We start from the raw sequence: 274,403 nt of genomic DNA on the forward strand, positions 1-274,403 counted from the left end.
GCTATTTTTCTAATATGGCAGCATCACAAGCCCCCTTCCCCCTCTCCTCTCTTCCTTCCTCCTTGTTTTAGGGGTTGAACCCAGGGCCTGCATTCTAAGCAAGTACTTTACCACCGGGCAACATTCTCAGCCTTTACAAATCTTGCCCTTCCTTGCCCCCCATTTGTTTTTACTTTATCTTATACTAATAAGGTCCCAATATAATATCCATTGGTTTTATTTTTCTAACAAAATTCATTGCAGGCAGGTGTTGTAGGATATGCCTATAATCTCAGCTCCAGGGTATTCTGAGGCAGGAGGATAATAAGCACAAGACCAGTCTTAGCAACATAGTGAGATGCTGTCTCAAACATGTGAGAGAGATCTGGCATGGGTGTACTGGTGGCTACTATGATCTGAGGATCATAGTTTGAAGGCTGATGAGGAAAGTCAGTGACACTCTAATCTACAATTACACACACACACACACACACACACACACACACACACACACACACAGAGCCAGAAGTGAAACTGTGATAGAGTGCTAGCCTTGGGCCAAAAAGCTAAACAGGACATCTTGTTACTGAGTTCAAGCCCCAGGACTGGCACAAATATCTGAGAGAAAGAGAATTATTGGGGGGGGGGGTTGGGGAGGGGAAGGAGAAGGAGAGAGTGGGGAGGAAGAGAGGAGGACAGAGAGCATTCTGCTGTTAATTATTTGGTGATCAATATCAAGTATTCTGTTCAATGTTCAATAGGTGTTAAAATGTTTTTAATTCTAGACTTTAACCTAGTCCTTTTAAATGGATATAAATCAAATTCTTTATTAATTAAATTGTTAACTTTCAGTTTAACCTCCTCAGTAAGGGGGAGAAATCATGTAATTGTGTTCCTTTCAACTTCAGCTCTAAAACCAGTCTGTGGGTACAAAAAAAAGAACAAGGCATGCATAATATTACTGCAAAATGCTGCTTATGAATTCAATTAAAAGGAACTTTTGTTGAGACAAAAACTGGAATCCTATGAAAAAGTCTCATAGTCTCTCTCCCTCCCCCATTCTCCATTCTTATTTTCTAATAAATCTTATTCAGACTGGAGATCCTACTGGGAAATTTTACTTTTCATTTTGGAAAATGTTAGCCGTGGTGGGAATATCAGGATATTTAAGCAAAAAAAAAAATCTTTTCTCTCCCACATGTTAAAAATAGACACAGGGTGTGTTTCCCCAATACATTTTGTAAAAGGGAAAAGAAAATTCACCTTTGGACTGAAGTTAATGAGGACATGCTTTCCTAAGGGGAAAACCTTTTTAGAAAATTAGAAGTAACCAAGATGGTGATCAGTCACAGCCCAAGGAGCCAGGGAGCATCTGTCGGTTCTCTTCCCTGGCTGACTGGCTCTCTTTCTGGACCCACACCCCAGAGCCATCAGGGAAAATGGCTGTGTCTGCAAATACCCCTCCCCCCTTTTTTCCCACTAGCAAGGAGAAAGCTAAGTACATGGGTCCCTGGTCTCTAATACTTCCTGGGGCCTGACCCCTTGGAGCTGCTTACTTTGCAGGGTTTCATTCCATTCCCAAGGAAGTCAAAGAAATTCAAACTCAACCGCTAAGACAAGCCTTGGGGGAAGGGGGGGGGCAGCTTTTCCCACTGGTCTCAGCCTAGAAAATAGGGAGCTTCAACTGTACTCGTTCTCACCCATTTCCCCACCTAGCTTCCTTGCATCCTGGTTCCCACCTATTGTTAGGGCCTAACTGGGGCTGTGCTGCTCTGAGAATAGTCCCACCTCTGTCCCCAAAGGTTTCCCAGCTTAGTCTTCCACACTCTCTTTCTCCCCACTCACACTCACTGCTTCCCTCTTCCTACAGGAAGAACCCTAACATACTATCATCTGTCAATTCCTTGAGCATCTACGATGACAAGATACGCATTTTATGTAAAAATACGAGCGAACATTTAGAGATTTCTCAAATATAGTTTTCTCATCTTTTTCTTTTTGGTCAAAGATAGACCTGAAACGAGTTGGAATTTCACACAATTAATACACTTGTACGTTTTCCTGTTACTATGGGTAGGTTCCTGATTTGGGAGTATGTGGATAAAAAAAAAAGAACAACAAAAAATGTTTCTTTGAATAATAACTGAAAACAAGAAGTTGCATGTTTGGAATTTTCAGAACAGCAAAATAAGTCTTGGCCAACCACCTATGTTTCTTGCGTTGTCCAAATGGTCTCTGACCTTTAAGAAGCATAGGGGGAAAAAAGAAAAAAGAAGCATAGACAACCTTACATGTGATTGGTGGGTTTTCTTTTTCCTTTCTTTCCTTTTTTTTTTTTAAATAATAACTATGTTCTCTGAAAGCTAGTCCTATTTATGGCGAGCACTGTTTTTTCAATTAAGTTTATTTTCAATTTTTCCCCATAGGCCATTTAGTCAAGAACGTCCAGAAGTTTATTTTTCTTCGCCTTCCTTTTCATCATGGTTTTAAAACGCACAGCACTCATCTCTGCGTTTTTCTTTTCAAACAAGGCTGGTGAGTCTGAACTTGGATTTTGTCTTTTTTCCCACACACGCTAACCCCGTGTGGGATGAGCGAGAACGCTTTTCCCAGAGTGTCATCAGAGTTCGCTCCGGGTCCGGGTCCGGGTCCGGCGGCGGGAGCCGGGCTCCGGGGCCCGGCCGGCCCTCGGCCTCGGGGCGGCGCGGGTGGGCTCAGCCCCGACGCCGGGGCGACCTACGAGGGTGATCGCGGGCTCCCCGCAGACGTGGCTTCCGGCGGACCCCAGATTTGGGGAAGCGTGTGTGTGTGGGGGGGATGAACTCAAAACCTGCACCCCAGTTTCCTGGCAGCTTTGATGAAAACCCCGCGGACAGGTGGTCCCAGCGCTCCCGCCCTCCTGCAGGCCGGCTCGCCGCCCGCGCGCCCCCGGACCCCCAGTCCCCGAGGCTGTGGGGCGCACCGCGGGCGGGGGGTCCCCGCGCCCTCGGCGAGCCGGCCCCCGACGGCTCGGCCTCCCGGCGCGGCTCCTCCCCGAGCGAGCGGGCGGGAATCCCGCACCGGGCTCCGGAAGGTGGGCCGCCGCCGCCGCCCGACGGCGAGTCCTCGCCCAGGCTCGGACCCGGCCCGATCCGTAGCCTGGCTCCGGCTCCCTCCTCCCTCCCGGCGCCCACCAGTCCCCTCCCCCCTAGCCTCGCACCCCTCCCACCCCGCCGCGTCCGCCCCCATCCCGGGCGCTGCTCCCATTCCCTCCCGCCCCCTCTCGTTTCTCCTCACTCCACAATCTCCCCTCTCTGTCGCCCCCCCCAACCCGGGCCCTCGCCCCCTTCCCTCCCTTCTTCCTCCCAGCACCCCTTCTTTCAGCTCCCACCCTCTCCCCTGCGCCCCTCCCAGTTCGCAGCCCTGCTCCACCCAGTCTGCCTCACCCAAGTCCCCCTCCTTTCCCGCGGGGCTGTCACCGCCTGCTGCCTCCTCCCTCTCTCCTCCCCCACCCCGCCCCCTGGCTCCCGTCCTCTCACCCGCGCCCTCCCTCTTCCCAGCTCAGTCCCGTCTTCGCGGCCTCTCCCTAGCCCCTTCCTCCGGCGCCCACCCTCGCCCGGGCTCCTCTCCTCCCCCAGCTCTCCCCCCACCACCCCAGCTCCACCGAGCCGGGGTGCGCGGCGCTCCCACGCCCTGCGCCGGGCGCCGCTGCCCCGAGGCTCGGCAGTAGCGGCCCCGGGCTCCCGGGCTCCCGGGCCTGCCCCCGCGGGGCCCGGGAACAAAGCGCGCCCGGCGCGGCCGGGAGGGCAACCGGGAGACCTGGGGGCGCCCGGGGCCTGGAAGATGAAGGCGGCCGCCGGGCCTCAGCTGGCCCGCAGCCCCAGCGGGCCGGACCTCGGAGGCCGAGGTGACAGCTGCGCCCCCCGCGCCACCTTCCGGGCCCCCCAAGATGGCTCGTGCGGGCTCCCCCGCGGAGGTGACTCTGGGGCCGGGGGATGGCCAGATGGCCCCTTTTAAAGGACTGCCCCCTTTTGTTGGGGGCCGAAAGAGCGTCCTGGCCAATTTCCATAGGAAAATGGGGTTTGTGTCCCCAATTCAGTGCAGTGCCCCGACAGCTGGTGGTTCTGCCGTTCCGTCAGGACCCCACAGCGCTGTGGCTCCAGTGGCTTTATGTGTGCAGATGTTTGAGGGTTAATGGCAGTTGACTGGGAGCTCACTTGGAAATATTAAACGTTCACAGAGGAATTTTTATCAGCCTGGCCACAGAATAAGATTCTAGAGTAGAGAAGTCATGCAGGGCTTCTGACGCGCTCACAGCTGCTGGTTTTATTCAGAAGTCTCGGAAATCAAATTGGGGGCATCTGAAGAGGATTTTGAAATCTTTTACTATTCGCAATTTGCTCATGGCTTGCAAAAGTCAGGCCGAACATCATTAAAAGGCTTCTACTCAGATTTACCGAAATCATTGGCGAAAGATGCAATCTCGTTCCTTAAGCTACTTTAACTCCGATTTGAATCTAGGGTTATATCCTGCCACAAGTTAAAGTAACCATTGGTTTAGCTTAAGTTGTAGAACGTTAGGGCACAGAAACATCTTCCGTTTTCTTATTATCCTTGAGGAATTTCAATCACAATACGTTGATTCCCCCCCTCCCCAAGATCACACAGCTGGGGAATATGATTACAGTTATCTGGAACCATCAAAGAGGAAGGGCTCTGGGATATAGACCTGGAATCCCAGCGCTCAGAAAGCCGAGGCAGGGGAAAACCACAAGTTTAAGGCCGAACTGGTTTACATAGTGAGATCTTAACAAAATTTAAAAAGGAGGATGTATGCAGATGTATGAGTGAAAATTTCCCTTTCTTTGCTGTCCCTTTTTTCACTTCCCTACCCAATTCCCCCTCCCCCCCCTCTCTCACTCTCACCCTCTCTCTCTCTCTCTCTCTCTCTCTCTCTCTCTCTCTCTCTCTCTCTCTCTCTCTCTCTCTCTCTCACACACACACACACACACACACACACACACACACACACACAGAGTCAGTTCTGTGACTTGTGCCGTCTCTGAGCTTTTTCCCTCAAGTCTGGGGCTGCACCACTTTGAACACAGCTCTACTTTCGGTTTTCTGATGGTTAATTGGAGATAATAGTCTTCTGGGCACTTTCCTGCCCAGACTGACCTTGAACTGAGATCCTCAGATCTCAGCCTTCTGAATAGCTAGGATTACAGGTGTAAGTCACTAGTGCCTGGTTTATTACACACACACACACACACACACACACGGAGGGGGGTGAGAGAGGGGGGGAGGAGGGAGGGAAGGAAGGAGGGAGAGAAGGAGAGAGAGAGAGGAAGAGAGAGAGAGAGGGGGGGGGGAGAGAGAGAGAGAGAGAGAGAGAGAGAGAGAGAGAGAGAGAGAGAGAGAGAGAGAGAGAGAGAGAGAGAGAGAGAGAGAGAGAGAGAGAGAGATTCCTTAGTGTTACCACCACTGAGGAAGCTTACTCAGCTGGGACTGCTCTGCTCTACATTTCTTTCCCCTACTCATAGACTAGCCCAGTTTGTTTTACCTACAGCTATGGCAGGACAGGAAGAAAGCCATTGGAATCATGAGTGCTTTCTGTTTCTTTAGACTATTTTAGCCAGGAGCTGTCATCCGCCGCTTTTGCCTTATTCATTCTGCCAGTGCAGGTACATAGGCTCAAAGCTCTGCTCCTCACTGCTCTGCTCCTTAATGCATTAAACCCCGGAACTCATCAACATCTAACATGTTGTATTTATTAAGATTTGTTTCTCTTCCTGGGAGATTGTAAACTCCACCTGAGCAGGAATGTTTATTTACTGCTGTCTTCCTCACCCAAAAGGACACAAAAGATGTTATTAGTTATTGAATGAATCGATTTGGAAGATTGCCTTAATGATTCTTTGCATATGCATGAACCAAAATTCCCTGGGATGGCATCAATGTATATTAGTTTATCCTAAATTAATAGTTGAAAAAAGTCTTGTAATTTGAAACCTCTGTCCACATTTGCAGAAACTTTTGGCTGTTCAGAATAGGCATGATTTCTTAAACTTTCATATTTTTTTTAATGTTTAGATTTCAAAATAGCTGCAAGTTTCTTTTTGGACATGTATAATCAGGTGCTGTGTAAAAGCAGATTCTTAGGCCTAGGGATATAGCTGAATGGTAGAATGCTTTCCCCATATGCAATATCTGAGTTTTATCCTTAGCACTGAAGAAAATAAAAAAGGAAAAATAGATGTAGATGCTTGGATATTTACTTTGGCAAATTAGAAGTTGGGAGAAGAGGAACTTCTTTTGCAGATGGCAGAGAATGTATTGCTTCTCCTTACATGCAGCTACTGTATAATTCTAGCTTCTAGAATTTGAGTGTAAACATCCTCTAAACCTTGGATTTGGACAAGTGTGGCGTACAGAACAACAGCCACCAGAACAACCTTTGCTGGGCTTTGGGTCACAGACATTCAACCATTTCTTTCCTTAATCCAAAAGAGTACCAAGGAGTTTTCCTAAGGTCATGCTTTCAAGAGGGAATTCCCCTGCTGTGTGAGTCTTTTGGAATTTGGATTTGTGCTGCCATTTTTTGACTGTGACAGATGATGAGGTGGGAGATAAAGTAGGTGTTAATGCTGTTATGTAAAGGAGAGTTTTACATATGTCCATACTTAGCAGCAGGCTAATTTGGGACTTCCAGAAGAAACTCAAGTTATAAGAGCTGGAGTATCTGAAGTTTCCTCTGCCAATTGGCTCACTCTTTAGGTAGGGCAGCTTTTACAGCTGGATTCTAGGATTCTACTCAATATTAGTTTGGGTAAGAAAGAAACCTTTAAATTAGGGTCCTGGAGGCATCCTGAATTCATTGATTCATATTCTCTTTATTTCTCTCTTCCCTTCTCTGTATCTCTCTATCTCTGTGTCTCTGTCTTTCCCTTTGTCCCCTTCTTTTTTCTCTTCAGAAGACCAAGCAGAATCCCCTGACAATGAGCAAATTAAAAATTAAAATTTTATATTCACTTATAAATTTATAAGAACATGTTTGCCTTATGATTAGAGGGGCCCTAAAATGAGTTCAGTTGATTCAGATTAAGTTAAGCTTTTTATGAGCTTGGAGATTTAGAGCATGCCTGATTCATTCACTGAGGGTCTGTACTGGAGTTATCATGTGGGCACCTGGAGATGGCCTTTGTCCCTAAAATGTGCACAATCAGGGGGGCTGCAACCTTCCAACTGGGGGACAGTTTCTGTTCAGAGGAGAGTTCAGAGGAGAGGTGCCCAAGGACAGTGGTGAAAGCAAAGGAAGCAAATGGGTATTGGTAGAGGTGCAGTGCCTTCCCATTTGCACAAGTTCCCCTGTGTACTCATCCTGCCAGGGAAAAGTATCTTTCCTAGGACCCCTGGCACCACTGTGGAAGGCTGATGGTCTACAATCTCAATGGTAGCACTGGGGAAGGACTCTGCAGTCCTGCCTGGGCTGGCTGCCAGAGGGAGCTATGGATCCTGAGAGAACAAGTCGGGGGAGGCCAGGAGGGAGGAGCAGACTGCAGTCAGGGAGAAGGTGGATGGGGCATGCTGCAAAGCTGGGGGGCCTGAAGCAGCCAGTCGGGAGGGAGACTTGGGATTGAGTGGACAAATGATCCGTTGGATAACAAGCAGTAACAACAGAAGAAGGAGGTTGCGGGACAAGGAAAAGAAAAAGCTAATTGGAGCATGTGGAAAGACAAATGAGCAGCAAAGCTACCTGAAGGACTTCAAGACATGGTGATTGTCAGCAAATGAGTATCTTGGATTCTCATCCCCAAATGGGGACGTCCTTCTAACAGAGCAGTTAGTAGGCAAAATAATTAAAGGCCGTGCCATAATACTATGACCTATGTTTAGTAAGGATGATAACTCCTCAGTGTAGGCATGGCTGCTTCTGTATGCACAATAAAACAACTAAAACCACACCATCTTCAGGCCAGCCCAGGTATAAAGCAAGAACTTAAATAAAAAATGATCCACATTTTTTTTTTAAAAAAAAGAGGACTGGAGGCATGGTTAAAATGGTGGGTTGTCTACCTAGCAAGCTGAGGTTTTGAGTTGGGTACCATTAACACCAACAAAAATAAAAATACCCATTTTCTCTTTTGGGATCAAATTCTAAGACATGTATACTCTTTGGGCATTATAAAGGAGTCTAATGAATTCCTGAATATGCTAGTGTTTATCTTCTTACTTCTGAGGAGGTCTCCTGGTTTCTACAGAATTAGGACCACAGCTTGAATGAGCAAAGTGAGTGACTTTGGCCCCTCCAGATAGCAGGGGTTTTAACTCAGTTCACACTGGGTTAAGAGCCTGGCTGTGTGCACACCTAATGTATGGCCAGCTATTAAATTGGAGCTTTTGATCTAGGCACAAATTGCCAGATCACCTCCCATGGTATAGTTTAGATCGCACATTCTTGTTCTCTTAAGACTGGATCTGCCCCATGTCTTTCTTTGGTTGAGAAAATGTGTTTAGAAATGATTTCCTTGGGCTGGGAGTTTGGCCTAGTGGTAGAGTGCTTGCCTAGCATGAAGACCGGAGTTTGATTCCTCGGTACCATATACATAGAAAAAGCCAGAGTAGTGCTATGGCTCAAGTGGTAGAGCTGTAGCCTTGAGAAAGGTCAAGGACAGAACTCAGGCCCTAAGTTCAAGCCCCAGGACTGGCAAAAGAAAAGAAAAAAAAAAGAAAGAAAAGATTTCCTGCTTTAGGTGCCTGAGCACAGGTGCCAGGAGGCACATCAAAATGGAACCTCCACTAGCTTGACTCTGATGAGCAGAGAGCCACCAGATACACAGCTTTGCTGTGCTTCCCACCGTCAGGCTTGCATGTCATCACCACTTAAGCTAACCTGTCCTGTCTGACATAGTTGATTTTTCTGGAGCCTTTGTTATTATTGTTATTACTATTATTATTTTAGTTTTTTTCAGTTGTGGGGCTTGAACTCAGGGTTTTAGCCTTGTCCATGAGCTCTTTTGCTCAAGGATAGTGTTCTACCACTTTGAGCCACAGCACCACTTCTGGTTTTCTAGTGGTTGGAGTCTCGTGGACATTTCTTCTCAGCCTCCTGGGTAGCTAGGATTACAGCCATGAGCCGCTGGCATCCAACTAACTTTGAGAGTTTTTATTGCATTTTTTTATTGAGGGAGAAGGAAGATAAAAGAGATAAGGACAGTGGAAAGAGATGACATTTACCTAACATCTGGACCTTTGTGAAGTTGAAACTCCAGTGAAGAGCTAGAGGTAGAGATTAAAAGAGTTGTATTATTTTCTATTATTATTATTATTATTATTATTATTATTATTGCTAGAACTAGGGCTTGATTATTAGTACTAATTCTTGGTCTTCTTCTTTTGTCTCCCATTCCCCAAGACGGACACTCTATCACTTAAACCACATTTCAGCTTTTTGCTGATTAATTGGGCCTCTGGATTTTCACGCTATCCTTTTCCACATCGATTACCACGATCTCAATATGGATCAGTGTATGTTTCCACCACTCAAACTGAATAAAGTATTTTCTCTCCCTTTCTCTCTCTTTCTTTCTTTCTTCTCCAGTTCTGGGGCTTGAACCCTGGGCCTGAGTGCTGAATTGTTTTTGTTTGTCCGTTGTGGGACTTGAACTTTGGGCCTGGGCATTGTCCCTGAGCTCTTCAGCTCAAGGCTATTGCCCTACCCCCTGAGCCACAGCACCACTTCCTAAAGTATTGATTTCTTGAGGAAGAAATATAGAAATGTACTATTTTCTTTTTTTTTTATTATTTCTTTTTTTGCCAGTCCAGGGGCTTGAACCTAGGGCACTTTCCTTGAGTTTTCTCAAGGCTCGCCCTTTACCATTTGAACCACAACACCACTTCTGGCTCTTTCTGTATATGTGGTACTAAGGAATCAAACACAGGGCTTCATGCATACTAGGCAAGCACTTTACCACTAGGCCACATTCCCAGTCTATACTAATTTCTGGAGGAAGAAATATGTTATATACTCTTCCACTAATTTTTCTTTGTTTTTCTTTTCTTTTTAATTTAGGAAATTAAACTCCATCCCTTATCATTGTTTTTATAAATGAGATAGTTTTCATTTATAAAATAAATTTAGGTACTGTTTTGCTAAACTAGTTACCTTTCCTAGGAAGTCAAAGATTTTCTGAAGGTAAATTTTATAATCAGTAATGAGTATTTCAATAGAAGAAATAATAAGAAATCTACTGGTAGAGAGACCTTTATAGTCATGTGATATTTTTTCTTTTTAAAATTATTATTATAAAGGTGATACACAGAGGGGTGACACTTATGTAAGTCAAATAATAGGTACATTTCTTTTTTTTAACCAACAAAAAAGTTTACTTTTTCAAAACCAAGAATATTGACATAAGATTTTAAATTAGCATGGACTTTTTCTTCAAGTCTAATCAAGGAAACAACAGTGAAGAAATCCTGATAATGAAAAAATATTCCTGATAATGACAAAATTCAAACTCCTACTTGATACCTGTAATAAATGTGAGTGGAATCTTTGCAGAGACATAGCTAAAGTGTTTTAGTTTTTAGCATGAAGGAAAAATCACTGGCATTACAAAGACAAAAAAGATCCAAGGTAAAAGAATAGATGATTCTATTTATAAAATGGTCATTTCTTTTTGGACAATGTGATCCCTGCCCTTGCTCTCTCCTGCCTTTTCCCTCCTATCCCCACCCACAAGTGGTATAGTTCATTTTTAACATAGTGTCCAGTGAGTATCACTGCTGCATAGTCACGTGATAGTAAATAACAAAAAAGCCTTAGAGACTTAAAAATTGTAATCAAGCTGGATATGAGTGGTTCATCTCTGTAATCCTAGATAGTCAGAAGGCTGATGTGAGGATTGTGGTTCAAACCCAGCCCTGGCAGGAAAGTCCATGAAACTCCTATCTCCAATGAACCACAAAGTAGGGATCCTTCTTTGAACAAAAAATCGCAAGGATAGTGCCTGAGTTCAAGCCCCAGGTCCAGCACACACACACACACACACACACACACACACACACACACACACACACACACACACACACACATTGAAATCTCAAGTTAGATTAGAAGGCTCCCATTTATAACCATATTGCAAATCTGCAAATTCAGTTGTGCTATGGAGGCTTGTTATTTACAGCTTCCGTTCCTCTAGGTGTGAGAAGGGGATATTAGAGGGTTTCTTCCTTGTCTTTAAGCAGCAGCACAGAAATTCCTGGTGACCCCCACCGTTGTGACTCCAGCTTGGAGAATCTATTATTGCAAGTCCATGTGCTCCACTGAGAGTTGAGGTACTCTGGCATGATGGTTTTGTGTACAACATGTCTATCCATCTTCCTTGTAGAATCATAGACAGTGCCAACATGGAAAATAGAATTAACTTGGTTTCCTTTTTCTTTCCTCATTGTGTAATTTGTATACTCTTTTAGTACTCAAAAATCAAATTGCTTTTGTTGATCACACTTCTCTCAAATACTACAACTTAAAACTTATAAAGACTGTTGTTTCCAAATGAATTAATTGAATTTCTCACTTCAAAGTGACAGATTCTAAACTGGGATATTATCACCAGTTTAATGAACTAGAAAGAAATCAACTCTTGTTCAAGGTAACTAATTGGTAACAGAAATGGAACTCAAACTCAGGACTTCATGCTCCTTTAGCCACACTTTATCCTTTTCTTTGAGGATAATTTATTATTTGGGGAGGCAGGATCTTCTTCTGCATCCCAGATTGGCCTTGAACACAAAATATTTTTGCTGTCTCCCTAGTAGCTGACATTACAGGAGTGAACCACCATACTTGGCATACTTGACATTTCCTACAATATTTTAAAGCTTCAACACTATTATTTTGCTTCTACATAAAGGATCAAAGAAAAGGCTTTCCACTTTGATGTAAAATACAATGGAGTGCCTCTAATGCCTGCCTTGCTACGTTTCCTCGGATAATAGCTCTCTTTCTTCCATTGGCAAGGCAAGCTGTGCCTGTGTGACCCACCCTACAAATTCAGCTACGGAAAAGAGTGACTAACAAGCAGGGATTTAGGATCCGTACAGTTAATCAAAAGTAACTAGTTGCCTGTATATTACCTAATCCAGATGTTTCCTAATACATTTCAAGGAGAACAATGGTTAAACGGTAGTAGCCATTTGCTGGGTGTGGCATTTGGGGCCAAGTATGACAGCTGCTCTGACGTCTACTCACTTTGTCCGGATGTTCAGGGCAATCCTGTGATGCAGGACCACGTTGGGCCCATCTTACTGATGGGGAAGAGAGGCTCACAGAGCCGCAGGCAGCATGTCCAGCTTTGCCAGCAGGCAAACAGCTGAGTAATTTTAGCAATCAGACCAGTGACTGTATTCCTTTACCTGAGGAAATCTCATTTCATGGAAAAATCCAAAAATCTCACAACTTAAAAAACAAAAATTCACCAAGGCCAGACATGAGCTGCAGAAGCCAAAACACATCTAACAAGATTTAAGCTTTGCTCGGTGGAGCCTGGCTTCTGTACAGATTGGTTCATCTTGCCAATTTTTCTAGAAAATTAATTTACTTTGTAGCAAAGCCTTGGGACTGAGTATAATAAATGTTCAGACAAAAACAAAACCCTTAGCCAGGCACAAACTACAGTTTAAGAGAGAAAAATAGTAAATTAAGATAAAGAAATGTGAAAGTTGTAATTAAAAAAAAAGCTAAGTATATATTTTTTTCTAGTTACAAGGTCTTGACCCTTCTGTGATGTTGAAAGGAATAGCAAGATTGATTGAGGAAAGGGAAAACCAACAAAGTTAAAAAGCCTGTCTCAGACTAGGTGGTATTATAATGCCTGGTCATGATTTCTTCCTGCCAAAATGAGATTCATTAAAGAAAACTCTTAACTTAATTAAAACAGCTCCCCTCCAGATGTTAATAGCACTGTGGCCAGTTGACAACATAACTGTCGGGTAATCAGTGGAAACATTTTTATTAAGCAGAATGACCAGAAATCCTGCGGAAAATATGTGATATATTTTGAACCCAACCTGACAGAAATAGCTCACCGACAGATGCCTTCAGCTATCAGGATCTCCAGGGCTCTCAGAATGTGAACTGTTGTTGGTAAGGTGAGATTGGTTTCTCTTGTACCAAGGAAGTGCTGTCATTTTGCTAGTTATAAATGAGATAGAAGTTGGTTTGGTTTAAGGGCAGCTGGGAGAAGTCTTTGGCTCCAAGAATGACAGATCCTTTGGAGATTGTTCTCCCACTGAGCTGTTCACCAGAGGAGCCAATGTTCTGGGATAAAGCATCAGATCCTCCCATGTTTTTTTGGAAAATGGCAGAAAATAGAACTGTCCATGCCAAATGGAAATCAGCTTCTGGTTGTGTTTTAGTATCCATGGATCCATGGAACACAGCACTCAGGAGACACAGCTGCTTATCTGGACTTCTAAGTGACATCCCCAGCCTAGGAGTGGGCTTTCTATTAGAAGATGACAGTGTAGGAGCTGGGAGTTTGGCCTAGTCGTAGAGTGCTTGCTAGCATGCATGAAGACCAGGGTTCAATTCCTTGGTACCACATACATAGAAAAAATCTGGAAGTGGTGCTGTGGCTCAAGTGGTAGAGCTCTAGCCTTGAGAAAAGTCCAAGGACAGTGTTCAGGCCCTGAGTTCAAGCCCTATAACTGGCAAAAAAAAAAAAAAAAAAAAAAAAAGAAGATGACAGTGTAGGTCATTCACCTTGTATTTTGTCTTTCTAATATAAAAAGGAAGCATGTGTGTGTGTGTGTGTGTGTGTGTGTGTGTGTGTGTGTGTGTGTGTGTGTGTGCGCGCGTGTGTGTAGATACTGGCCTGGGTGCTGTGTCCCTGTACTCTTCAGCGGAAGGCTACCACCCTACCCTTGAGTCAAGCCCCACTTCCCACTTCCCATTTTCTAGAGGTTAATTGAAGAGTCGCAGGTCTTTTTGTGCCTGAGCTGGCTTTGAACCTTGAGCCTCAGACCTCAGCCTCCTGAGATTATAGGCGTGAGCCACTGCCCTGGCAAGCCTTGGGCCTTTTTTACTTAAAGCCTATGCTCTACCACTTCCATACTTGCACTTCTGGCTTTTTGTTGCTTAATTGGAGATGAGTCTCATGGATTTTTCTGTCCCAGCTGGAATTGAGAGGCGATCTTCAGATCTCAGCCTCCTGAGTAGCTAGGATTCCAGGTGAGAGTCGCCAGCTCCTGGCTATGAAGGGAGTGTTTTTATGTTCCCCTCCATCGTCTACATCCCAAGAAATGGACCTCAGATGTGAGACTTGCTTGGATTCACTAAGTCAGAAGCTCTTCGAAAGCAGGGACTTGTTCATTCATATTCAGAACTTATGACAGCAACACTATCACTTTGGAAGAACCCACAGGTGAAGAAATTTAGGCCTGTCTGGATAATGGGAGCCATCTTTCCACTCACTTGGATACTTCTTTGGGGGAGGGAATGGTCCTCTCTAGGGTACCAGGTGTGCCCTAGGTATGCCTGGGGGAGTGGAAAGGAGTTTCAGGCTATGTCCTTTACTGCTGTGTACTGTGTCTTGGCAATAAAGGAGCATTCTGGTACTTTTTTCCCCCTGGTGGTAGGGCTTGAACTCAAGGCCTGGGCACTGTCCCTGAATTGTTTTGCTCAAGGTACTCTACCCCTTGAGCCACAGCTCCACTTCCAGCTTTCTGATAGTTAATTGGAGATAAGAGTCTCAAGGACCTCTCTGCCAGGGCTAGCTTCAAACTGGAATCCCCAGATCTCAGCCTCCAGAGTAGCAAGGATTACAGGTGTGAATCACTGGCACAGGCTTATTCTACTCTGGTACTTTTTAATTTGTCCTAAGAAGAAGCTGAAATTCTGAGTAAGTGTTTTGTTTTGTTTCTCTGTACTGGGTTTTGAACTTAGGGCTTTGTGGTTATTCAGCTTACTTGCTGGACTGACTCTACTATTAGAGTCACACTTTCAGCCAGTTCAGTGTTCTTAACCTTCAGTGACCATTAGAAAATCTACTAGTGATATTTAAAAAAAAAAAAAAAAACACCTGTGATGGTTTGGTTCTTAAATATCCACCAAAGGCCAATATGTTAAAAGTTCTCACTGGGCACGGTGGCTCACGCCTGTAATCCTAGCTACTCAGGAGGCTGAGATCTGAGGATCCCAGTTCAAAGCTAGCCAGGGCACTAAAATGTCTGTGGGACTTACCTCCAGTTAACCACCAAAAAACTGGAAGTGTTGCTATGGCTCAAGGGGTAGGGGGGTAACCTTGAGCTGGAGCTCAGGGAGAACACCCAGATCCAGAGTTCAAGTTCCATGACTAACCAAAAAAAAAAAAAGGAAAATAAAAAGTTCTCAGCTCTGGGAGCCAATGGTGGGGCTTTCTGGAAGGAAGTTAGGTCCTCTTCCCTGACTTTTTTTTTTTCTGGGGGTGGGGGGGTGGGGGGGGTGGAAGGAGCAATGTTGCAACACCATTCCATTTCTACTGTGATGTTCAAAAGAACCTGAAGCCTTTTTAAGAATGTGCTTCTTCCCTTGAGAAAGTCCAAGGGCAGTGCTCAGGCCCTGAGCTCAAGCCCAGGATTGGCAAAAAAAAAAAAAAAAAAATATATATATATATATATATATATATATATATATATATATATATATATGAATGTGCTTCTTCAAGACTTTGGGATTTCTTTGGGTGGGGGGGTTAGAGGTTGTGGGGCTTGAACTCAGGGCCTCATTCCATCCCTGAGCTTAATTTTTGCTCAAGGCTCTACTACTTAAGCAACAGTGCCACTTCCTGTTTTTGAGTGGTTAACTGCAGATAAGAGTCTCACAGGGACTTTTCTGCCTGGGGTGGCTTCCAACAGCAATCCTCAGATCTCAGATGCCTGAGTAGCTAGAATTATAGGTGTGAGCGCGTGTGCCTGGCAAGACTTCATTTTATATACCACAGAATGAGAAATCTAAAGGAAGGGTGGGACAAAGAGGTGTGTGAAGAGGCTGATGAAACAGATCAAGGCGCCTTGTATACATAAACTGCTTTCTTAAATGCCAAAAAACCCCAATACATCACCTAAAATTCAGAAAATTAAGGGAAGGAGTTGGTTGGGAATGTTGAAAGGGGTGAATGGCAGCTGCTTTGTACAACTAAAAGATAATAAAAATATTCTAAGGATATACTTCTGGCTTTTTATCTAGAGCTTCTGACTCAGGCTCTGTAAGAGTGGGGACGGGAGCCTTTACTTTGAAAAGTGCTCCACACGGTGATATCCCAGCCACTAGGAAGGCTGAGGCCAGGAATTAAAACACCAGCCCAGGCAACATAGCAAGAGGCAGTCCCCTAAGCCAAACAAGCCCAGCTGCTCCAGGTGATTGCCAAATGTAGGGAAACACTACCGTCTCTTGATATTTCTCAAAGGCCCCCAGACCAACAGCAGCCAACCATCTTGTTAGAAATCCAGCTTCTTGGACTCCACCCTGAACTATTGAATCAGATACCCTGGGGATGTCACCCAGCAACCAGCCATCCAGTAAGCTTTCCAGTGGAGCTGAGGTTGGCCAGACACTTTGCCTGCATGGACTCTAGCCGAATTATCACATGGAACTCTTTAAAAGTATATTCACAGGTACAATGGCCCACACTTAAAATCTCAGCACTCAGCAGGCTGATTAGGAGAAGCCAATGCCAGGCTGAGCTACATAGCAAGACTCTTGTCTATAGAAACTAAAAAGAAAAGAAAAGGTGGCAGCGTGGTAAAGGGCTTGCCCTGCTGCCTGGCACAAGACCCTAAGTTTAAGTTCAAATCATAGTGCTGCACCACACACAGACACACACAGGCAGGGAGGTTGTGTTTTTCAGTTCCAGAGTTAGAAATCGCATTTCAAAAGATCCCCAGGTGATTCACATTACAGTTTGGGAAGCTGAGTTTATAACCCAAATAAACACCACTTTACTCTGGAAATAAATATAAGCTCCATTAATGAGGAGCAAAATCTAAAATCAGTAATATGTCTTCCTCTAAGAATAGACATGGTTTTAATTATAGAGAAACTATGAAGTAAATCACTTGGAACTAGTCTACTAAAAAAATTACAGCATTGTGTTATTAATTAAACTAAAGTGAAGGCTTCTAGTAAAATTAAATGTAAAGTTCTTCTAACCACAATCCTGATTCACTTTCTCTTTTCATAGTGACCCTTAATTCAATAGAAAGCCTCTCAGATTATTTTACTCCAGAGCCTTACTTTCAAAATTCCTTTGAAATATAAACTTGCACTAAAATTTTTGAAATGCATATTTATACACATACATATGCATGTATTACATTAGTCAGGGTTCTTCCCAGAAATAGAAACAATAAAGGAGTCCAATCCTAGTTACTCAGGATGCTGAGATCTGAGGCTGGCAGTTCAAAGCCAGTCCGGGTAGGAAAGTCTTATCTCCAATGAACCACCAAAAGTTAGAAGTGTAGCTGCATCTCAATTGGTAGAGTGCTAGCCTTCAGCAAAGAAGCCAAAAGACAGTGCCCACACCCTGAGTTCAAGCCACAAGACTATGACTACGACGACTACTACTAATAACAATTTTGCCTGTGGCACATGCATGTAGTTCTAGTTATTCAGGATCTATAATCCTAGCTACCCAAGTCCAAGGATTCACACACACACATAAACACATACACACACACACACACACACACACAAACACACACACACACACCTCCCCAAAATATAATGTTACCCTACTGTCCACACTATCACAGAAATCACATTGCTTCTTTGTGTATTTATGTATTTATTCAGTCTCCCTTTAGGTAACTGATTCCTTATCATGGTCGTATGTGCCATCTCCTTGTCCTCTTTGTCTTCTGGCCTTCCATGTTGCCCCCTCTCCTCCCCAACCAAGCCCCAATATCTCTCTGAAAGCTGCCTTACCACTTCTCCATGGGTGCTCTTTTCTTCCTTCCCAGGCTCTGACAGGCCTGGCTGGGAAGTCTGCTTGCATAGAGAGGCAGCGCTGTTCACATAAAGAAGTATGGTGGGTCATCTGCTGATGTCTGCCTTAGGCTGGAGAGACTAGTAACATTATAATCTGAAGAGTGTGTGAGACGGGCACGGGCTTGATTGTGGGCAGCTGTTGGGCTCTGTTTCTAGGTACCTCCTATTGCCTGCCTCGAGAAACAACTGTGTGCAACATACTTCATGTTTTCCCTTTCCAATCGTCACCTGTTTCTGTTCCACTGGAAACATGTCCCAGGATGGGTCAAAATGGAAAGAGTGTTTTGTGGAATGTAGAGAGGATAACTTGGCACACTCTGTTTCATCCTCCATTTGTCTTTTGTGATTCTAGTTCTTTGGTCTTTATTTAGCACTCGGTGGAGAACTACTGTAGTGAGAAAGAGAATTCTTTCCCAGCGAGAACCCTTTTCCCATCCCGAAATAGTAAATCACTGTACATATCTATTATTAATGCAACCATGGCACCACTTGTCACATGGGCTCCCTACCCGTGGTTCCAAGGATCCTTCCTTCTAGTTCCTAACTGAGCCATGAAATGTTCTCTGGCTTTATATCACACACACACACACACACACACACACACACACACACACACACACACACACACACAGTAGCACAGGGTAGTAAAATATTAGAACATAGTCTATAATTTGGCTACGAATGAATCTCTACACATGCATTGAAAAACTCCTAGATTTAGATCAAACAGCAGCCATATGCCTTCCTTTTAGGGCATTGCACTATTAATTGCTCCCCATCCCATACCTCCAGGGAAAGCTCACCTTTCTTACCCAATAAGAAAAAAGCATTGAGAATATACTATACCCACACATTGCCTTCTTGACTATTCCAAGAACAAGCTAAAAAAAAAGGAACCTTGGGCTGGGAGTTTGGCCTAGTGGTAGAGTGCTTGCCTACCATGCATGAAGACCCAGGTTCGATTCCTTGGTACCACATACTTAGAAAAAGCCAGAAGTGGTGCTGAGGCTCAAGTGGTAGAGCTCTAGCCTTGAGAAAAATCCAAGGACAGTGCTTAGGCCCTGAGCTTAAGCCCAGGACTGGCAAAAAAAAAAAAAAAAAGGAACCTTGACACATTATTATATTAATTTCAATTATTATATTACTAATCAATGTTGATTATAGTAATGAGTTACTTTAAACGAAAAAGGATAATTATGTATGATTTCCATGTGTAAGAATTGCTCTGTTAGCAAATTAACACATGGAACCTCATATTTTTTCATTATTATCTTCTTCAAATGGAATTATTGTGTACATATATTTTCAAACTTGAACTAAAAAGTTTAGTTGGACATACTTTGGAAAGCCTTTCAGGTTAATCAATAAAATTTGACATAATCTAAACACTGAGGTACAATCATGGAAGGAGGGAGATATGATTAATATCAAATAGCCTATTGTTGACTCATTAATATATACATAGAATCCCGAAACAGAAAAACATCACTATAGCAGAGAAACCATTCTTGTGGGTTTAATGAAGAGTACATAAAACAACCTGTGATTGGCTTCCTGCTCATTTCTTTTCTATCTTGTTTATTGTCTATCCATCCAGAAATACTGGCTCCCTTTTATATGTCTTTTATTAATACAACCACTGCTGTCACTAGCCACTTCTAGCTTCCTGCCCACATTTCCTCTTGGTACTTGGACATTGAGTGTTACTGTCTGAACTTTGATTAAAACACACTGATAAACACAATAACCTGACTCATAGGAGGTATACATAATTTTGATGAATGAATGAATTAGAAAATTCAAATCATCACTATTATCTAGTGGATTATGACAAAGCCATAGCTCATCAATTTTTTTTCATGTTCTCCTCTACATTTCCCAGAAATCCATGTGCAGTAGTTACAATCACGTGACAAATTTGGGCCAATGGACTTTGAGTGAGCATTATACTCCTGAGTAGGTATAATTAAGAACTGGGATTCTTCCTACCTCTGTTTTTTTTCTTCCCTGACCTAGGGCCTTGGAGGCCAGATGTGTTAGCTGTCAATTACAGAGAAGAAGGATAAGCAAACCACATGAGAGTATGTGTGATATGAATGAATAGCTTTGTAGAGTTAAGCCACTGATATTGTAGAGTTTGCCTTATGGGGACTTGCTGAAATAATAGCTGGTATGATCTGGATAAATATAGATCTTATAACAGATTTGGAAAGTTGTCCTTTTGCACTGGAATTGAACAAATTTAATTAATGCAAACGGGAGCTTGTCTACCATTTTAACATTACGGGGGGTTTTTGGTTTTTTTGTTTTGTTTTGTTTTGTTTTAAATAGTGGTTGTGGTGGTGGTAGTGCTTTGCCTTTTTGTTTTGGGGCTGGGAAGGAAATCCAGGGCCTCAAAGATCCTGGGCAAGTGATCCAACACTGATCTACATCCAAATCCATCCCCTGCTGTTTTTGTTTGTTTTGTTTTTGTCAGTCATAGGCTTTGAATTCAGGGCCTGGGCAACTCTTTTAACTTTTGTGCTCCAGGCTAGAGCTTTACAGCTTTGAGCTGCAGCACCACTTTTGATTTTCTGGTGGTTAATTGGAGATAAGTCTCATGGCTTTCCCTGCTCAGGCTGGCTTCGAACTATGATCTTCAGATCTCAGCCTCCTGAGTTGCTAAGATTGCAAATGTAAGCCACCAGTGCCCAGCTTGCTGTTTGTTTTTAAAATAAAGAAGTACTTGAGCTGGGCATGGAGGTTCGTGCCTGAAATCCTAGCTACTCAGGAGGCAGAGACCTGAAGATCGAAGTTCAAAGCCAGACCAGGCACTAAATTCTTGAGAGTCTTATCTCCAATTAACCACAAGAAAACTGGAAGTGGGGCTGTGGCTCAAGGGGTAGCATTGAGCTGAAGAGCCCGGGGGACAGTGCCCAAGCCCAGAGCTCAAGCCCCACAACCCTCAGAAAAAAACCAAAAAAACCCTCAGAAACAAAACAAAACAACAACAAAACCAACCTGAAAGCCAAAGATATAAAATTTAAAGATGTTCTGGAAATACACCCAATTTCTTCATATTGGTCAAGAGTTTGGAATAAAATGTAACATGCGATTTCTAGTGTAAATTCCAATTCTACCCATCTCATAGGTTGAATTTCTGAACAAGAATAATTGTTTTAGTCCTGTAGTGAGTAATAAAGGTCTGTTCTTGGGGAATCATGTTTTTAGACTGCCAGCTCCAACGATAGCAAGGAAGAGGAAAAGAGAGAGCTACTGGCTACTAGGATCAATCATTTACCCATTACTGGATTCATGATACAGTCGCTCAGTAATTCATTCATCTGCCCTAGATTAAAAATATTTTTGTAACACTTCTGGTTATTAAATAGCGAAGCTCAAATAACAATGGCAGAGTTTATGAGTACTTGCTTTGTTTTCCTCAAACAATGGAAAACCAGGACTGGGGATGTAGTTCCATGGTGGAGCACTTGCCTAGCATGGGAAAAGGCGTTGCGTTCTGTCTTCAGCACCACACACAAAAGAAGAAATAAAAATTAAACGTCATGGGGCAGGAGCATAGCCTAGTGGTAGAGTGCTCACGTAGCATGCATGAAGCCCTGGGTTTGATTCCTCAGTACCACATATTCAGAAAAAGCTGAAAATGGTGCTGTGGCTCAAGTGGCAGAGCACTAGCCTTGAGCAAAAAGTCCAAGGACTATCCAAGGACAGTGCCCAGACCCTGAGTTCAAGTTCCAGGACTGGCAAAAAAAAATTAAACCTCATGCAAAGGCCATCTGATCTACCACAGTGACCCCAGGACACTTCAACATTCCATTTGCTTTGGTATTTGTGGGGTTTTGAGGAGCCTCCAATTTTTAGTAGCTCACCCATCTCTGGTCTTTTATGAGTCCCCATTGTTTGCAGAGAAATGTGACCTCCTCACTCACAACAGTATCAAAGTAGCATTGTTGGGCTTCATGTAAACTCTAAAGCAATGTGGTCATGGCTCTGCATATTCTGTTGTTCACTGAGAGAAGTCAGCAGGGTGGATGCTAACAGAGGTCACTAGACTTAGGGCAGTGGCAAACGAATTGTCCTCTGATCATTTCCAGCCTCTGTTGTCTTGGCTTTTGGCAATCCATGGCACTGTGGATCTCTAGTGACCCCCGAGGAGAATTCTGCTGCTTTTTCACTAGCTAATCTTCAGTACTGAGCTGGTAAGTACTGACATTCCTCAAGCCTTGAGCTTTGATTTTTACTATAGTTTCTGAGCGAATGGCTCTCTAAACTTGGAATCTTAAATTCTTAGTAGCAGTTCCTTTAAAAATAGTTTACATACCAGGTGCTGGTGGCTCACACCTATAATTCTAGCTACCCAGAAGGATGAGATCTGAGAATTATGATTCAAAGCCAGTCTGGGCAGGAAAGCTCCATGAGACTCTTATCTCTGATTAACCATCAGAAAACTGGAAGTGGCCCTATGGCTCAAGGGATAGAGCACTAGCCTTGAGCTGAAGAGCTCAGGGACAGCGCCCAAGCCCAGAGTTCCAGCCCCATCATACACACACACACACACACACACACACACACACACACACACACACACACACACACACAAAGTCTAAAATAGTCTACAGAAAGTCACCTGTGGTAGCTCTGAGGGGAGATGGAAGCACAGGGCAGTCAAGGTTCCTCTTTCCTTCTTTCCCTCAGGTGCAGAAAAAAAAAAGATAAAGAGAAGCTGAGCCCCAGTATGATACAATAAAATCCATTTTGAAGAGAAGAGCCTACATGTGAAGGATTCTGAAGAGCTGCTGAGGATATTGCAGTGAGTACATTGCTAAAGGAAGCTGACCTAAGAAACCAGTGGAGAAGAGGCTGAAGAAGAGAGAGCGAATCTCTTCCAGACAGAAGGGATGCAATGGGTGGCAAACATCTTGCAACTGGCAAGCATCTTGCGGGAATCAACTGAATATGGAAGGCTGGTGCTGAGACAGAGAGGAGTCAACTCTTGATGACTTAAAAAAATTACCTTTAAATAGTTGTACAGGGGAGTTACCATTCCCAACTCAGTTATTTTTTTCTTTTGCTATCTTTTTTTTTTTTTTTTGGTCAATTGTGGGACTTGAACTCTGGGCCTGGGCATTGTCCCTGAGCTCTTCAGCTCAAGGCTACTGCCCTATCCCTTGAGCCACAGCGCCACTTCCAGTTTTCTGGTGATTAATTGGAGGGAAGAGTCTCATGGGCTTTGTTGTGATTGGGCTGGCTTTGAACCTCGATCCTGAGAGCTCAGCCTCCTGAGTAGCTAAGATTACAGGTGTGAGCCACTGTGCCTGGCTCTCGACAAGTCAGCTTATGAATGCAGTACATAATCTTGATCGATGTCATCCCTTTCATCATTCATCTCCAAGCCTCGCAGCTCTCTTTCCCCTCAGTTTTCATAATTTTGCAGGATACACATTACAGTGTTCGATGTTGCTTTTGGATTTTTGTTCCCAAAGCATGCACATTTTCTGGAAATGTGGGTTTTTTAGTGCATACTTCTCTTTCTATGTAGCCCAGGCTTGGGCTTTCTGAATACTGTGCTTGCCACTCTGCCAATACCCACCCCTACCCTGAAGGGACATTTGTTTGCATTTTAGGACCTATATGAAAATATTTTATTAGAACTTTGGTTAGCAGACAGCTTATTATATCTCAATATTTGTCTTCTCTTTCATCCATGTATTAACATTTGTGACTGAGCTGTTGGAAAAATGAAGACTGTAATTGTCCGTCTGCAGTGCCGCTGTACCACAATGCCAATAGGAAGTAAACAGAAATACAATGAAGGCCTGGCAACTGTGGCTTATGACTGTCATCCTAGCTACTTAGGAGGGTGAGATCTGAGGGTCACAGTTTGAAGCCAGCTAGGGCAGGAAAGTCCAAGATTCCTGTCCAGTTAACCACAAAGAAGCCACACTTTCTCTCTCTCTCTCTCTCTCTCTCTCTCTCTCTCTCTCTCTCTCTCTCTCTCTCTCTCTCTCTCTCTCTCTCCCTCTCTCTCTCATACACACACACACACACAAACACCCCCACACACATACAAGAAAGGCATAATCGAGTAGCATCTATAATCCTCAAAAATGACTTTTCTCGGGGCTGGGAGTTTGGCCTAGTGGCAGAGTGCTTGCCTAGCATACATGAAGCCCCGGGTTCAATTCCTCAGTACCACATACATACAAAAAAAGCCAGAAGTGGTGCTGAAGCTCAAGTGGTAGAGTTCTAGCCTTGAGAAAGTCCAAGGACAGTGCTCAGGCCCTGAGCTCAAGCCCAGGACTGGCAAAAAAATGACTTTTCTCTAGCCCTTCCTCCATTGCATTATCTGAAACATGGGTATCTCCATCTTTGACTTGAGTATGGAGAAGGCCACAATGTAGAAATGACACAGTGAAGATCTGGACAGAGATTCGGAGTCCTAGGAGCTCCAGGGGGTAGAGCTACCTACCACCTTATCTCTGGACTCATACTTTCAGAGTTCATTTATTTCGTGAACGAGAAATACATTTCTATCTTAATAAGCCTGTGCTAATTTGAGTTTGCTGTCACTCACAGTGGAATCTAATATATCCCATTAAATTTCATCTTGATAGATTGGGACCATCACTTTGTGCCTTTGGGTCCTGATGTCATTATTCACCATCTCTTCTACCCCATCCAGCTCTCTGTCATCCGGTAATGAGATCAGTGTGCCATCTGTGCCTCCGTGCAAGTCATGAATAAATTGAGGGCCTGAGAGGGCTGTGGACAGCAGACTCGAGCCTGCTCCAGCAAGAGCTCTCATTTGGGTCATTAGGGTCCTGGTGATCTACTCACCTTGCCTTTCAAGGGCACAGATCCCATGAAGGGATCTGATAAATGTCACCTATAGATTGTCAGTCAGGACTGTCCCTCAGGCTTGTGAATACACATTGCTGGCCCCATCCGAGTTTCAGACTCAGTACGTGGGTGGTGAAACCCACATAGGTATGCCTCTATCAAGTCTCAGTTGATGTTGACACTGAGGGTCTATGGACTACACTTTGACGAATAGCTAAGCTGGAATATGGACTGTGGCGGGGAAAGGATTTTGAAGTGGAGTGTGGCTGTGGAGGCCAAATTAAGTAATTAATTAATCGATCAATTAATTATTTTTCTGGTCCTGAGGCTTGAACACAGGGCCTGAGCACTATCTCTGAGCTTTTTTAGCTCAAGGCTAATACTCTACCACTTGAGCCACAGTTCCAATTTTGGCTTTTTGTTTTGGTTTGGTTAACTGAAGATAGGAGCCTTACAATCTCTCCTGCCCTGGCTACCTTTGAACTGGGATACTTAGATCTCGGCTTCCTAATTAGTTACTATTATAGGCTCAAACCATCTGAGCCTGGCTGGGAGGCCAGTTCTTTAAAGAACTAAGAGAAGAGGGATTACAGAGCTTCAGGAAGAGGGCTGGACTCTAGTGGGACTGGGCCACTGCTCCTGTGGCTATATAAAGGAGCTAGCCTTTGCTTCTGGAATGCTGCAGTGGCTGTTATTTTCTCGGTAGAGAATATGCAAGAGCATTCATGGAATCATTAACTGTTAGCCATGTGAGGAGAAGAGATGAAATAGGGAACAGTAGCCAAACTTCAAGCACAGCTGAGAGGTTGTTCAAAGAGGAAGTGGACTAGTCTTTCTGTAAGTATATAAAGGAAAGCTTCTAAATGCTAGTGCATCAGCAATTCCTTGACACCAGCCACATCAGTCTTTGGGTACTCTGCTCACTTGGTGAGCAACTACTTCTTATTGAAGAATAAATGAGTGTGATGTGCAGTAGCCAAGTCTTTAGTTTACACTGTTCTCTTAGAACAAAACAGCACCTTATTTGTTTTTACTTGGGTATGTTTCTAATGCCACAACACTACTTCTGGCTTTTTCTGTGCATGTGGTACTGAGGAATGGAACCCAGGGCTTCATGCATGCTAGGCAAGCACTATCACTGAGACACACTCCCTGCTCCCCTACTCACTTTTCGTTTTGGCCAGAGTATCACTACCTATCTCAGGCTGGCCTAGACCTCACTATGTATCTCACTTTGAACTTGAGATCCTCCTACCTCTGGTTGGTTTGTTTGTTTTCTTTTTAGTGCTAGCTCTTGATCCCAGGACCCAGCCCATGTTAAGCAGCTGTTTGACCATTGGTTTATATCCCTAGGCCCATTATTGTGTTAAGAGAGTTGATCCTTCCCACAATCATCAGAGAGCATTATCACATCTCAAAAACCAAAAGTACAACTTCCAAATATGCAATACATTTTTCTTTCTGAAGTTGAATGACAAGAAATTCCAGCAGGTTGAACACATTTTCAGCAGCCAAACCTGAGTTCTAGCACCTTCTCTCTGGACACATGAAAAGTATGGGAATTTGTAGTGGCTTCATATTCAGTTAAATGTGCATGACTCGCCTACAACCACTTCTGGCTCTGAGGGGAAGAAATAAGGACAATAGTGATGAGAACCCAGCTTTGTCATTTGACCCAGTCCACACAGTGAGGTGAAGACCAGCTGCCCTGACTTGGCCACGATGAAGGGGTGGTCTCAGTCACACAAGCCCCTGGCAAAGCTGGGATATTGGTCACTTGTGTGGAGGCGGGCTGTCCAGGGAGCCTGGCACACACACCACCCACTGACTTAAAGTGTGCCGCACTGCCCGACTTCTGTTTTTGAAGCCAGAACCCACACTGTAATTCAGGCTGGCCTGAAACTCTCTGTTCCTGGCTGGCATGCTAGCACTGAAGACCTATCTCGGCCAGTCCAGCTTCTTGAATGGCTAATTGAAGAGTCTCGTGGACTTTCCTGCTCAGGCTGGCTTTGATCTGTGATCCTCAGAACTCAGCCTTCTCAATAGCGAGGATTACAGGTGTGAGCTTCCAGTGCCTAGGAGCCTGCAACTCTTGAGTTGAATGTCAAGATTCTCTTATCTCAGATATTATAGGTATTTGCCGACATATCTGGTCTACCACTGTTTTTGTTTGGTTTCAATACTGCTGGTTGGAACATACAGTCTCATACTTGCTAAGAAATATTTTGAATTCTTTATTACTTGAGCCCTGGATCCTTTTTTTGCTTTATTTATTCATTTATTTTTAAATAGGATTTCTCACTTTTGCCCCAGTGACCTCTAACTGAGATCATTCTACCTCTGCCTCCCTAGTCGCTATGATTTTAGGTATGTACTACTGTGCCGGCCCCTCACTGCTGTTTTGAGTGCTGTTAGGAAGCAGAGCTGGCTTCAGGTATGGGGCTGTATAGGGTAGTTAGTCACAGAGCCTGTACTCTGATAGACGCCAGATTTGGTTTTATTGTTTGCTGTCAACACTTGAAACATAATCATTTTTTATAAAAAGTATCTCCTACTTTTTATTGTGTACCAGGCCCTGCACTTTGGGTAGTTAGTCCATGCATTATGTAAGAAAGGAACTGGAGTTCCTCCTTTTCTTTCTGCCTTACCATTAATAGGCTTTTTTTTCTCCATCTGCCTGCTTTCTTCTCTCTCTTCTTTCTAGATTTCATGGGTGAAAATTTTTAAAAGGACACATGGTATATGGCAATGGTTAATGTCTAGAAAACTAAAATAGGTACAAACACAGTCTTTTCTCCCTGAGATGTGTCTCCCAGCATCAAAAAGTGAGCTACAGATGGAAACAAGATAGGCAAAGTTTAAAAAAAAAAAAAAAGAGAAGAAAAGAAAGAAAGTAAGGGGGCCGGGAGTTTGGCCTAGTGGTAGAATGCTTGCCTCGCATGCACAAAGACCCGGTTTTGATTCTTCGGACCGCATACATAGAAAAAAGGTGGAAGTGGTGTTGTGGCTCAAATGGCAGAACTCTAGCCTTGAGAAAGCCCAAGGACAGTGCTCAGGCCCTGAGCTCAAGCCCCAGTACTAGCAAAAAAAAAAAAAAAAAAAAAAAAGAGTGTGGTAGAGAAAGCAGGCAATTGGGGTGTGTGTCCTGGATGGAAGGGAAGCCCCCGAGCCAAGATGAAAGGGTGGTAATTGGTAGTGAAGAGAGAGTGTCAAAATAGAGGTGACAATAACATGCACGCTGGGTGCTGCTACAGTGGAGAGTCCACTGAGGAGTCTCTGAAGCTCAACTCTAATTTTATTTCTCTGCCTTATTGGTTTCTTAGAAGTTTAACATCATATTTTTGCAACAGCAGTGTCCCCTTGGGTTGAAGGTTTATGTTCTGGCCATTTTAAATGTGGAAATAAAGGAAGTCAGGGGTCTGGCGCTGGTGGCTCACGTCTATCATCCTAGCTACTCTGGAGATTGAGATTGAGGTTCAAAGCCAGTCCAAGCATGAAAGTCCATGAGACTCTTATTTCCAATGAACCACCAGAAAACCAAAAGTGGCGCTGTAACTCAAAAGGTAAAGTGCTAGCCTGAGCTGAAGAGCTCAGTAATAGCGCCCAGGCTCAGAGTTCAAGCCCAAGACCAAAAAAAAAAAAAAAAAAAAGTCAGAGGACCAAGAACAGAGCAAGAGTAATGTGGCTTAGCATGTGGGCACAGAGCTGGGGATGAGGTTGGCAAGGTCACCTTGGAGAGCTGGCAGAGTTGTGTCCTCACTCTGACTGGGCCGCCCAACGGAGAAAAGTCCCTGGGGATTGGAGATCAAGAGTGCAGGCCTGTCCCTTGAGGAAAGCACTGGTCCTCCTAAAGGCCACAGGCCAACAGCCTTCACCCATAACATTTGTCCCTTAGTGACTTGGGAGTATGCTGTGGTCTCCAGTGGGGGGAAGCAGGGGGCTAGGGCCTGTGGTAAAGGACAGGCTCTGGAACTTTTCCCACAAACTCTAGCTGGACACCAGTAGCTCACACCTGGAATTCTAGCTACTCAGGAGGCTGAGACCTGAGGAGCACAATTTGAAGCTAACCCAGATATAAAGGTTCATAAGACTTTTAGCTCCAATGAACCACCATGGAAACCACCACCAACAAAAGTAAATGAAAAGAAAGAGCCCGAGGCTCTGAGTTCAAGCTCAGGACCAGCACATGAACTGATGCATACAACACAAACAGAGGTAGACTCAGACAAGAGACTGGGCCTGGGCCCTGAAGGAACCTCTCTTCCCCAGGCTTACCTCTCTCATCCACTGGATGTGGACACACAGAGTTAACAGTTACTGTTGTGAAGATCTACACAAAAGTATTCTGGCCTTCTTTGGCAGACAAAATCCCAAGAAAGGGGCTGGGAGTTTGGCCTAGGGGTAGAGTGCTTACCTAGCATGCATGAAGACCTGGATTCGATTCCTTGGTAACACATACATAGAAAAAAGCCAGAAGTAGTGCTGAGACTCAAGTGGTAGAGCTCTAGCGTTGAGAAAGTCCAAGGACAGTGCTCAGGCCCTGAGCTCAAGCCCCAGGACTGGAAAGAAAACTGCAAATACAAAGTGAAGGGTGGCTGGAGAGAATAATTTTTAGAGCTCAGGCAGTGTGTGTGTGTGGGGGGGGGGGGTGTGCTTGTGCATGTGTGTGCGCGTCCCTTGTTTCATTAAACTAAGTGATAAATGACTTCCAGGTAGAAAGGCACAAAGGCAGAGGAGAGTTTGGGAGTGGCAGTATTTCTAGAGGAAGGATGTAGAACCAGGTCTTAGCTGCTTCCTTATGTAGTAAAAGGTATCCTTTTTCAAAGCTCTGTATCAACATGATATAAAAACTCAGAATAAGGTTGTTAATAGCTAATTTTAAAATTATCATGCCTTTCCAGACAGTTCTGGAAGTAACTTTTATGATATAGTAGATACTTAAAAAAAATGTTGGTTGGGAGTTTGGCCGAGTGGTAGAGTGCTTGCCTAGCTTGCACAAAGACCTGGGTTCAATTCCTCTGCACCACATACATAGAAAAAGCTGGAAGTGGTGCTGTGACTCAAGAGGTAGAGCTCTAGCCTTGAGAACGACCAAGGACAGTGCTCAGGCCCAGGGCTGGAAAAAAACTGTGTACTGTAAAGTCCCCTCCTCTGCCTTTGAAAACAAATTTATAGTTGTATATTAAGAGAGTCTTCCTAGCCAAGTAAATATTTAAATTATTCAAGGAAATGAAGACAGTACCAAAAGTTTATTAAAATTAGATATAATTGAAGCTGGGCATGGTGGCTCACGCCTGTAATCCTAGCTACTTAGGCAGCTGAGATCTGAGGATCATGGTTCAAAGCCAGCCCAGGCACTAAAGTCCGTAAGACTCTTATCTCCAATTAACCACTAGAAAACCAGAAGTGGTGCTGTGGTTCAAAGGGTAGGGTGGTAGCCTTGAACTGAAGAGCTCAGGGACAATGCCCAGGCCCAAAATTCAAGCCCCACACAGACAAAAATAAATAATTAAATAAAAATAGAGACAACTGAATGGGTGTTATAGGATGAATACTTAATTTTTAGAATATTTTGTTTTCTCCTAAAACATATATTAAGACAACTTAGCCTTGGTGTAACAAATATTTCCTCTCACCCCTAAAATACTGTGGTTGGAATTCAGAGCCTAGACATGTGCTCTACTACTGAATCACTGCTCCAGTCTTGATTTTGCTTTTTTTTTTTGCCAGTCCTGGGCTTGAGCTCAGGGCCTGGGCACTGTCCCTGGACTTTCTCAAGGCTAGAGCTCTACCACTTGAGCCTCAGCACCACTTCCAGCTTTTTTTTTTCTATGTATGTGGTACTTAGGAATCGAACCCGGGTCTTCATGCATGCTAGGCAAGCACTTTAACCACTAGGCCAAACTCCCGGCCCCTGATTTTGCTTTTTTTTAATGCCAATCTTGGGGCTTTAACCCAGGGTCTGGACCCTGTCCTCAGACACATTTTGCTCAAGGCTAGCACCCTGCCACTTGAGCCACAGCGCCACTTCTGGCTTTTTCTGTGTATATGGTTCGGGGAATTGAACCCAGGGCTTTGTGAATGCTAGGCAAGCATGCTACCACTAGGTCACACTCCCAGCCCTTTGCTGGTTATTTTTGACATATGGTCTCACTTCTTGTCCTGTGATGTCTGGACCTTGGCAGTCTGTTTTGAGTTTCTCATAGTTGCTGGTATGACTGCTTCTCTTTATTAAAATGGAGTCTCATGAAGTTTTCTGCTAGGTCTGCCCTAGAACCATGACTCAATTGACTTCAGCCTCCCACACTGCTGGGATGATAAGGGTAGGGATGGGGGTGGGTGGTAGGAGGATATGGGGGAGACGGAGAGTAGAAACCCCTGCTCTCATGGCTCTGCTGAGAAGATCTTGAGAACTTTTCTGCCCAGGCTGGCCCCAAATGGCAGGCAGTCTTCCCAATTTCAGTCTTCCAAGTAGCTAGGTTACAGGCCAAGGGTGCCTGGTACAACCATTACATTAAAAAAAAAAAAATCTATCTTTAGAGAAGGTTTTTGCTAAGTAGTCCACCAGAGGGCAGTATTTGACAAATGTTTGATTAAAAAAAAATTCATTATCATGCACAGAAAGGGTAAAAACTTGATTTGCTTCATCAACAGTGATATTATGGGGAAGCGCTTCCATCCACTGTGGGGGAGGAAAGGAGTAAAGCATGCTTGCTTTTCCTAGCACTGCAGAGTTCCTAATACAGCGCATTCTAAGTTGGAAAAGGGTGTGTTTGTGTCATAGTTTTTAAGATGAAAGAAGCAATCAAAGGAACTCAGAATGATTTAGGTAGTACTTTACAAGCCCTGGATTGATCCCATTGGCTTGCTAAAAAAGAGTTTGGTTGTTTTAATTCAATCTCTAACACACTATTTGCCCTCCCTGGGAAACCATCCAAAGTTGGCTGCCTTCCATATGCTAGAAAAAGCCCAGAGCCAAGGCCAACTGTGGTTTTGAGTGAGGCAGCAGAGCAGCAGCAGAAGAGGCTGCAGGCTGCTTTCCAGGGGCCAGAAACATCACAGCCACACCCCTGGGGGGGGGGAGGGTGTGAAGGGGCGGGGCTGGGAGTGAGGCTTGACTCCAAGAAGGCTGTTGATAAATATTTATCTTCTTGTCCACTTGCTTCCTGCTTTGTGGTCCTGCTCAATCTTACTTTGCTGTAGGTGCAACAAGAAAATATAAGAAATGCATGCACAACCAGACAAAGGGTACACTGTTATAGTAGTAAAAATGCCACACTGACCCCACATCCTAAGTCCATTCTCTTAGATGCTAACACTGACAACCATTTTTTAAATGTATTATTCAGAAAAGGCTCTATTCAGAAACTAGGCGTTTAATAACCATCCCAGGAATAATTGCAATGGCAGCCTGATAAGAAGGATCAGTATTGTCTCCTTCCTTCCCTCCTTCCTTCTTTCCTTCCTTCCTTCCTTCCTTCCTTCCTTCCTTCCTTCCTTCCTTCCTTCCTTTCTTTCTCTTTTTGGCCATGGGGTTTTGCACTTAGGGCACTGTCCCCGAGCTCTTCTGCTCAAGGCTAGTGCTCTCCACTTTGAGGTACTGCTCACTTTTAGTTTTCTCATGGATAATTGGAGATAAGAGTCTCACAGACTTTCCTGTCTGGTCTGGGTTTTGAACCATGATCCTCAGATCTCAGCCCTCCCCCCCACACACACAAAGTAGCTAGAATTACAAGCATGAGCCACGTGGGTCCAGCTAAGGAATTAAAATAAATTATTATTCTATGCAAAAGAAAGGAAATATACTTATTACCTGATGTATGTAAAGGAAAGCCCACTGTATATTACCTCTAAAACAACAATAAAGTAATTTAAAATAAATAAATGAAATTTGTTATTATTGTAATTGTTTTATAAATTTTTATTGTCATTATAAAGTTGATATACAGAGGAGTTACAGGTAAAGAGTACATTTTTTTTTTCTTTTCCAGTCCTGAGGCTTGAACTCAGTGCCTGGACACTGTTCCTGAGCTTTCTTTCCTCAAGGGTAGCGCTCTACCACTTGAGCCACAGCACCACTTTCAAATTTTTCTGTTTATGTGATACTGAGGAATGGAACCCAGGGCTTCATGCATGCTAGGCAAGCACTCTGCCACTAAGCCCAAGAGGACATTTCTTTTTGGACAATACCACCCCTCTCTCTCAGCATATTCGGGAATTTATCTTGCTCACTTAAAGGAGAGAGCTAGGCTCATGTATCTAATCCTAGCTACTCAGGAAATTGAGATCTGAGGATCATGGTTCAAACCAGCCAGGGCAGGAAAATCTGTGAGACTCTTATCTCCACATAAACACACAAAAGCTGGAAGTGGAGCTGCTATGGCTCAAGTGGTAGAATGTTAACTTTGAGCAAAAATGCTGAAGAACAGTGCTCAGCCCCATGATTAGCACCTCTCTCCCTCCCTCCCTCCCTCCCTCCCTCCCTCCCTCTCCCTCCCTCCCTCCCTCCCTCCCTCCCTCTCTCTCTCTCTCCCTCCCTCTCTCTCTCTCTCTCTCTCTCTCTCTCTCTCTCTCTCTCTCTCTCTCTCTCTCTCTCTCTCTCTCTCTCTCTCTCTCTCTCTCTCTTTTTCTCTCTCTCTCTCTCCCCCCCATCCCCACCACCTTTCTCCCCAGCCCTTCTTCTTGTTCTTGTGGGAAAGGCAATTTGGCCTGGCACCAGCAGTCACCCCTGTCTGCCATGCCCTATGGTGTCCTTGTCCCCTCTTTCTGAGGCTCCTGTGGAGAGGTGGCAGGAAGGCTCTCCCCAAGTTCCATTCACCCTGAATACAAGGCCTGTACATGAAAGTAGGAAACCATGTGACATACTGTTCAAGTGGGATGTTCTTAAGAGGACAGGCAGACACTGTTGGCAAAGGCACTTGCAGCAAGCTGAGATGAATGCCACCTCAGGATGGAGATATTTGCTAAGGGACAACAGAACAGGCAACACCTCAGTGAAATCTGAGTCACTCAGCATCCCCATCTAGGGGCCTCTGGGCTGCCTGCTGCCTCAGCTTTCCCTCTATTGTGGCCCAAATTAGGGGAGGGGAGGAAGATTGATATGGAAAGACTTTTTCCCTCTCTGCCAGAGGCTGGCCTCTAGCCGTAGGGAAGTCATGTTGTGTGAAAATGCATACATCTGAAAAGTCACTTTCTCAGTGGCATCAGCCATATATCAAGTGTGTGGTGGACACATGAGGCTAGTGGCTATTGTCACTGTCAGAACAGAAGTAAAATATCTTAGTCACGATGGAAAGTTCTATAGAACAGCAGGGCACTTTCCTTAAGTTTTTGATTCCCTTCCTAGTCCTGGGTATCTTAAACTTTTTGCCCTTCAAAGGTGCACACGCATGCGCGCTTGCGCGCGCGCACACACACACACACACACACACACACACACACACACTCTTCATGCAGACATAGGCATGTATGTACACATATGCCGTGCATACACATTACCGATCCTCTGTGTGTGTGTGTGTGTGTGTGTGTGTGTGTGTGTGTGTGTGTGCAGAAAAGTAGGCTTTTCAAGCTATGCTCAGGAAATGGAGCTGTGGCTCAAGTGGTAGAGTATCATCCTTAAGTGAAAAAGCTAAACAAGAGCATGAGGCCCCGAGTTCAAGCCTCAATACTGACAAAACAAAAAATTACACGCTGTGCCTTAAAAAAAAAAAAAAGAGCAACCACCTAGGGGCAGGGACAGGGCCCTGTCAACCAGTGGCAGAGCAAGTGCAGTCACTTCGCGTTTCTCTAGAATTACAGCAGCCTTTTCTGAGAGTGGCAAGTTGGAAGCCCTTTTATTACTTTGTCATGATATGCTGGATAAAGAAGTACAAGAAGTTCTAAGTCAAGTCCTTTGTTTATTTGGCTATAAAAAGCAGAGATGAAAAAGAAAAGAGAATTACGGCTCAGCCTTAGGCACAGCCTCAACTTTTAAATAGAAAATATTTGACTTGCACTGAGGAATGGCTGCCGGTGTTGTGTGGAATAATTTGCCAGACGGTCCATCCACACAAATGAAGTGAAGCAACACACACCAGATGGATGGCTGGTTTGCTGTGGAAAACAACTCTCCTGTTATTAAAAGTAAATAATGGCACATTAAGGTGTGTGACTTGCATAACCACTCTGCATTATGAGCTATACTAGAAAACAGAGTCACAGGGCAGAAGACAGCGAACGGTTTGCCTGTGGGAGAGTGTATTTGTCTCTTCAGGCAAGGATGAGGTTCTGTATTTACAATCTAGTTTGTCCAATTGGTCAATTGCAAAAGTTGCAGGTTTAAAACTTCTGCTTTGGGGCTTGCAGCCTGGCCTAGTGGTAAAGTGCTTGCTTAGCATACACAAGGATCTGGGTTCAATTCCTTGGTACCACATAGACAGAAAAAGCCAGAAGAGGTGCTGTGGCTCAAGTGATAGAGTGCTAGCCTTGAGAAAGCCCAAGGACAGTACCCAGACCCTGAATTCAAGCCCCAAGACTGACAAAAAAACCAAAAACCAAAAACAAAAAATCTTCGGCTTAGAGTCATTTATTTCTGGTGTCTTCTTTTCTTAAAAATTTTTTCAAAAGTTATTATAAAGTTGATAAAGGTGATATACAGGGCTGGGAATGTCGCCTAGTGGTAGATTGTTTGCCTAGCATTGCATGAAGCACTGGGTTCCATTCCTCAGTACCACATAAACAGAAAAGGCCAGAAGTAGCACTGTGGTTCAAGTGGTAGAGTGCTAGCCTTGAGAAAAAGAAGCTTAGGGACAGTGCCCAGGCCCTGAGTTCAAGCCCTATGACTGACAAAAAAGAAAAAAAATGAAGAAGAAAGAAAAAAAACTGATGCCCACAGGGGTTACAGTTTCTGAACTAAGGTAAGGAGTACATTTCTTCACCATTTGTCCCTGTGCCCTCCTTATCCTCCCAATAACAGATACATGAACAAACAAGACAGAAAACAAAAGCAACAGCAAAGAAAAAACCTCTTGTTTTCATTTCCTGGAGTTTATTTCAATAAATATTACTTTATATGGCAGAGACACACATAGGCATTGTGCCTTTATGTTCCTCTTCAGTCTCACTGTGTGAATGTCTACAGTCCTGTGATTTATCATGTCTTAGGGTATTTTAGATTTATCCCCAGTATTAAAAAAATTCCTTCCTTCCACTGCCATCATTAAAAAAAAAAAAGAAAGCTAATAGGACTGGTGGCTCACAATGGCAATCTTGGCTTTTCAGGAGGTTGAGGTCCCAGTTTGAAACCAGCTCTGTCAGGAAAGTCCCTGAGATGCTTATCTCCATTAACTAGCAAAAAGATGGGAGTTGTTGGCTAAAGTGGTAGAGTGCCAGCCTTGAGCAAACAAGCTAAAGGATAGCGCCTAGGCTCTGAGCTCAAGCTTCAAGAGAGACACTCTCTCTCTCTCTCTCTCTCTCTCTCTCTCTCTCTCTCTCTCTCTCTCTCTCTCTCTCTCTCTCTCTCTCTCTCTCTTTTTGCCAGTCCTGAGCTTGAGCTCAGGGCCTGAGCACTGTCTTTGGACTTTCTCAAGGTTAGAGCTCTACCACTTGAGCTTCAGCACCACCTCTGGCTTTTTTCTATGTATGTGTTACCGAGGACTCGAACCCTGGTCTTTGTGTGCATGCTAGGTAAGCACTCTACCACTAGGCCAAACTCTCCACCCCAGTTTTGTTTTCTTTTTTTTTTTCTTTGCAAGCTTTTTACTTTATTTAATTTTCCCCAGGAATAGTCACATTCAATATTACAGCAGTACACTCTGATGTGTGTGTATGTCTAGGCCATTTTGTCCTCTTCTTCCCAAACGTTTCAAAGTACTTACTCATTTGATAGAACAAGTAGGGAGAGGTAAACTAACTTTAATGGAAAGAAATACACTGAGGGTTTGCTGGGATTTCTACCACTATCACATCTAGTCCTATGTTCAAGTGGAAATTTTGATGATCCATGGGCTGGGTGTCACACAGTAAGCTAGGAGACTGAGGGAATGAAGATTCTCCATGAACAGGGACATATATTTTAACACCTAAAACTGAACTCTTGTAATCCTCCTTCATTTCTGGTATTTCACATATTACTTATTTATGAGCTATTTATGAGGAGTGTTGAGTGATAGGAACTTGATAGTAAGTAATAATACTTGCTTCAAATAATTCATGCACTGTGGCTCAGTGGCAACTGGTCTACCCTAGCAGGAAGAGGGACTGGAAGGCTGCTCCAAGGAAGTGATGAGGAGCTGGCCAGATAAGGGCTTTGAAGTGGCCAGGTGAGGGCAATGAAATAGATGGAAACAAGCAGAGGACCATGGTCAGGCAGGGAAGGGCACAGAAAGGGCTGAGTGCTGAGCACAGACAGGATGTTGTGAGGACAGGAGGGCCAGCTGACAGAAAGGGGGCCGGCAGCCACCATGATGAAGTAGGACTCCTCTCCTCCTCCCCCTCTCCGTGGTCTTGGCAGGATTTGGGGTTTTGTAACAAAAGCAGAAGTAATTTTCTCGTGCATTAAGTAGGAGAGTTGGGTGGTGGAAGTTTTCCTTTAAGGCTTCAGAGGCTTCCTCATGGAGAATGGATGGACCAGACAGAAAAGTAGTCATACTGTTTGCTTGCCATAGATATATGTTTCTTTTTTATTTTTTTGCCAGTCCTGGGTTTAAGCTCAGGGCCTGAGCACTGTCCTTGGACTTTCTCAAGGCTAGAGCTCTACCACTTGAGCCTCAGCACCACTTTCAGCTTTTTTCTATGTATGTGGTGCCTAGGATTTGAAGCTAGGTCTTTGTGCATGCTAGGCAAGCACTCTACTACTAGGCCAAACTCCCGGCCCGATATATGGTTGTTTTTGTTTGCAGTTTCTATTTGCACTACAGCTCCATTTCCAGCCAGAAGACCACTGGATTCTGTGATGTAATTGTGAGATGCGAGGCAGGAGAACCCTTGATCAGCATGCAGTGAGGTCTTACCACATGGATAGAAAGCTGAGAGAAGGGAACCTAATAAATTAGGGGGCCAGCTGGGCGCTAGTGACTCACTTGTGCAATCCTAGTTACTCAGGAGGTTGAGATCTGAGGACTGTGATTCAAAGCCAGCTCGGGCACAAAAGTCCACGAGATTCTTATTAACCACCAGAAAACTGGAAGTGCCACTGTGGCTCAAGTGGTAGAGCACTAACCTTGAACTGAAGAGCTCAGAGACAGTGCCCAGGCCCAGAATTGAAGCCCCACAACCAACCAAGAAGAAAAAAATTAAAGGGCCTGCCCAGGCTCTGGTGGTCATTGTTTTAATGCCCTCAGTAGTTTCAGAGTACATTGGTCTCAGGCTATTTAAATAATGACACTCTTGATGAGTCAGATAATACTTTTATGGCTCTCAAAACCATATTGAACATTTTACATACATTAACTCATTTAGAATTCAAATATGAGATAGGTTATCTTATCTACATTTCACAGAACAGGCATTGAAGTACAGAGAGGCGAAGTAGCCTCCCCACAGCCCCACAGCTAGTGGAGCTGGGATTTGAACCCAGGTAATGCACTTCCTATGCTATATGTACTTTCTATGCTTATGATGTCAACTTTGTCCTTTAGAAAGGACAAAATAAAATGATAGAATTGCATGGAAAGACTAGCACTCAACAATCCTAATAAATATAAAATAATCTTTGTGGGCATGTGCATTAGGAGTTACATTAGGTGACCTTTGCATCCATCATGGTGGTTATGTTATACATTATATAACACTGATATTATATAATGTATATTATATACCCTATATGTAGTATATACCTATAACAACGTGTGTGTGTTTGTGTGTGTGACTACATTTAGCAGCTAGACAAACAGACCTTTGTAAACTATACTAGGATGCTGCTAATTGTTTCCTTCCCAACCTGTTTGTTAGCCTGCTGAGTTTGGATTCAGTGCTCCAAGATTCCAGTCCCCTCTTGACTGCATGAGCAAGCAGGGGGTGCTGGTCTAGGCTGGCCAGCCCTCAGCATGTGCTAGAGAAGCAGAGCAGGAAAGGCAAGAGACCCTAGAGAAGCCCCATGAGGCCCACTGGAAGGACACTTCTAGAAGGGTGGGAATGTGGCTTTCTTGTTTCAGTCCTAGTTCCAGTAGCCTGGCAATGTCATCTGACCCTGGGCCCCACAAAGATTCTCTGTGCCTTTCAGTAAACTTGCCTACCAGAATGTGCTTATCTTGATTATCCTCTTACTGCCAGCCATGTAAGTTCACCTGTGCAGCTGGCACCCTGTACCTCTAGCTACTGCTTCCAGGTGAACAGTGAACAAAGTATACTTTAGCTGAGCCATTTTGCAACATCTGTTTCAGGATGCTTCCTGGGTTGATCTGGGCTTTACAATGTAATTAACTTGTTAGGAGGGTACCACCAATCAGACATCCCTGTGCACGTGATATTAAGGGACATTGTGGGACCTGCTTGCCTGGCAGGTTGGCTTTCATGTGGGGTCCAAGACTATTTCCAGGTTGAACTTGGAGGTGAGAACACTTGATAGTTTGCAGTTATTCACCATGCACCACACTTTGTGGAAATAGATTGCAGCAAATTGAGGAGCGATACAGGTCACTATCAGGCTGGTATCTGGCTGCCAAGTTAGATGTCTGCATGGTCCAGAGTAGGTGATGATGCTGGCCTCCAGCACAGGATGTCACTCTATCTGATCTGCACGCCTCCACTGCAGTCTTCTGCTGGTCCCATCCCTGTAGCTTTTGATTTTGTAGAGCCAGGAAAGCTGCTGGCTTTCCTGTTTGCTAGGCACTATTTGCATAGAATTAAGTAAAATGAAAAGTGAAATGACGTGAAGTATTAGAACAAACACGGTGTGAGCATGAAGGGTGAGTGGACAGAGCAGCAGGGCCTGCTTTCACGCTAAGCTTTTTACTACCTTTCCCCCCCAACATGCAAATAGAACTTAGACCTAAACAAACAAAAATTCACTATACCACTCAGATCCCCCTCATAAAAGAGAGCCTATTATATCTTAACGCTAGCCTCAATTCTCTCTTTTGTGCTACTGACACAAATTCTAGCAGTCTCACTCCATTTACTCTGTGTGCTTTTAATAGCACAGACTTATACTGCAATTTATTTCATTTAGAAACACTCATTTCCCCACTCCTCTATTGAATTCTTGCTGTGTGCAAGGCACTTTGACACAGAAACAGTGTGTGTTGCCCTGCATTTTGTCCTGCATTGGCTAACTGTTATGTCATCAGAACAGTTAATTTGGAGTTGGCAAGTTTGAGATCACACTTCTTCTAACAAAACTTTTAAAATGTGCTGAAACCAAATATATGTCCAGGTTAATCATCAAAATCCTTATTTCTCTCACTGTTGCTTTGTTTGAGAAATGATTGGTTGAAAGAGATAACTGCATCTAAAGCTTGAAGATATGGTTTGTCTCTGAAGGTAAAATGGTCTTAAGATTCTTAAGATTTGTATTCTTTTTTTTTTTTTTTTTTTGGTTGCCGATAGGACTTGAACTCTGTGCCTGGACGTTGTCATTGAGCTCTTCAGCTTAAGGCTAGCGCTCTACTCCTTGAGCCACAGTGTCACTGGTGGTTTTCTGCTGGTTAACTGGAGATGAGTCTTACCAACTTTCATGCTTGGGCTTTGAACCATGATCCTCAGACCTCAGCCTCCTGAGTACTTAAGATTATAGGTGGGAGCCACTGCCGCCCAGCTAAGGTTTGTGTTTTTTGATGACAGTTTCATGACCTCCACCTTGTGCTGCAGTCTTCTTTGAGACAGTGAACTTGCTTTACAAGTCCAAAGGGATTAATGAGGGATTAGTTCTAGAATCTCTTTGGACAACCTAGTTCCTTGAAGGTTCGTGTCTCATTTCTAAAACCTGTGCATATACATACAACCTGTTATAGATATTCTCTGCATACTTTCAATCTCTATAGATGACTGACAATCTCTAATATACTGTAAATCCTATGTGAATTGTTGAATTACTGAATTGCTAAGAAAACAATGAGAAAAAGGATACAGCCTATGTTTAGTATTTTAACTTTGTGATTGGGGAAGCCTTGGGATATAGAACCCACAGATAGGAAGGTCTGCAGGGCAACATTTCCAGCCTTGATTCTCACTGTTTAGTTTTTGTACTTGTACTGAGGTTTGAACTCTGGGCTTTCTAAGTCATGACTGGTGTGTTACCATTTGAGCCAGACTTCTAGCAAAAAACTAGGCATTAAGTCAATTGTGCAGGAACCAGTCTTGAGGAACTGTGAGGATGACAAACATCGTGGTGGAGAGCAGGACAAGCTGCAGAGCACAACAGGAGGAACTCCAGTTGCTGGCTATTGTAAAGGCAGCCTTTTCTTGCAATGGCCATTGGCTGTGTGTGTGTGTGTGTGTGTGTGTGTGTGTGTGTGTGTGTACGCGCAGGCACACATGTGTGTTTTGGGGGTGGGACAGTGAAGATGGAAGGCAGAGTAGAGAGCAGCTCACATCTGTCTCCAAAGTAGGAGAAAGCCTAGAAAAAGAGCCTTCCTGTCCCCACCTAGCAATGGATCCAAATATGAATAGCCCTGAAAAGCACAGTGTAACTGCTGGGCAGGCTCGGGGGGTGCCTCAATACACATGGGGACCATGTCTATCCTTGTGCTAGCTACGTACCCTTTTTGAAGAAGTTTCCGGGGTAAAGTGGGGCTGATACACTTTCTTCGATTAGATCGTAGTACCAAACCCTATACAATTCTAAGTTAGACAGTAGGAGAAAAAGATGAACAATAACCGAACAGTAATGTGGGTGTGGGTTTGGTCTCTGAATTTCATTGTGTGGTCCTCACACTTCTGGAAATGATGGAAGATGATGATGCAGCCTCTACAAGGTAGGAGGATGGGCATGGTTAGACTCCTGTAGACCTTCTGATAGTTCGTTAGAACAGTCATGAAACCATAGTGATGTCAGCTGAACTCAGGAACCAAAAAAACCACAGGAATCAAAGCTGTGGAAAGCTGGGGGAAGGGGCGCCAGCTGTGGTTCCTTTGTGGCTTCCACAATAGGACAGTAATGAGAGCACATTGCATATGCTGCCAGGCAAGCAGGAAGACTGGTGCAAGTTCAGTCCTACCTGGTATCCTACCTGTTATCCTATGTTGGGAAAACCTAAAGTTCCAGGTTCCCCCATGCTGAAGACCAGGAAACCACAGAGGTGCAACCACTGGAAGCTGGGCAAAGCTGGGTGAAGGTGGGAGCAAGAAGTGGGTGTCCAAGAGTAGGACACTCTGAGTGGCAAACCTGTCTGACCGGGTTCTATGTATTAATTGTGTAAATCATGGTGATACCTCAGAGGCAAAACATTCAGATTTCGTATGACAGGATACCATCGATTTAGAAAGAAACAAGCTGAAAGACAATCCTGATACTTGGGGGATATGAGAGGGATGTAGATAGCTGCGTATTTTGGTGTCTGTTTGTGGGTACCTCTCTGTGCTCCTTGACATGTGCTTTTCCCCACAATCCTCCTGATAGCCCCAGAACATAGGGACTTCTCTGAAACAAGGAGCAGGGCAGGAGTCATCTTCTTCCTAGCCAAGATCCTTGGGTGGGAAGAGGAGCTGTGATCCAAGCCAGGCTAATCACACTTCACCCCTCATTAACATCCCCATAGAAAGGTTAAATCCCTTGTCCCTGTTGTCCATTTAGCAAAAGAGGAATCAGCTCTATACCCAAGTCTGTAGTTGACTCCTGTTGCTGTGCACGTACGTGTACATGGCTTTTGCAGGTGAACATTTCAGAGTTGGCCGGGGAAGTTCTGCTGGTGGCTCAGCATCCCGACTGGCATAGTCTTCTCGCATGGCTTGATGGGATCGGTGCCTGGGGTGAGCTGCTAATGAGTCTGGGCAATGTTCAAGTTATTAGTTAACAGGACTGAGCACTAGAAGAGAGAAGCACCTTCCTAGTAGCCTCGACGGCGAATGGCTGATGTGTGGAAGATACACCCCCTCCCTTTGTGGGTGTGTGCTGGCCGTGGGGCTTGACCTCATGGCATGAGCTTTTCTGCTTAAGGCCAGTGCTCTGTCACTTGAGCCACAGCTCTATTTCTGGTTTTTTGATAGTTAATTGGACTTGAGAGTCCCACAGACTTTTCTACCCTAGCTGGCTTCAATCCATGATCCTCAAATTTCAGCCTCCTGAGTTACCAGGATTGGAAACATGAAGCACCAGTTCCCTGTCCATCCCCTTCGTTTTAATTTTTTTTTTTTACTATGAAGTGAAACCCCAACTACCTAATTTCTGTGAGGCTTTCTTGGTATAAACCTATTCTCTTCCACTTAAAAAAATGACCCCCAAATAGAAGCAGATACACAAAACTTTTATTAAGTGAAAGTTAGACTTACTTCCTGGTAACTAACCAGTTACAAGTGCATTTAAACTTCATGTGTGTAGACACCGTAGAAGTCAGATGGGACTTTATTGAAAGTCTCATGTTCTAACTTGGTTCGTGCCAGTGTAACCCAAGGTAGAACCATACAGAAACTCAGTACAAGCCAGTGATGACATCAGACTAGATTGGCAACACCACAGTCATTGTACAGCTAAGTATTACAGAACATGAAAGGCCAAAGACCAGACAACTATTACTAAAGTGATTCTTATACTAAGCCTTTCCTTCTACCTGCTTCCAGGGGACCACACTTAGAAAATCCTTCACACAGTGGGCAGGGGGGGTGAGGGGGGTTGGGGGACAGAGCCTCTTGGATATTTTACACTTAAATGGGCCACAGACACAGTAAACATTCGGTGATACTCCTGAGGCCATGTCAAGGAGAAGGCAGCTATCCCCTTGGGAAAGAGTAATTTTTACTGGTGTGCACATTTTCTCTCATAAATCTTTAAGCTGAAATATTTTCTTCGGTTCCAATTAGCACCAGTTTATTTTAGAATATATATATATATATTTTTTCCTGGTGTTATTTAGGAAAACATTTTGTAAAACTAACACACAAAGTCCCAAACAATGAAAAGCAAATAAAGAGAGAAGACATTCAAAAAACTGTCTTACAGGAACAGCATTTAGAAAAAACAACATTGTTTAAAACACTTGACAAACTATGTACAGGGTGCCAAAAAAGCTGGCAAGGAGCATGGCTGAGAAACAGTCACAGAAAAGGGTTATCAACCTGAACCCTCACAGGCTGTATTTACAGTCAGAAAAGTAGTCAGAAATGTAGTCTCAGAACATCCGAATTGGGCTAAAAAAAATCATATAAAAAGACACATTGCCTCTTCCCCACTAACTTCTAACCAGATAGCAAACATACTCAGTATGATCCTTAAGTACCACATTTAGAAGTGTGTTTTCCAGATTTTACAGTCACAGAACTTTCTCAACAGACGTAGAAGAGAATTGGAGTGGTAGAAAAATGGAGATCTTTATTTTGCTAAGGAAGGTTGGAAAGCTCTGGGTAAGGACTGAAGATAAGTGATTAAGGGAAAAGGTTTCAGCAGGAGGATTGAAGAAATCTGGGTATATTTGATGTCAAAATTTCAAAATAGAAGTAATTATTGCCAAGTAATTTTGAAAATAAAAAGATCAACGATTCGCTTTGTTGGACACTACCTTTGTATTTCATTCTTTGAAACTATACAACCCAAGGTAATTATTTTTTTCTTCTGGATTGACCATTAAACCCAACAGGCCAAACCTATGCCATGTTTATGCCATGCTGTACTCATTAACCTGGCAGTGTTGTGTGCTTCCTAATCCAGTTTACCAGAACATCTTCTACCTCTGGACACATTTTATAACAGCCAAGGTTTTCTTCACTTCTCCTTGAGAAGGAAAATGTAAACCATTTCCCATTTATTCAACTCATGGTTTCGAGCCCAGTGTTTCAGAGGAAAGTCTCAATGTTTTGTCTTTACAAATATCAGCCAGAAGAGCCCGGGAGGCATTCCACACACCCCTGAGGACTTGCATTCAATTCTATTTTGAAGAATTTGCAGTTGTGATGTCTCTCTGAAATTTTAAAATTTGGATTTGATACAAAATACATGCTACTCTTTGAAAATGCATAGTTTATAATTTCATACATTCATTCACTAACACTACAACCTTTGTAAGCAAATACCTATCCTAAAATGGTGGCAAGATTGTAGTGTATTTCAAAAGATCTCTAACACTGAATACATTGTCACATAGTTTGAAACTAGTGTATGTGCTGACACTTGTCACTTTCACACCCCTGTCTGTGAGCAGGAAGAATCCTGCCCTTGGATTTGTCTTTTTTAGTACCTGTTTACCAGATACTATTAAATAAAATGCTTTCTACTGATAGCATTTCTGCTAACTACCCCTATTTTAAATATTCAAGAATCTCATTTTAATATTTAGATTTGGTGCAGAAAACAATTCAAAAGATGGCTTAATTTTCTTGAAGGGAGAAATAGAACTTTATTTGTAGAAAATGGGTACCATATGCTGTCATCAGTTGTAACACAATAAGTTAAGAAATGAAGATTGTAAATGTTTTTGGAGCCATATGGGCCTTCCTGCAGGCAAGCACTTCATACGGCCTTGGTATACAAAATGGGAAGATGGCTTACTTTTGAAAAGCAGTTTTCTTAAATCTTACCATACACAGGGCAATAGAGATTTTGCAGTTACTGTTTTTTCTCTCTCCATCCCCTCATTTCAAAGAAATGACCGTAGGCCACTTGACAGTTACATTTGATGATAGTCATAAACCCTTTGGGACCTAGCAATTTTTTTTCTTATCCTGAGTTTTTCTTCTAAGTATATAGGATTTTAATATATGAAACACTTTGGAAACTATCTGGGCACTGGTTATCCCAGAAAATGTTTGTTTAAATGGTTGACCATAGTCTGTTAATTACAAAAATAGGAATTTTTGGGGTACATTGTAGGAAAATATGGATTAATGGTATTTATACATATACTTTTAATATATAAGATCCACATTCCTGAGTTATTTTATACCCAGGATATTTTTAATTACTGAAGTCATGGGACATTATATTTTGGGAATGCTGAGTTGTTTCTTAAGAATCTGAGTCCAGTTTAGCTCTTCAACTAGTTTTCTACTAGCTCTTAAACTTTCGAAGAATTTCCCCACACAGTCAGGATACTGTGAGAGAGGGTTTTGCCATCATCACAGGGGTTGGTCAAGTCCTAACCACTGATCTCTGTAAGTAGAGCAGAAAGTATAGGAAGCAGTTTAGAAAGTAAAACCAAGGAACATGAGTTTGAAGTCAGATGGTTTGTTCTTTAAGGCAGTGTAAGGGATCTGGGAGGTGTAGCTCGTGGTGTCATGCTCACCTAGCATATATGAGGCCAACACTGGAAAAAGGAAAAGAAAACAAAGAAACAATAATGTAAGAAAAAAAAATTGTCCCCATGGGCAAGTACTCAAGTGGGCGTGTTGGTAAGAGGAAACACTAGCTACTGTGCTGGGCTATTACAACTGTGTTGGGCTATCACAACTGGTCTAATGAACGGGGAAATCAGTTTTTTTGTCATGAGACTTGGGGAGCTATTTCATCTCAGAGGAAAAGTTATTTATGCTTTCATTTAAAAAGGGAACGATACAATATGAAATGCCAAAATGTCAGATGATGTTGTAGAAGCCTTTTTTGCTTAAGAGAAATGGTGTATATGGAAAGTTTTCTCAACCTTTCTGTGCCTAAAGTTGAAGGCAGATTGAACGATAGGGCCCATTCCATCTTCTTAACTGGAAAACCCCATATATTCCACTTTCCCTCCAGCCTAAGCCATACGACAGGCATTCTCTCTTACATGATATTCAGATTCCACAGGAAAGGGTGAACAAGGTTGTGACACAGCAGCCTCTCATCTTAGGGAGGTGAGCAGAGACCCATCACTGTCCTCAACACTGTGCTTGGCATGGTTGATGTATTCTGAGTAAAGACTTAGGGAGTCTTGATAGACGCAGATATATGGAAAGAGGGAAGGCCATTGTTAAAGAAGGGTTGTGTGGATAAGGGAATTTAGACATGGTCCATTCAGACAGGATACTAGCGAGCCTGAGAAGAGGGGTGTTGACAGAAGAGATGCTGAGGATGACTAGCTCCTCACTTGTGCTCTTGTGGGAGGCAACAGGTGTAGAACCGCTAGTTTCTTTGTGGAAGGCAAGGAAGATGGTAGCATAGGAATGGAGCAGCAGGAGAGGAAGTTGGTACCTCCCTAATGGCTGACTGCATACATGGAGGACAATGAAGAGCATGGAGGGAAGGACAATACTTTCTTGGACTTGGACAATTGCTAACTCTTTTCTCTTTCGAATTCTGAGGAAAAGTCATTATTATTATTTTTTTTAAAGAGAGGTGAAGTCCTTGGACCTCTACAGTTGATCTTTGCAGTGCTTGATAATTAATATAACAATGACTGTGTTTAAAAACAAGTTATCCAAATGGCCTAGTTTGCTGATAGAAAAGTCTTATTTACTTCTGCTAATTATATGAGAATATTAGTTTTTGTGTGTTTCTATTTATACATGCTTGAGGTCTAGCCCTCTTAAAAAAATGTCCTCAAGGGTTTATGTTCTGCAAAGCTCTGTATCAGCTCCTTACTATTTTCTGGGGGCTGGGGAGAGTTCAGCATTAAGCATCACAGCAGACCTCACAGATTCCTTGAAAGGTGATTCTTAGGCCCTAAGAGCTCCACAGAAAACAGATGAGCATCTTTTCTTGTTGTTTTCTTCTTCTCCCGCCCAATTTTCTCTAATATCGGGTCAAGAGACCTTGGGGACTTGGCCTTAGTAAGAAAATGTAATAATTAAGCAGCCTTGCACATTAAGTTTTGAGCATTTTTCTTTTTGTAATATCCAGGGGATCTTTTCTTTGAAAATTGGTAGTTACTAATCACACAGATGTATCCAACAGAGAAGAACTTTTAAAAAAGTAGTCTGATTAACCACAATTTGGCTCAGCTTCCTCCTCATTCCACTGCCCTGCCAAGTCTATAGTTACCTTCTTTTGGGAATGGAATTTTCTACTTCTTCCCTAACATTGGGCTCTTTTTTGCAACCCACTGCTGCCATGGCTTAGTGCTAACCATGACACAATGGGCTGCTTCTCCACGGAAGGAGGAAAACAGAGTTATTTCCTCTTTCCATATTGCATTTCTTTAAAAACACAAGAAAACCACCAGTCATCACAAAGCCTGCTAATGAAGTAGGCCACGGGCCAAAATGGCTTCTAAGGCCATCTAACTCTGACAGAACTTCCTGTGTATGCTTTTATTCTGAATTACAGACGTTAAGCTTGGTAAATTGATGGGTAGGGTGGGGGGGGGAGGTCAGAATGATGCTCATTCATATACTGGATATCCATACCCGAATCTTTCACAAAAAGAAAAGAAAAATCTCAGGCTTTCCAATGTTATTTAAATTGCATTCACATTTAAACATGACTTAACAGTATGTCCAGACATTTCCAATTTGAAGTTCATAGTACTTTTTTGAGTTGATGTCTCCAAATTACAGATTTGAGCTTGAGCTAGTTTTATATGTTCTGGCATCAGTTTAAGTATATGTAGCTAGAAAACTGAATACTTTTGGGAAAATCAAACTTTCGGTACAATAATTTTTTGTTCCCAATGAGTCAAAACTTTTACTCAGAAACTGCTTTTTAGCAATAGACTTCTATAATTAACAGCTGGCCAGAGCTTCGGGGCTAGGAGCATGGTAGCTGTGAAATGAGGGGTACATTTAGGGAATCATTGGCAACACGAATGTGTGAATAAGTGTGCTCTTCCACACTGAAAGGCCGGGACTGGAAGTGAGTTGAGAACATAGTGGGCCCTGGTTGTAGAGTCTTTCTGGAAGACTAAGAGCTGAACTAGCCCCACTAACCCCTTCATGAGTCATTTTCCTCCTTTTTACCAGCAATAATGAAGCTGACTTGGGCTGAAAACTACCCTGGATTGGCCTAGGAGGTGGGAGAGGGGAGAGTGATTCTCATATTCCTGTTGATAATGTATCTGATAGACACATTTTACCATCTGTAGCTACCCCCGTATCACTAGCACTTCAATGTAAGTCACAGTTTAAAATAACCTAGTCCCATCAACAAAGAGAGGGACTACTAGTAGAAAGTTAATTTGTCACCTGCTCACACCCTTATTTCATGAGAGGTTGATTCTCATTGTGATTTTGCCCTTTCACCAAAGTGCTACTCGTTTCTATGTAGAAAATCCCCTTTTTGAGACGTGGCCATTCCCCAAATACCTTGCCTACCAGTTCTGAAGCAAGGATACTCACTGCCAGACCAGAAGCAAAACAGCAGCAATTTTATAGCAGAGTAAGACTCACAGGCAGGAGAGCTTGGAGAGGAATGTGGGGAGAGGGGAAGGTTTGGCAGAGGGCTTTGGCACAGCAGGCAACACATGTCACCTTAAAACTTCAGGGGCTCCTGGCTTTTGTCTCCCAAGGCACAAGGCTGCTCTTTGCCAGCCCCTCATCACAGTGGTCACGGCAGGGAAAAGATTAAGAGAATCAGAATTACAGTTATTCAGTGCTTTGGGGCATGGCCTGGGTGTGCCAGGAGGCCGATGTCACTAGAGCTGGGTAACAACTCACAGTTTAGTTTTATAGGGGCAAGGCTAGCCTAAGGCTATTAAATTTCTGCCGTAGGTCTCCATGGGAATAATTTCTGGAGAGGAATGACCTCTTTTCTTTTTTTCATGGTAATTGCCCCTGTAGTGTCAACCTGTGAGCTGGTGGAGCTGCTGAAGGAATTGAAGCTGGTAGCCATGGTGAGATGGCAGGGGGGTGAAATTTACTTCCCCCAGTAGCTGACACTGGAGGCTACAGATGACATCTGCCCACAGACAGCTTCTCTTTGGTCTGCACAGTGTTAGACAAGAATTTGCAATGATTGTCAACCCTTAAATGTCAGGTGATATGCTATTTCTAAGTGAGAAGATCTGGCAGCCAGCAGCCTGATGTCTGCGTATTCTGATTGTCTCTTGCTGCATGTGGGTCTTCCTGGTGAGGGGGTTGTGTCATCTAATTCTCACCACCTCCACCAGAATTATGTGTCCATTTTGCTTGATCTGCATTGACTGACCACAGAACTTGCCCATTTGTTCTAAGGCAGCTACCTCTGTAACCTCTGTTACATTAGGAAGCTCTGTTAGCATTAGGAAGCTCCTATTTGAAGTAAGTCTCTCATAGTTTCAAACCATGCAGCAACACACACTTCTTGAGAACTCTGATAAAAGGGATTTTCCGAAGATTTCTAGACTGCCTCACCTCAAACAGTGAGCACCAAGGCTGTACACCTCCCCATGCCAGGCATTCCTAGTGATCCAGGCAACAGATTCCAAAGCTTGCTAAGAACCAAGGACGGAGTGACCTTCTGACCACTTCCTAGGAGTTGCACAATGAATGGAGGGCCAGCCATTCAAGCTCAGCTTTTCTTTTAGTAATATCACATACTTGGCTAATTGGCTAATGTTTGGATCACTAAAATCTTAGGAAGAAAAAATGCTTTCTTGTTACAACAGTGAGTGGATTTGGGGAAAAAAACCCCTAACATTATGAAATGGTTTTGGCAAAGGTTATAATTGTTTGTGCAGTTAATAAACTCTTGGTGGCTCTCTTCCTCATGTCCCATTCACGGGAACATGGTCACTTTCTGTTCACACCCTTGTATGACTCTGGGTTCTTTGCAGTGAAAAATTGGACAATTGTTCCAATCAAATATTATTCAAACTATTTAGTTATATTCTAATTATTTAGTGCTGAGGACAAAATTATTTTAAACTAGAGATCTTTTTAAAAATTCTTTGGATATATATATATAATATGATCTTAGAAATTTCTTTTTCTTTCTCTTTCCCTTTCTCTCTCTCTCATATAATATGATTTTAGAAATTTCTCTCTCTCTCTCTCTCTCTGTCTCTCTCTCTCTCTGTCTCTCTCTCTCTCTCTCTCTGTCTCTCTGTCTCTCTCTCTCTCTCTCTCTCTCTCTCTCTCTCTCTCTCTCTCTCTGTCTCTCTCTCTTGCCAGTCGTGGAGCTTGAACTCAGGGCCTGGGCACTCTCCTTGAGCTTTCTCAAGGCTATACTCTACCACTTGAGCCACAGCCCCACTTCTGGCTTTTTCTGTGTATATGGTACCAAGAAATACAACCCAGGGCTTTGTGCAGGCTAGGCAAGCACTCTACCACTAGGCCACACTCCAGGCCCAATTTTTGAAATTTTTACCAAACAGAATGGGCTAAATCTTGTGTGTGGTTCCAGTAGGTTGAGTGGAAAACTTGTGACATAGCATTCATGTTTTTTACTAAAGAATTTACAAGAACAATTTGCCTCATGCCTTGTAAGCGTATCTGTTAATTTGTTTAAGGTTTAACATGTACATGATCATTCTTCAAGTGACTTTTCCCATAATGTTTGGAAAACATACTATCAACGATAAAGGAGTAGCTGCTATTCATTCCATGGATTCTCTCATAAATAGCCATTCCATCTGATCTACATTTCTACCCTTGCTACAGAGGGTTAAGTGAAAAGAAATGCATCAAAACATTTCCTTAAAAGAGGCATAGCCCTTTGTTTGGAGAGCAGGAACTGTGCATAATATTAACACTTCCTGTCTGCTAAAATACTGTATTTTAAAAAATAAGCTACAATGTATAAAACCAAGGTCATTTCTCACAAAGTGTACGGTGTTCTTTGTGATTACAAAATGCTGCATCTTGTAAAATATTTCCAGTTCTGTAACTTGAGAAGTTGAGTACTAACGCTTATTATAAAAGTGTCATGGTCTTTCTGAATTGTAGGAGCCTAAGCAGTATATTTCATGTTTCATTTGGAAAATTAAGTTATAATTATTATTATATTGAAGATTACAGTTTTGCCATAACACATTTCCACTGTGATTCTCAGACCCACACAACGAAAGTTATAAAATAGGAGATTGTCTTCGAAAAAAAGGAACTATTTACAGAACGGGACTAGAGGTAAAATTCCCATTTTCATTCCTGGTCCTATGACAGATATATCTTTCATAGCATGCCTACCACTGGAAATGGTATTTTTTTTCAAAGTCAGTCATAATAAGCAAACCAGTTGGTCTTCAATACATTTTGTACTTTCTCTATGATGTGCATCACTCAGTGATATGACAGATACCTAAAAGTGCTACTCTCATTTGATTTAATGATCATGGGTTTGGCTAGTTACAATGAAGATGGAAAGCAACAGTTCTTGTGTGGAGGAATCATCATGGAAAAGAGGAATGGGGAGCAACTGTGTGCCGCTGGTAGGATTCCTTTCTTAGAGAAATGAAATTTCCAGTTGACCCCTGTTCCCAGCCATTCTCCAAAAAAGATCCACATTCTCATTCATATTCATGAATTCTGCTGTTTCCACTCATTTGTATTCACATATCTTCCCTGCATTCACACAGGTCAATGCTGCAGCTTGATGCGGTTGATAGAAATCCTACAGGGTTGTGAGAGAAAGCAGCACCTTGTCCATAAAAAGTCCATGGCAGTATGCTTCTTAACATGCTATTAAGGAAAATGCACATCTTTAATGGCTCTCTTTTGCCTATGAAATTCTGCTGATAGCTAACAGTCACCCAAACCGAGTGATTATAAAAAGAAATGACAAGGCTTCATATTCACAACTACATTCAGAAGAAGCCTTACTGAGTCTATGAATACCCAGCAGGCACTGCGCCTGTGGTTCAAATGTCAGTCTTAGACTGTGGGTGAGCTACAAAGAGCCAGGTTTTCATGGAATATTTCCCCCACCTCTCACAAAAATCAGTGCTGTCCAGTTCAGGTGAAATTGTATCACGTTCATATGAACAAAAACATGGTGACTACAAAAGACTTGAGACAATAAAACTCTTGTCTTAGGATTCTCCGTATCTGTTTTCACATACCTTTTATGCTTCCCTGAGGAAATGAGTAGTATTTACAGTATTTTGCTAAGCTTCTCCTGGTATTCTCACTCCCATGTACAACGCTTGCCACTTTTCTCCGCACCTTCTTAAGTGATTGCCGCATTTCATGAACAGTGCAGTCTGAAATGGGGGAATGGATTTCAGCAATGCTGTCTAATTCAGACCCTGGGCTGCTTGCAAGAGTGTGGTGGAGTGTGACAGCAGAGATAGCAGGCATCAGCACAAACCATCTTGACACCAAATGAGGAATACTTCAGCCTCAGAAAATTCTGCAATATATGTGTGGCTACCTTTGAAAAGTTTTTGGAAATCCCAAGATCTGTAACAGGGTCAGTCTGTATTGAAATGTTTCATCTGTGGCATGGTTTCATGAGCAGGCGAGGAATTGTCTAATGAAGGGCACCTTGTTCAGACAGCAAGCAGCCAACGATACGTTTCAGCTGAGCAAGCACATTCTTGGTCAGAAACCACTCCTTTCCAGGCTTTTGCCAACCCAGGGAGGAAGCATCCCAGCAAATGAGGTGGAGAGAAGGGCCTGGTGCTAGATGCTGCCTGCCAGAGCTAGGTGGAGCTGGACATTGAAGCCCCGAGGCCCTCTCCCCTGGCTTCTGGCATATGCTCTCGATGGAAGAGACAGCGGCTTCTGGCATATGCTCTCTATGGAAGAGACAGCGAGGGAGACAGAATGCTCCTGAATGTCACCTGACTGCCCAAGAAGATGAGTAGGAGTCAGGACTCCGCAGGCCTCTTGGATCTCTTCCCTGTTCTACTCCGTACCTGTGTATTTTCTTCAAGTTTTCTTCCTGCCTTCCACAGACGCTGGGCAGAACTCAGTTTGGAGATATTGCCTGATGCACACTCTGCTTTGGAGCTTGGTGTCGGGAAAGGGGCAGGAGGGAGGATGAGAAACCCTTTTAAAAGGAAGGAGCAATCAGGGAGAGGAAAAAAAATCACACATTTTCATTGGACCAAAATTCATTGTATTGCCATTTCATTTCCACAGGCCTGTGACTTCCCTGGGGATGCCCAGGGCTCCAGTTTAGCAGCCATCTTATCTATAACTACTCTTTTCCCTCCCCCTCCTCCCTGCCGAGTGCAGACATTAAAAAGAACAGGGTTCCATAAAGATGGCGTCAATTGAAAGTCTGGCTTAATTTGGCACTTCACTTGGTTAAAAAAAAAAGACAAAAAATTGGACTTGTACAATCAGAAGGTATATATTGCAGTTCAGAGCTTTTCTTCAGGTCGGCCAACTATAGCTGGTAGTCTCCTAGTCATTATATGCCTTCATACAGGGAATGGGCATGTGCACAGGCAGAGAAATACTGAGGATTTATCTGTACCCGTGAGCCAGAAGAGAACACACACAGACTTGCCGGCTGGCAGGATGCAGCCCCCATTCAGGCAGAAGATTCAGCAGAGTGTGCAGACAGCTTTCTTTTTCTCTTCACCTGTTCCCTGTCAGAAAATGAAGAAAGGACCTGACTTGGCTGGGCCTCAGCTTAGAATTCCACTTGGATTATGCTTGTGAGGGTGACAGCCTAAAGACCCTGCTCCACAGCAAACATCTCTCCTTCATCGTATTCCAAAATTCTGGGAGAGGAAATAGACTTAACCCATGTCATGCTCATCATTGTTAGATTTGTGCCTTAACCCAAGGGTCAAAACCCTGCCAAAGAGCGAAACCCCTATACCAGGATTATGCCATGCACTTAAGTACATGGAGAACTTTTCAAACAATTTGCCCAGGATTGACTTCCTCATGCTCACTGGACCAAGGATATTCTGGACCAGGTCAGAGTGGAATGTTATCATCTAATAGCAGTGCTACAGGCAGTGACAGGACACCAGGAGGAGAAAGAACATGTTAGGGTGGAAGAAACCAATGGATTGTTTCCTGGCTGACCTTGTAAATACTCACACCTACAGCACAGCGGGTGTATCTAATGCTGATCAGGAATCATATACAATTAGATAAAGCCCTTTCTTTTTTTTTCCTTTTTCTCTTGAAATAAGTGTTCTTTTAAAAAAATAATTAAGGGAAAAAATCAGATCTCTTTCTAGGAATATCTTCTAAAAAGTCATATATGAGTTCAAAAAATAAAATTGCCAAAATATATGAATGCACAAATGATGGATGTTGCACTGTAGCATTTCCTTATATCTCCCTTACATTAACAAAGGACATCTATTATTACGAGGTGGTCTTCTTTTACTCTTTAAAAAAAAACCCTATGTACAATCTCTACATATATATTAAGCTTTTCTCTGCGCAATTTCACTTAAACTTCCTATGTCCCCCTCCCTGCACAGTGCCACCTTTAGGTTACTTACACTTCGTTGCACAGGTAGAAAGGAGCAATAGGTCTTCAGCAGGGCGATTAAGAGTAGGGAAGATGGAGAATGAGTTTAAAGTTTAGTTATGGGCTTGGTAGCTTCTCCCTACTTTTCATACCACCACCACCCCAAACATACAAACAAAGCATGGACAACAGGTTAGTGATCCCAATAATTGGCCCAGTACAAGCCCTGACCCTACTCAAAGAGAGATTCCTAGACCAACATGTGTTTTCCTCTTGGTGTTCTATATGTTCCCTCTGAGGGAATGCCTAACAAATAACTCCAATATTCATTATAAGAAAAATAAAGGTTTAGGTCTTCTACTTATCCATGTAATGTTCATGTTGCTTATGAACCCATCGCCCATAAGCTAAAGCATAAAACCTATAAAAGTGCACTCAGAATGGAAGTTGGTTTGTTGACCTAATGGAACTTTCTGAGCAGATGGGGACATGTCAGCTGTGCTCTGTTGCTTAAAGCAAACCTGTCAGGACAGTCTAGAGTTCTCTATCTTTTCTGGCATCAGTCAGTGGTGGCATCTGGCGGGGGGGGGGGGGGGCGGGGGGCAGATGACCCATGGACCTGGCTACCATCTTGATAGACAAGCAGTGCAAATAGATTCGAGCTGCACTTGGTTTGATCCCTGAAAGAAGCAGCAAGGCTTACCAGATGGCTAACAGAACCACTTCTTGATTGAGTAGTGGCAGGTAGAGAACTGGTTGTGCCAACTCTTGGGTAAAAGCTTCTAATAGATCCCAGGAAGACTTCTAGATGTTTCCCAGTCTTGACAACTGGCTGTCCAGAACTCAGCTTGGAGTGAAGTCTGCTGGTTATTTCCACTGCCAATGGTTTTTCCAACTTATGCCATTCCGGGCTCTCCAAGCTAACAGCTCTAGCTAGCATGGTTCCATTGGGGGCCATGCTTAAAAAAACAAAACAAACAAAACAGACTCAGAAAAGATACCCAGAGTGCTGCTCTTTCTCACAGCGCATTGTGATGTGAACTGCTCCAAGAAGTCAAATGGAAAACAGAGAAAAGACTATTCACAAAGTACATAATGTTCTTTGTACAAATGCTACCAACATGTAGCTTATGTGAGTGTTTTAAGAGTAAAAAAGAGAACCTTGGAAATACCATAATTCAGAAAGCTTAGCAAAATATGCCTCCTTCTAGGAAAAATGGACTTGGTTGGTTCAACTGCTACAGAAGTCCACAGTTTTAAGACTGAGATGCACAGCAAACATAGTTGATTTTTCTTTTGCAAGGAAAAGGAAATCTTTCTAGCTGCTCTTGGCTAGATCCTCAGCAAGAGCAGAGAAGGTGGTAGTTTTTTCTTTTCTTTTTCTTCTTCTTTTTTTTTTTTTTTTTTGCTGTTAATTCCACCACGGTTCCTGGAAGGGATTTCCCTGGGCCTCCTTCGTTTCGAAGGAGAAACCCTTTCCAACACCTGCAGTGGAAGGTGAGAGAAGGAGCAGCTCAGGCACAGTGCCCATGCCTGGATCAGTCGATGAACCTCTGGCAGGCCTTCTTCCAGCGGCAGGCTGTGCACCACATATCCCGATTCTCCATCCCGTACACCTTCCGGCACTTTTTGCCCTCTCCCCTGGGCTTCCTGTAAGACAGGAAGAGGAAGTCAGAGGACGTTGCATGGAGAGCTTCAAGGAGTGAGAGAAAAATGTCAGACTTTAGTGCAAGCTAGATATTTTCCTGGCCATCACATAACTGTTAGAAGCTCAAGGGAATACTCAAAGGGATGTAGTTGTTCATCTGTGGACATGTTCATTGACTACATTCATACAATTAGATTAAATGAGCAAATATAAGAAATACCAGTAGAGAGCAACATTGCTCTATCAAATTTTCAAGTATGTATTTTCCCAGTGTTTCCTGGTTTCTCTTGTTTCTGAAATTCTGGCTGGGGACTTCATGAGTAAATCCTCCTTGATCCGGATTGAAACCCTACCTTATAGCTAATGTAACACAGTTCTCAGTAGCCCGAGTATCACCATTATCTGCTTTGTAGGAAAGCTTACTGTAAACTACTACATCCTCAAAATAGATTTTCATTAACAGACAAGAATGAGAAAAGCCCTGGGGACAAAAAGGAAGGGTACATTTTAGGCTATGGAGAAAGTTACAGAAAATCGAATCTCTGGCTCCTCTGAGCTAGGAAATTCTCTAGCAGCGAGTTTCATGCAGTCATACCTCAGGCTGACTATTCCTCTGGGCGGGGAGGACAAGATCGTGTGAGCGTGCTGCCTCTGCTCTCCTGTGCCCACTGGATGATGATGTGTTGGTGACACCTGGGGAATACACGGGAAACCATGTTGATAGAACAGATCTGTATCTTAAATGTTCATCTAACCATTGCCACATGGGCAGTGGTCCTTGACCACTAGGCATTGCAGATAAAATACCTTTATCTCAGAGACCACAGGCTAAAATTGTGTGTGTGGAAGCTCAGGACAGAAATTAAACTCAGCCCCAAACAAATGGTCAAAATAAAATGGTGACAATTTTCAAAGGAGAATCTTCATGAATCCTGTCTGTCAAGCAGAACAAGCTTTATAATGCTTTGTTTAGAAGATGAGGAATACCTAACAAGAGCTACAAGATTTATCCAAGATCACCACGGCTAGCAAGGCAGTGAGCACAGCACATCAAAGACAGAGCGCCTCTGTGGAGATCCTTCACAGCTGTAGTTCTCATATAATGCATTGCTAGAGCAGACCCTGGCGGCCAAATAGGAATAGGGCAAGAAGCCAAGAGCCTGAAGAAACGACCTCGTCTTCCACAAGAGACTCACTGAGCACACACTATGTGCCAGGCATGCTGACAATAGCTTTGATTTTCACAACTATTCTACACAGCAAGTGCTACCTTCAGCCTCATTTTCTAGATAAGGAAACCAAGCTACAGGGAGGGTAAATGACCTGTCCAAGCTCACAGCACTTGTGATGGCCAAGTGTGGGCTCTGCTTGATACCAGCGTGTGTAACGCTGCCATCCTTCTGCTCACCCTCAACTGCCCCCAGTTCCTCTTGGATCATTCACACGGTTTCTCTGTATTACCTGTTCTTATTACATCACTCCCCAAAGTCTCGTCCTCCATTTTTCTAATAAAAGAATAGTGATGTTTCAAGTAATTAAACAGTACTTGACCACAGCCGTCCAGGGAGCATTCCTGGGGCACATTTAGAGAACTGGTTTTCTCTAGCTCAGATATTTTCTGTTTCTTTCAAAGTAAAGGGGTTGCACACCAGTGTTATTTTTATGAATTTAAAAAACATACGTGCAAATAAAAAGGATATTAATGATTGTTACTGTAAATATGAGTCGTTCCATACATGAGTCGTATCATCTTGTTTTTAAGGTAAAGCTAGGTGAAGGTTATACTTAGAATTTATTTATTTATTTATTTATTTATTTATTTATTTATTTATTTATTTATTTATTTATTTTCTTTTTGCCAGTCCTGGGGCTGGAACTCAGGGATTGAGCACTGTCCTTGTCTGAGACACAACACCACTTCCAGCTTTTTTCTATGTATGTGGTGCCGATGAATTGAACCCAGGTCTTCGTGCATACTAGGCAAGCACTCTACCACTAGGCCAAACTCCCGACCCCAGAATTTATTTTTAAATGAAGGGTTTGGAGTCTGCGTGCACTTTTGTGTCTAGTCACATGGGTCCTTCAAGAGCAGAACGCTCCTCATCCCGCAGTGCACCTGGCTTGTACAGAATGCAAGATATCAAAACAAAGTGCCTTAGCTATCGAGGGCCGCAGATAATCCTCTGTTAGTCCTCACAGCAACCCTGCAAAAAAGTAATATTACTTTTATCTCTGAAATAAAGAAATGTAGAATTTGAGTAGAGAAATGAGTTACATGGCATCTTAGAAGTAAATGTGGTAATGGTAGAGATTTATTATTACTACTAAAATTTGCTATGTAAGTGAACCACAAGCTAAATACCTCATATGTTATCTAAAGTCATATTCTCTCTCTCTTTCTCCTCCTCCCTCTCTTTCTGTGTGTGGGGTTATATATACTGAGCACATGCTCTACTATTAAGCTACATCCTCAGCCCCTTCTTATTTATTTGTCAGGCGTGGGGCTTAAACTCAGGGCCTGGGTACCGTCCCTGAGTTCTGCTGCTCAAGGCTAGTGCTCTACCACTCTGATGAGGACTACTTCAGGTTTTCTAGTGGGTGAAGATAAGAGTCTCATGGACTTTCTTGCCTGAGCTGGCTTCGAATTGTGATCATCAGTTCTCAGTCTGCTGAGTAGCTAGGGTTATAGGCATGAGCCACTAGTGCTTGTTTTTCTCTTCTAATTTGAAAAAAAATTGCCATAATTTCTGCCTTACAGAAGTATATTGTCAAGGCTACCCAGTTAAACAGGAGAATTAGGGTTGGAATTGGTTTGTCCAACACTAGCTGGCAATTATCCAGAACTCTCTTCTGGATAATGTCAAATCCCTGCTCTTTTCACTCTTCCATGCTGCCACATCACTGATAGAAGGCACAGGCAAAGAAGTGAAAATAGACTAATGGGATTCTATCAAGTTAAGAAGCTTCTATACAGCAAAAGCAGCAAATAACCAAATCCAGTGACAGCATAGCTGGGTATGGCAGTGCACACCTATAATCTCACAACTTGGGAAGCAGAAACAGGAGGCGCATAGTTTGTTTCCTTTTAGGACTTATCATGGCACTCTATGTCAAAGGAAAAAAAATAACATCCAGAATACACAAAGAACTAAAAAAATATGACCAATTACCCCTAAACAATCAAGTTTAAAAAGGGCTAAAGAATGAAACATGACATTTAAAAAGCTGTGCAAATGGTAAGAAAGTACATAAAAAATGGAGCAATCTCAAAAGTCATAAGGGAAGTGCAAATTAAAACCACTACGAGGAAGTGGGGCTGTGGCTCAAGGAGTAGGTCAGTGATTTGAAGAGCTCAGGGACAGCACCCAGGCCGAGTTCAAGTCCCACAACCGACAAAAAAAACCCACTGTGAGCTATCATCTCATTCTAGTTAACTATAATCAAAAAAAAGACAAAAATTAACAAATGCCAGCAAGGATATGGAGGAAGCACTATTTCAAGTAGTCTCCATTTTAATCTTTCTTTCATTTCTTATTCTTTTCTAAGTTCTATCAAGTGGTATATTTGATGGGGAATATACTTAGTACTAACTAATCTCATTTCCAGATAAATAAAATTATTAATGTAGGTGTCCATAATGTTGCATCCTGATTAGAGTTTATAGAACCGAAACTATGGTAAAATTGTGGTGAGTTTCCTCTGATGTATTTGTGTGGTATGAATTGATGTTAAGTGAAAGAATTTCCTGGGGCCAGGAGCATGGCCTAGTGGTAGAGTACTGGCCTAACAGGCACAAAGCCCTGTGTTCTGATTCCTCAGTACCACATACACAGGAAAAAGCTGGAAGTGATTCTATGACTCAAGTAGTAGAGTGCTAGTCTTGAGAAAGCCGAATGACAGTGCCCAGGCCCTGAGTTCTAGTCCCAGGACTGGCAAAAATAAATTCCTGCCTCTGATCCCTATTCTACAGTAATGGTATCAGAAATAGTAAATATTTTATAATGGTAGCCTCATGGCAGGCACTGTGCCAAATAACACAACTTTACAAGGAAGGATTGGAATGGAGGGTATGTGATTGGCTACAGGTCAGAGTTCATAGTTGGCAGGAACAGGATTTGCAACTGAGCCTGATAGGATAGCAATATTTTAAAGGTTGTGCCCTATTGTGAATGTGTTGGAGAAATTTCTCTTCTTTATGACCTTTTATCCCTCAATTGGAATAGAAAAGATCTTGAGCCGGGCACAGTGGCTCATGCCTGTAATCCTAGCTTCTCAGGAGACTGAGATGTGAGGATCAAGGTTCAAAGCCAGCAGGGGCACCAAAGAACTGGAGACTCTTATCTCCAATTAGCCCCAAGAAAATGGGAGGTGGGGTTGTGGCTCCAGGTTAGGGTGGAGCTGAAGAGCTCAGGGACAACACCCACCCCCAGGGATAGGATGGTAGCCTTGACCTGAGGAGCTCAGGGACAGGGCCCAGGCCCAGAGTTCAAGCTCCATGACCCACAAAAAAAAAAAAAAAAAAAAAAAAAGGAAAGGAAAAGAGAGAAGACATCGACTGGTTTTGTCTTCTTACAAAGTGCAGCATGGATATATTACATCCAGTATTGACCATCAAGGGGAATGTGGCTTCGTGGTAGACCTATCATGCATGAAACACTAGGTACCACATAGAAAAAGTAGGAAATGGCTCTGTGGCTCAAGTGGTAGAGCAGTAGCCTTGAGCACAGCAAGACTCAAGGACAATGTCCAGGCCCTGAGTTCAAGTCCTAAGACTGGCAAAAAAAAATCAAAACCTCAACTTTAAAATTCTTACGTGGTTATAAAGTAGCATAATTGATGGAGAGAAGCTCTGAGCAGGTCCTGCATTACTGATTTTGTGAAAATATGCCTTCACAAGAGTAAATAGCGTCCACAAAGCAAAGTAAAAGTTAATGAGCTTAATTTAAGAGATAAAATTATAATGTGAGATTGTTGAAAAGTGGCATGTCTCTAATGGAAGTTGGGTGACATTATGGCAAAACTGAAGCAAACCTCTGGTGCACAGTACTGAACTCTGCATCCTGAGAATTTGCAGGCTTTCTTCAGTGATGATCTTGGGACAATATTCCTGCAAATAGCAAGGTTTACTCTACTATTTTGAAACTTTCAAGGAATTGAAAACAAAAGAAAAAAATAGCCCAAACCAATTAGTGAATTGGATAATTGAGTTAACAATCTAACAACTACACACTACCACCCCCTCCAAATTCATATGTTAAAACTCTAGCACCCTTCCTCTCCTGTGGTATACTTGGAAATAAGACCTTTAAGGAATTAAGATTAAATAAGGTCAAAGTGTGAGACCCTGATCCAATAGGATTAGTGTCTTTACAAGAAGGGACATCAGAGGGTAATACACACTTGTGTGTCACTTCCTTTCTCTCTGTCTTGCCTTCCATCCTTCCTTGCTATTGGCTGCACACAGAGGAAAGCCTGGGTGAAAAGACAGCCAGAAAATGACCACCTACAAACCAGGAAGAGAGCTGTCACCAGGAATTAAACTGGCTGACACCTTGATTTTGGATTTCCAGCCTTTAGAATGGTGAGAAAATAAGTACCTGTTGTTTAACTCACCCAATCTATGTTTGTTATGGTAACTTGAGCTGATTAATGAAGGAGACCAGAGCTCTTAGTTTTCTGTCATAAAACTGACAGAGAAAGGAATGCAGATAATTGGAAGTAAAAACAAGTCACTAGAGAAAAAGTTAAAAGAAAGCCTTTTCCTTCCTCCCTTCTCATAGCCTTAGGCTAGAAAAGATGGAACTTCAGTAGTGTTTGTAAATATATAGACCAGCCTTCTGAGTTACACATCTCTGGGAAGGGCCTTACTGGAGAACTCATTAAAACCCAGTGTTGAGGAAACCAGGCACAAGCAAATGAATAAGTAAAATTTCACAAACCTTAAAATTGTTCAGAAGGGGATTTCCCCTATTTTCTAGATAGTGTTCAAAACATTTCTCAATATCAGATCTCAAAGACAGAGTAACAAGAACTCTGACTGAGGTGACCATCTCCAGGCCCATTTGTTTTGGAGAGAGAGAGAGAGAGAGAGAGAGAGAGAGAGAGAGAGAGAGAGAGAGAGAGAGAGAGAGAGAGAGAGAGAGAGGGAGGGAGGGAGGGAGGGAGGGAGGGAGGGAGGGAGGGAGGGAGGGAGGGAGGGAGGGAGGGGGAGGGAGGGAGGGAGGGAGGGAGGGGGAGGGAGGGAGGGAGGGAGGGAGGGAGGGAGGGAGGGAGGGAGAGAGAGAGGGAGAGAGAGAGAGAGACAGAGACAGAGACAGAGATAGAGACACAGAAAGATACACAGAGAGAGAGACAGACAGACAGACACAGAAAGAGATAAAGACAGAGACAGAGAGGGAGAGGGAGAAAGATGGAATAGAAACTATAGTTTGGACATAAGTGAAATCATCACTAATAGTAATTCATTATAATTTAAAACTTAGATAACTGCCGTCTGAACTGATTCTGTCTCCCTGTGACGGCACCCCTGAGCCCCTGGATCTAGGGACAGGTACTAGCACCGGTCCATAAATGTGTGGGAACCTTCAGGAATGCTGGCCACCAGGAAAGCTGGTCCACCAGTAGGAGCAGGACAGCAAGCCCATTTCTCTATTTGTGTCCATTTTATAGAAACATTCTTAAATGTTCTTGTCTTTCTGGAATAAAACAAGTCTTTGAAAAATATCCTCTCCTGCCCCTTCTTAAAAAAGGACTAGCAACTCACATCCTTCCTACCATTCATTAAAAAAAAAAAAAAAAGACTAGCAAGCTCAACTGCAAAAAAGTCTTTGCTGCTATAGATAACACAATTAGACAGACTCAGAATGCTCTGATGAAAAAAAACCCAAAAACCAAAAACAACAGAAGACAACACAGCAGCTCAGTGGGCTACCCAGTCAGCTCTGCCACAGTCAAAGTTCTCTGCTACAGCCTCGCTGTTAAACCACACAAGAAGACCTGAGACATATCCAGTGTTTTACATTCTTGTTGTTGGAAAACAATATAAGGTATTGAACTCACCCAGTCTATGTTATTTTGTTATGGTAATGAGCTGGAGAGTGACATCACTTAGGAACTGAGGAGTCAGGCACCTAGTAAAAACCCAACAAGAGTGACTTCTCTGTACTTCAGAAGCAAAGGGGGAAGGCTTTGCTATTCTTGGCTTGACATCAGATGGACAAGTTGGCATATGCTTGTCAACGTTCTTCCCACTCAAAGGCAGGGAGGAAAGCATTCAATAATTCTGCTATTGGAGCTGCCATTCTAGGCTAACATAGAAGTGCTGTCTCAGATGTGCTGTGGAAAGCCACTCTGGGCCTTTTGATGTTTACCAAGGAAAAAATCCCCAGAAGAACACTCATTAACCTCTGACACTGATATTGTTGGATCAATGTTCCTGCCAGGAGCTAGCTAATACCTGTATGTCTAAGCTGTTTTTCTCTGCTACTATCTACTGACAAGGGTATTCTTTCAGTTTGACCAGCAACTACAACTAGTTAATGAAACAGGCAACTGTCAAAATGATTCTAGAGCCATGGTATTATTTGAAACTTAAATGCTAGGAGTGTTTTTTTTGGAAGCCATCACTACCCAACTTGCTGCCAGCAGGATGCCTTTTATTGTTGGCTATTCCTCTAAGGAATTGAATACATATTCATTGTCAGCACAGCATAATTCATTCAGCCACTTTCATTTTTTATTGGTGCCCCAGGAGGCTTTTGGACTTGCTGGGAACTCTGGGAATTGCCAATAGTTGACAATAAGGAACTCTTGTAGGGTCTTTGCAGGAAGGGGTAGAGAAGAGAAAAGAAGGGTCATGTCCATTATTCTAAGCCACTTTCTGACCCTTATCAGGAATTATATACCATCGAAGGTACTGATACTGTGGGTATTCTCTAATAAGCTACAGAAGATCCAAGACACTTTAAAATACATGGCTAGAAATCAAGTTAATTCCTGGTGATTCATTAGACAGAAGTAATTTAAGATGTCAAATTAATTCTTAAGTACTATTTAAGTCTGGCTGGATGCTTCCATAGTCATTACTTTTCAAATTACCCATCAGTATGGATTCTGTAGGCCTTGAAAGAAAAAACAATTCAATTCTTTTGTTCTTGGAGCTACAAATGACAATACCCACAATATAATTTGAAAGTAACAAATTTTAGATGGTAAACACTTTTTTACGTACAAGGTATGAGTTCAGCTCTTAATTCTGTAGTGTTTTGGGAACATAAATATACCATCAATGTAAATAATTTCTAACATGCTTCTTATCAACATTCTCATGTTTCCTAAAGTGCCATTACGAGCATCTTATTCAGAGACGTTGAGCCTGTCTGAACTATGAGATACCTTGCTGATGAGTTTATATTACCTAATAAAATATCATACTTTTGGCCTGGCCCTGGTAACACTTGCTTAGAATCCCAGTTACTCTGGAGGCTGGAAAACTAGTTCAGGGCTGGCCGAAGCAAAAGAGAAAGGTGTGGCTCAATTGGCAGACTGCCTGTCTACCAAGTGTGATTTTTTGTATGTGTGGTTTTTTTGCATTTGTTACATTTCTGTAATTTATTCTCTATGTTTACATTTGACTTTGCCATATTTCTGGCTTCTTTGTCTACTTACTGGAATGCCCGTGAAAGTGACCGGAGGAGACTGCCAAGAAATGCTGAAGCTGCTGCCATTAGGGGTGAACTTGGCCGATCCTGGAATGGTTACAGGCGGTGTGGCCTGTTAAATAGAAAACAGAGTTATTATGAAAGAACCTCCCCCACCCTCTGGGTTTAAGTTATTAATATCAAAGTAATTAATGGGAACCGTGTCAGGTATATTAATAACTTAGATCATCTCCTTGGCAGACTCAAAAGTCGCAAGCAGGTACAGACTCCCCCCCCCCCCCCCCGCAATATATATTTGACCATCCTGGGGTTTGAACTCAGTGCCTTGGGAACTGTCCCTGAGCCTCTTTGTACTCAAGGCTCGTGTTCTACCACCTGTACCACAGCACCACTTCCAGCTTTTTCTCTGAGTAGTTTATTGGTGATAAGAGTCTCATGGACTTTCCTGCCCAGGCTAGCTTTAAACAGTGACCCTCATATCTCAGCCTCCTGAGTAGCTAGGATTACAGATGTGAGCCACTGGCACCCAGCTAGGTACAGATTTTTTTTTTTTTTGCCAGTCCTGGGCTTTAGCTCAGGGCCTGAGCACTGTCCTTGGACTTTCTCAAGGCTAGAGTTCTACCACTTGAGTCTCAGCACCATTTCCAGCTTTTTTTTTTCTATGGATGTGGTACCGAGGAATCGAACCCGGGTCTTCGTGCATGGTAGGTAAGCACTCTACCACTAAGCCAAACTCCCGGCCTCTAGGTATAGATTTTTTTAATACACCTCTAAGCAAAACCTTTCATGTTTTTTGATGGTCAAATTCCAAAATTTTATTACATATACGCATTCCTATTTTTGGCAGGAAGATGGCTACTGCTTTTGGCTCAGATCAGAGTAAATGTGCAATCACCTGGTAGGCATGGTCGGTGTGCACGAGGTAGAGGGTGGTGGGAGCTGAGCGGCTCAATGGTGTCATCAGTTTAGCGTCGGATTTGGCACAAGTAGTTTCTGTCCGGCTTGAGTCAGGGATAGGGAAAGTAGGAGGTGAAGCCAGGGACTGGGAGGGAGAAACTGGGGCCAGGCTGCTCAGTCCATCTGCCATGGAGTCTGTGTTGAGCTTGATCTCAGTGTAGTAGAAATCTTCTTCTCCATCACTATAGTCAGAGTCTCCAACACGCCTAATGCAGGAGAGCAAAACAGATGGGCTCAGCCAGTCAGCTCTCTTGCCTTGAAATCCTGCAGATGCAGTGCCCTCTGTCTGGAATGCCCCCTCTCTCTTGTCTGCCTAGAGCTATCTTTCTCATCCTTCAATACTCACCTATCCACGTCCAGGGAATCTTCCCAACCTCTCCTATTGTTTGAATGGTTTTGTTTTTTTCCCTCAAAGCTCATGAAGTTAATCCTTCAAATTTAACATGTTCTTGGTGTTTGGAAATGGGGTCTTTGAGAGGTACTTAGGATTATATGAGGCCACAAGAATGGAACCCCCAAGACATCATTAGTGGCTTTATAAAGAGGAATAAGACAGAATTAAGCTAGTATACTCTGCTCTGGCCTCAACATGTCACTTTCTCTGCCATGTCATGATGTAGCAGGAAGATCCTCACTAGAAACTGAGCAAAGATGCCAGTGCCAAGGACTTGGACTTCCCAGCCTTCAGGAATGTGGGTCGTATAAACTATTCGTTATTAATTACCTAGACTCAGGTATTTTATTTCAGCAACAGAAAATGAGTCTATGGCAACGTCTCACATCTCCCAATCTACCCATTTAACCATCTGACTACAATTTACTGAGAATCTATTATATTTCAAGTGTCCTTTCTCTTGCTGTTATAGCGAACAAAGCATAGTCTCTGTCCTAATGAAACTTAAGTCTAATGGAGGGGGCAGATGAAAAATAGACAATGAAATATACATTTAATATATCAGGCATTGGTAAGCCCAAGATGGAAAAATTAAACAGCGTAAGAATGTCCTTAAGCAAAATAAGTGATTGGGTAGGAACACTGCTTTTTATAGAGAGTCCTAGGAGGAAATCTTTCTCAGACTGGAAGTCCAGGGCACCCCTTACTTTAAGGATACATCTAATAGCAGCCATAGACTGCTGACTTGGAACAAACTTGTTTCCTTTGTAATGATCCCTAAAATAAACTGTCCTCCCTGCCCCTTTGGCCTTTCTGATTAGTCAAAAGACTGGCTTCTTTCCCCTTCCAGCTCCTCTGAGCTCTGGGACTGAGGTGCCTGGGGAAGTGTCTTTGGCTCGTATCAGGTCTAGCTGGGTTTGGCTTTCTGACCAGCATACCATTGAAGACCCCAGAGAGAGGGATAAAGAATGAACCTATGTTCTATTCCTGGTCCTACTTCCTGGCTGAGTTGCTGCTGGCTGCCAAGTGCTACTAATAGACACACAGATCCAGGGGGCACTGAGGCCTCTAGGAGAGTCCCCAGGATCAACTCCTGGCATACAAGAATGGAGTGAAAGTGAAGAAAGAAACAGTATACTTTTTACATGGATGCAAGGCTATGACACCCCTCCCCATACTAACACACAGCCAACATTTATTGAAAATAGCCCACTATCTCACAGTTATGTAATCAAGTTCCTAGATTAAGGAAAGGACAGTGTACTTTTTCCCAGTCCATGACAAAGCTCAGGCCTCAGGCCTTATTTAGCCCTGACATCCTGCAAACCCAGGCCCTTTCCTGGGCAGTGGCTACCAGGGCTATGGACCATAATTTATTGAGGCAATTCTCAGTCCAAAGGGGATGCTAGGGAAACAACTACAGTGGCTGCCTTTTGAATATGACCCACCGTGAGTACACTCTAGGAACTCAGCGGAAAGTCATGTGATCCCACTTGTGGTCTATAAATATGTGTACACATAGCCTGTGCTGCTGAGTGGGGCTGAAGAGGATTCAATTTTCTGGGAAGATAGGGCTTTTAAACAAATACAAGACCTGCTAGGCCCAGCCTTGTGAAGTTCTTTCTAAACCTGTAGATTATCCTGAGCTGTTTTTGTCATGAATTTTCCTAACAGTGAGATTTGAAGGGAGCTGCTGTGGGATTTCCTTCTTTGAAGGCATAGGGGAGAGACTGGAGGCTGTTCTGTACTGTGGAATTTTACTATGACATTTGGGAAATGCAGGCAGATCCTCTGGTTGGGGAACCAGAAGCCCCAATGCTTCGACACTTGGGTACCTTGCTCTAATGTGTAACCCAAACATTAGCCTGAAGAATTAAGAACCTTATTTTCTCCATCCTCACTGATGGAGCTGACCTCATGCATGTAGCAAAATCACCTTCAAACTCATTTTCATCCTCTGCTCTTTCTGGCTTTTCATGGATAATTCAGCTCTTCAATTTATCCCTTGCTGGGTAAAGTGACTGTTGCCAAAAGAACTCTGCAACTGAGCATGTAAGGTTGGGTGGTCATGAGTTATGATTGCCTGATGCACACAGAATGTGACTTAGAGTTTCCCAAAGCCCTGTCTTAAGTCCCAGATGCCTTGACAAGGAAGACTCTCAAACACTGCTGAACTTCCATGGCTCCTCTGCTGTGAGCTCTAACTGCTGTGGTGTCCAAAGCTGCATGGGAACTTTCATTGGAAAGGCTGCGATACATAAGGAGGAAAACTGTGATTTTACCAATTTAGTGCTTATTTGAGCTAGATCCTCAGGCACCATTAGAAGAGCTACACCAGAAGTGCAGCAGTTCTTCAATACTGGAGAGTGTCCTCTGTGCCTCAGAGGCTTAAAGCCATGAACACTCTCCAGGGCAGAAACCAATGTGCGCTTCATTTTATAGACAATTTCAAGGGATTCAAGGATGCTCTGTAGTGCAGTCACAGATCCCTGATTCAGAATGCATAGTCGAGGGCTTTATATTTTTTGAGTATCTCCCCACACATGTTATCTTTGATGCGTACACATGACCCAGCAGTTACTATCAATGATTTGACAGGGAACAAGAGCTCTGACCAGGGACTTGCCTAATGGCAGTCAGTAAGGAAATGCTCTTTGCCTTGGGATGTACTAGGCTGTAACTGGAGGTGGTTATCTCTTTGGAAATATGGAAGAGCACATCTATGGAAGAGCAATGTCCAGTCTTCCAAGGCATCGCAGTGGTGGTGTGTGATCTCAGAGTAGAGAGAGCAGAGGCTGAACTGTTGGGGGCTATGTGAAACTCCTGAGGGAGGGTGGCCTTACCCGAGATGAATGGTGCGGATGTGTTTTTGGATACCTGCGGCAGTGCTCAGCACCTTGCCACAGTTCTTCCAGAGGCATTTGAACATCACTTTCATGGAGTTCTACAAAGAAACAAGACAGATACAGTAGCATGAAAACGAATCCCTCAGCATTTGCATTTCATCACCCCAACATAGTTTTTTTCTCCTTCTTTTATTAGGAAAGTAATAGCTGCCCACATTCTTGACTTCTCCCCTCTCCAGCCAACTTCTCAGCAGTCTAGCAATCCTCTGGATTGCTTATCTCTTTTTGCTTAGGGGTACAACCACTTTCACTGATTGTTTGCCCTTGATACTCTTTGACATCATTTCCTATGACTTGTCCTACCATCTCTATACATTTATTAAGCTCTTCTGAGGACTCCATTTGAGAGTACCACTTGTATCTAGCAGGGCTTGGTTGGTACAGAGGAAAAGCAGGTTATTAGAAAACATGAGTAGAGCCAGGCACTGGTGGGTCACATCTGTAATCCTATCTTGTCAGGAGTCAGAGATCTGAGCAGCATTGTATAAAACTAAGGTGGGCAGGAAATTAACTCTAGTCACCAAAGAGCCAAAGTAGAGCTTTGGCTCCAGTGGTAGAGTACTAGCTATGAGCAAAAAATGCTCAGGGACAGCACCAAGACCCTGAGTTTAAGACATAGGACAGGCACACACACACAAAAACAAAACAAAACAACACAATAATCACAATGAAACCAAAGAAAACATCAGTAACATTTAGGGAAGGGTATCCTCTTTTTTTCATGTTTATTTCTTACTCTTCATTCTACAAAGCTAGTTCTTTAAAAAAAAAAATCAACCTAAAATTGCTTGCTTATTTTGAAGCCTCTCAACTTTAATGAAATCGAATGGCTTCTCTTTATGTAGGCCAAGGGTGTAGGCCTGAGGCCCCATAAGTGGTAGCTTAATACTTTTCAAAGTCCCCTCACTTCATCCAGTTGAAACTAATCCTTTGTCTGTAGACAGACAACTTGCTGTTACACTGTAGGAAAGCAAGCCATGAGAGAAGGAAAATATATATATAAAAAATAGCTAAATAAACAACGCCCAGATGGCTGCACAGGTCCAAGCTCGCCCAAGGAAGCCAAACCAAGCAAAGCTGCTGGCAGAGTGGCAGCAGCCAAGTATGAAGGGCCCATCTGTGCTCCCACGCCAGCCCCTCCTCAGGACTCTCACAGATGTTCACAAAGCTGGAATGTCCACAAATGCATAGGACAACAGCTGAACATTCACCCCCAATGGAAAAAGCACAAAGTCTCAGTGTCAACTGACATCAGATCTCAAGGAACAGACCTCTTCCTATAAAGCGCCAGAGAAGAGATAAAGGGCAGAAGGAGGCCAAAGTTGACTGGAATTCACTGTGTGACCAGCCCTGTGCTAGGAACTTCGTTTTCTTTAACATTCCCAATACCGTACTGGGAGCGGAAACTCTGAGCAGCTACAAGCACCTACAATAGGAAATGAACAGAAGCTTCCTGAAAAACTCTTTAGGATCAGCCAAGTCTGGAGGCTCCAATAGTTGTAAAGAACTTTCTGGAAATTATTTACCTTTGCAATAGTTTCCAAGACAGCTCTGAAAGACCAATTGCTTTAGGGGATAAACTAAGTCCAAGTCTGAGACTCATTTTTAAAAAAATGAGATAGAGGGAAGGTCTTGTGTGTGTAGTTCTGCCTGTCCTGGAATAAATTATATGCCACTGATTCTATTTTCCAATAGTTTTATACCTGTAATAGTTTGTTTTCCTGACAGACACCAGACTGCCATGAAGAAACAAGAAACATGGCCTGGTTTCAAAATATTATATGACATGCTTCGGAATAAATTCAGTTAAAACTATATTCCACAATTTACAAGCAGTCCCATTCCTATACTAGCAGCCTTGGGTTAGTATTTGCCCTTTCTAAAGCAACTGAAACTATCAGGTTTATTTTTAATAGGGTATCTGAGGGATGCATACATGTATATGCATATAGCTGGGTTAATTCAGACATTTACAGTTCACATTTTTCTAGAGTAGACCAGAGTTCTTGAGAGCTGGGGGAGAATCCACTTAGTGCAAGTTTTTCACATTAAACATCCTGTCTCGTGGGGACTCCTTCCCCTTTGGCAGAGGCTTCATGGCTCTTTCAGGAGGCTTAGACCTCAACAAATGATGGCTTTTTTTTTTTTTTTGGCTAGTCCTGGGGCTTGAACTCAGGGCGTGGTGTTGTCCCTGAGCATCTCTGTGCTCTAGAGCTAGAGCTCTATCACTTGAGCCACAGGGCCATTTCGGGCTTCTTCTCAACGTTTATTGGAGATTAGACTCTCATGGAATTTCCTGCTCATGGCTGGCTCTGAATTGTAATCCTTGGATCTCAGCTTTCTGAGTAGCTAGGATTATAGGTGTGTGACACCTGCTTCTGGCTTAAACTATTCTTCTTTTTTTTTTTTTTTTGGTGGTAATGGAGCTTGAACTCTGGGGGCCTGGGCACTGTCCCTGAACTCTTCAGCTCAATGCTCTACCACTTGAGCCACAGCACCACTTCTGGTTTTCTGGTGATTAATTGGAGATAAGAGTCTCATGTCCTTTTTTTTTTTGCCAGGGCTAGCTTTTTGAACCTTGATCTTCAGATCTCAACCTTCTGAGTAGCTAGGATTACAGGCATTAGCCACCCAGGTCTAGTATGACCTGCTATTTTTAAAGATTAGTAACTACTTAAGAAGCTGGTGGGGTTTCAGCTATTTCCTTAATTAGGGAAGCAGCTTTATAAGCTGCTTTATTCTATGGGTGTCGCTTTATTTGTAAAATGAGAGGATTGTCAAGGTGTGCAAAGTAGTGAGTGAATCCAAATATTCAAAAATATACCAGCACTCACCCATATTCACTATTGATGTTGTGGTGATGAGTAAATTAAATAAAAAAAACACCAAAGAGATCTTTGTAAATGGAATAACATAGAATATATTTTTTCTGTTTTGGCTTCTTTTCTGACAGCATGATTTTGAAATTCATCCATTGTTTTGTGTATCAGAAGTTTTTCCCCATCCTAGAATGGAGTAGAATTCCACAGCAGAACATGCTGCAGTTTGCTTATCCATTTGCCTGTGGATGGACATTTGGGCCAGTTCCAGTCTGGAGTGATAATGAATAAAGCTGCTACGAACATTTGTCTACACATTTTTTTGTGTGTATGTGGGCATGTGTTTTCTTATGTCTTAGGTAAATACATATCCAAGAGTGAAATCGCTGGGTCATATGGTAAATGCATGTTCTGCTTTGTAAGGAATTGTCAAACTGTTTTACAAAGTAGTTATGCTATGTTATATTTCTACCAGCAACGAATGAGCATTCCTGTTGCCAGTGTTTGGTCTTTTTTTTTCTTCTGGAAATAGACACTGTGTGATTCCATTTACTCAATGATCTGCAGGAGTCAACATGAATAGAGTGTGAAAAGTCAGATCAGTGGTTGCTCCTCCGGAGTCATGGTGCACTTGACTGCGGAGGGGCAAGAGGAGTGCTGGCTTTCTCACTGACTGACATGCTAAAGTTAGGTTCACTGTATTTTGTGAAAACTGCAGCTAAGACTGGTTTAAAATGACTTCAGCCACAACAAAGAGATTCCTAAATGAATTGAAATCCCTAATTATCATGTTTCTTCTCAATTGGTAGATTCTAGAAGTGTGTTTCATCTTCGGGGACCTCTGTTTATTTCCAGATGAGACTGAGTGATCCTCAAATGTGGAAAGAGCAACACGGTACTGGATAATATCGGAAGTCCTTCAAACTCTAGTGCCCAAATTCTGCAAATGGTATGGCTGGTTGTTCAGAGTTCCCGTTAACTAAATTGCCCAGATCTCTTTGATCTTTACACTGGTCCTTTTCTGGGGTGGGTGTGGGAGGGAGAGTCAGCACGCTGCTCTAGTTGGCAGGCTATCTTCATAATGAAACCCAAGCAGTTGACCCTAGCAGTGCTTCTCATGCGCCCTGTCCTTTCGAGCCCCACAACAGTGGCTCTGCTCTGGGATCACACTCTTTGTAAGGATGTAATACTCTCAAAGGGGAAACAGGGTGTCTGAGAAGCCCATTGTTCAAAGCCACAATGGTATTAATTCAAACCATGTGGGATCAGAATGGAAGAGGGAAGCAAGAGTGGTCTTCTTCTTTTATTCTTAGGTGTCAAGTTAGTTGTCAAATAGGTAAAAAAGGCAAGCAAAGCATTAGCAGTTAACATGGATTACTCTTCAGGTCTTCTCGTAACAATTCTCATAGCAGCCTCATCAATGTGGCGGCCTCTGTTATTCACATTTTACAGGTGAGGAGACTGAGACTGAGATTTTGAAACTGCTGTGCCAATTTCAGAATGCAGACTCGGGGAATGTGGCATGGAAAAGATGCACAAAACCCAATACATCTGGCTCTCTGGGGGCATCTCATGGAATTGGTGGTTAACTCTTGGCCTTCCAGGAACTTGTTTTCTCTGTAGATGGCCAGAGAGGCCATATTTAAGGTCATTGCATCACCTTGTGGTCATGACTAGAACTGCACCTTCCCAAAGTTTTAGGACTCTGGCTCCCAGGATGGCTTTTCTCTGAGCATCTGAAATCCCAAAGGAAAAGTCTGTCAGACTAGCCCTGAAGAAGTTGGCTGGTTGATTATCCAACCAGGAGAGCAGCCCTGTACCTCCCTTTTTACATTCTCACCTACCTTCTCTGCAGGGCTCCTAAGAGGGACAGATGTTCCATTTTTAAGGAGTTTAGCAGGCAGCTCAAGTTCCTCTTCCTGCCATCAATTTCTTCCTGAATCTTCCTCACCCCACTTCTTACCTCCCATATAATACATGTCTATTTTCCTTCCGTGTTATTCTTAGCTGTGGGTAATGTGGATTCTCTGAATTAATTTGCCTCAAGCTTTTCCCCTTTATGCTTTCAGTTAAGCTGACCTTGTGTCTGCCACATTTCTAAATTACACAAGCCATGCAATCTCAATGAGCCTCCTTTGCAAAATGAGAATAATGATCTAGCTAAGACTTGGGGTTGAGTAAATAGGTATTTAAAAGAATTAGGTATACTTATAAGTAAACACACAAAGATGGAGATGAATAGTGATTCAAGGAGAAGATGGAGGTTACATGTGCAGTATTCCTCACACTTTTAACTTCATCACGTAAGTGCCAGAAGAGAGGGTGATGAGTGTATGAGAAGAGATGAGGCAGACAGGAGTCACAGGGCCACAGAAGGCTTTCTCAGTTTTTATGGGTTGAGTTGGAGTCTTACACACTTTGTACCTGGACTGGCTTCAACCTGATCTGGCCTTTTGATATCTCCTTTTGAGCGGCTGGGATTACAAGCATGAGATAACACTGATTAGTAACGTGATTTTAAAAACAAAGACCATTTTTTTTTTTTTGCCAGTCCTGGGCTTGAGCTCAGGGCCTGAGCACTGTCCTTGGACTTTCTCAAGGCTAGAGCTCTACCACTTGAGCCTCAGCACCACTTCCAGCTTTTTTCTATGTATGTGGTACCAAGGAATCGAACTCGGGTCTTCATGCATGCTAGGCAAGCACTCTACCACTAGGCCAAACTCCCGGCCCCCAAAGACCATTTTTTTTTGATGCAGAGGTAGTATCGCTATATTCTGTGAAAGAGAAATGTATTATAGTGAACTGTGAGGATAATAAATTAAACATTTATGAAAAATCGAGGGCCCTGATAGTGATGGTTAGCTAAACGCATGTCATCCCTAGTCCTTAATCCCATACGGGACTGTTAGGAGGACTAAACACAGCTGTACCAAAAAGTACTTGGTGTCAAAATTAGTTTACTAAGTGCATTAATTAGATCATAAATATATAATCTTCCACCTGTACACACGTATACATGTCTATGCATATGTATTTCATAGGTATACACGTGTGACATAGAAATAAGATGCCAAATTAGTCTTTCCAACAACCATGAGATGAAGCAGAAAAGAAAGATAAGGACTGTATTTTACGTAAGAAAAAAAAGGCCCACAAAGAGTGAGTTAATCACCTAACACATAGCCTGGGGCCAATGCCCAATTTTTAAACATCCACATAAATAGTGGTAAGACTCCACTTGACAATTTATCACCAGAGGGTGCAGTGTAGTATCGTGGATGGTGCACAGACCATCCGTGTTTAGTTTTAGTTTTTGATGATGTGGTTTTAATCAGGACAACTTACCTTGAAACCTTTTAGACTATTAAAGGGGGGTGTAGACTGCTTTTGTTCACCCAAAGAAACCGGAGGATCAGTACATACACTGAACACAAAGCAAGACTGCTCGCACAGAGCCGAGCGTGTGTCAGTCACACCCACCTTCCTTTTCCTGGGAATGGGCTCATCGAAGAGCAGGTTACTGGCCTCCACCTCGTCGATGCCATCGTCTGGCTGCATGGGGCTGCGGAAGGGTTTGAAGCTGTCGGCAGACAGTGGTGGCGATGGTGTGGACGGGTTGGACTGGTCGCTGGGGGCGCTCCAGCTCCAGTAGCCGCTGCTGCTGCTGCTGGAAGGCACGCAGCCACCCTCCTTCCAGGATCCACTGAGGCCCTCTGCACATGTGCACACACACAGATCAGCGCACGCATACGTGTATAGCCTGGATACCCACACAGATTAGTGTGGGGGTCCTGTGAGCCTGCGAGTCTCCTCCCCCCCACCCCCTCATCTCACTTAGCCCCGTGCATCAGCTGGGCTTATTGGTACACCCTCACTTCTCACATCACACTACAGACGATAAACATTTAGCAACTCTATAACCACCAGACAGGTTTTTCTAAGAGCTCTCTGGGTGTGTGCTCTATTGTATTGCACCTTTTCCTTGGGGTGACAGTGGAGACTATATGTAAACAAGAAAAATAGAAAAAGATGTTTTGATAATGTGGTTTTTTTTTTTTTTTTTGCCAGTCCTGGGCGTAAGCTCAGGGCCTGAGCACTGTCCTTGGATTTTTTTCTCTCAAGGATAGAGCTCTACCACTTGAGCCTCAGCACCACTTCTGGCCTTTTCTAAGTATGTGGTACCAAGGAATCGAACCCGGGTCTTTGTGCATGCTAGGCAAGCACTCTATCACTAGGCCAAACTCCCGGCCCTGATAATGTGGTTTAAATCAGGATAACTTATTTAGAGTTCAAAGACTATGAAAGGGGAATGTAGACTGCTACTGTTACCTAAAGAAATGGGAGAATCATCACCCACACTGGGCTCAAAGCAAGACTGGGCACACAGGCTTCATGAAGCATGGGTTTACTGACTGCAGTACTGAGAGAGATGATACGTACTGTAGGCACTAGATTATTCAGTCACAGAGCACCCTCCCCCCAAATTCTAATTTCAATTTTACTTTAAAAAAGTATTCTTCACAGGATTATGATTCTTAGAATACATTCATAGGAAGTTAGAGACTCCTAAGTGAAACAATAATTTAATAACTAAAGCCATTTCATAAGTTGCTTATTATAACAAATTATAGTGCCTTGTGTTCTGTAAATGTGGCTACATTTCACAAAGCCAATTTGCACCATCTCAGGCAATGTTACATCTGTGTGGCAGAGTTATACTGTCTCATTTTCCAGAAGAGGACTACAGTCATAGTCATACTAAGGGCCTGGGGTGTAAGTCCTTCTCTAAGCCCTACTCTGCCCCTGGCCCTCCATCCCCAGTGCATGTGGGGACTCTGTGTTTTATAGACAACAGAATCTTCTATTTTCTTTGGCAAAGCTAGAATCAGATAAAAATTCATTGGTGTTCAACTTAACCTTTCCACTTATAGTAAACACTATGGGAAATGCTTGTTAATGTAGACACACTTTTTTTCCCCTCAATTTGATGGCTTGGGGAAGAAGGTCTTTTAATCACTGAAGATTTATTTTCCCTTTCAATATACCCCATCTTAATTAGCATTTGTATAAAGTCTACTTTCTGGATAATTTCTCCTCTGTATTTATGTGCATTGTGAATATATTAAAACTATAAGGAGGGAGAAAAATCCCAAAATGCCTCATTAAAAAAATACTCTTGATGTCTGTGTAATTAGTAATGAAGCAAACGTGAGTGGTAGAATAGCATTTGTGGAGACATTTCTTAACTACCCTGACCTAATTATACTTTTCCAGTATGCTCCTCAGTTACGTCAATCAAAAAGTTTAAAGGCATGACCTTTTCAGCTGCAATAGAAGTTACCCATCTTCTAAGGCAAGTTCTGTCAGAATCAAATGGTCATTCTCACAGGCTCACACTGTTGGCCTGGCTAATAGGCATTCAGTATCCAGGGGTAAAGAACCTCATTTAGCAGGCTCAGGTGGCTTATAAACACATCTCAACACACACTAGTACAAAATAAAAGCTAAGGTGCTGGACGTGTAATCATGGTATAGATGAGCAACTGCATACATTTTGGAAACTTATTACACTGTGTGGTTGGTTACCCTGCTTCAGGACAAAGCTCCCAAATAATTTGCTTATTGGCTTACGAATAGTATTTCCTTTCACACACGAATCAGAAAGATAAAGTGATATAGAGATGAGGGTTTGAGAAATGTGTCCGGACTGATTTCACACTATTTCTTAGGGGGGCTGTAACCTCCCATCTTATAGAAGTTGCTAGGTCTCTTTGTCCCCACCTCCTGATGTTATGATTCTTGTAGGGCTCAGAAACAGATCACAACAGTTTGGGGGAGGGAAAAAATCATCACTGATAGTAATTATGGAGAACAATGTGGATTCCTAAAAAATAAATCCAATGTTTTCATTACCATAAATTGTTTCTGCTATTTTAAATTTGATTTTTGTAGCAGACTAAACGAGTGGTACCACACAATTTGGGGTTATTAGTTGAGCAGTTATTTGTTAATCCATACATGAACACCAAATTACTGTTGTGCTAACCAAAGTTCACACTGAAGGATCAAAATGGTTTATTCAATTCTAATCTTTAAAATACAAAGGAAGATTAGAAATGTTCTTCATTAAAAAAGGGGGGGGGCAGGAGTTTGGCCTAGTGGTAGAGTGGTTGCCTAGCATGCACAAAGACCTGGGTTCAATTCCTCGGTACTACATACACAGAAAAAGCTGGAAGTGGTGCTGTGGCTCAAGTGGTAGAGTGCTAGTCTTGAGGAAAGCTCAAAGACAGTGTTCAGGCCCTGAGTGTCCAAGGACAGTGCCCAGGCCCTGAGTTCAAGTCCCAGGACTTGCAAAACAAATAAATAAAAATAAAAAGAATCTACTGGTGAAAATAATGATCAATTTAAGATACATCTTTTTTCTCCCTCTAAAGTTGCTTTGACTATGATCTTTCTTTAGCAGTACTACAAAGTGGAGACTTAGGATGGGTATTTGCCAGGAAGTCAGGATTCTGAACAAGAATGGTCAACCTTAAATCAAGGTTACATGACCTCCAGTTCTGTGTGAAGAGGGAGAATCATTCCTGCTGCAGTGAAGGAAGTTGGTAACCTTTTGTAATTCATGATATTGATAGGAATTCTCAGAATCTCGATCATATTTTCTACTAAAATGAGCTTGCAGGAGGATTTGATGAGGACTTATAGCCACAAATTGGCTTTAATAACTCATGTTTACAAATTAACTGTAGGAACCACAGCTCAATTTCACTGACTTTGCTGGTTCCCCACAGAGGCATCATTTCTGGTAAGTCCCATTCAGTGAGCTCAGTACATTACATGTCACTGAGGTGTAATCAGTTTCCTCCCACAGGGAGTTCTCTGTGAATACTCTTGCCAAATCTGTCACTGACCATCTACATGCAAAATTCAATCCTCTGAATATTCTGCCCTCCGAAGCACTAGACATCTCTTCCTGAAATTCACCTTTCACTTGGTTTCCATAAAACCACTCTCCTGGTTTTGCCTTTCCTTGGTTGCCCCTTGGATTCCTCTCATCTGCTTTTCCTCTATCAATCCCTTGCACAATGCAAGAAAAGTTTCCCTTTGTAGTTTGTTTCCACATACTTCTCATGTACACAGCCTAACATGGCGCCTTCTGATTCTGTACTATCAGTGCAGATTGCTCTTCCAGATTTTGTTCAAATTTCCATCAGTACCCCTTGAATGATCCTAGGCACTGTCTATGAAGCTGGTTTCACTTTTCCAGCAGCCCTACCTCTTACCCTAACCATTCCCCAGAAATCTGTTTTTCTACCTTTGTCCCTTGCTGAAGAATCTAACACTCTGGAAGACAACTTTCCTCATTCTTCCTCTCCATTAACAAACCTTGTTGATTCTACCTTATCTTTCTAAATTATTCCCTATTCTTGATTATGAAGGTCCAGGCCATCCATATATATATATATATATATATATATATATATTTGTACTCTGGTAATTTTAGTCCTAATTTTCCAGTAACTGGATTACCTTAATAGCTCTCTCAGAATAAAGTCTCAACTCCTAGCTGGGAATGCATGTAAAGCTCCTGATTCACACATCTACTTCATCTCCCTCTGTCTGCCCTCTTGATTTTTATACAGAATGACATGAATTAATACTATATCTTGATTACGAGAGCAGATCTGGATACAGAAAGGTATAGACTAGAATTGCAGTTCCGCCATTTTAACAAGCCAATTATTCCATGCTGTGCTTCAGAATGAAACTGTCATAATAGAGTTGTTGGGAGAATGCTCTCAACATGAACTAAATATCCTTGAAGTAAATATCCTTGGCATACAGTAAGCTCAATAAATAGGAATCATTATTATCATTATAACTCATGGTCTTCTCCCCCCCAGAGATGTGTACTATCTGGGATTACAGGTATTGTTTTGCAATGATGTATTCAAAGCATCTAGATAGTACCTGACAAGTATACATTAAAGTAATGAACAGAATAAATAATTCTATTTGATTCAAAAGTCTGAGATAATGCTTTTATAAATATTTAATCTTCAGTGAATTCTTTGATCCAACTATCTTCTCCATCAACCAGATAGCCAATCTCTATTGACCTGCGGGGGGGCGGGGGAGGGAAGAATGTAAGTACTATAAAGATGTGTCCTGGGAAGACAGAAAACAACTGACAAGAGCTCAGTAGTGGAAGCTAAGTAAATGGTAGACTCACTCACTGCCTTGGGGTTTCTAGAAAGTGTAGGAGAGGCTGACAGCTCTAAAGTCTCCATTTCTCCACATTTCCCCCTCTGTTTTCATTTGACAGGAATGAGAGTCATCAGAGAGAGGCCTTATTCTTGGTGTTAATGGATTCTTCCCTACACCCACCCACACGCTAGGCTTACCATTTGGCCGCATAGGAGGGCTTCGAACCAAAGGGCTGGTCGACAAGCTGGTGAGTACCATGGCTGCCGTCACTTTGTCCATGTCTAGTTCTTCTGAAGATTTTCTGTAAAACAGGAAGTGGGGCATGGTCAGCCGTGCTCATTCTGTAGCCACTGTGGCCATTCAGGTACTATATGCCAGTACATATTCACTTCATTAACTTATTCCCATGACAACCCTGACTTAGGTTACAGGTGAGGAAGCTGAAGTCCAAGAGGTAAAAAGATTCAATAAGAGATATACCTATCAGGAAGAAAGGATTCCTTCATCCACTGTTTGCTGAGTATGCAAATGGACAAGATGCTGCTTTAGGCACAGGAGGTACTTGGTGGATAACAGATATGTTCTGTGACCATCAGGTTTCAGTGGAATGGTAAGTCACGGAACACTTTCAGAGCAGGGCTAGTGATATAATACGATTGACATTCACAAAATAACACATGAACTATTATATGAAAGATGGAGTTTAGGGAAAAGTGAATAGAAAAGCAAGGTTCCAGATAGAGCATGATTGATAGGAATGCAAAGGAGAGAAAGGGGTAGCTTGGATCAGGGCTGGAGCAATGGCAGGTGAACTGGAGGGACTGGATGTTAAATGTGGGGAGATAAGAAAGGAGAGATTCAGGATGACTGAGGATTGGCTAAAGCCCTTTACTGAGATGAGAGACAAATAGTGGAGTTTAAACTATACTGCTACTTTTGTTTCCTCTCTCCCATATACTACTTGTGGAAGAACAGGTTAGAGAAATAGTTATGTTGTTAAAGTGAAGAGCCACTGGTGTTCACTGAGATGGAAAAGTTGGCAGTTAGTTTAAGCAAAGGCTGCTAAGATAAAGACCATGATGACTGGATTCAGCTTGTTTATTTCAATCAAGAAATTAAAATGAAGAGGTAAAAATTTATGTGTATGCTGACATCAAATAAATTGTGCCACCTTCTGAGAGAGGAATATTTTCCAATTAGGGAACACTTGAAGAAGCACACAGGATTAATAAGCCATATCCACAAATGAATGGTCACTTCGACCAATGTGACTTTTGTTTGCAGGTGTGTTATATAATCTGTTCAAGCAATGAACTCTGAGTTGGAAACTCCATAGCATTACTTCACAACATATTGGGCAAAAGAAATTCTTAAATAAAATGATTTTCCCATTTAGGGGGTAGCTCTATTAACTGTATCATATAAAGTCATAAAAATGATCAGTTTAGTCTTTTGATGTCCACCATGATATTAAATTATTCATCGAAGTGAAGTCTTTCCTTTTTTATTGTTTTCAAAGTAACTTATGCTCTTTGTCAGCTAAGTATTCAGTCAGAAGACAAATTAATTGTTTCAGTGTCTGGCAATTAAAAACATTTCTATAAAGTAAGCTTGAGTATGCATAATGAGATTTCCCCAGTGGAAGTTCTCAAGACAATGTTACACAGACAGGGGAAAAATGACTGATCATTAGTTTGGCATATGGTTAAAGGTATTAGAGTAGTCACAGTTTTGAAGTCCCTACACTTAGGACGAAAGATGATTCCAGTTTCCTACAGCAATAAGACCTTGAAGCAGCATACAACCTGAGAAAGGGTGACAAGCAGTTTCGTGGAATTACAACTGTTTTGTTCACTCAGTTTTCCCATGTAGTCAGGGTCAGAGAGGAAAGGAAAAAAATTGAAGGCCTCAAATTAAATTGAGACCCTCACACCACCTCCAGGGAGGGTCGTGGTGGTCCACCTTAAGGCAGGTACTTCTGAGACTGAATTATAGGAGCTGAAGACTTTTTCTTTCCACCTATTGTTTTTCTCCTGTTAACAGATCAATAACTAGGATAAAATAATCTTGCACCTGGTACAGGGGAATGACAGGATTACAGGGAGAAGGTATCTTCATTTTCTCCCTTATTCGTAAAGGGACTTGCTATACAGTCATCTCCTTTTCCTTTTCCATAGTTTGTTTTCTCTCCTTCTCCCCATAAGGTGAACTTCTTTTTTTTTAAAAAGAAATCTACTATTTAATTCTAAAGCTGGTCTATGGTGGTTTTCAAATAGGAAGATCAACAGCAAATGTACACTGTATAATATATGTTGATTTAAACTCCTAAAATATAACACTACATTTCAAAATAACAATTTAGCCTCATAAAGCAGATTTCTGAGGAGAAATACAAAGAGGAATAATCATGAGCATAACCAGAATGTGTTTGTACTTTGAGTTTAAGTTTCTTTCTGGCATTGGAGGTCACTAACAATGAAAAAAATCAAAGGAATACAGTTACTATATCTCTTAAGGACTATTTTAAACATGCTATGTTACCAGATGATATGGCCTAGTGCTTGGCTGTGTTTTTGTTTGTATCTTTAATTTCTTTGTGTACAGTACTATCTAATTACTGGTTAGTTGGTGCTGTAAAATTCCAATCCTTATAATTACTCATGAAGACTTGGTATACAAAGTAGAATCTGTTATAGTTTGAGGAAACGTCTGCACAAGCCGTCTGGTAGATTTAGAATTATTGAGGGAAAAAGATGCAGGGAGTGGGGGTGATACTAAAATCTCTTAATTTGAACTTGAACTGGAATCTGCTACTGAAAACCTAACTAATCATATGTTCACTAAAGTTTCAGACTTTTTAAATTAATCTTTTCTCCAGACTCACTTGAGTATTATGGAACTTAATATTTAGAACTCTTAAAAATAATAGTAATACTTGTCACTGTATGCTATTTGTACCTGAAGTTGATCCTGCTTCCACAGATAATAAGCATGATTTCATGAAGAGACAATCAAGAAGCAGGGAAGGGAAGCAGGGAAGTGCTTGGCTTGCTCAGAGACTGCATAGCAAGAGGAAGGTGGTGGGATGGGAGATGAAAGACTGGCAGAGCCTGTGCCAGTTTGTCATAGAGCTGTGCGTGTCAGGTTGAATAATCTCTTGTATTCTTGTAAGCAAAGAAAAGCTACTGAAACTAGGTGTAGATGGCTCACACATCTTACCTACTTAGGGGTTTGAGATCTAGAATCCACAATTTGAGGTTATCCTGGGGAGAGAAGTTAGCTAGATACCATCTCTGAAAATAGCCAGTAAAAAAAGTGCACCAGATGTGTGGCTCAAGTGGTAGAGTGCTAGCCTAGCAAATGGGAAGACTAGAGTTCAATTTCCAGTATTACACAACACACACACACACACACACACACACACACACACATCACTGAACATACTTGAATCTGAGACAGAGAATATCAACCTATATTTTAAAAAGTTATGGGAAATACAGTAGGAAAGGAGGAAATTAAAGGTAGGCTACATAACTGAGTGAAGTTAACACTCAAACTCAAATCATGAGACCAAAATGGACATCATATTCTATTCAGCCTGAGACAGATCTTTCCTGATTTCTGCTTTGGATCTGTGTAGAAGAGGCAGTGAATGTACTGGAAAAGAAAACAGCTCAGTTGCATTTATGTGACTTTGAATCCATTCTGCATTACTACTACCTATGTGATCTTAGGCAAGTTCTTTAACCTCTGTGAACCTCTTTAGATGGTTTGTAATCACTCAGATAAGTAGCAAAACAAATTAGGCTTTTAGAAAAGTAAATGAAGCATGAACACCAGCATCAGCCTTTGCCCACAGTCTAAATACTAGTAACCTATGACCTTCAATGAGCTTCTTTGACCTTCAAATTCATGAAAGGGGACTACATTCCATTCCATTCCTGCTCAGTTTTCATATTCAGCACTTCCTGCTTTTCTCTCTGTGTGTGTATGTGTGTGGCTTTTCACAGAGGACAAGACCACTATTATATGTGTTTCTGAAACAGGTGGTCATCTGCATGTGGAGCAGCTGCTGAGCCACCATGATAGTTTCAAGTCACCACTGTGTCTACGAGACAGCTCAGAATCTTATGAGTTTTGGCCATACCATCACAAATAGACTAAGTTCGGCATGCCTGTATGGATGTTATGCTTAAAAGCTTATGCTTTCCATATTCACTGTTCTAGCACATTCCATTTACTGAAGACTGCAGCAGATTAAAGAATTACAGTGTCCTCAAAAATAAAAAATAAAAAAGTCCCGGACATCCTGAGCTCCAGGCTAGTAGAGGATCAGACCTTAATATCACCTTTTCTCTCTTCAATGCACATGCACGCGTGTACACACACGCACACACACGCACACGCACGCACACGCACACACACACACACACACACACACACACACACACACATGAGATGAAATAAAGACCTACCTAGGTAAGCTGGGGGGATGGGGTGAAGGCTGAAAGCAAGCCTGGGTGCCACCTACCTCTGGGGAGGGGTTAGCTTTTAGTAAGTGGAAGAGAGATGACGAGGCAAGAGAAAGGAACAGAGGACAGAGTGGAGCATGCAGAACCCCTGGGAAGGGAGAGCCCATGGGAACTTGCACCTTCTGTAAGGGCTTTCAGCTTTGTCTTCAAGGCTCTGGGAAGCACTGAAGTATTCCCAGTGGGCTGGGGTGGGGAAAGGTTGGACAAGGTCCGTGTACCCTGAGATATGGGGTTCCAAAAGCTCAGCTCTGGCCACTGTGTGGAAAATGAGTTTCTTGAGTTTGACAATCTATTGTCTGAGGACGGCTTGCCTGCCTACTGTGGCAGCACGCTGGTGAATGACATCATCTGAGACATGAGGAGGCAATCAGCAAGTGGAGACAGCATTGGTGGACGAGGCTTGGGGCTCAGGGCTCATGCATGGGTAGGTGGCTGATGTGGCTAGGTGTCCAGCTGTGGCTGTGCTTACAAGGTCAGTCATTGTTGGTGCTTTTTCTTCTTTTAAGCCACTTCCAGTGTCAGTGTCCTGCACTTGCAGAATGAGCACACACACGGCACCCCCTCACTAGCCTCACTGGCTAAGGGGGTGCTTTACCCCCTAGACCGCTATAAAAGATTTTTTATCTGCAATTCAAGACCTGTAGTAACAACAGGGAACAAAAGAGAATATACTTTCCTTAAACTAGCCCTAATCCAGTTACCTTAGAAACCACTGAAAGTTTCTAGACTTTTTTGAAGGGGAGAAGCTGGTTGGTAACAAACCTAGGACCTTGCCCAGTTAAGGCAAGCACTCTCCAACTGAGCTACATCTTCAATCAGTTTAGTTACCCTGAAAACTTGTGATCATGTTAAAATAGGGAAAATATTTCTGAAAATAAAACCTCTTCATAACTGTATACATCACCCCAACAATAAAATGCAATGAAAAGATGTCTACAAACAACAATAAATAAATAAACAAACTTCTTCTACTGGAAAGGCAGAATACCCAGCCCCAATCATGGATTTCTAAGAAAGTTCTTAATAAGAGTTTAGCAAATTAGACTCAGTAACTATTAAATGCAATTAAGCCCAGAAATTTCACTTTCTTGAAGTAAGCCAGGAACATAGGCTCAATGGTTTCCCTCATTTATAATAAATAGTACACACCTACGATTCTCCTAGCAGAAGATTACAATAGCTCAAAACCTAGGTACATAAGGATATAAGGATGAGACTAAATGAAAGAACTCTAGGATAAGGAAGCAAGAGCTTTATCTTGTATGATTGTTGTTCTTAATGCACTATGTTATTTCTCTTTTCTTTTTTTGCCCTTTAGTTAATCTCATATTGTTACTGTATCTGACTTTCAGATAAACAAATAAACATATATACAATATACCAGGTAACAGTATGTTTATTTGTTTATTTGAAATAAGAAAGGGAAAGGGGGAAAACAAGATGATTGGGTGGGGAGGGAAATGGGGTCAAAAACATGAGAAGGGGTATCAATGTGCAAGAAGTAATGCACCTACTACCCGGCAAATGTAACTGTAACCTCTCTATACATAACCCCGACAAATAAAAAAAAAGAAATTTCACTTTCTTTCTAAAAGAGTTTAATAACAAAGGCCATTTATGTTAAGTTCTCCAATATGATTTTGGGTCATTTCTTTTCAGTTTAGAGAAGCTGTCTATTGCGGTAGTGTTCTGTTGCTGCTTCCAAACATGATGGAAAACTTATGAGTCCATACACTCCAATACACAAGACAATACTGGCTAGGACTTCCAAAGCTGCCCTGTGGTGAAGATTATTTTAAAGAAATGTCCAGTCCATCACACATTAATCTTTTTAGGTAATACAAGAGAGCAATAGCACTTGGAAATCAAGGCAGATTTCTAAGCCTCCGGGAGATGGCAAAACCCATGATATAGATGCAGGCATGGAAGGTGGAGGAGCACAGGGGAAGGGCCTCAGAGCACAAACGGTGGGGTTGCATATGTCACAGCCACTGATGTCATCCAGGCAGAAGGCAGGGTTGACGAGGACTGAAGCACTGTGACGGGGGCTCAGGCCTTCAACAAAGGTGGGATGATGAGGATGTCAGCAGAGCTGAGGCCTGGGGGGAATGGAAGGAGCTTTAAAGCAGTGGGGAAGCTTACTTACCACTGACAGAGCAGGGCTCAGAGCTTGCCTAGCATGTATGAGGCTCTGAGTTCAACTCCCAGCACACTATCTCCACCATCAACAGCAACAAAGCAGTGATAAAGCAATGGCTTACTAACAACAATTTGGACATGGAGAAATGCCTTCTTAGGATTTCTTCCTGACTTCTGGGTGAGGTCCAAACTCCTTTATGTCCACACTCAGGCCCCTCTGCTGAGTCTCCCACTGCTCAGCACCCTTCCCCACAAGTATGCTTAATGATGATTTCTCACTTATGGCAGCCCTTAAAGTAAGAATCTGTACTTTCTCCTCCCCAGATCTTTGCCCATGTGTTGCCCTCTGCTGGGAACCAGCTTCCCCCTCCTGGGAACCAGCTTCCCCCTCCTTTCCTGACATATTGTTACTTGTCCTCGGTACTCAGCTCAGCCCAGCTGCTGGAAGCATCCTTCCACCTGTCTGCACTATGCTGTGCAGGGCCCTTGCTCCCTGTATTGATTTGTTGGATTCTTTAAGCTCTCTTCTGAACCCATCCCAATAAACATCAGAGATCAATCTCACCTCTCTCTAGTCTGAATCTACAGTAAACCTTTGCTTAGGATAGGTTCTAAACATTGTAGGAAAGTAGTGTTAAATAATGTTGGTGAGAGTCACTGAGGGATGGTAAACATAACTGAAGAACTGCAGTTGTCTTATGGGACTAGGTGATTCATTAGTTCCTCTTGTGGCAAACAATTCCTGAGACATTTAGTTATTAAATAAATCCTCCTATGAATATTCTTATGGCAGCTCTAACAAATGTTGGCCTATCTAAGCAAAATTGATTTTTCCCAGTGTCTGCAATAATTCTTCTATATTTAAAAAGGCTCATAGACCCAGTAGTAAACTCTAGAACACCAGCAAGAGCATTATTAAGTAATAAGGCTCAAATCCCTTGAAAACAATTCTGTGTGATTAGCTGGGCTTCTTGATGTGAGTAGGCTCCAAAGCACAGCACCGGGAAGTATCTGTGATCATCCCTTGGCAGCTTTTCACTCTGTAGGACTGGCTCCTTTGTCTGCAGCCAACATGTTCTTCCAGGAGTCACAAGGTCAGTCTTAAACCCATGTAGTTCTCTAGGAACACAGAGCCCTCTGTGCAAATGCAACTAACTACTCATGTGGGGCTACTGCTTTGTACCATCTGATGCAAAGGCCCAGAGTGAACATATCAAATTCTTAAATGCTTTTTATAAGCAAGTGTCTGTGTCTGTCTGTCTCTTTCTCTACACCACTGGATTGTGTCCATGTGGGTTTGTGTGCATATCTATGTGTATAGCTATATATCTGTGCATATGGCTATGTCTGTGCATGTATGTATGTGCATGTCTGTATCTGTGTAGGCTGATGTCCTGTATGGATCTGTGCTGAACATCCATGTCTGGATGCTATGTGTGCCTGTATATGCGTTTGTCTATAAATGCACCTCAGTCTCTAGTAGACCACTGTGTGCTCCATACATGGAGGAGGTGATGGTATGGGTAGAAAATGACTGTGACGCAGCCTAATCTTCTGTCAGTAGCAGCCTGCCTGTCCTTCTCAGCTGGCTGGGATGGAATTAATTGCGGGTCTCTCTCTATCCACCAAACCCATGTACACCACTCAGCAAAGACCAAAGGAAGGTTGCTTCTCTCTCTCCAGGAAGCTTCTGGCCTAGTTGCCTCTGCCTGGGCTGTTGTCTCCCTTGGCTGTCATCTAGCCCATCTTCCAGTACTGTCTCAATAGGGAGGCCTTTGCTTTCATGTAGGATCCGAGAGGCCTATGTTAGTGGGACTAAAATGCCGTGTATCATGTTAATAGTCTGCCTGAAAAATGTCACATATATCTTAAAGAAGACAACTGTAATCAAAATTACATCTCTCACTCTCAAGCCAGGTCATTCCTGGTGTACTGGTAGGGTTAATTACGTTATTGCTTTGGGACCTGAAATCTACTTGAGCTTCACTAATGTAAAGAGCCACCAGACACATTTTATGTGATAACAGGGATTTTTATGAGAGGAAACAAACCCAGTATATTCTTCTTTGACAATGCAAGACAAATAAGAAATATTTTACTTCCAAGCTTTTCTCCCTAGAGTTGAGGACCAAACTCAGGGCCTTGTACTTGCTAGGCAAGTGCTCCTTCACTGAGCTGAATCCTCAAATCTCCCCTCCCAAACCCAAGATTTTTTCAAAAACTACGTTTGGAAAGATTGTATTTCTTATTTCTGGGGTATCTTCTATCAGTAATAATAACTATTATATTGACAACAGTTTGATTTGTGGGCTTGGTCTAAATAGTGGTAGTCATATCACCATTTTTGTTTTTCAAAGAAAGAGAAGTCACATCCTCTCACCTGAGCCCCAACAGGTTCCCCAGGAACGATAACCAGGGCTCCGCTCCCTCCCAGACAGCAGCTTGGCAGCCATGCCTGGCCAGGTATGGCCTGGGGACCGTGCTCTGAGGTTAAAGACCTACCATTCAGTAGTGGTCCCAAGTTAGAGAGTTGTAAAATAGTAGGTTCTAGCCAAGGGGAATAATGCATTTACATGGTCTAGGCTGACTGTTTTTGTTTTTAAATTATTTTATTATTAGCTTTTAATTGGGGTTGATTTTTACTTCCAATCTGTCTAGTGACTGTATGCAAATTTCAATTGTTCTTGCATGTGGCCCAGGGCAAGGCTGACACTGCCCTACCCCTGAGCTATGAAGGGAGAAGCTGGTAAGTGAGGTAATCAGAAGCAATTCCTTGTAGCTGCTTGGTTTTCATTTTTTTTGTTTCAAAAATGGAAACAATGTACCTTAAAAAAAAAAACAACAACTCAGGGCCTGGGATTGTCCTTGGGCTTTTTCAAGCCACAGCACCACTTCTGGCTATTTTCCCCCAGTGTATGTGGTACTGAGAGGAACCTACGGCTTCATGCATGCTAGGCAAGCACTCTACCACTAGGCCACACTCCTGGCCCCATGCATCTTCATTCTAGGCATATCTAATATTAATTGCACATTCTCAGTGTCATTTTGTATAAACTATTTTAAGTTGTCACTACATGCTGAAATACATGTGGCTCATGCTATAATTCTTGCTATTGAGGGAGGCTGAGATCTGAGTATTGAAAGTTGAAATCAGCTGGGATAGAAAAGTTCAGGAGACTTATTTCTAATTAACCACCAAAAAGCTGGAAGTGGAGCTGTAGCTCAAGTGACAGAGCACCAGTCTGGAACAAAAAAGTGCTAAAGGATAGCATCCAAGCCCTGAGTTCAAATTCCAAGATCAGTGCACGCACACACATGCGCGCGCACACACACACACACACACACACACACACACACACACACACTTAATTTTTATATTCCATTTAAAGTTTTTTTTTTTTTTTATACCACGGAGTTGAGAAATGTAAGGGAAGGGAGAGGCAGCGTGAAAATATTGAAGTGATGACATAGATCAAGATGCATTGTATGCATAAATTTCTTTGTTAAATGAAACAAAAATGCAACCAAAAGCTCAATATGTAACCTGAAATCAAGAGAAGTTAACAAAAGGGTAGGCTGGGAGGTTGAAAGGGGTGACACTGATTAAGATGCATTGTATTCATAAACTGCTCTGGTGAATGGTAACTCCTCTGTACAATTACTTTAAAGATAACATTTTTAGTCAGGCATTGGTAGCTCACACCTGTAATCCTAGCTACTCAGGAGGCAGAGATCTGAGGATCACCCAGGCATGAAAGGCTGTGAGACTCTTGTCCCCAATTAATCACCAGAAAACTGGAAGTGGCCCTGTGGCTCAAGTGAAGAGCTCAGGCACAGTGCCTAGGCCCAGAGTTCAAGTCCCATGATCAACTAATAATAATAATAATAATAATAATAATTTTTTAAAGAAATAAAAAATAAAGTTTTGTTATAATTAAAAGAATTTCTCTGGTATATGTAGATGAGTTCATTTTAATGAGACCATAGTATATAAAATTCAAATTGACAAAAAATAAATTATAGGCCTATTATCCATTTATAAAGGCATATTTGCCTTCAAAAGGATTCCCTGTAGGGTTTCTTTAAATAGTTTCCTTATAACATGCTTAACATGCCTTCAATGATTAAATTTTAACTCATTTCTTAGACAAATTCTAGTTCCCATACTGCTTTATGCTACTAGGTAGAACCAGATGAAATTACCCAAATTCACTTATCTTTTTTTGTGTACAAAAATGGCAACTTCATATGGTCCAACCTGATATATATACTAATTCAAATGTTTATCTTTGTTTCACAGGCTGGAAGCATACAGGTTTATCCTCAGTTTGAATCAATTACTATAGATCAATGACCTAGACAGTGAGATTTTTTCCCCTCAGGTGAGAATTGTGAATAATTGTATTTCTGGACCTGATTTTTATTGATAATTTCCTATTAACTGCCTCAACAAAGTCCCCATTGGCACATAAAACGTTGTTGCATGTTTTGATGACCAATTGATGTAGACATTCAATATAGGTATCTCGTTCCTAGAAAGTATAATTGCATCATTCTTTAAATTTCTTTAAAGCACCAGCATCTAAACAGTGAAATCAAACCTATTCACTGAATACTCACGGCTGAACAACTGCACATTTAGCTGTGCATATTGGGTGTCCAAGGAACACAACCCCCCCCCACGGCCTCCCACATGAAAAAAAGCAGTAGGATCTGATACAGTCAGAAACACAGTGCAGAGGTTACTACTAGATATACTGTGGATGGTGGCCTCTCACCTGGCCATATCTAGTTTCCTGTAATAGGAGGTGTACGAATACATCTTGGTCATGCCAAATAGGGCTCAGCTGAAGCCAAGTGAAGGCCACAGACTGGGGAAAGCAAAGCACGACAGCTACTGTTTCACATTTCTTCTGACAACAATACCCATGGCTTATAAGCCTAGGATGATGAAATTAATATTTAATGTAAAAAGCATTACTAAGAATGGTTGTGTAGCTGTCAGGTATAAACAATAATTTCCACCTCTGCTGACAATTTTTCACTCATTTAGGTTGCCACACTAACAGAGCAGCACTTTATGGAAGCACTTACTGTAATTGCATGTTGATTAAACTAAGTTGGCACTGCGCATGCTGGTATCTTTCAATTCGGTGCTGTTAAAAAGTTCTAAGCACTTCAAATGCAAATGCAAACAGGCCTCTACTAGTCCTTAGCTCAGTGGTTACCTTTCTTCCCCTCCCCTTTTTTTCTTTCTTCCATCATTAGGAAGGCAGATAAAATTGCCTTTCCATATATTTCAAGTGAACTCAAGAATTCATAATAAAGAAGCAAGAATACAAACTACAGAATCTCAGGGATCAGAGAGCTAGCAATGGTTTTGTGACACATAAGAATAGAGGCCTGAATGATGGCAGGCCAAATATAAACTGTGTATGTATATTAGGAGATATATATGCACACACATATATACACACTTACAAATTTATTGTTTCAGCAGATTGATAGATTCCCTGAAACTAATCCATAACCTCCAGCAAGTAATAGACTGCTTTAAAGAAACTAAAGGGGCAGGGGAAGCGGGGTGGGGGTGGGGGCAGGAATATGGCCTAGTGGTAAAGTGTTTGCCTAGCATGCATGAAGCCCTGGATTTGATTCCTCGGTACCACATCCACAGAAAAGCCAGAAGTGGTGCTGTGGCTCAAGTGACAGAGTACTAGCCTTGAGCAAAAGTGCTCAAGGACAGCACCCATGCACGGAGTTCAAGGTCCAGGCCTGGCAAATTAAAGAAAAGAAAAGAAAAAGAAGGGGCCCGGAGTTTGGCCTAGTGGTAGAGTGCTTATCTAGCATGCACGAACATCTAGGTTCAATTCCATGGTACCACATTGAGAAAAGCTGGAAGTGGTGCTGAGGCTCAAGTGGTAGAGTGCTAAGCCTTGAGAAAGTCCAAGGACAGTGCTCAGGCCCTGAGCCCAAGCCCAGGACTGGCAAAAAAAAAAAAAAAAAAAAAAGGAAAAAGAGAAAGAAACTAAAAGAGTACTGGAAGGGCTCACAAATATGGCAGACCACAGATATGATTGTTTTATCAGAAATGTTTCCAGGAGACAGGAACAATTAACCATAGAGGTTAGAGTTATTACTTTTTGCTCATGAATTTAAAGGAGAAAGCCACAGAATACTAAGTGAAATATATGGCTTCAGCAGAAGCAAATATAACCTGATTCATCTATTATAGTTTTTGGTGTGCAGATAAATATTCATGCAGGCAAAGGGGATACAGTGGAGGTAATGGCTCACAGCATTCGATTTTTCCTGTTGATGCTTAGCAATAGTCACTAGCAGGGCAGACCACAAACAGTGCTCAAATCAATTCAGATTGTGGCAGGATGTACACTGCAGGTGAACTCTGCAGTCTTCATAACTTCAATAAGGCTCTATCTTATAGACAATTCTTAAAAAGTGGAATTGGCATAGAACTGATGAAGCCTTACCATGAACACAGAGCCACTGTAGAGATGGGAAAAGAAGATATGGGTTGAACAGGCGCTTCTCCAGTGAGAGACCTGTCCACAACAGAGTGGCTATAACACTACGATTAGAAGTGTTTTATAAAGGACCTGGAGGAGGCCACAGGAAATTTGCTGCATCTGCCACTGACTCTAACTTCTCCAGTATACAGATAAAATATCTGAAGTATATTAAATGTGAAAAGATACTGCTGCATTTTAATATGGAAAAGCACAAGACGAACAGGAAAGAGGAAAACAAGCATCACAGAGTTCTCAGCATATGAGATCTGAGTGATTGGCTATAAACCAGAAAGATTTCCTGGTATTAAATAATGGAATCCATTGACAGAAAAACTAACTTGGGGTCAGTAAGGCCAACCTGTCACCTGAAGCCACAGGAACTTTCCATTACTCCTCAGCAGATAAATGTTAAGCCTTTATTCTTACCATATCAGAGGCCCTTTTCTTTTCTTTGTTGGCATGGGACTTGAATTCTGGGTACTGTCCCTGAGCTCTTCAACTCAAGGTTATCACTCTACCACTTTGAGCCATAGAGCCACTTCCAGTTTTCTGGTGGTTAATTGGCGATAAGTCTCATGGGCTTTCATGCTTGGGCTGGCTTTGAACCGTGATCCTTGGATCTCGGCCTCCTGAGTGGCTAGGATCACAGGCGAAAGCCACCAGTGCTGGGCTCGAGGTCCCTTTTCTTATTTCAGATAATTCAACGTTTAGAAAGTTCTCTTTCAAAGACACCATCTTTTTTTCCCCCCTTATGCAAAAATGTCATTCCTATTGGAAGGACTAGAATGCTTCTGTAAGTCCTTTTCTTTTCTGAACAGTCTAAAAACATTTCATATATCCCCAGTGTTTTTCCTGGAACAGCTTTAAATATCTTATTACCTGATTTGCTTTTTCATGGGTGAACTATGCTCTGGCTTGCTTCTATTCTGTATGAATAGAATGTATTCATTTCATTAATTAAGCATTTAAGGCATGATAGAACCAGTGCTCTATTGAGAAGGACCTTGTTCTGTGGGATTTTTTTAAATAACAGTGATTGAAATAAAATTTATACATCACATATTAATGTGTTTAAATCATCCAATTCAGGAGGTTTTTATTAACTGGAAGAGTTCTGAAATCAGTACTACATCCAGAACATTTTTGGTTATGGGGCTTGGACTCTGGGCCTGGGTGCTGTCCCTGAGCTCTTCAGCTCAAGACTACCGCCCTACCCATTGAGCAACCGTGCTACTTCCGGTTTTCTGATGTTTAAGAGTCTCACAATCTTTAGCGCCTGGGCTGGCTTTGGATCATTATTCTCAGATCTCAGCCTCCTGAGTAGTTAGGATTTACTGGCATGAGCCACTGCACCTGGCCAGAACCTTTTCATTACCCCCCGAAGTAGCCCTGCCCACTAGCAATCAATACCCAGCCACTGCTGCTCATCCCTAACCTACTCTCTCTTTCTGGATTTTCCTATGCTGAACATTGTATGTAAATGAACTCATGTTAGTGTAATGTTTTGTGACCAGCTTTTACTCATACTGTTTTCAGAGTCCATTCATGTTACTGCATGTACATTATTTCATCTCTCCCATTGCCAAATGGTATTTATTATTCCATTGTATGAATATGCCATCTATTGATGTGACATTTGTGTTACTTCTTATTAATATTATGAATAATACTTTTTTTGTGTGTGTGGTTTTGTGTGGGCATGTTTTCAGTTCCTTTGAGTATATAGTTAGGAATGCAATTGCTGGGCCATATGGTAATTCTATGTTGGCTCTTTTGAGCAAATGCACAACTGTTTCCCATAGTAACTGTACTACTTAGCAATTCCATCAATGATGGGTGAAGGTTCCAGTTCTTCCACATCTTCTCCATCCCTTATAACTGTCAATCTTTTTGGGTATTGCTATCATAGTAGATATAGAATCAGTCTTACTTCCATAGTCCTGATGACTAGTGATGCTGAGTATATTTACATGTGCTTGTTTTCTGCTTGCTTATTATCTTTGGAAGAATATTTAATTGGAATGTTCTTTTTATTATCAGGTTGTTCATTTATTGCTGAGTTTGAAAGTTTTTATATAGTCTAGATATTAGGCCTTTACATTACATATGACTTGCAAATATTTTCTTCCATTCTATGGAAATCCTTCGCAGTATTAAGGTTTCACACTTGGATGAGGTCTAACATCTATTTTTTTTCCTTGAGATCACTGGCGTTTTTGATACTTAAGAAACACTGACAAACTCAAAATCATGAATTATATTCCTACATTTTCTCCTGAGGTTAATAGTTTTATCTTTTTTTATTTTTTTATTTTTTTATATCTTATTTTTTTATTGTAATTAATAAAAGGGTTACATGATATTTGCCAGATAGAAGGTGCATTAATTCACATACATTGATACCCTTTCACATGTCTTGGTACCCATTTCCCTCCCCCCCAATAGTTTTATCTTTTACATTTAGTTCTTTGGCTATTTTGAGATAACTTCTAAATATGGTCGAGGCAAATGATTAACCTCATTTTGTACATGTAGATATCCAATTAGCCCAGCATCATTTGTTAAATATTTGTGTGGGTGTGTGTGTAGGTGTGGGTGTGTTTGTGTGTGTGTGCATATGAGCCCCCACTAGCACTGGGAGAAGACCTGGGTACTATCCCTTAGGTTTTTTGCTGAAGGCTAGTGCTCTACTATTTGAAACACAACTCCACTTCTGTCTTTTTGGTGGTTAATTGGAAATAAGAGTCTCACAAACTTCTCCATTCTCTGTGATTAGAATTCAGCCTCTTGAGAGGCTAGTATATGCCTGAACCACTGGCACCTAGTGGTAAAGAGACAAGTTTAAATTGTGCTTGCACACTTGTGAAAAACCAATTGACTTCCTTCTAGTAATGATATGACATTGCTTTCCATACTGCTGATTCCTAGTCAGATTACTGTCACTTTCACAGGCCTTATCATTATGCCAACTTTATATCTATAATGCTCTTGTGCAGTTTACAATTGGAGCCTAACAACAGGCTTTGTTTTTATAGCTCTTAAGTATTATGTTTTTGGCTTAGTTGGACCTTTTACTAAGTTGAAAGCTAAGTTTGGAGTCCAATATCCCTTCCAGGTTTTTATAATCATCATTCAGTTATTCATACCAGCCTTGGAATATTTAATAAACTTTATATCAGGTGACTGTGCTAGGAATTGACAAGATACCTGGTCTCATGGGGGTAGGAATGGAGAAGAGAGATAATATAGAAATAAAGATAATTTCAAATAGTTTAAGAGAATTCCTTTAATCTGTAACTCACTCATTGCTTCCTCCCTTCCTTTCTTCCACCCACCCCTTTTCTTTGCAAGTACTTGGATAAGTACTTGGTCACTGTCCCTTAGTTCTTTTGCTCAAATCTGGTGTTCTACCACTTGAAGTACAGCTCCACTTCTAGCTTTTTGGTAATTAACTGGAGATAAGAGTCTCAAAACTCCTTCATCAGGCTGGCTCTGAATGACAACCCTTGGTTCTCAGCCTTTTGAGTAATCATTAGGACTCCACCTAACCCGTAATTTCTTTAAGAGCAGCATGTCTCTACTGTTAGGAGTTGGTTATATCTAAATATCCTTGTTTAAGATTCATTCTATTCATTCCACACTCTGAAAAGGGCCATTCTATCTGATGCTGACATGAAGAAGGGCATACTCTGCAGCACCACTGAGAGATGTATTGCAGCTTGGCTGGGCCACAAGCCATACCTAACAGTCTTGATGTGGGGTCCAGAAGAATACATGGAAATCCTAAAATGATAGTTTTGGGGGCCAGGAGTTTGGCCTAGTGGCAGAGTGCCTGCCTAGCATGTACGAAGACTCAGGTTTGACTCCTCGGTACCACATATATAGGAAAAGCTGGAAGCGGTGCTGTGGCAGTTCTTAGGCCCTGAGCTCAAGCCCAGGACTGGAAAAAAAAAAAAAGTTTTAACCTGCTGTATCAGTCAGTGCCCAATAACACTGAGGACACTTTTTCCTGGATAAATAATATCAGCTGTCTGGGGGTCTTACCAGCAACTATAGCGATTATATGTGTTCTTCCTCTCTATAACAACTGCCACCTTGCAGAAAGTTTGTACAGCCAAATGAGAATAATATTGACTTGAGAGAAAATCCTACTGAGGCTAATGGAAATGAAATGTGCCAAAAGAAAATCTTTTTTCTGAAAAACTGTCACCTCTGAGATAAAAGTTCATCAATATGGATGAAAAGCAGCCACATTCCTAGAACTAAAAATAGCAGCTGACTTGCAGAACCCAACAAATATTTGTTGTGAATAAATACAAATGTGCTATTTATTATTATTATTATTTTGGTTTATCTTCCAGGTTCTTTTGTCCAGGGGCCTCCCCAACCCCTCACTGAGAGTTACCTTGAGTATCAAGTATCAAATGTGCTGGGTGTTTGTTATTGTTTATGTCTTTAATTCCTTCTGGATCAGTGGACCACTGACTGCTATCAAGGCAAGTTCTTCGTACTTCTAGGCAAACCCAAATCATTATTTGGGATTATTTGCCACTGCATTTCCTCTGGACAGCTCCTTCTGAACTTTGGTCTTTTCCTTTCTAGCTTCTTATATTTATACTGGTAGTTGTTTTTCTTTCTTTTCTTTTTAAAAAAGGCTCCAAACTGGATTTCTCTTACTGACCATTAGTTTACCCTCAATTGGTAAATCACGGTATAAAGGTAATTATGGATAACATACGGGTTTCATTTTAGGTCCTATAAGGAGGTGTGGCAGCAGAAAGTGGCTATGGCTAGGACTGTGATAGTTCAGCATACAATTTTATTAAACAGAAAACCTCTCTGTAACTACCAATTTTCCTTTTCTGCCATCTTGCCTCCCTGAACACAAACAGAAGTCAGATTTAATATTCATCAAGTCAACTGATTCCATGGAAACAATAGTGATTTCTAAGAAGAAAAAGAATTTTAGATGCACACCAATCACATTCCTTGGCTGCAAATCGAAAACTCTGAATCATCAAATTAAATTACTCATTAAGATACAGGCCAAATAAGCATATTCTACATTCAGGTACTGATGTGTATCAGATGGAACGGGGAATGAGGTAATGTTACAAAAGATAATTTGCTTTCCTGTCCTCATGGGTAGAAATGCAGGCTATGTTTCTACGATCACTATTAATTTATTAAGCCACTAAGGATATGGATAAATTGCTCTGTCCTTTGTTTATAATCAGACAATTTGAATTGGGTAATTTTACTATTCCTTGAAGTGAGCATTTTGTTGTTTTGTCTTCTACTGCTATGTTTCTTTTTGAGGTAGGGTCCCCCTATGCAGCTCAAGTTGGCCTCAAGCTTACTATGTCGTCAAGAATGGCCTTGGCTCATGATTTTTCTGCTGGGATTACTGACATATACCACCATCCCTGAGTCAAAGAGAGCATTCTACTTTTCTTGTGGGAAGGATATGGGCATCCAATAGGAGAGCTCTCCATTCTATAGTGCTTTGGGACATACCTGTCCACAACTCATGTGCGGTTTGTCTATCCATATTAGAATTCTATGTTTTTAGGTTCTTTATATTCTGCTTTCCTATTTTTTTTTCAGAGATGTGGAGCTATGGAGGAGAATGAGGCCCAAGGAAATATGGAAGGACAGAAATTCTCTACTACCCAGAATCTTACTTATTGTAAGACTAATTTTACATCGTTAAGCCTTCCTGCAAATAAGACTCACCTGAAAAACTTTAAAAATAATATACACCCAGCTCCACCTCACACTAATTAAATCAGAGTCTCTAGGTTAGGTTTGGAGCACTGATACTTCAAAAACTTCACCAGATCCTCCTAAAGAACTTGAAGAGGCCAGGAGTTTGGCCTAGTGGTAGAGTGCTTGCCTAGCATGGTGCTAAGGCACAAGTGGTAGAGTTCTAGCCTTGTGAAAAGTCCAAGGACAGTGCTCAGGCCCTGAGCTCAAGCCCGGGACTGGCAAAAAAAAAAGAACTTGCAGAATATGATTTACAGATGAATCCACGAGGACCCTCTCATGATAAGCAACTTCTTCAGAGAGGCTCTCTTGATATTATCTACTTTGTTTCTCCCTAGAGTTTCCAACACTAGGGAGTGCTAATCCAAGTCATGTGACATCTTGGATTGTGGGAGGTTAACTTCAAAGGCTTTGATGCCTGTAGGTCAAGAGCCCTTTGGATTCTTTCTAGCATTCTGCTGGATGAGTCTCCTGCCCAGCCTGATTTCTAACGTGCTTCTTTCTATGACAGGATCCAAGGATATCAGAAAACTTAAAAAGAAATCAACAACCCATAAAAGGAATATGAGTCCTTCTCATGGATCCCCCAAAGACATCCTCTGTTAGCCTCTAAATACCTGGAACCAAACATTCAAGGAAACACCTCCATGCTGAAAATCTGATACTGATGTTGTGCACAGAAGCTAGATTCATAGGAAGACTTCTTACCTGATGTTTTTAACTGTTTTTTTTTTTTGTTGTTGTTGTTGTTGGGTTTTTTTTTGGCTGATGGCTTAGTATTTTCAAGTAAAATTAGTTACATTGTTGACATTAGTCTATACCCTTAGGATTGCATGCTTGTTCCTAAAATCTAAAAACAAAAATTCAAGAGTCTATTCAAACTAGGATTACAATATTCATCAGTCCCAATCCACTGAAGAAGCTTCATTTAAATTAAACTTGGAAGGCATGTGCTGTCAGGAACAATCCATTAAGTGCAGATCAGCAAGATTTGTTAGTTGCAGCTATTCCCTGTCAGCTTCCTCTGCTGGTTAGGTTTATCTGCCTCAGGGAAAACTAAGCAAGGCCAATTAAAACATTGCTTAAACTTTATCACACATTCATTTTTGAATTGCAAAGGTATTCCATACTGTTTAAATAACTCAAATATTTAAAAATCTTTTTGACAACTTTTAGCTAATGGAAAGCCTCCATGAAGGAAGTTTCTGAGTAGAAAATCTCCATGTAAAAATGTCTGAAGTTTAACTATAGTTTACTATAGTTAACTATAGTTGTTACATTAATAGCAACACTGTTACTTAACAGCATGAGAAGTCATTCAGGCCCTCCTGGTGCTCTGCAGAGAATTGCTTATTCACTTCACTATCTCTCCTGTAACTTCTACTGGTTCCTACTACCAGCAAGTCTGTTCCAGACAGTAAGGCCTCAATGGAAAACTCTGAAGTTTACACTTCAGCAGGAGGAAGGAATAGAACAGACTGAAGCCTGAAAAACTGGCTTAAAGTTTTGTTTTGCTCTTTACTTCAGAACTCAGGTTTTTCTTTAATAGTGATGCCTCCTTCCTATGGAATTATGACATTTGACAGAGAACATGCACAAAATCCATGAGCCTTCCCCCTTCTTCTTGGCTAATCCTTTCCCTACTTATTATATTCCTTTCCTAGGCACTTCTCTCTTGTTTGGGATTGTTATTGTTTGTCTTGCTAATCTGTCTACCTCCAGATTTTCTTCTTTTTTTTTTTCTGGCTGCCATTTTAAGCTAATTCTTCAAACTATCTCCTGTGCAATAGTGCTAAAGTTTAGCTCTTACCATATGCCCATCTCTACAGTAGAAATCCTTGTTGAGTACACGTTATTTGCAGATAAAAACTAACTTCTTAACATAGGATCCAACCCAAGCCCAGAGCTGATTCCAACCTAGAATTGTCTTTGCTCTCATAAATGTAGAGAGCTTCAACGGTATGGGAATCTTAAGTGGGCAATGTGACTTTTCCTAGGATAAAGCCTCCATGTATTCAACAAATTCCAAAATGAACCCTAAATGTTTTCAGATCTGCTAATATATGCTTTCCCTATGTTTGTTTCCACCTTCCAATGGTCTTCCTCTCTAGGACTTTTGGCCACACTGGGAGATATCTCATCACCTTATAAATGTATACTTTAGCATGATCTTTATAATGCTTATTCCATCTGGAAGACTCTAACTTCCAGTTGGGTTCAATGAAATTCTTTGAGGTTACTTCAAGTGTCATATGTTCTAGAAACTAGCAACTGAAATTCTCCCATGGAATAAATTAATCTTAGTATTATGCCTCCCAAACAACAAATTTTGATTATCTAACTAGGGAAGCTTGCCAGTATCTGCCTGACTCATTATATCAGTGGACATTAGAATTTCTTCCTGTTCAGATATTCTTACCAACCACATTGATATTGGGTATGGCCATGGAGCCTACAGGTGGTCAAGCAAGGGTATGGGCTTTCTGTGTGTAGGCTTCAAAGGAAGGAGCAGGTTTCCATGTGTTGTACTTGTGCCATCATTATGAGGACGAATCCTGCCTATCAGATTCAAGGTGGATGAGACATGTGGATCAAATCTGATCTGAATCTGCGTTTGCAGCTCAGTCAGGCGAAGTTCAATCTAGATCAACTGACCTCCTCATAGCCTGCCTACGAACAGAAAGTATGAATAGTGATTGTTTCAATTCACTGTGTGTGGAGTGGTTTGCTACTCCGTTTCATTGTATCAGATAAGTGATGCAATTTTTTGGTACACTTTTTGTCTTTCAGTCTTCCATGTATAATTTTGATGGAGAGGACTTCTGCTAAGTCTTTGTGTTCCACAACTACTTACTCTATTTCTTGCACAGAAGTAAACACACCATTTATTTGTGCTGGTTTCACCTGCAGAGCAGACAGTTACTGAGGCAGAAGATCCCCAGAGGAAGTCAGTGGCTAGTGACATCTTTTTTTTTTTTTTTGGCTAGTGACATCTTGATTACCCAAGACTACTTCGGATGCTCCTTGTGGTGGCACCAAAGCAATCTGAGAAGCTTCCTGAAATGCTTTCAGGACAGAACAAAGGATCAGTAAGTAAGTACTCAGTAGTACAGAATTAATAGTTGCTAGGCCAATAGTGGTAGAGCTTTTTTTTTTTTTTCCCCAATGTGACATAAGTCAATCAACACAAAGTTTTAAGAAGTTACTCAGAGGGCTTCTTTGGGGACATCTCCCCCCTCACATTTCTACCAATGGGGATGCTGTCACTATGTTTTTAGGAAATGTGTTCGGAGCTGAGGGCTGGGAGAAAAGGAGGTCACCACTGGCAGAAGCAGGTTACTGAGTACATGAAAAATGAGGGCACTCACCATACTTGTGACCAAATTTGCCTTCCAGCCCTAGACTGGTTTCACATAACCCATTGCATGATCCCAGGAAATCATTTACCTTATTTGGAATGAAAAGAACTATGACTGATGGAATGCAGGATTTGGTAGAATATTCGACACATGTTGTCAATTCATCCTCAGAGTAACAACTAGAAAAAAAAGGTCAAGAGCTTTGAAGATGTTTATTTGATCAAGGTCACACAGTTATTAAATGACAAAGTTAAGATTTATATTCAATTTCAAATCTATACACTTCCCAGGACACCTCTGCCTCTTGCTGGTGTTTTCTACTGTGTTCCTCCATCACGCAGACACAGCCCAAGTTGAATCTGGAGCTGACAATCTTCTGGGTACCAAGATCTGTATCTTTGAGTCCTACCTACACTGGAATGCAGCCCTAAGACAGTTAGTCCTAGCTACCACGCCACTTCCATTTTCTTTCCTTTTCCCTGCCAGTTTTAAGTTTCAGTCAAGATTATGGATTCTATTTTTTTTTTGTCATTAGGGAAGTTGAGGGGATAATAAAGAATTAAATGAAAATGAGTAGTCAGTTGGTTAGGGAGTAGGTACTGGGGTTTGAATTCCAGGCTTCACCTGCTAGGTAGCGAGGTTCTACCATACCTCACCCCAATCTTTTTATAGTTTAGTTATTCCTTCTCCCCTCTCCCAAGATCTGTGGTTTTGATCTCCAAGTAACTACACACTGTAATTAATGGGACAAAAAGGGTATTAGTCACACAGGTGAATGGATAGAAATTTTAATTAAGAACCTTTGTGGATTTGTTTAAAACTCTATAGTGTAAGTTTTACATGTATACAATGATTTATTCTAGTTTTACAGCAGCTTTTGGAGACTAAATGATGTCCCATACTATTTCTGGCTTATAATTTCTAAGATGATCATTATTTAATATATATTCAAGTGGATGACTCAATATATTTGCTTGATCTGTTTGATCAATTGGCTAATAAAACACTTTTATTTTTGCCAGTCCTGGATTTGATCTCAGGGCCTGAGCACTGTCTGTGGACTTTCCTCAAGGCTAGCACTCTACCACTTTGCCACTTGAGCCACAGCACCACTTCTGGCTTTTCTATGTATGCAATACCAAGGAATCAAACCCAGGTCTTCGTGCATGCTAGGTAAGCACTCTACCACTAGGCCAAACTCCAGGCCCTAAGTAAACACTTTCTTAAAATGGAAGAATCCTCAGAATACAATAAATATAAGGACTCTATATAGTTTAGAAACAAAATGTAAATATAATCAAGGTCAAATTCTTGGGGCTTACTTATTAAGAACACGGGGAGAAAAAAAAAGAAATATGCCCCTAGAGCTATGATAGACATCAGTCTATGTAATTTTTTTGTACTGTGTTGTTCTGGGAGACAAGGTCTTGCTATGTAGCTCAGGATTGCCTTGAATTTGCTATGTGGTCCAGGCCTTTAACTTACTATGTAGTAGGAACTCAATCCTCTAGGTTCATCTGTACAAGTGTTGGAATTATGCTTTGTTTGGGCTACATGCATTGGCTACATGGGGCTTCTAGTCTGAGGATTACTTGATGAATAAAGTTCTGACACCTGATAATATTCAATAAATGTGAGTCATAGTTGCATAAACCATGAATTGTGCAAAATACCTATGTATTATTTAAAGTAAAGCAAGAACTTTTAGTCATTTACCAAGGAAAAGAAGTACATAAACATTAATGTTTCAATGTTTTCATCATGTACAGTATTTACAGTGTCTATTTTAAAGTATTACTTTTCAAAGCAATGCACTTTGTTTTTAAAGAGGAAATTATACTGTTGACCTTGCACATGTACTTTCTACAATGTCTTCTTCCTATAGCTGCTCTGAGAATATATTTGCTATTGGGAAGTGTGTTCATATTCCTAAATGACCATATTCCTAAATGACCCTTTCTCATTGTCCCAGGATATCAAGACCTACAGAGTGGCAACTAAGGGCTCAATTAGAAAAATCAACACGAACGGCAGTAAGCATTGGATAATGGTTTTTGGGTCTTTTTTGTTTTTGTTTTTGCAATTCATGTGTTATGGTTTGGGTGTGAAGTGTCTCTCCAAAAGGTTCATGTGTTGAAGGCTTGGCCCCTGGCTGATGGCTGCATTAACAGGTGCTTGGGTCATAAGAACGCTAACTTCATGGATGGATGAAATCAATCAGTTTGTGCCAGTTGTCAGAAGGTAGGGTCTACTTGCAGGAAGTAGGTCACTAGAGGCATGCCTTTGAGGGAAACATCTTGGCTGTCTTGTCCCTGGACTCTTCTACCCCTTCTCTTCTCTGGCGTTTACTCCCAGGTGAGTGTGTCACACACTCCTATAGGTATGGTGTTTTGCCTCACCACAGGCCCAGACAATCATGGACTGAAACCTTTGAAGTCTCTGAAATTGTTTCTCTCAGGCAGTCAAACACACCAGTGGAAAATGAACACAAATAATATAATCAAGTTTTATCACAATAGTACTTGATTGATATAGCACTATGTGATAATTGACTTGTATTTCTCTTGGAAGAGAGTAATTGAGTGATGAATAACTGAGTGAATGATGCTGATATATCAAAACTTCATAATTCTAACTACTTTACTATGTGTACAATTTTATCTCTAGAATCCTGAAAACAAGTCAAAAAGAAATGGAACAAGTGAAAAACCTATGCCAGTTACAAAGGAACTTACCTTGTTTTGCTATTGATAAGCATTGACTTTCTATGATAGATTCCTATAGATAGTTTCAACTCAGCCTGGACAGGGAAGTCTTTGAGACTCTTATCTCAAATTAACTGGCAAAGAAAAGCAGAAGTGGGGGTGTGGCTCATGTAGTAAAGGACCAGCCTTTAACAAAAAGGCACAGGGACAGTACCCATTTCCTGAGTTAAAACATCAGAAACAGCATGGACACACACAGGTGTGCACAGACACATACAATGTACGTGAGGGCACAATTTTCTCAATCTTAGGGAAGCTCTCTGTGTGAAGTTTTGAAGTCAGGCTCTAGAGAGAGTAGCCTATTCACTGTGAGGTTTGAGTACTGGAATGGCTAACACTTTAAAGCTGGTTAATAGATTCTTTACACATTTGAGAAGAACTTTCTCATGACTGGCTATTAATGAGGGAAATGCTATTGGCAGTAGTTCACACACAGGCTTTCATTGGCTTTTATACCTTCAAAATGATTCCAAGCTTACTGGGAGAACCTATATGATCACTACACAGATAATGGTAACATAAAAATGGTGCTTAGAAGGAATTATTCATTTGGTGTTATTCTTCCCTGCAACTCAAAAGTACTTCTGTACTATATCCAACCTGTTATTTAAAAAAAAAACTGATAAAATATGTTGGAGGTCATCAAGCAAGAGAGAAAGAGACATTCACTAATACAATCAAAAGGTGGTAATAACAGTAAATGCAATAAAATCAAAGACTTGCATGCATGTAAAAATCCTGGATGGAGAACAGGAAAGCTATATGTTTGGCCACTATCCTTCCTCCTTTTTCATGTTGAGTGTGAGGAGATCTTACCACATTCCTGTACTTTATTTATGACAAACAGATTATCTGCAACGTGGCACTTTCCAGGCCTATTTTAATTTTAAACACTGGTGAACTTCATTATCATAACTATAATTTTCAACAGTTTCTATTCTCAATATCTTTGTCCTGTCCACCTTCTAAAACTGTATTCCTTACTTTTTATACAGCTTCAATTGTTTTGTAAAACAACTGCAGAAGCTGGAAACCAAGAAGTGTCTGAATTCCTCATCAACATCTAATTGATCCAAAGTCCTTGTTCCATTTTTTACTTTGTATGCTATCTGCTAAGTATTTCCTCCTTAAAAAAATGTCCTCAACTGCTCTCCCTACCCTGGTTTCTACCCCATTTTCTCAACATCACTCAAGCAGTTGTTTCAGTATCTAGTGAAACCATTCCACCAGCTCAGATCATTTTCCAGTCCCCTTCACAGTTTATCATTCAAGTACACATTTCTGAGCGTGGTTTATAAAGCTCGTCACTGTCTGCTTTCTGTCTGTGTTTAGACACCTCCCGCCCAAGTCATGTGCAGAGTCCATGGACTCCTGCGTTGCGATCAGACACATACATGTCACAACTATGTAATGTTGGTGCTAATGAACTTTTCTGAGAGGGTCCACAAAAGTGCTTGGTCGGAGGCTGGGTGCTGGTGGCTCACACTTGTAATCCTAGCTGCTCAGGAGGCTGAGATCTGAGGGTTGCAGTTCAAAGCCAGCCCAGGCACTAAAGTCTGTGAGACTCATCTCTAAATGACCACCAGAAAATTGGAAGTGGCGCCGTGGCTCAAGTGGTAGAGCACTACCCTTGAGCTGAAGAGATCAGAGAGAGTATACATGTAAACTTCTATAGACCTAACTCAGGTTTCCCTGGGGGCTACTTGCTTGATACTGATTATTTATGTTGCAAACATATCTGGAAGCATGCAGTGCTTGCCCTTATATGGAAAAAAGTGTGTTTTCTAAATTAAATATTCACATAAAAGAACAGCTATTGGTAAAACTGAATATTGAATAACTGTATATAAATTTCCAGTGCAGATAAGAATTTTAAATCTAAGATGAAACAAGCTAAAAAATATTTAGAACAAGGCATGAATTGATAAACAGTGATTTTTGTTTATACGTTACATGTTGATTTAGGTAAGATTTTAAGCCATTTGTTCAAATAAAGAGAACATTAAAAAATGTGCATCTGGGCCCTGGAATGTGGCCCACTGGTAGAGTGCTTGCCTACCATGCCTGAAGATCTGGGTTTGATTCCTTGGTACCACATACAAAGAAAAAGCCGGAAGTAGTGTTATGGCTTAAGGGGTACAGTCCTAGCCTTGAGAAAGCCCAAGGATGGTGCTCAGACTCTGAGTTCATGTCCCAGGACTGACAAATAAAATGTCCATCAGAATCTCAGAAAATTAGTGGTTAAAATTAATATATTTATTTTCCTATGGATTAATAAAGCAATATTTTGTGATTGATAAAAATTAATATATTTATCATGTATTAATTACTCTAATCAGTAAAGCACTTCTTAGTTGATCATTCACATCAATAATGATAAAAGCAAATTAGCAGCTTTTTAGGAATTGAACTCAGTGCTTTGTACTTTTCTAGCAAGCACTCTCCCACTTGAGCTATACTCCTAGTTTTTTGATTTTTAGTTCCTTTTTTTCAGATAGGGTTTCCCGCTTTTATCCAGGCTGGTCTTGGAAGACTGCAGTCCTTCTACCTCTGTTTCCACAGTTCTAGGACTATAGCCATATGCCATATGCCACCATGCTCAGTTTGTTTCTGAGTTAGGATATGAATAACTTTGCTTGGACTGGCCTCAAACTTCAATCCTCCTATTACCACATCCCAGTACTGTGTACATTCTGTGTCTGGCCCTTAGTGTTTCTGTTTTAATCAGTCTGAAATTCAGCTCTGATTAAGCAATAATGTACATTATGTATGATATATAATATATATGCCTATCAATCCTTTACTATAAAGGCTTAAACATTAAGAAATATTTTCTATTTGTGATTAAAAAATATACTGTAAGAACACATTTTTGAGCAACTATAGATATTTGAAGGAGTGGACATTAGATGATTTATCATCTAATGACACTTTGGGTATCATAACTGTAGTTATGTTTAAAATAAAAGCCATTTTTGGGGATAGATACTCAATCAAGTATTATGGGTACAACAATATAATGTCTGGAACTTGATCTTAAAATACTCTGCTTTTAAGAGAAGAATGGAGTAGATAGCAAAGCTACCTAAATGTTGACTACTGAAGCGGGGTGATGGGTATAGGAACTTCAGGGTATAATTCTATTCCAGAGTATGCTTGAACACTTACTAAATAAAAGGTAAAACAAAACAGGCCTTTTCCATGAGCAAATTGTTTCTTTGAGGGTATATCATATGCTACTCTCACATCTTCCTTCCAATACACTGAGCCTCTCTGCCTCCTCTTCTGACTCCTTCCCCGCACACCCCCACCACACTCAGTTTCTGTTATTAAAGCAGTTAAACACATGTATCTTATTAATAGTTACTCATTTATTGACAAGAATGTATGGACCCAGACACCATGCTTAATGATTAGCATGAAATATTCATTTAGTGTTTACCACAACTTTTGATCCAGGCTTGATTATTATCTCCACTTTACATTTGGAGAAACTGGACAGTCCACACAGACAGTCACATTGGTAGTCCACATACCTATATTGGAGTCCAGACTTGGGTTGTCTGACTAAAATCACTACCTATAGTTCCAAGTAAGACAGCAAGGATATGAAAGACGGTGTTCATAATAAGATATTGTGAAGAGAATGTGGGAAATTGCTCCTATGTTTCTCCCTTGACACAGTCATGTGGCTCAGGGCCAGACCTGTGATCAGCTGAGACCCAGCATCCATTCTGTTAAAGATCAGGCTGTAATTTTAATTTGGGGAGGGAGGGAGAGATACTGTTCAGACAAAGGAAGAGAAGCAAAGAAAAACTGTCTTCTGGTTGGCAACAGCAGTTCTGCAACTGTGTGTGTGTGTGTGTGTGTGTGTATGTGTGTGTGTGTGTGTGTGTGTGTGTGTGTGTGTGTGTGTGTGTGTGTGTGTGTGTTTCCACGTGTACCTCTGATCTGGTGCCTGGTTATATGCTGCAGGAGTTCACTTCAGATTTTAAATAATTCATTGTGTAGTGCCTCTTGTTTGGCGCAGGCAGGCAGGCAGGGGTGGATGGCGGGTAGGGAGGAGAGGTGAGCCTGGAGGACGCATATCAGAAGAGTGAGGAACTGGCACAGCTGCAGCCCCGTGAGACCCCGCCTCGATGAGCTCATCCCTTGGCAGTGCAAATGAGGATGACATAATGCTTCTGGAGAGCTCCTTCCAGCCCACTGCAGCAGGAACACTCTTGCTTTTCCTGAGCACAGGAAAAATTAGCATCGGTATTTCTAGCTGTTCTAAGGAAATGGCATGTTATTCAGGAGTGTCATGGGATATATAATATACTGGCAGCCTTACTATCAGCTCCCATAGAAAATAAAAACAATTTATCTGTAAGTAAAGTCATTGATGACAGTGCTTAGCAAACTGTGAAGGTAACCAGCACTCTTCAAAACCAGAGTCCAGTTACAACAGTGAGTCTCTGTATTTCAGCCCCATAGTACAAAACACTGATCATAGCAACAAGATCAAATAGTAGTGATAACCATTATCATTTATTTAGTCTCTGATTCACATTAGAACTGTGATAAATGTTTTACATATCTTTCTTAATGGAGTCTCAATTACAAAGCAGGCACTCCACACATATGTAGAAACTGAGGCCCAGGGGGTGGACAATTTGCCCAATGTCAGATTGCGATTATTGGCAAACCAATCTGATACTGGTTCATAGCCTTTCACACTGCTGACCACAGTGCAAAAGTACAAATGCAGCAAGCAGCTGCACGGGTTCCAGCAATAGCAAATAGTCACAAAATGTTGATTCCTCCCCCTTGGTATATGCTTGAGGGACAAATGGACTTGAAGCTTTCATAATTCCCTCCCTCCCTCCTTAAAGAACCTCTGTTTAACCATTTGAGGTACAGTTTTGGAGAAAAGGATGGAAAAAGTTGAGGCTAGATACTGGTGGGCCATGCCTATAACTGTAGTTAGCTACTCAAGAGGCTGAGGTCCAGAGTATTGTAGTTTGAAGTTAACCCCAGCAGAAAGGTCCACAACTCTTCTCCAAGAAAAAGCTGAATTGGAGGCATGGCTCAAGTGAATGACTGCCTGCTAAGCAAGCAAGTTAAGTAAGAGCAAGGCCCTGAGTTTAAGCTCTGGATTTGGATTTGGATTTGAGTACAAAATCTGATGCTGAGTGGATGTATATTTCTCAGTGTGGAGGCTCAAATGAGAACAATTCTGAATCCAGTGCCTGGTAGGAGAGAGAGGATCAGAAAACAGAGGGTGTGGAGGTTTAGGACAGAGACCTAGAATTCCTTCTACCAAACCTGCAGCATACCATTCCCTTGAGTCACACAAAGCAGTCCTGAATTTTGCATGAGTGAGAATTAATTACTATTTTGTGAATTTATTTCAAGATTTTTACACCAGACCCTGTTTTGCTCCCAGTCTGTTTTCTTGAGTACTTTGGTTCCAAGATTGGTTCCAGTCTGGGGAAGTGCTGTCTGGCTGGCAAGTGACTGAGCACTTCCCCTCAGCTGTCATGCTGAGGATCAGAAATGCAGTAATGGCTCTGAGGGATTCAACTGAAGACTGGATCTGTTCTCCATATGTGGGATTTCATTAAAGCTGTGCTGATTAGGTATAATAAAATCTCACCCATGGAGAATGGAGTTTGATTCCTACCGGAATCTTTCAGAGCCAGGATCAAAACACTAACCAGCCTTATTACAGGGAATCACCTTTATATATGTCTCTTATGTGTGCAGGCTATCTCTCCATAAAATTACATGTCTAGCAAGGCAAGATGGCTAACATCTGTTATCCTAGCTACTTGGATAACTGAGATTGGGAAGGTTGTTGTTTGAAGTTAGCCTAGGCAAAAAGTGCACGGGACCCATTACAACAGGAAAAAAAAAAAAACTGAATCAAATGGTATGTGCCTGCTATCCCAACACATAGGAAATATAAATAAAAGGATCCAGAGGATCCAGTTGATGAGTGGATCAACAAGATGTGGTATTTATACACAATGGAATTCTATGCTGCTGTCAGAAAGAACAATATTGCCCCATTTGTAAGGAAATGGAAAGACAGAAAAAATCATATTAAGTGCAGTAAGCCAGACTCAAAGGAACATAGGCTCAATGGTTTCCCTCATTTCTCATAGAAACCTTGGGCTCTCCTAGCAGAGATTCACAATAGAACAAAACCTAGATACATAAGGCCTATAGTATGACACTACATGTAAGGACCTCCAGGATATAGAAACAAAAACCATATAATGAGTGATTGTTGTCCTTAATGTACTATGTTATCTCTCATCTCTTTTGCTGTCCCTTGGTTATCTCATATTGTTACAATATTTCACCTTGTTATCTGATATATTTTATATATGCTTAATTGGTTATTTGAAATTGGATAGGGAAGGGGGGAATCAAGATGAGTGGGGGGGGGGAGAGGGAGGCAAATGGGGACCATGACATGAGAAAGGGTATCAATATTTGTGAAGTAATGTACCTTCTATCTGGTGAATATAATGTAACCCTTCTATTAATTACAATAAAAATATATGAAAAAAAGAAAATGTTAAGTTCTATACTGAATAGAGTTTATTATAGGTCTTGTTAACAATAGAATAAAGTATCATTTAAAAAAAAGAAAAAAATAAATAAGAGGATCATAGTCCAGATTGGCTCTAAAAAAAAGTGAGATCCTATCTCAAAAATAACCAAAGCAGAAGAGAGCTGGGAGCATGGTTCAAGTAACAGAGCCTATGCCTATCAAGCACAAAGTTCTAATTTCCAGCTTTAATGTCAAACACAGACAAGTCATATGACCAGGTTCCTCCCCTCTTACCCCCCTCCTCCCCACCAACCAGTGGGGAGGATCAAATCCTGGGCCTGGTATATCCTAGGCAAGTGCTCTAACTCTGAGCTAAACCCTTAGTTCTTGTTTTTGGGAGGCAGTATGGACTGGCCTCAAACCCTCTATGTAAACCAAGGTGAGGCAGAACTTGTGGATCTTCTTGTCTTTAGCCTTCCAAGTACTGGGGTTACAAGCCTAAGCCACCATGCTCAGTTTTATCCAGTTGCTTCAGATTGATAGCTTTCAGTTCACTTGTAAAATTGCTGATCTTTATAAAGATCTCACAGAATACAGTAAACATTTTTCAAAACTCTGAAATTTATTATGTGTATCCATTATAATGTCTCCTCATGAACTCATCATTAGGTGTGCAATGGATATAAAAATTTGTAAAACAAAATAAGCCACCTTCTGATCATATTCTTTTCCTTGACAGGTACTGAGATTTGACAGATTTTAAACCAGTGATCTGAGATCAGTTTGATGCAGTTTCAAGGATTAAAAATGATTTGAAATTGAGCCTCAGTTTGGGAGACAGCCAATCTATTTACAGTTAAATTTCTACTCTTAGTGGTAGCCATTCAGTGTCTCAGTCCAGTGTGTAGGAGTATTTACTATCTGCATCCCTAACTTTGGTGATTATGGGCTGCAAGTTTTATTCTCTGTTCTACAGAGCTGTCAGAATCACTGCCAAATTTCCCAACTTCTCAGTTACCTCTTTGAGAATCACCAGATGTCTGAGTAAAAAAGGGCCTCACATGGCAAGCTCACCTCTCTATTTCTTCTTGATTTTCTGTACTTTCCCACAATTGGGCCTCATTAGACATCTGATGACTCTGAGAAGCAAATTCTTTTCACGACATATTTCACAGGCTTTTTTTTTTTTTTAAGGTGGAAGGAAGGTGGTTTGATAACATCATTTCTCCAAGCCAGTTTCATACTAAGGGAATGTTTCACATGAAGTATAAAAAGGCTGTCAACTCATTCATTTGTGACAAGTCAGCTAGTCATGGTAGAATTTTGAAAAATCCCTGTTGACAGAAAGAAATAGTTTCTAGGAGAATATGTAACAAAAATCCTTCAAGAGTAAATCACTAGACAAAGTCTTCACAGTTACTTTTCAGCAAAGGACACAGGTCTATGGAAAAGCAATAGCCATATTGTGAGGATACTTAAGCTCTGTGGAGAGTACTAGAGGCCATTGGAGATATTCCCCTGAATGTTTTCTGGATTGTTTGACACCACTATTATATCAGCACACCTATCTGAAAGACAATAACTGAACATGGGAAAGAAAATATCTCAAACACACAAGGATATCTTATCTTTAAAGTAATCCAACTATCAATAAGTAGAACTCGATGTGTAGTCTAATACTAAACAACATGAACTAAAGTAAAAACTTTCCTGGTATGTATGTATGTATGTATGTATGTATGTATGTATGTATGTATGTATTTATTTATTTGATGCAGTCCCTGGGGCTTGAATTCAAGCCTGGGAATTATCCTTAGGTCTTTGGTTTTTTATTTTTGTTTTTGTTTTTTTCCTTAAGGCTTGCACTCGAGCCACAGCTCCCCTTCTGGCTTTTTGATGGTGAACTCAAAATAAGTCTCATGGACTTTCCTGTGGAGGCTGGCTTTAAACTGCAACTCAGATCTCAGCCTCCTGAATTGCTAAGATTTATAGGACTGAGCCACCAGCACTCAGCTCCAGGTACTTTTAACTAAAAATAGAGAAAACAAATGGCTACATGAGACAATGTAATTTATGTTTTCTTCTGGTACTAAGTCTTGAACTGAAGGTCAGGACTTTGCCTCTTACCTTTTCTGCTCAAGGCTGACGTTCTACCACTTGACCTTTTCCCAAATACCTTCTCTGTCAAACCTGACCCACTGGCCAATACTTGTTATTCTTTCCTTTGAACAAAATTAAATTTTTCTCTCTTTGGAATTAAAGCATATTCTATAGTACTTTCTATCTATCAAGGATGGTGGAGACCCACAGAACCATAGGCAAAACATTCAAATCGTTCTCAGCTGTCACACCCAACAAATGCTTTTTAAATATGTTCAACTCTGTGTCTAAGAAAAGTAGATTATGAGCCTTTGGGGTGAGCAGTCATAGGGTTTGAACTTAGGTCTGGGCACTGTCCATAAGTTATTTTTGCTCAAGGCTAGCCCTCTACAACTTTACTTCTGATTTTTTGGTGGTTAATTCAAAGTAAGAATCTCACAGACTTTCCAGGCTGGGCTGGCTTTGAACTGAGATCCTCAGATATCAGCCTACTGAGTAGCTAAGATTACAGGCATAAGCCACTAAACACCTAGACTGAGTCTTTTTTTTTCTTTTTTTTTCCAGTCCTAGGCACTGTCCTTGTGCTTTCTACCATCTGAGCCATAGCACAACTGCCAGCTTTGTCTGTGTATGTGGTACCAAGGAATCTAACCACAACTTTGTGCATCCTAGGAAAGCACTCTATCACTAGGCCTCACTCCCGGCCCACTGAGTCTTTTTATTATTTTTTTAAAATTATTTTACTAGGTAGGTCTAGCAAACCTGAATCCAAATCCTGACCATGACACTTACTCGTGTGGCCTTAAATAGGTGACTCAATCGCTTTCTTAATATACACAGGTGCTTAACTTATAGTCACTGAGTGAATTAAATGAGATGATTAATAGGTATGACATGCTTCATATAGTGGATGGTTCAGTCAGAATGGGCTTTGATAATTATCAAAACTTTCCAATGATCTTAAGAGTTAATGTTGGTGAAATAAGGCCATCAAAATTCAGGGAAAAAAAGAAAAAAAAACACCTTGAGAATTTTTTTGACAAACTTGTGAGTGGCTTCCACATTACAAGACAGGGAAGATCTTTCTAGACTTGAAATCTGTTAGTATGGACTGAGATGAGTACCAAGGAAAATAATCTAAAATATATCATTCATATTTTAAAAATATTGACCTCGTGATGAAGAAAATAGTTCAAAAATATTTTAGACATGGATTAAAGTTACATGCTTATTTTTAATCTTTTAAAATATGTCTAGCAGAATATACTGAAATTACATATATATCTCACAATATATTATTTTGCACAGCACTATTGCAGAATATTCTAGCACAATTGAGAGAACTGCTTCACTAACTAAAGTCCCAAGGTCTGAAAGAGTTAACACATCTCCTCAAAGTTCCATTGAGAATAATTCAATCACACAGGAACACAATGTGAAATATGTCACAAACTGCTAATCACATCATTAAATACCCTTTTCCTTATTGTAGAGTGTAATCATTTATGAGAGCAAAGAGCTCCAGGGACTTTTGGAAAATCTCAAAAATCCATTCAAGAAATCTTCTTGTCATTTCTGCTAAATCTGTCATGATCTAATCTAGCTGCAATTTAGTGCTGGACATTTTTATCACAATTCACAAATGCACTCAGCTGATACAAATACATATATTTATGCACAGAGCTAGGGAAAAGGTGATCTCTGCTCAAAATAATGTATTTAACTAATGGACCATCTCCTTTACTGTTGGAGATGCTAGAGGTAATGAGATGACACACATAACCTAACTCATATTAAATACTTAGGTAACTAATTACATGTTTACTTAGACTAAAAATAAGCAGATGTTTGTTTTGCTAGTCCCGGAGCTTAAACACTGTTCCAGAGCTTTGTGCTCAAGGCTAACACCCTACCACTCAAGCTACAGCTTTTCTTCTGGTTGTTTTGGTAGGTTTAGTGGAGATAAAAGTAGAATAGCCGTTTATGTCCTGGCTGGCTTTGAACTGCAATTCTCAGATCTCAGTATCCTGAGTAGCTAGGATTGTAGATGGGAGCTTTCTTATTCTTTTTTTTTATTAAAGAATTTATTAACATTGATTTTTACATCATATTTCAAATGACGTATTTAACAAATAAGTATTCAAGAGGGGACTCTACATATACAATCACTGGCACTTAGATTTTAGAACACAATTAAAATTAGGTTGAGTGTTTGTATGTCATAGATACATAAATATGTAATAAAACATTATGTCTATAGAGTCATAAATTTTTATGTCTATGTAATAGTGTTTATATTTCCAATACCATGTCCATAGCATTGGGTATGCAAATACTGAATCCTCGCTCTTGTACTGTTTGGATCTAATAGCCACATATTAAGGATACCATGTGCCTTTTGGTCCTTTGGCCTTGACTTGTCTCACTCAACATGATTCGCTCTAGATTCATCTACTTCCCTGCAAATGCCATCATTTTATCTTGTCAGTTGGTTATACAGAATTCCATTGTCTATATATTCTACATTTTTGGTATCCATTCTTATTCTTACTATTTTCTTTTTAACTAATCCTAGAACTCAGGAGCTCCTGTACACAATTATAGAAAATAAAAATTATACAAAACAAACAAGAAAAGAATACTTGAATTCACTGATAAACTAGTTTTTAAAAGTCTGGGCTGGGAAAGTGGTTTAGTGGTAGAGTGCTTGCCTAGCATACATGAAGCCCTGGGTTCCATTCCTCAGTGCCACATAAACACAAAAACCTGGACGTGGCATTGTGGTTCAAGTCTTGAGCAAAAGGAAGCTCAGGGACAGTACCCAGGCCCTGAGTTCATCATAGGATTGGGGGAAAAACTCTATGGTTAGTTACTTAGTAAAAATATTTATAACTTAAGTGGTCACTTTTATTTTTTTTTTGCTAGTCTTGGGGACTGAATACTGTCCTTGAGCTTTCTCAAGGCTAGTGCTCTACCATTTAAGCCACTGTACTACTCGTGGATTTTTCTGTGTATGTGGTACCAAGGAATCAAACCCAGGGCTTTGTGCATGCTAGGCAAACCCTCTACCACTAGGATAAGCTCCCAGCCCAATGACTACCTTTTAAAATATGTACATTCATAATAAAAATGTTTTGTCGTAGAGGATATCCATCTCTTATATAATATACAGCAGCATTTCATTTCTGTTTTTCTAAGTTTTACTACATGTATAAACATAAAAATCTTAATATATTTAAAATAAACTTGAAATCTCAAAATTCATGATTCAAGAACTAAATGCATTTTACCTTATTTTGAGCTCTGTGGAATTTTAAACCAGTATTATATTATGTTTTCGATGGCAGGCCTTAATTCTCTATCTTATTATTATGATATATATTAATGATTGTAATTTTGCATAGATGATCAAGATAAAGGAGAACTTTTATTTCAAGGAATTTCTAGGCAGAGGGGCAGTTCTGTGTCAAATATACAGCTAACTTCCAACATCAGGAAAAAATGCCCTAAAGGGAAACCTGACCATGTGCAGAAATGACACCTTCCTGGAGAAGTAACAGAAGTAACAGTAGGTGCTAATAATGTCTAGCATCTCAACAAGACTGGTCATGCATTGCAAACAACATTTTATTTATTTATTTAGTCAGTCATGAGGCTGGAACTCAAGGCCTGGGCACTGTCCTTGAGCTTTTTTGCTCAAGGTTAGCATTTTACCACGTTGAATCACAGCTCCCCATCTGGTTTAAGTGGTTAACTGGAGGTAAAACTTTGTTACCTGGCATATTATATATATATATATATATATGTTTGTTCATTTGAAATAGGAAAGGGAAGGGAGGAATTAAATGATTGGGAGGGGGTGGGGAGGGAAATGGGGACAAAAACATGAGAAGAGGTATCAATGTGTGAGAAGTAATGCACCTACTACCTGACAAATGTAACTGTGACCCCTCTATACATGACCCGGACAATAAATAAATAAACTTAAAAAAAGAGTTTTGTGGGGACTTTCCTGCCTGGGCTGGCTTCTCTGAACCTCCAATCTCAGCCCCCTGAGTAGCTAGGATTACAGGTGTGAGCCACTGGCATCCCACACAAACATTTAAAGTGAGGGATATACCTTAAGCTTGTAAAAAACAGAATACCTTTTATACAATTCATAGTCATGATTCTAGAATGCATGCACACCATATCCTACATAATCATGTCTACTGAAAATGACTTTGTGATTCCTCTTTTTGGAAGTGTCTTCATATCTTTTTTTTTTTTTTTGCCAGTCCTCAGCTTGGGCTCAGGGCCTGAGCACTTTCCTTGGGCTTTCTCAAGGCTAGAGCTCTACCACTTGAGCCACAGCACCACTTCCAGGTTTTTCTATATATGTGGTACCAAGGAATCGAACCCAGATCTTCATGCATACTAGGCAAGCACTCTACCACTATGCCAAACTCCCTGCTCCAAGTGTCTTCATGTCTTATAGCACTCTAAGTGCATACAAATATGTCCACACTCACACCTCACACATCAGATTATAGCTACAAATGCTCTATAGTTGTACTTCAAAAGAAGTGAAACACCAGCTCAGGGCCAAGGAGACTCTAAACACAGTGTCAAGACATGAACAAGCAGGTCCTTTGAAAGACAAGGCAAACATCAAAAATGTCTCAAGTACTCTTAGCTAATTAAATATTTTTCTGTTAAGGGGAAGCAGATTTAATTTCATAGTACAACTATGACTCCCAACTCAAACTCTTGACAGAACTAAGGTGAGATTGTAAACCAGTACCATAACTGTAGGACACAGTATGACAGCTTCTTATAAAACTAAAGTATATCAGCCGGGTGTGGTGGCTCACACCTGTAATCCTAGCTACTCAGCAGGCTGAGATCTGAGGATCAAGGTTCAAAGCTAGCCCCAGCACTAAAGAACAATGAGACTCTCATCTCCAATCAAACATTAGAAAAGATGGGAAAGTGGGGCTGTGGCTTAGGGGTACGGCAGTAGCCTTGAGCTGAAGAGCTCAGGGACAGGCCCAGAGTTCAAGCCCCAAGTCCCACAAAACAAAACAAAAACAAAGCAAACAAAAAACAGACCATAACACAACAACAACAACAACAAACCCTAAGGTATATCTACTCTGTACTTTCAGGTAATTATTTACTTGAGAGCAATGTAACCTGCATGTTCCTAGGATGGCCATGAAGATGTCATAAGATCACGAATTCAAAGGCAACTTACATGGAATTGTGAATTGTTCAAAGTTTGGAACAGGACAGGATAGGATTCAATGACAAATCTGGTAGTTATGCAGTGGTTCTACAGCTTACCCGGGTTAATCATTCAACTAAGATAAGCACTCTCCCAGATCTGAGGATTCTGTACTGATATGATAGCCCAAAACTCTCATGGGTTTACATTGCAGTGCTTTGGGCCAGATGTTTAAGCTTCTGGAACCTCCATGTTTAATTTAATTTAGTTCAGCACCTTTGACATGTTGGGTCTTACTTGTATTAAGTGTCTGCACTTCCATGTATTTTACAACTCCATACATACATAAGGATACATACTCCAGATACATAAGGTGTATCCAAGCACTGGCCAAAGGGATAAAGACCTATAAACTGTATGGTTGGCACTGAACCCAGCCCTGGATGGCCAGGTAACTGTTTGCTTATAAGAGGGGATTGGGGAAGGCCTCTTGGGTGAAGGGCACATAAATGAAAGCTGCAGAGTAGACCAAGAAAAAACCACAGTTTTAGTAAGATAAAATAAGAACAGAGTTGTAAAAGTCCTCATCAGTCCATTAAGTACTTTATGATATAAAACAGCACAGTTCCCATTTTGGGACTGATGGAAAAATCATTGTGTAATGCTGGATCCGGTTTATACTGTCTTTGACAATATGTTGTCTTCTTAACACATATGCTTAATATGGGTTTTCCACATCTGTTTCTTCGATGGCAGTGCTTCTAGCTTTCTGCTTGAAGAAATTGGTTAATTGAATAAATTGTTTTTAATCATATGGGGCCAATTCTGATTTCCAGTCAAAATTCTGGGATTTGCTAAATTCCTGGTTTGTGGTCTAGCTCTGTGGTAGGCCAGAGGCCTCAGAGCATAAAACAGGCCTTGCAAGGCAACCAAGATTCTTGCTATTCTGGAGCACACTAAAAACTTATTTCAAATTAATTGAAAAGTCTTGTGTATAAGACTGAAAAACAGTGCATACTGTAAACAGTCAGAAGTATCAAGTGGTACAGGAAATATTTGATGTCTCTGTGCTGTTTTGTTCTATATGACACAGCAATTTTTGGAAAAATGAAGGTAGAAAATAGAGCTGCTTCATAGAAAGTTTTTTCCAAGTGCTTTGGCATTTTGGATAAATGATGTTCATAGAGAAATAAAAGCTGTCCTTAGCACTTCCTCCTTTCATGACCTGCACTTTGGCTGGATGAAGGCCCTTCATGCTTGCATCACTGACTATGATGAAAGTCACTCTGCCACATGAACTTTGGAACATTTAGGCAGAGTTTTGAGAGAACTATGTTTAAAGCACTTTGTATCCTCATTAAGAAGTGTTAAATAGAGGGATACTCTTATTAATGGCAAGGTTTTTTTCTTCACTATGGAAATGTCTTCATTATAGTCACATATCAGAGCTATTTCCTGGATTGTCAGATAAGAGAGGTGTGGCACAGACAAACCTCTTCCAAAAATAAGAGCAAGTACATATCCAGAACAAAATAGTTGCTAAGCAAAAGTGGACTCCTCTTTACAAAGTCAGTCTGATGGGGTCCTCTCCTTAGCCTGGGTGTGCTCCTCAGCCTTCTCAGGTGAATAAGGAAAGTGTGTATGGGGAAGTAAGAACTCTTTGAGAAGATAAGCTGATCCACAATAGCAGGTAGCTGCCTGGGTGCCCAAAGAAGCTGTTAGTCAGCCATATTACAATGCCTTCACACTTGCAGGTAATCGGCCTTTGGACCCTAGAGTTGTAACTCTGCTCTATAAAGATCTTACCCTGTTTCATGTATCCAAACAAAAGCATAGCAATACTTTTTAACCACTGGGTAAAATTCACAAGTTAGTAGAAATGGTAAGGGAATGAGCAATGACTGCAAGAGAATACCAAGAGAGAACACAACTTGTTCTCAGATAGGAAAAGAAGAATGGCTGAAAGTTCTACAAAGAGAATAATTGGTGAAGGGAATATGGCTTCTAGACAGGGAAAATATCACATTCTGGAAGAATGTCTGGACTAGAATAAAAGGAAGAAGAGAAGCCTGGTATGTGGTGGCTCACGCCTGTAATCCTAGCTACTTAGGAGGCTGAAATCTGAGGATCAAGGTTCAAAGCCAGCCTGAGCACAAAAGGACCAGAGACTTTTCTCTCCAATTAGACTCTTGATAATAGGAAGTGGGGCTTGGCTCAAGGGTAGGGTGAAAGCCGTGAGCTGAAGAGCTCAGGGGCAGAGCTCAGGCTGAGTTAAAGCCCCAAGAGCCACCAAAAAAAAGATGAAGAGAAGAAGGAAGGAAGGAAGTTAATTTGGTTCCAAGATGTCTTCTCTAGCTTCTAGGGCTTCTCTGAGAGTCAGGGAATAGTGAAATTCACTAAGCAAATACTTATTCAGGATCCAGCTATTCCAATCACTTTACCTAGGGCTGCAGATTCAACAGAGGACTTAACAGAAACTGAAGGTCTTAGGATGAACATCAAGGTGTGAGTTCAGCCCCTTTACCCATGGCCAAGCATCCTCAACTTCTTCCTAAAACTACAGTCAGCCTTCTGAACCCAAGGGCTACACAAACATAGATTTAACTAATCATGATTCAAAAATACCTGGAACAAAAGCAGCTGCATGTGTACTTAGCAGTTACATATAGTAATATATAAGTTAGAGATAAAGCATGTTCATTTGTTTTTAGGTTTTATGCGAATACTATGCCAGAGAAAAAACGTTTATAATTTAAACAACTTTACTACCCTGTGGTAGTTTACAATTCCTTTGAAGAATTACACCTTGGGTCAGAAGCATAGCCTAATGGTAGAGAGCTCACCTAGCATGCAGGAAGCCCTGGGTACTATTCCTTGGTCCCACATACTCAGAAAAAGCCAGAAGTGGCACTGTGGCTCAAGTGGCAGAGCATTAGCCTTGAGCAAAAGTGTCCAAGAATAGTGCCAAGGCCCTGAGCTCAAGCCTCAAGACTGGCCAAAAAAAGAAATTACACCTTGTATTCCTTAAATGAATAAAAAAAAACCCATAGCATTTAGCATTTAGTAAATGTGCATTCAACATTCATTCAGTAAGTATAAATGTCTTTTTTGGGGGGTACTCTGAACAAAAAAAGTATCTCAAAAGAGTAGCATCAGATGGTCACCTGCAAATCATCCCCCTGGTGCCAGCAAGCAAGCAGGGATTGGAGCTCTTTTTTAACAAGAGGTGGTTTCTCAGGCTGAACTCCACAGCCTGTACCTTTCTAAGTGTGCTGTTTTCCATCTATACTACATAAATGTCTTTACAGTGTTTCTTCTTACAGAATCCTTAACTTTGCCTTGAATTTAGCCATATGTCTTGGAAACTTTTACTCAACTGTCCTTTAGGCCAATCAAGAACTCCTCCTGGGTGGGCAGGTGGACATAGGCCAAGAGTTTGGAGAATCCTTTGTACCCAGCCAAGGTGGTCTCGTATTCCTTCTCAGTACATTCCCCCAGCAGCTGAAGCATCAATCTGGATTGGCATGGAAAATGATGCTGTCAGACTGCCCAGAAGAATTCAATCTCCTCCTGGAAGATGTAGCTGCCAACTGCTGGTACAGAACTAGAGCCTGGGCTGCTATTTCTCACTACCCAGCCCCAGAAGAGTGGGATCTCGGCAGATTCCAGGGCAGTACTGTCCAATGGGAATTCAAGACAAGTTGTATTGCATTGCATTTTCAATTCTCTAGTAGCTCCATTAAAAAAGTGGATGGAGGGCCTGGAGTTTGGCCTAGTGGTAGAGTGCTTGCCTAGCATGCACGAAGACCCAGGTTTGATTCCTCGGTACCCCACATACATAGCAAAAAGCCAGAAGTGGTGCTGAGGCTCAAGTGGTAGAGTGCTAGCCTTGAGAAAGTCCAAGGACAGTGCTCAAGCCCTGAGCTCAAGCCCAGGACTGGCAAAAAAAAAAAAAAAAAAGTGGATGGCGCCAGGTGCAGTGGCTCATGCTTGTAATCCTAGCTACTCCAGAGGCTGAGGTCTGAGGATCAAGGTTCAAAACCAGCTGGGGCACAAAAGAACCTGAGACTCTTATCTCCAATTAACCTCTAGAAAATTGGTGGCTGAAGAGCTCAGGGACGGTGCCCAAGCCTCATGACCCACCGAAAGGAAAAAAAAAAAAGAGTGGATGGCGAAAGCTAAATGAATTTTGATATAAAAATCACAAGGACAAAATCATGAGAAGGGGTATCAATGTTCGAGAAGTAATTCACCTACTACCTGACAAATGTAAGTATAACCCCTGTATACATTATCCCATCAATTAAAAAAAATCCAGCCTAGTTTGCAGATTTAACATCTACAAAGTATCATTTTGAGGTGAAATTAATACAAAATTTACTAAACTATTTTAGTTCCATATGCCTTTAAAAATCTAGTGTCTACCTCAAACTTACAGCAGTTCCAACTCTAACCAGATATGTCTTGGCTGCTCAAAAGCCACATGTAGCAATTATAGCCAACAGCTCAAAGGACTTAAAACATAATCTCTCAGGTCACCTTGGGTGATTGTTCCAACATCAACCTTTTTTGTATAAAACTCAATTCATGGGAACATTTTTTTTTTAATGTTTACAAAGTAGTAACTAATGGGGACAGGAGCACAGCCTAGTGGTAGAGTGCTTGCCTAGCATTCACAAAGCCCTGGGTTTGATTCCTCAGTACCACATATACAGAAAGAGCCAGAAGTAACTACTCTGTGGCTCAAATGGCAGAGCGCTAGTCTTGAGCAAAAAATGTCCAAGGACAGGGCCCAGGCTCTGAGTTCAAGCCCTGGGACTGGCAAAAAAAACCCCAAAAAACGTAGTAACTAATAAATCCTGCCTGAGAAAAATGTTGATTTTTGCAATATAGTTTCCTTTGCTTTAACTTACTAGTGATACGAAAAAAAAAAACACTTTTGCTTTTTTAAAAGCACTGAAATGTTAACATCTGGCTGCAGGAGAGAAATGGCAAGTGTGAAGCAGTTTTAAGATTTTCTAGCCTGCATTAATGACCACACTAAAGGGGGTAATAAGACATTTGTTGATACTGAGATGCTCTCACCTGATCAGAGAAGCTCTCCTTGGACCAGTTTGTGATTCCCTCCTTTGTTATTAGGACAAAACCAGAGTTCTCTAAAGATGGAGTATCTTGGTTTTCATTTTATGAGCCTGCAGTTTCTGCCAGTCTGCCTGGGTACAGACAACCATCCATCCATCCATTGAACAGTGTTTAATTGTCATTGGAAAACTGTCTGTTGCTTACTGATTATGTGTCAGACAAGGACTGTTTCAGGGTCTGCAATTTGTCTTCCACATATTTTAATTGTTTCCCAGACATATTTAGAAGATAGTGCCATGAGTAAAATGACATGCAATAGGAACATTAAGGAAATTCTGGGAGCTAAATCTCTTTTGCCTTTTCCCAGTCAGTGGACTGTAAGATTTCTGAAATTCTTTGATGAGATAAAGAGAGTGTGTGTGTGTGTGTGTGTGTGTGTGTGTGTGTGTGTATGTGTTGAGACTGTACTGGGGCTGACACTCTCACTTGGCATTCTTGCTTAAGGCTGAAGCTCTACCACTTGAGCCACAGCTCTACTTTCTGAAATAAACTCTTTCACAGTTACGAATCACTATTTGTGGAGCTGGTCACATTGTGATGACTGTTTTAGGCTGTAGCTATGTCTCGATGCTGTTGTGCCAGCTTACCAAGGGCCTGAGTTCACCCCCAGCCCCAACCCAGTACCACTACCAGAACTCAAGACAACTGTTTCATTCTCATTTGGGTGGTCAGAGTGCTATAGCTTTGCTATCAGACAGTATCTCCTGCATGAGACCTTCACAATGCTTGTTACCGAGTTAATGGTCTCTTGTTAAGAAGCACTGAGCTTCAGAAGCAACTTCATGCAGAGTTTAATTGTCCCATGTCAATACATTCAGTATAGATTTCATTATATAACTTGTACTGGTTACTTTGCAATATTTCCTGAAGCGTAATAAGCTTTTTACCAGCTTTATTACCACAAAACCAAATCAACATTAATCTGAAAAGCTGTCACTTTGTATTCACTGTCAAAGAAAAAGAGATGAAAAAGGAGAGGGAGGGAGAGGGGGAAAGAGAGAGAGAGGGACGGAAAAGGTAAAGGGAGAGAAGAAAAGAGAAGAGAGAGAGGAGGGGGGAGAGAGAACGAACCTCTATCAACGAACTGGACCAAAGTCATGATCAAACCAGCTCTCTCTAATCCCTTTGGGGCAATTTGATTTGTAAGCTGAGGTTTCAAAGTATATTCCATTTAATTGCTGAAGGCAAGAAAACAGTAGGAGTTTTTGAATTAAGCTCTTTATGGTTCTGGCTTGCTCTGCTTTTGGAGAAAACTGAAAGAAACAAATCTTTGAAAGTTAGCATTTCCAAGCTGATCTCATAATCCCACTAGTTCTTTCTTTCCAAAGGCATCAAGAATAAACTAGTGGGGGGAAAAAAAAAGACCAAAAGCTATCTCCATGACCAGGTTGGGAAAAAAAAAAAAGAGTACTCAGATTTCAAAGCTGGCTAGTAGACAATGGCCAGTGAAATCCATTTGTATTTCGAAACAAACACAAGGCAGAGCAATGAGGTATATGTGTATATACCTTTTATAAACAGTCTGTGTTTAAACAAGGCATATACAATGCTTTCTTCCCAGCCTCTAGAAAGCTGGCCATTGTTGTGTGTTTAATTACATTCCTAAATCCTAAAGACTGAAAACAACCAGCTAGGTAGTAACTGTTTGATCTGCATATCTTGGCTGGAGAAGTGCTAGCAAAGCAAACTTGCCCAGGCTCAAGTTTCTAAGTGCCTTCAGTGGAGTCTGCAGCTCTGGGTTGAACAGAGCCAAACTCCTCTTCTCACTGGAGGATGGCAGGGAGTACACAGGCACACACACACACACCAGTTGCATTCATAAGGAAACAATCTTCCCACCCACCCAGCACTATATTTAGAGCCATCTCTTGGCAATGCAAACATATTTCTGGGCCTTTTGCCACTCAGGCAAAAAAGAAAAAAGGACAAGGAAAACTGGTTTTGTTCCAGTGTGAAGTCCCAACAACAAAAGTTAAATGCGGTCTGCCTCATTGAAGTCTTTCAGTGCCAAACATCACTCCTTCTTCAAAAGCAGTGAATGCTGGGTATGACTCTTAAGAATGCCTTTTCTCTCTCAGTTCTAATGAGTAAAATGTGTCCCACTCACAAGGGGACATCTTGTAAATCAGGAAGCAATGGCGCTTTCTCTGAAAAGGACAGGATATTTTGAAAGTTTTAAAATAACATCATCCACACTAGGGCTTCCAACTTCCCCAAACATGTGGTAACTCTAGAGAAAAGTGAAATTCCAGAACTGGCTATAGAACTGAATGGTCCAACTCCCCCAACCTTCAAATGTGGACCGGGTGCAGACACACCTAATGCCTAGCATTTGGCTGATGTGCTAAGAGAACCTCTGGCTTTAAGAATATCAGGGCTGGGCTGGGTGCGGTGGCTCATACTACTCAGGAGGCTGAAATCTGAGGATCAAGGTTCAAAGCCAGTCCAGGACAAAAGGACTTGAAACTCTCATCACCAATTAACCTCTAGAAAATGGGAAGTGGGGCTGGGATCAAGGGTAGGGCAGTAGCCTTGAGCAGAAGAGCTCAGGGACAACGCCCAGGCCCAGAGTTTAAGTCCCACAACCAATAACAAAAAAAGAATATCAGGTCTGGGCCAGGAGTGTGGCCTATTGGTAGAGTGTTTGCCTAGCACAAAGGCCCTGGGTTCAATTCCTCAGTACCACATACAAAGAAAAAGCTAGAAGTGGTGCTACATCTCAAATGGCAGAGTGCTAGCATTGAGAAAGCTCAAGGATAGTGCTCAGGCTCTAAGTTCAAACCTTAGCACTGACAAAAATACAAAATATGAATATATTTTATGTATATATATTTTATTTATATGTTTTATTTGTGTATATATCTTTATATATTTAATATAGATTTATATATAAGTATATATTTGATATATATTATATATAAGTATATATAAGCATATGTTATATATATCAGTATATATTATATATTTTATATATACATATATCAGGGCTATTTGCCATCAGAAGTCACAGGGGAGGAGGCACTAATGCCTACATCATGAGCAAATAGCTCAGGCAATCCCCATGCTGGCTCCCAAATGTGAATACCACACTATATTAGAAATGAACAAAACAAATATTCTACCTGATCCCATACAAGCTCAAAGAGCCTTTTCCAACTTCTTTCTTCCAGTATATATATATATATTTTAATGTTTCTTTAGTTCAATATCCTGTTGTGGCACTGATTAGAAATACAGTCATACTAGCAGGACAGCATCTTCCACATGTGGAGTAAAGCAAGATGGCTGTTCACTTAATGTTTTGGCAAGTACTTCCTTTACACTACTCAGTTACCTCTAAATAATTTAACAACAATTACAAAAGGAAAGAACAAAAGTATCTGTTGCTATGCAGCCACTTGCCCATATGAAAATTATAATAGAACATTAGCATGAATGTCACAAAATTTCTTTAAAATATTGACTGGTATTTTTTCAAAATAAAACATACTTCACATACCTGTGAAGTAACTTATTTGACTTCAGATAGCTTTGAAAGTTCCAGAATGGTTCAATGTAAGACCTATTTCACTTTGGGATTTTACTAACACATCAGTGCAAAAAGAAGCTGACCTGTGGTCAAACAGAAACAATTCTTAGTATTCAGTCTTGACTACTTTTCACCAGCTCTCTTCCTTCAAGGCTGCTTGAGTTGGATAAATGCTCCCCCAACCCCAGTATGTGTTAAAGGTTTGGTCCACAGGTTGGCATGTCTAGGAGGTGGTTTTGGGCCTTGAACTACCTGTCTGTCCTTGCCTCTCCATAGCTGGGATCATAGATGCACATCACTAGGTCCAACCTAGTTGAGACAGGGTCTTGCTAACTTATTGCTAGGCTAACTTTGATCCTCCTCACCTCCACCTCCCAAGTCACTGGGATTAAGGGTGTGAGCCACCATTTCTGAGTACAATGAGGTATTTGAAAGTTACAAGAACATATAATCATTACACCAAACTGGTGAGAAGGAATTATTGTTCCCATTTTAAACACTAGGCAATCCAGAAATCGAGCTTTAAGTGTTCTGCTTGTCACGACTTAGGAATATCACTGAAGATGCTTGAGGGTAAAGAGGATCACATATTGTTACATAATGTGTAACAAGCAGAGGAACATGTAGTCTTACAACAGTTTTCCTATGCCTCTTGTGATTGTGGACAGCTGCTGTCATAAACATCTCCAGATTTGCATCCAACTAGCTATCCAGGCAACTAAACAGCAAAACCAGTGGACTAAGGAGCATGATAAGACGAGTATTATAAAAATCTCCTGAGGTGTCCAAGGAGACAAATGAGTTATCAGCTGTCCTTCTATACAAGTGAACTATGCTGGCCTTCATAGTTAATTTAGTGGATACCCTCTTGGTCCAGACTTCAGCTTGATTAGGTGCTGTAGTACAGCTGAGCCCTTTAAGCAACTGGTATGGATATCACATTGCTTCAAATACATCTTCATTGCCCTTTGAAGTATTTCCAGCTTCACATAGAGGCTTTCCTTGACTTCACTGTAGAGCAATTCCTCAGCTGGTTTTCAAATGATCAGTTATCACAGAACAGGCAACCAGGGATGAGTCCTGATAAAAGCTGGCTCTCAAACTGTAAGATTACTAAATATAATTTGGGTTTTTTAATCTACCTTCACTTAAGAGATGAAGTATAGGCAACATATTTCCCACCAAAAGATATTTGTCACTTAACATTTAGGCAGAATTCTGGGTCATTACACATCTACTTTGAAATGATTGTTTTCCTGCTAAAATTCTAGTCCTTATTTGCGAAAATGACAGTGATTTTGTGGACCTGTTACTCAACATTCAGCTTCCAACACAGGAAAAGAAAGCAAAACACAATGACTTCATTTCAAGACATGATCATAATTGCTAAGAACAAAATAGCTAATAATTATTGGGTTATGATATGAAAGGTGCTGTCTTAAGTATGCTATCTTATTTAAACTTTAGAACCTACATAAAGATGAATATCAGCATATTTTATCTACTCTAAAGCTCAGTATTTTTCACATTTAGTACGCGTGAGATCAGACTGTTTCATAATCAACAAATTATAATGTAATTTATAACTTGGCAAAAACTTTTCTTTATGCATCACAGATAACAGCACTACATATTAAAATTTATGCTGCTTTAGATGTAATAAAAATGTTTCCTTTATTTTATGGAGGAAGAAACAGGTTTGAAAGATTTACATAACTTGCTTAAAGTCACCTAGCAAAAATATGTGATTGTTTTTCCTTCAGTTGTGGCTTGAACTATGGGCCTTGCCCTAACACTTTCAGTCTTGCCATTTGTTGGTTTAGTCTGGAGATTAAATTTTGAAGGCTTTTATTGCCCAGACTGGCTTTAACCTCACTTCTCCAGGTCTCAACCTCCAGATTAACTCAAACTATAGCTAGAGCCCTTGGATCTTTTAATTTTTGTTTTAATTTCAATTTAATTCTCTAAATTAGCATACTATCTGTTTCATGCTACATATAAACGAAGATTTACAAATCATTCACCCCTTAGCACCTTTCAACTATTATAAGTCAGTTACCACACTAGGAATGCTAGGGATACAAAAATAAATGACTAACAATCATGATGTCCATAGATATTCTTATTAGCATATTATCATTCTTACTAGTATATGATAATTGTACTAAGGAATGGGTTTTGTTTCATACACATGATATAATGAACTTTGATCATACTTACCTCCTCTCTTGTCCCTTTCTTTCTCTCTTTCAACTCTTTCTCTTTTAAATCTAGATTTCATAATTGAGAGAAAACAGAAGGTTTGTATTTCTGAGCCTAGCTTATTTCACATTTGATGATCGCCTTTTTCATTCACTATCCTGAAGCTGACATAATTTTGTGGTTGAACAATACTCTATTCTGTATGTATGTAAGTATGTATGTATATATCTCTACATACACACATGTGCATGCATACACCCAGCCCCCCTCCCCACACAAACACACACATCCTATACCTTTTATCCATTGATGGGCACCTATGCTGATTCCATAGCTTGGCTATTATGAATAGTTTCTCAGTAACACGAGTGTACAGGGATCACTATTGCACATTGACTTTTATTTGTTCGGGTCTATACCCAGGAATGGTGTCCAGATTTATAAACTATTGATGGATCCTAAAATAATGCCCTAGTTCAGCCTGGGATTTCATGTAAGAGACATTTTTCTCCATAAAAAAGGTAATTCTCTTTCCCCTCTGGAGAATACCTCACTCTTACATACCAGCATTAGGCTGGGTGACAGCTGCTTAAATCAGTGTTTTGGTATGACAGAGATTCTCACATGGCCCAATGATCCTCACCTCCTTCTACCTATACCCTTGTGTAACTTGGCTGTGATCAATGAAGTATGGTGAAGGAGACAAAACTATCATTTGTGTGTGTGTGTGTGTGTGTGTGTGTGTGTGTGTGTGAGAGAGAGAGAGAGAGAGAGAGAGAGAGAGAGAGAGAGAGAGAGAGAGAGAGAGAGAGAGAGAGACCAGACTACATTAAATTGTAGTGTCCACACTGCTAGCATGCTCCACCATGCTGATTTTGATGAAGTAACCTACCGTGTTGGGAAACCCATGGGAAAGAGATCAAAGGCCACGTCCAACCCCCAGATCAACCACCCAACAGGAAGAAAATCCTACTAACAGCCATATAAGCAGCAAAGAGGGTTCCTCCATGGCTGAACTTCCAGAAGAAACCCCAATCCTAGGTGACAACTTAAATTCAGCTTATCAGAGAAGAACCCCTGAGAATTTGACCTAGCAAAACTGTACCCACATTCTTGACCCACAGAAACTACAAGATAATTAGTAAGTCTTGTGTGAAGTTGCTGTTTGTGGTCATTTGTTCCTCTGTAAGATACAATATAGCTGGTGCTATTGTTTAGGGTCCTTACCAAATTCACATGCTGGAACTAAGGTTTAATGAGATATCATGAAGTAGTACCAAAGTGATTAATGAGCCATTATTCTATGAACAGGATCAGTATCTTTTTTTCATAAGGTAATCATATTTTTTTTAAAATTAAGTAGTTTTACTTAGACCAGTTCCATAAGAATATAGTGCATCTTGATCAATGTCACCCCTTTTCAATGTTCTCCCGATTTCCCCCTTCGTCTCTACCCTCGTTACACAGCTCATAGTTCAATTTTTACATAATATACATTAAATGTAATGGCTGTGTTTGTTCACTCTTCCAGTTTGTGCCCCACTGTCATGATTTGGGATTAGAGCCTTTATAAAAGAACTTGGGAAGGTGGTGGTCCACACATGTAATCCCAGCCCTAAGGAGACAGCAGCAGGAGAATCATGACTTCAAGGCGGGGTAGGCTACATAATGAACTGAGTGATTTTTTGAATCAAAACCCATAGTCTGCTAAAAAAAAAAATACAAAATCAAGAAACAATGCAGAAGGACAGAGCACACCTGAGGGCCTTTGCCATTCCACTCTTCTACCTACCATGTAAGGGTACAGCTGGGAGGTACCATCTTGGTAACAGAGAATACTGAACACTGGCACCTTAATCTTGGAGTTGCCCAGTCTCAGATATTTTGATGTAGTATCACAATGGATTAAGATAGCTAAAAGTTAACTGTGTGTGTGTGTGTGTGTGTGTGTGTGTGCACATGCGTGTGTGCTCACACATACTATGATGGACTTTTGTGGCATTAAACATTCTAATTTAATGTCTTGGTTAGAATATAAAAAGTGACAGTTACTACTTAACGAGTTTCCACTAAGGATCTGGTAAATTCTAATATATAGTAGTGAAATTTTGGCCACATTTACCAGGCTGTACCACAGAGAGGTCAATGTGCTTTCCAAGATAAAAGTCAGTGCCCGGATTTCCTAAAGTTTTCTAAAGTTCACTCAAACAGTGAGTGTTGTCTACCACACATCATTATTTTCTTAGACTTAATTTGAACAACTGAACTTTCTTTGAAAGCTGTCATAAACCTGACATTCTTAAAGGACCCATGATTGATTTGACTTAAAAAATAACTCAACAATTAAGAGTAAATTTTTGAGTTCACCTATGAAAGTGTTCAGTGTTGATTCTTGAGTATAGTCACACTGGAATACTTGATCAACAATGTTGAAATTATTAACTAGAAGCAACTGGGTGTTTATTCAGCTATACTCTAGTAGTTTGGTTTAGTTTAACTTGTATACTAGGTAATATTTGGCTTCATATGTAAGAGCAATTAAAATTAATTATATAACCAACAAAACTGCCTCATTCTTCTTTCTACTCACATGTAAAAGTAATATAGAAGTCCAAAGAAAACAATCACTGCTCATGCTTCATGGTATAAGCAATGACCTTGAACTAGCAGTTCTTGGTCTAGCTGTAGTTGTTGTATTTGGAGTTTATTAATACACAGTAGCTAATATTTAATGCTCCAAAGAAATAGTCCTTATCTGTTAAACCAATTCCACATGTGATTTCTTATAACAATAGTCACAAAGTCTCCTACTTCCTCTAGTTGCATTTTTCTGTTTTCAAAATTCTTCTTAACACATTCTTAAGTCATAGTCATCAAACATTTTTTAGGAGTTCCTTTTCTCATTGTATAGGTTTTAAAAATACCTTGTCTACTAATCATTTTGAGCTTTAGAAGTAACTTATCTGGCTTCTTGAGTTTTCTTGGACAGTTCAGCTTATTTGAAATCTCTATAGCAACCAACTGCACAGATATCTTTGGAGCAAATAAGCCATGACAAAGCAGGCAGACTCTGGCCCAAGGGCATATGTGTTGCAACACAAGGTTGGAGTGTAGATTATGTGCCAGCTGCAGAATAGAGTGGGGGAAAATACTTTCCATGAGATGAATTTCAGAAATATTCAACGGAAAACAAACACAGGTAGGTGTAGTAACCCTCAAAAGGTAGAAGTGGTTGTTTGCTGCAGCCCATAGTATAAAACCAACTGGGCGGGGCCCGGGAGTTTGGCCTAGCGGTTAAAGTGCTTGCCTAGCATGCACAAAGACCCGGGTTCGATTCCTCGGTATCCCACATACACAACCAAGCCGGAAGTGGCAGAGAGGAGACATAACCAAACCGGAAAAGTGGCAGAGACAAGACTGCGACGGCGACAGAGAGCGAAAGAAGCGAGCAGAGCTGAAGTGAACAGAGCCCAACCGAGTGGTGGCCGGAGCGAGCAGGACCGGAGCGTGCGGGAGCGAGCCGAGCCAGAGCCAGCGAGGCCGGAGCGAGCGGGGCCAGAGCGAGAAGGGGCCGGAGCAAGCAGGGCCAGAGCGAGCGGGGCCGGAGCGAGCGGGGCCTGAGCTGGAGGGGGAGCCTAGCCGGCCGGAGCGAGCGGGGCCGGAGCGAGCAGAGCCTGAGCTAGAAAGGGGGGCCTAGCCGGGCCGGAGCGAGCGGGCCAGAAAGAGAAGGGGGCCAAAAAAAAAAAAAACCAACTGGGCACTTGTCACGGACTTCTTAAAACTTCAGGTGATATGACTTTAAAAGCACATCTCACATACTTAAGTCACCTAACATAAGGAAAAAGGCTAATTCAGAAAAGTTAGTTTGCATCCATTCTAAATTGCATACCAGAAAATTACTTATTCTACTTTTCCCAGAAATCCTCACATACACAGAAGGGTTGTAAAACTAAACAATAAAGAACAATTCTTTTTCATTTTTCTGTACCAAGTAGAAGTGATAGGTTTGTTTTAAGCTTTGGATCTCTTGTGCTAATAAAACATATTTAATAGGATATTGAATTCTAATGGTTATTAGGCAGACCTGGTGACAGGCCTACAAATATGCAAAGATCTTAAGAATTGGCATTATAAAACAGTTTAGTCCATTGAAATGTACAAACTAGAAAAAAAAATGCTTACTCCCAGCTGAAAGCATCAGTTTTCCCAGCTCCTAGCACTATAATGCTAGCTTCTTCCAAAATTCTAAAACACAAACCAAACCAAACAAAATCCTCTGTGAGTACAATAAAGTGGAACTTAGAAAAAAACCACATTAGTACTTTGTGGAGACTTGAGATGAAATGTGTGTTTTGGTGATTCTGCAGAGGCCCACTCACTCAGCTATTTTTAAATTAAACTTTTCCTTCTTTTTTTTTTTTTTTGTGGGTCATGGAGCTTGAACTCAGCCTGGGCACTGTCCCTCAGCTCTTCAGCTCAAGGCTACTGCCCTACCCTTGAGCCAAGCCCCACTTCCTGTTTTCTAGAGGTTAAATGGAGATAAGAGTTGCAGGTCCTTTTGTGCCTGGGCTGGCTTTGAACCTTGATCGTCAAATTTCAGCCTCCTGAGTAGCTAGGATTACAGGCATGAGCCACTATGCCCAGCTAAATTAAACTTTATTTTGAGGCAACTGGAGATTCACATTTGGGTTGCAAGAAAGAATAGAGAGATACCAACTATCCTTTCCTCAGTTTCTTTCAATGATGACATCTCCTATAACTGTGGCACACTATAACAGCCGAGATGACATCAACACAGCCAGACGGCATCCCATCACAAGAGCTAATGTTACCTCCCCCCACTCACCATCCCTCCACCTATTTGCCTTCCATTTCCACTCCTCCTTTATCCTTGCCAATCAATATCCTGATCTCCAATTCTATGGTTTTCTAGTCTCAAAATCACTAATTAGAACCATAAACTATTCAACATGTGAGGACTGACATTTTTCTCACTCAGCATAATTCACTGACACTACCTTTATGTTGCTGACTATTATTTCATGGTATGCACACACCATTATTTAACAACTCATCCACTAAAGAGTTTTTGACTTGTTTCCAGTTCGGGGCTCTTAATAATAAAAGGGTTACAAACATTCATTAACAGCCTTTTGTGTGGACCTAAGTCCTCAATTCTTTGGGATAAATGCCCAAGAGTGCAATTCCTGGATAGCATGGTGGTTGGATGTTTAGTTCTTGAAGAAATAATTTTCTAGAATGGCTTTAACACTATGTTTCTACCAGTTATAAATAAAGAATCCCATTTCCCTGCATGATTGACAGGACTTGGCACTGTCATTATTTTGTATTTTAGCCATTCTAACAGATGGACAATGATATCTCATGTTTTAATTTGAATTTCTCTGATGGCCAATGGGATTCAATCTGTAATTTGTGCTTATTTGCTTTCTGTGTATATAGCCTCATTAAGTAAACTGTTCTTTCTAAATTAACTGTTAAGTTCTGAGCAGCCTATACATTCTAGATATTTCTTTCCAAACTTTCAGACTTTGGAACATTCCAGATTTTGTGTGTGTGTGGTGGGGGGGAGGGATCAGGGGGCTTGATCTCAGCCTGGGCACTGTTCCTGAGCTCTTCAGCTCAAGGCTACCACCCTACTGCTGGGTCTGGGTGTTATCCCTCAGCTTTTCAGCTCAAGGCTACCATCCTACCCTTGAGTCAAACCCCACTTCCCATCTTCTAGAGGTTAACTGAGGATAAGAGACTCAGGTCCATTGGTGCCCCGGCTGGCTTTGAACCTTGATTCTCAGATTTCAGCCTCTTGAGTAGCTAGGACTATAGGCATGAGCCACCGCGCCCGGCACATTCCAGATTTTTAAGACAGGGATACTCAATGTAGAAATCTAGGCAAATATTCTCAAGACTGGAAAACTCTGAAATCTAAACTATTTCTGGTTCCAGGATAAGACACACAGTCTGTAGTCCTTGGCAGGATGTATAATTTGCAAATGTTTTCCACTCCTCTGTACCTTGTCTTTATAAATGCTTACCAGGACAAACTAAAAACTTTTACAATTTTTAAAATTTTTAATAGCATAGAATTTTTTTGTACACTCCGTTTCTTTTCTGTCAGTTCTAAGACTTCCTTGTCTATCTCCACATGTCTAGCTTTTGTCTTTGTGCACCCCTACTCTATTTTATACTAGAGACTGAACTCAGGGCTTCACACAGGCAAGGTGAGTGGTCCATACCTATTCTATGATCCAATTCTGTTTTGTTTGGTCTTGAACTCATAATCTTCCTGCTTCTACATTTTAAGTAACTAAGATTGTAAGTATATAGTATGATCCCCAGATCTTTTTTTCTTTTATAATTCTAGTTTAATTTCATTGTGGTTAAAAACATACTCTATACGCCTTCAATTCTTTTAAATCATTTGGAGTTTGTTTTATGACATGGGTGGGAAATGGTTGATTTCATTCGTTATATTTTTTCTATCTTCTGTCTCCCTGTGAGCTAAGCAGTTTCGAAAACCCTATTTTTTTTTAACTACCTATAGTATTTTGAGTGCTCCCATGTACAGATTTTCTTTTTTTTAGTTAATGCTTTAGATAATACTCTATTACATGTAGTTTCAGACTACTGCTGGCATTACTTTGCTAGTTCAGATGATATATAGAAATCTTATCCCTTTATATTCTTTCACTCTTACCCCTATGTGCCAGTCTTGGGGCACTCAAGGCCTGGGCACTCCTCAGTTATTTTTGCTCAAGGTTAGCACTTGAGCAAAATGGTGAACAAGCAGTTCTACTTCTGGGTTTTTGGTGGTGAACTGGAGATAAGAGTCTTAAAGACTTTCCTTCCTTGGCTGGCTTCAAACCTTGATTCTCAGATTTCAGCCTGCTTAACTAGGATTACAGACGTGATCCTCTGGCACCTGGCTCCCTCCCTTTTAAATCATGTAAAGTGTTTCTTTTTTGTGCCCTCGTATATTAGATGGCCTATTTTTGCTTCAGCCATCAAACATGACACCAAAATTCAGAAACAAATTTATGAAGAGAAAGAAGGGCTATTTATATTTAAACGTGTTTTTACATGCCGCATTCTTTCTCCTTTCCTGACAGTCCAAGGTTTCTTCTTTTTATCATTTAGAGGAGGAGGAGACAAAAATGAAGCCAATAATTTGTTGTGTATATCACAAAACCAAGTAAGGTAGGTGGTAAGAGTGGAATGTGGGTGAGAATGTTGAGGGAGATGACAGTGATCAAGATACACTGCCTTCATAAACTGCTTTGTTATTATATGCGACCTTCTTTATGCAACTACTTAAACACAATACAAAAATCTGAAAAAGAAAGGGAAAAAAGATAGCACCTTTAAGACATTAGATTAGGGTGGATCTGCTAGGGATGAATGTTTTAGTTTACCTTCTCTGAGAACTTCTTGATTTGCAATTCATTACAGAAGGATATTTTCTCTGGGTATGGATGCTGGATTGACAGTTCTTTTCTTTCAGCACATGAAAAATATTTTGTGACTTTTCTGCCTCCATGGTTTCTCAGCAGAGACTGTTTCTTTACTGAGTCTTTGTGTTTGTTCCTTTGTTATAAGAATGTTCATAATTGTTCGTTGAAGTACTTTTATCACCTTGAAAATCTGTCAGATAATTCTAACATCTCTGTCATTTTAGCGTTGGCTTGTACTTACTTCATTTCATTCAGCCTGAAATCTTGGGTTTTTGTTTTCTGAGTGACTTCAAACTTCAGTCTGGATGTTTCTGTTATGGGGTTATGAATGACAATTTTTTTATTTTATTTTTTATTGTAATTAGTAAAAGGGTTACATGATATTTGCCAGATAGAAGGTACATTAATTCACATACATTGATACTCTTTCACATGTCTTGGTACCCATTATGAATGGCAATTTTTTTAGTATTATTGTTAGATGTGTAAAATAATGACATCACTATATTCTCATGTGTATGTAAATTAATCATATTCAACCCCTTCTGTTTCCAACACCTCCTGTTAACCTCTTTTGTCAATGCCTATCCAGCCATCATTTCCTCAAATAGTACTACTTTCATGCCTTCTAAAAATAAATTTATATTCTATTTATGAGAAAAAACAGAAAATATTTGCCTGAATTTGGCTTGTTTAGGTAATGTAAGGATTTCCATCCATTTTCTTCTTCTGGCTAAGTACTCCATTGTGCATATATAGCACATTTTCTTGATCCCTTGATAGTCATCTAGTCTAATTTTTTTTATACGCTTATGGTCTCAAAGCAGTTTATGTGCTAGGATGAACCTGTTGGCTAAAAGAGAACAGGTTTTCTTGGAACATTCCTGGGCTGTGCTATTGGCAATACTAGTTGGCTAGCTCCTTCAGTTCCAAATATGAATCCATGGAACAAAATGGAAACCCAGGAATTTACTACTATTTTGTTATGCTCAGGTCCTGAGACTTCTGGCCAGACTGTTTTCTCTCCATCTTTCAGCTTTGTTTTATGTATCATGTCCAGAAATTTTAGTTTTACTTTTAAGGGAAACAGGGAGAATCCATATTTTTCCAATCTTTCAAAAATGGAAGTCTCCCACTCCGTTATTTTAATAATTGTCTTGTTACCCTGGAGATGCACACACTTGTGTGTGCATTTGTGGCTATGTATGCCTATAATAAGGCTTGAACTAAGAGTCTAGATGCTGTCCCTTCTGGCTTTTTCTTTAACTGGATATTCAAATCTCACAGTCTTGTTGACTTCTTTAAAACTCGATCTTCAGATCTGAGATATGAGGCACCTTGTTTAAAGACTTAAAAAAAATCATTAGATCCCAATGAGTTGATATTTTTATAGAATTATTGAGCATAAAATACTTTCTTCTTCAAAAGTAAGATATTAGATCAAATGCAAAGAATTTACTGAGAATGCATACACAGATGTAAAGAAGATGGTGAGTTGTGTGGTTCTGTTTCATTCTCTGCTTACATGATGTGTAATTATTTTAGAACTAAACTATTTCTAATTTCAGTTTGATACAAGTATGGGCATCCACTTGGTCTGCTTTTGCTCCATTTACTCTGGCTGCAACTAAGAACTGCCTAGGCCAATGGGGAAGGGCAAGTAAATCAGAAATGTATTTTTAGGAGGCTACCGTTCTCATAGAGTCCCGTACAGACTACTGGGGCCAAGTATAAGGTAGATAAATATTATTGACGAGTAAGAGCAGTATGTTAGTATTTGTGGAAAATATTTTCCTACAGTATGGCAGTTCCTCAAAAGACTAAACATAGAGCTCCTCTATGACCCAGCAATTCCACTACTTGGCATTTACCCAATGGTCCAGAAACAAGGACATACTAAGTCCACTAGTACAACGATGTTCACTGCAGCACTATTTACCATAGCAAAGATATGGAACCAATACAAATGCCCCTCAGTTGATCAACAAGATATGGAATTCTATGCTGCTGTCAGAAAGAACAACATTGCCCCATTTGTAAGGAAATGGAAAGACTTAGAAAAAAATCAGATTAAATGAAGTAGCCAGACTCAGAGGAACATAGGCTCAGTGGTTTCCCTCATTTGTCATAATCAGTAGAAACCTTGGGTTCTCCTAGCAGAGATTTACAATAGGACAAAACCTAGATACATAAGGCCATATAGAATGATGCTAAATGAAAGGACCTCCAGGATATAGAAACAAAAGCCATATAATGAGTGATTGTTGTCCTTAATGTACTATGTTATCTCTCATTTCTTTTGTTTTCCCTTGGTTATCTCATATTGTTACAGTATTTCTCCTGGTTATCTGATATATTGTATATATGCGTATTTGATTATTTGAAGTTGGATAGGGAAGGGAGGAAAACAAGATAAGGGGCAAGGATGGGGGGAGGGAAATGGGAACTAAGACATGAGAAATGGTATCAATGTATGTGAAGTAATGTACCTTCTATCTGGTGAATATAATGTAACCATTCTATTAATTACAATAAAATTATATGAAAAAAAGAAAATATTTTCCTTTGGTGTGCTTCTTGTTTTACTCAAAATGATAAAAAAAAAATGACAGGGTAGGACAAACAAAAAAGTTACACTGCAAACAGAACCATGACATGGTTCTTTCAATACTTATCTACCTAGACATTTCTAGAGTGAAACAGCAAGGGATGACAATTTGTTCTGATATGTACATGCTGCATTACATAGGAGACTGCATGGAATTGGTTTTCTTCCTTTGGTAGAAGAGTAAATGCATTACACAGACTAAAGATTGGAATAGGAATGAATATTTATCTTAATGGTAAATAATGGCCCATCAAGGTGGCTATCTTATATCATTTGTAATGTACACAGAGATTTTTGATGGGTGTGTGTGGGGGGGGTCTGAGGACTTAAACTCAGAGTCTAGGAGCTATTCCTGAGCCTTCTATGCTTTTATGTTTCTAAAGTTAACATTCCACTTGTGGCTTTTTGGCTATTAATTGGAGATAAGAGCCTCATGGACTTTTTTTGTCCAAGATGGCTTCAAAATACAATCCAGAGTTGCTGGTATTACAATTATGAGCCACAGGAACCTGACTTTAACTATCATTTTTAATAGCTGCACAATGGTCATTATACTGTAATTTTCTAAGTAGCCCTTTACTGCTAAATATTTTATTCACTTTCAATGTTTCTTTTATACACAATACAAGTGACAAATCTTTTTTATAGACACTACTTACCTTACTACTGCAGGATTACTTCTTTAAGTGAGAGTCCCCAAGGTAGAATTACTGAATTGGTGGTTTTTATAGTTTTATGGCTCATGCAAAGAATGGTTAAGTTCTTTCTCAGCAGGATTGTCAGCAGCTTTGGAATGTCACTGACATGTGAGAACAGAAGCCTGATCACCCCTTCTCACCAAGACATGTTATTAAAAGGAAATGGGAGATATTTACAACTGAAATATTCATTGTAGAATTTGTAATGATCTAATTATCAGTCCTTTATTTCTTTGGTGAATTGTCTGTTCTTGACCTTTGCCTTTACTGTGTGGGATTTGGAGGTTTTTTTTTCTTTTTCAAAATCTACTTCATTGAATTCCTTATAACAACAAGATCCAAAACTTGAAAATTAGATTCCAAACAAATCCAATTTTTTGCTTATATAATGTTATAATTTTATGTTTAAAATTTCTGATTATTTTCTCTGTGATGTATTCAATTTATTCTAGGATTATGAGTACATTCACCACAGTCCTGCATTTCCTTTGCTTTTTTAATTATATTTTTTTTACCTTCCCACTCAATATAAATAACCTCTGTGTTTGTTCGAGAGGAAGGAATAAGTTGGTTATCTATTGAAAATTCCTAAGGATGTCACTTCATGGATGAGGCTGCTTTTTCCTATGCTTTATCATAAGTTATATCAGGTCTTTGGCTGTCTAATTCAACCCACTGATCTCTCCTTGGCTTCTTGTCAGTACTGTTTCAACTCCTGTACCAGTAGAGACCACACTGTGCTATCAATATCTCCTGGACCTGGCAAGGCCACTGCCCCTGGTTGCTGTTTTTAGCGTTTTCCTTAATATCTCTCACCTAGCTGTTTTTATCCCCAAATTTTAGTTCTTGAAAATAATATGCTGCAAGAATAATATAATGAAGTTGTTGTCAAGCTATGTGGAAAAGAGTAGGATGTCTGGCTTGGTAATTACATGTTTCTATGTGTGGGGTATGTGTATGTGTTTATGTTTGAGTATGTGTGTGTGTGTGTGTGTGTGTGTGTGTGTGTGTAAACTAGGTTCCACGTGTTCGATTGCTTTGTAATTTCTAGATATATCTTTAAGATAGTGAGCCCTTGTTTTACCTTTTGCTTTATCACTCACAATATCTTATAAGTGCTGATGCAAAAAGTAAGCACTAAGAAAAAAACATAATTAACACCTGCATACCTTTTACCTAATGTGGCAATACCGTCACATTTTATTTTTCTAGACATTTGCATAAAAATAATATATGCACTTTTATCTTCCCCCAACTATCTGAAAATAATCCACAGATATTATGATGCATTTTAATATATAACTCTTAAGAAAATGGGCACCCTCCTTTATAATCACTGTAGAAATATTACATTTGATACATATATTGTATTATCCAACACACAGCCAACATTCAAATTTCCACAATTAACATTATAACTTCAAAAGTTGGGCAGAAGCTGGGCCTGATGCTCACACCTGTAATCCTACCTTACTCAGGAGGATGAGATCTGAGGATCAAGGTTCAAAGCCAGCCTGGGAACTAATAAGTCCCTGAGAGTCTTATCTCCAATTAATCACTAGAAAATGGGAAGTGGGGCTGTGGCCCCAGGGGTAGGGTGGTAGCCTTGAGCTGAAGAGCTCAGGGACAGCACCTAGGCCCAGAGCTGAAGACCCATGACACCATTTGCCGCCCCCCCCCCCCCGCTTCCCCTGAAAAAAAAAAGTTGGGCAGAAAAAGCAGGGCAGAACCATCTCTCTCTGTCTCTCTCTGTCTCTCTCTGTCTCTTTCTCTCCTCTCTCTCTCTCTCTCTCTCTCTCTCTCTCTCTCTCTCTCTCTCTCTCTCTCTCTCTCTCTCTCTCTCTCTGTCTCAGAAAGTTTCAGCAAGGATTTATTTGTTATTTAGTATAACAGAGTTAAAATAGGGAGAAATAGCATTCTCCTCATAGGAGATAGAAATTAAAGTCTTATTTTTTCCCATATCTTTATTCACTGTTATTAGTCTGTTGCAGTGCTTGTTTAGGTGTGAGTTTTAAGAGTTTGCTTAAAAATACACATTCTTGGGTTGAGAGTGTGGCAATGGTAGAGTGCTTTCCTAGCATGCACGAAGCCCTGGGTTCAATTGTCAGTACCACATACACAGAAAAAAACTGGCAGCAGTGCTGTGGCTCAAGTGGTAGAGTGCTAGCCTTAAGAAAGCCTAAGAACAGCCCAGTCCCTGAGTTCAAGCTCTGAGATTGGCAAACAAAAAAACAAAAAACAAAAAACAAACACCACATTCTTATTCCTGATCCTCCAGAGATTCTGATTCATGTGGTCTGGGATGGGGCTCAGGAATCCTGTGTCAAAGGCATTCCAGGTGAGTCTAACTGAAGCATTGGCTGGTAGACTATAGGATCTCAATTGCAACTATTCAACTTTCTTATTGTAGCTCAAAAGCAGCCACTTTCAATACATAAACAAATGATCATGGCTCTGTTTTAATAAAGTCTTACTTATGCATTCTGAAATTTGCATTTCACATAATTTTCACATGTCATGAAATATTATTCTTCTCTTGATTTCTTCCCTCCAACCACTTAACGCTGTAGAGAAACAGGTGGTAAGCCAGATTTGGTCCACAGGCCACAGTTTGCCAACCCTAGCTTTCACATGCTTCAGTGTGCAAATTGCTGCCTTAAATGTTCAAGCTGAGATTTATCAAGCCAGTAGCATGTCATGAACCAGCAAGAGAGAGGGGAGTAGAGGTACATCTGATGCTTCAGCATAATCCCCAGAATACTATCGTCTCTCCTAAAACAGCAGCCCATGTTGTACCAGCGCGTATAAAAGGGGTGACATACTTGGGCAGAGGAACCCTTCAGGCATACTATATACTTAAAAACAAAGCAGGAAGGTGGAACATGGTGGTGTACATTTGTGCACTCAGTTATTTAGGAAGTATACGCAACGAGATCATTGGGTCAGAGACCAGTCCCTAGAAAACAAGTTTAAGACTGTATACTAAAAATAACTACAGCACCTGAGGGCTGGGGTCCAGTGGCTGCCTAGCAAGCATAAACACAGAGTTTAAATCCCAGTACCAGCAAACAAAGTTAAAAAATAAAAAGAACCTGCAAAACCCAAAAACATCACCCTTACCACCAAAAACAAATTGTGTGTGTGTGTGTGTGTGTGTGTGTGTGTGTGTGTGTGTGTGTGTGTGCTGGAGTAGTGATGGGCGCAATCCCAGTTTACAGCTACGTATGTACATGAGCAGGTCTTATTTTTACTAATTTACTTCCATCCCTTTTCCTCTAATTTAAAATTTTCTGGGGGATGCAGGTAAATGACTGACATAAATAGTCTTAAATTTGCTCTTACATGTCCTTTACAAAGTTTTGCTTATTACATATAACCAGAAATAAGTGACTTTTGATACATTTCATAATGTTGAAATGTGAACTGTGACCAAGAGTGCTTAGAAAAATGAATTATTACCTTCTCTATTTCTGGACAATCGAACATCTCCTCTTTGTACCTTTACTTGTGAGTAGCCTGTCTGTGATATATTTATTTGCATACCTCATCTACCTGGTTTAGAGATGCTAGTAAGTATGCATAACAGAAATCCACGGTAGAACTAAAATTCAGTAAGATCTCAACAAGCTGGAACTCTGGGCTCAAAATAATGAGATGAAATTTAAATAGGATAAATGTAATTGTCTGCATTTACATTTAAAGAGATTCAATTATAAAAGCAAATGTTGGAAGAAGAGACTTGGGCTTTGCTAGCTGCTGCATATGATACAACGTTCACAGGATAAAGTTTTCAAGAATGATTTAAGTGGGGCTACTAGATCAGTCTGGGTGCATTAATGCCATCTCAAATAGAGTGGGGGAAAAAAAACCTTGAAAAACCTTGGCCTAGTGGTAGCGTGCTTGCCTACCAAGCACAAAGACCCGGGCTTGATTCCTCAGTACCACATACATAGAAAAAAGCTGGAAATGGTGCTGAGGCTCAAGTGGTGGAGCTCTAGCCTTGAGAAAAGTCCAAGGACAATGCTCAGGCCCTGAACACAAGCCCAGGACTGGCAAAAAATAAAAAAACAGGTTTTACTAAAAAATCTTTCAAGGAGCCAAAGCTGCCAGAAGTACTCTGCGAAAGTACTTACACATTCTACATTTTGCTCTGTAAACTAGAAAACTCATGAAATTGTACAATGGGAGCACGTCATAAAAAGTTGACCTAATGTTTGGTCTCATGGAAACCAGGACTGGTATGAACATAATGTGTGCTGAGCAAAGGTGTATCTGTTGCCAGGGTACAACAGGCATAGAAGAATTTGCCTGCCTTGCCTACCCAGCACTGCCCAGCTGAGCAGGACCATCTTAAGAAAAATGAGAACCTTCCACTGTCACCATATGAAGATGTCACTGATTAAAATTATGTGCAATGTGAAGTTTCCTCTTATTCTGACTCCTTGCAATCTGGTTAACCTTTGGATAATGTGACTTCCACTCACTTTGCCTACCCGGGGAAAGAATTAATACACTTCTTACTGACATTTTAGAAGCTTTAATTTTACAGCAGTTTTAGGTTCACAGTACAACTGAAGAATACAGAGTTCCTGTTTGCCCCTTAAGTTCTACTGGAACAGTGGCCACCACTCTTAATGTTTTGCTCAAGAGTGGTTCATTTACTGGAATCAATGAAACTGAAGTGAGAACACAGAAGTCTACAGTTACATTCAAGTTCCTTCCTTGGGGTTCACTCCATGTGTTGTGTCACATGTGTGATGACCTACATCCTACATCCACTACTACTCCTCTTTTCCTCATTTCCCTACTGTATGGTGTAGAAGGTCACATGAGCTGCCTGTTGTGCAAGAGTTAGTGTTCTAGCACCTCTGGTCAGAGCATTTATATGAATTGTTTGAAATTCTTCACACAGGCTTTACCCATTTCCTCCTCTTTAAATTCTTTACCAAGTCTTTTATTTACCTGTATGAACTTGCAGGTATTTATTTTATGATTTGGGTTGAATTCTAGTTATTGTTCTATGGCTACAGTGGCCCTGCCTTAGCCACTGGGAGCTCTTTCTGTAAGACTTGTGCTCTTTGACATACCTCCATTAGGTAATTTGTGTTTTTACTTTTCTAGCATTGTAACATTTCCCAGGGTCATCTTATGTATTTCCTATCTCGAACTTAGGAGCAATCATTTTCCCAAGTGTTTTTCTTTTTACTAAGAATGGTGTTTAAAAAAAAAACAACAAACAAGATCTAATGTCAGATGTTTTTCTTAATACTAGAGTATTGCTGTTTCTAGCCCATCTTGGCTCACAAAGCAAGAAAACAAACCCACATATACTACATACATCTGTAAATACTGCATTTGCACTGAAATCCCTTCTCATGTTGCAGTCAGCTCTCTGATCGACCTCCCAGGAGCTATAGCTTCTGTGACTACCTGTGACTCACTGCTTTTATTTGACAAATGTGTTACACTGTCACACAGTCTTTGCGTTTTCTTCCAACATCTATAGGGATATTAAGCCTGAAGAAGACATTACACAGGAATATGACAATGACATTTAAATATTCAAGTAATGGAACCAGCTATTATATTAAGATAATCTTAATATAAAGGAAAGACACATAAAAATCAGAAATTTCTTGCACAAAGGAATGGGTTGGATCTTCAAAAGTTACCAATTCTGTATAATTAATAGGTTTTTCTCAGAGATAGTGTCATCACTATCTTGTCCTGGATATTGTGATAGAAATTCAAACTGAATGTTGAAGATAAGACATTTAAAGCAAAAAGTCTTAGCATGTGATAAGAGCTGCTTTTTAAAGAATGGCCTTGAATGCTAAATAACCCCCATCCCCCCAAAAAAACCCCAGAATGTATTATCAAGAAATAAACATATAGAAATAACATGTTTGTTGTTCTTAATGTTATTTTTCTTCTCTTTTGTTGCCCTTTGGTTAATCTCACATTGTTACTGTATCTGATTTTGTTACCTGGTATATTGTATATATGTTTATTTGTTTATTTGAAATAGGGAAGGGGGAAAAGATGATTGGGAGGGGTGGGGGGAGGAAAAAAACATGAGAAGGGGTGTGTGAGAAGTAATGCACCTACTATCTGGCAAATGTAACTGTAACCCCTTTATACATTATAACAAAACAAAAATAAACACATTTTCAAGAAGTTGCTGATCACTGTAAAGTTTACTAAGGAACAGAAGAGTCTTGTTTTTGTTGAATACGTGTGATTGTAATAGAGGTGGATAGGATATACTTTAATTGCTAAGATTATGACAAATACTTGAACCACTGCAATAATCTCATGCAGAGAAAAGATTTCGAGTACAATTTTATATCTTTGGTACTCTGCATGCTAGCCCATCTAGCAAGAGGCTTCTGGGACAGCATCCAAGGAAACCAAGTGATTTTGAACACCTTTTCCAAAAATGCTGCCAGTTCTTTCTCTCTCTCTCTCTCATTTCTTCTAAAAATTCTGCATATGCAAGCATGTGTGCATATATGTACATTTATACATACATATACATACACACACATTCATTCACGAGACACCCTTAATCAGAAAACAGTAAAATAAAACCCCATTAGTATGAAGAGATGAAAAGTTTCTTAGCCATGACATCCTGTCCAAGGTACTGTTCTTTTCAACATGTACCTAGACTCCTGCATGCAATTCACATTGAAATCATGAGGAACTGAGAAAGTGCTTTAACTGAGTCCTTGAGGGTAGCTGCTGTCCTTCATTTCTCTAGATTTCTAGAAATCTGTTTCCTGTATTTGCCCCAGTTTATCTTTTTTTGGCAGTGATCCCAGCTCAGTTCAACTCTCCTTCCCTTCTAGGTATGGTGTCTATAATATAATGTAAATGAGGTGATCAGTTCAAGCCCCCCCCACCAAAGTAGAAAGGGATATTTCTCAAAATAACCAAAAAGCTACATGTGTAAACATTAATGACAGTAAATTTTCCATTAAAAATGTCCACACTGATGAAAGAACTGTTTCATTGCCATATTGCAGCCATAATGAGTTAGCAGGCTCCTATTTTCCCATATTCGCAATATTGCAAGTATATTTGCAAATTTCAAATCAAAACACCAGGCAGCATGAATTTATGACACATTTTATTTTTATTAATAAAATTCCATGTATGATAATAAGAATTTTGTGCAATATGTAGTGACATAATAAAACAAGTATTGGAATCACTGAAGTAGTTGAACATCATCATAAACACAAAAAAGGAAAAATGAAGTAAAACTTCAAATGAGCTAAACTCACATAACTCAGGGAAAAAAAAACCCTAGCAAATACTAGAATTGGGTTAATCTTTTAAGATGATTAAAAACTTTCATGAATTTTAACATATCATGAAGACAAACAAATACTTGGTTTATTTGATAGTTATACTTCCATCTAAACTGTTAACTTCTCCAGGCTGTAAAAGTGGCCAATGGACAATTCTGTTCAATGAGATGTCACTGGGAAGGGATCTCTAGGAAAGCTATCTAGAAAGGCAAACTCAACTTTTTACTTTTGACTCTTTCGCTTTCAACTCATCTCAGCTTGGAAAAGATACAGTATCAAAACTATAGAAAAGAATCTAATGCGCGGGGAGCACAGGTAGTTCAAGTGATAGCGCACCAGAGGTCCTGGATTAAAGCTTCAGAATTGACCAAAAAGGTAGGTGAAGAATGAACCTATATTTAGGCTCAGTCTCTTCTGTCATCTTGACCTACTATATAAATTATAACATGCTTTTATTATTATGCCTTGTTACTTGTAGAAAAAAGAAAGAAAATTAAAACTTTTTAAAATTAGTCAGTACATGTGCCAGTCTTTAGTGTATAACAAGTGGCCAAAACTACTCTAACTGGTAAAAATAGTGTTAAGCACCCTTAAGAATTTGAAACTACAGCCAGGCACCTGTAGTACACACCTGTAATCGTAGCTGCTCAAGAGGCTGAGATCTGAGGATCGTGGTTCAAAGCCAACCCAGGCACAAAAGTCCATGAGATTCTGATCTCCAATTAACCACCAGAAACCAGAAGTAGTACCGTGGCTCAAAGCGGTAGAGCACTAGCCTTGAGATGAAGAGCTCAGGGAGAGCACCCAGGCCCAGAGTCCAAGCCCCACAACCACTATCACCAACACCATCAAAAGTTGAAAATATATTATGCTCATCTTATTTGCAGATTTATTATATGTGTTTTTGACCAAGTGTAATTTTTAACTGAATAAAAATTCCAAAACCAAAGTAATTGCAATTTACACCTCAGCTCAATGGATGCACAGAAGCCCTTGGTCAGTTTCCCTGCTATGGCTATACTTATTAGAGAAAACATTTAATATTTATCTTTCTGAATACGGCTTATTTTGCTTATAGTACTTCCATTTTTTTAATTTTTTGAGAACCCTATAACTGATTTCCATAGTGGAGCGGACTAGTTCCTACCAATGATGTCTAAAAATTCATCTCCCTAATTCCCAAGTCTCATACAACATCCTCACCAGCATTCACCATCTTAAGTTTGCTTGATGGAAACAAAAAAATAGCCATTCTGATGAGTCAGATGGAATCTTCCCACCCCCTCAGTCCTGGGGCTTGAACTCAGGGTCTGGGCATTGTTCTTGAGCCTTTTTTTTTTTTTCACTCAAGGCTCTACCATTTGAGCTACAGCTCCACTTCCAAGCTTTGGTAATTAACTGGAGGTAATATTTTCATGGACTTTATAGTGTCTGGGCCACTTATCCTTTTGACTAGCTGGGACTACAGGCATGAGCCACCAGGACTTGGCTCAATGTAATTTTCTTATACATATTTTCCTAACAGTTAAAGATCTTTTTCATGTAATAGATGGCCATTTGTATTTCTTCTTTTGAAAAGTGTCTGTACAGTTCATTTATTCATTTATTGGATATTTTGGAGTGTTATAACTCTGCATCTTGGTTTATATGGTCTAGATAGTAATTCTCTCACAGATGAATAGCTAGCAAAAGGTTTTCTTCCACTCTGTAGTCTCTCTTTGCTTTGTTAATTCTTCCCTTTGCAGTCAGCCTTTTACTGTGATACAATCTCATTTGCCAATTTTGGATCATACTTTCTGATCATTTGGAATCTTAATCAGAAAGTTCTTGCGTATGTCCCTACATCTTGGAATGTTTTCTCTGTGTGCCCCTTGTAGTTTCAGAATTTCTTCAGTTCAGGTCTTTGGCCTATTTTGAATTGAATTTGTACAGGTTAACAGCTCTGTCTAATTTCAGTCTTCTACGTGTAGATATCCAGGTTTCCCAGCATCATTTGTTGTATTTCTTATATTTTTTTGAGGTCAGTATCATGCTGTGACAAACAGCATTTATATGATTGTTTAACGTGAAGAAGTGATTAAAAACTAGCAATAATATTCTGAGAATCCATCCTGCATGACATCAACATGTACTTCTGGATGTAGAAAAACTATTATCATGTGTACTTTTAATTGTCATCTTTAAATTCTGTATGCCAGTAAAATCAATACTGTCATAAATAAAATACTGTAATAGAATAAATTAAGTTGGCTGTAAATACAGCAAACATCAAGAACCCTACAAAGATTAACATAAGATTAGCTTCAAAAATAAATGATAAAATGAAGTGTCTTCAAATCTCCAATTATGTCAGGCCCTTTCTTGTCTTTGTTGAATGGGGATAAGGACCATTAGATTCAACACAAGTTCTCTAGAACAAATAGGGGGATGGCATATTTCTATTTGTAGTTAAAATCAAATGGCAGATCCTTGAATGGATATTTACTAACAAGTATGCTTTTCAGAATCTGGTGAGAGAATAAAGGGAAATGAGAAAGGAGAAAAGCATGGAAGCTGGTTATCAATGTCATGGCTCTTCTCCTACCCTTGGTTGTTAAGAGGTATTGTTCTTACTCTTAGGTGTTTCAATACCACCTGAAGGTTATTCAGAGAAGAACGAAGATGCTTGTGTGCTACCCAAGACTTTAGATTTCAATTCTTTGGGGGCAGGTCTAGCTAAAATATTATCTTAAGAATATCTTATATGAGCCTGGCATGGTGGCTCATGTCTGTAATCCTAGCTACTTAGTAGGCTGAGATCTGAAGATAGCAGTTCAAAGCCAGCCTAGGCACTGAAGACCATGCGACTCTTACCTTCAATTAGCCTTGAGCTGAAAAGCTCATGAGAGGACCCAGGCCCAGAATTCAAGCCCCATGCCTCCCCCCCACACAAAATATCTTATTTGATTCTAATATGCAATTAAAGATGACATACTTCATCCATCTATCTGCCTCCCCTTGACTTAGGGTGGGAAAATGCAGATATAACAGTCTGTCTCTCTCAGGGTAGGGAGTCTGGCCTAGTGATAGAGTGCTTACCTAGCATGCATGAAGACCTGGGTTTGATTCCTCAGTACCACATACATAGACAAAGCTAGAAGTGATGCTGTGGCTCAAGTGGTAGAGCTCTAGCCTTGAGAAAGTGCTCAGGCCCTGAGTTCAAGCCCAGGATTGGCAAAAAAAAAATAGTTTCTCCCTCCCTCCCTCCCACCCCCCTCTAACTCCCCCCTAACATGTATAAAAATTGGAAATAAGAAAATAGAGGGGTGAGTGGTGTTGAGAGGGATAGAAGAATGATGGAAGGGGAGACAATGATCAAGATGCATCGTACTCATAAACTGACATGCTGAATACAAACCCCTTTGTATCACTACTTAAGAGACAATTTTAAAGGGTGTTCAATAATAATAGTAGTAGGAGTAATAGTGATAAAGACAAGACTCCCTGAGCTAGGATCTCTATAGGTTGTATTCATCCTATTCATCCTCTCCATTCCCTTTCCCCTCCCACAAATACTTTACCCCACCAATAGAACTTGTTTTACTTTCCTGTTATTTACCTACTTTTTTATATGTGTATATTAGTTATACCAAAGACTAACACCTTACGATTTTGTGTGTGCATATATCTTTTAATAAGAACAACTATGCTTGTCTTTCTCGGACTTTTTAAAATCATAATAGAAAATGAAGAACTATGGGTACAAATTTGAGTAGGTGACAAGTACACTATGGTATGGTAGGAATTTCATGGTCCAAACAGGAATTTAGAAGCAGGAGGGCCATTTAAAAGATGGACAGGTGTCAGAAGTCTCAGGGTGACAGGAGACACAAATGGAGCAGAGCCACAGAAGGCAAGATGGGTAATGAGATGGTTGAGGAGGAGACTGAAAACACAAAACCAGGATTGGAGAATGTGCTAGAACCCACCCCCCCCCACACACACACGGCACAAAATAAGAAGAGAAAATATTGAAAGAACTGTAAACAACTAAGAAAGAGTTAAAAGTCCAGAGCAATGGGCCAGAGGTGTGACCTAATGGTAGAATTCTTGCCTAGCATGCATGAAGCCCTGAATTTCATTCCTCCATACTAGAGGTTTAATTCCTCAGTACCACGTGTGCAGAAAAAGCTGGAAGTGGTGCTATGGCTCAAATAGTAGAGTGCTAGCATTGAGAAGGCCCAAGGGCAGTGCCCAGGCTGAGTTCAAGCCCCAGGAGTGGCAAAAGAAAAAATCTAGAGTGAGAGCCCAATGACAGGAGAAAGAAAAGTTACACTAATGGTCCATACCCAGGGGCAGAGAGAGCAAATAAATGACAGGAGCCATAGAGAAAAAAAATATGCTTGATGTAAAAAATAAGAAAACTCACATTAACTGGATCAAAACTGTATTAACAGATTATCTAAGAATGTGATAAAAGTATAAATAAGTTATATGTAAATATAACAGTGAAAGAAATGTCTAATTTGAAGCAATTTTAATATTACTTTGGTCAGTTTTGACTTCTTATGCATCTGATATGTTTCATAAAAATACATGCAGGAGTGTAAACTTATTCAACCACTTTGAAAAGCAGTATGGAGGTTCCTCTAAAGACTAAACATAGAGCTCCCCTATGACTCAGCAATCCCACTTCTGGGCAACTACCCAGATATCCAGGAAAAAGGACATACTAAACCTACCAGCACAGCTATGTTCATTGCAGCATTATTCACCATAGCTAAGATATGGAGCCCTCAGTAGATCATCAAGATGTGGTACTTACACACAGTGGAATTCTATGCTGCCATCAGAAAGAATAACATTGTCCCCTTTGTAAGAAAATGGGGAAAGAGTACTTGGAGGGAGTTCGAGAAAATGAGGGAGGGAATAACACAGTCCAAAAAGAAATGTACTCATTATTATAACTATAACCCCTTGGCACATCACCTTTACAATAAAATTTAATTTTTTAAAAATTCTAGGAAATAGCTTATGAAAGACAAATACCAGATACTCTTATGAAGACTTATTCAAGACTCCCGAGCAGCAAGATAGCACATCAAAAGAAACTTAAGAAGTGATTTTAATTTTCTAACATGTCTAACTTATTCTTATTCCCAGGAAAAAAGCTATACAACCTGAAACTGAAGCGTCTACATGAAGGAGATCAGCCACAGTCTGTTTGTATTACCGATTTTGTTGGTTTGATACACACCAAACTGTGCGTAGGGTCCAACCACCAAATACATATGTAATTAACTATTCACAGTAAGTTATCCATGGATGCCCAACAACAAAACTACAACTCACCTCCAGACAGTATTGAGAGACAGCCTAGGATCAATTCATCTAGTATCCATGGTTCCATGAGTAGAGTTCTGAGGAATTTTCTCAAGTAGGTGTTATGAAAGGAAAGTGAAAATCCATTGCACACACATGTGGTATGTGAAACACTGCACTGGGCTACAAGTGCATAGGGCAAACAGTGAACCATTCGTCTGAGTTCTCACCAAGACGAAGGACAGATTTTCTGTTCTTTCAGCTGTGGAGGAATCTCCCCACACCACTCCACATATACAGAATTTATATAAGGAATTGCCAGGACTTGAAGGGTCAGAGAAGAAGCCCTTGTACCTAAAAATGAAGAGATGAATGACCCTTGAATTTCTGAATGGAGCCTTCCTTTTTCTCAATCTTTCTTTTTTAAAAAGTCACTTGTACTGCTTTAATGGCATGGAATAAAAATGGTATTGTAACTTGTATTTTTGAGCTATAAAATATGAAATATAAAACAAGGGGTTATAAATCAGCTGGAGACCAATTAAAATACTTTAGCTGTCATTCAGAAACATTCCCCACAATGTAATAAAATGCATGGGTGGAAGCTTCTATTTTAATAACTAAAGCCTGCAGATTTTATTTCTTCAAATTACTAGCCAAATATATCCAGGACTGACTAGAGCACTGAAAGTACTCTTTTACATTATGTTAAGCTAAATAATGAAATAAAAGGCCACAAAAAAAATTGTGTCTAAGAAGTGTTCTGGTTCACAGAAAGGCTTATCTGAGGGAGGACTAAGTCTATGTGAAGGAGTCAAGCTCCTGGTAAACAGTATTTGTACAGTTGATGTAATAGTCTATATTCAACAGCTATCCTATCATTTTATTACAAGTAAGAAATTAATGAGGGTGCTCAGGACTTGTAGCAGAAAAATGAGTTATAATATAGTGCCTCTTGATAAAAGTATTGATATGATCACATATTGAAAGCAACTGATATTTTGACTCTTAAATGGAGAACTAGGAAAATGGACCCTCATCTAGTGTTATGGTTTAAATATTAAATGTCCCAACAAGGTCATGTATTCAGTGCTTGGTCTAGGACCAAGCTTCCCGGAGGGTCTGAAAACTTTAAGCAGTGGAACCTGGCAGGAGGGAGTAGTCAATGGATACGTATCCTGAGGTAGTAAACCATGTCCCTGAATACTTTAGCAACATTCTCTCTGCTTCCTGTCCTCCATGAGATGACAGATCTCCTCAGCACATGCTGCTGTCACCAAAATGTTCTCCCCAAGCAACCATGGACTAAACACTCAGCAAACATGAACTAAAATAAATCTCTCCCTGTTTAAGTTTTCTCCCAGGTATTTTTGTCTCAATGAGGAGAAATCTAATACAATTAGAAAGCAAAGAAAACCTATAATACTATTGACATTCCAAATTGTATTGTCCTATCCATAGTACATTAAAAAGTTGCAAGGAATAATTATAATATTAATTACGTTTAAGTATTAAAATACCTTTGTTTTAGAGCTGAACTGATTTAATCTTCTGTAAATCTGGACTCTAAAAGCTAATGCTTAAATGATGAACCAAATTTCTGTTTATCCATGTAGAAGGGGTTCTATGAACTCAACAAGTACAGTTTTTTTTTAAAAAAGGGCAAAAATGGAGATTTTCATCTTGTTAAGTTTAATAAATAAGCAGAATCAAATAATCTATTCCTTTTTACTTTTTATGGATAATTTTTCTCTTATTTTCTAGTTAAGACCCCCAAATATTAACAAGTTAGGAACCAATAAAAGGCTGCTAGCATTTTAAGATGTGCACATGTAAATTCTAAAAATAATCTACTACCTATCATCAGGATTTCATATTAGAAAATCATTTTAACATCATAAATGCAAAACTGGCCACTGGGGTGGTGGGACTTAATTATGGATGGATATGTGAGGACTGTATTATAGTGAGGTCCACTTTCCCATTAGTTTTTTTCTTTTTAGCTACTTTCTATTAGTTATTATTTCTAACCACAATTATAGTTATCACTGTGATGATGACTAAGACTTACAGTCTTACTCGTAAAACATTATTGTACTAGATTTCTAAATTGTAAAAATTAAATATCTATCACTCAAGTAGGCTGAGTGAGTACAGGACACTTTAAACTAAATCAATAACTATTTAGATGCCTGTAATGGAAGTTTGAAGTTTGGGAACCTGGCATGTAACTTAACAAAAGTTAATATTCCTGTCCATCAAGCAATTATTCCACACTTTTCTCTAGCACTGCTGCCTTATGATGCTATAGCCCCAGGGAACATGCAGAGAAAACTGAAGCAATGAAAGACCTATTGTATATGACATCTCATTGAAGGTCTCAGATCACAACAAGGAACCCACACCAACTCTGTTGCAGGATTTTAGAGACACTTCTCTATAGCCATCAACTCTCTATGGCTTCTGGAATTATGGAAGATCAGCCTTAGTCTAACATCTCACTTTAAGTAACAAGAAATGTCATTTGGAAGCACTTAACTTAGAGAAGCTAAAGTCCTTGCGAGTCAAGAATTAAACACAAAAACTAGATACTGTGCACCAAACGTAATATTATTGTTTCCCCTTTTTCTCATTTTTTAAAGTCTATTTGTTTTAAACATGGATAAGGCACATGAATGAAAAAGATAAGCTGCTTGGTATACTATATACCATCAATCAGTGTGAGTCATTTCCAAAGGACTGATCTTAACTCTGATTATAGTAATAGCACCTGTGTTTATCCCAGCATGATCAGATGAACATGAAAATATGCCTGATTTTTTCCCTGTCAATCTTAGGACTTGAACTCCGTGTTTCGATGCTGTCTCTGGGCTATAACTTGAGCCATAGTGCCACTTGTGGCTTTTTGGTAATTAATTGTTATTTGGAGATAATAGTCTCACAGATTTCCTGCTAGGCTGGCTTCAAACCTCAGATCTCAGTATTTTGAAAAACCAGGATTATAGGCAGGAGCCACGGGTGCCAGGCTTTAATTCTGAGTTTTAACTGTTCTCCCTCACTCAAGGACTTTCACTGGGATCCTGGGTAGATTTTGACTAGGGATGACAAATAAAAATCATACACACACACACGAGGCTGAATCCAGTGTGGACAGCAATGTATCATTCTGGTTGCTTTGATCTGCCTATAAGCTGTCAACTGAGATTGACTCCCACCTTTGATCCTTTGGCATCATCAATGTCTTCGTCAAACAGCACTGCTGTATTCTGACTGCAAAAACAAGTGTTCTTCTCAGTGGAAAAATACCACATCCCAGCTTGTTGAAGCAGGTGGTGTGTTTCCTAGGCTAGAGCAGAAAGTGGCATCTTTTCCTCTTGAGCAAGAAGACTATTAGCACATCAGCACAGAAAACCATGTGTGATGAATGCTAAATGCTGCCTAACAAATGAAAATGTGGTACCATTTGACAAATCGGTTTCTACGAAGTATTCATACCTAACCTTTTGGCCTTCTCTTATGTTAGTTTTTTTATCCATTTTCAAGAGAAACAAGATGAAGCAGATGGTTCTCAGGATGCCCACAGTGCTCTTTGCTTTGTGAGATCCAAGCTTGACTTTGACCTAAGGTAACAACCACCACATTTATCTTGGCCATGGCACACACAGAAGAGATACTTGACATGGTCTCTTCCCGTTATCATCAGGACTAAATACCTAATTCCTAACCCAGGGTAGAAGAAGATGGAATGTTTGTGCTGCTTCCTTATGGTGGATGATGATACATGAGACAAAGAAATGACTTAAGAGTCTGGGAAATAACGAAGCCATCTGAGCATCAAATCTTCAGCTGTAGGCTGAGAAGACATCAGTTTTTCACTCCTTTTCTTGGAATTTTTTTTTAAAACCAGCTCACATTAAGCTGTGACATTTTAAAATTGTACAAATTTTTGACATCTGCCCTCTCACCCCATATTTAGTCTCCTAAAACAACAGGAAAATATCACCAATCACAGGCTTAATGGTTTTAATAAGTTTTTGCTACCCCTCAGCTCCTATTTGCAGCACCCATACTCCTTTGAAATACCAGTCCAACCTAGCAGTGGCCAATAGTAAAATCATCATCCTGCAGGGAATACTGTTTTTTGTCCCTCAATAAACAGAGCTGACTCCTTTGAATCCAACTGGGTCTAAATGGAGTTTCAACAAAGTGGAGATAAAAATCCCATAATCCTAAGAGTGGTGAGATCTGTTTCACATATGACTGCAAATACAGGAAAATCTGCCTAGTGTTTTATTTGGTTTTGGTGCAGTACTGGGGATTGAATTCAAGGCCTGGTCTCTGTCCCTTCGTTTTTTCTTCTGTTTTTTTTGCTGCTAATTGGAAGTTCAAAGCTGGTTTTGAACTGCTATCCTCAGGTCTCAGCCTCCTGAGTTGCTAGGATTACAGGTCTGAACCACAGACACGTGGCTCTGCCTGGTTCTGATCAGAACAGGTAAAGAACAAGGCCGATACCAAGCCAAGAAGAATCCTTCATGGCAAATGCTTCTGCTTACTGGGTCATTTTTAGATGTGACATCAGCTTAATACTATGCATGCAGAAACAGCTTCTCATTTTTGCAATTTTCCCACATTTCAAGGAGTGAGCAGAGCCTCTAGAGCTTTGCTACATATGCTGGAGTAAACTTGAAACCTGGCATGCTTTCACTTTTGAGATCAAAAGAAGAGAACATTATTAGCCTCAGTCAGCTGGCACAGTTCCACCAGGAAGTCAAGTAACATAATTCCAACATAATGTCTCCTACTCTCAAAGACAGCAACACTCAATTAAGCGACAATCTAGAAAATTCTGAGCCCTGGAACACCATGTACATCTATGGAAACCTGTTCCTTTCTTTGTGTTTGCTTGGCCTCATGCTTAACCACAGGGTAGAGGATGTCCAAAGGTTGTGTTCTTGTGGGTCCAATAGCTACTGTTTGCCACTCCTAGGTAAAGTTTCTCATGATGTGAACAAGGAAGTAAGAAGCTCGCAAAACCTATTGTGATAGCTTAAGAACTCAGTTCATCAGATTTTTAAAGAGCATTTTCCCCCAGTGAAGTATGTGCTTTAAATAATAAAGAGAAAAAAGCTGAATGAATTCTACACAGCAGAGGAAAGACACTAGGACAGCATATCACACCTGTTACTGCTTCTCAGGAGGCATCCAACAAATATTTCAAAAAAATGGCCAACCAACAACAAAACCAATATTTAGGGCATAAAATATAGTCAATGTAGCCAGGTATAGTGGCTCATACCTGTAATCCTAGCTACTCAGGAGGCTGAGATCTGAGGATCAAGGTTCAAAGCCAGCCAGGGCACTAAAGTCCATGAGATTCTTATCTCTAATTAATTACCAGAAAACTAGAAGTAATGATGTGGCTCAAGGGGTAGGGTGGTATCCTTGAGCAGATGAGCTCAGGAACAGCATCCAGGCCCAAAGTTCAAGTCCCACGACCAACATAAGAGAGAAGAATGGGGGGACAGGAATGGGGTCAATGCATGTGCTAGGTTACATTATGAATCAGTCATCTCCACTCTATCTTTTGTTGCTTTGTAGCCTATGAATGAATCATCTCTGCTCTGTATCCCTTGTTGCTTTCATAGAATAGTTAAGACATACGAAATTTATACAAAGAAAAAGGGACATTATGTCATGATCCACTGACAAGAGGAAACAACTTTTATTTTAATATTTGTATATGTAGTTTAAAAGGAAATCAATCATTTAACTTAGAAATGTAATAATCAAACTAAGACTTTACAAACATGGATTGAAATCTTTAATCAACTATAAAATAGGTTTCTGCGCCTTTGTAACCTTAGCAGATTATTAAGTGGCTGACTTTTTTTGGGGGGGAGGGGGAGGTTGGAGAGGGAATCCCGGGGCTTGAACTGAGGGACAGGGCCCTCACTATCTCTGAGCTTCTTTTGCTCAAGGCTAGCACTCTGCCTCTTGAGCCACAGTGTCATTTCCAGACTTTTCTGCTTATGTGGTAATGAAGAATGGAACCCAGGGCTTCAAATATACTAGGTAATCACTCTTATCACTAAAGCCACATTCCCAGCCCCTGGCTGAATATTTTTTAAAGAGTTTGAGAAGTTCCAAATTTTCCTGTTGTGTTTGTTTGTTTTTCTAGTCAACCTTAGATCAACAGCACGTGGAGAAAGGAAACACTAAAACTACATATAGAACAGACAGACACTGCCAGAGTTTCCATGTGGCAGAGACACCTGAGATGCCTGGACCTGTAGATGCAGGAAATAAGATTAGGGACTTCCTTAAGATTAAATAGAAAACTAGGTACCAGTGGCTCATGCCTGTAATCCTAGCTACTCAGGAGGCTGAGATTTGAGGATCACGGTTCAAAGCCGGTCAGGACATGAAAGTCCCTGTGACTCTTCAATTAACCACTAGAAAACTAGAAATGGTGCTGTGGCTTAAAGTGGCAAAGTGCTAGTCTTGAACTGGAGACCTGAGGGACAGCACCAAGACCTAGATTTCAAGCCTCGCAACTGACAATTACTTTTTTTCCCTTTTCCTGGTTTTTTATTTTGTTGTTGTTGTTTTGCTTGTTTGTTTGTGGATCATGAGGCTTGAAATGGGGTCCTGGGCACTGTCCCTGAGCTCTTCAGCTTAAGGCCACTGCCCTACCCACAGAGCCACAGCCCCACTTCCCATTTTTTAGTGATTAATTGGATATAAGAGTCCCACATTCTTTAGTGCCTGGGCTGGCTTTAAACCTCGAGCCTCACATCTCAGCCTCCTGAATAAAAAAAAAATTTAAAGATTAAACAGCAGGAACTGCAAATTCTGCCATCTTGTACAACAACTTTATTTTCCAAGCCATTTTAAATCCCCTATAAAATTATTGTTCATGAGTGTTTTTATTCTTAGAAATCACACTCTTCTGCAACTGGAAGTGAAAGAATTTTTTTCTAAGTTGTGAATTTTACTTTGTTTAAACTGCATGCAGAGAAAAGCACAATTCTTAACTGAAGGTGGAGTTGAGCCTTAATATATTTGTGCTGTCACAAATGTATAGCTCTATTTCCCTTCAATTCTAAATCTAAAATTTCAGGTTGTAACATATCTGTAGATATATGGAAAAACAACTGCACTGTGTATTGGGGATGAATCAAAAGGGAAATGTGTTAGGTCTGGAAAGTAAACATGTGGGAAAACACAGTTCTTAAATAGAGCTTTCAATGGGTGTCAATGCTTTCCATTATGGTTACAAGGCACAATCCAGGCTAAACACTGTGCTCTGCACATCTGCCCCTCCCCTTGATGTGGCACAGCTGTCTAGCACTCTTGGCAGTAAGTTTGCTACCCTCATTAGCAAGATCTGCTTCTGTGAAGCCACACTGCATGTGCAAGGAACCCAGGTGATATTTTGAAAACCATATAGTTAATATATTTATCAGTTGTGGTTAGAAACAACATTTCCTCCAAAAACAGTTCACAATTACCAATACTTAAGATTCAGTTGTGCATGCATGGGTGTGTCTGTTTCAATAGCCTTAAAAGAACTCCTCAGTAAAAATTGCTCTCCAAGTAAATTGAAGATTATTTTTATTTATCCTGGTGTAAACAGTTACAAGGAAGAAAAAACGGAAAGGTTTCTACTGTGATTTGATGAAACCTTACATTTTGTTGATAAGACTTCACATTTTAAAAAATGCACAATAGAGAATAGGATGTAGAAAACAGCAAATGACCTTATTCAGCTGTAATTTTTACAAAAGGGAAGCAAAGTTAATTTAAATCTATTATGAGATACACTGTATTTAGGAAAGCCAAATTCATAGTTTCATTACCAAAGTGTTGGCAAACACTCCTTTACATTAGAGAATGTTTGCCAAGTCCAGTCACAATAAATACTGAGTGGGGGCAAACAACCAAATCTCATCATTTATAAAGTAAACTCTAAAAGTAAAGCTTGCCACAAGAAAAGAAAGCCAACATATGAAAATGAAGAAGTAGAATGATGATTATTTACTTTAGGACTATTTTAAAACAGCAAATACTTATGGCACTTCAAATGTTAGCTATTTTAATAATAATTGTACTTCCAGTGCAATTATTTACATTATGATTAGACTAAGATGTTGTAACACTTTTTGTTGATTTGGTTTTTTAATTATTTATTTATTGCCAGCACTGGGGTTTGAACTCAGTGTCTCATGCTTGCTCATTTGCTCAGATGGCACTCTTACAACTTCAGCCGTACCTCCAGATCTTCTTCTTTCTAGTTAATTGGAGATGGGAATCTCTCAGACTTTTCTACATGGGATGGCTTTGAAATGAGATCCTCGAGTCGCAGCTTAGTGAGTAGCTAAGATTTCAGCATGAGCTGTTGGTGCTCTGCTTCTCCATCTGAGTTTTGCTTAAAATCTGTAGACTTGTGGTGAGGAACATAATCAGACTGTTTTACTGCTAAAAGCATCTTGAATTCCACACAACTATATCCAAATCCTTGTTTTCTACAACCCACATCTACTTAACTTTTGTATTGCTCCTGAATTTCTTATGCTTTGACTAGCATCATTTTCTCCAACCAGATGCCCAGGCAAAATTTCTAGAATCATCCTGAGTCATCTCTATCATCTGCTTTCTTCTTGTCAAGATCTATGGCAACTGAAACTCACCCTGTCTTGAACACAGCCCCTTCTACTGTGCTTTTGTCCTGGTTAAGATTTTGCGATTGTCTGTAATATTTCTACCTGGACCTCTTAACCATTCCTTTTGCTATTAGTTTCAAAACTTACATGTCTGTCTTCACTTAACTTCTCACTTCCACAGGCTATCAGAGGACTTCCCTGAAATGCCAATTAAATGTTATCATCCACAAAGTCCTCTGTATCTAAAAATAAAAATCTAATTCTTTAAGAATTCTAACTTGATAACTCTCCAGTCAAGCCCTTTTAATATTTCCTCATCGAGAGCTCTATTTGTAGGGGAAAAAAAAACAAGTTAATAATTAAAGGAAGAATCAGTCACAATGGAAACCAGTAGCAAAACAAACCCCTTGCTAAGTACAAAGTCTTTTAAAACTAATTGTCAAATTTGCTCCATTTCCTAGTTTAAAAGCAGTATGCACTGACTTGTCATTAGTCATGCATATAAAGAAAAAAATATGAGGAAATGCATTAAGTGTGATAACTCAATCTAAAGCATGTCTACTTGTTATATCTAAACTTCTGTAATGGTTGCTATTTTGGGTAGTGACTGATAATCTAATAAGAGGCATCTGCTTTAAGGTGTTCTTTTGTTGTTGTTTGTTTTTATCATGTGGCTTGATCTCTGGGCCTGGGAACTGTCCCTGAGCAATTCAGCTTAAGGCTATTTACCACTTCAGCCACTGCACTACTTCTGGCTTTTTGGTCATTAATTGGAGATGAGTCTCATGGACTTTCATGCTAGGACTGGCCTTGATCCTCAGATCTCAGTGTCCCGAATAGCTAGGATTACAGCTGCGAGCCACCAGCACCTAGCTGGCTTTTAAACTTTTAAATTTTAAAGCTTTAAGTTTTATTTTTTTCTGTTTTTTTTTGTTTTTTGTTTTTTTTTTTTGCCAATCCTGGGGCTTGAACTCAAGGCTTGGGCACTGTCCTTGGGCTTTCCTTGAGCCACAGTGCCACTTCTGCCTTTTTCTTTGTATGTGGTACCAAGGAATAGAACCATAGAACCTGTGTCTTTGTGCACACTAGGCAAGCACTCTACCATTAGGACCGACTCCTGGCCCGAATGAATGAATGAATTTTGCCAGTCCTGGGGATTGAACTCAGGGCCTGCACACTGTCTTTGGGCTTTCTCAAGACTAGAGCTCTACCACTTGAGCCCAGAGCAGTACTTCTTGATTTTTCTATGTAAGTGGTACAGAGGAATGGAACCCAGGGCTTCCTGCATGCTAGGCCTTAATGTTTTAAGTTTTTAAGGATCAGAATTATATCAATACATATTTAAATTTAGATCTAGACAGAACTTGAATAGCTATCTAATAACTGTAATTGTAAAAATCATTAGCTACATACAAAATGGAGTCCTTCTTCCTACAGGGGCATTCAAGAGTCATGCTGTGGCTTTCAACTATGGCTGGTTGGTGCCAACTATAAACAGTCCCTCATCCACACAGTGGGTCCCTTACAAAGTATAACAAACACTGACAAAGGGTTTCTATTCTTCTTCTAGAATCTGGATAAGGTATTTTTTTCATGTGTGCCTAAGTAGAAAAAAGTATAGGAAAACTGCTGCCTCTGGGATAAATGAAAAATTGAGCTGAAAGGTAGTTCCATTAAACTTCACACTAAGGCTGCCTTGTCTACTACTGACAGGTCTCGCCAGTGTGGTTTCCAATGTGCCTGGGTGAAACTGATAAATTGCTGTAAAAATAAACATGTCACAGATTTTAAAGATTTAGCATGCAAAATACAGAAGTAAAATAGCTCAATACGTTTTTTATACTAACGATATAATGATAGGCCAGGTTAACTTTTATTTTCCCATTTCTTTTCACTGTCTTAAAGGTACCTATTCAAAATTATAAAATTTCTATTAGGCAGCGCTACTCAAATATATTCTTTTTGAATAAATACAGGAGTTAATGTGCTCATTATTATTTGTCCTTTCTTATAATAATAGTGGAAATCTAGATTGGGAGAATCAAATTATTTCTATTACCTGACTGTTTAAGTGTGGAACAGGTATACAGAGAAACAAAGACGTTGCCTATCATGTATGTGGAACCAATCTCTGTAGAAGCCATCTCTGGCCAGGGTACCACAAAAGTAGATAATGGCACTGCTCAGCACGACGGACTGTTCCCAGGTACACAAACCTTGTGATAACTCTACTGCTCTACATGAGGTTTAGCTTATTCAATCTTCTTCAAGTTATTGTCAAAAAGCATGCCCACGGGCTGGGAGTTTGGCCCAGTGGTAGAATGCTTGCCTAGCATGCAGTAAGACCCGGATTCGATTCCTCAGTACCACATACATAGAAAAAAAAGAGCTAGAAGTGGTGCTGAGGCTCAAGTGGTAAAGCTCTAGCCTTGGGAAAGTTCAAGGACAGTTCTCAGGCCCTGAGCTCAAGTCCAGCACTGGCAAAAAAAAAAAAAAAAAAAGCATGCCCACAGGAAAGAATTTACTAATTACCTAAGAGTTCTTTGGAAATGATACCTGAGAATGAGTAAACATCATACTTTGAGCATTCTACTTCATAATTCACAGCAAATCCAGAGAATATATCCTTCATTAATAGCAAAATATAAATTAATATTTTAAAATTTGTATTAATGACTAAAATTCTACAATTCCAAATAGGTGGCACATTCTAATGTCTTCATGTACAAGTATAATCAATCAATGTACTAATGTGTGCTTATAATAAAGGACTATCATATACAATTATTGGAAATTTGTCAATATTTAAATGGGTAAAATAAAAGTATAATGTTCAATATGCGTGTGTACATACATATATATATATAGTATATATGTGAACTTCAGAAGCTTGTTTGTTGTTTAACAAAACACAAACTTCTCTAAGTTCTAAATAAGAAAACTAAGACCACATTAAGCTGAGCCCCAATAGTGGCTCATGCCTGGAATATAAGTTCTCAAGAGGCTAAGGTCTGAGGATCACAGTTCAAAGCTAGCCTGGAAAGAAAATTCCTTGAGACACTTATCTCCAATTTAAACAGCCAAAAGCCAGAAATAGAGGTGTAGGTCAACTGGTAGAGCTCCAGTCTTGAACAAAAAAAAAAATCTAAGGGAGAGCGCAAAGCTCTGAGTTCAAGCTCCAATATAGGATAATAAAATAAACAAGTGAAACATCAATGTAATCACTGGTAGTTAAGGAAAAAGAAGTGCTGTTAAGACTAGAATGGCAGCATACGTGAATTGCAATTTCAGAAATCACTGACAGGCACTCACAAAAAGAGAAATAGCTTTTACACATTCATTCATTCATGTTGGCCTTTGTATTGGGGTTTGAACTCAGGAACTCTCAGCTCTCGCTTTAGCCTATTTTGTCCTACTTGAGTTCAAACTAAAATTCTCAGATCTCAGACTTCTGAGTAGCTACGATTACAGATGTGACTAGTGCCTGGCTCTTTAATATTGATTTGTTGACTTTAGGAACAAGATACGCTGACAAGTGAAATGGCACAATGTGTTGCATTGTCATTATATTGGTTCCTAACCATCTTCTCCATCACTTCATTTGCAGCATTCTCCCTGCTGCGTAGTAATAAGCAGACTGTAGCAAGAAAGCAATTACTTGAGCTGTGCGGGGTAGCTCAGTCCTGTAATCCTAGCTACTCAGGAGGCTGAGATCTGAGAATCACAGTTCAAAACAAGCCTGGGCACTATAGTCCATGAGACTCTTATCTCAAATTAACCACCAAAAAACTGGAAATGGTGCTGTGACTCCAGGGGTAGGATGATAGCCTTGAGCTGAAGAGCTCAAAAACAATGCCCATATCCAGAGTCCAAAACCCATGACCAGAAAAGAAAAAAAAAAAAAAAAGCAATTACTTACTAACATGAACCACTGGAATGATGATAAGGAATAGAACTAGATAAAGGTTGCCTGTAAACTTTACAGGAAGGAATAGAAGATACACCAGGAATCATTGGCACAGTACCAAACTTTCTTAATAAAGGTGCAGAAACACAAGAAATTAAAATTTGGACAAATGGGACAGCATTAAACTGCAGAGCTTCTGTATAGCAAAGGACATAGGTAGCAAATTAAATAGAAAGCCCACAGAGTGGGAGAAGATTTTCACTAACCATACAACAGACAAAGGCCTCATATCTAAAATATATCTACAACTAAAAAAAATTGAATCTCTCCAAATCTTCAAAGAAACAACCATCCCATTAAAAGATAGGCCAAAGACTTAAAGAGAGATTTCTCTGAAGAAGAAATTAGAATGGCCTATAGATACATAAAGAAATGCTCAACATCTCTGGCCATAAAAGAAATGCAAATCAAAACAACTCTAAGATTCCACCTCACTCCAGTTAGAATGGCCAGGATCAAGAAATCTATAAAAACAGATGCTGGAAGGGATGTGATCAGGAGGGGATGTGACCACTGTTAGTGGGAGTGCAAACTCATTCAACCACTATGAAAAGCAGTATAGCAATTCCTTAAAAGACTAAACATAGAGCTTCTCTGAGACTCAGCAATCCCACTCCTGGGCATTTACCCAAATGTCCAGAAACAAGGCCATACTAAAGCTGCTAGCACAATGATGTTCACTGCAGCATTATTCACCATGGAACCAACCCAGATGCCCCTCAGTAGATGAATGGATCAAGAGGATGTGATACCTATTCACAATGGAATTCTATGGTGCCATCAGAAAGAATGCCATCACCCCATTTGTAAGGCAATGGAAAGACTTGAAAAAAAATCTTAACTAAAGTAAGCAAAACCCAAAAGAGCACAGGCTCCATAGCATCCCTCATTTGTAATAATTAGTACACATTTAGGATTCTCCTATCAGAGGATGACAATAGCTCAAAAGCTATGTAAATATGGTCATACAGAATGAGATTAAAGAAATGAACTCTAGGTTATGGAAACAAGAAGTTTATCTTTGTGATTGTTGTTCTTAATTTACTATGTGAAGGTATTTTTTCTTTTTTATTGTTGGAATAATGTATGGAGGGGTTACTGTGACATTCATCAGGTAGAAGGTGCATTACTTCTCATTGATACCCCCTTTCATGTTTTTGTCCTCATTTCCCTCCCCCGAACCCTCCCAACATCTCAATTTCCTCCCTTCCCTTTCCTATTTCAAATAAACAAATAAATGTAAATATGATATACCAGGTAACAAAGTTAGATACAGTAACCGCATGAGATTAACCATAAGGGGAAAAAAGGAGAAAAGAAATAACATAGTATACTAAAAACAATAATTACACAGGATAAAGCTCTTGTTTCCAGTTTCTTGAGTGGTTAATTGTAAATAAGTGACTCACTGGGACTTTTCTGCTCGAGCTGGCTTTGAACTGAGATCCTCAGATCAGCCTCCTGAGTGCTAGGATTAAAGGTGTGAGTCACCAGCACCTGGCTGCAATGTTTTCTTTTTTTTCATATATTTTTATTGTAATTAATAGAAGGGTTACATTATATTCGCCAGATAGAAGGTGTATTACTTCACATACATCAATACCCTTTCTCATGTCTTGGTCCCCATTTCCCTCCCCCCAACCCCCACCCCTCATCTTGTTTTCCACCCTTCCCTATCCAATTTCAAATAACCAAATACAAATATATCCAATATATCAGATAACAAAGTGAGATACTGTAACAATATGAGATAACCAAGGGACAGCAAAAGAGATGAGAGATAACATAGTACATTAAGGACAACAATCATTCATTATATGGCTTTTGTTTCTATATCCTAGAGGTCCTTTCATTTAGCATCATACTATATGGCCTTATGTATCTAGGTTTTGCTCTACTGCAAATCTCTGCTAGGAGCAATGTTTTTCAAAAGAAAATGTGCTATTTTTCTTTTTCTGCCAGTCGTGGGGCCTCAGCACTGTCCTTGGACTTTCTCAAGGGTAGAGCTCTACTACTTGAGCCACAACACCACTTCCAGCTTTTTGCTATATGTGTGGTACTGAGGAATGGAACCTGGGTCTTCATGCATGCTAGGCAAGCATATTACCACTAGGCAAAACTCCCAGACCCAAAAATGTGCTATTTTTTATTTTTTTAAATAATTTTTATTTCAATATATAGAGGGGTTACAGTTATATTAGCCAGATACAGGGTCTATTACTTCTCACATATTGATATGTTTTTGTCCCCATTTCTCTCAAAAACGTGCTATTTTTTAATGAAAACTTTAAAAAATGTTAAAGTGGGATTTTTTTGTAGTTTCATATTGGTTATAGAATTTAAGATCTCAAAAGTTTCTAATGCATTTAAAACATTAGACATTTTCTCCAGAAACTGGTTGGCTTGAGATCCAGAAATAAAAGGCAATAGTTTCCTTATACCTCCTAATTCTAAAACTGACACAGGAGACCTTCATACAAATGGTATGTAATACATAAAAGAGAAGGTACAAAAGTGAAACTTCAGCATTAAACAATGTAGCCCAACTACTTTACAGTTCTCCATTGTACACAAGAACGTGGCTCATAGCTCATCACTTTCTAACTCTGAACTCAAACGTTGAGTTTCTGAAGTCCTTTTAAACTATACAATTTCCAAAATGGCAACTAATAAGAAGATGACTTCATTTTATCTAGCAAGTGATAAGTATTACATCACTATATTTAAAAACCTTCTAAACAAACAGTACCAAATGGTTTGCTCTGTTTTAATGGCAAATTAACAATCTAGTATTGTAATAAACTGTTGTTAAGTCTAAGAATATTTTGGCTAATCTTTTTCCTTGTTATAACTGGTTTGCTAATAGATTTCTTTAGCTTTAGAGTTATAATTAGAAGACAGTTACTACTTTGCATGAGCAGATTGTAATTGGTATTTGGGTGAATTCCAGTAAATTTCAGTATCAGCACCTCTAAAACAGCAATGGCTGGTAAAAACAAAACATCATGTCATGCACCAGTGATCTGGGATATTTCATCATATTTGCCTGAATGTTCAATGTGTTTTAATGACTGGAGAGCAAGTGATATTAAATATTACAATTCTCAATGTGTTTTAGAGCATTATAGACACACTGAGAAAAAAAATATTAATGTTCTCCTATAAACACTAATAGATGTGATAAAAATTCATACAGTATCAGAAACTTATTTAGGTCTTTCATTTATTGAGTATGTGAGTAATCAAACATTTCTGCATTAAGAAACGAAAGTCATGATAGCTACACATAATATACATCTTTCAGTTTTATTTGGTATCTATTGGGTAAATTTACTTCCTGAATCTGCAAGATGTCTTACACACACACACACACACACACACACACACACACACACACACACACCCCTCATTTTCAAAGCTAAGAAGCATATTCCATGATATTCTCTAGCCTCCTCGTAACGCTGGAAGCTACTTGCTTTTGATAGTCTTTTTGTTGTTTTTATTGTTGTTATTTTGAGCCAATCTTGGGGCTTGAATTCAGGGCCTGGGCATTGTCCTTGAGCTATTTTTGCTCAAGTAGTGCTCTACCACTCAAATCATAGCTTTACTTTTCTTTTTTTAGTGGATAACTGAAAATAAGAGTCTCATGGACTTTCCTGCCTTGTCTGGCTTTGAGTTTCAGTCCTCAAATCTCAGCCTCCTGAGCAGCTAGGATTACAGTTGTAAGCCACCAGTACCTGGCTTGACAGACCTTTTTTTTAAGGTGAAAATGAAATAACTCCTCCTAATAAAACAACTCCTAAATCTATCCTTTGTTAAAGTAGTTGGTCATTTTCTACTGCTCACAATGAAAAAAACCTCATTTTTATTTCAAAGATGTGGCTTGGATCTGTCTACTTCTCTTCACCCTGACTATCCTCACTTCAGTCCTCTCTATGATACCTTTGTAACACTAGTGCATTGGCGTCCTGACTGATCTTCCAAATCCATTTTTATTTCCCTCCACCACTCTAAGTGGAAGAGCTAGTGTGATCTTTCCAAAAGACAAATAATCTCACACCATTTTCCTCTGCAAATCCCTCTTGTTCCCTCATAATTTAAAAATATAACACAGTATCACTTAATATGATCTGGCTCCTGACTAAATTTTGACCTTGTGTCCATCAACTGGTAAGTATATAAAATGTGCTATATCCATGGAATGGAGAATTATTTGACAATAAAAAATGGAGTGTTGAATGGCATATTTTACAATATAGATGAATCTCACAACTTGGAGCCAGGCACTGGTAGCTCATGTCTGTAATCCTAGCTACTCAGGAGGCTGAGATCTGAGGATCCAGGTTCAAAGCAAGCCCAGGCAAGAAAGTCTGTGAGACTCTTATCTCCAATTAACCACCAGAAAACCGGAAGTGGCACTGTGGCTCAAATGGTAGAGTGCTAACCTTGAGCTAAATTGTCAGGGACAGGGCCCAGGCCCTACTACCAAAAAGCAGCAACAACAACAAAAACTTCTATCTCTAAATTCCTATCTTTGAACTATTTTTTCTCTCATAGCTAAAGCTCTAACAGAGCCATACCTCTGGTCTTTGTAGGTAGGTGTAGGTGTGTGTGTGTGTGTGTGTGTGTGTGTGTGTGTGTGTGTGTATGTGTGAGTGTGCATACCCGCTCATGCACACGCACACCTGTCTGTCCTATGGCTTGAACTCAAGAGCCTAGGTGCTGTCCCTAAGTTTCTTTTCCCCCCCACTGGAATAACACTTTAACACTTGAGCCACACCTTGGACCTCTAATATACTTTCCTACCCAAGCTGGCTTTGAACCTCTATCTTCTTCAGATCTCCTGTGTAGCTAGGTTTACAATTGTGAGGTACTGGTGCCTGGATAGTCTTGGTACTTTTAAAAGGCTATTTTGTCCAACATTCCATAAGAAGAAAAAGCTTATTTTCCAAAAGCTATCTTTAAAACAAGACAACACATTTATAATTAGCTAACTTGTTTTCACTTCATAATCCCTTTTGGAGGGGACTGAGTTTTATCTTCTGTAACCAGGCATTCCTAAATAAATAAATGATGAAACCTTTGAGAGAGATCAATCCTTAAGATATGGCTGTTCCCACAGTAGTTCTGGAACAATTTTTAGTACTTGTTATCATCAGTTCATATCTTTGCTCCCATATTCTTACAATTTAAAAGGAATTTCCTTTCTGCCAATGATACAGCCTGAACTCCAAAGGAAAATATCATCTATATAAGTGCTCCTTCACACTCTTTCTGCTTTAGTTTATCGGTTAACAAGCACATTAGGATTTAGGACAGATCCTCACTAATGCGATCACTCAGTCTCAAACTTCTTTCCCCCTGTGCCCCTCTCCAAAGTAAACACTGTCTTCAGGTATTACCAATCAAATCCAGGGTTGGGTGGACTTCTCCATTATCACTGTCTCTACAAACCCAACACAACTCAGAAAGGAGAGATAGCTTGTCTTCTTTCCTCTCATGACTCAAAAAATAATAATTACCTTGGATCCTTGGACCTCAAATCATTTATTAGATGCTACTTGTCACAGAAGCTTAGGACTCTCTCCTGAAAAAACAATTCCAAGTGGACTGTACTGATGACCCAGAGCTGCCAAGAGGTGGGAAGACTGGACACTGCCCAGACTACAACAGAGTGATGAAAACAAAAACAAAAACAGGAAATGGACTGCCATGAGACTGAGCCTCACAGATCTCTAACAGGAGAGTAACTTACTAAAGCTATCCCCTGAACTCTGAAAGCACCCCCTGCATTTCTGCCTAGACCACAACACAAGCTGTTCCCAGCAACAATAAAGCAAGAGTCTCCTGACCCTTCCATCCGTCCTTCCCTGTCTGCTCCCACTTGCACCTTCTTCTGTCCCACTCCATCCACTTCTTACATGACCCAGCCTAACATATCTGGAGTAATAAACATGTGCGTTCTGAAATTAACAACTTTTAAACAGGTCCTCAGAAAAATGGGCAAACACATAGGATACTTTAAAAATAAACCTCAGGCTGGGAGTTTGGCCTAATGGTAGTGTGCTTGCCTAGCATGCACGAAGACCTGGGTTCGATTCCTTGGTACCACACACATAGAAAAACGCTGGAAATGTTGCTGAGGCTCAAATGGTGGAGCTCTAGCCCTGAGAAAGTCCAAGGATAGTACTCAGGCCCTGAGCTCAAGCCCAGAACTGGCAAAAAATAAATAAATAAATAATAAAAAAATAAACCTCATGCTGGACACGGTGGCTCACGCCTATAATCCTAGCTACTCAGGAGGCTGAGATTTAAAGATCAAAGCCAGCCTGGGCACTAAAGTCCACGAGACTCTAACTATCAGAAAACTGGAAGTGGCACGGTGGCTCAAGGGGTGGTAGCCTTGAGCTAAAGGACTCAGGGACAACACCTAGACCTAGAGTTCAAGTCCCACAGCAGACAAAAAGATTAAAATAAAAAAAAAAAACTCAGACAGCATTCTTGCTTCTCTACTCCCATCTTCTTCTTCAAAAAGATAATAATAGAATAAAATTAAGCTTCTGAGTAGTTGTATCAAGTTAGTAACTCCTGTAATTACAAATTTATCCTGTTCTAGTAAGAGGAGAAAATTAGAAAATATTACAAATCAGAGACAGACATCTAAGTGTACTAATGGAGCTACATACCGCCCAGTCTCTAATTGAACTATAAGCTCCCTCTCTCATTCATATTTTTTGCCAAGTATTACTGTCTGGTGATTGGAGGCAGGAAATGAAATTAGTGATATTCATCAAGCGTGGTCTAGAGCTTAAAGTAAGAAAGTGGTTCCAAGACCTTCTTAATTATATGGGAAAATAAAATATATATTGTTTTCATTGTATAAGCTATAGAAAATGAATCTTAGTTTCATTTTACAAACCAAACCATAGGAAATAAAGTTCCACAAAACTTTCAGATACAGCAGGAGTAGGAAAAAGATCTAATGAGAAACATCATAGCAAACTGCTTTTGAAGAGGGAATGACTCTGCATTAGTGATACTGTATTTGGCTTCATCCCGGAAGCCTGCCTCTAAGAAATGGCCACAATATAATACCTAGATTTAAGAGAACCAGTTACAGTAATCAGATAGACAAGCCTAGAGATAAGCATGAAGATTAAATGTTAGATATATGTACAATATATATTTAGTATGTACTATTTATCTTTTAAAATATAAATGTATAATTTCCTTCAAGAAATAAATTCAATACATTCTAAATCAAAACTTCATATTTTATATAGCCAATAGTTATATTTCTCCTTAATTAAAAAAAAAAAACTCTTCAGGTAGGAAGCATGGCCTAGTGGTAGAGTGCTTGCCTCTCACTGGGTTCAATTCATTGGTACCACATACACAGAAAAAGCCAGACGTGGTTCTGTGGCTCAAGTGGTAGAGTGCTAGTCTTGAGAAAGCCCAAGGACATTGCCCAGGCCCTGAGATTAAGCCCCAGAAAGAAAAACCCTGGGCCGGGAGTTTGGCCTAGTGGTTAAAGTGCTTGCCTAGCATGCATGAAGACCCGGGTTCGATTCCTCGGTACCACATACATAGAAAAAAGCCGGAAGTGGTGCTAAGGCTCAAGTGGTAGAGCTCTAGCCTTGAGAAAGTCCAAGGACAGTGCTCAGGCCCTGAGCTCAAGCCCAGGACTGGCAAAAAAAAAAGAAAGAAAAGAAAAAAAAAGAAAGAAAAGAAAAAAAAAAGAAAAACCCTTCATATATTTCATATCATATAAGAGTTTAAGACAAAATGCTGATCATCTTAAAAGATAATAGAAAGTTGGCATTTGCTAAATAATTCCATAGTTATAAACAGAAGTAGGAAGAGCCTGAGGGTTCTAGTAGGTACATTACCTAATTTCTGATTCCTTCATAAATACTTACTAAAATGCTTTGCCAACTGATGACAAATGTGATTATACCATAGCAATGAAAGCAAGTGTATTTAGTTGAGACTTCAAACAATGATGCATTAAGTAGCATTTTTCATAATAGATTAATACGTCTAAATTATACCTTGTTATTGAGGAAATTTTTTCCTGTGGATTTAAAACCTAATTATAGGACCAAGACATGAGAAAGGGTATCAATGTTTGTGAAATAATGCACCTTCTATCTGGTGAATATAATGTAACCCTTCTATTAATTACAATAAAAAATATATGGAAAAAATAACGTAAAAAAAATAAATGAAAAAAGCTAATTTCTATCTCCCCTCCCCAGTTTATGAACCTCACAATAACACTGACTTCGTTTCTGTAAATCCACTCAGAAGGCAGAAGACATTTCCCTTCCATCCCTTTTCACTATCATCCCTGGAAATTACTGTAGGTAATGTGGTATTAAAAAACAAAGATCTACCTAAAACAATTTATGGCAATTCAAAAGGATTAACTCTAGGTCTTTCAACACTACAGTCTAATGAAAATTTTACATAGAGTAAGCTCACACTAAATGAATACTGAGAAGTTTAACTTTTGCCCTATAAGCTTAGATACAAAACAAAGGCACAGCTTTTTCACATTTCATATTACTAATACACCATTTGTTTTATGAGTCAGCCAAATAGCAGGTATAAACTGAAGTGCCTACCCTGTTTAAGTCATGATAAAACATTTCAATGAAGCCACAGTGAAATAAACTAATCACAAATAATTTAATATTATTATTATTATGAAAAAAACCAGAAAAGCGAAAGTTTCAAGTAGTTGAACTGAAGTAACAAATATATGGAAACTATCAATTAAAGGTTAATAAAACAGGCCTAGAATTTTAGAACATTTAGCAAATTTGGTAACAAGATAGAATAATATATAATTTCCAAAAGAAGATACTCTCAATTTACTATAAAAACAAATACAAAATTCTAATTACAATAAAAGTGACCAGGTAGAAAGGATTATTTATTCCTTTTCTAAATAACTGTGGTTATTTTTTTTCATTTGCTATCAGGCATCATTTAATATAGAACTTCTCACACAAATGTTTTAAAATTTTCATTCTAAACAATCATTGGAAACCAAATGTATTAAAAGCAAACAACTTTTCATGCAACAGTAATCCCATTCATCCCTTCATCTAACAGATAATGGAGCTCCTAGAACATAAATAACATTGTTCTGGCGCTAAGCATATATCATAGAGAGGAACAACTCATATCCCTGCGGCTACAGAAACTGCTTTCAAGGTGCGACAAATGAAAACAAGCAAGAAAGTCAGTAAAAGTGTGCATATGCTATTCCACCCTGCCATTGTCAATCTGACATAATATTCTCTTATGTTTCTGTGCTACTGGATAGAGTGTGAATAAAATTGTAATATGATGCAAGTTTTTTGTTATTTTAGATAAACTCTCTTGCCAATTTTCAAGGTAAACCTCTCTTAAAAGGATTACAGTAACAGCAGCCAGAACTCAGTTCTGAAGGTGTGTCACAAAAACATTAGGGAAAAATAAAATGCTTGTCAGAAACCCCTGTTACATTATACTCTGCTGAAGACAGACCAGGCAGAGATTGGCATGCTCTCCACCAACCTCCAAGGCAGAATAGCACAAGGTCTAATGTTTCCTTACCTTGCTGGAGGAACATCAATATTGGAAGAAACAACTTTTCGTTTTTGTTCAAGGAGACAAACGGATCGAGTGTTTTCTTTTTCATGGTCAATGACTCGGTTAGCTTTTTTGGTGTCTGCTGTTTTCACATCTTCTTCCATGGCCAAGGGGAACAAGTGGTGAGACATTTTTTTACTAGAGTCACGTTTTAAGTCCTCAGATTGAATTGTGAAGGTCATTTCCCGCTTAATACATCCCACCTGTAAAATGAAACACAGACACTGTCACATAAGCATCAGCTTTCCCTAACCACTACAGGCAAGCACAACAGGCACTCTCCTCCATGTCTATTGACTGGAGCTCATTGTTTATTTGAAGGCGAGAGGTGGGGGGGGAGTAAGGAGAATGAAATACATTTAGCAAGATGCAAATAACTATCATTACTATATAATGTACAATTGATCAACTGATGCAACTACCCTGACTTAAAAGACATCACAGACACAGAAAATGCATTCTTTGAAGACTTGAAAGTGTAAGAACGCAACTTTTTTTTTTCCAGCCCTGGGCCTTGAACTCAGGACCTGGGCACTGTCCTTGGGTTTTCTCAAGGCTACAGCTCTACCACTTGAGCCACATCACCATTTCTGGCTTTTTTCTATGTCTATGGTACCAAGGAGTCGAACCTGGGTCTTCATGGATGCTAGGCAAGCACTCTACCACTAGGCTAAACTCCCAGCCCAGAATGCAAAATTTTTATATTTCAAGCTTGTAATCATAAACAAAAAGTAAACTTTATCTTTGACTATTAATCCTGACCTTAACCATTTTTCAAATTCATGAAATAATTTTCTATCCTTTACTGTAGCTGGGATCTTTATAAAAATCTCTCCTAAAGCCATAAGATAAAAAAAATCTGATGTCTTTTTCTTCTTTTTAATTGTATTTTATTGTCAGTGTAATGTATAGAGGAGTTACAGTTAGATTCGACAGGTAATGGATACATTACTTCTCAAACCTTGATACCCCTTCTCATGTATTTTTCCCCCTCTCTCTTCCCCCATCCCCTCCCAAACATCTTGTTTTCTCCTTTCCTTCCCTATTTCAAATACCTAGTATACAATATACCAGGTAACAAAGTCAGATACAGTAACCACATGAGTTTAACCGTAAGTTAAAAAGAGAAAAAAAAATAACTGCACATGGTATGTTAAGAACCAGAATCACAAAGATAAACTTCTTGTTTCATATCCTAGAGTTTATTTTGTCTCATCTTGTATGACCATATGTACATAGCTTTTGAGCTATTGTCATCCTCTGATAGAAGAATCCTAGATGTGTACTAATTATTACAAATGAGGGAAACCATGGGGCCTATGTTCCTTTGGGTCTAGCTTACTTCACTTAGTATTATTTTTTCCAAGTCTTTCCATTTCCATTCAAATGGAGTGATGTCATTCTTTCTGATGGCAGCATAGAATTCCACCATGAATAGGTATCATCTTCTTGATCCATTCATCTACTGAGGGGCATCTGGGTTGGTTCCATATCTTTGCTATGGTAAACAGTGCTGCAATGAACATCGTTGTGCTAGTTGCTTTAGTATGGCCTTGTTTCTGGACATTTGGGTAAATACTCAGGAGTGGGATTGCTGAGTTACAGGGGAGCTCTATATTTACTCTTTCGAAGAATTGCCACATTGCTTTCCAGAGTGGTTGAATGAGTTTGCACTCCCATCAACAGTGTAGTAGTGATCCCTCCTGGCCACATCCCTGCCAGCATCTGTTGTTATTAGATTTCTTGATAATGGCCATTCTCTCTGGAGTGAGGTGGAATCTCAAAGTTGTTTTGATTTGCATTTCTTTTATGGCCAGAGATGTTGAGCATTTCTTCATGTGTCTATAGGCCATTTTTATTTCCTCTTCAGAGAAGTCTCTGGCCCACCTTTTAACGGAATGTTTGTTTCTTTGAAGATTTGTTTTGAAGAGATTCAATTTTTTTAGCTGTAGATATATTTTAGATATGAGGCCTTTGTCTGTTATATGGTTAGTGAAGATCTTCTCCCACTCTGTGGGCTTTCTATTTAGCTTGCTAGCTATGTCCCTTGCCATACAGAAGCTCTGCAGTTTAATGCAGTCTCATTTGTCCAAACTTTCTTTGATTTGCTGTGTTTCTGGGTCTATATAAGGAACGTTTCAACCTGTGCCAAGGAGACCTAGTGTATCTCCTATCTCTTCTTGTAAAGTTCTCAGGGTATCTGCTTTTACCTCAAGGTCTTTGATCCATTTGGTATTAATTTTGGTGCAGGATGACATAGAAGGATCCAGCTTTAGTTTTGTATATGTGCTTCACCAATTTTGCCAGCACCATTTGCTGAAGAGGCTTTCTTCCATCCTAATTTTTTGGCTCCCTTCTCAAAGATTAGGTGGCCATAGGTCTGCGGGTTGATTTCTGGGTTCTCAGTTCTATTCCATTGGTCCTCAGGTCTGTTCTTGTGCCCATACCCAAGCTGTTTTGTTTACTATAGCTCTATAGCATTGTTCTTTCTGCTAAGGATTGTTTTTGCTATAGAGTCTTTTAGTATTCCATATGGAATTTTTTGATTGCTTCCTCTATTTCCTTAAAGAATGACATTAGGATATTGATGGGTATTGCATTGAATTTGTAGATAGCCCTTGGCAGGATTGGCATTCTCACGATGTTAATTCTTCCAATCCAGGAGCATGGGAGGTTTTTCTACTTTCTCAGTTCTGATTTAATTTCTTTTTAAGGTTTTTAATATTTTCATTATAAATGTCCCAAAAAGTTAATTTCTTAAAATAAGACATTCACTGGCATGCTATAACTTCCAGCCTCGCTTAAAGTGTTCCACAGAAACTACCATCCAATTCCTTCTTCCTCCCAGCACTGACGCCCTCCGCAGAGCACAGCACAGTCACACATTATGCAGTGCAATTTCTTTCAAAGAAACAAAGCTTCAATGTTCAATTATATGAGAATACCACCAATTACCAATTACAATCTGACAAATAAAACTCAGAATCTCCATTCCCGACGAACCGCTTTTGTTTTTCTAGAAGATAATCAGCGGATATATAAATGTGATATACTTTGGGAAATCATCATGTTTTAACAAGAAGTTCATGGTTTCTATTTAGATTTTGAGTTTCCTGATGGTGATGTCCTTTGTAAATGGAAAGGAACTTTCAACAATGAGGACTAGAGCTCAGCATCAGTACAAAAGCATGTGGCTTCCACAGGGGATTGTAATAGCACACCAGAAATGAAGATGGCTTCTCATACCATCCACTTACTTGATCCATCCTGCTTTGTGTGTACACTTAACTGCACCCCCTTCATCCTAACACCTAACCTGTGAATTTATCATAAGGAAGATATCAAAAAGCATATGTCAACTCTAACCTTTGGGTGTTAGTCTCAGTTACTCATTTCAACCCAATCAGATCTGACCACTGGCTCTAAAGATAAACTAGATGACCAGGAATGATCTGTAGAAATCCAATCTATTTGCCTTCTGAACTTTCTGAATAGTAAGAAAGGATTATAGATATTCTAAAAAAGGACATGACATTTGGGTTGCTAGTTTGCGAATAGGCAAGGAAGATAAGTGAGTGGTCCCTTGTGATCCAAACAACTCTTTAAGAACTTGCCATTCAGGATGGGAATAGGGCTTAGTGGTAGAGTGCTTCCCTAGCATGTATGAAGCCCTCCCTGGGTTCCATTCCTCAGTACCACATTAACAGAAAATGCCAGATGGGGTACTGTAGCTCAAAGTGGTAGAATGCTAACTTTGAGATGAAAGAAGCTCAGGAACAGTGTTCAGGTCCCGATTTCAAGCCCCAAGACTGGAAAGAAAAGGAAAGAACTTGCCATTCACCAGGAATTCAAGGTTATACCTGATCAACTTTATAAGAGAATTTTTCTTATAGTGGTGTCCATTGTCAGAATACATACATTTATTAAATAAAGATTTATTTAAAGAGCTTGCATATCCCAAATGTTTTGTGACCAGCAGCAATGACAAAGCAACCACCACGTGGAACATGGAATCAGGGCCACAGATTTAAAGCCATGTTATAAAAGGAGAAACAACATTTCACATTAGAAATAGGAACAGCCGATTCTATTAAGTTAAAATATTATTGCTAAGATCCATGTTCAAAGAAAGACTGGAATCTTGAGTAGAATCATTTTTCTTTTTAAAGTGCAGCCAAAAATAGTCCATAGAACTTTACTTGTTCTTCAAATTTCATGCAAAGGTACACAGAATAGTAAGCTGGATAGCAAATCTATCTAGTCTTAATGAATAGCTGTAAGTAGAATCACTTTAAAAACAATTGCTTCCAATTACTACCCCCTTAATTATATTATTCCCTCAGCCCTCTGAAATCACTAGTGTTTGCTGACTGCTTTTTCCCAAGTGTATTGTTTTTCTATACCAAGACAGAGTCAAACTATGAAAACCAGATTGGTTTAGTGGTGATGTTGATGAGTAAAAATCAGAACTTAGTGTGGCAGGATTGAAAACTCTGCATTACATTTCAGTATCATACATTCAAACCACACTCTCTCAGTAATTAGTGTTGTAAATGCTGGGCTTACTACTCCAAGTTTTAACTTTAATATCTTGACAATTTAATACTCAACAAAGCGTGACTTGGCTCAGTTAATGGCAGATTAGTCAGCAGCATATTTAGGATGGAAAGTTATTACAAAACTCTCTAGTGGAAGACAACTTGGCTGAAGTTTCAAGCCTTCTATTAACATCATGTAAGTGAAAACACACAGCTTGGGCATTAAAAAATCTTTTCAGAGAGTCTTTGAGCAGAAATATTCATTTCTGTAAAATGCAACATTTAATTCAACCTCAACTAGGTTCATTTGTATATTTCTTTCCCAACCCAAAGGATAGACCCAGAGAGTATCAGTATGGGTCAACTTTACTGAGTTTTTCTTCAGGATCCAGAATTTTGTGCTTATTACATTAACTAGATATTCTGTTTTCTACAATTCAAATGTTTAACTCAACTAATCACATCCAATCCATTTGAAAATCCTGTGAACTTTGCCTCAGACTATATCCAGAATTCAGTCACTACTCACCACTTCCAGTTACCACTTTGGTGAAGTCATCATTGTGCACTGCTTGGATTTGGACAGTAACCACCTCCCCAGATCCCTGCTTCCACCTCCTCTATTTCCAAGTTCATTCTCATATGCAATAGTCAGCTTACTCTTTTCTTTAGAACTCATGCTCCTCCACCCCACTCAGAATACTCCAATAGTTTGCCATCCTCCTAGGATGAAAGACAAAGACTGTACAATAACCTCCAGCTATCTATCTTTCTGTCTCTGTTAATCTCTCTTTTTTTTTTTTTTTTTGGCCAGTCCTGGGGTTTGAACTCAGGGCCTGAGCATTGTTCTCGGGCTCTTTCTTCAAGATTAGGGCTCTGCCACTTGAGCCACATCACCACTTCCGGCTTCTTTTTCAATGTATGTAGTACCGAGGAATCAAACACAGGTCTTTGTGCATACTAGGCAGGCATTCTACCACTAGGCCAAATTCCTGGCCCCATCTTTATTAATCTCTCCTTCCATTTCCCCCTCTATTGTGTTATGTTTGTCAAGCAGTCATGTGTCAAGGGCTTGGTCAGAAGTGAGAGGTCTTCCTATCATTAGGAGGTCTCTCCCTCTTCCTCTTTCTTGCTCATTCTTGATCATGATGCAAAAAGGCTTTCTCTGCCACACATTCTGCCTTACCACAGGCACAAAGGCACAAAACAGGGCCATCCAACTATAGATTGAAACTTTTAAAGGTATAGGTCAAAAGAAACATCTCTTCTTTTTAAGTTATAACATGGGATGTGATCCCAGCATACAGAAAACTGAGGCAGGGAGACCACGAATTATCTGGGCTAAAAAGTGAGAACCTATCTCAAAGAAAAAAAGAAGTTGATAGTTCATGTATTTTGTTATAGCTATCATTACTGGCCCTGAATGTACTAAGTATATCCCTGTTGCAGGACCTTTTCCCTGGCTAGCTACCCTATCTTTCTGGAAATGATCTTCCTCAAATATGTGTGTTGCTTGCTTCCTCACCCTTTCTGACTTGGCTCAAATAATTGTTCCCTTCCCACTGCTCCTCCCCATATTTCATCACACATTGCTGATCTTTCCTATACTTTTTGCTTTATTACAAATTGTACAACTGTCTTACACTTATTATCTGACTGTTCTACCAGAAATCAGCTCTATGAAGACAAGAGGCATTGTTTACTTTGGCTACTAATACATCCTCAGGACTTAAGAAACAGGGTGAGCACCCTTGTGAAATGAATAAGTGAAGTTTCAGATGAGATTACTTGAGTTAAATGTAACCCTAGTTAAAAATCTAAGAATGGAAATGAAGTTCTTGGACCTTCAAGTGTGAGGTCACAGAAATCTCACACTTTTTGTGAGCCACTGGCCTCAAAGCAATATCCTTGGTTATTAATGGTACAGCAGGGAACTATGTTATCATTTGGAGAAGAAATAGGAATTGGTGATTGTTGTTGACCTATGACAAATCTAGATAGAGATAATAGGATAGAATTTCAAATACAAGTCATGGTATTACATAAATTTCCAAATCCTGAGGAGTGAAGATTTCATCTTCCAGGGTGTTTTAAGACAGATGGTTGGTTAGCCTGGTCTCAGGTGTATCTCACAACACATATCTCTCTGTGGCTCTCCTGAGTTTTATGCACTTCAGGTCAGAATAGTAATAATGATAATGGTAATACATGAACCTTTATTTCTTTAATTTTTTTATTTTAGTGACTATTTTATGCAGATGATGACTCAGGTATTACTCAAAGTATGTGTGTGTGTGTGTGTGTGTGTGTGTGTGTGTGTGTGTGTGTGTGTGTGTGTATGTATAAAACTTTTTTCGCAAGAAACAGGAAGGAGTGTTTTACTGAGGAACAATTAGTTTGCATAAAAACTGTCTATCCAGTAGCTGTAATGGCTACACTAGTTTCACTAACTGCTAGAGGGATCACACTGCTGGCCAGTCATGAGCTTAATAGAGCCTTTTCTATGCCCTTTTCAGGGCCATCACCACTCCTACTGCAAATCTCCAAGATACTCTGTAGACACAGGCTCTAATCCTAGGCATAAAGCACACAACAAGGGAAGAGAGGTTGGTGGGAACTGTGGCAATATATGACAGCTTATTTTCCCCATTGGTTAAAATGTGGCTTGCAGCTGACCTAGGATTCAGACAACACCGAAATGCATTTTCTGTGATTAAAATGCACATTTCAAAACAGTGGTTGGAACAGAACTTTGGGATACATTAGAGAATAATTCTAATACATATAAATAGGAGGCAAAATCAACTATTGAAAAGAACATTACATAATTCATTTGAGTATATCCAGGGTCAACTGAATCCTTCTTGTGAAAACTGACCCAGACCTGAATGTCATATAGTGACAGGCAGCACAAGTCAGAGGCCAGATTTTGCACACTAGAAAGAATCAGCAAAGAGGAGGGAGAGGTGGAGAGAAGGGAGAGGAGTGAGGGTGGGGAAGAGCAGAGGGGGCAGCAGGGGAAAGAGGGCAACAGGAAGAGACTCTAGAAGGAAAAAGAAAAATAAAGCAGTAGGGTCCGGGGCCCACCACACAGTGGGAAGATCACTTCTGGCTACAAGGGCCATTGCTAGATTTGAATACTACTTTCCCTCCACATAGTCATAATCCCCGCCCTATTTGTTATGTGGTGTTTTTGTTTGTTGCTGTTTGTCCATTTGTTTTGTTTTCTTTCAACTTGAACTAGTTTCCACTTCTTCCAACCAACAGTGTTAGACTAATGAATTAACCTGGTGCTTTTTTAACTCCTATGGTGATAAGAAGTCAAAATTATAATTTTTCAAATTCATCTGTGGTTTTCACAGTCTCAAAAACATCTTCAAAGGTTCAAAGCACATTAGAAGCAGAATTTGGGTAAAAAAAAAATACTGGTTGCTGAGAGTTCGCCCTTCAAAATATACTTTATTTAAAATACAATGTATCATCCTCTGAGCAGTAACTAGCAAATGAAATTAGCAACTAAAGTCGAAAACTAATAAATTCCTATTCAAGCTTAGAATGTACTGTTAATCCACAGCTAGTTAATTACTTCATTAGCTGAACAAAAGACTAAATAAGGTCCATTAATAAATACATCTAGACTGTGTTCAAGCAATTAAGCAAATGTATTTTTTATTTTATTTTTTTTTATTGTCAGGGTAACATATAGAAGGATTACAATTACATTCATCAGATAGTAGGTACATTACTTCTCACACATTGATACCCCTTCTCATGTTTTTGTCCCCATTTCCCTCCCCCATCTTGTTTTCCTCCCTTCCCTTTCCTATTTCAAATAAACAAATAAACATATATACAATATAACAGGTAACAAAGTCAGATACAGTAACAATATGAGATTAACTAAAGGGCAAAAAAAAAAGAAAAGAAAAATAACATAGTTCATTAAGAACAACAATCACACAAGATAAAGCTCTTGTTTCCATATCCTGGCGATCCTGTCATTTAGCCTCATCCTATATGACCTTATATATCTAGGTTTTACGCTATTGTAATCCTCTGCTAGGAGAGCCCTGGGTGTGTACTAATTATTACAAATGAAGGAAACCATGGAGCCTATATTCCTTTGGGTCTGGCTTACTTCACTTACTATGATTTCTTTCCAAGTCTTTCCATTTCTTTACAAATGGGGCGATGTCATTCTTTCTGATGGCAGAACAGAATTCCATTGTGTATAAATATCATATCTTCTTGAACCCCATGTTTGCACAAAGCCCTAACTGAGCGAATTTTGAATTGACACCAGCTACAAATTCAGGAAAGAAGTTTGTGGATCTGAGGCTGTGTCCCTATTGATCTGTCTAGGCCTATACTGGCAACTGAAGCATAGTTAGTCACAGAGATTAAGTTCCCCAGATAATCAAGAGCCTCGCCTAATCTGGTTACTAAGAGTTGTCACCCTGGTATTACTTTAGACAGCTGCTTCAGTAGGACATTCTATTTGTGCTAGTTCAAAGTCCCCTAGTTTTTGCAGCCATCATGGTGCCCCTGGCTGGGTAAAGGGAATTTTCCATCCAGTGCTGAACAGCCTAGATAGAGGTGAGAGGTACTAAATGTAAATGAGGGCTACAGTCAAATAAAGAAAAAGAAAGAGAAGAGTTAGTAAAGTAATTCTTGGGAAGGAAATTGAGAAAACAGAAGAATAGTTTATGGATAAGAAAGGATCTGGAAAGAGATGTTTTAACAGGATCAGAATTGGTATGCAAGTGTGGAACTATTCTTTGTGTCCATCTGAGGGATGGAAGCTGAACTAGCTGATAGTACTAACCATGATTCAATCCAATCCTTACAGGCCTTACAAGCTGATTTTGGGACGTGTTCATCAACTGGATTCCAGTAAAGAGCTACTAGATTCATCATTCCTAGGTGGAGACAGTGTGTGAGGACTTTGGACTTTCAGGTCCCCAGAAAAATGGACTTTGACATCATACAAATTTGTCTTTAGATTTGTTTCGGCTTCATACTCAAGTTATTGAACTTGAACAGACACCATCACTTGACGCTGAAGTAACACAGACCACCAAGAAGTTGTTTGAACAGTTCCAGCACTATGTTCCCTCCGTGAGCAACTTAAAAAGCTTGCTGATTACCTTTGCTGGTCCAAGGATGTTGCTCTGACCCACCTAAGACAGGGCCTTCAGCTTGATAGTTGCCCATGACTCGTAAGCAGAGTCAACAATTCACCCTAAGACAGGTGGGTTCGCTTCTTTTAAAATAAAGATGGGGGAGATGTTGGGGACCGAGTATGGGGCCAGTGACCTTGGAGCTGCACAATTGAGTACACAAGGAAGTAAGCTGTTATCATGATTTTGGGCTGTGTCAATCGCTTCTCATTTAACCTATTTGAGAGTTGATCCCTGTTTTGTACGAATGTAACCCCAGGCAATGTCCTGGTTTTAAGAAAGGTATTTAAGGTTAGAACTTGAAATAAACGGCACTACAGTCTTAAGCTCATGGCCTTAGGCTATAGTCTTAAACTTCCCTTAAGCTGGAGTTTTGGGCTGCTGACTTGGGCTGTAGTCCTCCGGACCCCATCTTTTTGTATTCTTCTTTTCCCAGTCTTCACCCTCAAGGTCAGGCTGGCACCAGCAACTGAGGGGCATCTGGGTTGGTTCCATACCTCTGCTATGGTAAGTACTGTTTCAATGAACATAGTTGTGCTAGTGGCTTTAGTATGGCCTTGTTTCTGGACATTTGGGTAAATGCCAAGGAGTGGAATTGTCTCGGTACCGCATACATAGAAAAAAGCCAGAAATAGTGCTAAGGCTCAAGTGATAGAGCTCTAGCCTTGAGAAAAAGATCCCAAGGACAGTGCTCAGGCCCTGAGTCCAAGCCCAGGACTGGAAAAATAAAAAAAGAAAGGAAGGAAGGAAGGAAGGAAGGAAGGAAGGAAGGAAGGAAGGAAGGAAGGAGAGAAAGGAAGGAAGGAAGGAAGGAAGGAAGGAAGGAAGGAAGGAAGGAAGGAAGGAAGGAAGGAAGGAAGGAAGGCAGGCAGGCAGGCAGGCAGGCAGGCAGGCAGGCCTTCTTTGACCCTTGGTTCTCATCAACTTACCTTAATAACCTTTTGACCCTTGATTCTCATAAACTACTATCATTTTGCTCTATTCACTGCCACCATCAAAATATGTATCCAGTTGCCTCCTGAAGCTGTCCTTATTTTACTACTTCTATTTACCCTTCAACTCACTGTAACTGATTTCTATTTCCATCAAAACTGTAATAAAAATATGATTTTGCTAGTTGCAAGTGAATTATATATCACTAAATTTAATTACCACTGAGTGTAAATATACACTTTAAGTTCGACAGTACTGAACACAATTAAAGTCCACGAAGCATCATCTTTTCTTGGCTCTAGTGCAGCAAGCAGTAGGCAGTTCCGGTTTATATTTGTAGACAACAGCATTAACGGGAAAGTTTAGCATAAAGAGAATTACTAATAATTCTTAAATGCTAGAATGAAGCTAAAATGTTAGTAGGACAACTGTACACAGCCAGGAGAAAAGTCCAGTCACATCACAAGTCTGAATTAGTACAAAGTACCACAGCATTGCCTCCTACCACTGAATTCCCATGGCAACAGGATTAAAAGCTAGCGCTTGCACCAAAGATGCCCCCTCAGCATCAGGAACCCTCGCCATGTTTGTCAGATCTCTTCTGCATGTGGCTAACCCCCACACTCTTCATTCACTATGTCTCTTCTAGCATGCAGGTGAATGAGTTGTCTTTATAGAACCTAGGTATTTCACAGAATTCTATCTGTAAGGTATTCTGGGAAGTTCTGGCCACAGCATCAGGGGAAAATAATACAGAGGGGAATGGTTGAGGTGTTGAAAGAGTCAAGTCATAGTTCTAGTCATATCACCATATATTTCTGCATTTCTTTCCCTTGATGCCTTCTCTCTCTGCTTCTTGCAATACATATTTCTTTTTTTCTATTCCTCTTCCTACTCCTCCTCTCCCCCTTCTTTTGTGCATGTGTGCTAATCCTGGGCTTGAACTCTGACTCTGAGCTTTTTTTGCTCAAGGCTAGTACTGTGCTACTTGAGCCACAGCTCCACTTCGGGCTTTTTTTTAACAGTTTAGTGGTGGAAAGAGTCCTTGCTTGGGCTGGTTTCAAACCATAATCTTCAGATCTCAGCCTCCTAAGTAGCTAAGATTACAGGTGTGAGCCACCGGCACCTGGCTTCAATACATGTTTTCAATCTTCTATCTATTTCCACTTGGACTGGTACAAGAACCTCTGTCTAGCCTATCCACTTCTAATCATAACTCCCAAGAAACCACGTGTTGTTGGGAGCCAAATAAAAAATGATTCTGTAACCTTAATATACCATATGAAAACACTGCTGAAAGCTATCATTATATATGAAGCTTTTACTCATACTGCTTAAGGAAACAGATAACCCTTCACTATGAATTGAAGATGCTGAGACGATCTAGATAACTCAACAAGTAGAAAAGATGCCATAAAAGCTACTAATAGGGTTGAATCATACTTAAATCATTGGCTCAGCAGCCTTGGTTAAAATATAAATATTTCAAGAAAGCCAGATACGATTGTACACACCTGTAATACCAAAACTTGGAAAGGTAAGGCAGGAGGATCTGAAGTTCATGGCTAGCATAGGCTACATGGCCAGTTCAAGGCTATCCTGAGCTGTACAGTGAGATGCTATCTCAAAACAACCATGCAAACAGATCTCAGGAAAAGGAGGTCTGTTTACCATGTTACTGGAAACTTACTCAAGACTGGTGACTTGCGAGGCGACAAGTTGCTCTAGGGAGTTTGTATGTGTGCGTGTTTTTTGTTTGTCAGTCTTGGGGCTTAGATGCTGGGTATGGGTACTGTCCCTGAGCTCTTCAGCTCAAGACTACCACCCTACCCCTGGAGCCACAGCCCCACTTACATTTCCTAGTGGTTAATTGGAGATAAGAGTCTCAAGGACTTTAGTGCCTGGGCTGGCTTTGAACCGAGATCCTCAGATCTCAGCCTCCTGAGTAGCTAGGATGACAGGTGTGAGCCACCATGCCTGGCTTCTAGGAGTTATTTTTAACATCTCTGTACTTAAAGGGTCTGATCCTCACCTATTACTAAATGGGAGCAAATGGAAGTAACTAGTAAAGTGACTTCATTCACAGAAGACCAGCGATGAATTGTAGCCCTTTCCATCTGGCACTACCTTAGTAGGAATTAGTTTTTTACAATGATTGTATCCTGTATGATGGCTAAAGAAGTATGATGGCAATCTGACACAGCCTCACACACACAGAAAATAAGTTTTATCAAGGAGAATGGGGTTGTGTTCATCAAGAACAGTTCATGTCACTAGGAGCAGCCAGAAATGGGTAAGGCCTCTAAGAACTTTAAGTCTGAAGTGGCTCACAAGAAAAGCAATACAGTGATAAAACTCAGGAGGGAATGAAATCCATCTCATTATATTAAAAAAAAATTGGCCTCCAAGGAGCCCAAAGAAGTACTATCAGAGTCTCTACTCGTATTAGCCCATTTCTCATCTTATTAAATCTTATCTTCATCCTAGAATCTATACCAAAAATAAGTAGTGGGTAGAAGCAGGAAGAGAAGTGCTTATCCACTGCCAGCCTTACTCTGGGTCTCAGAGCCTGAGTAATACCAGCAGCAATTCTCCTCTGATCAGTGGGACCCTACATTGTAGTCTCCTCAGAGTCAGAAGATAAACCCACCAGCAAGGAAAGACAACCAGCAGACCGTCATCTTCTTACCTGGTTTCATTCCCACATCGTGAAACATGCCAAAGGACTACTCCACTTTGGCTGTTGCTAATGTGTACCTGTAGGCTATTGGCCACTATAAATAGTGAAGAAGTTACTTCCTGCCAATATTTCCCATATTTGGGGCCTATGACTTGTCTCAATATATACACTGTATTTTTTAAATAAGAACTTAAAATAGCAACTTTAGGAACTTTATTTGGATATCCTTCCAAAATACATGTCACAACTTAATTGCCACTTGGAAGACAGTGGAAGATGGGATCTTATAAAGGTGATTAGATTGTGAGGACTCCTCTCCTAAAAATGGATCTGTGGTATTATCTCAGGAACAAATAGGTTATCTTATCTGGGAAGTGAGTTTGTTATAAAAAAAAAATACATTTGCATACCAATTACTCCTTCCCTCCCTACATAGATTCCTATGCCATATTACAGCTTATCTTTTTTTATTTTTATTGTAATTAATAGAGGGTTACATTATATTTGTGAGACAGAAGGTGCTTTACTTAACAATCATTGCTACCCCTTCTCATGTCTTGGTCCCCATTTCCCTCCCCCAGCCCTTTTACAACATATCCTAAAGATGTGTACTTTCTTCTAGAATTATAAGAAATAAGTTTCTTTTCATTATAAATTGCCCAGTCTGTAATAGTCTGTTATAGTAGCATAAAATGAATTCGGAATATATTCCAGGGTGATACTATTCAATTTTGCTCTCAGAAGACAGAATTTGTTGGAAGTGAAATTTTATAGTTTTCCAGACTCCATATACTAGCATTCTCCTTACAAACACAAACCATGTGTCTCTGATAGCCCTATTTTGCAAAACGAGGCTTGGTAAGCAGCCAAGTAGTCCTTATCACGAAACTCTACAGAGGCTAATGACAAATGTGTGTTTAAGAACATCAAAGGTCACACATTCGGTTTTTCGCAAGTTGAAGTCTTTGTTCATGTGTTAGCTATCTGAACAATATTCTACTAAAAGAAGTAAAATATGCATAAGTCACACTTTACTCTCTAGCTTCAAAAGGCAAATAAGTTGTTTACAGCCAAAAACATGTACATTCTTCCTGGAAACCAGAAGACAAGTGATAGACACTATATAAACACCTTCTGTGTCTCTGTATAACACACAAGTTTTCAGTATATGTTAATGCACTAATTCCCAGTGAAAACACCTCTTAATTTGCTTATTTAAAGATCATTTTCATGAAACTCTTTATAAAAGAATTGTATAAAAGATTTCAAAGAAGGTAAAAATTCTAAAGCTTGAATATTTATTCCAACCCACACATACACCAGTCTCCTTTTCCCCAAACATAATCAGGAATAAGGATATTTTAGTAGACTTTTGAAAAGAATGTTTGCTTGAAAAAGTTACTCAATAAATATTTTTACTAGCTGCTGTAGGCATAAGAGGTAATAGTGATATGTGTGTATGTAATTTTTTTTGTGAGAAGAGTTGTGCTGGAGTTTAAAGTCAAGGCATCTTGCTTACTCTACCATTTGTGAACCACACCTCCAGTCAGTGTGTGCGTGTGTGTGTGTGTGTGTGTGTGTGTGTGTGTGTGTATAAGTTCCTGCACAGATGGAGCTTGCAGTGCAAGGAGTAGGAAAGTCACAATTAGAAGAATAATATTAACACATATCACAACTGCACCAAAATCTGCTAAGAGAAATTTGTGCAAAGTCTAAGAACATTTGTATGCTCTTTGCAATTAAAGAGGAAAAGCAGCCAGGTCTGGATAGGCAACTCTGCAGAAGTTATCTTCCTCAGCTCAGGCAGCTATTGCAGGACACCAGATACTAGAGAGCTTCCCACTACTCTCAGGGCTGGGAAGTCTAAGAACAAAGCAATGGCAGATTCAGTGTCTCCGACAGAAGCCATCTTCACATTTGTCCTCACATGAGAGAAGCTGTTAAAGGGCTCTTCTTGAGGTTTATTTTACAAGATAGCTTATAAAACAGACTTCAGAGCTTTCATAATGCTGTTCCTGAGGGCTCCCAGCTCCTGTCCAAATGATCTTTCAAAGGCCTCACCTGCTGATAGCATCATGGAGATTAGGTTTTAACACAAGAGTTCAGAAGCAACACAAACACTCATCTGGAATACTTCCCAACCAGACAGGGCCCGGGCAGATTTATCAACCCACTGTGACTCTCAGGGATCCAGCTGGCATTTAAAAGATTCAAGGCAGGAAGCAAAAGCTGCTTTTCTTGTTTTATCTTGGAACTTAACAATTTGTTAAAATATACCTCCAAACTAAATACACTAAAAAAAAAAAAATTGCATGTGGAGACAAAGGTCTCATGCCTGTAATTCTAGCTACTAAGGAGGCTGAGATCTGAAGATCAAGGCTCAAAGCCAGCCTGGGCACAAAAGAACTGGAGATTCTTATCTCCAATTAACCTCTAGAAAATGGGAAGTGGGGCAGTAGCCTTGAGCTGAAGAAGAGCTCAGGGACAACAACGGGGCCCAGGGGAGGGTGGTAGCCTTGAGCTGAAGAGCTCAGGGACAGTGACCAGGCCTAGTTCAAGCCCCATGACCCACCAAAAAAAAAAGTTTCTGAGTGTACAAAACTAGAATGTTTGGTTTTGTGCAAGTAATGGGGCTTAAACTCAGGGCCCCATGCTCCTGCTTAGTTTTATCCTTTTAAGTCTGGCACTCTGCCACTTGTGCCACACCTCCAGTTTCCAAAACTGTAATATTTCTTGATTTTTCTTATTTCAACAAAGTCAGAACATTTGAAGTTCTTCCTATGAAGTTATAAAGAGAACTATAGAGAGGATTTACTCTATTCTGTTCTGTTCTAGCTGCTTGTTATCTATTTTTGCTCTCCACAATTTTTACTTTCATATAACCACTCCAAATTAATTAATGTGCACAGAATGTACATTAATAGATATATAGACTATAGTAACCAGACCTAACCCTTCCTCACTTTTGCACTGATTCTCACACTATAATGGTCCAGCCTTGGTCAATGCCTAATGTAATAGAGATCATTTCCTGTGCTTGCACTTTGATTTCCTCTCACAGGAAGTTAACCTTGCTGATAAGAAGGGCCTTGGCAAAATTTAGGAAGTTCCAGCATTTGATTAGAAGTATTGCTGATCAAACTTGTGCTATTCACCTTTCTCCCACTATTTGCCTGGCTTAGATCAGATTAAGGAGAGGTAGCAAGCCTCCCAGTACTAGGCATTCCTCTTCAAGGAGGAAAATACAACATATCTAGATACAAACAGCTTCCATAAACACTGCTGCAAATCTGGAAGGTCTTGCGTCACTGAAGAAGCAACTGTGTCTTACAGACTGAATTTTACTATCATTGAGACATTAAGGAGTTACCCTTAGGATCATAAATTTTGACTAGCTAATAAAGCATTCAAAGAGCACAGCCCAATATCACAAAGCAAAGGAAAAAACCAAACAAATGAAAACAAAACCAGAGGGAAAACCACAACATTATAGACATCTGGAGCAATTTTGTTCAGATACGTGGATGATTCATACTTTCATTTAAAGTGTCCATATTAAAATGTTTTCATGCTTTTAGAACCCCAAACAGACCTGACCAGAAAAGGACATCCCACCGCCACATTATAATCCATACAGGATCAATAGAGACCAAAGAAAGAATACTAAAAGCAGCCGGGAGAAGAGAACAATCACCTACAAAGGAAAACCAATCAGAATAACCATAGATTTCTCAGCAGAGACCATGCAAGCAAGAAGAGATTGGAAGGATATATGTCATGCCCTTATATAATGACCAACCAAGAATACTGTACCCAGCTAAACTCTTATTCATAACTGAGGGAACAATAAAAACCTTCCATTCCAAGGAAAAGTTTCACTAAAACTACACATAGATCGAAACACAGTGATTGTTGGTGACTTAAACACACCACTCTCACCTATGGACAGATCAACCAGGCAAAAACTCAACAGAGAAACCTCAGCATTGAACAACTGTATAGACCAACTAGATCTAACAGACATCTGCAGATTATTTCACCCAGCAACATCACAATATAAATTTTTTTTCAGCAGCACATGGAACATTTTCCAAAAGAGACCATATTTTAGGGCATAAAACAAGCCTGTGCAGATTCAGAAACGCTGAACTTATTCCTTGCATTCTCTCAGACCACAAGGGCATCAAATTGGAACTGAACACCAATCTTCACCAATGAAAACCCTGTAACTCATGGAGATTGAACAAATTGTTGAATCACCAATGGGTCATCAAGGAGATCAGAACAGAAATAAAATGCTTTCATGTATATAAGCCTAGACAGACATGCTCCTAACTTACCATGTTGATTATGCTCAGGGACCCAGGCTTCATTCTGACCATTCTTTGTTTTCATATATTTTTATTGTAATTAATAGAAGGGTTACATTATATTCACCAGATAGAGGGTGCATTACTTCACATTCATTCTGACCGTTCATTAAAAAAAAAAGTCAAAGTAAAATGGCTAAGTCCATAATCTCTGCTATACATGCCTAATTACTTCACACTTTCCACCCTGCAACAGAATAAATTCCAAATGGATCAAAGACCTTGAGGTAAAAGCAGATACCCTGAAAACTTTACAAGAAAGAATAGGAGATACACTAGGACTCCTTAATATAGGTTGAAACTTTCTTAATAAAGACCCAGAAACACAGCAAATCAAAGAAAGTTTGGGCAAATAGGACTGCATTAAACTGCAGATCTTCTGTATGGCAAATGACATAGCTAGCAAGTTAAACAGAAAGCCCACAGAATAGGAGAAGATCTTCCCTAACCATATAACAAACAAGGGCCTCATATCTAAAATATACCTACAGCTCAAAAAATTGAATCTCTCAACAACAAATCCTCAAAGAAACAACCATCCCATTAAAAAGTGGGATAAGGACTTAAACACATCTCTGAAGAGAAAAGAAAAATGGCCTATAGACACATGAAGAAAACCTTGACATCTCTGGCCATACAAGAAATGAAAATCAAAACAACTCTTAAGATTCTACCTCACTCCAGTTAGAATGGCCATGATCAAGAAATCTAATAACAACAAATGCTGGCAGGGATTGGCCAAGAGGGACCACTACTACACTGCTGGTGGGAATATAAACTCATTCAACCACTATGGAAAGCAGTATGGCAGTTCCTAAAAGACTAAACATAAAGCTTCCCTGTGACCCAGCAATCCTACTCCTCCTGGGCATTTACCCAAATATCCAGAAACAAGGCCATCCTAAAGCTATTAGCATGACTATGTTCACTACAGCATTATTTATCATAGCTAAGATAAGGAACCAACCCAGATGCCTCTCAGTAGATGATTGGATCAACAAGATGTGGTATTTATAAACAATGGAATTGTATGCTGCCATCAGAAAGAATGACATTGCCGTATTTGTATGGAAATAGAAAGACATGGAAAGAAATCACATTAAGTGAAGTAAGCCAGACCCAAAGGAACAATAATTAGTACACATCTAGGATTATCCTAGCAGAGGCTCACAATAGCTCAAAAGCTAGGTACATATGGTCATATAGGATGAGGCTAAACAAAATGATCTCTAGGGTATAGAAACATGAGGTCTATCTTTGTGATTGTTGTTCTTAACATACTATGTGAAGTTATTTCTTTTCACTTTTTCTCCCCTTATTGTTAATCTCATGTGGTTACTGTATCTGAATTTGTTACCTGGTATGTTATATATCCATTTATTTGTTTATTTGAAATAGGGAAGGGAAGGGGAAAACCAAGATGACTGGAAGGGGGTAGAGGGACAGAAAGTGGGACAAAAACATGAAAGGAGGTAACCATGTTCGAGAAGTAATGCATCTACTACCTGACTAATGTAACTGTAATTCCCTCTATATATTACCCTGACAATAAAATACAATAAAATAAACTACTTGACACTTTCAATTTCTAATAAACTTAATAACCAAAATAATGTATGTAATTTTTATAGTGCTTTTATTTGTATTGTTCAAGGACAGATCACATAAATAGGTTGGATTCTTTTTTACAGATAGCTGGATAGGCTTTTGCTTGCGCATACTCTTCCCTGATGTCTTCTCAGCAGTTGCTCCAGTGAATCTTGCATATAGTTTCCAGCAGCAATTATTCATTTCCTAACATCCTAATTGATACTTTATCTTAGAGGATAAAAGAGATTTATACACATGCACAAGTACATACAAGTTTTAATTGTTCTATTTGAAGATATTGCTACCAATTCACTTCAAAATGAATAAGGACATTTTGGAGATTTACTGAGAGACTAAATTATATTATGTGAAGTCAAGCTGGATAAAATCGAAAGCACTGAATTTTAACCTTGTCAAGACTTGCAAAGGAGATGGTTTTTTCTAGGCAGACTGTTACAATGGTACTGTTTTAAGTTAAGAAGTTTTTCTTTAGCATGAACTAACCATCTCCATAACAAATATAACCACATATATACTCAATTTAACTTTACTGTAGAAAGAATTGGCCAATAACCTTTCAAAATTTCAAACTCCTTCAGATTTCCAAAGACATCCAGATCAGTATAGCTGCAAAGTACAAGAATATCATGCAAAAATAAAAAAGGAAGCTGGGCAAAGTGGCTCACACCTGTAATCCTAGCTACTCAGGAGACTGAGATCTGAGGATGGCTCCTAAACCAGCCAGGGCACTAAAGTTCTTGAGACTCTCATATCTCCAATTAACCACTAGAAAACTGGAAGTGGCGCTGTGGGTAAGGAGATAGCCTTGAGCTGAAGAGCTCAGGGACAGCGCCCAGATGCAGAGTTCAAAGCCCTCCACCGGCAAATAAATAAATAAATGGAGGCAAAGGAATGGAAGAAAGAGAGGAGGACCTATTTCTATGCAAATAAATCCCATGGGAACTGAAATTTAAAACACAATATTATCTATGATCACTCCAAAGGAAACAAATTTAGCTATAACCTAACAAAAACATATGTGAAACTTGTATCTTGACAATTATATAAAAAGACCTAGAAAGAAATCAAAGATGTATATTGAAATTAACTCCAAGAAATAGAAACAAGAGTGTGTGTGTGTCACGGGGCTTGAACTTGGCCTGGATGCTGTCTCTGAGCTCTTCAGCTCAAGGCTACTGCCTTACTCTTGAGCCAAGTCCCACTCACCATTTTCTAGAGGTTAAATGGAAATAAGAGTCTCAGGTTCTTTTGTGCCTGGACTGGCTTTGAACCTTGATCCTCAGATCTCAGCCTCCTAAGTAGCAAGGATTACAGGCATGAGCCAGCGTCTGGCTGTTGTTATTTTGATTGTCTTCTTTTAATTTTTTTTTCCTTTGTTGCTGTGTTTGTTTTCTGTATCTTTTGTCTTATACAAACCATTATCTGTTTGGGCAAGGGGGAGCAAAGAAATGGGCGAACAAATGCAGCAATGATACCCACTAGACATTGTTGAAAATGAACTATACAACTTGCAGGGGGAGGGTTGGTAGGGGAAAAAAAAACTACTGTAAGTAAATGAGGGAAGAAGTACTCATTACCTGACTTATGTAAATAATCCCTCTGTTCATCACTGTTACAATAACAATAAAATAAAAACAGATGAAGATAAAAAGTTTAAAAAAAATCAAAGAAGACCTAAATTAACTTCTTTACTATGTTGTCTTTAGATCCATTGCTGTGATATATATCTATCTATTCATTTAATGTAAAGAAGTTAATTTTCCACAAATGGATCTATAGATATAGTGCAATTTCCATGAAAAACCCAGAAAGCTTTTGTAGACACTGATATGCTTATTCCAAAATGTATATGGAAAAAAGCTGGAAGTGGTGTTGAGGCTCAAGTGGTAGAGCTCTAGCTTTGAGAAAGTCCAAGGACAGTGCTCAAGCCCTAAGCTCAGGCCCAGGACTGGCAAAAAAAAAACTTTTAAAACTTAAAAAAGAAAGAAAGAAATGAACTGTACATACATAAAACAACTTAGAAGGTTCTCAAAGGAATTCATACTATATGTAAAAGAGGAAAAAAATCACTGTATTAAGGAGTTATACATGGAACAGGAGATGATCAAATAAAAGAAACCAAACTCAGAAAGAGAAATATTGCATATTTTTTCTAATATGAAGAATCTAGACTTTTTTTTAAAGAGACATGAAAATAGAAGGTGAACTATTAGAGAAGAACCAGGGAACACAGGGAAAAGAGAGAAAAAGTTAAGAAAGGGGCATGGGGTTAAGTATGATCAAAGTACATTCTATACACATATGAAGGTATAACAAAAATATTCTAAAATCAGCATTTTGCATAATGAATATATGTTAATAAAACTATCTTTAAGCTGGGTGTGGTACTTTATATGCATCATCCCAGCTAGCTGGGAGGTGAAGGTAGGAGGGTTGAGCATTCAATAATTCAAAGCCAGCTCACTCAAAGTTACGGAGACACTATCTCAAACCAAAACGCAAACAAAAGGGCCAGGGATGTGGGTCAAGTATAAGGTCCCGGGTACATGCTTGGTACTTCAAAAGTATTCTTTTTTTTTGCTTGTAGTTCAGTCTACTAATTATATAGCCTGTGCATTTACAGTAACTTAGGGTGGCCTGTAAGAGATAAATGGAAAGGAAAGTTCCCTAGGAAAATCAGAATTAAAAATATGCTCATGGGCTAGGAGTGTAGTTAATGATAGAGTGCTTCCTTAGAATGTATGAAGCCCTGGGTTTCAATTCCTCAGGTACTACATAAACAGAAAAGGTAGGAAGTGGTGCTATGGCTCAAGTGGTAGAGCACTACTAGCCCTAAGCAAAAGATGCTCAGGGACCATGTCCAGGTGCTGAGTTCAAGCCCTAGGTCTGGCCAAAAAAAAATTATATATATACATATATATACTCATAATTAAATACATAATTCAGTTTTTTTCGATTGTTAAATCTTTAAAAAGGGGAGGGGGGGCAGGAGCGTGGCCTAGTGCTCGTTGGTAGTGTGCTTGCCTGGCATGCATGAAGCACTGGGTTCGATTCCCCAGAACCACATATACAGAAAAAGCCAGAAGTGGTGCTGTGGCTCAAGTAGCAGAGTGCTAGCCTTGAGCAAAAAGTGTCCAAGGACAGTGCCTAGGCCCTGAGTTCAAGCCCCAGAACTGGCAAAAAAGAAAAAGGAAGGAAGTGTATTTATTTCACATATTCACATATAACCCAATAGAAAAACTGCAAAATTTGAAAATCTGCAAGTACTTTTTAATTGTACACATAGCTGGGCACAGTGGCACATGCCTAAAATTCCAAGATTAGGGGTGGCTAAAATGGGAGAATCTCAAGTTGAGGTCAGTCTGGGCTACATAGTAAGATTATGGCTCCAAACAAATAATAAAAAGTTACACAGTATATTATTCTATCACAATGACAAAATTACAAAAATGAAGAACACATTAGGGAATATTAGAGTTTCAAGATCTTGGGCTGAGACAGAAGTCACTGTGGATATTAAAAAGAAACTTGAAGGATTCAGTGACGGAACTGTCCTGTATCTACAGGGTGGTGGTAATCATATAATTCTACACATGTGATCATATTACACACACACACACACACACACACACACACACAGTTTCAAATTAAACTGGTGAAAGCTGAGTAAGTCAGATTATCATCAGTGTGAATTTCAGGCTATGACATTGTATGACAGTTATGTAAAATATTCCTACTGGAGGAAACTGAATGAGGACTCCAGGAATTCCTGAATTATTTCTTAAAATTGCAGGTGAATTGATTATCTTATGAAGTGATTTTTAAAGACTAAGAAATCTAGTACAATTTCCTTTATTTTACAAGTTAATAAATACACAATAGTAAAGATATTTGCTTAATCATTTTATAAAGAATGAGATCAAAATAAGACTCAAGCCTCTGAATTTTCCATCATGTCATAATCCTTAAACAAATAATATAACAAGCAATCACTACTGTTTCATTCCTATTGCAGGGTTAACAAAATAGATACTTTCAAGCAGCTAAAAGCTCAGATAAGAATACATGACTAGTAATGTGGGAATAAGTACATTTACACATTGTGTGGCCGATATTAAATTTAATATATATATATTTAATACATATAAACCTGTGCTGGTCATGTTAGCATACTATAATATCTGAACAAATAAAATAACCTCGTTTACATGGAATAACCCATAAGAAAGTTCCTCTTAACCAGCTATTCAGACTTACCCCAAATACAGTCTCTATGTTGTAGGAAGAAGGCTGATCACCAGCAGAGATGCTATCACTTTTACCTTGAATGGCCCCAGAAGGCTAGTGTTAAAAGTTTAGATCCTGGGGATGGGAGTTTGGCCTACTGGTAGAGTGCTTGCCTAGCATGCACGAAGACCTGGCTTCCATTTGTTGGTACCACATACACAGAAAAAAAGCCCGAAGTGGTGCTGAGGCTCAAGTGGTAGAGCTCTAGACTTGAGAAAATCCAAGGACAGTGGTCAGGCCCTGAGCTTAAGCCTAGGACTGACAAAAAAAAAAAGTTAGATCTCAGCTTCATGATAATGGGAGATAATAAAATGTCTGAGAGGTAGGGGCCGGGAATTTGGCCTAGTGGTTAAGTGCTTGCCTAGCATGCATGAAGACCCGGGTTCGATTCCTCGGTACCACATACATAGAAAAAAGCTGGAAGTGGTGCTGAGGCTCAAGTGGTAGAGCTCTAGCCTTGAGAAAGTCCAAGGACAGTGCTCAGGCCCTGAGCTCAAGCCCAGGACTGGCAAAAAAAAAAAAAAAAAAAAAAAAAAAATGTCTGAGAGGTAGTGTCTAGTGGCAAGTCTTCTAGTCACTAGGGTTGTGCCCACGAAGGAGACAGGAGAGCTCAGCCCCTTCCTCTCCCATTTAAAAACAAAAAGCAAAAACTTTCTGGCCATAAGGTCAATAGTTTTGCTCCTCCATTTGCTCCTTCTATGATGTGGTACTTCACCACACTTTTCGGCCAACCAACCATAGACTAAAACCAAAACTGTGAGCCAAAATAAATCTTTTCTCTTTGTAAGCCAATAACTCAAGTATTTATTACAGTGATGCAAAGATGACACATCTAGTGGTTCCCAGACACTCACATGCTACATTCCCCACCTTTCCTGTGCCCAGGAACAAAAAACAGCCCAAGAAATGAAGGTCCTTTTCTTCATAGAAATAAATTACACATAACCATTCTAGCCTATCAGAAGGGGAGCATACTTCCCTCAGACTCAAGTGAATTTTATTAGCATTATAATCTGTGGTCCAAAGAGAAATACACTGACAAAATACGGAGTCTCAGCATGCCAGTCTAAACTTGGCAATCAATACTTTAGAGAGATTAGAAAGTCACATGGTACCATAGGTTGACGCAATCTGTATCACAGTGAAACTCCAGGGACAAAACACCATTTGTTTTGGCAGGGATGGTGAATTTTCAGGCTCTTTTCACCTGGCTCTGAAGATGGTAGATTTGGTGGTGGTGGTCGTGGGGCTTGAACTCTGGGGCTGGTTCCTGAGCTCTTCAGTTCAAGGCTACCACCCTAGCCCTTGAGCCAAGCACCACTTCCAATCTGGCGATTAATTGGAGATATGAGTCTTATGGACTTTTTAGTGCCCGGGCTGGCTTTGAACTACACTCCTCAGACTTCAGCCTCCTCAGTAGCTAATATTATAGGTGTGAGCCACTGTGCCCACTTAAGATAATACATTTTTGAGGTCTGAGGAAGAAGATTAAAACTTTTATGATTCGGCTTTTTTTAAAAAATTGGAAGTAACTTTTTATGTTTATGCAGTTTTACTAGTCACTGAACTATTTCTATCAGAATTTTTTGTTGTTCCCATTTATAAAAGGCTGCTTTTGTTATATTTTGTGTGTAACACTGAATTCCATTGTTTGTATTGTTGTGGTTTTATCAGTTTTTCCTGAAATATTTTATTGACTTCCTAAACAATGATACCTGGTTTTGTTTTTTAAGGATTTCACAAAAATTTACTGTAACATTACTGGTGTGCATCTTTATATTTGACTTTTCTGTATATACAGAAACTATCTCTACTGTCTGCTGATATTTTTCTCAAATATAGAAGTATAACTGGTTAGGTTTTTTTTACAGTAAGTAGACTGTCCTCATCTTTTCATAGCTTATTTTTTTATATGTAATCTACTTTAAAAACATTTATAATACATCCATGGGATAAAGGTACTGCATTCCTGTCCCTAAAGACTTCCTATGACATGTAAATGTGTCTTACATGGTACATGATACTGGCATGTTACTATTAAAGACAGCAAGGCTGACATGGATCTAGAATCAATGCCTATTTCTGCTTCCACCATCATCACCATGCCCCTTCCTGGCCCTTGATCTCTGCTCTACCTGCTGTTTGTTTTATTTTGCTTATTGCCTAGATTTCTATTCAGCTTGTTCCCTGACTTCTCCGATTTAACTTAGGTCTAACACTATTTACTCCAGTTTTCGCCTATGTAGTTAATTTTTCCTCCTCTGTGTTCATGGACACTTTTGAGCTTGTTACTACAGAATTCAAAATGTCTGCATCCAAGTTTGCTTCTCATATGCACTCAGAATGCCTCAGGTGGAGACCATCAGACAGTGCCTGATCAAGGGCAGGTTACAAGCTGAGGAGGCATGATTCCTGATCAACCCCAGCCATCAGCCTGTAGGACTGAGCTCTATTGTTTTTAGAAAACAAAGACAAGTCTATTCCTGTGCTCTATGTAAAAAGCATAAGTCAAGAACAAAAATTAGAACATCTCCCTACCCCAACCCCTGCCAGCTTACCTAAGTATGCATTTCTCTCCCTTCTCAAGACCAAAGCCTAAAACTAGGTGCTGATGGGCCATGTCCATAATTGCAGCTACTCAGAAGTCTGAGATCTAAGGATCATTGATGAAAGACAGTCAGGGCAGGAAAGTCTGGGAGACTCATCCCCAATTAACCATCAACAGAAGCAAAGACAAGAAATACATGATCATCTCAATAGATTTAAAAAAAAAAAAGCATTTGACAAGATTCAATACTCCCTTTGTGATAAAAGCTCTGAAGCTAGGAATCCATTGGACATTCCTCAATATAATAAAGGTTGTATGTAACAAACCTACAGCCAGCATTATATTTAATGGTGAAAAGTTAAAACCATTTCCTCTAAAATCAGGAATGAGACAAGGATGTCCATTCTCTCCACTCCAATATAGTACTGGGTTCCTAGCATTAAAGCAAGAGAATAACATAAAGGGGATCCAAATAGGGAAAGAAGAAGTAAAACAATCCCTCTTTGCAGATGACATGATTCTGTATTTAAAGAACCCCAAAGTAGCAGATATCAGAAGCTTTTCTGTATGCCAACAATGAGAAGAGTAAGGCTGATATCAAGAAAGCAACTCATTTTGTAATAGTCTCAAACAAAAAAAAAAGGAATTAACCAAAGAGGTGATGAAAAACCTGAAAAAGAAATTAAAGCAGATTTAAGGAAGTAGAAAAGGCTTCCATGTTCCTAGATTGGGAAGATTAAAACCATGAAAATGGCAATGCTGTCCTAAGCTATCTACAAAGCAATACCCATCAAAATCCCAACAACATTCTTTAAAGAAATAGAAGAAGCAATCCAAAAATCCATATGGAATAAAAGAAGACCCTGAATAACAAAAATAATCCTTAACAGGAAGAACAGTGCTGGAGGAGTATCAATACTAAACTTCACTATAACAAAGCTGTCGTAATAAAAACAGATTGGTGCTGGCACAAGTACAGGCCTGAGGACCAATGGAATAGAATAAAAAACCCAAAATGAACCCACAGACCTAATAGCCACCTATCTTTGATAAAGAGCCAAAACACAAGATAGAAGAAAGCCTCTTCAACAAATGGTGCTGGCAAAATTGGCTAGACCCATGCAGAAAACTGAAATCAGATCCTTATATATCACCCTGCACCAGACTCAATTCCAAGTGGACCAAAGACATCAATGTAAAACCAGATACCCTGAAATTATTCCAGGAAGGTATAGGGAAAACACTAAGGCTCCTTGGCACAGGTCAAAACTTTCTAAGATCCAGAAACATTGAATAAATTTGATTCCATAAACTGAAGAGTTTCTACACAGCAAAGGACATAAGATAAAGCTGGATCCGATAGCTCACACCTATAATCCCAGCTACTGAGGAGGCTGAGAGCTGAGGGTCATGGTTCAAAGCCAGCCCAGGCACTAAAGAACGTAAGACTCTTATCTTCAATTAATCACTAGAAAACCAGAAGTGGCACTGTGGCTCAAGGGTAGAGTATAGCCTTGAGCTGAAAAGCTGAGGGACAACCCCCAGGCCCTTAGGTAGTGCAGTAACCTAGAACTGAAGAGCTCAGGAACAGGGCCCAAGCCCAGAGTCCAAGCCCCATCACACACACACACACACACACACACACACACACACACACACACACACACACACACACACACACACAAATGGGAGAAGATATTTCCTAGCTATGCATCAAACAATTACTTCCTATCTCAAATATACTTAGAGCTCAAAAAATTAGTCCCCCCAAAACAAATCCTCAAGGAAACAGCCCCATTAATAAGTGGACTTTTCCAAAGAAGAGACTTTTCCAAAGAAGAAATAAGAATGGCTAATAGAGTACACACAGAAATATTCAACACTCCATTAAAAAAAATACAAATCAAAACAACATTGAGATTCTACCTCACCCAGGTTAGATTAGCCATTATCAAGAAAACAAATAATAACAGATGTTGGCAGGGATGTGGCCAAAAGGGAATGCTGCTACAGTATTGGTGAGAATATAAACTTGTTCAACCACTCTGGAAAGCAGTATGGAGGTTCCTCAAAAGATTAAAGTGGGCTTCCCTATGAACTAGCAAACTCACTCCTGGGCAGTTACCAAATGACTACAAATCAGCATGCTCTAAAGCCACCAGCACAACTGTGCTTGTGCAGCATTATTTACCATAGCGAAGATAGGGAACCAACCCAGATGCTCCCCAGTGGATGAAAGGATCAAGAAAATATGGTATATATACACAATGGAATTCTGTGCTTTCATCAGAAAGAATGACATTGCCCCATTCGTAAGAACTGAAAGACTTGGAAAAAATTATATTAATCGAAGTAAGCCAGACCCAAAGAAACATAGGCTGTATGGCTTATTTCATTTGTAATAACTAGAATATGTCTATAAACCTACAAGTCAAATACAACTGGTAGTAAAAGACAAATAATTACACTTGGGCATTCACACACTGAGAACAAAGCAGGATAGTCTTAGGAGAGGATCACAGTGTTTTAACAACTATGTGCATATGACCACATAAAATGATGCTTATTAGCCAGCATGGTGGCTCATGCCTGTAATCCTAGCTACACAAGAGGCTGAGATCTGAGGATCAAGGTTCAAAGCCAGCCCAGGCACAAAAGGACCTGAGACTCTTATCTCCATTTAACCTCCAGAAAACAGGAAGTGGAGCTTGGCTCAAGGGTAGGGCAGTAGCCTTGAGCTGAAGAGCTCAGGGACAGTGCCCAGGCCGAGTTCAAGCTCCATGACCCACAAAAAAATAAAATAAAATAATGCTTATTGAAATGAACTCCAAGAAATGGAAACTAGAGAGGTTGTTTTTTATTATTATTATTATTATTATTATTACTACTACTACTATACTTCAGGGTTTTTTTCTTTCATTTCCTTTTATTTATTCCCTATTGTCATTGTTTCTGATTCCTGTACCCTTTGCCATGTATTTAAGTTTATCTGATTTGGGGAAGGGAAGGGGAATCACAGAAACAGAGGGACAAAAGGTAAACCAATTTAACAGTGATACTATACCATGTTGGAAATAAACTTTACAACTCAAGGGGGGGAAATGCAAGGAAATGAAGGAAGGGATAACACTTGTAACTTATAACTCCCCTGTACATCACCTTTACAATAAAATTTAACTTTTTTTTTTAAAAAAGGAGGCTTCTATGCCTTTTGACTGATAGGCCTTAGTAATTCTGTTGCAAATTTATCTAAAATGTACTAGTAGTTTCTTTGATACTTTACTGAACATAATAAACTCTTTTTCATGGTACAATATTCCAGTAGTGTTACTAAACTCTAACCTTGTGATATGTCCTCAGAAGATCCATGCCACATATTAAATGGGCCCAAATTTGATAATTTCTTATTTTGTATGCATAGCTGTACAATTTATATACATATGTGTGTATTCCAATTCCTTCATCAATATCAGCTTTATGTTTGCTGCTCTTAGAATACTACATATTAATAAAGAGCTGTTCCACCATTCTCCTTACACATATAGGCCCATTAGTTGTCAACCTTAAATGTGTAGTGGGCCAAGAAAACAAACACATATACTGAGACTGAATTCTCAATATGAGTGACTAGAAACATAGATTTATGTTTCTTACAGACTGAGAACTAGAAACTAAGAAATAATTATTTCTATCTTTGACTCAAAGATAGAAACTTTGCCTTCTATACTCCACCTTCAAAGAGTTTTTATCATGATGTTTTGATTACTGTAGCACTGAGGAAATGTTTTCTGATTTGAATTAAGCAAGTCGATGAGTTGTATTTTGACATCTGTTTGGCTGTTCAAGCACTGTTTGCTTGTTTTCTTTGTTTAAAGGTAGCTCTCTAAGAATAGCATTTGCCAAATAAGTGATCTCTCTGTTAGTAGCACTATTCTTGTGGTTTGGAAGGATATATGTACACAGCAAGAATAAGATAAGTGGATTTACAGATGATTATTAGCATCTTCTTTTTTCTTGCCAGGACTTTAAAATGTTCTACAAGTATTGCTTCTATAATAAGAAAAGGTTACATAAACCCCAAGATTATTTTAGTAGTTCTGTGGAAAACAGGCTTAAATGAGAGAATTGTGGCAAAAAAAGGAAGCAATGAGAAAATTGCTAGAGATAACTGGGGAAGAAAAAATGTGGAAAAATAACATGGAAAAAAGAGTAGAACTGGGCAAAAGATGAACAAAAGACAAGTGAGAATGGAGACATGAAATCATCACAGTGTTTTGATAATAACATGCTTGTTCTTTCCTTTTTTGTGCAGTTAAGCATCTATCCAGTACCCTTTTCTATAAAAATTTCTATTGAGTACTGGTGTCAAAATGATGGAGAAAATGAAAACCAATGGGTATTTTATGAAAGAAGGGCAGAGGATGTTGATAGCCTGGTAGTCTTTTGGAAAGATATGTTGGACATGCATGGAAAGACTAAGGAAGAAGGTGCTACCATAGAAGGTATTAACATGAAATATTAAAATCTAGGAATACATGACAAATGACATAAAAGCAAGAGGGAACTTAAAAAAAAAATCTCCCAGCACCAGGTGGTGGCTTTCACCTGTAATTCCAGCTACTCAAGAAACAAGAGATCTGAGGATCAAGGTTTGAAGCCATCCTTGGCAGGAAAAGTCTGTGAGATTATCTCCAATTAACCAGTAAAAGACCAAGAGTGGAGCTGTGAATGGTAGAGTGCTTGCTAGCCTTTAACCAGTAAGTTCAAGAACAAAGTCTATGCCCTAAGCTCAAGCCCCATTACACACACACACACACACACACACACACACACACACACACACAAAACAGAAACAAAACAAAAAAAATCTATTAAGTCATCTTAAATTAGTCATTTTAACTTTTATGGTTATGCTTTTCTGATGATTAACTTAAAGTGATGCCTGTACAAATTATAAAAAGTATAAAGGACAGGTTCAAAGCATTGTAAAATTACAAGTCATAACCAATGTTTTGCTATACTAAATTCAAGGGTAAAAAAGACAAAGCATTAATTTTCCACTATATGTTTTCATTAAATATATATATATGCTTGCCTAGCATGCACGAAGACCCGAATTCAATTCCTCGCTATCACATACATAGAAAAAAGCTGGAAGTGATGCTGAGGCTCAAGTGGTAGAGTGCTAGCATTGAGAAAGTCCAAGGACAGTGCTCAGGCCCTGAGCCCAAGCCCAGGACTGGCAAAAATAAATAAGTAAATCATAGTGGTAGAGTGCTTGCCTAGCATGCACAAAGCCCTCAATTCCTCAGTACCACATACACAGAAAAGGCCTGAAGTGGCAGTCTGGCTCAAGAGCACTAGCCTTGAGCCTAAAGTGTCCAAGGATAGTATCTAGGCCCCGAGTTAAAGCCCCAGGACTGGCAAAAAAAAAAAAAAAAAAAAAAAAGCTCTCTGTCTAGTAATATATCTCAAGTCCTAATTTTTTCTCTACATTTTCATTCTAGTGCTTTTTTGTCAATGGTTCCAAATTCTTTAAAAAATACACGAGTAGTACTTAGCAAATATTAGAAGGGCTGTCTGAGCAAGATACTCAATGCACTGAGTTCTGTTCTGTCAGAAAACAGAACGACACAACTACTTAACCTGACACTGATACCACTGCTTGAAAAACTAACTTTCAAATAAGGATAATAAGATGTCAGTGTTAAAATAGAGTTTCTTTAAGTAACTACAATTCCATTTCTCTGAGAGTATCCTGAAATCAGAGCAAACTGTTACCTGAGCTAAGCCATGTACGCTTAAGTTTAAAATTCTAGTCCCTTTGAAGAAAAAAAAATAAATAAATAAAGGAAAGCATGAAGTCAGCAAATGTGAACTGAAACTGGCTAAGCAAGTCAGCAATTATTAACCAATGCCAGATTTCACTTTTGCAACAACAAAAACTACGCTCACATCCTTGCAATTGTCATTTCACATATTTCACCATTTCTTCCACAAAATTGAATATGCCAAAAGGACTTTAAGATTATATATGTTTCCATCTAGCGAAGTGGTTAATTCAAAGAAAAAAACACTGAATGTCATGTTTTGATATCCCCAAATAACAGTGATAACAGATGTATTAATTTAATATGAATTCCTGTGTTAACCAATTTAATAAAATATTATTTAATGTTTTCTTAATTGTATCCTTTAGCAGTTTTTGACCTAAATATCTAATTTAGTTTATCTTTTTTTAATAATTGGCTTTATCTGGGTCTTGTTTATTTAAAAAAAAAAAACTTTACATACCTTAAAACCTTTTCTGCTTTCTTATAGCTTTGTAAGTTAGGTTTTCCTCTACATCTATAATCTATTTTGAATATCTGTATACGGTACAATGAAAGGGTAGATAAGGTTCTTTACGTTTGTTCATGCATGTGGACAGTCTTTTCGCAAGAAATTTCAATTGGGAGATGAAGAAGGGAAGAAGAGCATCTACTCACTCAAGAACTCATACAGCAATGCAAGCATCTGGCTATAAAATGATCTAAAAGGCTGGGCATGGTGGTGCATACTTGTGATTCCAGAACTTAGATGGCTTACACAGTAGCATTGTGAGTTCTAGACAAGCCTGGCCTACATAGCAAGACCCTACTGGTTTCTCTAATAGACAGACAGACAGAGATAGAGACAGACAGATATTGTAGAGACATAGATAAGTAATAGAAAGTCATTTGGATAAATTCAAGACTTCAGTTCTTCTAGAAGTCAAAGCTTTCTCTAGAATCAAGGCAAAGTACATGAGGTAGTTAAAGACCTATCTATGTCATTGCCTGATATCATGACTCCATCACTGAAGTATACTTATTAAATGACTGCTTTTCTTTACTGGGTTCTTTTCCCTCATATCCCTTAATGCTAACAAATTCCCCATTTCCTTCTCTTATCTTTTCTTTCTGAAAAAAAAAAGAATGAATAAGACTTGTTGGCACTGGAAAACTAAGTAAATCTCTAGTAAAGTGGCCTTGTGAGGGCATGTGGAATGGTGATGATGGTGGTGATGGGCAATCAAAAAAAAAAAAATGTTCCAATGTTGAAGTTGTAGAAATGGCTGCACAAGTCTGGGAATATAAAAGAGAACACTAAACTGTATACAGTAAAGGACAAAAGTTATATGATAGGTGAGTTATAAGACAATAATGCTGTTAAGAGAACAGATACAGCATGACATCTGAAGTGTCCCAGACCAAAGCTAGTCATCATACCTCTCTACTGATATCATCTTCCCAGGTCTTCTAAAAACAATTCCATCAATTTTTAAATACACCCTGTGAACTCATGGCTTACTGGTGCTCTACCTCCAGCTCTGTCCTCCCCAGCTCTGCCTGCTCCACTAAGCTCCAGTCTGCTCACATGTCCTTCTGCAGGTAGAATAGTACCTAAAACTTAATGTTAAGACAAAACTCTCCTTTCCAACATGATTCTTTTTTCCCTGCACTCACTTCCAGCTCAGTAACATACCACACACTACCATCATCTACAAAGTTTACCAACTCCCCTCTAGAATATGAGCGAGACTATTCTCTTCCAAGTTCTATGAGCTGACAAAGAATCCAGTAAACATTTGTGTGATGAAATAGCCATTCCTTGAAGAGCTAACCTGTGTTAGAAATTTTTTAAGTTATAATGCATCAATTTGCCACTGGTCTTAACCAAGATGTTTAAGGCATCCCAGTTGTAATGAATAAAGATAGGCATAATTTACAAAACAACAAAACACTCTATCATTTCTATTATAGGTTTCCCTAAAATAACCTCTATGCTAGATAAAGAAAAATTCAAGTACTCAGGCACTGGTGGCTGATGCCTGTAATCCTCAAGAAATAGAGGATCATAGTTCGAGGCCAGTCTGGGCAGGAAAGTCCATGAGACTCTTACCTCTAAATAACCCCCAGAAAACTGGAAATAGTACTGTGACTCAGAGTGGTACAGCACTATAGTCTTGAGCAAAAAAGCTCAGGGACAGTGCCCACACCCTGGGTATCAATCCCAGATGGGATTAAATGGAAATCTCTTTTGAAATAAGAATAAAAAGCTAAAAGGATTATTGTCACCCAAAGGATGACTCAAAGCACATTTTTCAGAACCTTTTTAACACCCAACAAGCCCTCAAGCCAAAGAGAAATTCAGAAGGAAAATCCTGTTCTCTCTCCATAAGCGCAACTACAGTCATCTCAGAAAATTTTCAACTCATTCCTCCCCTCAATCACTTCTTTAATACCTGCAGTACTTTTTTTCCAGTGTTTACATGGGCTCATGTCCTCATTTTCTCTTTTATGGGGATATTTTACTCCAACTAACATAGGATAAAAACAAGACTATTGTTTTGTCTTAAACTGACACAATCCACATAAGTGGATTTTAAGTTCTAAAATTATAATAAGTCATAAAATCCCCATTGTAATATTTCCATTATTTTTCTAACCTGTTTGGGGCTAGGAATATATAAAGCTGCTACTTAAAAACATTATCAAAAATAAAAATAAAAGCACAAAAACTTGAAGTAAAAAAACCCTCTTTAAAGTTAAAGTGAGATTCTAATTTAAATTTATTGAGATTAGTGGAGTCTGGTCTTTGGGGAGTGCTTGTAGCTGATTTTCAAAGCATGTGAAAGTTATATGGAAACACCTGTGATGACCTATGAAAGCTGTGCTTCACATTGTTTTAATGTTTAATTCACTTCAAAGTAAAGTCTCTCTCCTTAAATTTCCATTGTTGCTTAGGTACCAATTCCAATTATTTTTTAAATCTGTTGCTTCCCAATTATTTTCTGAAATGTCTAACAAATATCTATGTCATTTAATGCAAAATTACCACACATATATTTATTTCTACAGAAACTGCTATTTTTGCCGGGTGCAAAAATAATCCTAGCTTCTCAGGAGGCTGAGATCTGAAGATCACAGTCAAAGCCAACCCAGGCACTAAAGTCTGTGAGACTCTTATCTCCAGTTATCCACTAGAAAACCAGAAGTGGTGCTGTGGCTCAAGGGGTAGGATGGTAGCTCAGGGATAGCACACAGGCCCAGAGTTCAAGCCCCATGACCAACAAAAAATAAATAAATAAAATAGGAATTGCTATTTTTCTTACCTGAGGCATATTTTCTACATCTATAAAATAAGGATCACAATTATCAACCTCCCAAGTTTATCAAAAGAATCAAAGGAGGTTAGCTGTAAGGACCTTCCTTTAAATTATAATATAGTAAATACTGATGATATAGAAATAATGTTAAAGAATATCCAATAAAAATGTTTGCACAGAACATTCAATTCACAAGTATTTAACCCCTTTCTATAAGACTGTTGACAGAGGACATCAAATCTAGTATTCTAGTAAATTTCATTCTACTCATTTAAACTCCCTGATACTTTCAATCATTTTTGAGATGTGAAAAGCAGATTAATAAATTCTTATGCATGGGATTTAAACACCTTGTGATTTCCAGTTCCCTTGGCACTTTTTAATTCTGTTATGATCACACTTCTCACACCTTCGTATCTTGCCCACAAGACCCATCCTAGAGCCCAATTTGTCAAGAAAGATAGTGTTCTCTACTAGTCTCAATTTCACACATGAGAATGGTGTTCACAGCTATAGAAAGTGAAAATTTACCACATAAAATATTCTTTTGAGAAACTTGATTTTGAATCAGCTACCAGATTTATGAGGAAAAGGATTTCAAAACTTGTATGTGCCACTAAAAACACTTTTAGCCCTTCTCTGGGGCATAAACTTTACTTAACAAAGTCTGACCATGTTGCTTTGTCTCCTAGATTTGAGTGAACTGCCTCACTGGAGACTCCAGGTTTGTTCCACCACATACAATGACAGTTTATTTCTTTAATAATGCAATTCTTTTTATTGATTTCAAGCTAGGGGACAATCCATTTCTTAATTACTAAGAAAAAAAAGCCTCTTTAGCTCAAAAAACATGTTACATTCTACCTCTAACAGACAGATACCTAGGCTATATATTATTTTTCTAATTTTTTTCTATGTTTGAAATGTTTGAAATGTCTTGTAACTTTTTTAAAAATCTGCTCTTAATCTTTATGAGATTATTCTTTGAGATAGGGTCTTGCTAGGTAGCATAAGCTGGTCTTGAACTTACCATTCTCCTGCCTCAGCCTCCGAGAGCTGGGATTATAGTCATGTGTTACCACATCCTGCTGAATCTCTATTTTTAACTGGATTTCCCCAAAGTGGATTAGCCATAGACACCCTTTCTCTTCCCTAATAACTAGGAGATACAAAAACAAGTTACACTTTGGGCTACCTTTCCTCCTCTACTCCAAGAATAAAAAAATGATTCTTTTGTTAAACAAAAGTCCAAGCAAAGGGCAAATCCGTGCCCGAGATTCTCTGCTGCATGAAAGTTAGAGGTGAAAGATGACATGATTTTGTCTCCATAGCATTTTTCAGCAACAACTAACTCTCTTTTCCTACCCTTTTGGATAACATCCAGGTTTTCCCCAATATAAGATCTATATACCAGGCCAGGAGTTTGGCCTAGTGGTAGAGTGCTTGCCTAGCATGCACAAAGAACCAGGTTCAATTCCTTGGTACCACACACAAAGAACAAAAGCCAGAAGTGATGTTGCGGCTCCAGTAGTAGAGCTCTAGCCTTGAGAAAACCCGAAGACAGGGCTCAGGCCCTGAGTTCAAGCCCCAGGACTGGCAAAAAAAAAAAAAAAAAAAAAAAACTACATACCAGAACAGATTGATGAGCACTGAAGAAGGATGGCTTCGTCCTCTATGTAGGTAAATGACTCAGGCAGAAAGGGAAGCCAGGATCCCCTAGCTTCTACTCAAGTCTGTTCTCTAGCAGATCACTAAATGAAAAAGGCCATTACAGAGATCACAGTAGCAGATGATAATTCCTCATTGAAGAGGGATCTGGGGTTTGTTTTTGAGAAGGGAAACAGGTACTGGGAATTGAACTCAGAGCCTCACACTTGCTAGACAAGCACTCTGCCACTTGAACCATGCTCCTAGTCCTTTATCTATTTTCCGTGTGTTTCTTATGATTTGCCAAAACAGACCTTAGACCCCAATTGTCTTATCTCTGCTTTCTGAATAACTTGGATTACAGGTGTTTGATATCATGCTTCACTAACTTTTTTTTTTTTAATAATTCTTTTTTTTTTTTTTTTTGCCAGTCCTGGGCTTGAGCTCAGGGCCTGAGCACTGTCCTTGGACTTTCTCAAGGTTAGAGCTCTACCACTTGAGCCTCAGCACCACTTCCAGCTCTTTTCTATGCATGTGGTACCAAGGAATTGAACCCAGGTCTTCGTGCATGCTAGGCAAGCACTCTACCACTAGGCCAAACTCCCGGCCCCTTCACTAACTTTTTATAAGATCTGGAAATGTGGCTCAAAGAGAAAAGAAAGTCTAATGGAAGCCATGTATTGACCTAAACATGAGATTGCACTAGGCAACTAAAAGATTCCCTTGATTCTGGAAAACATTTCATCCGTTCACAGTGAGGATCCTGTTCATGTTCTAATGTTGCAACTGAATTCCTTCTCCTTCCAAGTCTCTTCCCAGGTAAGAGAATGTATTAGCTTCTCACTAAGTAAGGGGTAAAGCCGATTCAGAACAGAGCTTGACTTCCTGAGGTGTCTTGTTTATTTTGTTGTTGTTAATGTTTGGGTTATAGGACCCATCACACAACCGTAGTGAAGGATTATGAAAGAGAAGAGATTATCGTGGCTGATTACTACTTATTCCTTCTTGGCAAATTTCTTACTTTACAATGGAATGATTAATGTGTGGAGCTCTTTTCCAAATTGCTGCCATTCTCTATATTACACCTGAGTCTTTAACACCTTACAGGGGAGGATGATAAGGTCGAGCACAATTCAGAGAAGGTCCCATCTGTCAAACCACAGCCACAAATATGGCAGCTTCTACCTGAGGTACTTTATGAAGGGCAAGCATTTCAAAAATAGAAGCAAAGAAGCAGTGTGAGGTAGAGTACTTTAGAAAATTACCATTTTTCTATCCCAAACTCTAAAGAAGTGAATTGCAGATCATTCCTGGTACAACTAAGTCAAAAAGGGTGATAACCTGTGGTTGACAGACCTGGGCCAAGATAACACACTAGCTGTCTCTGCTGGACAAGGCAGCTGTCCTTGCCTAGATGCAGTCCCCTGGGCAGTCAAGTGAAGGTATTAGATTACTAGACAATCTCTGCCTTTCAACTCTGCCAGTCCCCAAGTCAGTGAATGACAACTTTGTCTGGTATCTTAAGCATATGCCTTTTGCATGAGCCAACACAGACCATTTGTAAGACATGTACTTGTTAGCAAATTGGAATGCAGTGTTTGCCATACAATCCTTGCCAACAGCTCCTTAAAGTCTTTCTGATATTCAAGAGATAATCTAGTAGATGTATTAACCATTCCCCAAGACCTGGCATAAACGAAACATTTCATATGATTAATATTTATTGAGTACTCAAAGTTGGAACTCTGACATATATTAGCTCACTTAAAGGCCTTTCTTTCCCAGTTTTTCAATACATGGAGTCAATTAAAAAAAAAAAACTTTTTGGCAGTCTTTTGTATTAAGGTTTTTCCTAAATTTATTATATCAGCAAATTATCAATCTCTCCAGATTCTTGAATCTGTTTAAATGTTCTCTTCATTGGGGTAGAAGAGCAAGGCTGGGCCTTGTTATCTTAGTCCCCTGCTAGTCTGTCATCACTGAATAGCAACCTATTACTTTTCTGCTTGACAGTATCTTTATAATTTCTTCTTTTAAAAAACAAAAGTTAAACTCTAGTTGAAGATATTGTTTATGGTGCTACTTAGTATTCCTTATGCAAGGGTCCAGAAGTATTTGGGGAAGAAGGTTTGCAGAAAGAGTGTATAGACACAGGAATGGTACCAAAGCAGACACTTACATAAGTTTCTTTTGGTCAGAAATGGAAAACCATGTAGTTCCATATTTCTCTCATTTCATTTAACTCCAAAATGAATGTTTACTCTGTAGTAACCAAGCAATACTAGATAGGTTCTAAATTCTGTCAGGCAACTCTGTTTCATCTCTTTAGGATGTCTACCCTCCTACACAGCAGCTCACACCAGCAATTCTTATTCAAATCTCTCTCTCTCTCTCCCCCTACCTCTCATTGCTTCTGCCAGGGGAAACAGAAGCCACCAGCCAAGAAAATATGCCCACATCTGGACTCATTTTCTCTACCTTCTTTCCAATTCAAGAAAAGAAAGGTTCAAAGGCCAGCACTCCACTCTGGTTCTAGTGCCCTCCTTTATGGCTTTCCCAGGACTCTCATCCTATAGTCAGTCACTCTTCATTCTACCTCAGATCATCTAGACACTCCTTTATTGTTCAACAAAACTTGAGTTTTCATATGTGCCTCTACACTGGCTGCTCAGCCTCTATGCAGGCACAATCACAAACTTCTTTGTGTGTGTGTGTGTGAGACGGGGCGGGGGGGGGGGGGGTGAACGCAGCCTGGACACTGTCCCTGAGCTTTTCAGCTCAAGATTACCATCCTACTCTTGAGCCCAGCCCCACTTCCCATTTTCTAGAGGTTAATTGGAAATATGAGTCTCAGGTCCTTTTGTGCCCAAGCTGGCTTTGAACCTTGATCCTCAGATCTCAGCCTCCTAAGTAGCTTGGATTAGAGGCATGAGCCACCTCACCCGGCCACAAACTTTTGTCAAGACTAACACTAAGCTCCATATTATCTTATCCATATAAGGAAGTCATTTAACTTTCTTATTTGCAATAACTTTCTTTCACAGTGCATTGCTTTCTATATGCTGGAACCATTTCTTCTCCTTTTATTTTTTTATTTTTTGTTTTTGTCAGTCCTGGGCTTGAACTCAGGGCCTGGGCACTGTCATTGAGCTTTCTCAAGTACAGCTACCACTTAAGCCACAGCATCTCCAGCTTTTTCTGTGTATGTGGTAACCAAGGAATTAAACCCAGGGCTTTGTGCATACTAGGCAAGCACTCTACCACTAGGCCAAACTCACGGCCCATTTCTTCTCTCCACTTAGTGAACTTTACATTTTCTACCCATCTAAATACTCTTTAACTAGCTTCAATGGATTCTCCTCCCACACCCAAAATGAACCTGTACCATGCCCAAGAGATCCACCCAAGGCTGTCCTCTCTGAGCCCACTGGGCTCCCTTTATATTGTCAACTTTATATAACGAAAGTCAGACTGGTAACTCTCAGATTCCTCTCTCTAGTACTGAGCATCTTATCAGTTCCTCATCATGCAATCATTGGACAATTTGTAACCTGTACTTTTAGGCCTAATCAGTACCTGATCAAAAGCACTTGGCTTTGCTCCCCTAGCTGTCTCAGGTTCAGTAAATGGCACTGATCTCCACACTGTGGTCTCATCCTTGATTCTTCCCAGTCCTTCACTCCCTTCAACAAGTTCTAACAGAGGCTCTTGAGTCTGTTCTCTTTTCCCTAATTCAACTTTTGCCAGCCTCTGACTCCACATAGCCCTCACCTGTCTGACGGCAGCCAGAGCCACCTCACTGGTTTTCCTAAACCCAATACCGATCTGTAGACTCCACACAGCAGGGCCTTTACAAACCACCTGATATGCTTTCTACAGATTAAAACTCCCTGGAGGAAGACTTCACATATGGTCTTACAATGGCCCACCTTATCTCTGCAGCTGGCCCAGAGAGGCCCTGGGTGATATTTCTAACTTCCTTCCCAAAGTTCCATCCACAGAGATCCTTTTCTATCCACTTCAAGCCTTGTACTTATTATCTGAGCCAGGGAATCTGACTTTCCTTCCAATCACAGAAGTGTTCCTCTTAGTCTGTTCTCTTTTCCTCCTAGATAGGTCCCCTGGGCCACTAGGTAATGTCTGTCCTTTCTTCCTTTTCTCGATTTCCTCATTGCCCTCCAATTCCCTTTACTGACCCCTGACCAACATATTCCTGCCTGCAGAAACTGAACATGTCTGATTCTCCTGAGCATAGTGAACTTCTGTGGGAAAGAAGATGTTAGATCCAATAGTCAGGCCAGTTCAAACTGACTTGGCTATCACCTTGACCACCACTTGACCTACAGTTTCATCACTATTTCCTTATGTGTGTCTCTGTGTGTATGTGTTGGTACTAAGGTTTGAACTCAGGGCCCAAGCACTCTCCCTTAACTTTTTCACTGGAAGCTGGCACCCTACTACTTGAACCACACCTCCACTTTTGGCTTTTTGGAGCTAACTGGTGGTAAGAATCTCATGGACTTTTCTACATTAGCTGCCCTGAAACTCCTCAGATTTCAGCCTCCTGAGTAGTTAGTTAGGGATGAGCCAGCAGGGCTCAGAATCATTTCCTTTCATCTCCATAGTAAACTGTTTACCCATCAGAACTATGACAGTTTACTATTTCCATGATAACCACAACAACTGGCCGAACATGGTCAAAAGAGGAGGAAGAAACAGAATTCTTAGAATTACCGTGTTTTTTTTATTTGAAAAGTCATAAAAATTCCACTTTATTAATCCACCTAAGTCTCCCATGGTAAGAAAGTGCATAACCTTTGGAATGGGGGCTGATCTGTCAGCCTGATTCCAGGGACCTGTTCTTCTTTGGACACTGAATATCTCTTGTGTCAACCTCTGATGTATGCATTGATCCTGCTATGGTGAGTTAAAGAGCCAAGATCTGGCTCAGTGAAAACCGGACAACAACAACAGTATACATCACAACCACAAGTGCCATACTTGCTTATTCACTCACCTAAATATCTGAATACCGCTATGGCATCTTTTATTAAATGTGGGAAAGTTTTCCATGTGTTCTAGAACAGCACCAGGTACAAATATATATATTCAGTCCTGGGGCTTGACCTTAGGCCCTGCCCACTATCCTTGCACTTTCTCAAGGCTAATGCTCTCCCACTTGAGTCACAGCACCACTTCTGGCTTTTTCTGTATATGTGGCACTGTGGAATCGAACCTAGGGCCTCATTCATGCTAGACAAGCACTCTACCACTAGGCCACTCTCCTGGCCCTAAAAAATATTTTTTGAATGAATAAAAATGTAACTATATGTAAGATGCTGACATTACATAATATAGTTATTTATGACAACCCTAAAACGTTATTCAGACAGTGTCAAAATGTCTTTAAAGTAGTTTAAAAAGTACTTAGTCAATGTATTTGATATATAAGTTCTGAAAACGTGTAAACACATCAATATGTTATAAAAGTAAGCTATGTAGTATGTTATAAATTTGAAAGAAATTAAAATTGGTTTGGAGATGTAAAAAAAATCCTTTATGATGACATAAACTAGCACACCCTAATTATTCTGTTAGAATTTTCTAGAGACAATTTCTTTTCTTACATTGGATTTACTTTGACTGGAACATAAAGTATTAATTTTTAACTACAATTTGTATAATCACTTCAAACCACAAGGTATCTAAATAGATAGATAGATATTCAGTATGTCTGGACAAAACTGCTAAGGAGTCACGCTACTCTTTGTAATTCAGTGTCACTGACACCATGTGACTCCATTCAAACCCAGCGATATCCTGTGGCCTACAAAGTAGGCTATTCAGTAAGACCACCCTAAGGAGTGTGGTCACAGCCTTCATTCCAACAAGCAGCTGTCAAAACCCATCATCCTAAATGACAACTTGCTGAACATGTCTCACTCTCAGAGTTAGTAGGACGTCCAGGGTGGTCTAGGAAAGATATTTGTGCCTATGTCTGCTATTAACAAATTTCTTTGAAAAATGCAGTCTCAACCTTTCAGCCACGGGGGCGGTGGGGGGGAGGTCTCCGTAAAGCCATTCCGTTCACTCGATTCCTGCATTTTCGTCCTATCAAGACCTTCTGAAAACTCCGAGACACGGTTGTTCCGCGGATGTTAAAGAACCGCTCGTGGGGTTCTTGCTGCCCTCAAAACTTCTTAGCAACATCCACGGTGCATGAACCCCAACGTGGCCTCCCTTGTCCAATCGCATGCCCGAAAGCCCAACCAGTCAGTCGGGTAATAATAAACCCCTCATCTCCTGAAGATACCCCAACCGAAGAAGGATCGCTCGGGGCTTTCGCGCGCGAAGGACTTGGCTAGAATTCCCGGCTGAAACTCACATGCATTTCCAATGCCAGATGCCACCCCCATCGCTTTGACCGATTTCCTCTTTTTCCTTATTCGCGATTTTGAGAGGGGGGAAGGCACGCTAAACGTGGAGACAGTGTAACCACAGGAGGTCGAGGGGGGCAGCACCGAAGCGCTGCGCCGAAGGCGCGCGGAGACGCCGGGCTCGGTTTTCTGCGACACCGGTTTCCCTCCCCGGCGCCCGCAGTGGAAAGTCATCCACGATCGCTCTGGGCTAGAAGGAAGGGGTGGCTGGATGAACCTCAGAAGGTGCTTGCTAGTTTCAGAAAGCTTGAATAACAATCACACCCGTAGGGGACTCTTCCTCCCACCTCGGGGAAGAATTTAAAAAAATAAAAAATAAAAAATCTCACTTCCCCGACCTCGCCGGTCCCCACCGCGGGGCAATCGAGCTCCTACCTCGTCCCAGCTCCAAGTTCCCCATCCCACTGGCGAGAAGCGTCCTTTCCCGGCACCCACACGAGACAGCAAACCCGGCCCGGCCTCTGACCAAAGAAAGGCCGCCTCCGAGAGCGCCAAGCAATCAACAGTTCCCCGGCTCTGCCCCGCGCGGCCGCCCGCCGGCGCCGCCTGACACACCCCTCCCTCCCGGCCGGCCGGGTTTCCGCGGGCCGCCGGCGCCCGGCTTCAGCCCGGCCCCGAGCCCGGCCCGGCCCCCGAGCCGCTCCCCGGGCCAGCGGGGCCCGCGCGCGCTTCACCGCGCCCTGCACGCACCTTCAAGGCGCCCCGGGCCGGGCCTTTGGGGACCACACGACCGGGTCCGAGCGGCACGAAACGCAACTCGCCATCGTCGTCGTCGTCGTCGCCGTCCACCACCTCGACGACCACGTCCTCGTCCTCGTCTTCCTCCTCGTCATCCTCCTCTTCGGCGCCCCCTCGGGGCTTCTCCTCCACCCGCCCGAGCCCCCTGCGCCGCCGGCTCCCGCCTTCCTCGTCCTCGTCTTCCTCTCCCAGAAGCAACAGCACGGGCGACGAGGCGGCGGCTCCGGCTGCCCGAGGGGGGCCGGTCCCTGCGCTGCGCGGCGGCGGCAGCGGCGGCCTCCAGCTCTCGGGGGCCGGGGCAGGGCCCAGGGCAGGCGGCGGGAACCCGTGCACAGCGGCTTCCTTGGCGGGCGTGGACGCGGGCCCGGCCGGCTGCAGCGCGGCGCCCCCACGGCGGCCGCCCAGGCTGGAGCGCTTGGCTAGACGCCGCGCCTGCATGCCGGAGCGCGGGGCAGCGGGCCGCGGCGCCCAGCCCGGAGAGTTTGGCACCTCCGCTGCCGCCTCCTCCACCTCCTGCTCCTCCTCCTCCTCCGGCGGCCGCTCTGGCCACAGGCGTCCGGGGCCGCGGGGCCGCGAGGGGCTGCAGGAGCCGCCTCCCTGGGCTTGCAGCTCGCCACTGGCTGCCGAGGCGCGGGCGCCGCCTTCGCTGGACCGGCCCGCGGGGACGCCGGCGGCCGGCGGCTACGGCGGGGCGGCGCGGCGGCCGCGGGCGGGGGTGGGTGTGAGCGCGCGGCGCACTGCCGCCTCCGCCGCCGCCGCCGCCGCCACAGCCGCCCCGGAGCCGCGGGCTGCGCAGCGCTCCATGCGGCCGGCGGCCGGGCTGGCGTGCGCCTCTCCCGGGCCGCTGCGCCCGCGAGCTCCGGGCCTACCGCTGCGGTTCCCCGGGCGCGAGCTGTTTGTGTGGAGTCTTTTCCACCACCGCCCCCCTCTTCTAGAGCCAGTCCTCACTGTCCTCGGGCACACCCCCCCCCCATACACTCAAAACCCGGACTGGATTTATTCCCTTTACCCTCAGTCTCCAAAAATCTTGCAGCTTAGCCCCGAGGCAGATAGGGGTACATGCTTAACCTGCAGCCCACCGTTCCCTCTGGAGGGAAGAGGGGAGACTTTGCTGGGAGAGATGTGCTGGAAAAGGGTTTTGCGCAGATTGCTTAGGGACTACGCTGGAGCATACCCGTCGTGGGGCTGGGGGCTGGGGGCGGTGTCGGCTGGAGGTTTGGGGTCAGTTCCCTCAAGGAATCATCAGTCACTCAATTTTTTGTTTTTTGAAAATCTGTGCCATGACATTGTCTGCCAACTTCTTCATTTCTTTGGACACAACATTCCAGGCCTTGCCTGTTGAATTCTCAGCACAGGACTAAAGGGGCCTTTGAGCCTCTGAAACCTTCAGTATTTAACAGTAAGGACGGAAGTTCAGAGTGCCCTCTGCTCCCACTCTTCAACTCAGTCTTGTCCTGTCCACTACCATGGTCCAGTCCTTTGGAGAAGCAAATAGAGAAGAGGGTTCAAGACTGAATTTGGTAAGAAAAAAAATTAATATGAACCAAGACCTGCACCTGGAAATTGAGACATCCAGTTTTCCCTCTAATAAAGGACTTTTGTCACATTCTGAGGATTTTTAGGTGTGACAAAGCAAGACTATTTTGCTATGCGCTGTTACTGGGGTTAGGATATGTAGTAACTGATGCCCTTTACATTTAAATCATGTCCCAGAATTTACTTGTTAATTTCTTTATCAATATTTTGGCCACCACCTCCATGGGAACAGCATAAAAGGTGTCCTCAAACTTGGCTAATTATTGGTGAAAATGTTGTTGTTGTTGTTGTTGTTGTTGTTGTTGGGGGCCTAGGTGCTATCCCTGAAGTCTTTTGCCCAAGGCTAGCACTCTATCACTTGACTACAGCTCCACTTCTGATTAAAGATAGGAGTCTGGCTTTGAATCACAATCCTCAGCCTCCTGAGTAGCTAGGATTACAGATGTGAGCCACTGGCACCAAGCTACTGGTGGAGCTTAAACATCAGACACCCCATTAGACATTTGAACATGGCTCATTAACTGCTCATTTCTGGTGCCTACCAGCTGTTGACGAGAGGACTATGACAAAGGCTCTAAAATGAACTTTTGTTCTCTGTGACTCAGATTAGCTTTCTGATATACTTATTTCAGGTAATGACATGCTCAGTGTAACCATTCAGTCCCCAAATAGAGGCATTCCTTTTACTCCCTTCTCTACCTTATCCCTAGAGGCAGTGGCCCACAAGTCCGAATCTTTGTTTCTATCTGAAATGCCTTTTGAATTCACCCCTTCCTTCCCATTCCCAAAGCTCTTCCAGCACTTCCTGAGCTTCTAGAGTGAAACTTTCTAACAAAAACCCTTTTACAACCACACACCTGGCTCTTGTTTGCCTGAAGATGCTAACACCAGATTCCTGTTGTCTAAATCCCATCCAATCATGACCCTTTCTCGTTGAATTTTTCAATTTCTCATTAACTTCCATAAGTATTCTGTTCAGGAATTCAGAGATCTATATAAAGCTTATTATATGAAATGTATCAGTGATGTATATGTAAGGTCTGCCGAAAGGAAACTCCATGCAGTTCAGGAGAAGAGGGTTTATTGTGTGAGGAAAGAGCAGACTCCTGCCACCCAAGATGGAGTCAGAGAGAAAGAGAGCTTATGGTGGGAAGTGAGAGATTATGTAGGGGGAGGAGTACAGCCACACCGGAAGTGGATGTGATCTCAGAGGATGGGGAAATACCTCAGACTGGGGGACCTCCCACTGCCCCCAGGCATGCCAGCTGCCAAGGTTACTTACAGGCGCTGGGCAGCGATTTCCAGGGTGCAGGGGGAGAGAGCCAAGGGAAGAAGTCATTTCTTCCAGGTGGACCTAACAGTGTATATAAATAAGGTAGGGGGCTGGGGCATGAAGACCTGGGTTTGATTCCTTAGTACCACATACATAGAAAAAGCCAAAAGTGATGCTGTTGCTCAAGTGGTAGAGCTCTAGCCTTGAGAAAGCCCAAGAACAGTGCCCAGGCCCTGAGTTCAAGAACCAGGACTGGAAAAAAGAAAAAAAGAAAAGGAAATAAGTAAAAATTTGATTTCATAAAAGCAATAAGCAGAGAAAAATTCAAGAGGTATGCGTGGTTTTAGAGGATTATTATAATGAGATGTGGACTTGTTTATATTAAAACAGAGTTGAGGGTAGCTTAAATCTCAGTGTTGCCAAATGAAAGAATAGTGCGAGCTATAATATAAAATCTGACTGAAGGGGCCAGGAGTTTGGCCTAGTGGTTAAAGTGCTTGCCTAGCATGCACGAAGACCGGGGTTCGATTCCTTGGTACCACATACATAGACAAAAGCTGGAAATGGTGCTGAGGCTCAAGTGGTAGAGTGCTAGCCTTGAGAAAGTCCAAGGACAGCGCTCAGGCCCTGAGCTCAAGCCCAGGACTGGCAAAAAAAAAAAAAAAAAAAAAAAATCTGACTGAAGAGTTGCAGCAGTGATGTCTGCCTTCTCCTTTCTGCTGTCTGGCCTGTTTTGACTGCAAGGTTTGAAAGAACAGTGAGGAGAAAGAACAAGAAGCGAAGGGCTTAGGAGTAAAAGTCACTCCAGAAACTGCAGAGAACCAACTGCCTGCTGTCTGCTTTCTTCTGATGCTTCATGATTTTTAAACCTTTAAGTTTTGAACCCCAAAGAAAGCATTTTAACATGTATCTGACAAATTCTTTTTAAAAATCAAGCTCAATTTGTAACGATAATTATCATCATCACTCCAAAATACACATAACCATTACCAGGGCAGAAACACAATCAAGTTTCACCCTCCAGTGATAGGTCTTTTGTGTCCTAATAACTTTTATGCTTTTGTGCCAGTACTGACACTTGAACTCAGGGCCTTTTTTGCTCAAAGCCGGTGCTCTAGCACTTGAGCCATAGCTCCAGTTCCAACTTTTTCCTGACTAATGGAAGAGAGAAAGAGGGAAAAAGCATGGTTGTTTTACTCAGTAGAAAACAAACAAAAACCAACCCAAACGAACTACTATGACTGCCTTGGCTAGCTTTAAAAAGCAATCTTCAGATCTCAGCTAGCAGTACAGCATAAGGCACTGCTGGCCAGCCTTGAACTTCAAATATTTGGTTTTTATAGTCGGGGTTCTACTAGCTCCTTTTTAAAACTATTTTTTAACTTGATGTAAAAACTTGCCCTTTTACAAAGGTTTTAAAAGTCAGATCAGGTTCATTTTTTCACACTTGTGGAGACTTAAAAATGATTTCAGAAGATGACTTACCCACCATATGAAAAATAAATGAAGGTTAAGAGAAAAGCTCATCCATTACAGTCTTAAACTTGAAAGCCTGGCTGAGTCAAGCACAAATTTCCACCCTGACACACATTTCTTCTGTGATCAATTAATCCCATTTAACAACACAATATAGTTTTAATATAATTCTTTAAATTGTTGCACCAAATCCAGTCTTGGTTTATTATTGTGTTGTGTGTGTGTGTGTGTGTGTGTGTGTATGTTGTTTCACCACCAGTTCAGTTCTCTCACCTTTAACATTTAAGATACAATAAACAGATACAACAACAGAACACCAAGCTGGAATTCCAGAGGCTTGAGTTTAATTCCTCCTGTGACCGTAGTTAAACCTTATGATTGAGGGTTCACCAAAAATTGACATGTACTTTCTAAGGTCTTTTAAAAGTATATCAATTGGAATTATTTTTTCCTGATTAAGTCAACTCCACATTATTTAAAATCCAAAAATTGAATATATGTGCCAGTGAAGATATGCTTGCACGTGTGTTTGTGGTTATCAACTCTAAGCCAATTCCAGGATCTCTCTGTATCTTTGGATGGCCTTCTCTGTTCCTAGACAGATCACCTTTAATTTTCATGGCCTTCCCTGCTTCATGGAGAATACAAAAATTATAAAATTACACTTTTATTGGCTGTTCTCTTATTTTCTTGAGTAGTTAAGATGCATAATGGCTTCAAGCCAAGGTGTTGCTACATTGTATTACTTACATGAACCACCTTTATTGAGCTCAAGAGATACTATTATTTTCTACTGATGCCATTTCCACATTTCTATAGTATTTATCTCTGTTTTTCTTTTCATGTTAATTTTTCCATGTAAGAACAGCTCAGAGAACTCATCCTCGGATGGAGCGGACTCTGAGGAAAATAGGTATGGTGGAAATAAGTAATATATGGTCCTTTTCACTGTTTGATATTGTTTGTGTTTAAAATGTACTCCGTAGGTCTACTTAGTGGGATTTTGGAGATATAGATGAGGTCTGTAGGGCTGAGGCAAAGACGTTTCCCACTTTCTCTATTTGTCATGGAGGTGGGGATAAGTGAAAAGGAATGTATTTAAATTAAAACAAAGAGTAAGAACTCTTCCTAGCATAATTTTTACTACAGAATATTCTGTCAAACTGTGCTGTGATCCCACCATGTCTTCTTATTTAAGTATAGTACTGCCAACCTTTGTACAGAAACTATTACATGCCTTTTGGATTATTTCCTTAGAAATAGTGCCAGAAGCGGAATCTGTAATTTAAAGGTATGCTTCTTTTCTTGGTGTGTCTTTCCAGATGGCTCTCAGTTTACACCCAGATAGCCACGGGAAGTGGCCAGTACCGTCCACACTTTCTTACCTAGGTCATGTCTCACTCTTTCCATCTTTCTCTCTTTATGCCACTTTAAGTGTGCTGGCAAATCCTATTTTACCTTTAAAATATTTCTACTACTATAAATTAATTGTACAAGGGGGTTTCATTGTGATACTTAAAACATGCATGTAATGTACCTACCCCATTCATATTACTTTTCTATTTGGTTTTGACTTACTTCTCTGATCACTGAAGAATTTCCCCAATGTTTTGGGTTTTTTTGTTTTTTTTTGTTTTTTTTTTTTGCCTGTCCTAGGGTTTGGACTCAGGGCCTGGGCACTATCCTTGTACACTTTATGCTCAGGGCTAGTGCTCTGCCACTTGAACCACAGAGCCATTTCCAGCTTTTTCTATGTTTATGGAACCGAGGACTCAAACCAAGAGCCTTGTGCATGCTAGGCAAGCACTCTATCACTAGGCCCCTCAACTTTTATCTTTTGCAAATCCTTTCTTACTTTTGGCCCATCACACTAAATAGTTTTTATCACCCAATCTATGAGTGCTTGACAATAAAAACTCTATTGTTATATAGTCAATATATATATATGTAGATGCATTCTCTATATATACATTGTATATATACTCAAAACCTTCTTAGATTTACTTATCTTTAAATTGCTTTTAATTCTTTTCCTTTCTTTCTTTCTTTCTTTCTTTTTTTCTTTCTTTCTTTCTTTCTTTCTTTCTTTCTTTCTTTCTTTCTTTCTGTTTTTTTTTTGTCAGTTGTGAGGCTTGAACTTAGCCTGGGTGCTGTCCTTGAGCTCATCAGTTCAAGGCTAACACCCTACCCCTTGAGACACAGTGCCACATCTGGTTTTCCAGTAGTTAATTGGAGATAAATCTCTTGGAATTTAGTGCCCAGGCTGGCTTTGAACCTCAATCCTCAGATCTCAGCCTCCTGAGTAGCTAGGATTACAGGTGTGAGCCACTGCACCTGGCCTTGTCTTTAAATTTCTTCATGGCCACTTCCCCAAATCATTATGGGTTTAGCTTTATCTATGTGTAATATTTGTACTAAACTCATCCCTTATTCTTTTCCCTTAATTCCAGCTTCCATTTATTTGTTCATTCATTTTGTGCTGGTACTGGGTACTTGAACTCAGGAACTAGGTGCTGTCTTTTCTGTTAAAGTTAGTACTCTACCACTTGAGCCACACCTCCACTTCCATCGTGTGTGTGTGTGTGTGTGTGTGTGTGTGTGTGTGTGTGTGTGTGTGTGTGTTACCTGGAGATAAGAGTCTCACAGACCCTCCTCATTCTGGCTTTGAATCAAATTCCTGAGACCTCAGCCTCCTTAGCAACTAGGAACACACCACACACACACCACACACACACACACACACACACACACACACACACACACACACACACCACACACACCACACACACACACCACACACACATACACACACACACCCCACAAACCACACACACACACACACACACACACACACACACACGCATTTTATTTCAGTCTTTCCTAACCCCTTGTTCCTCTTCATTGTGATTTTCTCCAGTTTGAAAGGTGTGAGAGCTAGCATTCTCTCTGAACTCTTTGTGGACCCTAATCATAGTTTACTATTTATTTTGTTCATCTTTCAATCTCTGTTTCTTCAAAGTTGCCAATTTCTGTTCATTTTGATGCTTATATAATAATTCTCATAACACCTCTAATAAGCAATGCTAGAGATATTAATGCCTTAAGTATACCTCACACTAAGACACCTGCTAATATATCATGTAGTGATACAAAACAACAACTGGAAGTGGCCCTGTAGCTCAAAGGGTAGGGCAGTACCCTTGAGCTGAAGAGCTCAGAAACAATGCCCAGCCCAGAGTTCAAGTCCCATGACTGAAAGGGGAAAAAAAAACCCAGCTAATCATATCCAAACTGTCCAGAAGCTATTGCAGTTATGGAACACTTGAAATGGGATCATCATAATGAGAATTGCATTTAATTTTAATTCATTGTGAATGTAAATGGTCACACGTGACTAGTGGCTGCCGTGCTGGATCATGCAAGCCCACACGTTCCAAAGGACTTCCCACATCCTGTTTTACATGAATCTGGCTGGACTCAGTAAAGCAAAAGAAATAGCACCACCAATACTTCACTACAAACCCAAATTCTAACTACTGGAACTCTGTTTCCTCGAATCTAGCTAATTTTAAAAGCTGACTGTTCTTTGAATGCTTAGTATATATTTGACAATCCTCCTTTAATACCTTCATCAGGCTTCCCATTAGAAAGCTATTTCCACGTTCATGGGTGGTTAAAATGTCAAATGTTCCTAATCTACCCCTTTTGCACCAGTGTTATTTTTGTCTATACCATTGTAATCCCCATGTTTGTTATTTTACTCTCAAGATACTCCAGGGGAAGAAGTACCTGACTTAACCCCAGCCACCCATTATGAGGATCGGAAAAGCTAAAAACCAAGCCAAACCAAACCAATCAAACACATACTGGGATACCAGCACATGCTGATATAAAAACCACTGGAATTTCCCAACAGCTACTTGTAAATTTATTTCTGTTGTTATGCCTGTAAAAATAGGGGGGAAAATAAGAGCAAGACAGAATTTTGTAGGATGTAAGCATTCCTCAGTGCTGTCCATACGTACTAAAGGATAGAACTTTTCTGAAATCGATGTAGATGTGATGACGTTTTCTGCTCAGGGTTGAAGGGCTGGTGGGTAAGTGTATGGCAGCTGTCATGGCTCTCTCACTCTCTTTCTCTCTCCCTCTCCCTCTCCCTCTCTCCCTCTCCCGCCCTTTCCACTAGATGCAAAGGCTGTGCGTTCTCTCTATAAAAGCTGTGGTACAATGACCTGATCCCCACCTGTTGCCTATAAACTCTACTCTTTCTATGCCACCAGTGGCTCCGTCTATTGCATACTCACAGCTGTTACAGCCATGATGTCAAACTTCTTCTTATCACATGACAGACTAAGCTGACTTCTAAGACCCTTAGCCTCACCTGGAATTCCAAACCAAGGATTAGGTAATCATATTTCCCTTGCTCTTCCAAAAACTTAAGAGGAAAGAGAAAAATAATGAAGAAAAGATACAAAGGGGAATGAAGAAGGAGCAAGGAGGCTGAGTAACAAGCTAAGTAAAAACTCTAGAAATAATCTTGTGTCTCTGCTAATTTACTGTTCTAATGAACCACATTTATATAAAAAGTTTCCTTCAATATATCAGAAGCACATGTTTCTCCTTGGAAGAAACAGAGAGTGATGATGTAAAACAATGATTTTTTTTCCTAATTCTTCTTGATTGGCTTTCATTGCACAGTTCCAGCCATCCTATCATAATTATTTCAGTCATTTCTCTCCCGAGGGTTGTTGCTTAATACCACTTCTATATTATTCTATTAATGACATATCTTCCTGCCTACTTTCTTCCATTTTTCAGCTCACATTTTGTTTTTTGTCCTCAATGACCTTTGGATCGCTATTATGTAACTCAAAGCTTGTCTGTCATTCCATGCCTAGGATATTTATATTTGATAGAATCTAAACTCTAAAGTCATCCTAAATACCTGGGCTGTTATCTTTCAGAATAGCACTTAGCTTGTGTTTCTGAGCCTTGGATATATTTCAAGCTAGCATTACCTGCATAATTTGTAAGGTCCAATATACAACAAATGTGAAAAACTTTTGTTCAAAATTGTCATGCATTCCAGGGCTAGGAAGAGATGGGAATGTGGAATTCTGGTTTAAGGTCAGGTGGGAAAATAAGTTAGTGAGATCATAATCAACAAATAAGCCTGGCATAGTGAAATATGTCCTAATTCTGGCTACACAGGAGGCATAGATAGTTTGAGGCAATCCCTGGGCCTAAATAGGAGAGCATAACCCAAATAATGATAACTAAAACAGACAAGGGCCAGGACCCTGGTTCAACTGGTAATACAACTGCCTAGTAAGCACTAAGCTTCTAGTTCAAACCTCAGAACTTGCCTCCAAATAAAAAAAAGGGTGTGGCTCAGTAGCAAAGTGCTTGCCTAACCTGCACAAGGCCCTGAAATTGAACCCTAGTAGAGAGACAGATAGTCACACAGAGATAGACACACAGAGAGAATTATGGGGGAAGTTTCACTTATCTAGGCACTATGCTAGTGCCTATTTGCCATCAGAACCATTTTTTTTTTCACTGACTTTGCTTTGTCACATGTTGTCAATTTCCATAGTCTCTTTTCCCAGGAGCTCTCTGTGACAGCTGGCTGGGTTTGGCCAAAGACAAGCACGTAGATAGCAAGGCAGAAGTTAGGGAATTTCTTGCTCTCTCTGCTTTTTGTATAGGTCACAAGAACCATTGGCTGTAGTAAGCTCTCACATCTTCCTTCTGTCCTTCCAGTCCAGAATAGTGGCAACCTCTTGTTATTGCTAATTTTTAGATTGCTTCGACATCTCCTGTTTATGTACTCAGCAACTCTATCACCTATATGGATTAAATTCTTTGTTTTTGAACTTCTTGTTTTCCCTCTTGGATCTTGCTCTCCTCAGCATGCTGTTGGAAGCATTAATATATGTGGTGTTTGCCAAAGTAACCTTTGAGGTTGTTGTGGAGGGCTCAACTTTGCCATGGGATTTGGCAATGAGGTTGTGATATTAACAAGAGGAAGAAAACCAGGTTGTTGTTATTTTGGAAAATAAGAACTGAGGAAGTAATGAGAGCATGTATCAGATTTTTGTTTTCATTTCCCAAAAATGTCATATTGAAGGAAGGTGTAAAGGAGGCTGGACAAAAGGATTTTTTTGAAGATGGAAAGGAATTGGGTGTCATTAAAATAAACGCTAGGAAACCAAGGAAGAAGAAGATCTGCTGAGGGAAGTAAGAACAATCCAGAATCCATACCTTTGTGTAGGCAGAGGGGCATCCACTGTGTCTACAGGAACCAAGCCTCAAGAAGGGATGTTGATACTGATATGGATGTGAATGGAGTGCTGAACAGGAATGTAATATGCTTCATTTTCTCTGGGATGTAATAGAGGGTACACTGGTGAATTGAAGGGGCATGGTAGAAACTGACACAGGTTACTGAGCAGAGTAGGAGAAGTAGCAGAAGGAGTCCTGGCCAAAGTCCTGGCAAGAGGAAAAAAGCATCAGGCCTTGGCTGCCACCAGTGGGCTTTCCTCTACAGCTTGGTGTTTTGATCCCCAATTTCTTTCAGGAGTAAAGAAGGCAAACATATTGAATGTATAGCTGCTATTCTCCAAGTATAGACTACGGGTATGTGTGGCAGTAATACCTGGACACCTGCTAGAAATGTGAAATCTCCAGATGACAGATTGAATGAAAACTTCTGTGTATAACTACTTAGAGATAATAATTTTTTTTTAAAAAAGAAAGAAATGTGAAACCTCAGGCTACTCCTCAGACCAGTTGAAGCAAAAACCCTTGATGTGGGACCCACCAATGTTCTGAGAGGGTTCCAAGTGGCTGTGATGAACACCAACAGTGAGAATGATCTGTGCCACCACTTGTGATGGACAGTCGAGCAGAACCAGCATCACTTACAGTTTTGACTCATGCAAAACCTCGGCCTCCATCAGAACCCCTGCCAAAATCTGGAGTCTGACAACAGCCCCAGGTGGTTCCTACTCCTGTTAGGCTAAGAAGCATTGAGCATAGAGGCTTCTTCTCCCTTGGCCCATTTGAGTCAGTGAATTTTTGAGGACCTACCTGACAGGATAACTTTTTTTTTTCACTTTTGTATTTCAGAAGATTGAATCCAGAACCTTGTACTTCTAGGCAGACTTTCTGCCACATCTACCCTTTTCTTTTAGTTTGTGTTTCAGAAAGCTTATTGTCTGGGCTAGCCTCAAACTGCTATTTTCCTATCCTCACCTAAGTAGCTGGCATTACAGGTGTGCCTTACAAGGGGATAACGTGTGTGTGTGTATGTGTGTATGTGTGTGTGTGTGTGTGTGTGTGTGTGTGTCTATGCCCATGTGTGTGTTTAGGTCATGGGGCTGAACCCTGGCCTGGGTGTTCTTCCTGAGCTTTTTAGCTCAATGCTAGTGCTCTACTACTTGAGCAACATCGCTCCACTTTTCAGTGACTAATTGGAAAAATAAATGTCTCATGGACTTTCTAGCCTAGGTTATCTTTGAACCACAATGTTCAGATTGTGGTAGGATTCTTAGTTCTTCAGTAGCTACAATTAAGGCATCAGTCACAAGTACCCATCAAGAGGATACTTTTGTCAGTCATGAGGCTTGAACTCTGGACCTAGGCGTTGGTCCTTGAGCTCTTCAGTTCAAAGCTAGTGCTCTACCACTTTGAGTTACAGTGTCACTTCAGGTTTTCTGGTGGTTAATTGGAGATAAAACTCACGGACTTGCATGCCCAGGCTGGCTTTGAACCTCGATCCTCGGCCTCTTGAATAGCTGGGATTCCAGACACGAGCCATCAGCATCTGGCTCCAGAGGACACTTTTAATGAAGTATTTTCAAACTCTATTCAGATGACAGAGGTATATCACATTTACAGGCTGAGAATTATGCCTAACATTTTTTGAATGATACCATGTAAGTGACTTTCTGCTGTCTCTATCCGTGGAGTATACTTCAGAACAAAATTTTGAAGTACAACATAAATGAACACAAAATTTAGCCTTACAAGCAAGGTTTTGTAATTTAAAAAGAATTAAGTGTCCCCCGGTGTTTGGTGGACCTGAAAAGCCCAAATTGTTTTCTAGTTCCTTTGCTCAGGATCTCCTGGTCTAACAGAAGACACAGATGCATGAACATATCATAATACAGTTCTGGCATGATCAAGATCATGGTCTACATGGGAATTTGGGAATCACGACTTATATTTTGGTTTGGATATAAATTTTCCTTCCAGAGGCTCAAACATTGAAGGCATAGTCTCCAATGCAATAAAATAGGGCTTTGGAATGTTCTTGGATTGTAAGGATGTTGACTTAATGGGTGGATTAATTGAATGGTGCATTCATAATGAATGGACTACTGGAAGCTGATGGAGCTGTGGAAGGCAGGACCTAATTACAGGAAGTTGGGTCATGAGGAACATGACTTGAAGGATGATCTTAGCTCTGGTCTCTTCCTTTCACTGTTCTGCTTCCTGGCTGCCATAAGGTGCATAACTCTCTGTTCTCTGCCTTGATTGCTTATTGCAATAATATCATCTGACATCAGACTGAAATCTTTGAAACTATGAGCCAAAGCAATTCTTCTCTCCTTTAAATTATTTTTCTCAGGCATTTGTCACAACAACAGAGCCCTGACTAACATAACCAGGGTAGGTCAAGGAAGGCTTAAGGTCTTGCTGGAACCACTGGAGTAGAGGTCTAGCAGACAATGATCTAGCAGGAAAGATATTCTGGGAAGAGGTGGCCTTGGAAACAAGGAAAGAGAATAGTGAAGAAAGTTTCAGAACTCCACTCTGGCACTGGAAATACGTTACAATGACAGCAAACACCTCATGAAAATAACTGTTCATTTTGATTCTTACAGCCTAAGGGCTAGCCTTATTGCTGAGGAAGTTCTTGTGTGAAGCTACAGTTCCAGTGGGGTCATGTGGGACTCAGTAGTGACAGCAGCTTTGAAACCAGTTCCATCAAAGGGAATCCTAAGTCCTGAGACAGGATGGTCAAGCTCTGCTAAGTGTTTTGTGGAAAACATCTCCTGTTATCAATCCAGAAACTACCATTTCAGTGGCAGAGAGAAATGCGAATATTCAGTGTTAAAGCACCAGCAAACTTCACTTCTCCATTGAATCCACCATAACCACAGACTCCTAAATGTTCACATACCTGGGCCAGCAATACTCACCCTCTCCACTCCCCTAAATAACTTTAACAGGTTTTATTATTCTAGTATCATACCTGCAGAGAAAGTACTTTCATCATCTTTATCTCCCTTTACCTTCTCCCTTCATTTTCCCCTTCCCACTGATACTCACCCCTGCAACAAAACCTGTTTTATATTCCTGTTATTCTTTCTTCAGTGAAAGGGATTTCAGCATGATATTTTACAAGTGACTTTAGTAAGATTGACTCCCTATTGCTCTCTTTTTATAATCCCTTATTATTCTATGTTATTAAAGTGCTTTTGGTGAGTTTCCTTATTCCATCTTGATGCATAGATATAATGTATTAAAGTATTATTTACATATCATCTGACATTCTGTTACCCTCTCTCCTCACCCCCAGTCCCCTATAACAGTTTTGCGATTACAATCATGTAAAAACCCATATATGTATCAATATATATAATATATATATGCATATTCATGTTGTGAATGTGTGTGTATGCTTGAACTTAGGGCTTGAGTGCTGTCCCTGAGTTTCTCTTTATCTGACTTGCAGGCAAGAGCCTGCAATCTTTTTTTCCCCCCAATAGTGAGGTTTGAACTCTGGGCCTGGGTGTTGTCCCTGAGCTCTTCTGCTCAAGGCTAGTGCTCTACTGCTTGAGACACAGCGCCGCTTGAGCCTGTAATCTTTTAGGACTATTCCACATGTGAGAGAAACCTTAGTACTTCTGAACCTGACTTCACTTGATGAACTCCAGATCCATTCATTTCTTTGCAAATATCAAAATTGCATTCTTTATGGCTGAATAATGCTTCAATATTTATATATAGCACATTGCTTGATCCCTTCATCAATTGTAGTGCATCTAGGCTGTTTACACAGCTTGGCTACTGTGAGCAGTGCTGTGATACACATAGGCGTCCAAGAATTGTTTTGGCATCCTGACTTATTCTCCTTTGGATATATGCTCAAGAGTGGAGGTACCCCCCACTTCAGAACACAAGAAATACCTTTGTCTTTCACATCTTTCTCTTTCTAACCCCTTGGTCCTTTTTGTTAATCACAAGAGCATCACATAAAGCCAGAAGTGTTCTGTTTGAGATCCACTCCTCACGTGGAGGAAAACCTTGTGGTGTGAAACAGCCAAACACCAAAGCTCTCGCTTCCTCCATACAGCCAAGATTATGTACTGCGGTTACCAGTCTCTGAGAAAAGTCTTTGGGGGAAATGTTTGAAGCATTATGCATTTTAATTGTGTCAAGGTTTGTAAAGGAAATGCTTTTCCCTCTCTCGTTCTGCCAGGCTTTCAGCCAATTGCTTTCTACCCCTTGTTGAATGCATCAGGGGCATCAGCACTAAAAGGCTGTGGTTCACCACAGACAATCCAGCAGTGCTCTGTCTAGCAACTGCAAGCCTCGGTATTGACTGCTATTGAACCTCTGCCCCTGGCTATTCAGAAGGAGCAGGAAAAAGATCCGGTTCTTCAGCTGCAAAAAATAAAATTTCTCCTTTATTAAATGGATCATGGCTGGGCGAGAGGAAGATCTTTTTGAATGTTTTTCTTTCCATTTTGAAAGTATATGTACATGAAATAGGGTGATTGGGTCTGTCCAGTGCCATCTTGGCCACATGGTGGATGGTAGGGTCTGGCATCTTGTCTTCATGGTGGGGGAAGGTGAAGCACCCCCTTCTCAGGTGATGGGAATACCTGAATCCCTGGAGACAATGGTGAGCCATTGGCTGATAGGTTGCTATCAGTTCAGTGCCTGGAACTGGGAGTTTCCTGTGACCCTGCCCCCCTGACCTGACCCTATTTAGGCCCAAGCAGCTCAGGTAACATTATGTCAAGCCATGTATCTCCTGTCTCTTCTCTGTTCACCATGGTGTCCCAGCTCAGCTCCCCACTAGAGCTGAATTGGTTTGGTGGTGTTCTGTTCTTTCTTTCCTCTCCGACCTTCATGGCAGTTTCCTAACAGTGTGAAGTATATTTGCTGGCTGCTGGTCTTTGAGACAGGAGTCCATCATGTAATCACTGGCCTTCTAATAAAGACTCCAAGATTTGACCTCTCAAAATGTGGCTTCTCTGTTTTCCCACTTGTGTGTGTGTGTGTGTGTGTGTGTGTGTGTGTGTGTGTGTTAGACTTCCACTCAGACAAATCAGTCTGCTTTTGGATTTCCATTTGTTTCTAACTACAATTTTTTCTATGTACATTTCAAATGGAATGGCAGTCCTGAGCCCTGTTTTCCATTATCTCGTGCCCTACTACTCTATTGCTCATTCCCCAAAATACAATCATGAAATGCAATTATTTTGGAGGTTACTATCCATTTGAACTTACCTGTGATGGAATAAGCAAGATTTGACCAAGTCTTTGATTTCAGGCACTAGAAGTTTTATGGGAAATTGATGAGGAGTACAAGCCAGAAAAAAGTTACAGGATGCAAAGGTTGTCAGACAAGAAACCCTTATGACTGAACAGTCCTGTGCCTTGATAGTGCTGCTGACCACATGAATCTATATGTGTGACAGGATTTCATAGCATTAAACACACACACACACACACACACACACACACGGATATACAAACACATTACGTAAAACTGGTGGAATCAAAATCTGATTTGGGGCATACCTCCTTCGGTTCCCCAGGCTCTGAGATCACTTCTGCATCTCCTCTGGTCACATCTCTCCGTCTTTCCCTGTATAATCCTATTCACTTACAATTCCCTCCTTTTCCTTCCCTTCTCTCTCCATTTCCTATGGGCTGGCAGTTTTCTCTCCCCAAATAAATACTTTTCTGCCTAAACCATGTGGCAGTTTCCTTTTGGGGAACCTTACAACATCAACCAGGTGCCAGTTTCTTTACATAAGTTTCTCATTCGTTCTCCAAGCAGGCATTGTTGTTAAGTCTATTTTCCAGATGAAGAAACTGTAGCACAGACAGATTGAAAACTTGACAGATAGCACGCAAAGCCTGCATTTGTGTGATACGGTTAATGGCATACACGCTGTTAACACTGAGAACTCACGATGTGCATGGTTCTCCTCAGGACATGCTTTCTTCATAACATTTAAGCAGAGGCATGATATTAAGCATAAGAAAAATGTGGCCTATTATTTCTGTAAAATTCTGTATCACATTTAGCATCAAACAATCATATTCATTTATTATTGTGTGACTACTATGTATCAGGGATTTTTTTACATAAATTATTACTTTAAATATTCACAGTAAGTGTGAATGTATCAACGCCAATTTAAAAAATGTTTTTTGTCAGTCATTGTACTTGAACTCAGGGACTGGGTGCTGTCTTGGGTGTTTTCTTGTCGAGGATGACACTCTACCATTTTGAGCCACAGCACCACTTGTGGTTTTCTGGTTAACTGAAGATAATCTCATAGACTTTGTTGCCTGGACTGGCTTCAAACTCCAGATCCTCATCTCATCCTCCTGAGTAGCTAGGATTACAGGTGTGAGCTACCAGCATGTCTCATCTCCAATTTACCCATGAGAAATCCAGATTCTCAGTGTATGTGTTGACTGTCTTTTTTTTTTTGTCGTGGGGATTGAACTCTGGGTTGTTCGAGGTCCTTGAGCTCTTCAGCTCAAGGCTACCGCCCAACTCCTTGAGCCACAGCCCCACTTCCGGTTTTCTAGTGGTTAATTGGAGATAGGAGTTTCATGTTCTTTAGTGCCTGGGCTGGCTTTGAACCTGGATCCTCAGATCTTAGCCTCCTGAGTAACTAGGATTACAGGAGTGAGCCACCTTCCCAGCTTAATTTGACTGTCTTGTCTGCATACCACACAACCAACAGGTATAAAACTTGCCTAGGAGCCCATGTGGGCCAAACTCTAACCTCTAGTGCCACTAACTTAGCAAGGACAACCCAGGAAGTACTTAATTTCCTCCTCCCCCACCTCCAGGGCTCCAAGCTAGGTACTTTAGTTGGCTTTGTTAGGCATTAGATAGAGATCCTGCATATTCATTTGCAAAGTCCATCCTGTACCCTTTCTCTGCTTTGCATATCTATTAGTTATCAAGGTAAAGAGAAGTTCTTCATTACTTACACTGTTAGATATGCAATCACATCCTTTGAAATTCAATGGTTTTGTTTGCTTCTGTTAGTACTAGTCCTGGAACTCAAGGCCTGGAGCACTGTCCCTGAGCTTTTCGAGGAAGCCTAGCACTCTTGGGAGCTGCAGCTCCTGCTCCACTTCTGGCTTTTTTTTTTCCCCTTTGGCTTGTTAATTGGAGATAAGATTTTCCTTTTCTGTCTGGCTTTGAACTGCGACCTTCAGGTCTCAGCCTCTTGAGTAGGTAGGATTCCAAGCATGAGCCCCTAGCTCTCAGCCCCAACAGGCTGGATTCAGTGCATAGAAAACTCTTTTTCAGTGGCGCTGGAGCACATCTTTCCCATACGAGCCATCTTTTTCTCATCTTAGAGTTCCTGAAGGGAACGGAAGATCTGGTGATCACCACAAGGGCACAAGGATGGTAATACAAACTCACGAGCAATTCACCAGGGCACTTACTTGCAGGAACCCGGCAATGTTGCCCAGCCTGGTGGAAAGGGGGAGCTTCTTTGCTTTTCTCCAGCAGGCGTGCCGGCCGCTCCGGAGGTGCTCCGGGCCCGGGTTTTGCGGCCGCCCCTTCCTCGCAGGCGGCCGGCTGCCTGTAAACAAGCGAGGCCGCGGAACGCAGCTCGGGGATTGGCGGAGCCGGGCCTGGCCTCCGCGCCGCTCCGGAGCTGTCAGTTACTGTACGGGGCGAGCAGGATTTTGGCGCCACAGCTGGGAGAGAGGCTTTTGTTCCATAACAAAAACAAGGGCTGAATGGCAGGACTGCCAGCGCCCAGCCCGGCCCAGGCAGGCAGAAAGAAGCCTGTGTCTGTGACCTGTCATTAGCGACAGCTCCCAATGATCACACGGACACAATGTGGCAAATTAGATTGCTACCCGAAGCCACCCTGGTCTAGTTGCAGGGGTGAAGAGCAGGCGCCGAGCTCCAATGGTGGGCCTGCCCGCCCAGGTGGAAGATCGCCGCTGTTGGTGACCATCCCGGGTCATCTGCAGGACTTTTCGTCTCTTCTGCCAGAGGAGTTCTATGTGTCCTCTGTGGCTCAGACTAGCTACATCATGTATCATCCTTTTATTTCCGGAGAGAAGCGAGGCATTTGAACCCGTCCATTGGTCTTTGTGACCCCTTGGTTTTATCTATCTAATCAGTATCGATCCATCTAATCAGTCTGTCTATTATCTATCTATCTATCTATCTATCTATCTATCTATCTATCTATCTATCTATCCATCCATCCATCCATCTAGCTAGCTAGCTATCTGGCTATAGAGAGCTTCCGCTGTTACATGGTTGACTTTTTAGCATGTTTTGATACTAAGGATAAATCAGGTCCAGAATGCTACTTACTTTGAGGAAAATAATATGAGAAGCCAGAATTCAAACGCCAGAACGAAGTCCAGTGAGGTAGTTACTGCCTGCTGTCCCAGCCTTTGGGAGGTAGAGGCAGGGGGATGTGAGTTCCAGGCCAACCTGGCCTCCATAGCCAGATGCAGGCTCAACAAAACAAAACAAAACCCCAGGTAGATCAAAGGGTGAGCGTTCTCATTGCACCAAGGATTTTGTTTTTTTTAAGTTTCAGAGATTAGGAAGTGGCTCTCTCCAAATGGAAAATCTTAGCCCAGTGCATTTGATTCCTTAAGTGCTACAATGAAATGTTCCTCCTTCTGATTTACCCCTGTTAGGCTAGTTACTGACACCTGAGCATGAATTACTTTCTTTGTGAAGTCTAGGCTTTCCATCAGGGAAGAGACAAGTCACAGGGGATATCCTGGAAAGAGGCAGAGGAACATTCTGGGTGGCAATCGAGGTAGAAAAGGAGTCTGGGTGCCTCACAAAACAGATGCTGATGCATCAGGGTTCTGGGTAATCTAGCTCTTAAAAGAGGGGTTTCCTCTGCTTTGCTTTGTCCCCACTACAGGACAGTCTGCAGTGATGGAAAGGTTCTCATCAGTTTTCTGCCCAACTTTTTTTTTTTTAATGCTTTAGTTATTTTTCAGATAGGTTCTAGAGCTTTTTTGCTCTAGGCCAGCCTTAAACTATCTGCTTAATGATACTACCACTATGCCTGGTTTCTACTCTTTCCATAGGAAAAAAAAAAGCTCTGGGGAAAGTGCCCAGGCCCTGAGTTCAAGACTCAGGACCAGCACCAAAGAAAGAAAAAAAGAACACAGAAAGGAGTAAAACCATGAAAACAGTGAATTAAGGAACTCCTCTACAACAGTCAAGAAAAGACTGTACCTTGTAGAAATCTGGAGACTAACTAGTGTTTAGTTAAGGAAAAATCTGAATCTCCATAACAAGAGCAGAGCAGAGCAGTGTGACATTTCAGATTAAACCCTGTCCTGGTTCTAAGTATCCTTGAAAACATGTGGGTTTTTATATGTTAGATTGTGTCTGTAACCCAAGCTACTCTGCTGACAGCAAGAGGATTGTAGTTCAATGTCAGCCGGAAGAAAAATGTCAGCGAGACTCTCAGTAGCAATTGTGTATGACAGTGTGTGCCTGTCACCCCAATAATGGTGAGAAGTGTAAAAAAAAAAGCGGGGGTTGTGGTCTAGATCTGCCTGGACAAAAACAAGACCCTGGTTCAAAAATAGCCCAAACAGAAAGGATTAGAACAGTGGCTCAAGTGGTAGAGTGCCTGTCTAGAAAGTGTAAGGCCCTGAATTCAAATCCCGGAACTACAAAGAGACAATGTATGGGGATAGAGGAATAGGAACGGTTTGTATTCTTGGCACAGGAAGAACAGACAAATTGTAATTATTTTCTTTTTTTTTTTTTTACAAACATATGTGGTGGCTTTGTGGAAGACCAGCACAAAAGGCTAATCTCTGTTTCATTTGGGACTGGCCCTATTTAAAGGTTGCTGGAAGGGAGGAAGCATTTTGTTGAAAGCATATACAGGCAAATGTTTTAGTTGCTGCTTGCCTGAACTGAGAGATAACAGTTGGCCCAAACCAAAAAATTTGGGAGGAAAGGCTGGAAAATGAGGTGTCCAGGAAAGCTTTGAAATTTCCACATGTTCCTGGGAACCTGAAAAGGCATGCATGTTTAGGAATAACCTGATAAAGGCTAAACTATGATCTCTGGCTGACCTTGAGTCTCAGTTTGAGATGGGAGTAAATACTAAGATAGACTAGTAACCCCCCTGGCTGAGAGTTGAAGACAGGCCCTAACAAATATTCAAGTTCTTGGTTAAAAACCTGGTATTTTTGGTTCTAGGCACTTAAGGAAATCTCTATCCTATTATTTGTCTGAACAGAGAGTTCAGTAGCCAGAAATGATAAAGAATATAGAAAAATACACGAAGAATCTGTAAGTCACTATAATAGCTAAAGTGAGCAGTAACAATAGCAAACCCTGGGAAAAGGAGAGAATTTGATTTCCAGAGTTTCCATATTTGAATATTCAAAACGGTCAATTTTTATTTTAAAAAAGGAAGACATGAAAAGAAACAAGTTATGGCCCAACACTAGAGGTGCCAGAGGGATTAGTAGAAACCATCTCTAAACATTGAACTTACTAGAAAGATATTACATAAGCTATTTGAAATATGTACAAAAAACTAAATGAAACTAGTGGCTGGGAGCCAAGCAGCAGTGGCTTCCAGCTGTAATCCTTGCTACTCGGGAGGCTGAGATCTGATGATCACCTTTCAAAGTCAACTCTGGGGCAGGAAAGGCCCTGGAGACTCTTATTTCCAACTAACCAGCTGAAAACCAGAAGTGAAACTGTGGCTTGAGCAATAAAGCTTCCAGACAGTGCCCAGGTCCAGAGTTCAAGTTCCATGACTGACCAAAAGAAGAAGTAAGAAGAAACTAGGAGGAAGAAAAAGGGGCAGGGGAAGGAGGAGACAGAGAAGGAGGAAGGGGAAGAGGAAGGAGGAAGAAGGAGAAAGGGGAGAAGGAGGAGGAGGAAGGGGAAGGGAAGGAGGAAGAAGGGGAAGGGGAATGAAAAAGGAAGAGGAAGGAGAAGGAGAAGAAGGAGGAAAAGAAGGAGAAGAAGGACAAGGAGAAGAGGAGGAGGAGGAAGAGGAGAAGAAGGACGAGGAGAAGAGGAGGAGGAGGAGGAGGAGGAGGAGGAGGAGGAGGAGGAGGAGGAGGAGGAGGAGGAGGAGGAGGTGGCGGAGGGGACAGGAGTTTGGCCTAGTGATAGAGTGCTTACCTAGCATGGACAAAGACCAGTTCAATTCCTTGGTACCACATACATAGAAAAAGCTGGAGGTGGTGTGGTGGTGGCTCAAGTGACAGAGCTCTAGCCTTGGGAAAGCCCAAGGACAGTGCTCAGGCCCTGAGTTCAAGCCCCAGGACTGGCAAAAAGAAAAAAAAAGGAGAAGAAGAGGAGGAAGAAGAGGAAGAGGAGGGGAGGGGGAGGAGAGGGTGTATGGGTGAATATTGAAGACAATGTGAATATAATATACATGTTTTTGTTGTTGATTATAACTCCTTTCTCTTTTGTTTTAAATACAACTGCCTATATCTAAAACAAAAAAAATTTAAAAAATGTATTTGGGGAGACAAGGGAATTCTTTAATGCCAAAGAATTCATTACTTCGTGCTTTCTTTGAATGGATGAGATTAAATGGTAATGTAATCATTTTATTAATACAGTGGAAGTTCCTCTGCAAACTTAGAGATCCCAAATTGTGAAGTAGAAAAGAGGGACCAGTTTGGTAAACTGAATGAGTTCACCAGAACCAGATAGAAAGGAAGCAGCTAAGTACTTTGTCCTGCTCTCTTTCACTCTCAGAGGGAGGACTCCAAAGATCTCTGGGGGCTTCACGACAGGTAAGAGGCTGTGGTCTTGCAGGGGCGCATGCGTGGTTTAGGAGCGAGCCCTCGGAGGTCCTAGTGGACTAGAGATCGCAGGTTATTTGGGGAGTGAATGGAAGTCGAAACCAGAGCATAATCAGTGACTTTGCTAACGCGTTCAAAGCTTTGCTTCTTTTCTTCCACCAACCACTAAGTGTGGACTCTGTTTGGCAGCAGTGAAGCATCTGAGCAGCATTGCTGGAAACTACAAAAGACATTCTGGAGCAGATAAAAGCAACCATGCCTCTCATGAGTAATTGTAAAGTTACCACTGAATCATAAACAGGCAGTTAGGGCTGGACGGATAGTAGGTGAGGTGCTCTGGGGAAGAACCATCTCATGCCAAGGCCTTGCAACCAGAGAAAATATGCAGTTGGGGAGATTCATAGGTGGCTGTTATGGCCTTGCTAGTCTTCATGGATTAGAGATCCTCTCCTCCTCCCCAATCACATTGGCTGTTCTGTCGAGAAGACTGGAAGGTGGTAAAGGGAATTTTTCAGTAGGACACAGTAATTCATGAAACCTGAAATCTAGAAGCACAGCCAAGTCTCAGAAAGCTGCAACGTTGCCCTAGAAATTCTAGCCTGTTTCTCCCTCTTTTCCTGTCCCTTTCCTCCACTCCTGATCTTTCTCCCTCTTTCTTCCATCTCTTCTCTCTCTTTTTCCTTGGATCTGGCTCTGTTTCTATGTCTTTCTATCTTTGTTTTTCTCTCTTTTCCTCTCTTTGCTTTTCTCCTTTCTTCCTTCCTTCTGGTCCCCCCCCCCTCTTGCTTGTCCATGTATGGGTCAACCTATTGCTCTATTTGCCACTAGGCAAATGTATTTGCTTGTATGCCTCCTATGAACCAAGCAGTAACAGATGCTGGGGAACTAAATGGTTCCAGATATCCAGTTGCTCATATGCTAAACAGAAGGCAAAAAAAATGTACCAGCAGTCCTCCATAGTTTTGAGCATCTTACTGAATAGTTCTTGTCTTCAAATTGAATATTTAACTCAATTCATATACTCTATTACAAGCACCTTGCAAGGGAATACAAAGATAAATACTTGAATTCCCATGGAGTTGAAAGTCCAAAAAGTTCCGGAGACAGACACAACAAATATTAACAGTATAGAATGACAGGTCAACAATAGAATTATGTGAAATAGTCACATGCAGAAAAGAGAGATCTACCCTTCCCCACTCCCTATACACACAGAACAGTCTCAGATTTAACACTCAGGGCTTTCAAGGACATTCTAGACACAAAGACACATAGTAATGAAACAAGATGGTAGGTTGAGGACTATTGCTGAAGGATGAGGTGATAGTGATGGGAGCAAACAGGAGAGGAGCAGCTGTGAGGAAGGTGAAATATAAGACTGTTAGCATTTGAGTCCCTGGTTACACAATAGGGAACGATTAAAGGCATTTGGGAAAAGAAGCCTATTATTCAATTTTGGTTTTACACAAAGCACTCTAGTGGGAGCATGAAGAAATGAGGAATGAAGGCCAGGTGAGAGGTAGAGAGACAAGACAGAGTTGCCACAAGAATCGAGAAAGACAATGAAGGTCTAAGGCAAGTTCATTTTTGCCAGGGGATCTTTAACATGATTGGATGTTAGAAGGCTGAGAGTGAAGAAATGGAGTCCTACCTAGAGATGGTTCTGTCAAGAAACTTCTCTTTAAGGTTATGTATAGAGAAACACAAGGAGCTACAGGGCACACTATACCTGGGTGGGGATTGGAGACGGAGTCTTAAAATTATTTGGACATTGAGAAGGGGATTGTTAAAAGAAAAGCTAAAAATCAAAACAATGTTAAGATTCCATCTCACTCCAGTTAGAATGGCCAGGATCAAGAAATCTAAAAACAACAAATGCTGGAGGGGATGTGGCCAGGAGGGATCACTACTACACTGTTGGTGGGAGTGCAAACTCCTTCAACCACTATGGAAAGCAGTATGGCAGTTCCTCAAAAGACTAAACATAGAGCTGCCCTATGATCCAGCAATTCCACTGCTTGGCATTTACCCAATCATCCAGAAACAAGACATACTAAATCCACTAGCACAACGATGTTCATTGCAGCACTATTTACCATAGGAAAGACATGGAACCAACCCAGATGACCTTCAGTAGATGATTAGATCAAGAAGATGTGGTATTTATACACAATGAAATTCTATGTGGCTGTCAGAAAGAATGACATCGCCCCATTTGTAAGGAAATGGAAAGACTTAGAAAAAATCATATTGGGCCGGGAGTTTGGCCTAGTGGTTAAAGTGCTTGCCTAGCATGCATGAAGACCTGGGTTCGATTCCTCGGTACCACATACATAGAAAAAAGCTAGAAGTGGTCTGAGGCTCAAGTGGAAGAGCTCTAGCCTTGAGAAAGTCCAAGGACAGTGCTCAGGCCCAGGACTGGCAAAAAAAAAAAAAAAAAAAAGATCATATTAAGTGAAGTAATCCAGACTCAAAGGAACATAGGCTCAATGGTTTCCCTCATTCGTCATAATCAGTAGAAATCTTGGGCTCTCCTAGCAGAGATTTACAGTAGAACAAAATCTAGAGACATAAGGCCAAATAGTATGACACTAAATGTAAAGACCTCCAGGATAAGGAAACAAAAGCCATATAAGGAGTGATTGTTATCCTTAACGTACTATATTATCTCTCATCTCTTTTGCCATCCCTTGGTTATCTCATATTGTTACAATATTTCACCTGTTATCTGATATATTTTATATGTGCTTAATTGGTTATTTGAAATTGGATAGGGAAGGGGGGAATCAAGATGAGCAGGGGGAGGGTGGGAGGGAAATGGGGACCATGTCATGAGAAAGGGTATCAATGCTTGTGAAGTTATGCACCTTCTATCTGGTGAATATAATGTAACCCTTCTTTTAATCGCAATTTTAAAAAAAATTAAAAAATTTCCAGACCAAAAAAACCCAAACAAACAAAAAAAACCAAAAGGGCTGAAACATAGCTCAAGTGGTAGAGTGCTTGTCTAGCAAATGTGAGAACCTGAGCTTAAAAAATTAATTAATCAATTTATTCATATATTATTTTATTTAAATAAATAATCTAATCTGTGGACTGTGCCAGTAAGAACTGAATATACAAGTAGTCTAATTTTGAGAATGTGCTATTGAGCTGTTCAAACCCTTCGATAAAGACCTGACAAAGTCTCGTGTGTGATCCTTGCTATTCAAGAGACTGAGATCTGAGGGTCACAATTTGAAACCAGCCCAGGTAGGAAAGTCAATAAGACTCTTACCTTCAATTGATCACAGAAAAAGCCAGAAGTAGACAGCACTCGGACCCTGGGTTCAGGCCCTGGGACTACAGACACACACACACAGACTCCAGATAATGGGAAAAAGACTTAAATTCATCAAAGTTTCAACAAGAAAGAATGCTCCAGTGAAAGTGCTTGGGCTTAGAGAGAGGAAAGAGGACTCTGTCCAGGTGATTCATTGGCGTCCCTGTACTCTCAGTTAGTTTGCAGACAACCTAGGAAGTTTACATGATTTCTTCTGTTCTCTTTGAGCTTTAGGCTTAAAATAAAATAAGTAATAGCAAATAAAAGAATACAAAGCAGTGGCTGGGAGTTTGGCTTAGTGGTAGAGTGCTTGCTTAGCATGCACGAAGACCAGGGTTTGATTCCTCGGTAGCACATACATAGAAAAAAAGCCAGAAGTGGTGCTGAGGCTCAAGTGGTAGAGCTCTAGCCTTGAGAAAGTCCAAGGACAGTGCTCAAGCCCTGAGCACAAGCCCAGGACTGGCAAAAAAAAAAAAAAAAAAAAAAAAAAGAATACAAAGCAACTGTCCATAAAATGTAGGCAGTTCTTGGTACTTAGTTTCTTCCTTGGCTTTACTTTTTATTGTACTCTCTTCCTTGATGGCTATATAAAAACATGTATATAAAATTATCGGGATAGTCAAGTCAAGTAAGTCATATATACTTGCTATCTGAATCATAGGTCTGATCAAGAGAAAAGAATATGAGATTTTTAACTCCCCATCTTCTATCTAGCCTTGTTGGTTATCTCTGGCTTGATTAACAAGAATGATACTCATTTGTAGATGCGTTTGGCAAACTTACCCTGCTATTGTTTCCATTATTTTGCAAATTACAGACATTGAGATGAAGGCTCTGTAATTTCCTAGCTTTTCCTTTATTCCTGCTTGGAAAACTGGTATTGCCCTGGCATACTTCCACTTCTCGCTGTTATTTCATTTGAATACAGCAAATTCTTTATTATGATTAACAAAGACTCCTGCTCCATTCCTCTTTGAATATCAGTCTGCTCATGGAGATGAGTTGATTTGGGGCCTGCTGTCTCCCTGAATCTGTTTCACAGCTCTCAAAGATGTTCCAGACAACAGACACTCAAGTTATTCCGAAATGACATGGTTTTTGTATGTTGTCTGTTTTGAATTTATTATATGTTTAGTAATTTTACCTTTGTCTGGAACTTTTTTTCCTCTGCTTTGTGCATTTGTCTGATTCTAAATGTCTCCTCCATTCGTAACATAAAAGCCTGAAATATACAAGTGGTTGGGTTTGGTGATTGTTGGGCCTCAGAAAAATAAAAACCCAGAGTGAATGCCTTGGCAGCAAAGCCTCTCTCTGACCTTCTCCTGTCCTTCCCTGCCCTTCTACCATAAGCCTCAGAAAATGAGAATTCCTCTTTCCCAAGGCAGGGCATAGAAACCAAAAACCCCTTCCCCAAAAGCCAGATAAAAAAATCTAAAAATATTATTCAAACTTTCTGACTGTCCTATGTAACAGCCACACATAAATTCCCTTACTATGTACAGTATTTGATTGTAGATTATCAGAACCCCATTCCTGAAAGGATCCCTATCTCATACCTGCAAAAAAAAAGCATGCTGCACAAAGAGGCCAGAAAGAATCTGAACACACCTAGCTGGCTCCCCTCCTTCTCCCCACAAACAGTCCAGTTTCCTTACATCATGCACTTTGTACATGCTTCATCAAACATAAGCATAGTAATGCATAGTTTACTGTGAGTCTTTGAGTCTCACACAAAGCATAATATGAGCAAATAACTTTATTATGCTTTCCTCTTTGTTACACTGTCTTTTGTTACAGGGGTGTCATCTAGAGATGAGTATGACCGGTTCCACCCCTAGATAATCTTACAACTTCCAAGCCTCTCCTTTTATCCTTCAATATTTTTTTCCATACATGTGTCTGTCAGAATTTTTACAAATATTTTATAAGCAGCCTTGATTTCAGGTACAGTACCTTGGGACATGGCAGATATGTAGATGGTTTTCCTTGAACAATATCCATTCATCCATCATTGTACAGCCATCAATTTTCCCCAATCAGGAGCTCCTTTTAAGTGTCTCTCCAATTATAATGCACAATGAGCAGTCTATGCTTTAAAGCAGATTAATGAAATAGCCTCCTTTTAAGACCAATCACATCTAGGAGAAATCACAGTAAAGGAATATTTTTAGTGCTCCTTACCAACAGAGGTGCATGGTTGTGAACTGAGAGCCCATCTTCCATGACCAAATATTCATACAGAAAGTCCTTTGTCATCTCTCATTTCTTCTATTTTTGGCCCACTCCTCTATGGGTCAGCATTTTCAAACACTCCTTTGTTATTTGAATGCCAGTTAGGGAAAATATTGTCCTGAAATGGATGTAGCCCCGTTCCTGTCTTCAGTGAGGTAGCTGGTACTATGTAAAATGAAGACAACAATAGCATCAATGATATTTAACATTAATTGGAACCTTAGGAGATGCTATTACTGCTCTGTGTGCATCACATGCTTATCTCAGTTAATCTCCGTGGTCTGAAGTTAAGTAACGTCATAAATGTAGACTGAGCACTTTGAGAGGAGGAGGCTCATGCTTAACATCCCACAGCTAGCTACTGAGCAGAAGAGTAGGACTGCAATCCAATATGTCCAGTTCTAGAGCAGGGACACTACTGTGTTTTTAATAAATTGTGAACATTGCATAATGATTATTCAGATCTTTTTCTTTGTATGGCAGTTATTAGCAGATCTTTGTCTTGCATACATTGAACACTACTGTATGGTCAGCATTTTTTTCATGTTTTTTCCCTTTATTAACATTAATTTTTACATTATATTTTAAATGACAGGTTTAACAAATGAGTGTTCAAGAAGGGAATCTCTATTTACAATCACTGGGACTTAGTATTTAGAACTTAATCAAAATTAGGCTAAGGGTTTGTATGTCATAGACACATTAATTTTAGAAAATAAAACATTATGTCTATAGAGTCATAGGTTTTTATGTCTATATAGTTATGTTTAGATTTCCCTTACCATGTCCATAGCATTGGGTATTCAGATATTGAGTCCTCGCTCTTGGACTCTTTGGATTTAATAGCCGCATATTAAGGATACCATGCGCCTTTTGTTCCTTCGGTCTTGGCTTGTCTCACTCAACATAATTCGCTCTAGATTCATCCACTTCCCTGCGAATGCCATTATTTTATCTTCTCTGTTGGCTATGTAGAATTCCATTGTGTACATATACCACATTTTCTGTATCCATTCCTCTGCAGTAGGGCATCTGGATTGTTTTCATCACCTGGCTATTGTGAATAGTGCAGAGATGAACATAGCTGAGCAGGTGTCCTTACCATATCTTGGGTTTTGATGTTCAGGGTAGATGCCCAGAAGTGGTATGGCTGTGATCAGCATTTTTTTCATCTCATTTACTTGATCTTTCATTTCATTTACAATAGTCCATTGTGTAATCAAGGAAATGAAGTATCAATTGCATTCTATATCCTGCCCAATAGTCCCCAATAGGAAGGAGATGCCCTGAACAGTTCAATCTCCTCTTTCTGTACTTGTGTATCTTTTTTTCTTTTAAAGAGTACAATCAAGAGAGGTGCTGCGGTTGAAAGTGGTAGAGTGCTAGCCTTGAGCAAAAGAGCTCAGGAACAGCACCCAGGCCCTAGGTTCAAGCCCCACAACTGACCAAAAATACATGAGCCAGTGGCTCATGTCTATAAATCTAGCTTCTCGGGAGACTGAAATCTAAGGATTTGAGTTTGGAGCCAGCCAGAGCAGGAAAGTTCTTGAAACTCTTATCTCCAATCAACCACCAGAATAACAGAAGTGACAGTGTGGCTCAAAGTGGTAGAGCACTAGCCTTGAGCAAAAAGAGCTCAGGGACATGCCCAGGCCCTGAGTTCAATTCCTGTGACTGACCAAAAGAATACATTCGAAGTTACGTGCTGGTGGCGCATGCCTGTAATCATAGCTACTCAAGAAGCTGAGATCTAAGGATCATGATTCAAAGCCTTCTCTGCTGCCCATCAGAGTCAGCTATGAACACATAGGTGTCAGGCCAGGGTTCAAAGCCAAGTATCCCAATGTCATTCTGTTTTCAGATCATCTTGCTAGGTACCAGCTAAGGTACAGTTTTTTTGTGCTGGTCCAACTTATTAAGCCTGTATTTTTTAAAAATATTTTTTATTGTAATTAATAAAAGGGTTACATGATATTTGCCAGACAGAGGGTGCATTAATTCACATACATTGATACCCTTTCACATGTCTTGGTCCCCATTACCCTCCCCTCCTCCCCCGTCTTGGTTTTCCCCCCTTCCCTATCCAATTTCAAATAACCAAATACAAATAAATCCAATATATCAGATATCAAAGTGAGATACTGTAACAATATGAGATACCCAAGGGACAGCAAAAGAGATGAGAGATAACATAGTATATAAGGACAACAATCATTTGTTATATGGCTTTTGTTTCAATATCCTGGAGGTCCTTTCAATTAGCTTCATACTACATGGCCTTATGTATCAAGGTTTTGCTCTATTGCAGATCTCTGATAGTAGAGCCCAAGGTTTCTACTGATTATGACAAATGAGGGAAACCATTGAGCCTAAGTTCCTTTGATAAGCCTGGATTTTGTCACTCAGAATGACTTCTCTCGGGAGACAATTCTGGCAGGTCAGCCTCATTCACTTTCTAGCTATGTTCTATACTCAAAATCTTCCTTCAGACTCAAGGTATGTGACTCTATTGGGTGTTCCACTGTTTGTCCACTATCCAGCCACCCTTTCCAATAATATTGTCTTAGTGGAGGGCATGCTGAAGGACCAGGAAGCAAGCAGGTGACTTTGTTCAACCAGTCAATGCTCTTTTTGGGACTTTGAAGAGTGAGTGAGCAGCACAAGGTGTGAGGAGTGGGTAGCTGTGTGTCATCCTGGTGAAAATGGAGCCACTGATAGGGCGGCTCATAGTGTAGGTCTTGGAGTCCTGTCTTCAAGTTGCCTTTTCTGTGTATTAGTTCTCTGAACTCTAGAGGATTAAAAAAAATTAGTAACCTTTAACATAAAACAGGCAAGGCACATTTCTGTTGTCCGCTGTTAAGAATCTAGACAGAATGTGCACTTGAATTTACAATGCAATTGTGGCAAGGAACCTGTTCTGGCTTCTCTTGTGTTCTTTTCCTTTCTTACTCTGGTAGTGTCTCCATTAGTTCTAAATCTTCAAGGGCCTTATGCTTCTCTCACTGCTGGTCTCTCATGGTGGTAATTTTTCTGAGCTAGTCAACACTAGAGCTCTAGATTTCTTTCTTCATCTTTGCTACACCCCCTCTGAGTAATGTCCTATGTTCTTCAAAAGAACTGCCATCCAGATGTTCTTTCTGCATAACTGGGTGCCGTGAAACCATATATCATAAATCACAAAATACTCTGGAAACAAAGGTTTTTTGGTAGCTTTTTTCTTTATTGTTTAATGAAGTTGATATACGTAGGGATTGCAGTTACATAAGTAAGGTAATGAGAATATTTCTTTTTGGACAGTGTCACCCCTTCCCTGTGTCTCTCCCAGTCTTTCCCTCCCATCCCTACCCACAAGTTGTATAATTTATTTTCTTTTTTTTTTTTTTTTTGCCAGTCCTGGGCTTGAGCTCAGGGCCTGAGCACTGTCCTTGGGTTTTCTCAAGGCTAGAGCTCTACCACTTGAGCCTCAGCACCACTTCCGGCTTTTTTCTATGTATGTAGTACCGAGGAATCGAACCCTGGTCTTCATGAATGCTAGGCAAGCACTTTAACCACTAGGCCAAACTCCTGGCCCCTAAACGCAGTGTCTACTGAGTGCCACTGCTGCACTTGCTCACTTCTGGGGGAACAATGTTTTAAAGGACCAATCTGTATATCAGGTAAAAGAATAACTTCTTAGCCCACATTGAGTTTGAAAACAAGCTTTATAGCTAACAGACGCTCCCTTCTCCTCCATGTGTTTGTAGAGAAGGATAGCCCTGGAGGAGCAACAAGAAATATGTTTGAATGTGTGGAAGGAGACCTATGATCTTCTCCTGACTCGGCCACCATCTTGTTGGTTTGCTTTGATCAAATTATGAGGATGTTGGAGTTTTCTTTTTCCCTTTTGCTAAATTGGAGCTATCAAGACATTTCTTTAGAATTTCTTGAAAAAAGAAATTAAGGGCTGGGAGTTTGGCCTAGTGGTAGAGTGCTTGCCTAGCATGCACGAAGACCTGGGTTCGATTCCTTGGTACCACATACATAGAAAAAAGCCAGAAGTGGTGGTGAGGCTCAAGTGGTAGAGAGCTAGCCTTGAGTAAGTCCAAGGACAGCGCTCAGGCCCTGAGCTCAAGCCCAGGACTGGCCAAAAAAAAAAAAAAAAAAAAGAAATTAAAATTGCCCTTTCAGGGAGGAACCTGGGAAACAAGAAAATCAGTCAGTTCCCAAAGTCACACAGCCCAGAAGAGGCAGTACTGGGCTAGGAATTTATATTCATTTTGCTCAAAGTTCTTGCTGCTCAGAAGTATGTTGGGTATGTTGGAAGAGGAAATGTTCAAGAATGCCGGCAGATCATCTGAGGAAGCAGAAAAGGACAAGAACCTACTTATCTCTATTCATTGCAACCCAGGCCCTTCTAAAAGCAGGAAATAGAAAGCATGAGTGTTCCCATAATATTTGCAGTTCATAAGTTAGAAATCAGCAATCAGTCCCTTTTCACATAGGACACAATAATGGCCACTGGCACAATCCCTGCTATTTGGTTATGCAAAGAAAACAGGAAACAAGCTTATTTTCACTGTGGCTTTAGTCTGAGGAGAGGAGGGCTGGCATCTGCCAGCTGAGAGCTAGAGCTTCTCGTCAATATTGTATTTACTATCCGGGTCACATGAGCAGAGAGAGGAGGATGGATGAGTCACAGTTAACTGACTGCTAAATTAGGAAAATGTAATCCATTTGTTTCCCTCAAATTAGATTCCCCCAAAGCATTTTAGAGCTGGTTTTCCTCAGCAACCATAGCCACAACCTAAACAGCAAACACATTTTCAAATTGTGCTAAGCTGGCTCTCTGGGATAAGTAAATAAGCTATCAGTTTGTGGATTTTCTTCCTTACTAGGATTTTGACGCTACTCATTGTCACGTACAAGGCAGAAAGGCCTTGGCATTACCCAAGTCTACCCCTCTCAGCTTACTTTACAGAGCCACCAAAACATATCCCCCCCATCACACCCCCCAACCCCTCCCAAAATAAGCCAGGTACAGGTGGCTCATGCCTAAATCCAAGCTACTCAGGAGGGCTGAGATCTGAGGATCACAGTATAAAGCCAGCCAGGGCAGGAAAGTGCGTGAGACTCTTACCTCCAATTAACCACCAAAAAGCTGGGAGTAGAGCTGTGGTTCATATGGTAGGACACACTAGACTTAAGCAAAAATGCTCAGAGACAGTGCCTAGAACCTGAGTTCAAGCTCCAGGACCAGCACATGCATGTGCACGCGCGTGCGCGCGCACACACACACACATGCACACACACATGCACACACACACATGCACACACACACAGAGGTTAAGGTGGTAAGTTTTGTGCTATCTATGTTTTATCACAATTAAAGATGAAAATTCATGGGGCCAGGAGTTTTGCCTAGTGGTAGAGTGCTTGCCTAGCACTCTAGACCGAGGTTAGATTCCTTGGTACCATATACATAGAAAAAGGCAGAAGTGGCACTGTGGCTCAAGTGGCAGAGCTCTAGCCTTGAGAAAGCCCAAGGATAGTGCTCAGGCCCTGAGTTCATGCCCCAAGACTGGCAAAAAAAAAAAAAAAGAAAACATGAAAATTGATGGTAAAAAAAAGAAAAACTTATGGTTTTTGTTTTGCTTTGTTTCTATGGATAGGGTTTCAATAAATATCACAAACTGGTCTTGAACTAACAGTCCTCTTGCCTCAACTTCTTGAACCCTGGGGCCAGTGCCCCTTTGCCCAACTCTCATAAAGTTTGAAGTGTTAAACTACATAGTAAGCACCAAATAATTGTCAGTGATGGTGCTGACCGGGATAAAGGCTGGGAGAAGACATAAATAGGGCCCCAAAAGGATTGGCAAAATGGATTAGGACTGTGCATCTGTGGTTCACCTCTATAATCTCTGCCAATTGGGAGGCTAAGATTGGAAGGGACATGGCTGGAGGCCATTTATGGCATAAAAGTCCATTAAACACCTTTCCACCTGAGAGCTGGTGATAGGGACATGTATGTTTTTAAATTTTTTAAAATTTAAATCAGCTATGTCAAGAAGCCTTGAGATACAAGAGTACCAAGGCAGGAAGCAACACCTTATCTCAAAAATAACCAGCAGAGAAAAGAGCCGAATGCCTACCTTGTGTGAGGCCGTGAGTTGAAACTCCAGCTTTGCTGTAACAAAAAAAGTGCATTTAGGGAAGAAATAAGAGGAAGCTTGGGAGGCTAGGACATGATGGGTAAGTACAGGAGCTGTGTAGGAGGGTTTGAAAGAGCTACGGTAGATGGAAAAATGTGCATATCTTAAGTTCCAGAAAAACCTCTTTCCATAAAGCCAGCCTAAAGACAATGTGTGTTTATTTAGAAGTGCTGTAAAACAAATTGTATATAGGTCCAGTGCCATCTATTCCAGGATCTCACACCATCCACACTCTCTCTCTCTCTCTCTCTCTCTCTCTCTCTCTCTCTCTCTCTCTCTCTCTCTCTCTCTCTCTCTCTCTCTTTCTGTCTTTCTTATTGTATTTGATTGTCAAGGTGATGGGGTGATGTGTAGAGGGGTTACAGTTACATTCGTCAGTTCAGATAGTGGGTACATTACTTCTTGAACATTGATATCCCTTCCCATGTTTTTCTCCCACATTCCGTCCCTCCCACCCCCTCCCAATCATCTTGGTTTTCCCTTCCCTTCTCTATTTCAAATAAGCATATTAACGGATATACAATATACTAGGTACCGAAGTCAGATACAGTAGCCATGTGAGATTAACCATAAGGGGGAAAAAAGAGAAAAGAAGTAACTTCACAAAGTACATTAAGGACAACAATCACAAAGATAAACCTCTTGTTTCCATATCCTAGAGTTCATTTCACTTAGCCTCATGCTATATGGCATATGTAATAGCTTTTGAGATATTGTGATCCTATGCTAGGAGAATCCTAGCTGTGTACTAATTATTACAAGTGAGGGAAACCATGGAACTTACATTTCTTTGGGTCTGACTTACTTCACTTCATATGATTTTTCTTCCAGGTCTTTCCATTTCCTTACAAATAGGGTAATGTCATTCTTTCTGATGACAGCATGGAATTCCATTGTATATGAATACCACATTTTCTTGATCCATTCATCTACTGAGGGCATCTTTGTAACTAGATCTCTAACTGCTACACAAGAGTCCCTTGTCAGTTGGGATCCTGGTATACTTCTGAGCCAAAATTAGGAAAATCGAAGAAGGGAGGCTAGAGAAATGGCAAGAATTAACTAAGATGGGGAGAATTACTTTGAGTGACAATAATAATCTACCAAATAAAGAAAAGGAGAGAAATGTGGGGTGGGGAGGGACACAGAAAAGTCAAATACCCCACACTGCTGAGGGCTGTTTAGATTTTGCACATTAGAGGATCTGGAGGATTTTAAGAGACCTAAGTAGGGGAGATGCAAGAGGATTTGAGGGCTCTTGATTAGAAGCTCTGGAGGAGATGAAAGCAAAACATGTGAATCCTCTTTAATTACTATTTGACTGCTAGCCTAGCTCTTGGATACAGAAGTAAGACCAGAGGTGATGAGCTTATATTCATGTTCCACAAATATGAGTAGAAACTGGAATGCCTAGTCTGTCAAAAAAAGTCAGTTTGGTCTGAGAAAGCAACTGCAATGATGCAACAATCATTGACTTTAAATGTGGTGGAGGATCCACAGCTTGAAGAAACTCAACTCGCACTGATTCTGTAGGACTTAGAGAAGGGTTTGTGTTAGGAGAAGTCCCATTTTTCTTGGGCCTTTATCAGAGAGAGCTGTATTTCAAGAAATTGTGTCTGTATGTTTGTGGGTGTGTCTGTGTGCCTTTATTTGCTTTCCAGGAAAAGGATCTCGTCTTCACAAAGAACATTAGTTGAAACACAGCCACAGATGCAGAATTGGGGAATATCCTGCCAAGTTAAAATGGAAGAGTGCAGAAAAGATCTTGAACCCTCTGCTTTGAAGGAACTTAACTGAACTTGCATCCATTTGACCAGTCACTTCTTTCTGATGTTCACAACCAAACTTCAGGGAAATTTAAGTTCTCATTATAAAAGAGGTCAGAGTTTCATGTAATCCATTTTCCATGACTGAAGTACAAAGGGCTTTGATTACTTAAGTATCCAATTTTTGTTGGTATGCTTCTGTGGTATTGGGGATGAGATTCAGAGCCATGTCAAGGCTAAGTAAATACTCTATTATTAAGCTACATTTCTAGCCCTATATTTTTTCTTATTTTCAAAAATGGATTTTTTTCAAATCTGGGAAATCCTATTTTTGTTCTTGATCATTCCAAATGTTATGAGGGCATTGAAGCCCTGTTCTGATTTTTTTAAATCACTTTTGTACAGCTTATGATTAGCTGATGTCTCCTTTCTTTTCTTCTTCTTTTTGTTTTTTCCTATGTCAGTTCTGGGGCTTGAACTCAGGTCCTGAACACTGTCTCTGAGCTTTTTGTTCAAGGCTAGAGCTCTGTCACTTAAGCCACAGTTTCACTTCCAGGTTTGTTGGTGGTTCACTGGTGACAAGAAAGAGTCTCAGGAACTTTCCTGCTCTAGCTAGCTTTGATCCTAAGATCCGACTCATTAGTTGCTAGGATTTCAGGTGTGAGCCACCGGCATTGGCTGGTGTGTCCTGTTTGGCTTCACCAAAGGGATCACACATAGAGCCCCCTTGTAAGACCTGAGGCAGGGAGAGGGAACCACAAACAGCCCCTCCTGTGGAATTGCCAAAAGACTCTGCTATAACACAAAGCTTATTAGTGTTATCCAAGTGTAACCCAAAATTCTTTTATATAGAAGGGAAATTTTCTTAAATCTCAATTTTAAAATCGGTTTACAATTAAATCTCTCAAATTCCCACTCTCCTCTTCCTTAATGAACAACAAACAGGCTACACACACACACACACACACACACACACACACACGCACACACACACAAAGCTCTGAATTCCTTTATGTTTAAAAAGTTAGAAGTTAGAGAAAATAGTTTATACTGAAAATTTTATCCCCTACATGAGTACATGTGAGAGAGAGGGAAGTGTGGAAAGCTTACAGCTCACAAGACCATGTTTCTCTGCTTTCTGCCTACTTTCTGCTGAGCTGGCAAATTAAAGGTGCATATTTCCTTAGAGCTTTGCAGGCATCTTTCAGCAATATTTTGAAAGAGGAAAGAATCCTGTTTGCTTTTCTACACATACCTCTTGGACTTTCTCGTTCCTTGAAAATGATCCTGTTTAGAAAATCTCCAAGGGACAGAAAGTTGGCAGGTTCCTTCTCATTGATTCCTCACTGGCTCTGTGGGGGAAGGAAAGGAGTTTCACTCTGGACTTTGCTGAGATTTTGCTTGGAAACTCAGCTGATGACTCAAAGTTCAAGGAACTTGACAGACAGAGGCTCTTTGGTGAGAGGTTGGAATGTGCTGATTCAGGATGCCATTCTCTGTCTCCTTCCAGGAAGCCTGGTTTCTGACTAAGCCCAGAATGTTGTGCTCTAAGGGGGAAGACATTGGTCCATTTTCCCTGGATTAGTGTAAGTCTTGCCTATTGCACACAGCTTTATTGTGCCTTCTGGAATTAGTCTGTGTGTGTGTGTGTGTGTGTGTGTGTGTGTGTGTGTGTGTGTGTGTGTGTTACTCAAATAAGGGAAAAGGCAGAAGGCATAGACAGATGTCCAACATTGGACTGTGACAGTCTAGACTAGTAAAACATAGCCATTTTAATTTCTGAATTTGTAATTATTATTGCTGTATTTTTAATGTTGCCTGATGTCTCTACCCACCAAAAGAGTAATAACATGAGCAAATGTACTTGTATATGCTGAGCTTGCAAGTGATCAGCCAACTTCAACCCCTATACTGGTAAGGAAAGAGTGAAAATTTCAAGATTACTTTTAATTGTATCTATGAAAAAGAATACTGGATGTGAATATTTAAAGATTCCTAAGTTTTCTTTAGTAAAAAGAGCAATATACCATTGTTTGGTGTAGGGAAAATAAGCAAAAAAAACCCCAAAACAACCCTGAAATCACATACAATCAATGTCTACATCTAGATATAAAATTATATGGCTTTGGGGCTGGGAATTTGGTTTAGTGGTAAGAGTGCTCACATATTATCCTGACAATAAATACAATGGTAATAATAAAAAGAGTGCTCACCTTGCATCAAGCCCTGAGTTCGATTCCTCAGTACCACATAACTGAAAAAGCCAGAACTGGCACTGTGGCTCAAGTGGTAGAGTGGTAGCCTTAAGCAAAAGAAGCTCAGGGACAGTTCTCAGGCCCTGAGTTCAAGCCTCAGGATTGGCAAATAAAATGAATAAATAAAAAAATTATATAGCTTCATGAAGCAAGAATTGGCTTTGAGTTAGGTAGAACAGAGTTCAAATTACAGATGTAGCTGTATGATTCATTCTCTCTTCTAGGATTTCCTTTCCAGTCTTCCCTCTCTATTAAGCACGGCCTTTGCTGGGCACACTGGTGGCTCTGGCCTATTCAGGAGGCTTAGAATTTAGATATGAAACCAGGCAGAAGTATCTGTGAGACTGTTGTTTCTAACTACCTAAAAAGCTAGAAGTGGAGTGGTAGCTCAAGCGGTGGTATGCTAGCCTTGAGTAAAAATCTTCCCAAGGCCCTGAGTTCAAGCCCAGGATTGGTGCGTGCATGTGTGCACACGCACACACACACACACACACACACACACACACACACACACACACGGAATGAAAGAATGATCTTCATTTATCCAACAGCTAGAGGAACTTCATTTTCTGACAGATCTCAAAAGCTGACCCAGGTTAAATAACCCTATGAGACCCTGCTCTCACCAACCTGCTCCCCCCCCCCACTTTCATGCACAACAGAATAGTTAAGTCTCAAAGTCAGTTGCAGAGATGTGAGCCAGAGTCAGCAGTGATCATGAGAATAAAGGAAAATCAGCAGACTTTGAACCTCTGCAAGGCAGGGAAGAAGGCTCACCCTGACAGCTTTCCCAGCTCACTGGCCAGGCTACCCCATCTTACTCCAGAAGGCACACAGAGCAGCACAGGCAGCATTCCTTGCCGCACTTCCTGTTTTTATATCAGTGTTGGGAATGTGGAATAATTCCAGTTTGGGAGAGGCTTTGCCCAGTGTAAGATTTCCATTTAAGGTACTTCCACAATTGCACAGGTTTGGTGTTGCTGGTCTATACTCCACATGCTTGCGGAGAATACTGAGAACAATGTGCATGGAACCACTCTATTCTTTCTGACTGCTTTAGCTTCTTGTCTGAGACTATACTCAGATTTTATGTTCTTTTAGGGAGCCATCAGGGAGACTTTCCAGGGGTGGTGTCAAAATTAGCTAGAAATTAGCTACTATCTTGAGGAGGAATTAGCTAGGTGAAAAATGTGGGAAGCATTCCCAACACAAGGACTAGCATGTGCGACCGTGTACAACCTCGTCTAGGGAGATACCCCGGCTTTAGCACAGGGGAGAGAAGCAGAGTCAGAGTAGGGGAGCCTGGAGTGCTAAGCAAAGTTTTGCCATTGAAGGCCTTGATGTGGTGCTATAATAGTTTCATATTGCTGCTCTGACAGCGGAGAACCCTAATTTTCCTGTAATTCTGGAGGTTAAATCTTCAAAACAGGTCTTACTTGGGTTAAAAATAAAAATGTTCCCAGGGCTGTGTTCCTTTCTAGATACTCTGAAGGAGACTCCATTTCTCTACCTTTTCCAGGTTCTAGAAGACACTTGCATTCTTTGTTTTATAGCCCCACCCTCCATCTTCAAAGTCAGCAGTGGAAAGTCTTCCGATTCCTCTGTGACTTCTGCTTCTCTCTGACTCCATTGGGCCCATCGGATAATCCAGGATCAACTTTCTATCTTGGACTAGTAGTATTAGCAGCTTTAATTATTTTTCATGATCACCCTCACATTATTTGTGTTACAAGGTGATCATAAAATCTCCCCCAAATAACTTTAATTTCATCTGTAAACTTACTTCTCTGCAGCTATGCAAGGTTTTCTATGTACTGGTTCTGGAGTTTAGGATGTGAACTTCTTCTGGGAGCAATTGCTCTACTTAGCACAAATTACAGCTCACAATGGCTGTCTAGAGGAGCGCATGGTTAGCTCTGCACTTAGAACCATCACTCTGGGCTGGGGTAGGGAGCTGGCGATGCCTTGTAGAAGCCATCAATAAAGAGCCAGATTAAAAGACCATAGCTGGGATCTTCCCCACTCATAAGAAAGAAAATCTCAACACCAAACAGAAGTGCATAAAACTCCCAGTAGACTGGATCCAAAAAGAAACACCTCAGACACACCATAGTAAAAACATTAGATGTGAATAGCAAGGAACTGACTTTAAATGCTGCAAAATTAGAGAAGGAGCTATACTGAAATGCAAAGAAAATCAGAATCACTACAGACCTCTCCCACAAACCCTCAATGCAACGAGAGCCTGGAACCGCATAATCCAAGCACTGAAGATCAACAACTACCAACCCAGACTGATCTACCCAGTGATGTTAGCATTTACATTAGACGGTGAAACCAAAACCTTCCATGCCAATCAAAAGTCAAAGGAATTCACCATCACTAAACAAGCATCCAAAGAATTCTAAAAGGAATACAATCTGAAGAAAACAAAGTCAAAGAAACACATCAGACAAAAATTACTAGATCAATTTAGTAAACAAAGAAGAGGAACTCAAACAAAAATATAGCAATTCAAGAAAATAGCAGGAAACATGACATACCTTTCTATAATAATTCTAAACATTGACTCAATTCTCCAATCAAAAGAAGAATAGCAGATCTGATCAAAAACAAGATCTATACAATGTTTGCATTCTGTTTTGGGTGATTTTTGAATTGATTAAAGCTTCTACTAATTATGAAATGTCTTTTAAGATATTACCTTTATGTCACAATTGTTGAATAAATAAAAGATTAATCTCTGATCTTAGATAAAAGACTTCAGATATCTACACAAAAAACATACCTTTAAACATAAAGAACCATCAAGAACGTCATAAATGCTGTCAAGCTAACTTATAATACAAAATAGCTCTGTTGCAAAAGTAGAGGAAGAGAAGAGGAGGAGGAGGAAGAGGGAAAAGGAGGAGGAAGAGGAAGATGAAGACGAAGAGGAGGAAGAGGAGGAAGAAGAAGGGGAGGAGGAAGAAGATGATGACAAGGATAACACAAGTATACTGACCCCCTTCACTGTCCTGAACCAAGAGTTCCTTATCCCTTCTCCTGCTGCAGAGAGAAGCACAAAGAAGGAGACTAGACTCTGGAGATGGTTTCCAGGCACCAGGAAGGCGGTTACTTGTCTGCAATTGAACCACAAGGTTCCATTCACAGGGTACTTATTGAAAATGGGAATACCTGCAGGAAACCAGTCTGCAATTTCTCTTGTTACCCATGCAGCTAGGTGAGAACAGCGCAGAAGGGGAGACTTGCGACCTTCACTTGGCGTTAGGGGAGAAAGTCGGTTCTCTGTAATGCTAACAGGCCACTCCCAGCTTCCTGAGAGTTAGAGAAAGGCGGTCCATTTCTCCTAGACCTTCAGTTCAGCATCTATAGGTCCCCACAATTCCCCCTCTCTCATTCTATGTGCAAGCATGATTTTTGCTTTTGTCTGAGCTACCATACCCTGGGTGCTAGAGGCTAAATTTTGAAATAAGCAGGGAACCAGCAAAATGATTATGGAAGCTATTGCCCAGAAAGGGACGAAGCCAGGAAAACCAGTCTGGAAAGGCCCCAGCTATTATTGATTTTTAACTTGTTCTGGATTTTTTGAGAATTGTCAGTGATATTAAAGCAACTTAATCCTTCAAACTGTTCACACCCCAAGTGCTTTATAAACAGCAAATAATCTATGGCAACTCGATTTTTGTAAAATCCCTGTTCTCAACTCCTTCATTTTCTGATTTATTTCCTCCAAAATTACAGCTGTCACATAGTCACCTTATTGAAGACACAAGCCAGCCTGCTAAGTTCTTTCTGGATGCCCACTACAAATAGAAAATAAGAGCTGCAGCCACTGCTATAGCCACAGAATTTAACCATAGAAGATCATCATCACAATTTCGGGAGAGATGACATGAGTTTAACTAATACCAAACTGGACATTATCTCTCTTAGACTGATCAGAGATGCTTACCCAGGGTCCCTCAAGTTCTCTCTGGTTTAATACTTTAACTCCATCTTTATACCAATAGATAGGTTCCAGTCTCTGAGTTGTTACATATCATAGTACAATTTAAATACCCAGCAAAGGACCCCCCCTCTCCGCCACAAAAAAAAAAAGAGGCTTGTACAAGAGGCTTTAGCAACGTAAATAAGAGCCATCATCATTACAAACAAAGACATTGTATTAATCTTCTGTCCACTGTCCTTTAAGTGTTTCTCAATTTTTTGAGAAAGTGTCTTTATTTGTCCCCAGGTGGGAATGGTCAAAGATCTGGTTCTAGCTGTTTTCCGCTGGCCTTTCTCTGGGTTTCAGTTTCCAGGCTGGCAGCCAAATAAAAATAAAAACAAAAAAAGAGAGAGAATTGTCTTAAAAATGAAAACTGGTGGTAAATACTTTTGGAAACCCAATGGTAAAATGGTATTATTTTTCTTAATATGATAAAACCATGTGGTCAGCATTAGCCAAACGGATAACATAAAACAGACCATGAGACAAGACATAAAAACAACAAACAGCATTTTTCAGAGATAATTAAGACCCGGATGGCAAAAAGCAGAATATATTTAGAATATATATATTCTTTGGCAAGTCATGTTAGTATACGAATTGATCCTTGAACATCTCCTAGGCTTCTAGTCTTCAGGGCCTGTAATGAAAATCGGGGAAACAGAGGACACTTTTTTTTTTGGTCAGTTGTGGGGCCTGGGTACTGTCCTTGGACACTTTTTCCTCAAGGCTAGCGCCCTGCTACTTGAGCCACAATGCTACTTCTAGCTTTTTCTGTGTATGTAGTACCGAGGAATGGAACCCAGGGCTTTGCGCATGTGAGGCGAGCATTCTACCAGTAGGTTACACTTCTGGCCCCAGAGGACACTTTTTCTAAATTATAGGGGAAAAAAAAGTTTATAGAAGGGTCTAGCAACCCTCATTCTACACCAAGAGGATTATTGAACTTGTGCAGGGCTTGGATTATGCTAGGAGTTTTTATGACTTGAACAATCTTTTTTACGTATCTAATTTTTTTTTCCGCACTTAAAACATCTTAAAAGTTTTTTTTGAGTCCAATTATGGCTGTAACAGAGAAGCCAATAGTATTACGGGCTTTTATGTAATTTATGAGATTGCCATGTGCTGCTTTTACGGGGCATAACGCCTTTTGACAGTGCATTACCATTATGAAACAATAAACATTAGGAGAGTATTAAGAAGATTGTCTTTTAACAGGGCTATGAAATTAACATAAGGTTCCAGACCTCCCTGCCTGATTTTTGCAGAAGGGATAACTATTTATCCTGGCTGTGTTACCTCTTCCCTCCTTCTGCACACCTGATTAATTTACTTCGTTTTTGTAAAGTACCCATGAACCCACTCCTAGCCAAACCTCTGGGTCTGGCAAGCTGATCTTCCTCAATTACTATGGGAAGCTGGCATGGAGATTGTTTTTGAAGGCCCTGCTGTGAGCTTCCTCAAGCCACCACATTTTAAACTATAAGTATCGATTGGGTTTTAGGCAGGAAGATTTTGGCCAATTTTTCCCAGTCATGAGGAATTAGACATTTGGCCTCTGCCAGTCCTGTGAGAACGCACATAGTGTAAGCTTCTACTTCTCCTTGCTGTGGAGCTACAAGTGGGACACATGGCTGTGCAGAAAGGCATCAGAGAGGTCTGAGAATGGTTAGATTTCCCAACCCCAGAGGAGTCAGAGGAAGACGCTTCATCACTCTCTATGGCTTCAGGTTTTTTTTATGCTCCTTATTATGAGATTGAGAGCCTTTTTATCACATTTTCCTGCCCTTTTCCCCAAGGCTCAAGATTTTTATTCACATCCTTTTGCTCTTTACCACAAGAAATTCTGGCCCTATGTCCTTGCTCTCTAGTGCAAGGTTCAAAACTTTGGGCCACATCCTGTGCTCCTCGTTCTAACACTAAGAGTCTGCAGCTAAATCTCCTTGCTTCTGACCCTGTCCCTGACCCTAACTCTACCACCTTAATTCCTTAACGTACACCCCAACCCCAGCTTACCTCACACTGACCACATAGTATCCTGCATCCTTGGAGGTACATGGCCTTCTTTGATCAAACCTGCTTAAGGTGGGTCCAAGCTTCCAAGCAGTTACATAGCACTTTATCCCCACTCATGGTCTCACACGTGCCTGCTTGGCAGGTGTGTGAGCAGAGGGAAAGCACAGCTGACCATTCGTTCCAATCTCCAGTCTCTCCCCAAGTTAAGGATCAATCATGGTAGGGCTAGGACTCTGAGCAAAACACCTCTCACAACTGCTGTAGGCCATCAGAGCAGCCTGCTACACATGCTCTGATGACTCTGTAAGTAGAAGGCTGGAGATAGATCACCTTGGCATAGTCTTTCCAGGTCTCTGTACCCTCCTCTGTAAAATGAGATAAATCAATGAAGTGAGCTCAATGATGTCTTCCAGCCAGTTCAGTCTGTGAAGATTTGAAAGGTATCCTGGTGGGAAAAACCCACTCCACTTCTACAATATGCAAGTTTCACTTCAGCTTCAGGCTTACTGGTTTTAGTGCTGACATGTAAGATATGCAACAATGTCATGATGAATAAATAAAAGATTAAATGGAACTTGGTGCTCCGTTGTCAATGAATTGGGAAGGGGAGAAGGAGGTTGTGTACAGGGGTATATAGCAGGGCATCTGTAGATAACAGAGTTTAGCAAGGTATATTGGAGCTTTGTAGTCAATGAGTCCAGGATTTTTTCTTCCCTTCCCTTCCCTTCCCTTCCCTTCCCTTCCCTTCCCTTCCCTTCCCTTCCCTTCCCTTCCCTCCCCTCCCCTCCCCTCCCCTCCCCTCCCCTCCCCTCCCCTCCCTTTCCCCCTCTCCTTCCACCTACCCCTTCCCTCTTCCCTTCCCCTTCCTTCTCCCTTTCCCTTTCCTTCCTCTTCCCTTCTTTTTTCTTTTGTTTACTCTCTCTCTTTTTACAGTGGGTTGGTTCAATGCCTTGATTTGATGTAGTGAATTTGTATGCATTTGTAGAAGAGGTGAACATTCTTAATTTTGTCAAAGGAGAAAGACCCAGAGCAATTTTTTTTTTAAGCAGAGGAACATTATGATGAATTTTAGAATATGTAATAGAAGACACTGAGACCGGCATGGAGTGGAGAATGGAACTGTTGCTCATATTCGGGAGAGGAGAAAGGAAGGGCCATAGTGTTGGTGAACAAGAAGGTTCAGGTGTGAGCCACCAGCACCCAGCGGGAGAGAGAATTTTTATAAAGAAAGGAGACAAAAACACCTGGGCTTCCTGTGTGTGCTTGTGCGTTGATTAAGAAATCCTTTGATGGTATATCATGTATTCAGATGTAAGACACCATGGTGAAACTTCTAACAGTTAACACTCAGTGTAAGTAAGAGAGCATGAGGAAGTTAAAACATGTCTGAGTTGGGGTGCAGGTACTAATGAGAGAGGAGTAGGTAGATGGAGAGAGGTGGAGAGGGCAAATAGAGTCATTCATCTTTGTATACATGTGAACGCAGAACAAGGAAACTTAAGACTAGTTTGGTAAAGGGGGAGGGAGGGGGAGGATGGAGGACTATGCTCATCAACATTCACTGTATCCAGAAGTGGATATGTCAAAATGAAACACGTTTGTACAACTAATTGTTGCTGAACAATTCCCCCCCCCCAAAAAAAAACAACCAAAAAACAATCCTTTCATTCGAAACCATAACCAGTTGTATAATTTGCTTAAGAACTCAGACCTGGAACAAAACTACCTGAGTTGAAACCCCATTTCTGCTAGTAAAGGTTGGGCAACTTAGTTGCTTCTAATTGATCATCTGCATAATAAGACTTGCAAGAGCTTTTACCTCCTAAGTTGTTTTAGATAATAAAGGTGAGTGTATGGAAAGTAGTGCCTCATACATAGTAGCTTGTATGATTATAGCTTTCTACTTTGTTCTTTGTGATCAGCTCTTTAGCTGATCAGCTCTATCCAAGTTATGGTTCCTTTTGTATGGAAAGATAATTGTTGCCAAATCAGTTTAGGATCTTCTGATGTTTTTTTTTTACCCTCAGAATCATACTGGGAGTCCTTGTATTGGTCATCATTGCTCTGTGGGACAACCCATACTTGCATTTCTTTTTGGGGTCTCCTCTCCCTTTATTGTGTTATTTTCCTCAAGTTCCTTTGCATTGTTATTTTCTCATCTTGGGATATTAGTGGCTATTTTAATATTATTAATGGCTATTTCCCAGACCACTCAATAGAAACTATCCATTCTTCTTGTCCTACACAAATCAAGGCAGATTTAACTCATTTATTTACTTTACTCTATCTTGCTTTACTCTGTTCATTATGATCTGTTAATTATAAACAGTTCATGTTTTCTTCCTTCATCAGAATGAGCAGAACAGAGTGAATTTTGCCTATTTTTTTTTTTTTTTGCCAGTCCTGGGCTTGAGCTCAGGGCCTGAGCAATGTCCTTGGGCTTTTCTCAAGGCTGGAGCTCTACCACTTGAGCCTCAGCACCACTTCCGGCTTTTTTCTATGTGTGGTACCAAGGAATCGAACCCGGGTCTTCATGCATGCTAGGCAAGCACTTTAACCACTAGACCAAACTCCCAGCCCTAATTTTGCCTATTTTATTGGCTGCTGTCCTCAGAATCTGAAAGTGTCTAGGAAAGAGTAGGGTTTTGTGATCATTGACTTAAACAGGCCTGCTTTGGAGGATAATTCTGTGATAGTATGAAAGGCTGATTTGCTGTGTGGCAGATACTGAAGATAGGGCTGATTGGGCAGTCTTGGTGAGAAATGAACTGAGCGGGAGATCTGGAAGGCCCATGTGGATTTGTTTGTATATACATGAATGAGAAGGTTTAGGTTTCTTGGCTCAGAGCCTTGGCATTAGTGGAACTCTATACCTATAATGATCTCTTTCTGGATTACTCTTTTGGCCTCACATTACTGAAACATGCCAACAGAGACCTTTCCTGCCTCTTTTACATAAAAACAGTTCTTCAGAAACTTGGTGTATCTGACTGATAGAGATATTAAATTCCCTGGGTATTTAACTGTGCATTTGAACACTTAATGGCCCTAAGGCTATTAAAATCTAAACTTTAAGGAGATGAGATTTTGACTCTTCCATTCACTGTTATTGTATTTTAGCACCTGGCATACAGGAAGTGATCAGCAAATATTTATAGAATCAATGTATGGTTTTCCTGTGGTTTCTTTTGTTTTCCTGTTAACTTGTTTTTCTACTTTGATATTGTAATGATGGATCTCCTCCTCCTCCTCCTCTTCCTCCTCCTTCTTCTTCTTCTTCCTCTCCTCCTCCTCCTCCTGCTCCTTCTTTCTTCTTGGCCTGAGCACTGAAAGCTGTTTTCTTTGAATCACTTGTCTGTTTTAGAAGACTGCTCTGCCAGGTGGCACAACTATTTATCTACATGTCAGATGTCTCTCCCTCCTCCCACCACGTTTTTTTGGGGGGGGCTGGTGTAACTTGGAGGCCATCCCTACCTTGTTGTTCCTACCATCTCTTCAGAAATTCAGTTCTTAGAGAAGCTTTTCATAGAGGAAAAGCTGAAGTCTTAAAATCCTACGTCTTCATAAACATAGTCTAAGCCAGTCTCCTAGGACTATATGAGTGTTGAGCGTGAGAATCCAAGCCAACGTTTATTTAGTGCTTGTTGTATGCTGGAAATTGTATAATATACTTGGGAGGATATTTCCAATCTAGACGCATTCCCAAAGGACACATGGGACAGCTGGGAGAGAGACTCACATTCTGAGACAACATCGGGACATGCAGACAGAGATATCTTGGAAACAGATGTGATGTGGGGAAGACAGTTGGCTTTGCAGCCCGAGGGCTAGCCTTAAGATTTCAAAGACTCATTTAGGATGAAAGTACTCAGAAGGATGACCTCATTGGGATAGTAAGGTCCTGAATATTTTTCTAAAGAGTGAAAAGAAGCATAGTTCAAATTGTATTCATAATGGAAAGCAAGGTGGAAATGGGTGGAATATAATGAGCGTTAGAATCCCCATTCCTCTCTGCATACATTCTGAGTCCATTCTGTGCCGGGTGGAACGGGCAGTTCAAAGGTCACAGAACTGACGGCTGTGTTCTCCAGGTGTCAGCAATCTGGTTGTGTGATCCAAAAAGATTCGGCCAAATCTTTCCTGAGCTTCAGATTTTGAATATGGAATAGTCGATGACTGTCAGGTCCAGAACTTGTCCTATGGTTTCACCTTTGGACCTCAAGGCAAGGCTGGATCAGAGCCAGCCAGCCAGGACCAGATGCCAAGTAAAGCCCTATGCTCTGACATTTCCTGTGGGTTTCAGAATTTCCTCATAGCTTGGGATATTCCTTGCTTTCAGGCTACAAAGCTTGACTGGGTGCTTGGCATGTACAGATGTCACCCGAGTTTCCTAGACTTGTGAAGATGGTCTGTAAGTATTTGAGAATTTAGTATTCACTAGGTTTTGACATTCCTTCATTAGGTTCTATGTTTCTTTCTTTTCTTTCCCTCCCTCCCTCCTTTTCTCCTTCCCTTCCTTCTTTCCTTTTTTTGTACAGTCTTGGGCATGAAATTGGAGCCTGGACATGGTCCCTGAGCTGTGTTTAAAGCTGGAACTCTACCACTTGAGCCACAGCTCCACTTTGGTCTTTTTGGTGGTTTACTGTAAGTAAGTCTCACAGACTTGACTGTTCAGGCTTAGATCCTTAGATCTTACCTTTCTAAGTAAATAGGATTACAGGTGTGATTGCACCTAGCTATCCCTCCTTTTTTTTTCTTTTTTAAATGGACACAGAACAGTGCAGCAGCTTCCTCAATGTCATCATAGATATGGGTTCAAATGTGGTTCTTTTCTGCACTTTCCGACTGTAACCATCACTGTCAGGTCTGACCATCAACCATTACTCTCCTCATGGTTACCCAGTACCCAGGGTGTATAAATTAGCCATTTTTGACCTTTCCAAATACCAAATGAATTTTAACACATTTTCATATAAAGCTGACCTTTATTATAATGAAAAAAAGAACAAAGACAATTTGCTAAGAGCCTTGAATTACAATGTACCTTCTATTTACATGTAATTATACTTTTAATATACAGTTTGAATAAGGTTCACTACAAGTAAACTACAAGACATTACAACTGTAGTTATTTTGGAATACTCACAATTGCAATATTACCATGAAAAACACAGAAAACAAATACCTATTTTCAGTTCCTTGGTACCATTACTGGATAAATGATGAAGATCTGGCCACAGAAAGAGAATTAGAAATGTGTATCAAGTTGAAACGCATTTGTAATATAACTAACAGTATTGCTATTACTAAATCCTAAAATATAATTGATCATTTGATCAATAAAAACAATTCAACTTCAATTTATATAGCACCTTTTGTCCAAAGAGGTGAAAGCATTTGTATTTATCTATATTATCTCATTTGTCCCCCAAACACCCCTATGAGGTAGGCAATGGTTGGTATCATAGTCTCCATTTTGTATATGGAGAAACTGAGGCACAGAGAAGTTGAACCTTTTGCTTTAGAATCACAAAATGAAGTCAGTGCTGGAACACAGACACCAACTCTGTGCTGTTCTCTCTATAATCAATGCTTCTCTTTAGATTTAACTGTCCTATTTGAGAATTGAATTCAATACTTCAATTCACCTTTTAAAATTCAAATTTTAAAAATCTGCATTTTTTTCACCCATAAAAATTGATGAAATACTATAGGCAAGAAACAAACACTCTGGGGTAGGTACAAGTCTGGTACTTTACTCTCCAGGAAAGGGCTTAAGGAGTTTTTTGTTTGTTTGTTTGTTTTCCTTTCTTCTTAATTAAAAAAATTATTTAGGCAGTTTCTCTTACTTGACACAAACTTAAGATGCCTTTAGAAGAAACATATTTGGAAGTATACTTCTAGTCATCTACACCATATAGCTTTAGTAGGCATATTATTCATAAGCCAGGTTTATTCCTGAGTTTAAAATGAAAAGAATAGGGCCAGGAGTTTGGCCTAGTGGTAGAGTGCTTACCTCGCATGCACGAAGACCTGGGTTCAATTTCTTGGTACCATATACATAGAAAAACCTGGAAATGGTTCTGTGGCTCAAGTGGTAGAGCGCTAGCCTTGAGAAAGCCCAAGGACAGTGCTCAGGCCCTGAGTTCAAGGCCCAGGACTGGCAGAAAAAATAGCTGAACAATAACTTAGATGTTTAAGATACTCCCTCTCACCAGTATGTACTGTTTACTCCTTAAAAGCCAGAAAGTGGTAGACCAGAAGTAGGAGTAATGTTTTCTAGGGACATAAACAGAGACACAAAGGAGCAGGAAGTCACCTATGTCACCGAGTTCAAATGTTGCTTTTATCCTCATTTCCTTTCAAATATGCCCTCCCCACCCCAAGTGAAAAGTGTAGTTGGAACTCAAATTAGAATCAATAGAGAAGAAGGAAGGAAGGAAGGAAGGAAGGAAGGAAGGAAGGAAGGAAGGAAGGAAGGAAGGAAGGAAGGAAGGAAAGGAAAGGAGGGAGGAAGGGGGAAGGGGGAAGGGGGAAGGGAAGGGAAGGAGACTAATGGCTTATGCCTATAACTCCAGCTACTTAGGAGACAGCATTGGGTAGACTGTGGTTTGAGGCCAGTCTGGGCAAAAAGTTAACAGAACCTACCTCTTAACCAAAAATCCTAGTGTGGTGAATGCTCTTGTCATCCCAGCTACACAAAAGGCCTAGGTAGGAAGATCACAGTCCGAGGTCACTCCAGGGAATGGGAGGGGCACGCCAGACCCTGTCTGAAAAATAACTGAAAAGCAAAAAGGACTGGGGTTGTGGCTCAAGTGATAGGGTACAAGGCCCTGAGTTCAAATTTCAGTACCATAAAAAAAAGGAAGAAGCAGTTGGGAGTTTGCTACACTACTCTATCATCTACTTGTGCTAGTAATTAAAAACTGCCTGGTTTCTCATTCCAAAAAATGATATTGTTTGTCAATTATTCCCAGTGTCTGGCAATTCCACATTTAGATGCTCAAGCATTCTGTTTCCCTGAGCCCTGAGGGAACAGAACAATTTGTGGTAAGGAACATAACTCAAAAGTACCTTTTCCAAGGGACAGAGGAGGGTGGTAGCTACAGGGCCAACGTGTCTTTCCTTAGGTTTATCTTAAAAATGATTGCTCTTAGTAAAAGGGTTTTCCTTCTCAAAATAGCAGGATTTTCTTCATTTTGCTGGGGAAAATCTAACATGCCAGGCTAATGAAGGACAATGGGCTTGTTTCTTGGTGAGAGATGGTATCAGTATTTCTGTACTTGTAAATTTGATTCCTTAGAAAGTTCTTCTCATGGCCACTTATTCATGTTACCATTCTCACAAAAGAGGTAGGGAGTGTGTGGTACACAGGTTCACAAAACTCAGGACAAGTAACAAGACCATCTGCTTTCCCAGGTGGACGTGGGGTCTTATCCAGGTAGCCTGTGAGGCAGGAAAGTTGGAGTTGGACAGAGTTGTAGGGTCAGCCAGGCACGATGGAGAATAGTTCTATGCTGCCTGGTTAGGGTGCCTAGAGGGAAATGTATAATGGTATGTAAATAACATATGTAAATAGTATATTATGTAAATGGTATGCATGTAAATAGTACATATAGGTGATCTAGCAGACAGGAAGGGTTGGGTAGGAAAGAAATCAGAGTGGTGCTAAACAAAGGGACAAGGGAACCACCTGGACAGGAGTAGCCAAAATTAAGCATGAAGAAACAGTGGCTGTACGCTCTCATACCTTAAACGTCCTCCTTAGAAAGACTGGAGCCAGGGAGGGGAAAACTGAAAAGATGTCAAAGCTAACATGAGACTCTTCTGAATTTAGAAAACTATGATTAAGAAATTCTCACTATAAAAACAATGAAGTAAAAAACTCTTTTGCAAATTGGACAATCTGTTCACTTTGTACAAAGACTTTTATGACAATGAGTAAAAGAGCTGTTGTCAGACTGATGATGATGATGATGATGACTTTTATTGCACTTGAGTGAGGAGAGTATTTTTAAACTAATCTGGACCCTCAAGAGACCTGCTACATTTAGAGGGTCATTATTTTTTTGAGGAAAAAAATGCACAATGAAATTCCATTTCCTAGTTTGTAACTAATCTCATTGTGTCCAGCTGTATTTCAAACTTGCCCAGAAAACATAAGGTAGGTTAATACAACACAATTATATAACAGTTAACAATATAAAAACATTTTACTGTTTTCTACCTAACATCTTTAAGTGTGAGGAATGACAACAACCTTTATAATAAATTATACACGAGATAGGACACAATCCAGGACCAATGTGGTTTTGAGAAATACTCCTGTATGTAAGTGGCAAGAAAAGAAAAATCTTTCTGTATAAGGACAAATGAATACCAAATTAGGTACTTTAAAAATAACTACCTTTGTAACAAAACTGAGTTTTTTATTTCTTCTGATATCAAGTAGCTTTACAACTTTTATGTCTCAAAAGAAAAACTTGAAAGACAATAAAATATATTAGAAATATATAGTGGCTAAATGTAAATAGACTTAAAAATGATAAGTAGAATAAAATCATTCTCTTCTGGACCACGATTTTAAGATCTAATTGGATATTTCCAAACAAAGATTCTAATGTACTATAGGGTCTGGACTGATCTGGTCATGTTTAAGTGTTTTCAATTTGTCTAATGCTGCTCTGAGGAATAATGTATACAATATAAAGCAAGAAACTACCACAAGATAAAAGAATTTAGATTTCAATGCAAATAAAGCCACATTTGATAGTGTAGATTCATTTCTATCTTCACACCAGCCACTTACTAATAGCAAACATTACACTTTAACTTTTCCCAATTACACAGTATAATAAGCCTGTCAAAATTTCCAGGAAATAACCAACAGTACCTACTGTGCTTCCCAGCAGTGAGGCTGGCTAGATACCAGAAATCAATACTTTTGGAAGAATGGTATCATGAGAACGCAACGGACTTCACAGTAACTATTATAAGGAGTCTTGGGAAAAACAACAACAACAAAACTCTATGTACTCATTTACAAAATCCCAGTTCAGTGTTGAACTGGAACACTCCAGTGCTGTACACTTCACAAGACTGTTGATTCTGCTATGAATCCTCATTTTTCCAAAAGGGAATAAGACAGATTGCCATGTAAAAACTGGACTCTATTACTGCCGTCTCGGTCACCTGTTGGCCCTGCATCTCCACTCAGGGTTACTTGCTTGTTTGCTTTTGGCAAAATTTCTTCTCCAACAATTATTTGAGAAGCACAAATATTTACATTTCCTTCTTTCTGGTTGAATATGCAAGAGAGTCATGTAAATAACAAAACTAATTTCAACTATTATTGCTTTCAGGCAGGATAAATATAGCCACAAAGTAAAATCTGAATGTACTCGATAAATTAAATGATTTCCCCTTAATTGTTAAATGAAAACTGTTTCTTGTAATTTTGCTTTTCACAAAAATTCATCATTCTAGTAGGATACATATTTTAAGTACATATTAAAACTTAGTTAATTTGGCACCATAAGTGGGCCACTAGATACAGACAGATGTATGTGTACATATGAACATATCATTTATTATTGGATAAGGTTAAAAAATGAAAATTAAGGGGCTGGAAGTCTGGCCTAATAGTAGAGTGCTTGCCTAGCATGCATGAAGACCCAGGTTTGATACCTTGGTACCACATACATAGAAAAGGCTGGAAGTGGTGCTGTGGTTCAAGTGGTAGAGCGCTAGCTTGAGAAAGCCCAAGGACAGTGTTCAGGCCCTGAGTTCAAGGCCCAGAACTGGCAAAAAATAATGAAAATTAAGTTAGGAAAATATAGCAACATTCTTAGTTCTCTGTATTGACTTCCTAGTGTAAACTTAGTACCTAATTAGAATTTACTCTGGGATTATGAGGGCAGAAAAACCAGTGACTAACTTTTCACCCACAAACAATATTGGTATTTTTAAAAGCCTTAATAGACTTATTGATTTAGTTTAGATACTGACAT

The 274,403-nt window shown here is 40.5% G+C and overlaps 1 protein-coding gene and 1 long non-coding RNA gene across 3 annotated transcripts; one reads left to right on the forward strand and one right to left on the reverse strand.

The window, feature by feature from the left end:
* Positions 1 to 49,647: 49,647 nt before the first annotated feature.
* On the reverse strand, positions 49,648 to 220,765 carry Znf704 (zinc finger protein 704). Of its 2 annotated transcripts, XR_016536664.1 has the most exons (10): positions 220,225 to 220,765; positions 176,138 to 176,376; positions 80,893 to 80,996; positions 75,968 to 76,200; positions 69,606 to 69,706; positions 66,307 to 66,574; positions 65,419 to 65,523; positions 57,347 to 57,444; positions 55,807 to 56,753; positions 49,648 to 54,258 (listed from the first exon to the last, which is right to left on the reverse strand). XR_016536664.1 is itself a non-coding variant. In XM_090338989.1 (9 exons), the coding sequence occupies exons 1-9, from the start codon at positions 220,708 to 220,710 to the stop codon at positions 56,642 to 56,644; spliced, it is 1,746 nt and encodes a 581-aa protein (XP_090195115.1). In that variant the 5' UTR covers positions 220,711 to 220,765; the 3' UTR covers positions 55,701 to 56,641. The 2 variants fall into 2 exon arrangements, 1 of the variants encoding a protein (XP_090195115.1); XM_090338989.1 differs by lacking the exon at positions 49,648 to 54,258 and having other exon boundaries at positions 55,701 to 56,753.
* LOC150058924 (uncharacterized) lies at positions 104,094 to 107,648 on the forward strand. The gene is made up of 3 exons (XR_016536565.1): positions 104,094 to 104,194; positions 104,994 to 105,054; positions 106,782 to 107,648. It is a non-coding gene; the product is annotated as an uncharacterized LOC150058924 (long non-coding RNA).
* Positions 220,766 to 274,403: the final 53,638 nt, after the last annotated feature.

The sequence above is a fragment of the Megascapheus bottae genome, chromosome 9, assembly GCF_031878675.1.
Source record: "Megascapheus bottae isolate mThoBot1 chromosome 9, mThoBot2.hap1, whole genome shotgun sequence".
Lineage (NCBI taxonomy): Eukaryota > Metazoa > Chordata > Mammalia > Rodentia > Geomyidae > Megascapheus > Megascapheus bottae.

What these genes read in the sequence shown, in the direction of transcription:
- Znf704 (XM_090338989.1), bottom strand. Translation starts at nt 220,710, where the DNA reads ATGCAGGCGCGGCGTCTAGCCAAGCGCTCCAGCCTGGGCGGCCGCCGT. An exon ending in CCCTCCTATGCGGCCAAATG is followed by an intron (nt 76,201 to 80,892) that starts GTAAGCCTAGCG and finishes GCACATGTGCAG; the next exon opens with AGGGCCTCAGTGGATCCTGG. An exon ending in TCACTTTCACGGGCATTCCA is followed by an intron (nt 57,445 to 65,418) that starts GTAAGTAGACAA and finishes TGTATTCCCCAG; the next exon opens with GTGTCACCAACACATCATCA.